The 264,218-nt window shown below is 34.4% G+C and overlaps 35 protein-coding genes, 2 non-coding genes and 1 pseudogene across 62 annotated transcripts; 27 read left to right on the forward strand and 11 right to left on the reverse strand.

The window, feature by feature from the left end:
- Nucleotides 1-11,480: 11,480 nt before the first annotated feature.
- LOC110623617 (S-adenosyl-L-methionine:benzoic acid/salicylic acid carboxyl methyltransferase 2) lies at nt 11,481-13,323 on the reverse strand. The gene is made up of 4 exons (XM_021768620.2): nt 13,195-13,323; nt 12,548-12,952; nt 12,189-12,446; nt 11,481-11,965 (listed from the first exon to the last, which is right to left on the reverse strand). Exons 1-4 carry the CDS (start codon nt 13,288-13,290, stop codon nt 11,600-11,602), a joined length of 1,125 nt encoding a protein of 374 aa, XP_021624312.1. The 5' UTR covers nt 13,291-13,323; the 3' UTR covers nt 11,481-11,599.
- Nucleotides 13,324-20,157: 6,834 nt separating this feature from the next.
- LOC110622085 (heavy metal-associated isoprenylated plant protein 43) lies at nt 20,158-20,969 on the forward strand. The gene is made up of 2 exons (XM_021766465.2): nt 20,158-20,463; nt 20,532-20,969. Exons 1-2 carry the CDS (start codon nt 20,379-20,381, stop codon nt 20,849-20,851), a joined length of 405 nt encoding a protein of 134 aa, XP_021622157.1. The 5' UTR covers nt 20,158-20,378; the 3' UTR covers nt 20,852-20,969.
- A 118-nt stretch (nt 20,970-21,087) lies between these two features.
- LOC110622075 (abscisic acid 8'-hydroxylase 3) lies at nt 21,088-26,393 on the reverse strand. The gene is made up of 9 exons (XM_021766455.2): nt 26,043-26,393; nt 24,450-24,774; nt 24,220-24,369; nt 23,871-24,122; nt 23,695-23,781; nt 23,427-23,505; nt 21,888-21,994; nt 21,422-21,540; nt 21,088-21,302 (listed from the first exon to the last, which is right to left on the reverse strand). The coding sequence occupies exons 1-9, from the start codon at nt 26,336-26,338 to the stop codon at nt 21,197-21,199; spliced, it is 1,521 nt and encodes a 506-aa protein (XP_021622147.1). The 5' UTR covers nt 26,339-26,393; the 3' UTR covers nt 21,088-21,196.
- A 3,320-nt stretch (nt 26,394-29,713) lies between these two features.
- LOC110621129 (protein HYPER-SENSITIVITY-RELATED 4) lies at nt 29,714-31,442 on the forward strand. The gene has a single exon (XM_021765222.2). The coding sequence runs from the start codon at nt 29,845-29,847 to the stop codon at nt 31,297-31,299; it is 1,455 nt and encodes a 484-aa protein (XP_021620914.1). The 5' UTR covers nt 29,714-29,844; the 3' UTR covers nt 31,300-31,442.
- Nucleotides 31,443-33,720: 2,278 nt separating this feature from the next.
- Nucleotides 33,721-36,347, forward strand: LOC110623454 (AAA-ATPase At5g17760). Its single transcript, XM_021768412.2, has 2 exons — nt 33,721-34,971; nt 35,885-36,347. The coding sequence occupies exons 1-2, from the start codon at nt 33,982-33,984 to the stop codon at nt 36,344-36,346; spliced, it is 1,452 nt and encodes a 483-aa protein (XP_021624104.1). The 5' UTR covers nt 33,721-33,981; the 3' UTR covers nt 36,347.
- A 235-nt stretch (nt 36,348-36,582) lies between these two features.
- On the forward strand, nt 36,583-38,177 carry LOC110600925 (AAA-ATPase At2g18193). The gene is made up of 2 exons (XM_021738243.2): nt 36,583-37,560; nt 37,675-38,177. Exons 1-2 carry the CDS (start codon nt 36,598-36,600, stop codon nt 38,065-38,067), a joined length of 1,356 nt encoding a protein of 451 aa, XP_021593935.1. The 5' UTR covers nt 36,583-36,597; the 3' UTR covers nt 38,068-38,177.
- A 981-nt stretch (nt 38,178-39,158) lies between these two features.
- Nucleotides 39,159-40,805, forward strand: LOC110626078 (AAA-ATPase At2g18193-like). Its single transcript, XM_043952418.1, has 2 exons — nt 39,159-40,124; nt 40,212-40,805. The coding sequence occupies exons 1-2, from the start codon at nt 39,165-39,167 to the stop codon at nt 40,590-40,592; spliced, it is 1,341 nt and encodes a 446-aa protein (XP_043808353.1). The 5' UTR covers nt 39,159-39,164; the 3' UTR covers nt 40,593-40,805.
- A 1,317-nt stretch (nt 40,806-42,122) lies between these two features.
- LOC110601501 (pentatricopeptide repeat-containing protein At1g20230) lies at nt 42,123-47,944 on the reverse strand. 9 transcript variants are annotated; one of them, XR_002485841.2, is made up of 5 exons: nt 45,499-45,593; nt 45,329-45,396; nt 44,499-44,599; nt 43,934-44,056; nt 42,123-42,923 (listed from the first exon to the last, which is right to left on the reverse strand). XR_002485841.2 is itself a non-coding variant. In XM_021738656.2 (1 exon), the coding sequence occupies exon 1, from the start codon at nt 47,857-47,859 to the stop codon at nt 45,622-45,624; it is 2,238 nt and encodes a 745-aa protein (XP_021594348.1). In that variant the 5' UTR covers nt 47,860-47,943. The 9 variants fall into 9 exon arrangements, 1 of the variants encoding a protein (XP_021594348.1); XR_002485837.2 differs by lacking the exons at nt 45,329-45,396; nt 45,499-45,593 and adding an exon at nt 45,626-47,944; XR_002485838.2 differs by lacking the exons at nt 45,329-45,396; nt 45,499-45,593 and adding an exon at nt 45,626-47,944 and having other exon boundaries at nt 43,934-44,205.
- Nucleotides 47,945-49,629: 1,685 nt separating this feature from the next.
- Nucleotides 49,630-52,777, forward strand: LOC110615569 (3-hydroxyacyl-[acyl-carrier-protein] dehydratase FabZ). The gene is made up of 4 exons (XM_021757505.2): nt 49,630-50,118; nt 50,196-50,256; nt 50,418-50,562; nt 52,224-52,777. Exons 1-4 carry the CDS (start codon nt 49,884-49,886, stop codon nt 52,473-52,475), a joined length of 693 nt encoding a protein of 230 aa, XP_021613197.1. The 5' UTR covers nt 49,630-49,883; the 3' UTR covers nt 52,476-52,777.
- A 6,188-nt stretch (nt 52,778-58,965) lies between these two features.
- TRNAI-UAU lies at nt 58,966-59,039 on the forward strand. Its single transcript has one exon. It is a non-coding gene; the product is annotated as a tRNA-Ile (tRNA).
- Nucleotides 59,040-61,766: 2,727 nt separating this feature from the next.
- Nucleotides 61,767-64,161, forward strand: LOC110619137 (AAA-ATPase At2g18193). Its single transcript, XM_021762396.2, has 2 exons — nt 61,767-62,832; nt 63,427-64,161. The coding sequence occupies exons 1-2, from the start codon at nt 61,843-61,845 to the stop codon at nt 63,937-63,939; spliced, it is 1,503 nt and encodes a 500-aa protein (XP_021618088.1). The 5' UTR covers nt 61,767-61,842; the 3' UTR covers nt 63,940-64,161.
- Nucleotides 64,162-82,232: 18,071 nt separating this feature from the next.
- Nucleotides 82,233-84,773, forward strand: LOC110601551 (thioredoxin domain-containing protein PLP3B). 2 transcript variants are annotated; one of them, XM_021738726.2, is made up of 9 exons: nt 82,237-82,416; nt 82,497-82,588; nt 83,024-83,098; nt 83,196-83,243; nt 83,347-83,489; nt 83,598-83,670; nt 83,795-83,856; nt 84,312-84,409; nt 84,481-84,773. In XM_021738726.2, the coding sequence occupies exons 2-9, from the start codon at nt 82,505-82,507 to the stop codon at nt 84,588-84,590; spliced, it is 693 nt and encodes a 230-aa protein (XP_021594418.1). In that variant the 5' UTR covers nt 82,237-82,416; nt 82,497-82,504; the 3' UTR covers nt 84,591-84,773. The 2 variants fall into 2 exon arrangements, with proteins under 2 accessions (XP_021594423.1, XP_021594418.1); XM_021738731.2 differs by lacking the exons at nt 83,598-83,670; nt 83,795-83,856 and having other exon boundaries at nt 82,233-82,416.
- Nucleotides 84,774-85,311: 538 nt separating this feature from the next.
- On the forward strand, nt 85,312-91,296 carry LOC110601529 (phosphatidylinositol/phosphatidylcholine transfer protein SFH12). Of its 2 annotated transcripts, none has more exons than XM_021738701.2 (14): nt 85,312-85,871; nt 85,961-86,213; nt 86,323-86,422; nt 86,598-86,864; nt 87,135-87,212; nt 87,339-87,440; nt 87,521-87,570; nt 87,767-87,866; nt 87,970-88,083; nt 88,219-88,305; nt 88,917-89,016; nt 89,767-90,149; nt 90,878-90,952; nt 91,056-91,296. In XM_021738701.2, exons 1-14 carry the CDS (start codon nt 85,835-85,837, stop codon nt 91,065-91,067), a joined length of 1,758 nt encoding a protein of 585 aa, XP_021594393.1. In that variant the 5' UTR covers nt 85,312-85,834; the 3' UTR covers nt 91,068-91,296. The 2 variants fall into 2 exon arrangements, with proteins under 2 accessions (XP_021594393.1, XP_021594389.1); XM_021738697.2 differs by having other exon boundaries at nt 85,317-85,871; nt 89,764-90,149.
- A 71-nt stretch (nt 91,297-91,367) lies between these two features.
- LOC110601541 (transcription factor bHLH110) lies at nt 91,368-94,169 on the reverse strand. Its single transcript, XM_021738714.2, has 7 exons — nt 93,794-94,169; nt 93,035-93,626; nt 92,766-92,873; nt 92,597-92,662; nt 92,417-92,482; nt 91,830-91,889; nt 91,368-91,686 (listed from the first exon to the last, which is right to left on the reverse strand). The coding sequence occupies exons 1-7, from the start codon at nt 93,919-93,921 to the stop codon at nt 91,570-91,572; spliced, it is 1,137 nt and encodes a 378-aa protein (XP_021594406.1). The 5' UTR covers nt 93,922-94,169; the 3' UTR covers nt 91,368-91,569.
- Nucleotides 94,170-95,963: 1,794 nt separating this feature from the next.
- Nucleotides 95,964-96,035, forward strand: TRNAH-GUG. The gene has a single exon. It is a non-coding gene; the product is annotated as a tRNA-His (tRNA).
- A 293-nt stretch (nt 96,036-96,328) lies between these two features.
- On the reverse strand, nt 96,329-101,194 carry LOC110601791 (uncharacterized WD repeat-containing protein C17D11.16). 2 transcript variants are annotated; one of them, XM_021739114.2, is made up of 17 exons: nt 101,090-101,194; nt 100,875-101,003; nt 100,574-100,761; nt 100,315-100,394; nt 100,138-100,236; nt 99,932-100,055; nt 99,698-99,756; nt 99,525-99,599; nt 98,534-98,604; nt 98,325-98,421; nt 97,747-97,821; nt 97,489-97,587; nt 97,169-97,312; nt 97,059-97,088; nt 96,903-96,965; nt 96,743-96,820; nt 96,329-96,640 (listed from the first exon to the last, which is right to left on the reverse strand). In XM_021739114.2, exons 2-17 carry the CDS (start codon nt 100,991-100,993, stop codon nt 96,623-96,625), a joined length of 1,419 nt encoding a protein of 472 aa, XP_021594806.1. In that variant the 5' UTR covers nt 100,994-101,003; nt 101,090-101,194; the 3' UTR covers nt 96,329-96,622. The 2 variants fall into 2 exon arrangements, with proteins under 2 accessions (XP_021594806.1, XP_021594798.1); XM_021739106.2 differs by having other exon boundaries at nt 100,875-101,173.
- Nucleotides 101,195-102,224: 1,030 nt separating this feature from the next.
- Nucleotides 102,225-112,899, forward strand: LOC110601565. 6 transcript variants are annotated; one of them, XM_021738750.2, is made up of 19 exons: nt 102,236-102,267; nt 102,357-102,424; nt 102,510-102,592; nt 102,683-102,774; nt 103,118-103,156; nt 103,240-103,296; nt 104,080-104,154; nt 105,612-105,677; nt 105,889-105,931; nt 106,632-106,677; nt 107,807-107,900; nt 108,066-108,118; nt 108,221-108,305; nt 108,394-108,496; nt 108,577-108,669; nt 109,137-109,203; nt 111,382-111,448; nt 111,555-111,608; nt 112,518-112,899. In XM_021738750.2, the coding sequence occupies exons 3-19, from the start codon at nt 102,532-102,534 to the stop codon at nt 112,656-112,658; spliced, it is 1,236 nt and encodes a 411-aa protein (XP_021594442.1). In that variant the 5' UTR covers nt 102,236-102,267; nt 102,357-102,424; nt 102,510-102,531; the 3' UTR covers nt 112,659-112,899. The 6 variants fall into 6 exon arrangements, 5 of the variants coding, with proteins under 5 accessions (XP_021594449.1, XP_021594433.1, XP_021594456.1 ...); XR_002485846.2 differs by having other exon boundaries at nt 102,225-102,424; nt 109,137-109,218; nt 112,518-112,538; XM_021738757.2 differs by lacking the exon at nt 112,518-112,899 and adding an exon at nt 112,210-112,511 and having other exon boundaries at nt 102,226-102,424.
- Nucleotides 112,900-114,791: 1,892 nt separating this feature from the next.
- LOC110623129 (peroxidase 72) lies at nt 114,792-116,640 on the forward strand. The gene is made up of 4 exons (XM_021768033.2): nt 114,792-115,346; nt 115,492-115,683; nt 115,778-115,943; nt 116,009-116,640. The coding sequence occupies exons 1-4, from the start codon at nt 115,134-115,136 to the stop codon at nt 116,419-116,421; spliced, it is 984 nt and encodes a 327-aa protein (XP_021623725.1). The 5' UTR covers nt 114,792-115,133; the 3' UTR covers nt 116,422-116,640.
- Nucleotides 116,641-118,502: 1,862 nt separating this feature from the next.
- On the forward strand, nt 118,503-121,969 carry LOC110610926 (50S ribosomal protein L9). Its single transcript, XM_021751010.2, has 6 exons — nt 118,503-118,803; nt 119,237-119,394; nt 120,161-120,295; nt 120,477-120,584; nt 120,708-120,812; nt 121,452-121,969. Exons 2-6 carry the CDS (start codon nt 119,251-119,253, stop codon nt 121,614-121,616), a joined length of 657 nt encoding a protein of 218 aa, XP_021606702.1. The 5' UTR covers nt 118,503-118,803; nt 119,237-119,250; the 3' UTR covers nt 121,617-121,969.
- Nucleotides 121,970-122,723: 754 nt separating this feature from the next.
- On the forward strand, nt 122,724-125,190 carry LOC110616883 (50S ribosomal protein L7/L12). Of its 2 annotated transcripts, none has more exons than XM_021759405.2 (2): nt 122,724-123,488; nt 123,742-124,808. In XM_021759405.2, the coding sequence occupies exon 1, from the start codon at nt 122,918-122,920 to the stop codon at nt 123,482-123,484; it is 567 nt and encodes a 188-aa protein (XP_021615097.1). In that variant the 5' UTR covers nt 122,724-122,917; the 3' UTR covers nt 123,485-123,488; nt 123,742-124,808. The 2 variants fall into 2 exon arrangements, with proteins under 2 accessions (XP_021615097.1, XP_021615090.1); XM_021759398.2 differs by lacking the exon at nt 123,742-124,808 and adding an exon at nt 124,818-125,190 and having other exon boundaries at nt 122,734-123,488.
- A 1,141-nt stretch (nt 125,191-126,331) lies between these two features.
- LOC110613088 (folate transporter 1, chloroplastic) lies at nt 126,332-135,791 on the forward strand. Of its 4 annotated transcripts, XM_043958493.1 has the most exons (14): nt 126,647-126,708; nt 126,798-126,874; nt 128,385-128,473; nt 128,570-128,673; nt 128,768-128,844; nt 129,544-129,637; nt 130,075-130,168; nt 130,749-130,822; nt 131,373-131,489; nt 132,945-133,016; nt 133,120-133,140; nt 133,565-133,632; nt 134,507-135,160; nt 135,375-135,791. In XM_043958493.1, exons 4-13 carry the CDS (start codon nt 128,611-128,613, stop codon nt 134,637-134,639), a joined length of 813 nt encoding a protein of 270 aa, XP_043814428.1. In that variant the 5' UTR covers nt 126,647-126,708; nt 126,798-126,874; nt 128,385-128,473; nt 128,570-128,610; the 3' UTR covers nt 134,640-135,160; nt 135,375-135,791. The 4 variants fall into 4 exon arrangements, with proteins under 4 accessions (XP_021609721.1, XP_021609727.1, XP_043814428.1 ...); XM_021754029.2 differs by lacking the exons at nt 128,385-128,473; nt 128,570-128,673 and having other exon boundaries at nt 126,332-126,708; XM_021754035.2 differs by lacking the exons at nt 128,385-128,473; nt 128,570-128,673 and having other exon boundaries at nt 126,332-126,708; nt 131,376-131,489.
- Nucleotides 135,792-139,449: 3,658 nt separating this feature from the next.
- On the forward strand, nt 139,450-142,021 carry LOC110617507. The gene is made up of 3 exons (XM_021760345.2): nt 139,450-139,906; nt 140,096-140,217; nt 141,690-142,021. Exons 1-3 carry the CDS (start codon nt 139,618-139,620, stop codon nt 141,852-141,854), a joined length of 576 nt encoding a protein of 191 aa, XP_021616037.1. The 5' UTR covers nt 139,450-139,617; the 3' UTR covers nt 141,855-142,021.
- A 783-nt stretch (nt 142,022-142,804) lies between these two features.
- Nucleotides 142,805-147,064, reverse strand: LOC110601597 (CDK5RAP1-like protein). The gene is made up of 3 exons (XM_021738790.2): nt 146,670-147,064; nt 144,954-146,029; nt 142,805-143,694 (listed from the first exon to the last, which is right to left on the reverse strand). Exons 1-3 carry the CDS (start codon nt 147,008-147,010, stop codon nt 143,189-143,191), a joined length of 1,923 nt encoding a protein of 640 aa, XP_021594482.1. The 5' UTR covers nt 147,011-147,064; the 3' UTR covers nt 142,805-143,188.
- Nucleotides 147,065-151,144: 4,080 nt separating this feature from the next.
- LOC110601604 (D-2-hydroxyglutarate dehydrogenase, mitochondrial) lies at nt 151,145-162,815 on the forward strand. Of its 3 annotated transcripts, none has more exons than XM_021738802.2 (15): nt 151,145-151,385; nt 151,491-151,861; nt 153,769-153,870; nt 156,207-156,254; nt 156,542-156,612; nt 157,379-157,497; nt 157,734-157,829; nt 157,928-158,037; nt 159,331-159,411; nt 160,161-160,264; nt 160,816-160,924; nt 161,554-161,659; nt 162,047-162,132; nt 162,213-162,338; nt 162,446-162,815. In XM_021738802.2, exons 1-15 carry the CDS (start codon nt 151,268-151,270, stop codon nt 162,536-162,538), a joined length of 1,740 nt encoding a protein of 579 aa, XP_021594494.1. In that variant the 5' UTR covers nt 151,145-151,267; the 3' UTR covers nt 162,539-162,815. The 3 variants fall into 3 exon arrangements, with proteins under 3 accessions (XP_021594494.1, XP_043814438.1, XP_021594499.1); XM_021738807.2 differs by having other exon boundaries at nt 151,146-151,385; nt 160,164-160,264; XM_043958503.1 differs by lacking the exons at nt 160,161-160,264; nt 160,816-160,924.
- Nucleotides 162,816-172,892: 10,077 nt separating this feature from the next.
- LOC110601618 (probable ubiquitin-conjugating enzyme E2 16) lies at nt 172,893-178,025 on the forward strand. 2 transcript variants are annotated; one of them, XR_002485853.2, is made up of 8 exons: nt 172,893-173,076; nt 173,182-173,285; nt 173,571-173,673; nt 173,769-173,832; nt 176,511-176,599; nt 176,870-176,973; nt 177,074-177,228; nt 177,429-178,025. XR_002485853.2 is itself a non-coding variant. In XM_021738826.2 (6 exons), exons 1-6 carry the CDS (start codon nt 173,047-173,049, stop codon nt 176,963-176,965), a joined length of 486 nt encoding a protein of 161 aa, XP_021594518.1. In that variant the 5' UTR covers nt 172,894-173,046; the 3' UTR covers nt 176,966-177,276. The 2 variants fall into 2 exon arrangements, 1 of the variants encoding a protein (XP_021594518.1); XM_021738826.2 differs by lacking the exon at nt 177,429-178,025 and having other exon boundaries at nt 172,894-173,076; nt 176,870-177,276.
- Nucleotides 178,026-180,107: 2,082 nt separating this feature from the next.
- LOC110601631 (translation initiation factor IF3-1, mitochondrial) lies at nt 180,108-188,420 on the reverse strand. Its single transcript, XM_021738843.2, has 8 exons — nt 187,831-188,420; nt 187,494-187,584; nt 186,637-186,704; nt 184,861-184,959; nt 183,531-183,587; nt 182,303-182,371; nt 181,254-181,403; nt 180,108-181,161 (listed from the first exon to the last, which is right to left on the reverse strand). Exons 1-8 carry the CDS (start codon nt 188,047-188,049, stop codon nt 180,340-180,342), a joined length of 1,575 nt encoding a protein of 524 aa, XP_021594535.1. The 5' UTR covers nt 188,050-188,420; the 3' UTR covers nt 180,108-180,339.
- A 787-nt stretch (nt 188,421-189,207) lies between these two features.
- LOC110618800 (ADP-ribosylation factor-like protein 2) lies at nt 189,208-192,753 on the forward strand. Its single transcript, XM_021762047.2, has 6 exons — nt 189,208-189,379; nt 189,814-189,960; nt 190,067-190,177; nt 190,942-191,104; nt 191,627-191,707; nt 192,327-192,753. The coding sequence occupies exons 2-6, from the start codon at nt 189,896-189,898 to the stop codon at nt 192,462-192,464; spliced, it is 558 nt and encodes a 185-aa protein (XP_021617739.1). The 5' UTR covers nt 189,208-189,379; nt 189,814-189,895; the 3' UTR covers nt 192,465-192,753.
- Nucleotides 192,754-206,464: 13,711 nt separating this feature from the next.
- LOC110601654 (beta-galactosidase 3) lies at nt 206,465-212,171 on the forward strand. 2 transcript variants are annotated; one of them, XM_021738872.2, is made up of 19 exons: nt 206,465-206,890; nt 207,007-207,102; nt 207,220-207,332; nt 207,485-207,551; nt 207,716-207,808; nt 208,032-208,175; nt 208,295-208,383; nt 208,481-208,586; nt 208,677-208,764; nt 208,898-209,016; nt 209,096-209,260; nt 209,424-209,602; nt 209,802-209,911; nt 209,986-210,095; nt 210,481-210,591; nt 210,675-210,788; nt 210,870-211,072; nt 211,151-211,487; nt 211,569-212,171. In XM_021738872.2, exons 1-19 carry the CDS (start codon nt 206,720-206,722, stop codon nt 211,695-211,697), a joined length of 2,544 nt encoding a protein of 847 aa, XP_021594564.1. In that variant the 5' UTR covers nt 206,465-206,719; the 3' UTR covers nt 211,698-212,171. The 2 variants fall into 2 exon arrangements, 1 of the variants encoding a protein (XP_021594564.1); XR_006351294.1 differs by lacking the exons at nt 211,151-211,487; nt 211,569-212,171 and having other exon boundaries at nt 210,449-210,591; nt 210,870-210,964.
- Nucleotides 212,172-212,916: 745 nt separating this feature from the next.
- On the reverse strand, nt 212,917-217,445 carry LOC110601662 (thioredoxin H-type). Its single transcript, XM_021738885.2, has 3 exons — nt 217,191-217,445; nt 213,378-213,500; nt 212,917-213,270 (listed from the first exon to the last, which is right to left on the reverse strand). The coding sequence occupies exons 1-3, from the start codon at nt 217,278-217,280 to the stop codon at nt 213,127-213,129; spliced, it is 357 nt and encodes a 118-aa protein (XP_021594577.1). The 5' UTR covers nt 217,281-217,445; the 3' UTR covers nt 212,917-213,126.
- A 749-nt stretch (nt 217,446-218,194) lies between these two features.
- On the reverse strand, nt 218,195-220,713 carry LOC110601669 (protein RTE1-HOMOLOG). 2 transcript variants are annotated; one of them, XM_021738898.2, is made up of 3 exons: nt 220,577-220,713; nt 219,069-219,351; nt 218,195-218,736 (listed from the first exon to the last, which is right to left on the reverse strand). In XM_021738898.2, exons 2-3 carry the CDS (start codon nt 219,330-219,332, stop codon nt 218,317-218,319), a joined length of 684 nt encoding a protein of 227 aa, XP_021594590.1. In that variant the 5' UTR covers nt 219,333-219,351; nt 220,577-220,713; the 3' UTR covers nt 218,195-218,316. The 2 variants fall into 2 exon arrangements, with proteins under 2 accessions (XP_021594590.1, XP_021594598.1); XM_021738906.2 differs by lacking the exon at nt 220,577-220,713 and having other exon boundaries at nt 219,069-220,570.
- Nucleotides 220,714-229,535: 8,822 nt separating this feature from the next.
- Nucleotides 229,536-237,840, forward strand: LOC110620045 (protein SHI RELATED SEQUENCE 1). The gene is made up of 3 exons (XM_021763610.2): nt 229,536-231,095; nt 231,537-231,923; nt 237,724-237,840. Exons 1-3 carry the CDS (start codon nt 230,492-230,494, stop codon nt 237,771-237,773), a joined length of 1,041 nt encoding a protein of 346 aa, XP_021619302.1. The 5' UTR covers nt 229,536-230,491; the 3' UTR covers nt 237,774-237,840.
- LOC110620036 (probable methyltransferase PMT27) lies at nt 237,391-241,293 on the forward strand. Its single transcript, XM_021763599.2, has 8 exons — nt 237,391-239,049; nt 239,135-239,284; nt 239,353-239,623; nt 239,713-239,823; nt 239,907-240,081; nt 240,157-240,429; nt 240,514-240,708; nt 240,796-241,293. Exons 1-8 carry the CDS (start codon nt 237,586-237,588, stop codon nt 241,010-241,012), a joined length of 2,856 nt encoding a protein of 951 aa, XP_021619291.1. The 5' UTR covers nt 237,391-237,585; the 3' UTR covers nt 241,013-241,293.
- Nucleotides 241,294-241,550: 257 nt separating this feature from the next.
- On the reverse strand, nt 241,551-243,400 carry LOC110610015 (glutaredoxin-C3; the record flags this gene model as incomplete). Its single annotated transcript, XM_021749873.1, has 4 exons — nt 241,551-241,961; nt 242,075-242,173; nt 242,408-242,481; nt 243,156-243,400. Coding segments are annotated over 4 exons (474 nt in total), but the record flags the coding sequence as incomplete, so codon positions are not given.
- Nucleotides 243,401-245,146: 1,746 nt separating this feature from the next.
- On the forward strand, nt 245,147-246,982 carry LOC110625593 (probable caffeine synthase MTL2). Its single transcript, XM_021771250.2, is given in 5 exon segments — nt 245,147-245,221; nt 245,322-245,729; nt 245,839-245,935; nt 245,938-246,110; nt 246,617-246,982. Coding segments are annotated over 5 exon segments (1,119 nt in total).
- A 2,754-nt stretch (nt 246,983-249,736) lies between these two features.
- Nucleotides 249,737-251,778, reverse strand: LOC110630551 (agamous-like MADS-box protein TM6). Its single transcript, XM_021778090.2, has 7 exons — nt 251,451-251,778; nt 251,307-251,373; nt 251,157-251,218; nt 250,991-251,090; nt 250,317-250,358; nt 250,191-250,235; nt 249,737-250,097 (listed from the first exon to the last, which is right to left on the reverse strand). Exons 1-7 carry the CDS (start codon nt 251,636-251,638, stop codon nt 249,927-249,929), a joined length of 675 nt encoding a protein of 224 aa, XP_021633782.1. The 5' UTR covers nt 251,639-251,778; the 3' UTR covers nt 249,737-249,926.
- Nucleotides 251,779-253,131: 1,353 nt separating this feature from the next.
- LOC110601685 lies at nt 253,132-257,334 on the forward strand. The gene is made up of 8 exons (XM_021738918.2): nt 253,132-253,274; nt 253,363-253,436; nt 253,648-255,318; nt 255,425-255,479; nt 255,803-255,951; nt 256,038-256,124; nt 256,696-256,824; nt 256,989-257,334. The coding sequence occupies exons 2-8, from the start codon at nt 253,365-253,367 to the stop codon at nt 257,109-257,111; spliced, it is 2,286 nt and encodes a 761-aa protein (XP_021594610.1). The 5' UTR covers nt 253,132-253,274; nt 253,363-253,364; the 3' UTR covers nt 257,112-257,334.
- Nucleotides 257,335-259,642: 2,308 nt separating this feature from the next.
- Nucleotides 259,643-261,239, forward strand: LOC110619448 (LRR receptor-like serine/threonine-protein kinase FLS2). Its single transcript, XM_021762904.2, has one exon. The coding sequence runs from the start codon at nt 259,867-259,869 to the stop codon at nt 261,160-261,162; it is 1,296 nt and encodes a 431-aa protein (XP_021618596.1). The 5' UTR covers nt 259,643-259,866; the 3' UTR covers nt 261,163-261,239.
- Nucleotides 261,240-262,487: 1,248 nt separating this feature from the next.
- The window catches only part of LOC110610039, a 2,115-nt pseudogene continuing 384 nt past the window's right edge, over nt 262,488-264,218 (forward strand).

A 264,218-nucleotide genomic window follows, 5' to 3' on the forward strand; every position in this document is an offset into this window, starting at 1 on the left:
CTTTACATTACACCATAATACAATCGTCATGTCCACAATCTAACTATTTCATGAACATGTCTTCCATACTCTGGCTAACCTCCTGATCTACCCTGTACCTGCACATCTGGGGTTAGGGGAGAGGGGTGAGCTATAAAGCCCAGTGAGCAGAATAGAAAAAACATATATTAAAATATTTCATGCTTCCATGAAATGCAACACATCACAAACATATCACATAAGGATGGTATTGTCACCTATAGTCCTCAACATAGTCCAATCGTGCCAGGGGCGTAGAATGGGCCTCACTGGTCTTTCTCTTACATACATAACATAACATAACATTCCAATATGCCAGGGGCGTAGAATGGGCCTCACTGGTCTTTCTCTTAACATAGTCCAGGGGCGTAGAATGGGCCTCACTGGCAATCCATACCGTATCATCATCATATCATACCATAGGAGGACTAGAGGATCATTCAATAGCCAATCCGCATCCACATCATATTATGCAATGCAACATATTCGTGAATACTAATGCAAACAACCTAAGATATCACATGACATATATGATGCATGAACATGCTCCAAAAAGTTATATTTCATTTATTTAAAAACTTAAGGTTCATTCCACTCACCTCTGGCTGAAGCTCTACCGACTCTGAGGCAGCTGTCTCACTGCTGGGGTCCTCGGTTCCTTGGGTCCGAACCTACACAGGTGGACTCCAATGAGGGACCAATCATACATAAACATAACTCTAATAAACTCCCCAAAAACCCCCTAAAACATCATGAAATAATCATAGAAACACATGCATGAAATGGCTGAACAGGGCACTTTCGGCGGCACCTTCGGCGGCCGAAAGTCCTGGACAGATCCGAAAGTCGGGCACTTTCGGCGGCACCTTCGGCGGCCGAAAGTCCCAGACAGAGACGAAAGTCTCTTTTCGGGGGCAACTTCGGCAGCCGAATGCTGCCTCCACAAAGGGGGTTCGGCAGCCGAAACTCCCTTCGGCGGCCGAACCTGGTTTCTGCCAAAGGGCAGAAACTCAGCTCTTTTATGCCCATTTCGTCTCCCAAGCTCAAATCATGCAAAAACTTGCTCTACAACATGCATACTTCACATACATCACACCTAGGGGTCTCACACTATCATATACCCCATCTACAACACTTCAAACACACAAAAATTAACATACATTGTTCATCAAAGCATCAAAACCCATAAACTCAACATATACCCTAACATGCATTTCTACCCATAGATCTTGCATAAAACTTAGTTAAAACACATAAGGAGCTTAAGATCGGCTCTTACCTCTTGAAGATCGAGAGAGAGACGACCTAAACTCGGAGATCCAAGCAAATGGGCTCCTGAGTTTCCAAAAGCTCCAAAACTTGGTTTAAATGCTCAAAACTCGCAATGTGAGTTTAAAACTCAAGAAAAATGGAAGAGATTTGGAGGAAGAGCACAAGATTTGTAAAGGGAAGGTTGGAAGCTTGCTGTGGCCGAAAATGGGAGAAAGCTCACCCATTTCGGCTAAGTTTCCCTTTTATAGGTGGCTGGCCAGGCCACGTTCGGGGGCCGAATGTGCCTCCGCATCCATGCAAATGTTCGGCGGCCGAACGTGAGTTTCGGCGGCCGAACCTGGACTTCCCCAACTCATGCTTTCGGGGGCCTAACGTGCCTCCAAAACGCATGCATGTTCGGCGGCCGAACTTGCCTTTCGGCGGCCGAACCTGGGTTTTCCTCCAATGCTATTTTCATGTAAAAACTCATTTTCTTTCATACTTAAAACATTAAAATACATGAAAACATTTTATAAAACATGTTCTTACCCTTCTAGAGATTTCCGACGTTCGAGATCCCACCGGACGGTAGGGATTCCGATACCGGAGTCTAGCCGGGTATTACATATGTGGTGACAGGTTTACTCTTGATGTGGCTTGTCTGTGATATGGTGCATTCCATGAGATCATATTTTACTGAGATGTTTTACTGTTCTACTCACTGGGCTATAGAGCTCATCCCACTCCCTTAACCCCAGTTTTGCAGGTTCAGTGTACAGTGTACAGGGACAGTCCAGCAGAGTTTAGAGAAAGAGTAAAGAGATTTGTAATAGCTTAGAATGGACATGTAATATGAAAGAGATGTAATAGTTGTGTATAAAGTTAGCAATGTGCTTGACCTAGTGATGTATGTACATGATCTGTATATGTATATATGTTTTGTTGTATGTGAAAAACCAGGCTTAACAGGTATGAGTTAACCCATCTAGAGCAAGCTCTAGTCAGGGGTACAGAGTACAGAGTACAGAGTACAGAGATAGTGCATGCACAGGTTAAGCCTTGGTTCAGAAAAGAATTTTTATTTTCACAGAAAATGTATGATCATGTATGAATTTATAGGTTCACAGAGAGGATAGCAGGCTTGCTACGGGTTCTGGCGGCCTTAAGCCAACCTGAATCCTAGCGCCGGTGACGGTCCATTTTGGGGTCGTTACAATGTACTTCTAGGATACCATAGCCCCAAATGCAATGAACCATTTAAATATCTAAGAATGCGTTTAACGGCACGCAAATGAGACTCTTTAGGACATGATTGAAAACGTGCACATAAGCATACAGAAAACATAATATCCGGTCTAGATGCGGTGAGATATAAAAGGCTTCTGATCATACCTCTATAGAGCTTTTCATCAATTGGTTTACCCTTTTTATCCTTGTCAAGCTTGGTGTTTGTGCTCATTAGAGTTCTACTAGGCTTGCTATTCTCCATTCCAAACCTTTTGATTAGCTCTTTTGTGTATTTGGCTTGGTTGATGAAGATGCCATCTTTAGCTTGTTTGATTTGAAGGCCAAGGAAGAATTTGAGTTCTCCCATCATACTCATCTCAAACTCGCTTTTCATAACTTTTGAAAACTCTTCACACAAACACACATTAGTAGCACCAAATATGATATCATCAACATATATTTACACTACAAGGAAGTCATTTTCATGATTTTTGACAAAGAGTGTTATATCCACTTTGCCTTTTGAAAAACCATTTTGCAAAAGGAAATTACTTAGTCTTTCATACCAAGCTCTTGGAGCTTGTTTTAAAACATACAAAACTTTTGACAATTTAAAAATATGATTTGGAAAGCCATGATTTTCAAACCCCGGAGGTTGCTTAACATAAACCTCCTCCTCAATAAAACCATTTAAAAAGGCACTTTTCACATCCATTTGAAAGAGTTTAAAATTTATGTATGATGCATATGCAAGCAAAATTCTAATGGCTTCTAATCTAGCTACGGGGGCAAATGTTTCATCATACTCTATGCCCTCCTCTTGGTTATAGCCTTTAGCTACCAACCTAGCTTTGTTTCTTATGATATTGTCATCTTCATCAAGCTTATTTCTAAACACCCATTTAGTGCCTATGGTGGGGTGATGTTTTGGTCTAGAAACTAAAGTCCAAACCTTGTTCCTTTCAAATTGGTTGAGTTCTTCTTGCATAGCAAGAACCCAACTCTCATCATTAATAGCCTCATCCATAGATTTAGGTTCTCTATGAGATATGAATGCAATATTATTACATACATGTCTAATAGAGGATCTAGTTGTTACCCCTTGTGATGCATCACCAATTATTTGGTCCTTGGGGTGATCCTTCTTGTAGGTCCAATCCTTTGGCAAGTCATGTTGGACTCCTTGACTTTGTGTAATTTGCATTTGTTGCTCTTGGAGTCCAACCTCATCTTCCTTTGCCTCTATTGAATCCTCATTGGGTTGACTTTGATCTCCATGAGGTTGAGGATCTTCAATGGTCAACTCATCAAGGTTACCTATAAGATCATCATCACAAGATACCTCCTTTCTAGGAGCAAAGGGATTAGATTCATCAAAAACAACATGCATTGACTCTTCAACTATTAAGGTTCTTTTATTGAATACTCTATATGATTTAATAGATGTAGAGTTGTAATACTCAGCTAGACTCCGGTATCAGAATTTCCACCGTCCGGTGGAATCTTGGATGTCGAAAATCCCTAGAAGGGTAAAAGCATGTTTTTATGAAATGTTTTAATGTATTTTATGGTTTTAAGCAAGGAAGGAAATGAGTTTTGTATGAAAATAACCTTGGAGGAAGACCCAGGTTCGGCCGCCGAACCTCAAGTTCGGCTGCCGAACATGCATGCATTTCGGGAGTGCTTTAGGCCCTCGAAGATATGAAAGAGGGAAGTCCAGGTTCGGCTGCCGAACCTTATGTTCGGCCGCCGAACATGGCATGCATGCGGAGGCACGTTAGGCCCCCGAAAGTGGTCTGGCCAGCCACCTATAAAGGGGTCCCCATGTCCGAACGGGTGAGCTTTTCTCCCCGTTTTCGGCCAAGGTGAGCTCTCCGCCGTCCCTCATCGATTTTGAGCTTCTTCCTTCGAATCTTCATGATTTTCTTATGAGTTTTCACTTGGTTTTTGAAGATTTCGAGCTTAGATCGAAGTTGTGAAGTTTGGAGACCTCAGGAACCCATCCTCCCCAAATCTCCAAGTTAGGTCACACTCTCTCTCGATCTTCAAGAGGTAAGAGTCGATCTTGAGCTCATTCTATGTTTTAAACAAGTTTTAAGAGGATTCATGGGGTAGAAATGCATGTTTAGTTTAGTTGAATATTGTTAGATTTTTATGTGAGTTTTGGACAATGTAGGTTGCTGAGTTGCTTGTTTTGTGTTGTTGTTGGGGTTTAGGTTAGTTTGAGACCCCTATGTGTTGATGTATGTGTGTATGCATGATTTGAGAGGGTTGGATGCATGTTTAGAGGTTTGGGAGGTATTTGTGCATGTTGGAGCTGAGTTTCTGCCCCTTTGGGAGAACTCAGGTTCAGCAGCCGAAGGGACTTTCGGCCGCCGAACCTGCCTGTGGAGGCCAACTTTCGGCTGCCAAACCCTGCCCCCGAAAGTGGACTTTCGGCTCTAAAAGGGAGTTTCGGCCGCCGAAGGTGCCGCCGAACATGCATGAGTTTCGGCTCTGGAACCCACTTTCGACCGCCGAAAGTGCCGCCGAAAGTGGCTGAGTTTCGGCTCTGAAGGGAGTTTCGGCTCTGAAGGGAGTTTCGGCTCTGAAGGGACTTTCGGCCGCCGAACCTGCCGTCGAAAGTGCCCTGTTCAGCCTTCCTTTGCACGATTTCTATGGTTGTTCTATGATGTTTTAGGGTGTTTTTGGGGAGTAGTTTAGAGTTATGTTAGTCGTTGTTTGGTACCTCATTTGAGTTCACCTGTGTAGGTTCGGACCCGAGGAACCAAGAACCTCAGCAGTGAGATAGCTGCTTCAGAGTCATTAGAGCTTCAGCTAGAGGTGAGTGGAATAACTCTTTATGTTTCAAAGCAAATAAATAAATTTTGAGCATGATACATACATCACGTATGCCATGAGATATACTAGGTTGTTTGCATTAGAATTCACGAATATGTTGCATTGCATAACTTGATGATGATGTGGATGGATGTTGAATGACCCTTTAGTCCTCGTATGTTATGGTATGATGATGATACGGTATGGATAGCCAGTGAGGCCCATTCTACACCCCTGGCACTATGTTAAGAGAAAGACCAGTGAGGCCCATTCTACGCCCCTAGCACTATAGAATGTTATGCTATGTTATGTTATGTTAAGAGAAAGACTAATGAGGCCCATTCTATGCCCCTGGCACGATTGGAATATGTAGAGGACTATTGGTGACAAGTATATCCTTGATGTGATTTGTTTGTGATGTGTTGCATTTCATGAAAGCATGAAATTTAAATTGAATGTTTATTTATTCTGCCAACTGGGCTTTATAGCTCACCCCTCTCCCTTAACCCCAGGTTTGCAGGTACAGGGTAGACCAGGAGGTCAGCAGGAGTAGAGTCATGTTTTATGTAATAGATAGATGTGGACATGAATATGATGTAATGTAAAAGTATAGTATAGAAATGTAATGTAATGATGCTTATGGAAGTTTAGAGTTGTGTTTGACCATAGTATGTTGTTAATCCCTTTTTTGTACATGATCTTATATGTTTAATGATGATTATTGTAAACCAAGCTTAATGTATATTATGTTACCCCATTGGAGTAGTTGATGAGGACTCCAGTGAGAGGTTTTATGTTATGATTTCTGCATGCACAGGTTAAGCTTGGTGATCGAATGAGTGAATGAATGAATGAATGAATAAATGAGAAAGTTTTAAATTTTTATGTAATTGTTGATCATGTATGGGATTAAACAGGTATACAGGATGTATGTTAGGCTTGCTACGGGTCCCGGCGGCCTTAAGCCTATCTGGATCCTAGCGCCGGTAGTGGTCCGAATTTCGGGTAGTTACAAGAGTATCCTAAGAAGATACCTTCATCGGTTTTGGAGTTAAATTTGCCTAGATTATCCTTATTGTTTAATATGAAGCATTTATAACCAAAAACTCTAAAATAACTAACTCTAGGTTTTCTTCCATTCCAAATCTCATAAGGAGTCTTATTTAAGAGAGGTCTAATTAAAACTCTATTTGAAACATAACAAGCCGTATTTATGGCTTCCGCCCAAAAATAAGTAGGTAAATTATACTCTCTTAACATAGTCCTCCCCATATCTAAAAGAGTTCTATTTTTTTTCTCAACAACACCATTTTGTTGGGGAGTCCTAGGAGATGAAAAATTATGAGTGATCCCTAACTTATTAGAAAAGATTTCAAATTTTTTATTTTCAAATTCTCTACCATGATCATTCCTTATTGAAGAAATTTGAAAACCCTTTTCATTTTGAACTTTCTTTGTAAAATTTTTAAAGGCATCAAAATAATCATCCTTATGAGCAAGGAACACAACCCAAGTATACCTAGAGTAGTCATCAACTATAACAAATCCATAATGCATGCTACCAAGACTAGCTACTCTAGTTGGACCAAATAAATCCATATGCAAAAGTTGTAAAGGTCTAGAAGAGTTTACCTTATTAATAGATTTAAAAGAGCTCTTAACTTGCTTACCCATTTGATATGCATCACACACTTTGTCCTTTTCATATTTGATCTTTGGAAGGCCATCAACTAGCTCATCTTTGCTCAAATTTTTTAGGAGATCCATGCTAGCATGAGAAAACCTTCTATGCCAAATCCAAGAGTTATCACTAATAGAAATAAAACACTTCATATCTAGGTTAGTCATAGCTTGTAAATCAATAAGATAGATATTTTCAACTCTTTCACCAACAAACAATATTTTATTATTCGACATTCTAGAGACAAAACATGATTTTGGTTCAAAGATAACTCTACAACCTTTATCACATAATTGACTTACACTTAGTAAATTATGCTTCAAACCATCAACTAAAAGGACCTTATCAAGAATGGGAGAGTTTTCCTTACCGACTTTGTCTACTCCAACAATTTTACCTTTTCCATTATCTCCAAAAGTTATTTGTCCACTACCGTCCTTCTTTTCAAGAGAGATGAAGTGGCTCGAATTTTCGGTCATGTGCCTTGAACATCCACTATCTAGATATCATTTGCTTTCAATTTTTGAGGATTTCAAGCACACCTAAAAAAAGAATTCAAACACTTTTAGGTACCCAAATGTACTTGGGTCCTTGGGGGTTAGTCATTTCACTATCCAATTTTCATATGCTACCATATCCAAGATGTAATTTTCTAATAGTACACCTATAATTGGTATGACCAAACTTGCCACAATAGTGACAATGACCATTGAACTTTCTTATTCTAGGTCCATAGGTGAATGAGTGTGTTTGAGTTCTCATGTGGCCATTTCTCCCTTGTTTATTAAAAGCATGTGAGCAAGAGATATGATGAGAGTGGTGATTGCGTGAACTAGAAGTGTGTGTTCTATAATGATCATTTCTTTTATATGCAAATTGCCTAGGTGTGTGTCTTATATGAGTATTGTACCTAGTGGATTTGTGTACATGTGCATTCCTTATAGACATATTAGTACAAGAAACTTTGTTTTCATTAGAGCTAGATACCTTAGGTTCTTTTAAATTAGTAGCTTTAACAAAAACAGTTTTAGAAGAGTTTGCTTGAGTTGATTTATCATAGCCAAGGCCATACTTGATGCTAGGAGACCTTTGAGAGTCTAATATTTCATCAAGTTTGTCCTTGCTTTTTAAAAACTTTGAAAGAGAATTTTTTAACTCAAGGATTTCATTTTTCAAATTTTTATTTTCTAATGAGAGCTCATCTAAGGATTTTTGTAAATGATTAATTGAGGGCAATGATTCCTTAGGTGAGTTCTCATTTTCCCTTTTTAGGCTAGCTAACTCACATTTCAAAATTTTGTTTTTCTTATGACTCTTTTTAAGTTCATCATTCATCAATTTTAAAGCACCAACAAGTTCATCATAAGAAAATTCAACAACATCATCATATAAGGTAGTGTCATCAAGAGTAGTTACCTCATCGGAGCTTTCCTCTAGAGCCATGAAGCACATGTTGGCAACTTCATCACCAACGTCCTCTTCTTCGGTATCACTTGACTCATCCCATATTGCTTTGAAGGCCTTCTTCTTGAACTTTTTGATAGGCTTCTTCAACTTGGGACAATCCACTTTCGGCTTATTGCACTCATAGCAAATGAGTACTTCCTTTTTGCTTGACTCACCTTTTTCCTTTCTAAAATTCTTCCTTGGGATGAACTTTTTATTTTGGAGAAGCAACTTCCTTATTCTCCTAGTTACCAAGGCTAATTCTTCCTCACTTATTTCTTCTTCTTCCTCACTAGTATCCTCGGAGGCTACCCTTAGAGCAATGTTCTTTTTCATTTTGCTAGGTTCCTCCACTTGCTCTCTCTTTAGAGTCATCTCATAGTCAATGAGGTTCCCCAAGAGTTCATCCAATTGCACTTTGCTCAAATCTTTGGCATCCTTTAAAAAAGTTACTTTTGGTAGCCATTCTTTAGGTAGACATCTAAGGATTTTCTTCACTAATTCTTCATTTGTAAATGTCCTCCGAAGAGATTTCATCTCTCCAATGATCTCAATGAACCTATCATATATTTGGCTAATAGTTTCATCGGATTTCATCTTGAACAACTCATATTGATAAATGAGGGATTCCATCTTGTTTTCCTTGACTTGATTAGTACCTTCTTGAGTGACAATCAAAGCATCCCAAATTTCCTTGGCGGTAGACTTCATGCATACTTTATTATACTCACTTCTACTAAGAGCACAAAACAAGATGTGAATGGCTTTGTCATTAAGGGCTACCCTTCTCTTCTCTAGTTCACTGCATTCACTCTTAGGTTTTTGCTCTTGGTTTCCATCTATCACTCTTGTGGGAAAGAAAGGGCCATTCTCTACAATGTCCCACAAATCAACTCCTTCCGATTTGAGGAAATAATACATTCTATTTTTCCAATATAGAAAGTCATTTCCATCAAAGAAAGGTAGTCTCACAACCGATTGACCTTCTTGAGAATTGAGGGTTGCCATTCGATCTTTACTCCAAGATAGTTATATCTTCAAGATGGGGAGACTTTGCTCTGATACCACTTGTTGTCCCTTGAAGCAACCTAAGAGGGGGGGTGAATTGGGTTTATAAAAAATTTAAAGGCAAAAACACAAATTAGAGAGGGATAAGGAAGAGTATGATCAACACAAGGATTTATAGAGGTTCAACTATTTCAAGCCTACGTTATCTCCTCAAGGCCCACCTTGAGAGTTCAACTCCACTATCAAATCTTCTTTGGGTGAAGATTAAAACCCTTACAATCTTAGAGCAAGCCTTTGCTTTTTACAATTCTCCTTTTTCACTCAAGAGCAATCCTTTGCTCAATACTACACTCACTACAGTAGAAACACTCAACAACCTTTACTCACTCTTGAAAAACCAACAAATTACAACTCAAAACAAGCTTTCAAGAAATTAATGCTTTGGCTCAAGGTTTTGAGAGAGAGAGTGGGAAAAATGCTTTAATCTCAATAAGTATTTGCTTAGATGGTTGTTGTAACCTTTTCATATCAAAAACTCATTGTATTTATAGTTCAGTCATAAATATGGCCGTTGGAGGTGCATTAAATGCAAATAGAGCCGTTTATATTAAAAAATAACCGTTATATGGTGCTCAGAAAAACTCAGGTTCGGCGGCCAAACCATTTGAGGTGAAGAACATCATCCTTTAAAAATGAACTTTCGGCGGCCTAAAGTCAAAGTTCGGCGGCCGAACATGTGGGACTTTCGTCTCTGTCCCTTGCTTTCGGAAGCCGAAGTTTAGGCTTCGGAGGCAGACTTAAAACTCACTTTCGGGGGCCGAAAGTCAATGTTCGGTGGCCGAACATATGGGACTTTGTCTTTGTCCCTCACTTTCGGAAGCCGAAGGTTACACTTCAGGGGGCAAGTTGAAAACAGACTTTTGGCGGCCGAACATGTGAGACTTTTGCCTCTGCCCTTCACTTTCGGAAGCCGAAAGTTGACTTTAGGGGGCACAAAAATAATTCTTTAAATCTTTGAAAAATCATAACTTATGCTATAAAACTCCATTTTTCAATCCGTTTGAATTTTTGCAACCTATATTTTTGGATCTTTAATTTTGATAAAAAAAATTTCAAAATCACTCCTTTTGAAAAATTTCATTTTGGTCCCTCAAAGACAATTATTTAAAAAATTGGCCATATCTAAAAACTTTTAGAAATGTAAGAGACCTTGAGCCATCACAAGTAATTAATTGAAATTTACAATTAATAAAATGACAAAATATAAACAAGAGATTACTTTCTGATCCCTTTCTTGTGGTATGCTTCCAAAATATGCACTTTTCACTTTTGGAGACTGAAACAATTTCATTCATGTTAGTAAGGGACCTACAAGCTCAACACAAATACCTTTGAAGATAATTAGTAGCACACCAATTGTTTATTAATCATCAAAACAAGGATTAGGACATTTATGTTCAACAAAAACCATGATGATGATTTATTCCATTTTTGTAATTTTTAAAAAATGAAAAATATGCTTTAAATTTCAAAAAATAAATGTGCAATTTTAGAAAGATTTAATTATAAAAACAATCCAAACATTTATCGTTTTGGAGATTTAATCCCAAACATTCAAATTTTTTATTATAATTGGCCAAAATTTTAAAACTTTTCCAATTTTCAAAAACTGAAACTTAAATTTCATTTTTCAACTTGTTTATAGATATCATTGAAAATCCAATTTTATCACAATCATAAACTCTTGTACAATTTTCATTAAGGATATAAAAAATTGGTAGTTATAGAAGAGAGTGTATGATGCTCATAATTTTGATGAACAAAAGAAGCTCTTAGTCTTAACATAAGGTTGGATTAGCTAGAAAATAAAATGAAAGAATCAACCGGAAAAAATTATAACAAGTTTTTATAATTTAAATAAATAAATGCTCATCAATTTTAAAAATATAGCCAATTATTTTAAAATTTAAATATTTATATTAAATTATGAAGTAGATACTAAGAAGCATATTAATTTGAAATACTTCATATAATTCTTCCTTAATTATTCTTTCAACTCATAATGGGAATTTTGCTTTTACACCTTATTAAAAAAAAAAAAAAAAAAGCAGCTAACATTGTATGTATAAGAATAAGCTAATTCAGTGATCATCCAGTCTTGGTCAAAGCCACAGTCACATTGACATATTCAGACTTCTCTTTGGCCATATGATCAGCTACGATTTCTTTAAACCGACAAAAAATATCTTCAATGATAGCTTCGCTGAAGCCGAAGTGTCCAATAAGTAAGGGCTCAGCCACAGCTCTGATGGACGTTGCAACATTATATCCACTATCTTTAAATGCATCAGAAAGGTTACACTCATTGTGATAACCATCCCAATTGATTTCAAAAACTTCCAACCGATCAATGCTAAAAGGCCCTACCCTTTCAATCTCAGATCGTACTTCAAATGGGGATGGTGTATAGGTGGGAACGTTGAAGGAATCTAATTTCTCTTCCTCAATGATTCCCTGCATTTATATATATCTCCATACTTCACAAATATATCTGAAATTTCTTTAAATCAGAAAGGTGACATGACTTAAATGTTAATTTTTTTTTTGTATTGTGAAATCTACTCAAAGGGTTAATTGTACTAATGATAAGTAAATTTATATATCTTTCTTCATGGTTGGTTGGCATAAGTACTTCAGTTTATGGAAACTAGTCTCCATAAATGTAATTTTTATGTACCTCCAAAACCATGTCATTGAGAACCATAGCCAAAAGCTCCCAGATGTAGTAGCAACACTCTTTGCTTGAAGGATCTGGACTTCTCCTGCCCAAAAATGTCAAAACCATACGACCTCCTGCTACCAGTTCATCTGCACGACAATTCAAGAATATTGAAAAATCTCTTTGAAATTGGCGATAATATGCCTTGGAAACGCTTGGTGGACTGCTGCTAGCTATATAAAATTTTCCTTTGTTACCCTCCAGACCTTCAGGAATCTATAGAAAATAAGTGTCAGTGCATTATTTAGTTTTATGCAAGTATCGATCTCTCAATATATGCTTAATTGTGTAGAAGAGAAAACAAGTTTAATGGTAACCTGAGACAACCAATGGAGACTATAAGATGAATGGACAAAATGCAGGCTATTACTGGGGAAAAGTCTGCCGTAGAAAGAACCAGGGACTCCATTGAAATAGAATGGCCCATTTCCAGCTTCCAATTGCTTTTTCATTTGTTCTTGGAACCTTGTCAAGGATCTAAAAATAGTGTTAAAGTCATTCCCTGGTAGGTCGTTCAACATAATCTGATATTCTGGAGATTGACGACCCAGCTTTACACAGAGCTTATCCACTACTTTGATGAGTTCAAACATTGCAAAAAGAGTGTTTGATCCTGAAGAACATCCGAGGTCTGCAATGACTAGAGTCTTTGGGAAGGTGCCACAGTAGAGATTGGTTATGACTTCCTCTGTGATAGGCCTTGTCATAGATATCACTTTTCGCTGCATATATATTCAGGGTCAAAATTAGAAATTTGGGCTAGGAGAAATACCATCAACATTAACAATCTTTTTTTTTTTTCGGATAATTGTGTAAAACTCTTGTGGGATTTCGTCCCATATTGTTAACATGAGTTAGGAATATTATATACAGTAGTTAGCTATATGAAACTGCACTACTACTGTACTTGAGTGTCTACATGCATAGATGCATCTGGGAAATGCTTATAGATGAAATTAATTACCTGAAGGAATGAGTTTTGAGCATAGCTCGTCTCTCCCAATCCCCCATTCATCTGAAGAACTTGCATGTGTTTCATGTGTTTCTCTCCCAATTCCATCTCTCTCTTGCATGTGTTTCTCTTTTTGTTTTGTTTTTTGTGGATATGGTTGTAGTGAGATGGATTAGTCTCTATTTATAGGCATGTAAAATAGAGGCCAGTTGATACAAGTATTACCCTTAGTATTATTTATGATAAATCATTTTCTCCTCCTGCTCCATGATCGATCACGATAGATCTGGTTTTCTTCCTGGTCCATCATATGGATCCATCTGGGTCTCTCAATGTTCTATTTGATAAAAAGACCTGCAAAATAAGGAAAAACGGTCAGGGATCTACCGGGGATGTCCCGGTGGAGACCCTCCGACGTTTCAAGTCAGATTTTATGAATAAGAGTAGTATATTTAGGCAAGAGTTGCCGAGAGAGAATAAAAATGGAGTCTAGGAAGGAGAAAAGAAGCAGATGCCCCTCTCTTTCTCTTTTCTGTGATGTATATCTGCCTCTCTGTTACAATGCTAGTTGTCTCTGTCACTCAGCTCCGTACGTACGAATGTGTCAGGCCCCCTTAACACACCAGGCGGCCATTTAATTCTCCCCAGTGCTCATGCAAGTAGGGCTGCGAGGTGTTTGGACCTACTATTCTTTCCCACATCACTTCAATGGGTTGGACTTCTTTTTATTGGACCCGGACTCATGGGGGACCTGGCCTACCCCGCATGTCCGGATCGAGATCTGAAGCGCTGGGTCGGTCTTGCTTAAGGAGGACTTGATGGGCTTTGGGCTATTATTCTCCTCTTGGGCCCGGCCTCGCTCAGGGCAAAGGAAGCCCGGCGATCATCAATTGCCCCTTTACCTCCTCGGCAGTTATTACATGAGTGGCGAGGGGGTAAATCCTTGAATTCTATATATGACCGCATGGCCCGAGAACTGCTCCTGTCAAAAGCGTTTTTTCCTTACCTTTTTATTTCTTTGTCTTTCTATTTTGATGTTTGAATGTATGGCGATCTGGAGATGTGTATTTGATGATGAATGATATTTCACCTCGGCCTGTGCCTCGTCATTATTTTCTACTCAGACTGTCTTCTGGTTTTGTCAATTTTACTTACTTGATGGACCAGGCCGGCTCTACTGGGACTTTGCTAGTCGAACTGACCCGGGCTAAGAGCTCAGAGTCTGGTTAAGCTTCTGACTTGCAAGTTTTTCTTACTCCCATGAGGGCATTTCTGTTTTTGACTCACGATCTCGTCAGTGTTGCGAGCTCGGATATATATTACCTAGAGAAATGTCTTATTTGTATGAGTGCCCCACTTTAGACGATTTTAAATCTTGTTCTTGTTACAAGCTCGGACACCTTGTCTCTCTTGAGATAACCTTCTGGCAGTCAGTGCGGTTTGAGCTGTGTGTTCCACTAGGATAGAGAGCTCGGTCTTTTGTCGTTTTCTTCTTCCTGGGTTATCCTTGCTAAATGTTTGTTTATTGTGAGTTAATCCGAGCTGTGAGTACGATCCTTCGCCTTCGTTTATCCTTTTATGCGTTCCTGCATTTGTGGGCCTTTTCATAGAGGGAGCTCGGTTCTCTGTTATTTCTTCTATACTTAGCTTTATTCTATTTGAGTGTTTTCATGTCGCGAGTTCATCCGAGCTGGGAGCTCGGCTCTTTGCTTTTTTGCTTAGGCTTTTATGCCTATAGCCTGTGACGCTGCTTGTACTCTGAAGTTCGGAATTTCACTTTTTTCACTTTGGTGCCCCGAGCTCTTTTGTGAAGTCGGACTTAATTTCTTGCTTTTTGTCGAGCCTTATACAGGCTGTCTAACTATTTGTTTGTTCGGTTTTGACTTTTCTTTTATAGGCTTATAGCCTTGCCGTTACAGACATAAGGCCCTTCCAAGCTTCTTGGGAGATCGACCCTAGATTGAAGAGGTTGGATTATCTGTTTTGGACTTGACCATACTGCGGTTCGATTCTTTTGTATCCTAATGAGTCAGGGCTTCCTATTGCCCCTGAGTGTTTTATGGGCTGTCTGCCCTCGAGCGTTTTACGGGCTCTTGGCTGCCTAGACCTCTCTCTAGGCTAGCTGGGCTGGTTTAGTGCCAGCAGTTAATTCTCGAGGTTGATGCCTCTTATGATTGCCCCTGATTCTTTGTTTGGTTCTGTATTTTGGTATGCATTTTGCTTAGGATTCGCCTTGCCTTAATTCGGTCTGCCTATTGGATTTACCAGTACCGAGCTCATTTTCTTGAGATCGGCATGGTGCTTTGGCGCTTTGGCGCCGCAAGCCTTGCATTGGCCGTTAGTAGATATATTGCTACATGATACAGGCGTTGGGGTGCCTTAGTTTAATTTCGTTATATGCTGGCTATTTTGCGAGATCTAGGTCTTATTAGCCTGAATCTGAGCTCTTTTCAGATTTTTTTATTTCTGTTTCAGTACCCTCCTGAGGTTAGCACGACGCTTTGGCGCTTTTGGCTGTTGTGTGAGATTACCTTAAGATTCAAGCTCCTTGTGGAGGTCGGAATTAAGCTTTTTGTTTATTGTCTAGGACTCCAATTTTTGTGAGATCGGGGCTGTGTTTTTATGAGTTGTTTTTGCTTGTTGCACCGGGAGATCTTGGGGATCCCGGTTTTTATTGCTCCGGGAGATCTTGGGGATCTCACCGGCCGTTTTTGCTCCGGAAGATCTTGGGGATCTCGCCGGCCATTTTTGCTCCGGGAGATCTTGGGGATCTCACCGGCCGTTTTTGCTCCGGGAGATCTTTGAGATCTTCGCTAGCCGTTTTTGCTCCAAGAGATCTTTGAGATCTTCGCCGGCTGTTTTTGCTCCGGGAGATCTTTGAGATCTTCGCCGGCCATTTTTGCTCCGGGAGATCTTTGAGATCTTCGCCGGCCGTTTTTGCTCTTTTAGGTCTTGCGCAAAATTCGGGCTCTGTGGCCTTACTGTCACTTCGTCATCTCAGTGATTCAGAATTCTTTCTGCAAAATAAGAGATTGCACATAGCGTATATAACGAGGAGGCTCGTTGTTAATTCAATAATATTCATCAATAAATAATATGTCGCACAAGACACTTTAACTCTATATTTCAGTTTTCGATGATGATTAATAATTAATTGCTTGCAGTAGTAGTGGATCGTGCGTAAGTTAATAAATCATTTATGATGGCATTGTTGTAAAGAATTTGGGTACTTACCTCCCAGTAATTAAGAGCCACGTCGGCCACTTTTGTATGAGTTGTGTTGACGCGTCACTTTACTCCAATTCCCTCAAACTCAATCTTGAAAAATTGATAATTTCGGTATTTAGACGACCTGCTGCAGTCCGAGCTCCTCTCTCATGATTGTGGCAATTGATGATTTCCCATTGTATCCCTGTCGCACTGATGCTTGAGAGGCGCTGTTGTCCAACCAAATTGGATGGCTATGAGTCATGCCTGGCTGCTCTACAACATCATTCCATCCGACCTGAAATGCGAGTCCGATCTCAAACATGGTTCCGACCTCGACGTGTAATAATACTGTGATTGTTGGATTTGCCGAGCTTCTTTTCAGTCCTGCTACTCCGGCCAGCGAAACCATTGATGGTCCTATTAGTGGTGCTTGATCAGTCGTCCTCTCGACGGTCAGACAGACTAATGCCGACCTGGGGTATCTCAGTTCACATTGCCTTCGAGCTGGACGACATACAGAGTCTTAATTCATCCACCTTGATCTGCCTGGATATTTGATCATTTCTTATTGTCTTCAGGTTGCCCCGATACTTGAAGGGCGTTGTCTGCAACCAAGTTGGATGGCCATGAATTGTGTCCCATCCGACTTCATGCCCTGGGATTTTATAGCCGATCTGCCCCTCTCACCTTGACAATATATACACGGCCACCTCACAACTTCAACAAATGTATTTATTACACATTCTTTTTTTTTCTTTTACAGAAAAAATTAAAATTTATACTCATAAACAAGTATTTCGATCTTGAAATTTTGTTCCACCAGATTTCAAAGAAAAAATCATCTATAATAAAGTCTAACAAATATTAAAACAAACTATCTGAAATGCTATCAAAATATTCTTTAGCACAATGAACCTTTCTTTTCAGCTGGGTTATTCGCTCAAACTTTCATACCTTATGTGGGTCTCAATGGGTGGATCTGGAAACTTTAGAGATAGTAAAATCTCTTTCGTTCCCCACAGACGGCGCCATTTGATAAATCTTTTTCTCCTCCTGCTCCATGATCGATCATGATAAATCTGGTTTTCTTCCTGGTCCATCATATGGATCCATCAAATGGGTCTCTTAATGTTCTATTTGATAAAAGGACCTGCAAAATAAAGGAAAAACGGTCAGGGATCTACCGGGGATGCCCCGGTGGAGACCCTCCGACGTTCAAGTCAGATTTTATGAATAAGAGTAGTATATTTAGGCAAGAGTTGCCGAGAGAGAATAAAAATGGAGTCCAGGAAGGAGAAAAGAAGCAGATGCCCCTCTCTTTCTCTTTTCTGTGATGTATATCTGCCTCTCTATTACAATGCTAGCTGTCTCTGTCACTCAGCTCCGTACGTACGAATGTGTCAGGGTCCCTTACTACGCCAGGCGGCCATTTAATTCTCCTCAGTGCGCATGCGGGTAGGGCTATGAGGTGTTTGGGCCTACTATTCTTTCCCACATCACTTCAATGGGTTGGACTTCTTTTTATTGGATCCGGCCTCATGGAGGATCTGGCCTACCCCGCGTGTCCGGATCGAGATCTGAAGCGCTGGGTCGGTCTTGCTTAAGGAGGACTTGATGGGTTTTGAGTTATTGTTCTCCTCTTGGGTCCGGCCTCACTCAGGACAAAAGAAGCCCGGCGGTCATCAATTTAATTCAAACATCATCCGGGATGATTATAATGAGGATGATTTATATTACTACCTATATTATTATCAAGTAACATAATTTTTTTATGTTAAATTTTAAATAAATAACTATTTAGTTACTAAAATTTATTAATAATAATACTTTTCTCCATATATTTTAAAAAAATATTATAACACCGAATATCTTTTTATCTTTTTATTAAATATTAAAGCTAACTTGATGAAAATATAAAAAATATTTAACCTAACTAAAGCAGCTAACTTGATGAAAATATAAAAAATCTTTAACCTAACTAAAGCTTGAAAATGTTATAATGATTTTTTAGACGTGTTGGAATTCGCTTGTTATTAATAATACTATGAAAAATTTATTACTTTTTATAAAATATATTAAAATATCTTTTATTTTTAAAAATTTATTGATTAATTTTTTTTAATTTTAACGATTAAATATTTTTACCATATAATTTTAATAATTTTAATAGTTGATTTTTTTAAATATTTTAAAAAATACACTAATTAATTTTTTTATATCACAGATATTTTAATTTTTTAATAATATTTTATTATTAAATTTTTTAAAATATTAAAAATATTTTAATATATTTTTAAAAATTAAAAATTAATTAATAAATTTATATATACTATATAGTAATTTTTCTAATATTATTGGGACTTTAATAATTGAGCTGGGTATTGCTCAATCAGGAAAGGAAATAGTTGCAAATAATTGCGCTGTATGGCGTTTTTCAATGAATATGGCTTTATCTCTGAGAGAAAAACACGGTGGGCTAATGGTACTCAATTGAGTCGTCCACATAAATGACAAGGATAGGGCATAGGGGGCTATGAAAATTATTAGTAGATTTGAAATATCATCATTGATAAAAAAAAAAAAAATCTTAATTTAATTCTAAATAATAAGATTTTAATAGTTAATTTTTCATCCACACTTCTTTGCTCAAAGTTATCTGCCAAGGATTTTTTTCTGTCCCCACGTTTTTATATAAAAATAATATCATTCCTAACTTACGTTGTCTTGTCCAAAACTAAAGAGAGAAAGCAAATTAAAATTTATACATTTATTTTAATTATTTTTTACGTAATTTATATGTAAATATTTAATACAATTATTATCTAATATATATATAGTTCTGTTTAATTATCTCTATTATATATATTATTTTAATATAAATTAAATTATAAATTTTAAAATAAAAATAAATGAAACTATAAATTTACTTTTTTATATTTTTTCATAATTATATATCGTTGCACTTGCAGGTTGCACAACTGTGGTCGCCAGTAGCAATGAGGCTGTAGAGTAGACACGGTACCACACGAGGAACCAACTGACACATTAACCACTGCTTGGGGGCCACTTAGGGGGAAAAAAACAATCATGCTTTTTTTTGGAATTAGAATGTGGAACTCAAAACTTGGATCATTTATATAAGTGGATTATTTAAATAATAATATGCTTTTAATTATTAGATTAAATTAAATTTTAAAGAAATATCATAATAATTATAATTAATAACGAAAATCGTTTCCGCAAGTTGCAGTTAATCATACAAATTTACTTTACATATTAAATTTCCATGAAATTTTGAATTATATATGTATTTTTTTAAAAATAAAAAATCAAAGTCTGAACTAGATTGTATTGGCATGTTGAACCGACCAGACAATGGGCTTTAGAAGCATGAATTATGAATTGATTTTATCTGGAACTTGTTTAGTTAAATTATTAGTTGGATTTTACTTTTGAATCATCGCCTAAATCAATTATTCTGATCAAATTTTATTGATTTTTCTAACGATTACAATATTGCAATTATTAAAATTCATTAAATATAGCTATTTATTATTAGTTTTACATGAATAATAAAATAAATATATTTTTTATGTGATAAATAATTTGTTATGTTACTCGAGTAAAATTAGCATTAATTAAATATATTTAATGAACTTTGGAGTCACTTTGGCGTAATCTTTTACCATTTTTTTCTTCAATGCCTGCAGAATGAAGCTTCCCAAATATAGAATTTGAAGACCAAAACGAAAGCAAAATCCAAAAGTCAAGATTAATGGGTTGAAAATTCCAAAGTGCATAAAAAAACAACACATTGCACAGGCATATAGAAACTTGCAGAGGAAGGTGAACAACCCAAAGACTCGTTAAACCAAGTCTCTCCTTTAGATTAACTCCTGCATTATAAATTAATCTACATATATAAATGATAAGGAAGAGTCCTGGTTTATGCTTTGGCTGATCGGCAAACAAACCTTGGATCCTCCATGGTGCAAAGGACAGTGTTGAAGGTTGACGTTTCATGCCAAAAATGCAAGACGAAGCTTCTCAAAGCAGTCTCTGCTCTTCAAGGTTAGTTCTGTATTTGAAGAAATTAATAAGAATTCAATTCAAGATCCTTTTGTTTTTAATTTTTGTAGGTGTGGATAAGATGGAAGTTGATGAAGGAAAGGGGACATTAACGGTAACAGGAAATGCAGATCCGTATGAAATCATAGTCCGAACAAGAAAAGCAGGAAAATATGCAGACGTGGTGAGCATCGGGGCTCCTCCTCCACCGCCTAAACAAGAGCCTCCTAAGAAACCAGGTCCAGATGAGAATAAGAAGAAGCAAGAGGAGAAGAAGACTACTGAACAGAAGGCCCAAATCCATGATCCTCTCACTTGTCCCCAATGTCAACGCATTGTTTTTGTTCCAGTGGGTTATGAGGAGCCCAGCCCCTCGTGCTCCATCATGTGATCACCTAACCTATAAATAATAATTACATGTAGATGCACTGGTCGAGTAATTTTTGAAGATATGTTCAGAAAATTCGGAAGATTTATTTTGGTGAACCCTATCAAGATCTTCATGAGAATTTTGTTTTTTTTTTTGTTTTTATGTAAATTTATCAAGCCATGTGGAACTATTTGTTAAAAGTCTGAGCCAAGTTTAATACACACATTTTAAACTTGTAATAACAAACAAATAGTCGATGATGGAAGAACGGTAATTTATTATAATCAGGATGCTTATTTCACTTTCCCTTTTGGCTTCAAGTTTTCCAAAAGGATTGCTGCCTGAGAGGAAACTCACAAATCTTATTTATTTTCCATCATTTAAGGCTTCCAATGTTATGGGACACCCACTCCTCAGTCTAGGAATATGAGCCTTCTTTTCTAGGCTGGGATCATGATCTTGAATTGTCCACCTGTGTACATGTTATGAATGTTTGTATGTATACAATTAGTGAAATTAAAATAATATAATTAATTTTTTTTTCAATAATAATTAGAAAAAAAAAAAAAAAAAGACAATTTGTCTACTCACCTGTACCCACTGGTTAGACGATGCAGAAACACCAACAGGGTGAGTTTGGCCATATTCATTCCTAGACAAGTCCTTGGTCCTGATCCAAATGGTATAAAACTGTATGGTTTTCGCATTTCCTGATACATTAAAATATAGATAACTAATCAATCTCATCTTAATTATGAAACTTTAGAGGAACCACACAATCAAGAGATAACACGTCAAAAAAAGACAAACTAAGTATAAAACATTCTTCGAACACACAATCTCTGTTTATCATATGTGCTATGGCTTGACAAGATCTTTTCTCAAATTCTCCCAAAACCTTCACTTCCTTCCAACAACATAAACATTAAAAGATTCAATATATATATAGTTTTAAAACTCTTACTTTACTTCCTTTGAAAAATAATTTAGATCTTGAAGAAGATGAAGTGCTATTGCTGTTGTGTGTGGTTAGAAAAAGAAGAAATTAGGAAATTACATCAAATCTTGAAGGTTCGAATTGCATAGGATCCTTGTACAATGCTGGGTCGAAATGCATACATGTTGCATCAATATTTACATGCCATCCTTTGTGTATCTGAAAACCTGAGTATATTGTGAAAAGAAAAGTTAAATTGCATTTATAATTAATAAAAGAGATTACGGTTTAAAATAATGTTAATTGGTTAGGAAAAAGAAGAAGAAGAATTAATACTTGAAAAAACAAAAATTAGTAGGCAAGGAATATCAGAAATTTGAAAAAAATTACAATATGTAAATTAATTATATATAGTAGGTCAGTTAGGTTACATTGTGAAAATTTAACATTGGTATATACAAAAATTGTACACAATAAATTTTTTGCTGGAATTTGGCTTTTAAGTATTCGGAGGAACCACTCAAGTTTTTTTCTGTGATTCCTTTGTGACTCGATACTCTACCTTTTTCTATTTCTTAAATCTAACTTATTCTTTTCCCTTTCCCATGAAAGATGATCTGCGTCAATTGACTATCGATAAAAAAGAAAATATTATTGTGCCTATTAAGAGTTTCAGAGATATTCTGATCGTCATTTATGATTTTTGTATGGTGGGAATGTTTCTCACATACAATCCAATCAATTTTCAGAATATACAGATCTTTTTTATAGATTTATGGCGGCAATTCTCAGACAATTTTTGCATTGAAAGATTTGATTCCTAGTTACAAATCAAATATTTTATTTTTGATAGAAACAAAAACTCTTAGTTTTCGTATAAAAAATATGCAGATCTCTTTGACAGATTTATGATGGCAATTCTCAGACAGTTTTTGCATTGAAAGATTTGGTTCATAGTTACAAGCCGGACATTTTATTTTTGATGGAAACAAAAGCTTTTAGTTCTCGTATGAAATTTTTTCGTAATTTTTTATATTTTGATAGTTGCTTCTCAATCAATAGATAAGGATTGGGAGGAGACCTTTCGTTAATGTGGAAGAGTCATGGGTTTGTTTTTGTAGTTAACTTTTTTTTAAATTTTATTGATTCGATTATTTCGGAAGGTAATATTAAATGGATGTTTACTAGTTATTATGGATTTCCGGAATCGCAACGACACGTCAGTTTTGAAATCTTATTCCAGTTTTATCTCGTAGAAACTCTTTTATGTGATTTTGTTCGAGAGACTTTAATAATTTATGCTCGAGAGACTTTAATAATTTATGCTCGAGAGATGAGAAAGAAGGAGAAATATGTTTGTCAAATTATCTTATGTAGAGATTTAGATAGGCACTTGAAGAGTATTTTTGTCAAATTATCTTATGCAGGAGTTTGATTTTAAATAATTGTAAATTTTTGTTACACTGTAAAACTGTAAAATTGATATTTTTGTTAGATAGATTCATGATAATACTATTATAACTGCTTATATTTTGACTAAAAAATTTATCAGTTATAATTGTCTTTCTGTTGAAGATGATTTTTTTTTTAATTTGATAAAATTTGATTAATATAATTAATAATTTTACTATAAAAAAAAAAGCATTCGGAGGAACGTACCATCAATTACGCAGTCGTTTAGTACAACTCGAGGGAACCACAAAAGGACATTTGACATTCTCAATGTTTCTTTGACAACCTGGAGATTGCAGAAAATTTGGTTAGTCTAGCTGGAAGATGCGATTATTTGTCGTTTTTATACAAAATTACAATGTATATATTTTAAGTCCTTGAAAATCCTTTAGCTTTTTTTACGTATTTTTATGATCTAATTACCTAAGATAGAATAGAGAATTAAATTTGTATATTATAGTAATCTTAATTTAACCTTTAAGCCATAGGACATTTTGTTAAGATCTTCAAGGGTAAGAGGGGCTCCATCTTGCTTATGTTTGGCTATGGATATTTGCTCTTCCTGTAAGTGCATGAAAGCGAATGTGAATAATCAATTTAAACAGAATGAAAATGTTGTTGAAAGTATCTAAAAGATAGCAAAAATCAAACCCTGAGAGTGGCCTGGGCCTGTGTATTCTCATCCAGGTACTTGACACTCCACATCATAGCAGCTGCAGTGGTGGTCTGCCCTGCAATTATCAACGTTAATAAGTTATCCATGAGTTCCGAGTCGTCGAGCTTTTCACTGGATGGATATGAGTCTCTCTGTAACATGGACTGCAAGAAATCATCATGAGTCTCCTTTCCACATCTTCTATCTGCAATCATCTTTTTGAAGATTGCCATAAGCCTCTGACGTGCCTGTGCATGCAACTCAAACACAAGTTGAATACATTTTCACCGCCAACTTTGTGAAACATTAGCAGAGTTGTTTGTTTCCAGGATTTTCTCATCGTACCTTAATGCCTTTATAGTATCTGGTGCCAGGAATCATTAGAGGAAAGGACAACATGGCGTCTGAAACAGCAGTGCAGTCTTTTTCTAGCGTCCTTAGAAAGGAATCCTCTGTGATACTCATTAACATGTTGCACATTGCATCAAATATCATCTAAGATGAGACATGTTAGAGATAAGTTTCTCGAGTGTTTGATGATTTAAGTAAACAGAAAGCATAAAAATGGCTGTCACCTTCATGCTAAACTGAAGAACGGAAAATGTTTCACCACTTTCATGTAATTTCTTGAGCTTCTGAGTAAGTATTTGGTCGAATTTCTGAACAAACTTAGAAAGTGAAGGCATTGAGAAAGGATCAGCAAGAAGTCTCCTAATTCTTTTATGGCTATCGTGGGGTACGCAGAGCAAGCTCTTCTCTCCAACGGCATCTGCCATTGATTTAACATATCCTTTGTTGAAATCTACGAAATCATTTGTGAATATCTGTTTTGCAGCCTCTGGACTGGGAACAAATACATGGATCTTCCCGAATATCCTGGTCTTGAAGCACTTCCCGTACCTTTTTTTTTTCCACCAAAATCTTGGAATTTAATTTTCGAATCAAACTTAAAACTCATTAAAACTGGGATCGAATGCCCATATTCGCTTATCTTTCCCATACAGGTGAATTATTATTAATAAGTTGGGAAATTTATATGTATTCCCAGAAATTTTATAAAATTAATATAATAGTTTCATTAAATTTTTAGTAATAAATTAATTTTTAAATTTAATCTTTTTCGTTAATAAAAATTATAAATAACTAGAAATTTATATTTTTTAATGATCAAAATATCTAAAAAGTAGTCAATATTTTTTTAATTAAAATTATTTTTATATATTATTTAATAAAAAATTGAGATTATTATTTTAATTTTTAAAAATTTGTGAATTTTTATGGGTTTTAATCATTATTATTTTTTATTTATTATCATTATAAATAATTTTAATTTTTAAAATATAAAAATTGATATTTTATAAGTAAAAAAATTATTATACTTATAAAAATCAATTTAGACGGATTCCAAGTATAAAAAATTAATTTTTAATTTTAATTAAGTATAAAATTTTTTATAGGTATAAAAATCAATTTAGATGGGCTTCTAAGCATAAAAATTAATTTCTAAATCTGTCATTTTTATACTTAATAATATAAAAATTAATTTGTAAGAAAAATTAAAATTATTCATTATTAATTTTTATACAAAATATTAATTTTATACTTTGAAAATTAAAATTATTTAAGTAAAAAAATATTGGATAAAACTCACAAATTCAGTAATTTTAAAAAAATAAAAAAATAATTTTTTAAATTTTTATTATTAAAATAATAAATAAAAATAACTTTTAATTAAAAAAAATTAATCATCTGAAAAAAGTATTTTAATCATTAAAAAATATAAAATTTCTAATCAATATTCAACTAATAAAAATTTATATATTTTATTAACAGAATAACTATTTTATTAGACAAAAATTCAATTTAAAAATTAATTTATTAAATTTTTGTAGATTTTATTAAAACATCAAACATCTAAAAACCTGAGAAAGCTGACTGTAAACTCATTACGACTGTCTCCAAACTTTTATTTCATTAATTTTTTTCATTCTATCCATTTAATAATAATTATACTAAAAGAAATTAACATAATCTTTGCAGAAGTTAACAAATTAAATAATTATGCATCTGAAATTTGAACTCAGCTATTTTATTCACTTTTTAAATTTATTTACATGTTTTATGATATTTATATATATTTTGACAGAAAGAGAAGAGGATCAACTGACCAGGATCGCCGGAGCCTTACGAAATCATAGCATCCTTTTGTACTGTTAGTTGCCTTAAGAAACGAAAAGGTTTCACCTATAAAAGGTACTCCGAGGCGGCCAGGGATATCGCGGCTGCCGCTTCCTCCTGGTGCTGCAGCATCTGATTCTCCATTTCTTATGTGGATTCTCCTCCGAGGTGTAGAGAGAAGATATGTGATTGTTATTGAAAAGACAGCAATAACAAGCAGCATAACATCATAGTTGTTTCGTAAATGGAAGAGAAGGTCTTCCACAGAAGGGTACATATGGATCATGGGCGACAACGAACGTGCAGACAGGACGTGAAGGAGATGTCTATGCTGTATTTGTGGGAAGTTCTTATCTACCATGTTCTTTAAATAACCAATCAATATTATTATTATTATTATTATAAAACTCATTTTATGATATAATTTACACTGAATCTTTAAGTAACCCAAGAAGTTATTGTCCTTTTATAAGGCCATAAGATTTTTTTTTTAATTGTTTTTCTGACATCTTAGAACTTGAGTTATTTTTTATTAGACAAAATGTGTTAGGTACTATATAATCTTAAAAATTGATGCACAATGATGCAAGATATCAAAAAATAAATAAATAAATAAATCTGCTGTGTCTGAAAAATAAAAAAAGGTCTGGATGTTTGTACACTTATGTTTGCAATTTGAGCTAAGAATATACTACTCCCACCCATAAAATACTCTACATTAATGGTCTAGCCTTTACTTTTTTTTTTTTTCATAATCACTAATACATACAGAAAAATTTATAATTCAATGGTTATGTTAAAAAAAAAAATTTACTCTCTCAATATTTAATAAAAAGAAAAATTAGAATGTAAATAATAAACTATTTATTTATATTAGTGGCACCATTTCGAATCTTATAAAAAATTAATCTAAACTATTTAAATTTGACCCAAACTCAATTATTATTATTCGAATAAAATTTTACTTTTTATATATTAATTAATAATTTATATAAAAAATATTTTTCATTAATATTTTTAATTTAAAATTTTAATATTTTTAAAAAATATTTAAATTTTAATTTTTAAATAAAAATATATAAAAAATTTATAAATATTATTATAAAATATATTATTTTATATTAAATTAATTATTTATATAAACGAGTTCGAGTAGTGATTACTCTATATATAAAATCAAAATCTGATGAACCTCTTACAGGTATTTTTTTTTTAAATCTGAATTCATCCCAAACCCGATTATAATTATCCTAACTCATTCTATTAGGGTTCGATCGGATCGAATATTTGAAAATACTCGATTCATTGCCGTCGCTAGAGAAAACCCTATCGAACCGAAAAATCAAAAATTGAATTTTAAAAATATTAGAAATCGAACCAAACCGATTATTAAAATATAATCAAATTGAATTAAATCGATAAAAATCAATTCAATTTGGTTATATCAAAACCGAAATTTTTAAATTTAACACGTTTGGACTTGAGCTGCTGGTTGAATTGGGTAAGGGTTAGTATAGAGTAAAATCGATTAATTCGATTAATTAGTTATTTAACACATTTAAATCAAATTAAATTGAACCGAACTAAAGACTGAATAATTTAAAAAATATTAACTGAATCAAATTGGGTGTTTCGACTAATCGAATCACTAAATCAAAATCGATCGATTCGATTTGAATCTATATATGTTTTCCCCTACTTTCAAGACGCAAAACGCGTTTGTGAACGCTGTTTGGTTCCCACGTCGGAGCTTTCAACAATGTGTTCGGCTTAGTTTTCTTCTTTGGAGCTGATCTCCTTTACACTTTAGCAACGTTTTTGGTGGAGTTTCATTGTTCTTCAATTTGTGGCTAGCTTCGATTTTAGTGGCGAGTGTTCTTCTCCTCTATGTTACATTTTGCTATTTGATAGTGACTATAAATTTATTTGATAGCAGATCTGCTTTTGTATATTTATATTTTGATGGGTCAAATCTCTTCTAGAAGAAGAGCGCTTTCTTAGTTTTTCTAAAGGCCTTCCGAGAATGATCCTTAGCCGAAGTGTTATGGCGGTGCTACTAGAGTTCTGTGTTTGGATATTGAGCTAAATTTTATTGCATTGGGCCTTTAGTTAGTTTTTTAAAATATTTTTCAAGCCTGTTTAATATGTATTCTGAGTCTACATTTGATAGAAATATATATATATTGTATGGAATATACATTGTAAGATCTGATTGATTGAGGTCGTGGAAATAAGAAAAGTGTCTTAGTTTATTTAACATTTTTATATTATCAAAATTTTTAATTTTTAATTTATTAAATTATGTCATATATTTATTAATCTTAAAAGTAAAAGAAAGATAAATACTAAACTAATATAATGTTGAGTAATAATTAATTTAATTTAAAATTTAAATTTTATATTAATCCTTCATGTTATAAAAATTAAATTGTAATTATCTCTTAATTACAGATGTGAGAATGGATTAACCGATCTTGCCGGTAAAATGGCATAAAAAAAATTACTTGTCTTATATTGTAAACCGACATGCGACAGTAAGTTTTCTGTTTTTTGACCATTGCAATGTCTTCATCCCTTTATTAATTATTTATGAATTTATTTTTATTTTTAGGCCATTAATTACCAAATTTAATTAGATATAAAAAATTTCTTCTATTGAGTTTTCATGTTAAGATCGTAAATAAATTACATTATTTAAAATTTAATTCAGATTTCTAACAAATTAAATTTAAACTTAATTTACTAAATAACCAAACTCCAACTATATTCCGTTTATTAAAATTGTTGAGCTTGATATTTTTTTAAGTTCATTAATATACTCACTAACCGTTTCATTAAATAAGTTAAAGATTAATGTAATAAAATAAAATAAATTATATTTATTTTTTTATATATGTATTTCGAGTTATTGAACAATTTAAAATTATTATTCATATTAATAATTTGGAGTCAAAATGAGATAAATTTTAAAAATAATAGAGTACTTTTTTTTTGCCATTAAATCTTATGTTAATATTTAAGTCTGTTTTTCAAAATGTAAAAAAAATAAAAATAAAAATAAATTTATAACTTCTTTTTATCCCTTCAGTTAATATGATTTATTTTAAAAAAATAGATAAATTCTAATAAAATTATATGAAATTTTAAAATACTTTAAAAAATGAAAAATAATTGAATTTTTTTATTAAAAACAAAATAATATTAGAAAAAATAAAATAAAATTTAATTATTATGAAATTATTTATTTTAAAAGGGAGAGAATATGGATGAATTTGTTTTTGAGAAAAAACCCAGTTCTCAGAAAATTCAGCCCATTAATCAATTATAATTATAAATACCTAAAAGTCAAAAAATCAAACCCCTCGCTTTACTCCTACTCCGGTCTTCCCAAGTCTGCTACGCTTTTGTTAACTTTTTCCCTTGCATCAATTATCTAGTCTCCTTAGACTTTTACAACTCTTTTGAAATTTCTTGTTCTTAATCTTTATTATTATTTTTTTTAATTTGAAGTAATGATGTTTTCTCATGTCAAATAAAATCTTGTAATTATAATTCTTGAAAGAAATGGAGACATTTTTTATATTTTAATTTTTAAAATAAGAGGATATAAATTTATATTTTAAATCCATCAAAGTCCAAGAAGAACCCACACTGGATGGGTCGTCTGTGGACTTAGAAAGTTTCTTGGAAAAAACTTTCTTGGAAAAAACTTTCTTTCTTCTCAAGGAAGTTCACAAATAAGAACCCCTCCTCATAGTTCATACTCGCAAATATTTTGCGCACCAAAACAAGATGGCTACCTCTTCCTCCGAAACCAATCTCTCCACCGCAAAAACATTCCTGACCACCGCGGCCTCCGTCGCAGCCACGGTGATGCTAGCTCGTTCAATTGCTCAAGATTACTTGCCATATGAAATCCATGATTACTTTTTGTTTAATATCCGCAAATTCTTTAATCGTTTCTCGTCCCAACTCACCATGGTTATTGATGAATTTGATGGTTTTGTTCACAACCAAGTATACGAGGCAGCACAGACTTACTTGGGTAGCAGAACATCTCCATCAATACAAAGATTCAAAGTAAGCAAACCCGAGAAAGAAAAAAATTTCATAGTGACAATGGATGGGAATGAAGAAATCTTTGATGTCTTTCAAGGTGTGAAATTCAAGTGGATTTTTGTTTGCAGACAAGTCGACTCGACAAGGCATTTCCAGCGATTTGATCGCCAGTACTCCACATCAGAAGTGAGGTATTTTGAGGTCAGTTTTCCCAAGAAACAAAAGGAAATGGCTCTTCAATCTTATTTGCCTTATATTATCAAGCAAGCAAAATCCATGGAGCAAGAGAGGAAGACGTTGAAGATTTTCACCCTTGACCAGGAGCACATGTATGGAAATTTAACTGACGCATGGAAACCAGTTAATCTTGATCATCCTGCCACTTTCGAAACACTTGCCATGGACCCAGAACAAAAAGACACAATCATCAAAGATCTCGAAAGTTTTGTGAAGAGGAAAGAGTATTATAGGAAGGTGGGAAAGGCCTGGAAAAGAGGGTATTTATTGTATGGGCCACCAGGGACTGGAAAATCAAGCTTAATCGCTGCAATGGCTAATTATCTGAAATTCGACATATATGACTTGGAGCTGACTGAGCTAAGTTGCAACTCCCAGCTTAGGAGGCTGCTTATTGCCACCGCTAATCGGTCAATACTGGTGGTGGAGGATATAGATTGCACAATTGAGTTCCAGGATCGGTCGGCGGCCGAAGCAAGTTCTGCAGAATGTTGCGGCTATCCACCTCGAAAACAGGTGACGCTGTCAGGATTGCTTAATTTCATAGATGGATTATGGTCTAGTTGTGGTGACGAAAGAATCATAATTTTCACAACAAATCACAAAGAGAAGCTAGACCCAGCATTGCTGCGACCTGGAAGAATGGATGTTCACGTTCTCATGTCTTACTGCACCCCAAGTGGATTCAGACTTCTTGCTGCTAATTACCTTGGGATTAAAGATCATAAACTGTTTGGGGAGATTGTGGAGTTGATTAGCACAGCACAAGTGACCCCAGCAGAAGTGGCTGAGCAGCTGATGAGGAGTGATGAAGTTGAGACTGTACTTAATGATTTGATTCAATTTCTCAGGGCGAAACTGAAAGAACATGAAGAAGAAAAGGCTAAACAAATTAATGGAGAATTGAATGTGTCGAAAGATGATGAGAACAGAAAGAAAGATGTGAAGTGAGTGAAGGATGAGGGAGCTAATGGTGATGAATGATGATGATGAAAAAGAAATTAGTATCTAGTGCCCAATATTTAATTATTTTAAACTTTATGCTAAGAGATTTAACCATAGAAATGCATTTTCTTAATGGCTTTCTTTGACCAGCTTTTTCTTTTTTTTTTAAATTCCCTCTTGATATGGTCATCTCTGGGTCTGGGGAGATTAGATTAAATTATTTTACAGATTAGATTAATTATTCAAATTTCTTTTTTATATTAGATCTGAGACTCAGAGCATATTTAAAAAATATCAAGGAAAAGGACAAGATTTAGGAGGAAAAGAAAAGTTCTGCTCTTTGACTGTCTTTTACCATTGTTTTTTTTTTTTTTAATTGATCTGTTTGAAATGGTAGGAATCCCACGTTTTAAATTTGAAAACTGATAAACATTGGCCGATGCATGTTCCCCAAATTAATCTCAATTGGAATTAAATAATATATAGGCAATGGCTGAAAGGAAAATGGACCAAACACTCCCCAACTTTTAATACAATTCGAATTGCAAATTTCATAAATTAACCATACCAATCTTTCTCTTAAATTCTAAGAAAAAATTGTAAAGAAAAAACTTTTTTCCAATAGAGAGAAAACTGAAATCACATTAGTTCAAAATCTCCAACTAAGAAGAGCAAAAGCCAAGTATATCAAAATATCCATGAATTTGAAAGAAACAATCATTATTATCAAAACTAAACACAGGCAGAAACATGTAAGAGGAAAGAAAGGCTATTGTCGTCGTGAGAAAGACAGAGCAGCTCTCAAAATTCAAATTTTCCTTTTTAGCCAAATATAAAAATGTTAATTAATAGAGTGTTCGATTCAAGAGTCCATAAACAAATAAGAGGTTCTAAAGGCCCACATCAAAAGTTTGAAGGATAAATTACTGATTTTATTTCAAAATCATTCAATAAAAATATTTATACATTTTATAAAATTTAAATTTTTAGTTTAAAATTATTAATTTTATAAAAAATTATTATTTAGTCTTATAATATGATAAAATTCTGATTAGTTTTTAAATTTTAAAAAATATATCAAAATATTATTAATATTTTAAAAAATTTATTAATTAGTTTTTTCATATATGAAATATTTTAAATTTTTTAAAAAATTCAAGAGCTGCATTTTTCAATATTAATGAATTAATTAATGTATTTTTTCATATCATAAAAATTAAATAGTATTTTTTTTTATCAAAAGTTACAAAGAAATAGTAGATTAAATGTTGAGACCTCTCCGAAATATATTAATACACATACCATCAAATTAAATCTATAAATGCAATTTAAAATTATTAATTGATTTAATTATTTATATTAAAATAATTTATATTATAGTCCTTGAAGTTTAGTAAAATTTATAATTTTAGTCTCTTATTTAATAGTAAATAATTTTAATTTTTAAAATTTTATTTTATTAATAAAATAATTATTCTGTTAATTTTATTATCAATTAATTGTTAATTGAAAAAATTAACTTAAAGACTAAATTATTACAAATATTAAAATTATAAGAATTAAATTATTAAAATTAAAAAAATTAACCATTGTATAAGTGAAATAGGAAAGGATTAAATTATTTAATTTAACAGTGAATTTTAAAAAAAAAATATTTTATCAGCAAAACAAAATTTTAAAGAATAAATTGTTTAGTACTGAAATGATATGAATTAAATGGTAAATTCTACTAATCTCAAGAACTTTATTATAAATTATCAATTTATATTATTTAGTGCTTAGAGTTTTAATTAAATGTATTATTTAATTTTTATAAATTTAATTTTTTTATAAAAAAATATTTAATTAATTTAATTATATGTTTAATTTTATAAAATATAAAAATATTTTAATTGAATAATTTTAAAATAAAAATAAATTAATAAATTTTCTAAAATTAAAAATCTAATAGTAATTCAGCCACAGACAATGCTTGAAGGCCTAAATTAAAAGGCAGGCCCACCGATCCAAGACTAGAAAACTCCACCCAGGATGCCAAGTCCGCGGATCCGTCTCACAGCCCAGATGAAAGTAGTCTTTTTGATAGGAAAAAAGAGCGAAGATATTGAGATTATCGCTTTCTTTCTTTCTTTCTTTTTTCTTTAAGGTGATTATTTGCCCTTGACAAATAAGGAATTAAATAGTTAAATTTATGCTAGAATATTTTTAGATAAATTAAATTCACCATAAATTTAAAATATATAAAAGAGAAATTCATTTGATATTTTTATTAGAGATTCACTCACTCATTGAATTAGATTCAGGCAAAATTTCCCCTGGATTGTTTAATAGTCCAACATGGCATGTTGAGAATAGTAATACTTAGAATTTTTTTGGGTTGCACCGGTATATATATCAAAGATTCTCATGGGATCAAGTATGCATATTCTGAAAAGCAGTCTCCTCCTTTCTGGTAAAAGTTGCCTCAATCATGAACCCTACATTCAAAAGTTGTTCCATAAACAAATCAATCAGTGCGTGGCAAACACTTAGGCTACATATCCATGATTCCCTTTACCTTCAAATCTCCTTTTTCTTGCTACTCCAGTTGTCCACCAACTCTTTACTCAATTCTCCATTCTATAATCAGTGGCTTCACAGCTTTTTTTACTGTTAAATCTAAAAGTCTCAAACTCAGTTTTTGCAATCATGTTTTCTTCGAAAGAAATGCCTTCACCATCATCCTTGTTCTCTGCTTATGCCTCTATTGCCACTTCATTCATGCTATTTCGATCCATGGCCAATGAACTCATTCCTTATCCAATAAGAAGCCACCTTTTCTCCGCTTTCCGCTTCTTCTTCAAGCCTCGATCTTCTCTTCTCACCTTAGTCATCGATGAGTCAGCAGGAATTGCGAGAAACCAAGTCTTTGATGCGTCTGAAACCTACCTGTGCACTAAGGTTAGTCCAAACACTGAAAGGCTCAAAATAAGCAAAACCCCCAGAGAGAAAAACTTGACAATTAAGCTCGAGAAAGGAGAGAAAATCGTCGATTTCTATGACGGGATTGAGCTTAAATGGAGATTTGTCTGTACTGAGTCTCAAAAGAACGATCCCAATACTCATAACCCTTTCATGTCAAGAGCCGAGAAGCGATCTTTCGAGCTTATTTTCCACAAGAAACACAAGGAAAAAGTGCTGAGCTCCTACGTTCCTTATATTCTTGAAAAATCAAGAGCAATTAAAGATGAACAAAGAGTCTTGAAGATACATACACTGAATGCTTCACAATCCTACGGTGGCATCAAGTGGGAATCCATAAACCTTGATCATCCAGCAACATTTGAGACTCTTGCTATGGACCCAGAAGTGAGAAAAGCTGTCATAGAGGATCTGGAAAGATTTGTGAGGAGGAAGGACTTTTACAAGAGAGTTGGGAGAGCATGGAAGCGAGGGTACTTGCTTTATGGGCCACCAGGGACTGGAAAATCAAGCTTGGTTGCAGCCATGGCTAACCACTTAAAGTTCGATATCTATGATTTGCAACTCGTAAACATAATGCGGGACTCCGATCTGAGAAAATTGTTGCTGGCAACTGGAAATAGATCAATTCTTGTTATTGAAGATATAGATTGTAGTGTGGATCTGCCTGATCGACGCCTCCCTGATGTACGTAATAATAAACAACATGATGTACAGGTTAGTATTTCTTTTTCCAGTTTAGACTTCAAATTAATTAATTCCCTCTATGCTGGAAGAACTTGCTAATTCTTTTTTTTTTTTTCTTAAATGTCAGAAAATATTAACTTTTTCATCATTAACTATCCTTAAATTAATATTATGATACAGAATTAATCACATCATAGAGCTTTAAAAAACAAAAACAATGAACCCACATGGCTACCTCCTTCCAGAAACCTTGGTTGTCCAACGTGGAAAGTTTCTTTAAATTCATATTAGTGGATTGGAAAGTCTCTTTTGAATACTAGTAGTGGTCTAGTGGAATATATTTACACAAAGTGATCTTCTTTTCAAATATAATTTCATGAAAGAGCTATCAATTCTATTATTTAGAATGAAATTATTTTTAATTTAAAAAAAATAAAATCAAATAAGGTTTTAAAAAATTTCATTTGAATCATTTTTTTACAAAATAAATTATTTCAAATAAAAGATAATTCAATATCTAAAATCCTTATCAACTTAACCCAGAGATGAGTCTGTAAGCTAGTCTGAAATACAGAAATAATTCCTAAAAGTCATTTTTATCCTTAAAAAGAGTAATTTAGTGTTGGAATTGAAACATAACAAAGGAAGATATAGCAACCACTGGGATGATGAGCCATCAGTTGCCAAAGGGGAGAGAGACAACCCTTTCTCGAGGCACAAATTTGAGAAGTCCTACAATTATGGGTATACAAACTAAGTAAAGCCAACAGTGACCTTAGGATAGCCAAACTAAGAACATGTATGTCTGTCATTTAAGGAGAACCAAAGTCATAGAGGAACTGGAGAACCAGAGAGTGATATATAACAACTTCTGCATTAGTTAAAATTTCCCGAGTATTTATCTTTTTTGTAGAGAGTGATATATTAATTGTTTTGGACGCAGTTGACACTGTCTGGGTTACTAAACTTCATAGATGGATTATGGTCGAGTTGTGGGGATGAAAGAATCATTATATTCACCACCAACCACAAGGAAAGGCTAGACCCTGCTTTGTTGCGTCCAGGACGCATGGACATGCACATTCACATGTCCTTTTGCTCATTTCATGCCTTTAAGATTTTGGCTTCCAATTACTTGGCCATCAATTCCTACCATCAACTCTTTCCACATATTGAAACCTTGTTAAACAATGTAGACATCACTCCGGCTCAGGTTGCTGAAGAGCTAATGAAGAATGATGATGCTGATATTGCACTCGAAGGACTTGTCAAGCTCCTCAAGAGAAAGAAATTCCAAGAAGACGACCTCAATATTCAAGATTCAAAGAGGCCAAAAATTGACGGTAGGCGTAGAAACCCTGTTAGGACTCCTTCAAGGAGAAAAGCTAAAAGAAGATATTTGTAATCCCCTATATTTATATTAACGAACAATTCTTATTTATATCAATCTACAATATATTCAAAATATATTGAATTCACGCAAATCAGATTTAGGTAAGTTTTCTCCTATTGATTTTATTGTGTTGGGCTTCTAAAACCCAGTCCATTACGCAGCCTCTGCATGACTTGATAAAACCCTATCACTGCCAGCCATCGTCGACCTTCCAATACCTCTCCATAACCAGCAGTCACCGGAGAGAGGACCCAAATCAAACAATGTCCTCTTTCGTCGAATCTGCGAGGATGATTCCCTCGGTGTCTTCTTTGCTGTCTTTGTACTCATCGTTTTCCACATCCTTGATGCTTTTGCGAAACGTTTACCACGAGATAGTGCCAGAGAAGCTCGAATCGTTCTTGGCCTCAAAATTGAGAAACTTTTTCTCTCGTAGAAAGTTGCAGAGTTCTTACGATACTTTCATCGTTGACGACTCGTGGGAAGGTCTCTCTTATAACGAGCTTATTGAGATCGCAAGATTTTATCTTTCCACCAAAATTGGCCCGAAGAACAAGATCATCAAGATTGGCAAGTTCACAGGGCGTAAGGGCGTAACTGCTGGCCTGATGAAAGGTGAGACGATCATTGATGTCTTTGAGGGTATAGAAATTACTTGGTATTTTGACTGCCGGAAGGATGAAGATGGGGTTGGTGAATATATTGAGTTAACTTTCGAACACAAATACAGGGAAAAGGTGCTTAATGAGTATTTGCATCATGTTATTCGTACCCACAAAGCCATGACTGAAAAAGAGCAGACTTTGAGGATCTACAACAAGAAATGTGAATGTGAATGGAAATGGATTGATTTTAAGCATGCAGCAACATTTGATACGCTGGCCATGGATTATGAGTTGAAGAAGTCTATCATGGATGATCTAGACAGTTTCTTAGCCAGGAAAGACTACTACAAGAGAACTGGCAGGGCCTGGAAGCGTGGTTATTTATTGTATGGCCCTCCTGGGACTGGGAAAACAAGCCTAATTGCTGCCATGGCCAATTACTTGAATTATAATGTTTATGATTTGGAGCTTGCAAATATTGGTTCTGATACTGATTTAAGAAGAACGATGTTAAATGTGGATAGAAAATCCATAATCGTGATTGAAGACGTAGATTGTAATTCCAGGGTTCATCGTCGATCAAAATCAGACCGTTATAGGTCCCGTTCCAAGAATGTCAGGGTCAGTACATACATTTTCTGTATCTATCAATTGGCTGCTTTTCTTTTCATTCACCAGCAAGAAAATGTTGATATAAATTAGGAATGCTTTTTTTTTTTTTTTTGTGATGAGCAGTTCAGCCTCTCTTCTCTCTTAAACTGTATTGATGGACTGTGGTCGAGCTGCGCACAAGAGAGAATAGTAGTGTTCACCACAAATCACAAAGAAGTTTTGGATCCTGCATTGCTTCGTCCTGGGCGGATGGATATGCACATTCACATGTCCTACTGCACTACTGAAGGATTCAGAGTCTTAGTCTCCAACTATCTTGGAATAAAAAGCCACCTTCTCTTTGAAGAAATCGATGGTTTGATCCGAAGCGTAGAGGCAACCCCTGCATCTCTCGCTGATGAATTAATGAAGAGCGATGATGCCGATGTTGCCATTGGAGAAGTACTTAAATTCCTCAAGCAAAAAAGGTTGGAAAAAGATGAAAAAATGAAGACGGAGGAGAGCTTCCCTGAGTGAAAACTTTTCTCTCTTTTTTTTTTCCGGCATTCTCATGGTTAATAAATAAATAAACTACGTTAGATTTGTCCTGCAAAATGATTATTGGCTAATTTGATTCTTTTAGTAGTTGTTTCTGTCGATTCATTCTTGTTTCTGCATTTACACGAATTTAAGACATAAAAAAAAAAAAACTTTTTTTATTATAATAGTAAAATAATTAGTAACATAGAAAACTTTCTAAATATTAATTTTTATATATTTATTTAATTATCATAATCGATTAAGATTGACAAAATTGAGTATTAGTTTTTTATTATTAAAACACCAATTGAAAAAAAAAAACCAATTTGATTGCTTGAATTGTTTTATGGGAAAACTAATTAATATTCTTTTTAAATGGAAATTGGAATCGTCAAACCATAATACCTATCAGATTTACTCAGATATATTTATATCTATTTATGAGTGTAAAATAAATTAATATTAAAGACATGTTTTGCATTTTTATTTTAAATCTAAAATAATAATACTAACTAAATTATATGAAATTCAAATTAAATGGTAAAAAAAATTCTTGTCAAATACTCACCTTTATTTTAAATTTTAAATTTAATTTTTTTTATATAACCAAACAAGATATTTATAAATTTATGGATTTCAAATTTCAAATTTCAAATCTAATATCTGAAATATAAATTTTAAATTCATGAATTTAAAAGCAACATAATTATAAATATAGATTTTGATAGACAATTTACCAGTTGAGATATTATTTTTTAAAAAAAATAAAATAAAATTTGAACATGTTTATTAATATTACTATATTTTTACAAAAGAAGTAGAATTTAAATTTTAACAAATATAAAAGATGGGATTAAGTATCAAAACTACTAAACACTTTAGTAAATTGATGCTTGCAAATGGAAGGAGAAATAATTAAATACAAGCGTGCTTCGCGTAACAGTCATTTTGATTACGCAATTTAAAAAATTATCATATCCTGCAAGCGTGCACATAATATTCAAGTTGGTTTCAGTCTTCACGCTTCATCTACACCAATTTGTGAGCTGCGCTACTGACAACCAACCACCTTCAAAAACCCTAAAAATCTCACGATGGGCTCATCCGTTATGGAATATGCAAAGATTATTCCGTCAGTATCTTCTTTGCTGCCTCTGTACGCGTCGTTTTCCACCTCTTTGATGCTTCTGCGCAACGCCTACCATGAGCTGGTTCCGGAGAAGCTGGAATCCTTCTTGCTCTCCAAATTTGAATACTTTTTCTCTCGTAGAAAATCCAAGCCTTCTTATGATACTTTCGTCATTGATGACTCGTGGGAAGGCCAAAATCGCAACAAGCTTATTGATATATCAATATTTTATCTTTCCAACAAGATTGGCCACAAGAACAAGATCATCAGGATTGGCAAGTTCAAAGGACGTAAGAACGTAATGACTGGCCTGGTGAAGGGGGAGGAGATTGTTGACATCTTTGAGGGTATAGAAATTACTTGGTTTTTCAATTGCAGAAAGGAGGAAGATGGGAGTGATGAGTATTTTGAATTAAGTTTTGAAGATAAATACAGAGAAAAGGTTTTTAATGAGTATTTGGATCATGTTATTCGTACCTACAAGGCCATGAATAAAGAAGAAAAGGGTTTGAGATTCTACTCATGGGAATGGCCTTCATGGCATTGGATTGAGTTTCAACATGCAGCCACGTTTGATGTGCTGGCCATGGATTTTGACTTGAAGAAAGCTATCATGAATGATTTAGACAGGTTCTTGTCCAGGAAAGATTACTACAAGAGAATTGGCAGGCCCTGGAAGCGTGGTTATTTATTGTACGGTCCTCCTGGAACTGGGAAATCAAGCCTAGTTGCTGCTATGGCTAATTACTTGAATTATAATGTTTATGAACTGGAGCTTGCAGATATTGGATCTGATTCTGATTTGAGAGATGCCATGTTTCATGTAGGTAGAAAATCCATAATCGTGATTGAAGACATAGATTGTAATTCAGGGGTTCATGATCGATCAAAAACAGACGATTCTATATCCGATTCCAATAAGAATGTCAGGCTCTCTACATAATCTTTTGTTTTTTTCTTTTTGAAAATGTTAGCTCGTACTTAACTTTTTTTTTTCTTTTGTGATGAACAGTTCAGCCTCTCTTCCCTGCTAAACTGTATAGATGGGCTGTGGTCGAGCTGTGCAGAAGAGAGAATAATAATATTTACCACAAATCACAAAGAAGTTTTGGACCCTGCATTGCTTCGTCCAGGACGGATGGATATGCACATTCAGATGTCCTACTGCACTACTGAAGGATTCAGAGTCTTGGTCTCCAACTATCTTGGAATAAAAGAGCATCCTCTCTTTGAAGAAATCGATGGCTTGATCCGAAGAATGGATGTCACCCCTGCATCGCTAGCTGAAGAACTAATGAAGAGTGACGATGCCGATGTTGCTCTTGGAGAAGTAGTTAATTTCCTTAAGCAGAAGAGGACGGAAAAACATAAAAATATAGAAGAAGTAAATTAAGCTAAGCTCAGTCGAGTTAAATCCTTTTTCTTCTAGTGAGCTCATATGGTCATAAATAAACAAGTGCTTGAGTTTTTGTCCTTCCAAATGCTTACTCGTAGGAGAGTTGCCTTGTATTCTCTACACAATTAAGTACGATTTGTTGCTTCCTATTGTGAATGACAGTCTCAAAAGATAATTACTCTTCTAAGCAACTAGCAAGAAACTCTTTTATTAATTAATATCCCCTTATTGAAATAAAAAATTTTCAATTCAATTGATAAATCTTTTGTCAATAAATAAATAAGTAAAATAAATTTGCTTGTATATGGATCCTGAGTTAAAGAAAGGAATATATATATATATACTTTGAGCTTAGTTGCCGGTATTAATTTCAATAGGATTATAATCTAAAAGGGTATTGCTAATTAAGTCCATAATTGTAGATTGTAATTCAGATGGATCAAACCCAAAATCTTAACAAGCAAGATAAGGCAATTGCATATGTTCAAAAAACACACAAAGTCCATCAAATTCATATATACGGAAAGTCTAGATGTTGAATTATTATATCAAGCCCATGAGATCGTTAAAGACCCCTGCATTTCTTCAAAGTTGCAGGCCAATTATGGCTTTTTTTCATAAACGATAGATTTTTATTTGTTTTTTTTTTTTTTATTTACTAGATACATGTTCTTGCCATAGTGATAGTCTCTAAGAACAGTTCAAATTACTAACTCGGAAAGATTTCAGCAAAAAAACACTAAATAATTATATAAAGAAAAAAAGAAACTGGTTGTTGGGTTATGTAGCTTGCAATATGTACTGCAATTGCTTTGCATAATCGAAATTTCGATTAGTTGTCTGCTGATAACAAATATGTCCAGTAGCTCAGTTTGATAGAGAATTGGTCTTATAAGCCGAAAGTTATGAGTTTTTGCTGGTTCGAGCGCGCCGGGATCATTACAATTTATTTATAAATGTGAAAGATTTACTGTTAATAAATAAACATACATTTTAATTTCCAAATTGAGTTCTTGAGTATCATTATAATTTTTCCCAAGATATCCTCTTCCCCGACCCCAATATTTTTACAACCGCATCTCTAATTTCATATCTAGTTTCTAAGTTCTTTATTTTCCAAGATATCCTCTTCCCCGACCCCAATTTTTTTAACACCGCATCTCTAATTTCGCATCTAGTTTCTACAACCCAACAGCAAATTTACAGTAAAGCTATTCATCATTTAAGCTCTCTCCCTCATTTCTATTTGGTTGTTCAGAGCCAAATCAAAATATCTCTCAAGAAATCGTAACACCGCAAATATGACTTCGATTCCAGAGAGGTTTGATCATCGCATGAATAACAATATCTTCTGTCCTGATCTTGCTGATATAGCGACGAGGTTGAATAAGAGGTGGCTTTGGAGAGAAGCTGTGAGGAGAAGAATAGAGGAGAGGGAGGCTGGCAATGTGACAGGTTTGGGATTTATTGTTTAATCAAGGACAATATGATCATTTTGTGCTTAATAACTATATTTTTTGGCAGATGGACTTCTAATTTAACATAATTTTATTTCGCAAAAATTTCTGTGGTACTTGTGTAATGCACTCACCGTAAGCTCAAAAACCTAAAATAACAACAGAAAAGTCGAATTACAACTTTTGCTTTTCTTGTTCAACAAACATCTTAAATATTACACCAAATGCCCGTAGTTCGGATTGCTTTAAGCAGTTCTGCTAAAACTCCTCTGCACTTCTGCTGCAGCCACCGATATTTTCCCTTAGCTTATCCAAATATGGAATGGACTTGGGCAAGCTTTTGTCAATGGTAGGTGCAGCACCCCAACGCCAATATTATGTCCAGAGAATATAGGTTCCTGATGAAGCATAACAGGTTGCTGCCGCACAGTTTACAAAGCAGCGCTGAAGGAAATGCTAACTGATTGCACAAAATGGTTCAGGTGCATAGTGAAATTCCCCTTTATAAATGGAAATGCACTAATCTCATTTACATGTAAGCAAATATTAAACAGGCAAAGGGGTCATGACGCCTACAAACTTGGAGAGTTTACCAGACCCAAATCTCATCTGCACTTATATCTAGCTATAGCACATCCATCTTATCTTCTGTATATAGTTATATCATCTGCTATACTTATCTCATACTCCACAAATGCATATAAATAGGGAACCTCTGTTACTGAAACAACAGAGTGTTTACAGCCTATACACGTGAATCACTGAATGGTATCAGAGTTGATTGTTGCTTCACAGCCCTCTTTATTTTGCAAGGGCAACCTCGAAAGCTATTGTTTCATCCGCTTCTTCTTCTTCTCCAAGCTTTTCCTCTCTTTCACAAAGAATGTATCAATACAATAAATATATTATATTAATGAATATTTATTATAAATGAATTCTCCATTATAACAAAATAGCATATATAAATACTATATATAAAAATATTTCATTAACTGTTTATACTCAATACAATCACAGAGTATGTAAATATTATTCTTATATGGAATTCTACTTAATATCAATAACAGTAAACAAAATAAGATATCATATGCTTTAGTCTATGATTTTTGTTTTATTAAGATTTTAAAATTTTCATTGACGTGTGTTGCATGTGTGGTCTGTCTATATAGTTGATATGAGGCGGAAATATAACTGGATTGACAAAAAGGACATCCTTAAAATAAAAACATTTATTTTAAGGAATATCTTATTAATAAAACAAAGTTTCAAGAACTATATAGCCATTCACCATTAAATTTCAAAATTCAATTTAGTTCTTTCGTAAAGTTTAATAGTGCAAATCTGAATCCTACATTCTAATATGATACTAAATTACTTATTAGTAAAATGCAATAAAACGTAAAACAACTAGATGATGGTTACTCGATCTCTTCTTCATCCTCATCTTCAGGTACTAGAAGAGTATTGGCTCTCAAATTAGAAGATGTTGCTTTTGCCATTTGCTTAGGCCAACCAATTTGAGTGGATAGTAGGCAGAACAGTTGTCATTTGTTGCTCTGTACCATATGCATACTGTTCAAGTCCAGCAGTTTTAGAAAACAATCCCCAAGTTCAATTATCATCTTCAAACATAACTTAGCCCTCATCATCCAAGAGGAAATTAATTTGATTGGCTCAATCTTGCTTATTCTGTTTAGGAATAAATAAATAAAACCCAATCTTCTGTTGTTCAATTTGATATTCAAGTTTGCTGTTTCTATTTTTTCTTAATTGTTTGTGGATTTGGTGTGGATAAGCCTATAGTAAGCCAACTTATAAAGTAGATCAAATGATATAAAAACACACAAGAACACATCAAGCATAAATGTATCAAAGGCGCACCTAAGCAGTAGGCCTGCAACTGAGTGACAACGCCAGCCTTTGGGGACTAGAGGCACTACTCTTGGAGCCTGTTGGCCGTGCATCTGGAGCTTGAGGCATGCCATTGACAACTATGAGCAAACCCTGATTTTGAAATCAGTTTGTAATTAGGGCTGGATTTAACAGCAGAACAAAAAGAACTCCATAATTTCTTCCATGATAGAAACTCTTGATAAGTTGTATGATCCAGCAATTATGGAATCCCTCCCAGTAGCATCATATAGAATAAATAGCTGTAAAATAAAAAATCATTTCTCTACAAATAATCAATAACATGCAACTACAACTTATGTTTGGCAGCAAATGGGGTCTAGTAAATCTAATTAATATGCTAAATCTAGCCTCAAAAAAGAATCAAGCTTTCCTAGAGATGGAAAAGCAATTTTACCCAAGAGATTGAGTGATAGAAGAGCATGAATCTGATGCGATGTAAATCATGAAATATATCAATGTGATTCGGTACTAAGCCAAAGGCAACTGATTTTTCATCATTTAAGAAGGAAAAAGCATCATATCAGATACTAACCTGATGCTTAAAGCACTGTTCCGTCTCAATAAGGGTATGCAGAAGAGTCTGAGAATATTTACAATACACAAAGCAAAGCAAGAAAATCATTGTCCTGGCATCTGCAATTTCCAAAAAGACAATTATTAAACAAATTCAACAGCAAAGGACATTAAGCATAATCAAAACACTAAATGAGATCAATTATAGCTAATTGCCTAATTCAACAAAAAAAGATGTTAAACAATAGGGAGTTGTATGATAACTTAGTTTTTTATAAAGTAGATACTACTTTGACAATAACTACCATTGGAGGAATTATTAAAATCTAATATAATAGTGAAATATATAAAGCATAAACAAAGTAACTATAGAAGGTACCTAAACAATAATATTGCTCATAGACTTACAGCACCATTACTGTAGAAGCATGTACAACACTAAATATCAACAAAAATGATCAAGATTCAAGAATAACTCTAAAACTAACGCTGGACTGGGAATGGGAATGGGGACTAGGCCTGGTTCTTTCAAAGCTGTTATAACTTTATAAATGACTTACAAGTCAAACAGACAACAAATTGGGATTGAAGATGTATATCTAATTATCTTAAACTTCTGAACTTTTATATGATGAAGGAAATGGCATGTCTGATACATCTAGAAGCAGAGAGACAGAATTACTTTTCTCTACTTTTGATGGGGAACAGACTTGGGAGGGAGAGATATGGACAGAGATAGAGAGAGAATGAATCCATCATTCACATCAAAATACATTTTCTACAAAAACTTAAAAAAAAAAAATTCATGGGTCCTCATGAATTGTGATGTGGTACAGAACAAGGACTCACAGAAGAAAACATGTTAAATAAATATCAACAGCTGAATTCCCCCAGCAGCTAACAAGAACATAGTTTTCCTGCAATGCATGTAAGTGTAAATTGAAACCAGAAGCCCTCGTCCTTTCTCTGTAAAAAATTTAGTATAGCTTGCTCGCTTTCAGGTTCATTGGGAAGCATACCTCACTCGATATGCACCTGGTATCAGGTTGTGATCTTGATAAAGGATCTTCAGTATTCTTAAGGATTAATAGTAGCATTACCCCCCCCCCCCCCCCCCACAAAAAAAAAAAAAAAAGTATGATTCACCAGTAATCTCTACAAGAACAAACTCCATCTTTAAAATGATGAAAGCGATTAGTGTCTCTGACAAATATTTCTCTCTTTTCAAAGCTGGATATGAATTTTATAACAGCATGACAATCACCGCAGATCCTAAGGTTTTTAATCACTTGAAGGGGAGACCCTGGGCTAGTATTCAGAAGCCCTAGCACTACAGCCAATTTCTCACTGTGGCCACATAATATCTGCTCCTTGTCCTGTTCCTCAACATCTTGAAACACAAAGTCAATATCTGGAAAGCAACCTGATTTTTTCATTTCCATGCTCAATTCAGCCAATTTTTCAATAATTTGTGTCATTTGTGAATGTGAGTTGTCACCAGCAAGGAGCATATGTACTTTGCCCTTGATCTCAATCCAACTACAGCCAGGATTTTTCCTCAAGCCCTTGCTGTTCATCATAGTCCTTACTGTATGTACTTCAGTCCACATTGCCTTGGAAGCATAAATATTTGAAAGAAGAATGTAGTTCCCAGGATTTCTTGGTTCTAACTCAAAGAGTTCCTTTGCAGCAATCTCACCTAAACTAACATGATTGTATACTCGGCATGAACTAAGCAACGCACCCCAAACACAAGCGTCAGGTTTGAAAGGCATTTGCTGTATCATTGTATACCCTTCTTGCAGCCTCCCAGCACGACCCAGAAGATTCACCATGCATGCATAATGCTCCAATCTAGCTTCAATACCATAATCTTTGGACATGCTGTGAAAATAGTACCAACCTTCATCTGTTAGACCACCTTGGCTGCATGCAGATAATACACAAATGAAGCTAACAAAATCAGGCTTTTGCCCACTCCTTTGCATCCATTGAAAGATGTTAACAGCTTCGTTAGCCTTTCCATGCATTGCATATCCAGCCATTAATGCATTCCAAGAAACCAAGTTTCTGGTGGGCATCATATCAAAACAAAGCCTAGAAAGCTGTATTCTTCCACACTTTGCATACATGTCAATCAGTGCACTACCCACGTAGACATTACTGGAAATTCCACCTTTGAGAGAAAAGCAATGCGCTGCTTTCCCATGCATTAATGCTGCAATATTCCCACAAGCTGGAAGCAAGCATGGAATTGTTACAGAGTTTGGCTTTATCCCCACAACTTGCATTTCCCTGAAAAGCTCCAAAGCCTCAATATCCTTCCCATTCTGGGAGCAACTAGCAATAATTGATGTCCATGAAACAACATTCAGTTCCATCCCCTGGCCCTTGAATTGTCTAAACACCTTCAAAGCATTGTCAACAAGACCATTTCGGGAGAGTCCCATGACTAAAGCATTACAAGCACCTATATCCACCTGATGCATCTCATCAAACGCTTGCGACATCTCAAATGTGCATGCACATTTCCCATACATATCAATAAGTGCACTAGCCACACACTTGTCGGGCCCTAGACCTTTTCTGATAAGATATCCATGAATCTGGAATCCCATGTTCAACATTTCCAGGTCACCAACTGCTGAGAGCACACTAGATATACTAGTTCCATCAGGCTTAAATCCTTCTGAATGCATCTTTTGAAACATAATAACTGCTTCCAGATGGTGTCCGCTATGGTTAAACCCAGTAATCATCCCATTCCAGGATACCAAATTCAGTTCCACACCCTCGTCTCTCCTTTTAGAAAACAACTCCTTTGTCTCTTTCACACGCCCCATTCGTGCATAACCTGAAAGCAAAGCACTGTAAGCAACAACATCCGGCTGAGGCAGCCTATCGAACACCTTGTGAGCATCGTTTATCCTGTTGCATTTAAGATACATATGTACCAAAGAGGATAAAACACGCGAATCCGAATCAAACCCAGACACAGATGCTAAACAATGAACCAGCTTCCCGGTTTTCAAGAAACATAACCCAGTACATGCCTTGATGACGGAAGGCAAGACATGTGTGTCAAACATGAGACCCTGAGAGAGCATTTGAGAGGAGATGACGATAGCCTGACCAAAATTATTAAGCTTTGTAAATTCATAGATGCGAGTAGAAAAGTATAAGACATTGGGGTCCGGTACTGAGTGATGATTTGCACACGGGGATGGGAGATTGGTGGTGAGGTTTGTAGCTGTGGAAATGCCATATTTGAGAATGAAGGCATGCCGTTGCCTGTTTAGTGACAGATAAGTCGGTGGATTGAGGTAGAAGAAGGAGCGGCGAAGATGTGGAAAGAAGGGGAGGACTTCTTTTCCATGCATAACCACGCTCCGATGAAACAAAGCGACCACCACAGGACACGGGTCTAATTATGCTCTTCAATCTTAATGGTTACTCATCGGTCGTTAGCGCGCAGAACCCTACGGCCCAATTCATCTACCGGGCCCAATTTCAAAGCTATGAGTTTTTTTTTTTTTTTTCAAACCAAGACTCACTTTTTTTTTTTCTCGAATAGAAATTGAGAATTAAAATAGTAGGATTAAAATTTTTCAAATTTAAGCTTATCAACTCACATATTTATAACTTATAACTAATTTGATTTATATTATATTGAATTTAGACAATTTTTCTTAGAGAAAAATATAAAATTTGGACTTCACGAAATAATTTGAGTTTTATTTAGTATATAATTTAAAAATTATTATTATTATTTACTTATAATATAATATTATTTTAAAATAAAAAATAGATGAAATTATAAAATTTTTTATATATTTTTTAATAAATTAGTTTTAATTATTATCTATATATATATATCTATAAATTAATTTTATTTTTTATTTTATTAATCCATTTTAATTAAAATAAATTGTTTTAAAAAATAAAAAAAAGTATAATTATACAGTAATTTAATTAAATTATTTTATTATAAATGATTTATCAAAAATAAATATAAAAAATAACAAATATCTGAATTGAGTCTCTCAGCTCATTAAAGCTAAAAACCTATCTTGCACTGCGTGACCAAAAACCTTAGCGAGAAATTGATGGAATATTCGAGCCTACAAAGATCTGCCCAGCTTCCTCAGCTGAGGAGCTAATAAAAAGTGAAGATGCTGAAATTGACGGATGAAATATTTTACACTTTATTATAAATTTAAATTAAATCTAAATTTTATTATCTACATTCTATAGAAATTCATAATAACAATAGTTCTTTATTAAAATGAATCAATAATTTTCTATTTGAATCGAGATAAATAAATTTTATTGATTTTTTAAATTTAAAATGAATTTCTTTGTTTTCAAGATAAATAAGCATTGCAATATAAAAATTATAAATTCAAAGTATATTATATTGTCAACAAAAATTACTCAAAACTCATTTAAACAAATGCAATAAAAAATTCTAAATAAGAATAATTTGAATTATCACAACTTCATATCGAAGCAGCCGTAAAACATGCAAATCAAAGATTAAACTCTTTTCTAAGACAATAATCCATTTGTAACTATCAATAAAAAAAAATATATCAACAAGAAGCACAGGAAAAACAATAGATAAGCAGCCAAAAACCATCTTTACATGTTTGTTGGCTCATTTCATAAGAAATCATAAAATAATATCTACATTCCAACTAAATAAGAAAATAAAATCTACACTGAATTGAGAAGGGATAATTTTTCTATGCTTAGAAGGGTAGAAAAAGACTGAAGAACAGCAAGCATTAAGAAACTTACCCTAAAAAGAATTCTCACAGGAAAGGAGAGAATCTCTCTCTCTCTCAAAAATTTAGAGAAAGACTTTCACTACCCTGCTACAAAGTATATATATTAGATCCAAGAGGAACAAAAGAGACGGATCAAATTATCAAAATGAACGTAAGTGTAACCTATAATTTACCTACCGGACCATGATGAGCCCAATCTCTGATCATGCCCAGCCTCGTCCTAGAGCAAGGGCATGGGCCACGTCCAAACCCTCATGTCTTCTACAGAAATTGAACCAAAAAGTTAAAAACTCAATAAGGAAAGGAAGGGACCGGACCTGATCGGATCGGACTAGATGGGGCTCTACCCAGCCAAAAGTACCGGTTCGCTCGATTAACCAACCTAACTCGTCCTTTCACTTGCTGTCTACTTTGACATCTCCGCGCACACTGTCTTCCAAATCTAGACAATCAATCCTGCAACAACCCTTTCACACCCTTGTAGCCTCGTTATTCTCGCCCCCAATTGCCACTTCTTGCCTTAAATATTGATTCATTTCTCGCAAATCCATTGCCCAACTGCTTCTAACACCTTTAGGCTACAGCCTCCTTTTCCATCTTCTTGTTCTTCAACAATGGCAAGCACTGCTTTTGCTAATTCAGTACTTCCTTTTTCTTCTACACCTCGTAGTTCTCGACCCACTTGTAATGCATTTCCGCTTTCTCGAATTTCCCTTCCCAATTCCGGGTCTCATTTCCTTTCTACTAAGTTGAAGGAGGAGAAGAATTTTAGATTTTTCACTACCTATAGTTCTCCTGATGCTGCATCTGCTAAGGACCCAAAAGAAGAGGAAACTCCCATCGAGCTAAGTATGCATCATTTGGCATCTCTGATACGCAAAAATCTTATCATAGTTGTTATAGCTTTTTACTTTTTTGCTTTACAGAATATGCAGCCTATCCTACTGTGATGGACATTAATCAGATACGTGAGATTCTACCTCACCGGTGAGTTTTCTCTGGAAAAAGATGAAAAATAACATTTAAAGATCTGAGTTTTATCTTGTTTCTCGAATTCACATGTAATGATATATTGGTTGTCTTGATGGATTATGCGGGCCTAGTTGTGTTGTGGTTTCCAATGGGTGTTGTTGTTTGGTGCTATTTAGGTTTCCATTTCTCCTCGTGGACAGAGTGATTGAGTACACTCCTGGGGTTTCAGCTGTTGCTATCAAGAATGTCACTATAAATGACAATTTCTTTCCGGGACATTTTCCTGAGAGACCAATTATGCCTGGTGTGCTCATGGTTGAGGTATATACAAATTTGCACATATAAAGTTGTTCTTCTCTTTTTAATAGTTAATATTTTCTCTCCTACAGAAAATTTGTTTTTTTTTTTTCTACCATTTTAAGTGGGCTCTTCTGTCGTTGCACCTTGGATAACATATGTTAGACAATTCTATAGTTTTTATGATAAAAGGGCTATGTTATATCTGAATGAATAGTGATATCTAACTGGATTTCTTTTACCTCATTTACTAGCTTGCTGCCGTTTTTTGACTTAAGTCGCACAATGGTAGAAGTTGCAGTATTTCCTTTAGTTAATTGATTGTATTCTTTGTTTGATTGTTTCACTGTTAGTTCTAAGAAAGCTCCTTCTAGTGTATTTGACGACCAGTGTGAGTCACTGACTCACAGTTTCAATTACTTTTGTTGGCTTAATTTGCTAGGTCTGAAAAATATTTGGAAATTAGATAATTATTCAGTTTTAGCCCTTAAGCGGGTTGCTTTATTTTTATCATAGTAATTTGTAGAATTTCTGGTGGCTTGAAATCTTGCCGGAAACTGCTTGAAAATTTTATACAGCTGCTGTTTGAAAAAAATACTCATCTCATTGCCACTTGAAAAGTTTCTTGCTTATTAAGCTAAATAGCAGATAATGTTATTTTTAAAGATCATGCAGTATGGATGCTGTGGTCATGTATCAAAGTTTCCCTGATTAAGTAATTTGATACTTGAGGGTTGTTTATATGGGGTAACTAGAGATGAATCTATTAAATTATGTCGATGCCTTGGTAATTTTTGCTCTTCTGGTGCGCAAAGAAGCTAATATGGTACTAATAAACATTATTTTGATTGGTTAAACGTAAGTTGAAATGGAGGACTGAATTCTCTTTCTATAACTCTATTTTGAGGAATCCTGCTAGTTGGCTATTGTGTTTTTCTAAAGGGCCATCTCTGATTTATCCTTGGCATGCAGTTAGAATAGTTGCTGAAACTGTTTATCAATTTGTTTAATAAGCAATCTGGCTTTAGTATTTGATCAGTTATTCCAAGCAGATATTCTAATTGGCTGCTTTCAGATCGGAAGGAATTAGGAAATGTTGTAATGTTACCTAATGGACATATTTCTGCCTCCCCCTCTCCCCTTTGAGAATCAAGCCTTTAAGGATGATAATTGAGTAAAGCTATGTTTAAACTTGGTTAGAAAAATAATCTTCAGTGATGCATGATATATTTTTTTTTCCCTCTTAATGAATTTAATGTTGAGGAGAAGTTAAATTTCATATAAAAAGGACATTTTAGCTTCTGAATGCATATTGTATCAATTTCACATCTCTTGATGCTTTTTCACCATGTTCTCATCAAATGTCATAAAGATGTAGTTAAATGTCATATAAAGGGAACACAATTTGTCTGTTTGGCATTTTACTCAACATGTTTCGTTAAATGGATATGGATTTACTTTTGACATAACAAGTTAGATTTCTTCTTTAAATTCATGGCTTTGTTCAATCCCCGTTTTTGGTAAGAAGAAAAAAATGTATATCAAAGCTGGCACCATACAATGATTCAAATATCATTTATCTATTTCATACACAATATTTTTCAATTCCAGTGGAAGCCCACATATGTCTAATGTTTTCATATCCAAGCTAAGTTGTCATATTTGTTGGTGCTGGATAAATGCAGGCAATGGCACAAGTTGGTGGGTTGGTGATGCTGCAACCAGAAGTTGGAGGGTCTCGTGACAATTTCTTCTTTGCTGGAATTGACAAAGTGAGATTTAGGAAACCAGTAATCGCAGGTGACACCTTAGTTATGAGAATGACACTGGTGAAGCTGCAGAAACGCTTTGGAATAGCAAAGATGGAAGGAAAGGCTTATGTGGGACAGGACGTAGTTTGTGAGGGAGAGTTTTTGATGGCTATGGGCAGCGAATAATTTACTAGTTTTTAATATTTCTTTCAATTACTTTGTTTCCTCCTCTACTTTTTCTTGGTCTATTTTTTTTTTGGACTTGGGAGAGATTGGATTAGTCAGGGTTATGTCATATTTAGGTACTTGTCATCAAAGTTGAATGGAATTTTTCCATTTTAATTGAGTAGTGGACTCTGCAAGATCATCTTCGCTTATGCAGGGTTTATCTTTCATTGACATTCAGTTCTTGTAGGGCGTGTCTCGGCTGTTTCTAATCAAAGTGACATTTCAATCAAGTGTTTTCAAATGAGAAATTCAATTCTCAATCCTCTTTTTTTTTTTTTGCCTTTTCAGATTATGTGTACTGTCTGTGTTTGTGTATATGTTTACTGTGTAGGCTTATCTGGTTCAATCTTGTGCTTTTTTATTTTTTTTTTTCAGTATTTTTTTATTTCTTTGTATAAATGCACGAGCATATTAAACTATATGTTTGATAAATGTGTTCATGGTGTTTTACTTTAGTGCTCATTGTGTTTTGAAAGCTGCTTTTCAGGAGAAAAAAAGTTGCTTCATCCCTGAATTTAGACATAAATTAACAGATGTATTCTTCGTTTTCAGAATTGAATGCTTTATAAACATAGAGATAAGAAGTTTCTCTGTCCATTACCCTTCATTTTTTTTTATCCATCTTCAATCTCCCTTACATCTGTATGCTCAACATTTTTTTCCAATTTTTCTCCAGAAACCACTGCAGATCTTGAGAGTCTTAGATTGGCGCATTTCTTTGTACTTCAGCAGCTTCACACTTTCAACTCCTCTCTCTTTCCACTGGTTCCCATCCTTGTGAAACTGACATAGTTTCCCCAATAGGCGCAACAGTTTTCTCATGCAAATTATATCCTTCTGCAGTTGACAAGTGCAACTGTAATTTGATCTCTCTTTCCTGAGGAAACACTCCTCACTTCATTCAACTTTGGTATTGGTAACAAGTATGGTGCTCTTTATGAAAATTGCAATGGAGAAACTCTTTTCCCATGAGAAGTTCCTGTGTCTTGTGCATCATAATGCAGGTGCTTATTTCCAAAAATCATTTACCTGTAGGCTTCAACTTCCTCCTCCAAGAAATACTTTTCCCACTCCCTTCTTCCTAGAATCTCTTTAGGAATGTTCATTTCTTCAAAATCATAAGGAGATTTTGCCTCTTGGCATCACGAGCTGAATGCTCGGCTTCTAGGACTTGTTCCCAGCCTCTAATTATAATCATCATCAAACTATATATAAAATAATATTATAACTTTCCTGCTGAAATTTGGAGAGAACGAGAATGAGTCAAAGAATTGAGAGAACTCAAAATTACAGGTTTAAGGGGAAAGAGGAGTAAAATTAGGGATTTAACTTAAATTCAAATATTATTTTCAAAAAAAAAAACTTAAATTAAAGTATCATCAATTAAATCAAGTGTAAATGAATTATTTTATATACTATTAACTGTATTAATGGATTGACGTTGTTTTAACGGTTATAAAATATTGAAAATAAAACATTAATTTTTTTTAAAATAAAGGATACATAGGTTAATTATGTCATAATTTAAAAATATAAACATATATTATATCGTATGCACTCATTTAATCTAATAATAAGTAAAATAAATATGAAATATCTCATATTTTACTCTCACAATCCTTAATTTTCATTTTAAAAAAAATATAAAAAAATATATCATATTATATTATATTATTTAGTTTATGAAAAGCAAACTTATTTAAATAAAAATATTTTTAAAGAATTTTCAAAAGAAATATTACTGAATTTTTTAATTTTATTATAAAATTTAAGAGATATATAAATAAATTTATTGTACCTTTTGTTCTTTTATCGTTGTTGTTCTTAAAAATAATTGTTTACTTTTTTACTTTAATTTTTAATGTTATTATAATTGTGATGACAGCTGAGCCTCATGTATTTGAGGGAGGTCAAGTCCAAAGAAACGAAGCAAGTTCAAGGTTTCGAAAGTTCATTTTAGCAGGCCGACCCAATATTTTAAATCTCGATCCAAACACACAAGGCAGATTGGGTTATCCGCGAGCTTAGGTCCAATAACGAGAAATTCAGCTTCGTGACATGACGTGACGTGGTAAACGATAGCAGGCCCAGTCACTTCGTAACTCTATTCGCATGCATGCTGGAGAAATTGAATGGCCTCAGATATGGAGAGTTACAGGACTCTGCCGTTTTTGTACGTACGAATCTGTGTAATAGAGACAGATGGAACTATAACAGAAATGTCATTAGATGTCACTAACGAACAAAAAGAAACGAATAAAAGTAAGAAAATACATTTCTCTCTATCTAAACTTACAATCGCACGGTAAATTTTATTTTTTGAATATCAAAACATTAAATTGAATAAAATAATTAATTACCTTTTAAAATTCTTTGTTTTTTCTTTCATTACTGTTGTATTTTAAAATAAAAAACAGAGAAGGGAAAAGATAAAATAGCAAACTTTTCATAAATTCTAATGGATAAATTATAAAATATTAAATATATTTAAATTTTTATGTAATTCACACTCAAAATTAGAATAAAATGATTTTATTTAGTTAAATTGTAATTGTAATAAATTTGGATATTTTCTATTAACAATTGGAGTAGTTTTTATTATCTATTGGCTTGGTTAGGTTTAATTAAGAATAAAGAATTTAAAATATAAATTTTAACAATATTTTTTTATATGGAATATTTTAGTTTAAAAAATAAAACATATCTAAATTTTATCTATCACAATATATTGGCAATTTTAGAATTGGTTAAAATTAATATTGATGTTGCAGAGATTAAATTGATTACATGGTTGGATTGGAGTTACATTGTGATGGGCTAAATTTGTGAAGATGAGAACGCGAAGTGGTGAGTGTCCACAACAATCATTTTGAGTTCAAGTTAGTATACTGAATAAGAAAGTGAATACAATGAATTGCTTGGCCTTTTGTGTAAGAGAATAGCGTACTTTTGCTTCTGTAATTCTTCTTCTCTTATATTGTAATAATGTAAAAATAAATATAGTATTTCTCAATTATCCGATTGTGACGCGCCTGACTATTTGATAAAGGATATCCCCAGCTAATAGTAATTTTATACCAAAACTTACTCTATCGATAGAAGGGTGAGTCTTAACAATGAATTAGGTGTTAAGGTGTCTGGATCTTTCTTTTCTTGACTGGACCATGTTTTCCACTTATTAGATTATTGTCACATGACTCTATCTTATGGACGGCTCATGACTTACTTTGGACGATTGTTATGTAGTATCAGAAGTCCTTCGCTGGTCTTTGATTCTTCAGATTCAAAGGTTTAGAGCACGTGGCCTCCTGAAATTGGTTTTTTGGCTGCTCATGCTATTTCGTTCATCTAGCCCTTCAATAATGACTGCATTGCTTATCGTACTGCATTTAAAGCCTACCGTGAAAATCGTCTCATAAGAGCCTTCTTCTTCCCAAATACCATTTTTGCTCTCTCATGTGATCTTTTACTATAAAAAAGACTCATTCACAGTCTTTTTTCCGTTTATATTTCCTACGGTAATTTCCGTTTCCTTCTTCAATATGAATAGGAATAATACTTCTTCTCTTTTCCCTAGTGGGGATTCTGCTTCAAGCTCCTCCTCCGATGGTCCCATCTATGCTCTGGCTCCCATCATTCCGTTGAGGGAGGCTCCATAAAGTGAGAGTATTTCTATTAGTGACATCTCCTTTGCCCTATCGAAGCAGGATGTAGAACGCTTTTATAATACATATCGCATCCCTCGTGAGACCTTTCATATTTTTGCCCCTTCTCCCTGCGTTCATGTGAATGACTTGATTCCCATGGAAGGCACTATTATGGTCTTCGAGGAGTAGCTGAAGGAAGGTCTTCGGTTCCCATGAATCCATTTTTTGTCGGCATTCTTCGATTCTATAAACTTTCGATTACCCAGTTGCACTCCAATAGTAGAGAATTTTGGTGGCCTTCCGGTTCATTTGCCTTAATAATAATATCGAACCGAGTATAGCCCTCTTTTTTCAACTGTACGAGTTGGGTATCCGCAAAAATGAAGAATTTTGATATTTTAGCAGGCAAAAAATATCTGACCATATTTAACTGGATATCTTCTTCATTGAAGTGGTGGAAAAATAATTTTTTTATCTTTTATCTTCAAATGCTTGGGGGTTTTAGACGCCTTCAAACAAGTTGACACTTTTGAATGGAACCGGGTGGAACTAAGGAATGATGGGGTTCCACCAAGGAGGAAGGACGATGAAGGTTTAGCATCTCTTTTGACAATGGCCAGGTCTCTAAAGAAAATTGATATTATCCAAGTGGAGGAACACTGTTTTGTTCTGATAGAATCATCTTCAGGCGAGCCAGACTCGAGATCCTCACCCACCCCAGCCTCCCCAACTAAGGATCAGAGTACTTCTTATAACAACCCAGCCCAAACTTTTTTTTTTCTATAATTTTTCGACGTTCTCGTTGCAGCTAAATCGGATACAATTGCTAAAATAAGATTGGACCCTCGAGTACAATTGCTAAGATAGGATCGGACCCTCGAGTATTGTGATTTGCTAGTGTCTCGAGCGGTTTCACCTCGTCTCGGACGGGTAGCACTTTCCTTGCAGATTCACTAATTCCACATAATTTTTATGATTCAAGATGATTCTAATATCAATTCTAACAATCCAAACTGATCCAAATAACTTTTTGGCTTTACTTTTAATTTAGCCAAAATAATTAATCTAAATTATTTAATAGTTTCGTGCTAACTATATATTATATTTTTTTTATAATTTTCTAATAGGAGATTTTTTTTTTTTAATTTCAAACTGTCTTATTTATTTTTTTGTTTTTGTGCGTGTGTTGCCTATAAAGGTAAGACAATTGCCATGATATTTTAGTTTAAAAAATAAATATTTAAATTTCATATGTCATGTTATATCGTCAATTTTAAACTAGTTAAAATTATTATAAATATTTAATTATAATTATAATAAATTATAAAATTTAAGTATAATACACGAAATTTAAAAAATTAGATATAATTAAAAATTTACATTATATAAAACTAATTAATTAGACAAATATATATATAAGGATGATGATTATTTTGGTTATATGAGTGTGAGTTGTTATGTGTTATATATTTTAATTAAAATGATTTAACTTTAACGTTATTATTAAATATTTTTGAATTAGGTGTATTTTTTATTAAAATTTGAAATTAATATATAAGATTAATTTTTATACAATTAAAATTTAATTAAAATATCTCGATGGTATGAAATCTAATTTTAAATATTGAAAAATTGAATTTATACGAAATTTTATAAGCTGATTTTAAAATTTCTCTAAAATAAATATAAAATTAAAATATAAAAACATGGGAATATAATTTTTTTTAAATTATCATATAAAAATTAAAATTTGCGAGAGAGATTCACTTGTTAGAAATTATAATATGATATTATGTAATGTCTAAATAATTGTCTATTTGTCTGAGTTTAATATTTATTGATTTGAATTATCTGGAAGATTCGATTATGAAATAATAAAAAATAATAAAAATTATGATTTCGTAGCTCAATTGATTAGAGTGGTTTTATGAGCAGAAGGTTGCGGGTCTTTTAGTAAAAATATTTTTAAAGAATTTTCAAAATAAATATTATTGTATATTTTAATTTTAATTTTAAATGAGACTTACAGACTTAATTTAATGGCACGTGCATTTTCTATATTTTAGATATTTTAAATTCTATGCTTTTAATTATTTAAAAAAAATTAATTTTAAGTGATAAATTATAAAATATTAAATATATTTAATTTCACTGACTAAATTTACTTTATTTTATCAAATTGTAATTATAATAAATTTAGATATTTTCAATTAGCAATTGGAATAGTTTTTATTACATGTTGACTTGTTTAGATTTAATTAAGGATAAAGAATTAAAAAATTATATATATATATATACTAGAAGTATTTAATTATAATTACAATAAATTATAAAATTTAGGCATAATATACAAGATTTAAAAAAATAGATATAATTAAATATGTTTGAATTAGGTGTATTCTTATTAAAATTTGAAATTAATATAAAAGATTCATTTTTTTTTCCGATTGAAATTTAATTAAAATATCTTAATGCATATGAAATCCAATTTTGATCAGAGTTCATTGAATAATTGAATTTATACTAAATTTTATAAACTGATTTTAAATTTTCTCTAAAATTATACTTATTATTTGAATAATAGATATAAAATTAAAATATAAAAACATGGGAAAAATAGACTTTTTTTATAAAAAAAATATCATATAAAAGTTAAAGTTTGGGACAGATATTCGCTCATTAGAAATTAGAACGTGATATTTTATAATTTCTAAATAATTATTTGCTAGTCCGAATTGAACTGTTATCAATTTCAATTGTCTAATAAATGTTTAAAGTAATCAGAAATAAATAAACGTTGTGGTCCCGTAGCTCAGTTGGTTAGAGCGTTGGTCTTATGAGCCGAAGGTCGCGGGTTCGAGCCCCGCCGGGACCATTATATTTTTTCGCATCTCTTTATATTTTTTTTAAAAATGAAAATTTACGATTAATAATATAATATTGACCATGCCAACAATTGCGATTAATTGATAAATTTTATGTAATGTAAAATTAATTTAAATATATAAAAAATAATTTTAACTAATATATTAATAAAAAAATAAATAAAAATTAACGAGTGCTTTTTTTAATTAGTGATAAATCTTTTCCTCTTCCTGGTCCATGATAGATCTGGTTTTCTTTTGGGTCCCTTCTTGCTGGGCTCCCTGATGGGTCTCTCCATGTTTTACCTGGTGAAAGGATCTGTAAAATAAGAAAGAATGGTCAGGGGTCTACCGGGGGTGCCCCGGTGGAGGCCCTCCGACGCTCAAGTCAGATTTTATGGCTCAGAGTAGTATATTTAGGCAAGGGTTGCAGAAAAAATAAAAATGGTGTCCAGGAAGGAGAAGGAAGAAGAAGAGAGAGCCCCCCTTTTGCGTGGCCTCTACCGTGATATATATATCTGTCTCTCTGCCACAATACTAGTTGTCTTCTGCCGCCCAGCTCTGTATGTACGGATGTGTCAGGCGCCTGCTCCATGTGTAATGGCCATTAATTCTCCTCTGATACGCATGCGGAAGGACCCATCAGCGGGGCAGGTTAGTCATTTTCCTCTTTCTGGGCTGGGTTGAATGGTATGGCTGAAGTTGAGCCCGGTGAGGGCCTGATTATTGGGCCGAGAGGTTTGGACCGACTTGATTGAGGAGTCTAGGCAGAGTCCGGTCCTGTGACTGAGCGGGCTAGACCTGGCTCTCGAAGGGAATATTGAAGCCTTCGGATCATGGACTGTTTTCAGGGGTCTGGCCTTTAGGCCGGGGTGAAGAAATTCAGCAGTTATCAATTAGTAAAATAAAAATATAAAAATATTTTAATATAATTTTAAAATTTAAAGATATTTTAATTAGTTAAAATGAACTATAAAGCACAATATTAATTTTTTTTTAATTTTGACTAATAAATTTATGATAACATAAATAAAAATTAATAATTTTTTAATTGACAAAACAAAAATAAAAATATATTTTAATTAATTAAAATAAATTATAGAAATACGATAATAATTATTTTTATTATAAATAAGATATTAACTTATTTTTAAATTTTATAAATTATTCATCCTTCATAATCTAAGACAACAAATACGCAACTATTTGTCCCATTATTCTAAAATTGTTACTTGTTTAAAAATTTCAGTTAACTTTTAAAATATTTTAGATATTGTTTTGAACCTTAATATTATATTCTAAAATATTAAAATAATTATATTATACATTAATAAGATTAAGAAGAAATAATTAACTAAATTTTATTTCGAAGAAACAACAGTTATTGATGGGAAATAATAATTTTCTATTATAAATTAATAAAATCAATTAATATTATTAATTTTAAAAATTTTATAATAATTCATTTAAAAAATTTACCTTTCAAACAAAAAATTTAATAAATATAAAATGAATTGAATTAAATTTTTAAAATTTTTTTTATTCTAAATGAGAGGTAAGTGGTATCAATTTTGCATGAAAAAGAACTTAATGTTGATATGGGTGAAGTTGGCATTAATGATAATTATAATTTTAAAGAAAAGAGACATAAAATTATTTTTGAGATGAAGGAAAAATAAAAATGAAATCCGATTGTTTGATTCGGGCAAAAGCTTGCTTTCCAAGCTTGGCTTTACGCGTTTACAGAAGTCTAGTCAACTCTTATGCCACCAGCAAGAGCGTCGGTGACAAGCGAACCACGTTGAGATCAAGGTTTTTGTGAATGGAATCGATGAGAACTTGTGAGAATGGCTCTAATATATTTTTGATTTCATATACAAATAAATTTAAGGGAATTAATATTAATTTATAATAGATAAAATAACCTTCAATATTAAATTAAATGCTTTGAAATATTTTATTATTAGTGGTAAACTCAAGGTTATAATTGTAAATTTTGAATTATAACAACAATACAAGTTGCAACTTGTATAGATTCCTCTCTGTGTTCCATTCACTACTTGGGTGGTTCTTTGAATAGTTATCGGTGAATATTCTCATGGCCTGGGAAAGAGAAAACGGAGAATATTCTCACTGCGGCTTATACTTTCAATGTTTTATATATATATTTAGATTTGTTAAGTGAAATTTTATTTTGTCTCCATGCAGTTATTTTGATTTGGTGTTTTATTCTCTAGGTAGAAATATACAAAATATAAAAATTAATGATTATAAAAAAAACAAGTAATTATTTATTAATGCTAAAATATAAAGTTTAATTAATTGCTATTAGGTCATATAAATTATCAAAATTAACAGTTTATTCATTTTTATTCTTTAATTGTTTATAAAAAATAGTTAACTTGTATAAGTGTTAATTTAAATATTTATATAATTCAATTATTAATTATCTATGCTATTTAATTTTATAATTTTAAATATTTAATTTATTTAATTAAAGAAAAATTAGGTTGATGTTTAGAGTTGATTTTATAAAACGCAGTAAACTTTTAATTAACTTTTAAAAATAAATTTAGTTTTACTAAAATATAAGGATTGAATAGTAATTTTTCTCGTGAGAGACAACGGGCCTGGTGATTTGCTTGCTGAGGAAGCAGAGCATCTTTAGAGCAGAGTTTGTCACGTGTGAACAAGCATTCAAAAATCTTCTATAAATGCGATTCCACCTCCCTCCGCTTTTCCCATTCCATTTTCGAGGATCCTTACTGGTACTTTTTGTGTTTGAGGCCTCGAACCAAACACCTTGCAGCCACCATGTTTTCTCAAGGAAACATGCCTCAATCAGTGTCCACATTGTTTTCTGCCTACGCCTCCCTCGCAGCTTCCGTCATGCTGGTTCGATCCATGGCCAATGAATTCATCCCTTATGAGCTTCGCTCTTATCTCTCCTCAGCCATTCACTACCTCTTTACTCCTCTTTCTACAAATCTTACCCTCGTCATCGACGAATATAGCGGCATCACCCGCAACCAAGTGTACGACGCCTCTGAAACCTACCTCCGTACTAAAATTAGCTCCTCTACTGACAGGCTTAGAGTCAGTAAGACCCCTAGGCAGAAGAATTTCTCTGTCGCTATCGAAAAAGGAGAAGAAGTTAATGATGTTTATGAGAACGTGAAGCTGAAATGGAGGTACGTTTGCACCGAGCCTCAAAACAACAATCATCACTATTCTGGTGGTGGTGAAAAGAGGTGTTTCGAGTTGTCATTCAACAAGAAATTTAAGGACAGAGTTATGGGTTCTTATTTGCCTTTTGTTATGGATAGAGCTCATGTAATTAAAGAGGAAGAGAAGGTGGTCAAGCTTTATAATCGCGAATGTCCAATGGGAGATGAGGATGGGGGTGGTGGCATGTGGGGTTCAATTAATCTTGAGCATCCAGCTACTTTTGATAAGATAGCCATGGATTCCGAGTTAAAGAAGATGATAATCGACGATTTGGAGATGTTTGTGAGGAGAAAAGAGTTCTATAAAAAAGTGGGTAAAGCTTGGAAACGTGGGTATTTGTTGTATGGGCCTCCTGGGACTGGGAAATCTAGTTTGATTGCAGCTATGGCTAACTATCTCAAGTTTGATATATATGATTTGGAGCTCACTAGCATATATTCTAATTCTGATTTGAGGAGGATTTTGTTGTCCACTACAAATCGCTCTATATTGGTGATTGAAGATATTGATTGCAGTGTAGAGATGCAGGATCGGCAGCAAAATGTGGACTTTGAAGCTTCCTGTTCCAGCTCGAGGGTCAGTGCTAGTTTCTCTTCATCCTTTATTTAACTGCCTAGTTTGTTTGTTTGTTTGTTTTTCTTTTTTTTTACCTCTTTGGAAAAATGAGAAACCTGTTCGCCTGTGCAAAGTTGAAATATATACAAAAATTTAAAAAAATAAAGTTTTGTGTTTGAAACGATTCTTTAACTGAAAATTAAATTTTAGAATTTAATTTCGTAAAATATTTTAAATTATTTTCTGCAATAATTTTTTAGCGGAAAATATTTTGTTTAATGATTAAAATTATATTATGAAATCTTCACATTTAAAAAGGAAATAATTGTATCAAAATAATAATTATTATGGTAGAATTTGTTATATCATTATAAAATAAATAACATTGCACAATAATAAATTTTATTAGTAAAATTTGATTTTTAAATATATTTTAAGAAATACATTTTTTTAAAAAAAATTCGATTAATATTCTTTTATTATTGGAAGATGAATTTTTTAATACTTTTTATCAAACGAAAAACACGGAGGTTTTATTTTTTATTAAAAAAAAACAAGTAAAAAGACTAAGGACTGTAATGAAGCTTAATTTTCTAAAATTTTTTGTTCCTGCAGCTGACGCTCTCGGGTATACTGAATTTCATTGATGGGTTGTGGTCGAGCTGCGGTGATGAGAGAATCATTGTGTTCACCACCAATCACAAGGATCGGCTTGACCCTGCTCTGCTTCGTCCAGGTAGAATGGATGTGCACGTTAACATGTCTTACTGTACCACTCAAGGTTTCAGTCTTCTAGCCACTAATTATCTTGGCGTCCAATGTAAGTATCACCGTCTCTATGGAGAAATTGAAGGCCTAATGGAGAATACGAGCGTCACCCCTGCAGAGGTGGCAGAGGAGCTTATGAAGAGTGAGGATGTTGATATTGCTCTTGATGGACTTGTAAAGTTCCTTAAACGGAAGAGTAGTGAAGCCAATGAAACCAAGGATGAACCGAATGGAAAAGTTGAAGATCAAGAAACTAAGAGGCTAAAATTAAATGATGACGAAAAGAATTTACCAATTAACAATAAAAGGAGAATTCTTCGAGCTGTAAGAACTGCAAGAGGAAGAGATAGGCAACGGTGACCACTATTGTAATAAAATCGTGCCATCACAGTCAAAACAAATGTTCATTTTGCTTTTTATCAATGGCTTGAATAATTTTTCTCTTTATGGCCCTCTAATCAGTAGCTTTCTTACAATAGTGTTAATAGCAATTGAGTTCCTGTATAACTTACACAGAAGTAACTGATAGTCAGACAATGTATGTCCCGGAACAATAAGTGGAGCGATTATTCCTTCTTACAATATGGGCTAATCCCCATTTATTTAACAACAGAAGGCCCTGCATGTGCTGGTTGTCTGATATGTAGTGTACTAACTGAACAAGTAAAGATGCTGTTGGCAGGGCTGTATAAAGTGGCAAACCTTTGGCCGAATAAAGAGGCAACACAGCAACACCTTTATGTATGCCCACATGAGGGCATTGTAAGTTTGCGTATGATATAATTTTCAAAATTTTTTTGGCTTTGGAAATTTTTGTTTCAGTTCAACTGCAGCCTTCAAATTAGAAGTAAATTTGAAGAATGATATATCAGATGAGGAATGCATCACTGATAAACTATTAGTGCTCTCTCTGGGTGCTTAACCATCAAATGCCTATACATCAGGTAATTGCTTATATCTATATCAAATGCAATGTAATTTGTGGCATCTCCAATTTTGGCCCAGGTTTTCCAATTGTGTTGATATGAAAGTGATTAATGCAGTTGTCACAGTGGACAGAAATTATCACATCTGCTGTAAATTTATTGATATGAACATTATTCAGCTGTTTAAACATTTAGCTTCTCTTTCAGAGGATATCTAGCAATATAGACTTAGAATCTCTATTAGGAGTATGGGGTTTGAATTCCACTGGATTTTGTCGGAGAATTTTATTGGAGGGGGGAGAGCTACTCTTCATTGTGTAGCTCATCCAATGAACCAATGAAAGAAAGGAAGAAAAACATTTAGCTTGAATATAATGTTTGGAACTTAAAATGCCCTTTTCTTTTTTGTTGTATATTATCAAATGAATTTGACTTTGTATCCAATTTGGGGCTCTCCTTTTGTGGATTTCCGTAGCCATTTGTAAAGTTGGCTACATGTCTAGTCTACTCTTTTTTTGAGACTTTTATGCTTAGGATATAGGAAACACATTCATATGGAGTTGCATCCTACTTTGAAATTTAATTCATCCATTTATTGTAGAGAGAGTATTTTTGGTCTGGTTGCTTTGCAAGGAAGGTGTACATGTCTGAATACATCTTCATTTACTCTCTCATTATTGCTGTTTCATGAACTTCCATTCTGAACATTGTCTTCTGAAAGAGCCTGGTCTTCCATTCTGAACATTGTCTTCTGAAAGAGCCTGGTCCAAACCCAAATAACTTTTGTACTCACTTTCGATTTGGCTTAAAATGATTAACCTAAATTATTTAGTAATTTCGTGCTAGCTATATACAATTTTAATTTTTCATAAACAGCTAATGTGGAATTCTTTCGTAAACCGCCTGATGGGTGATTCTTTCCCAGCAGGCAGCTGAACGTGTCACATCTTCTGATCTAAACTTTTCTTCCTCCACGTAGTGATTACTTATTCCTGCAAGTTTGTAGAATTTGGACAAACAAGGGGAAGTATTAGTGACAGGGTGGCAGATGTAGGTAACCGCGTGGATAGTAATAGGAAAGCACTGGATATTCTTATTTTCATTATTGTAATTATTGTGTTTTAGCATGCCCCTTTATCCTTGGATTTCCTTTGTTTGATGCCCCCTCTTCAGATTTTAAAGTGGTAAAATAATTTATTTTGAAATTCCATGCCATCGATCAACAATAAAGCAGTTAGGAAGCTCGATACAAACATTCTTCAGGTATTACCAGAGGAAAGATGCTCTATTTTGAAATTGTGTGCCATCGATTGACAATGAACCTGCTGGAAACCTCCCCGTTACAGATATTAAAAAAGCGAACTGAATCATTACGAAGAACTTCTATCTGCCTGTGAAGGTAAGTCCAATGTCATTCTCTTTACTGTTGCTTTTAACAGACTACAAGGACCGTTAACACTCATTATATTTATATTTTTATTTTTATTTTTGGGTAAGTTCAAGTAATATCAGAACATTTTGCATACAGTTCTTATTTCATCCGCATTGTTGCACTTTATGCGATACATTACAAGCCCACAAAATATCCTGTTGTGCACTTCAAAGCCCAAGAGTTGAGGAATCATGCCACTGTAACCCTTCAATAATAGAAGGGAAAAAGTATGTGGCTTCTATGCATCAGTTGTTCGGTAGATTGGAGAATGATAATTGGAGAAGCCACATCTATAGACTTGTGCAGAAAAAGATGCACCTGCCTGGAATGTGGAAAATTGAGCTTGCATAATAGTATAAATTTGAGAATCTGAGCTATGGTGCTGGAGCTTTATGATAGGTAAAGATGCATTTTTTGATCTCATATATCTAGTTTCTCAATTTTCAAACTCGTATCTTTGTTGAGAAATCCCGAGATTATTGCAATCCAAAAACGCAGCAAAAAAATAAAATTTCTCTGATTTCATTTTTTCAGAATCCGAGTGCTTCGTTTAATTTACAAGAAGGATATAAAACTAACCTGTTAATCTCGTTGAGAAGATACAATGTTGGACTGATGGTACTGCTTTTTCAAATGAATACCCTCTATGTATCCACACGAACATTTTTTATCTTTCTAAAGTGCTAGCTCTCTCAAAGATAGATAAATTATGTGCTTCACAATTTGCAGCTTTTTAGACTGAGTTTTCTAAAAATTGTACATTCCACAATTCGTAGAAGGGGTATTTATATGTTTCAGTTTTTTATTTTTTCCACAGCTCCTTTTCCTAACAAGAGTTTATGTTTTTTTCCCATAACTCCTTTTCCTAAAAGGAATTGTATTCATAACCCACCATTACAATCTCGCAGATACTCAAATATCTTATGTGATAGATCATTTATTTGTAACAGTTATAGATAGACTGCAGATCTTTTAAATATTATTATATCATAATAATAAATAATTAATAATAATAACACTTTATTATTATTAATTATATTAATGGTTAATAATAATAACACTTTATTATTATTAATTATATTAATGAGCTTTGGATTTTTAGCCCATTAATATGATATAGCACATCAACAACGTTCTTTTGCGTGTGACCCAATAGGCTCACATTAATTGGCGATAGATCCAGTTCCACAAGGCCCATAAGTCATAAGTGGCCTCTAGCAATACATTATGACTATCCAACTAATATGAAGATCAATAGTCCGATAAAACCTAATAAATATAACATGAATTAATTCCTTTGTCACACGATATCTAGTTTGAACATAAGTCATGGTCAATGTCAAACTTATAGTGTTCAAACTTATGATTTCTCGATTTCTAAGTAGACCGATAAAAATCAAATGGTATTGACCATACTATCAATTCATTTGAGCACGGCCATACATTTCTCAGTCTCACTTATCGAGGGGCCCAGAAGATATATCTCTCGGAGAGAAGGACAAATCCTATCTTGATTGTTCATTATCCTCTACATAATTTCTATCATGCTCAATCATAACCTTTATGATTGTCCGATTAAAGACAATATTTGGTTATGTCAAAACATAATAGTCCTCATGTCGGAAACTATGACAATCTCAAGTCAAAGTATTAAGATATAACTATTTTAAAATTCACTTATGACAATAATCCATGTAGTGATCTCAGTACGGGTCCATCCAATACTTTGTTCTCTAATAAGTATCTATAATTATTAAATTATATCAGCATATACATAATTATCTCATGATTATAAATCAATAATCATATTAGTTATATATTATTATTATCAACATAATAATAAGCAACTATGGATGATAATTATTATTATATAACATGCAAACAAATAATAATGATAAAAACATCTTTTATTAATAACCAAAACAATATAAAAAATGTCCAAAATAATGGTTTAGGGCATATACACTAATAATCTTTATCCAGATATCTCTATAATATTCATTCAACTAGAGAAAACTTCATCTGACTTAAATTGTGAAAATTCTATACTGATATTTAATGGTTAAATTTATTTAAATAGTAAAAAATATATATATTTTTTTAATTTGAGTTATATATAAATTGATCAAACTACTCAATTTAACATGATCTTAAATTTTGTAGAACAGATAATATTATATGATCGTATATGATTTAAATTAAATATAAAAATTGAGGAGGTAAGGTGAATTTGAGAAATTCATTTTAAATTGAAAATGGTTGTCTTAAGAAACACAACATGAGTTTTTCTTTTCCTAAATTTCAATACCGCATATTTATAATAATAAATATTATTCTAAAAACTATAACAATAAATTAGAAGGCGTGGCCATGGAGCACAGTTCTCTATACAGTGCACGAATATTTGCCAATCGTTGACTGTGTTTTATAGTTCTTTAGCAAGGTTGCCTTATATTTGCCTTAATTTTACTGCTTTTTTGCATGGTTTTCTGTGACTATCTATTAAAATTTTTCTATCCTTCTGTGTTTCTTTTCCTTTGCTTGCTTCGGTGTCTTAAATGCAATTTTGTGCATGGACTAAGTGCTAAAAAAATAAATATTGCAGAGATATTTGGGTAAGATTGCATTAAATATTTTCAGATTAACCCTGCCTTCTTATGCCTTTTGCTCGGTGAAAGATGTGCTTTAACTATCAATACAAAATCTCTATCATTTAGTTCTGTCAGTTTGTGAGGGAGAAGAGAAAGTGTAGAGATATATGGATAAGGATATGTATTACATACTATGAGATTTGCTTTGCCTTCTTTTACTCTGTGCATTCTATTGGAGATACGTGTCAAATTAATCACAGTATGCAATTGTATTTCTTCTGTGTTCCTGCTTTAGTGCTTAAACTTGTATTATTATTTTGGGATTGCATTCATCAGTGACTCAAATTATACATTATCTCAGAACATATGCTGTTCAAATTTAATAGAATTAATGTTTCATGAGGAAAGCAGGACAAATGATAGCTCTGCATTTGACATAATCAATTTTTAAGCAAGGGATTCAGTTAGCAGTAAGCAAGAGCATGTTTTGCACTTCAACGAGCATTTTGTGATTCTTCTACCATACATCCATTACTCATAGTCATAGATGTATTTTGCGGCGGCTGAAGTTGTGATAAGGGGAAGGTTTGCGGGAAGAGGAAGCTGAGGATGAAGAGGGCTCGAGCACAACGAGGCGCTCGCAGAGGCTTAAGGGGCAGAAGCGGGTGAATTGCCAATGTGGATGACGGTCGCAAAATACTGACAAATTATACAAAAAGAAAGCCACTAACCTTTGTGTTTGATGGTGCATGTTCATATTCCAACTTTGCTAAAGCATGAGCTGGAGCATTTCCCGCCAGAGGAACAGGGGACCAATTATAAATTTGAAGACCAGCTGAACATCCATAACAATCCTCTTGCCCAACGCCTAAGCTTGTTGCAAGCCCCTCGCCAGTCTACAACAGTTTTACTATCAAATTCAACGATCACATATGGAAAGCCCAGCTCAAGAGTCGGTTGGCTTGGAGACCATCAATCAAAGCTTTTCTTTTCTATGATAGTTTCTTACCTCTCAAAATAAAATAAAATAATTTTAATATTTTATTATAATTTTTGTCCTAATTTTCATTTAAAAATTTATTTTCTCTTTAATTATATGGATAAGGATATGTCCGGAAATCCGGACCGCTACCGGCGCTAGGATCCGGGTCGACTTAAGGCCGCCGGGACCCGTAGCAAGCCTGACATATAACCTGTAAACCTGTATAATCCCATACATGATCAACCACATGCATAAAAATTAAAACTTTTCTTTCCATAAGCATCAACCAAACTCAACCTGTGCATAACGTTAACATAACATTGATCCCTCTGTGGGATCTCATCTGTGCCCCCAATGGGCAACATAACATCTGTTGAGTTGGTATACATAAACATCATATAAATCTCTAAGATCATGTTTAAAAGGGATACAACAATCTATGGTCAAGCACACCTCTAACATCCATAAACATCATCTCATAACTATACTGATTAATACTTTACATTACAATTTGATCATGTCCATTGCTAGCTATTACATAAGCATGACTTCTTTACTCTATCCGGACTCCTGCACTATACTGTACCTGCAAGCCTGGGGGGTAAAGGAGAGGGGTGAGCTAAAAGCCCAGTGAGTAGAGCTATTAAAACACGTTAACACTATGCTCTATGAAATGCATCATAACACAAACAGTTCACATAAAGGTTGAGTGAACTCGTCACCAATTAGTCCAAGTTAACTCTGTGCCAGGCCTGTAGAATGGGGTCCTGGTCTTTCCTGTTAGAACATACATTACTTACCATATTCCCAGGGCCTCCTCTGGCTCCTGGTCTTCAAGTCCCATAACCGTGCTAGACCATAGGATGGAATCCTGGTCTTTCCTTACTCTGTGCCAGGCCTGTAGACTGGGGCCTGGACTTGCTTACTCTGTGCCAGGCCTGTAGCATGGGGCCTGGTCTTCCTGTCTTGGACTAACTGGGTCATCCGACATTCACCCACAACAACAATAATTTATGCAATGCGGCATATTCGTGAAAACTAATGCAATCATCCTATTGCATAATCATGATGCATGAAACATGATAAAGCATTTAATTTTAAAAGATTAAGTTTTAGTTCCACTCACATCTGGCTGACTCTGACAACACCGAAGCAGCTGAACTCACTGCTGGGGTCCGCGGTTCCTCGGGTCCGAACCTACACAGGTGGACTCAAATGAGGGACCAAACATACTTGAACATAACTATAAACTACTCCCCAAAAACCCCCTAAAACATCCTGAAAGCATCACATAAAAACATGCAAGAAATGGCTGAACAGGGCACTTTCGGTGGCAGGTTCGGCGGCCGAAAGTCCCTCCAGAGCCGAAAGTCAGGCAGGTTCGGCGGCACCTTCGGCGGCCGAAACTCCTAGACAGAGACGAAACTCATGCATGTTCGGCGGCACTTTCGGCGGCCGAAACTGCCCGACAGAGACGAAAGTCTCCCTTTCGGGGGCAAGCTTCGGCAGCCGAAAGGCTGCCTTCCCAGCCATGTTCGGCGGCCGAAAGTGCCTTCGGCTGCCGAACCTGGTTCCTGCCAAGGGCAGAAACTTGGCTCCCTTTGCACATTTCGCCTCCAAACCTTAAATCATGCATATAGCTCAACTAAAACATGCATACAAGTTCCTAGGGGTCTCAAAACATCAAATACCCCAACTACAACACTTCAAACATACTCAAGCAAGCCACATTGTTCAAAACATCAATATAGACCCATAAACTCAACATATACCCTACATGCATTTCTACCCATAGATCTTGCATAAAACTTATTTAAAACACATAAGGAGCTTAAGATCGGCCCTTACCTCTTGAAGATCGAGAGGGAGACGACCTAAACTTGGAGATCCACGAAAATGAGCTCCTGAGTTCCCAAAGCTCCAAAACTTGTTTCAAAAGCTTAAATCTTCCAAACCAAGTGAAAACAAGTGAAAATCTTGAAAGATTTAGAGGAAGAACATCAAAAATGGGTGAGGGACGGCGGAGAGCTCACCTTGGTCGAAAATGGGAAAAAGCTCGCCCGTTTTCGGCTAAGGGACCCTTTTATAGTGGCTGGCCAGACCACGTTCGGGGGCCGAATGTGCCTCCGTATGCATGCCATGTTCGGCGGCCGAACATGAGGTTCGGCGGCCGAACCTGGACTTCCCTCACTCATGCTTTCGGGGGCCTAACGTGCCTCCAAAATGCATGCATGTTCGGCGGCCGAACTTGACTTTCGGCGGCCGAACCTGGGTTTTCCTCCAAAGACTTTTCATGTAAAAACTCATTTAATTTCTTACTTAAAAACATGAAATACATGAAAACATTTCATAAAATCATAGTTTTACCCTTCTAGAGGTTTCCGACATCCGAGGTCCCACCGGACGGTAGGGATTCCGATACCGGAGTCTAGCCGGGTATTACATTCTCCCCCCCTTAAGAACATTCGTCCCCGAATGTTCCTCGCCTAGTACATGCATATCATAAAACGTAACATACATACTAAACACGTAGAAACTAACCTTAAAAGAGATGAGGATATTGCCGGAGCATAGACTCCCGTGTCTCCCAAGTGCATTCTTCTATATTGTGGTGGTTCCACAGGACTTTCACCATCGGAATTTCCTTGTTTCTCAGCTTCCTGATCTGGGTGTCTAGGATCCGTACTGGCTGCTCAACATAGGTGAGATCCTCTTGGATCTCCACATCAGGCTCACTAAGAACCTTGCTCGGATCTGACACGAACTTTCTCAACATAGAAACATGGAAAACCGGATGGATTCTCTCCATTGAAGCAGGTAAATCCAGCTTGTACGATACATTCCCAATCTTTTGCAAGACTTCGAAGGGTCCGATGTACCGCGGAGCCAGTTTACCCTTCTTCCCGAACCGAACCACTCCTTTCATTGGAGACACCTTGAGCAATACCAGATCCCCCTCCTGAAACTCTACTAGCCTTCTGCGGATGTCTGCATAACTCTTCTGTCTGCTTGCAGCTGTTTTGATTCTTTCTCTGATCATGGGCACCACCCTGCTGGTGATCTCTACTAGTTCGGGTCCTGCTAAGGACCTCTCTCCTACCTCTTCCCAGCAAACAGGTGATCTGCACTTCCTTCCATATAAAGCTTCATATGGGGCCATCCCGATGCTAGCATGATGACTGTTATTGTAGGCAAACTCCACCAAAGGTAGATGCTGCCTCCAAGAACCGCCAAAGTCCATCACACACATTCTCAGCATATCTTCTATGGTCTGGATGGTCCTCTCTGACTGTCCGTCTGTCTGTGGATGGAAGGCAGTGCTAAAATCCAACCTAGTACCCATGGCATTCTGCAGACTCCGCCAAAATCTGGAGGTGAACTGGGGCCCTCTATCTGACACGATAGAAACAGGAACCCCATGCAATCTGACTATCTCATCAACGTACACCTGCGCCAACTTGTCCACAGAATAGCCACTCCTGACAGGGATGAAGTGAGCAGATTTGGTGAGTCTGTCCACAATCACCCATATGGAGTCCACTCTGTTGGACGCCGCCGGTAACCCCACTACAAAATCCATAGCTATATTCTCCCATTTCCACTCTGGAATAGGTAGCGGGTTAAGCATTCCAGCCGGCTTCTGATGCTCCAGCTTCACCCTCTGACAAACTTCGCAGGCTGACACAAACTGTGCCACTTCTCTCTTCATAGCTGGCCACCAATAAACTTTCTTCAGATCCTGATACATTTTGGTGGCTCCGGGGTGAATGCTGTATCTTGCATTATGAGCCTCTCTCATAATGTCTCCTTTTAGCCCTATGTCATCTGGTACACACAATCGACTCCCATAGCGGAGGATCCCCTTGTTGTCAAATCTGAACTCGCTGTCTTTGCCCGACTGAACAGTCCTGGCAATCTTTACTAACTCTGGGTCCTCATGCTGTTTCTGAGCCACCTGCTCCAGAAACACGGGTGTCACTTTCATCTGAGCGACCAAGGCACCTGTACCAGACAACTCCAACTGTAGACCTTCCTCAATGAGCTTGTAAAACTCCTTCACCACTGGTCTTCTCTCTACCGTGATGTGGGATAGACTGCTTAGTGACTTCCGGCTTAGGGCGTCAGCCACAACATTCGCCTTACCCGGATGATACTGAATCTTGCAATCATAGTCACTCAGCAACTCTACCCATCTCCTATGTCTCAAATTCAAATCCCTCTGACTCAAGATGTACTGCAAGCTTTTATGATCTGTGAAGATCTCACATCTTACCCCATAGAGGTAATGCCTCCACATCTTGAGTGCAAAGATTACTGCTGCCATCTCAAGGTCATGTGTGGGGTAATTCAACTCATGCTTCTTTAGCTGCCTAGAAGCATAAGCAATCACCCTCTCATTCTGCATAAGCACACAACCCAGTCCCACACGGGACGCATCACAAAAGACTGTAAAGTCTGCATCACTAGATGGCAGAGCTAAAACTGGTGCTGAAGTCAACCTCTTCTTAAGCTCTTCAAAACTCTCCTCGCACTGGTCGGTCCACACAAATTTCTGATTCTTCCTGGTTAGTCTGGTCAGAGGAGCTGCTATCTTTGAGAAGTCCTGAACGAACCTCCTGTAGTAACCTGCCAAACCTAAGAAACTCCTGATCTCTGTCACTGAAGTGGGTCGAGGCCAGTTAGCCACAGTCTCCGTCTTCTTGGGGTCTACCTCTATTCCATTCTCTGACACTACATGCCCCAAGAATGAAATGCTCCTCAGCAAGAACTCACACTTTGAGAACTTGGCATACAAGCCATGCTCCCTCAAGGTCTGCAAAACCAACCGCAGATGATGGGCATGCTCCTCTGCATTCCTGGAATACACTAAGATATCATCTATGAAGACAATAACAAAGTGATCCAGGTACTGGCTAAACACTCTATTCATGAGATCCATGAATGCTGCAGGGGCGTTAGTTAACCCGAATGGCATCACAAGGAACTCAAAATGCCCATATCTGGTCCTGAAAGCTGTCTTTGGTACGTCCTCTTCCCTGATCCTCAACTGATGGTACCCCGATCTCAGATCTATTTTGGAGAAACAACCCGCTCCTGCTAGCTGGTCGAATAGATCGTCGATCCTTGGCAATGGGTACTTATTCTTGGTAGTGACTTTGTTCAACTGCCTGTAGTCGATACAAAGTCTAAGGGATCCATCCTTCTTTCTCACAAACAAAACTGGAGCACCCCAGGGTGAGGTACTCGGTCGGATGAAGCCCTTGTCTACCAGCTCCTGTAACTGCTCCTTCAACTCTTTCAATTCTGCTGGCGCCATCCTGTAGGGAGGGATAGAGATCGGTCGGGTTCCAGGCATCAGTTCTATCTCGAACTCTATCTCCCTAGCAGGTGGTAAACCTGGCAGCTCGTCTGGGAACACATCTAAGAACTCTCTAACCACTGGCACCGAGGCGGGCTCTCTGACCTGACTATTAAGCTCTCTCACATGAGCCAAATACCCCTGACATCCCTTCCTAAGCAACCTACGAGCCTGAAGAGCTGAGATCATACCTCTAGGTGTACCCCTCCTGTCTCCTCTGAAGACGACCTCTGATCCATCCTGACCTCTGAACCTGACTACCTTGTCCCTGCAGTCCAAGGTAGCACCATGGGTAGATAACCAGTCCATCCCTAGAATGACGTCAAAATCTGTCAAATCTAGAACCACTAGGTCGGCGGACATGCATCTCCCCTCAACAAAAACTGGACTACACTGACAGACTGACTCTGCCACTGATGGATCACACTTGGGTCCACTGACCCAGAGAGGACACTCTAACTCAGAGATCATCAATCCCAACCTCTCTACGGCCCTCGGAGCAATAAAAGAATGAGATGCACCAGGGTCCATCAATGCATATACATCCGAACATCCAATGACGAGATTACCTGCCACCACGGTGTTGGATGCGTCTGCCTCCTGCTGTGTCATTGTGAAGATCCGTGCTGGGGCTGACGGACCTTCTCCTCTGAAACCCGCTGAAGAAGAGGCTGCTCCTCTCCCTCTGCCTCTGCCACTGGCCTGAGTCATGGCTGGAGCTGCTGGCTGCGCTACACTGCCTGAAGCTGTCTGCTGGGACTGAGCCATTGGGGCCACTCTTGGACAGTCTCGAGCCATATGCCCCTCCTGACCACATCTGAAGCAGGCGTTCGTCCCAAACCGACATACTCCCTTGTGTGGTCTACCACACCTTGCACAAACTGCATTATCCGCACCAGAGCTTGAGCCACTTCCAAATCCCAGACTGGACTTAACCTTGTTCCAGAACTTATTCTTCTTACCCTTGGGTTTACTCCATCTCTTATTGCCTGAAGCTGCTGCACTAAGGGTAGAGGGATCTAACTTTCCCCCACCCGGAGTTTTAGAACCAGAAGCTTGTGCCACTGTCTGTTTAACTGTCCCCTGAATAATGGCACTAGCCTCCATTCTCCTAGCCATGTCTACTATGGCGTGAAAACTCTCTCTATCTGCTGACTGTACCAAGGAGGAATACCTGGGATGGAGCTTCATGATATACCTCCTCGACTTCTTCTGGTCTGTGCTAAGGTCTTGCCCTGCAAATGGCAGCAACTCCATAAACCTGTCGGTATATTCGTCTACACTCATGTCATCAGTTTGCCTCAACTGCTCGAATTCTATCATCTTCAATTCCCTTGAACTATCAGGGAAAGCCCATCCTGCAAACTCGTTTGCAAACTCTTCCCAAGTCATGTTGTCCACTCTCGGGTTCACATAATTTTTGAACCACTCCCGTGCCTTTTTGCACTTAAGCGTGAACCCGGCCATCTGAATGGCTCTACTGTCATCCGCCCCTATCTCATCTGTAATTGCCTTGACCCGCTCCAAGTACACGAACGGATCACCACCGGTCTCAAACTGGGGAGCACCCAGCTTCATATAGTCTGTCATCTTAACCTTGCTCCCACTGGCTGAGCTAGGTCTAGGTGGTTGAGCAACTGGGGCTGCTGGTTCCGCAGGTGGTGGAGGTGGTGCAACATTTTCGGAGGTAGGGTTTGCTGGATTTGGATGGTAGGGTGGAGGTGGATACATTGGGTACTGAGAGTATGGTGGGTAGTATGGTGGGTAGTATGGTGGGTATGGCATCTGTGTGGGATAAGGGGTGAAATTAGGGTAATCCGATGTACCTCCCATCGAATACCCGGGATGTTGTGAGAAATATGGGTAGTGAGGTGGCTGTACAAATCCCGAGGCCTGAGTGCCTCCTTGGGATTCTCCCATTCCTTCTTCTGACATACTGACTCCCAAACTGCCATCCCTCCTCTGTTCCACGTCCATATCATCCCCCATATCCTCAGACGCTCCTCCCTGAACTGTTCCTCTGACTGATCTGCTTCTACCCAGATCCAGAGACCTTCTAGGGTCTCTTGCTACTCTGTCCCTGTTGGACCTGCTTGACATTGCCCTAGGCAATGTAGGAGGACGGGCGCTCATGCCCTCATCCTCAGGTGGTACTCCAGTCAATCTTGCTGATCGACGAGTTCCTCTCATCCTGTTTTCTGAAAAACAGTACACATCAAGCAAGCATTAGCATCATATGGTTCATGTGGGCACACATGAACCCTCATCACATACATCACATATCATAGCATATCATTAATGCACATGCATATTATCATGGCATTTCACATCATCATGCAAGACAGGACTCCGCATCCTATCCTAGTGGACATGATCTTTTCCTATTGTGCTTGACCTTCTATAACATCTATGAGCCCGACACTCTAGGTCCGACCATATGAACCTAGGGCTCTGATACCATTCTGTAACGCCCCGGAAATCCGGACCGCTACCGGCGCTAGGATCCGGGTCGACTTAAGGCCGCCGGGACCCGTAGCAAGCCTGACATATAACCTGTAAACCTGTATAATCCCATACATGATCAACCACATGCATAAAAATTAAAACTTTTCTTTCCATAAGCATCAACCAAACTCAACCTGTGCATAACATTAACATAACATTGATCCCTCTGTGGGATCTCATCTGTGCCCCCAATGGGCAACATAACATCTGTTGAGTTGGTATACATAAACATCATATAAATCTCTAAGATCATGTTTAAAAGGGATACAACAATCTATGGTCAAGCACACCTCTAACATCCATAAACATCATCTCATAACTATACTGATTAATACTTTACATTACAATTTGATCATGTCCATTGCTAGCTATTACATAAGCATGACTTCTTTACTCTATCCGGACTCCTGCACTATACTGTACCTGCAAGCCTGGGGGTAAAGGAGAGGGGTGAGCTAAAAGCCCAGTGAGTAGAGCTATTAAAACACGTTAACACTATGCTCTATGAAATGCATCATAACACAAACAGTTCACATAAAGGTTGAGTGAACTCGTCACCAATTAGTCCAAGTTAACTCTGTGCCAGGCCTGTAGAATGGGGTCCTGGTCTTTCCTGTCAGAACATACATTACTTACCATATTCCCAGGGCCTCCTCTGGCTCCTGGTCTTTAAGTCCCATAACCGTGCTAGACCATAGGATGGAATCCTGGTCTTTCCTTACTCTGTGCCAGGCCTGTAGACTGGGGCCTGGACTTGCTTACTCTGTGCCAGACCTGTAGCATGGGGCCTGGTCTTCCTGTCTTGGACTAACTGGGTCATCCGACATTCACCCACAACAACAATAATTTATGCAATGCGGCATATTCGTGAAAACTAATGCAATCATCCTATTGCATAATCATGATGCATGAAACATGATAAAGCATTTAATTTTAAAAGATTAAGTTTTAGTTCCACTCACATCTGGCTGACTCTGACAACACCGAAGCAGCTGAACTCACTGCTGGGGTCCGCGGTTCCTCGGGTCCGAACCTACACAGGTGGACTCAAATGAGGGACCAAACATACTTGAACATAACTATAAACTACTCCCCAAAAACCCCCTAAAACATCCTGAAAGCATCACATAAAAACATGCAAGAAATGGCTGAACAAGGCACTTTCGGTGGCAGGTTCGGCGGCCGAAAGTCCCTCCAGAGCCGAAAGTCAGGCAGGTTCGGCGGCACCTTCGGCGGCCGAAACTCCTAGACAGAGACGAAACTCATGCATGTTCGGCGGCACTTTCGGCGGCCGAAACTGCCCGACAGAGACGAAAGTCTCCCTTTCGGGGGCAAGCTTCGGCAGCCGAAAGGCTGCCTTCCCAGCCATGTTCGGCGGCCGAAAGTGCCTTCGGCTGCCGAACCTGGTTCCTGCCAAGGGCAGAAACTTGGCTCCCTTTGCACATTTCGCCTCCAAACCTTAAATCATGCATATAGCTCAACTAAAACATGCATACAAGTTCCTAGGGGTCTCAAAACATCAAATACCCCAACTACAACACTTCAAACATACTCAAGCAAGCCACATTGTTCAAAACATCAATATAGACCCATAAACTCAACATATACCCTACATGCATTTCTACCCATAGATCTTGCATAAAACTTATTTAAAACACATAAGGAGCTTAAGATCGGCCCTTACCTCTTGAAGATCGAGAGGGAGACGACCTAAACTTGGAGATCCACGAAAATGAGCTCCTGAGTTCCCAAAGCTCCAAAACTTGTTTCAAAAGCTTAAATCTTCCAAACCAAGTGAAAACAAGTGAAAATCTTGAAAGATTTAGAGGAAGAACATCAAAAATGGGTGAGGGACGGCGGAGAGCTCACCTTGGTCGAAAATGGGAAAAAGCTCGCCCGTTTTCGGCTAAGGGACCCTTTTATAGTGGCTGGCCAGACCACGTTCGGGGGCCGAATGTGCCTCCGTATGCATGCCATGTTCGGCGGCCGAACATGAGGTTCGGCGGCCGAACCTGGACTTCCCTCACTCATGCTTTCGGGGGCCTAACGTGCCTCCAAAATGCATGCATGTTCGGCGGCCGAACTTGACTTTCGGCGGCCGAACCTGGGTTTTCCTCCAAAGACTTTTCATGTAAAAACTCATTTAATTTCTTACTTAAAAACATAAAATACATGAAAACATTTCATAAAATCATAGTTTTACCCTTCTAGAGGTTTCCGACATCCGAGGTCCCACCGGACGGTAGGGATTCCGATACCGGAGTCTAGCCGGGTATTACAACTATCAATTCATTTGAGCACGGCCATACATTTCTCAGTCTCACTTATCGAGGGGCCCAGAAGATATATCTCTCGGAGAGAAGGACAAATCCTATCTTGATTGTTCATTATCCTCTACATAATTTCTATCATGCTCAATCATAACCTTTATGATTGTCCGATTAAAGACAATATTTGGTTATGTCAAAACATAATAGTCCTCATGTCGGAAACTATGACAATCTCAAGTCAAAGTATTAAGATATAACTATTTTAAAATTCACTTATGACAATAATCCATGTAGTGATCTCAGTACGGGTCCATCCAATACTTTGTTCTCTAATAAGTATCTATAATTATTAAATTATATCAGCATATACATAATTATCTCATGATTATCAATCAATAATCATATTAGTTATATATTATTATTATCAACATAATAATAAGCAACTATGGATGATAATTATTATTATATAACATGCAAACAAATAATAATGATAAAAACATCTTTTATTAATAACCAAAACAATATAAAAAATGTCCAAAATAATGGTTTAGGGCATATACACTAATAATCTTTATCCAGATATCTCTATAATATTCATTCAACTAGAGAAAACTTCATCTGACTTAAATTGTGAAAATTCTATACTGATATTTAATGGTTAAATTTATTTAAATAGTAAAAAATATATATATTTTTTTAATTTGAGTTATATATAAATTGATCAAACTACTCAATTTAACATGATCTTAAATTTTGTAGAACAGATAATATTATATGATCGTATATGATTTAAATTAAATATAAAAATTGAGGAGGTAAGGTGAATTTGAGAAATTCATTTTAAATTGAAAATGGTTGTCTTAAGAAACACAACATGAGTTTTTCTTTTCCTAAATTTCAATACCGCATATTTATAATAATAAATATTATTCTAAAAACTATAACAATAAATTAGAAGGCGTGGCCATGGAGCACAGTTCTCTATACAGTGCACGAATATTTGCCAATCGTTGACTGTGTTTTATAGTTCTTTAGCAAGGTTGCCTTATATTTGCCTTAATTTTACTGCTTTTTTGCATGGTTTTCTGTGACTATCTATTAAAATTTTTCTATCCTTCTGTGTTTCTTTTCCTTTGCTTGCTTCGGTGTCTTAAATGCAATTTTGTGCATGGACTAAGTGCTAAAAAAATAAATATTGCAGAGATATTTGGGTAAGATTGCATTAAATATTTTCAGATTAACCCTGCCTTCTTATGCCTTTTGCTCGGTGAAAGATGTGCTTTAACTATCAATACAAAATCTCTATCATTTAGTTCTGTCAGTTTGTGAGGGAGAAGAGAAAGTGTAGAGATATATGGATAAGGATATGTATTACATACTATGAGATTTGCTTTGCCTTCTTTTACTCTGTGCATTCTATTGGAGATACGTGTCAAATTAATCACAGTATGCAATTGTATTTCTTCTGTGTTCCTGCTTTAGTGCTTAAACTTGTATTATTATTTTGGGATTGCATTCATCAGTGACTCAAATTATACATTATCTCAGAACATATGCTGTTCAAATTTAATAGAATTAATGTTTCATGAGGAAAGCAGGACAAATGATAGCTCTGCATTTGACATAATCAATTTTTAAGCAAGGGATTCAGTTAGCAGTAAGCAAGAGCATGTTTTGCACTTCAACGAGCATTTTGTGATTCTTCTACCATACATCCATTACTCATAGTCATAGATGTATTTTGCGGCGGCTGAAGTTGTGATAAGGGGAAGGTTTGCGGGAAGAGGAAGCTGAGGATGAAGAGGGCTCGAGCACAACGAGGCGCTCGCAGAGGCATAAGCGGCAGAAGCGGGTGAATTGCCAATGTGGATGACGGTCGCAAAATACTGACAAATTATACAAAAAGAAAGGCACTAACCTTTGTGTTTGATGGTGCATGTTCATATTCCAACTTTGCTAAAGCATGAGCTGGAGCATTTCCCGCCAGAGGAACAGGGGACCAATTATAAATTTGAAGACCAGCTGAACATCCATAACAATCCTCTTGCCCAACGCCTAAGCTTGTTGCAAGCCCCTCGCCAGTCTACAACAGTTTTACTATCAAATTCAACGATCACATATGGAAAGCCCAGCTCAAGAGTCGGTTGGCTTGGAGACCATCAATCAAAGCTTTTCTTTTCTATGATAGTTTCTTACCTCTCAAAATAAAATAAAATTATTTTAATATTTTATTATAATTTTTGTCCTAATTTTCATTTAAAAATTTATTTTCTCTTTAATTATAATTGGAGATGAGAATAAAAAAGAAAGAAAAAAAGAAATTGTTGCTTAAAGAAGTTGTTGCTTTCTATCTGGGTCTATAAATTTTCCATTTTACGACGTAGTTTGTGTGTATTTATATTATACATCCGAAATTTATTAAAAAAAAATTAGCAAGTATTAATGTTTATAGAAAGATATATTAAATTTTAATGTTTGTGATTAATATATATAGAAATGTGGTTTTGATGAGAAGTTAAATATTGTTAAGAGAAAATAAAATTAATAGGAAGGAAATATGTTAATTAAATTAACAAATACATTTTAAAATTGCCTGATTAGTATTTTCTTCGCTGCTTTACAGTCGACTTAAAAGTGCCTAAGACCCTAGCGAAATCCTCTTGTCTTCTAGGTTTCTGCTTCATTTCGTCTTCTGCAAAAACCCCCCATTGAAAATTTCTAACTTGCATTTCCTTTCCTCCCTTTTACTTTTCAGATCGCACCAAATTTAAGGTTCTATTTCTAGATCTGCTTCCTTTCTTTGGAATCTCTATTTACATTGTTGCGCTAATTCAACGGATTTGATTTTACAGGGAGGGAAATGGACCCAGATTCAGTTAAATCAACTTTGTCTAACCTAGCTTTTGGTAATGTTATGGCAGCGGCAGCTCGCGATTATCAGAAGGTTTTGTTTCTGAAACTGGGGTTTTATCTCTTTGCATTGCCAAGTAGATTTGATGTTTGCTTGCTTGCAAGATATGTTGGAACTCTCTTCTAATTTAAGCGTTCGGTTCTTTTTGTGGATTTGTATCGGTTCTATTGATTAATTGTAGTAGATAGTGGGTCTGCAAGAATTAAATACTTCAAAAGTACCAACTTTGGATTAACGAAAGGGGACGTCTTAGTGATTTTCTGAGTTGGATTCTTTGTGTGGTTCATAAAGATCATTATGGTAGAAATGATCTTGCTGACCCGTTAGGAAGGGAAAATTTTTAATCCATTAGAATTTGAGCCACAAAATTTGCTTGTTTACCCAAGTATGAGTGTAGCAGTAAGTTGTTTCACTTTCATGATTCATTATGGTCTCTTTTAACTTCACAATCACATCATGATGTTGCAGGACTTGATTGCTCAAGGGAAAGCGCAGCCATCAAGTTCTATCAACCAAGAGGTTGACTTAGATGAGTTGATGGATGTAAGTTTGATGTTGCATCTATGTTATTTCTGCATTTCCGTGCAATTGTTATTATCATTATTATTATTTAATATAAATTGTATGGCATTTGATGTAGGATCCTGAGCTGGAAAAACTGCACGCGGACAGGATTGCAGCGCTCAAGGTAATAAGTTCAATATTCCTTGATATATAATAACATTCATGGTTGTTTCTGGTGTTATCTTTCTGAATTGTTAAAGTATTTACCATAGGATTTATTTGAATAGAAAGAAGTTGAGAAACGAGAAGCCCTGAAGAAGCAAGGACATGGAGAGTACAGGGAGATAAGTGAGGGTGATTTCTTGGGTGAAGTCACTGGCAGTGAGAAAGTTATTTGCCACTTCTACCATAGGGAGTTCTATCGGTGCAAGTATAGCTTTTACTTTAAATTATCTCTCTCATGCATGTGTTTGCACACTTGAACTTTTGCACTTTTTTCTCTCACAAATCTCATGACCTTGTTGATCCATTATTCTAGAATAATGGATAAGCATTTGAAGTCTCTTGCACCAAGGCATCTCAATACCAAGTTCATCAAGCTGGACGCAGAGGTCACCGCTTGTTTTTTCATCCTTTATTCTGGCTGCTTAACCTACATTTTGGTTTTAGTTATTCAAATGTATGATTTTGCAAATGTCTGTTTATGTTGTTCTGACAACTGTAAACGAACTGCAGAATGCACCCTTCTTTGTTACCAAGCTTGGTGTCAAAACTTTGCCCTGTGTCATACTGTTCAGGTCTGGCAATCTTCATCAGTTATATTCTATAGCAGCTCATCTTGGTTAATACTTTAAAATTCCAACTCTTTATTTTTTTTTTTAAATGCCCCAATTACTGGTGGTGAATAGAAAGGTTGAAACCTTACGTGATTAACATTCATGATTATAGAGTTCGCCAGTCTGCTTATATACTAAGCAACGAGGACAAGTAAATGTGCCCTTGTAATAGGCCACATCTAATGAATAACTAGCTGAGACCACATCTGATAGGCCTCAAGCTCCAGCATGTTTTGGCCTATACTGGGATTTTGGATCAATATCAAATTTAGACATGTCCATTGTTTGAAAAGAATTTATTATGATGGAATTTCCAGTTTTTGTCTAGGATATTCAGATTTTGTATTACTATTAAATTTAGAAATTAAAATTGTATATCAAATATTGTTACGAGGATTTTCCAATTCTTGCTTTAGGAAAGGGATTGCAATTGATAGGCTGATTGGATTTCAAGATTTGGGAGGAAAAGATGATTTCACCACAAAATCGCTCGAGATTCTTCTGATAAAGAAAGGTAATTTATGCATTTTATTGAGCAGTTTATACTTCTCTACATGGAAAAGTTTCTGAACCGCAATCTTACAGGTATAATTAGTGAGAAAAAAGATAATGAAGATGATGAAGAGGATGATTATCCTGAAAGCAGAGACAGGACAGTGAGAGCATCTGCGTGTCCCGATTCTGATTCTGATTGAATAAACCCTGTAAAAGAACCTGCAAGAGTTATGCCTTGTTTTCATCTTTCGTTTTTTTTTTTTCAGAGGATATTAAATGTGTGATTGTATCATTGTTTTACTTGTTATATTACGCTTGTTACCCTCCAGAAAAAATATTCCTCAGATCAAAATTAGCAAGGCTAGTATTTAATCGTCTGGACACTGATACTGGTTTGATCCTTCATCCTGACCAAATCTTTCAATAAATCTCTCAGTCATTTCAGTATAAAAAGATATACTTAATTCCAGTGCTTCTGATAATACAATAAACTTTACTATGGTAAAAAAAAAAAACATTCGAAAATGTCATTGAATTTAGCTTTTTAACCCATGAGTTTCCTTTTTACTTATCATTTGAGTTGACTGGGATGCATGTATTAATTTATTAAAAGTACGAGAATCAAATAGCTGTTTTTTCAAAATAAAGAAACTAATATGAATTATGGGTGTGATTAAGAAAATTAAATTTCCAAGAAATTAGATTAATGAAATTTAAATAATTTTTTTACTTCATAACAAAATTTTCATTTGTTACTTGTTTGATGAATATAATGATGATAAATTTTATATAAATGTAAAATCCTTATCTGTTAAATCATTATCATTTTCTGTAAAAAAAATATTAGATAAAATTGGAACTTTTTCTCCTTACGGATCAGTGGAAATAAAAAGCTGATAGTTACAAGAGGATGTTAAATATGAATTAATCGGAAAGGCATAAAAAAGAAAGAAATATGGTTTCTATTAGTTAATTATTTATTTCCCGGCAAGAGCAAATGAAACCGTTATACTATTGTAGGGTCAGTTAGGAATTGGAATGAACGGAGTGGAGTGACTCTTCAGGAAACAGCTATGGCTAAAAACAGCTGAAATCGAAATCGAGACTTGGTCAAGAAGACCATAAATTATCCATTCCTTCCGATTACGCGCCTCAATCTTTTTTTCCCATCACTATTTGTATTGTCTCTCCAGCTTTCCCGTACCCTAGCGGAGTTACTCTTTCTCTCTCCTTCTCCTCTTCCCAATCTTTCATTCTTATTATCTTTGATTCTGATTTTGTGGGTTGTCCTCATTTTTTCGTCAGCTGCATTGTGCATTTGCAGGCATTGGGCTAAGGGCTCTAGTTGTGGCGTCCTGGCGTGAGTGCTTTGATTTTGCAGCACTTTTTCTTTGTCATCCGTTAAAAACCCACAAAAAGAAAAGGTTTCTATACTTCCAACCAGATGGCGACTGTCTCTGGTCCTGTATCCCCCTCATCAGGTTTTCTTTTCTTTGTTCTTCATTTATCTGTGCTTTTGTGTTCCATTTTGATACATGGGTTGTTTTATTTGTTTATTTTGGCTATGCAGCGCCTAAGATGGAGCCTCTTGGGGATGAGAAACAGGCAAGGATTGAGTCCTTGCGAAAGAAAGCCATCAATGCCTCCAACAAATTTAGGAATTCAATGACCAGAAAGGGTAGGAGAAGTAGCAAAGTAATGTCCATTGAAATTGAGGATGTCCATATCGCAGAGGAGTTGGAGGTGGTTGATGCTTTCCGCCAAATACTTGTATCGGAGGATCTCCTACCTGCATCGCATGATGATTATCATACGATGCTAAGGTTTATTTTCTTGTTTCTTTTTTTTTTTCCCCTTTGTCGTTCTGTTTCAGTGGTTTATTCTTGATCTAGCTTATTAGCCTATGAACTTATTATCTTCTGAATACTATAGGTTTTTGAAGGCAAGGAAATTTGATATTGACAAAACAAAGCAAATGTGGTCTGATATGCTCCAGTGGAGGAAGGAATTTGGTGCCGACACTGTTATGCAGGTACTGACATTAAAAACGGATAGTTTTGAATTTGGATTTCTGTCATTTGCTTGATTTTACTTCTACTAGTATAGTATTGATTTTTATTTCCCCAATTTGGCCCAAATTATAACATGCCCTCTCTAAAGTAGTTTCTTTTAATCTTTTTATTTCTTTATTTATTTCCCCCTTGAAGGACTTTGAATTCAATGAAATCAATGAAGTCGTACAATATTATCCCCAAGGGCATCATGGCGTTGATAAGGATGGAAGACCTGTATATATTGAAAGAATAGGTCAAGTAGATTCAACTAAGCTTTTGCAAGTTACAACAATGGACCGTTATCTCAAATACCATGTTCAGGAGTTTGAGAGAACTTTTGCTGTTAAGTTGCCAGCTTGTTCAATCGGAGCAAAGAAGCACATTGATCAAAGTACAACCATCTTGGATGTTCAAGGAGTGGTATGTGGAACTATAAAAATGATGTCAGTTTATTAAATAATGGCTACAACCTTTTTACGCAAAAAAAAGAAAAGAAAAGAAAAGTCTATACCCTCACATCGAATTGTAAATACTATGAATCTTTCAAATGACCTTTTATAGTGTCAGCACTATGCAAATGATAAATAAGTACTAGAAATTTCTTTAGGTTTCATGAACATGGGCTTCCTTTTTCCTCCATTTATCACCACCGTATAAATATTTAATGTTAATTTTTAAATTAATACACAGGGCCTCAAAAGTTTTAACAAAGCAGCAAGAGATCTTATCACTTGCCTTCAGAAGATTGATGGAGACAACTATCCTGAGGTACTAACTCTATTTGTTGTCTTACTGTAAGGCCAGAAATCCTGGTTTCTTTCTCTCTGTTTCTGTTTTTGCAGTTATGAAATAATTGTGATGTTTCCAAGTGATTCCAATTGCTGCCTTCTTTAGACCTTGAATCGCATGTTCATCATTAATGCTGGTTCTGGATTTAGAATGCTGTGGAACACTATTAAGTCTTTCCTTGATCCTAAGACTACGGCGAAAATCAATGTAAGTGTATTTCTTCTTACTGTAGTATTAGGATTTTGTCTGGGTCAAACAACTAATTGGAAAGAATCTGTATCAACCAGGTGCTTGGCAATAAATATCAAAGCAAGTTACTTGAGATTATTGATGCCAGGTAATGTCCAATATCTTTGTCATGTTACTTTGTTGTCCTTCTCATGATTGTAAACCTATTTTTTCCAAGTTATAAGCCTTTCATTTCAATCCCCACATATGACCCATTTTTCTTCCTCCCTTGTCTGTCCAAATATATTTATGTTTGTTATTTTCCTTTCTCCTCTCCTTTCTTTGTCGACTTGCCTTTGTACTAGTGAGTTGCCAGAGTTTTTGGGAGGTACCTGCACTTGTGCTGATCAAGGAGGCTGCATGCGTTCTGATAAGGGCCCTTGGAAAGACCCAGAGATACTGAAGGTAATCTACAATTATTATGATAATTTTTATCCTTTCATTAGATTGTGATTGATTCTCTTTTAATTTATTCTTGAATTGTCTTATTTGTTTCATCACCTTGCAGATGGTTCAAAATGGTGATCATAAATGTAAAAAGACAAGTCGATCTCAAATTCCCGAGGGGAAGACAAATTCTGAGGAGAAGACAATTTCTGAGGATCAGACAGTGTGCTCAAAGGTCTAACATCCCATTCTCTCCCAGCTTCTCCAAGTGATAGGATGCTTATCTATCTCTCTAAATTCTTGTCCTTCTTTAATGGCTTTTTCCACTTCTTGATAACCACCTAGCTTACTTCATATGTAATGTGCCCAGGGAAATGACACTTTGGTGGTGCAGTCAGCTCCCATCGTTCCAATTGACCAGTTAGACTATGCGCAAGTGGCTCCTCTGATTGCACAAGTAAGTTTAGCAGTTGTTCTGGCGATCTTGTCAACGGCCAAAATTATGTAACTTCTTAATTCCTGATTCAGTTACTTGGTATGGCCAAAAAATTGCTCATACCAATTAAATAGTTATTTTTAACTTTGCTGGCTTTAAATAATCTGAAAGGCTTGAAACAAATGAAATAGATTTAGTAGTATGATGACTCATCCAAGTTGAATAAATAGTGTTGCAAACAAAAAATGAACTTCGCCCAAAATTTTCTGCTTTTCATTTAAAATCTTTTATTCCGTTTTGGTGCATGAGAGATTATATATCATTTGGTAACTATGATTCTCATCAATTTTGGAACTTGCTATTGTTTAGAAAAATAATGAAGTCACATGCACTTTTACTGTGTTTGGGTGCGCATATTCATTCATTCTTATTATCTGTGCATGTTATAGTGGTAAAAGGCTGTATAGAAACTGTTTGGCAGTTTGGCCCCTGAAAGCTCTTCAAAAATTTTGAATTGACTAATTCTTGTTTCTCTATATACTCTATGTTCCCTATCCTACAATGTGGAGCATCAGTTCTAATGACTTTTTTAATTTTCACATTTTATTTTTTACTGAATTTACAATATCCAGGTTTCTTCAAAGTTTGATACCTATGGTCCTATAATTGAGAAGACTATGGATATGACTTGGAAAAATTTGCCACAAGATGATAAGTTTGCTATTTCTAAAGGTATATTGCCCACTTATTTAATTGCATGCATAATTTTTCAAGTCGCTGTTTGGCTTGTGTTTTACCTTTTTCTCTTTAGTAACATCACTCGGAAGTTTTTCATTAGTGGTTGCATTGCACGAGAACTAGAGCGACTGTCACTTTTCTGAGATTACATCTGATGATTCCTTTCAAGGATTTTCTAGAAAGGAAGAATATTGGGCATGCTTTTTAATTTAGTTTGATGACTTTCACTATGACAGACTCTCTGGAATATGCATCATGACAATAATGAGAAAAACAACTTCTGAGAGCAGAAGAAGTATCAGGGTCCTTGTATATTGGAGGCCATTGCTTTTCAGTTGATAAAGTAATATGATAATTGCTGAAAAATATTATTTGTTTTTAAGAAATCATGATGTGGAAAAGTTTTTCTTAATTTCAAAACATTTAAGCGTCATAACTGAGTTCATGCATGTATAACCAAGTTCATGCATGTCCACCAACATTAACCCTTTGTTTGATATGATTTATTTTTTAAAAAAAGAATTCAAATGAATTCTTGTAAAATTATGCAAGAATTCTATATCTTTTAAAATGAATTTTTTTTTTGAAGTTAAAAAGAATAGATTTTTTCATTTCAAACAAGAGAATTGTTAGAAAAGAAGGGTAAAGGAATCTTGATTATTAAACCTTCATACAAGATAAAATCAGTCTTTCCTTTTCCTCTCTAGATAATAATATACTCCAAGTTTCTGTAACTTCCAGCAGCAGCAGAATGTTACACCAAGTATGATGGTTGCAAGGTTCCTGAAGGGATGGGTTCTCCAATTTTTACTGGTGTTATGGCTTTTGTTATGGGCATTGTCACCATGATTAAAGTATCACGCAACATGCCTAAGAAGATGACCAATGCCACCTTCTACTCTGGTCCTGTATGCTCTGGTGAGACAAAGGTTAAAGACCGCAGCTCAAATGAATATTCTATCTCTAGGGCAGATTACATGACTGTCATCAAACGCATGGCTGAATTGGAAGAGAGAGTGAAGGTTCTGAGCATGAAACCTGTTATGACACCTGAGAAGGAGGAGATGTTGAATGCTGCTTTAAGCCGGGTTGACACCTTGGAGCAAGAGCTTATGGGAACCAAGAAGGTACTTGTTCTTTCCATGAGTTTCTTACTTGTCGAAGTGACGCAAACTTGGAATATTTGATACTAGCGTAACATTTAACTTGCTATCTGCAAAAAAAAAAAAAAAAAGGAAGAAAAAGAAGAAAAAAAGCCATTATTACCTCTTGTTTTTGCTCAGAAGGGAAACACTACCACCTATATTTCTTTCTGGTGCAACAGTTATCCTTTTTTTTTTTCATTGCCTTCCTTTGACCTTGATAATATATTAATAACAGTAGAGGTCCTTGTGCTCATTTTGGGAATGGGGAAAATTTTCACGATGAAATTTTGCAAGGCATAAGTAGTTTGACAAAGAATTCTTCTAAAAGTTCTAGCAGCTACTTTGGACCTATATAATTTTTCAAGAAGCACCTACTTTACAATTTCTTTTTTATGTTTTTATTTATATTCATGTCCTCTTTGCTAGTCCACTTAAAACGAACCATCGGTTAATTAAGGATATTGGAAGAATAGGAGTTTCAATTCATCTAAAAAGATATTTTGCCTCATATTCTCTGTTTAAATGTTTGTATCATACCTTGCTAATGAATTAACGCTCTCACAAATTTGAAGGTGAATGTAAAAGTATTTATTTTTTCTTTCATCTGATATTGCGCCCTTGTCATCATTAACACATAGAACTATCAAACTGAAAAACATGAGTAGGACTTGAGGAGTTCTGATTTCCTCCAATTTCACTTCCTTGTTCAGGCTCTGGAGGACTCTCTTGCGAGACAAGATGAGCTCGTGGCTTATATTGAGAAGAAAAAGAAGAAGAAGAAGCTGGTATGTAGAATTCAAACATCATAAAATTGCTTAAAATTTGTGTTCATTGGCACTGGAACTTAAAGTAGTATCTCATTTGCAATTTCTTTGGCTTGTGATGCAGTTCACCTGGTGAACGAAGAACACTAATTTCTTGGAGTTGCAAAGAGAACTGTTGATGAGCTGATTTTCTGTTTTCCAGTCTTGTCTAAGTTTTCTTGTACAAAATAGAAACCAAAGATTTTGTTCGGAAGTATGATTTCCTTCCTTTTTAGATTTATCTGCAACAATTAAATGCTCGCATTTTACAGATGTATTCCAATTCTCAATACAAATGATTGAGCATCTATTAACAGATTTATAAATTTTTCTCTTAAGCCCAAACAGGAAACTCTTAAGCATTGGCACAGTTATCACCGGCATGACACAGAAGATCAGCGACCAGTCAGAAACAAAAATTATAAAAGCAACAATATTTTCCTAAGAAAATGGGTAACACACTAGAAAATTAAATTCTCTAATGCAGAACCTTCCTCCCCTACAAGCTTAATCCTAGCTATTAATAATGATGAGGTCAAGAACTTTCATAATTTCAGCATTATTTTTTTCTTACATACAATTTTCTTGTTCATCCAAATTTAAATTCCAGCACTGTAACCATTGAAGAATGAGACACAAGATAAGGGTACAAGGCGTAACCCTCTATTTACAAGATCTCTCTTTGGTTGTCGCTTCCCATCTTCTTCGCTCGAACTCTGTCGATAACAATAAGTTGATAATGTCTAAAACAATTTCTTTCATTAGGAAGAAAATGGTTGCTAATGATGAATAAAACAAAGCCCATATATAAGCATCAAAGACAAAGACTTGAAAAAATATGGGAGGAAGAATTTCTTACCGCTTGCATTTTTCTAGTTGGGTTGCTGTTGGATGACCTCATGTAAGGTACACTCAATGTCTGTTCCAACAAACGAGGAGTAATTAACGACATTAACTGTTAAGGACAAAGATAGTCCTGGATCACTAAGAGCGTAAAGGGATCATGCACATAAACCCTAAACCCCATGATCTCAATCCTTAACATCATTTCTGAATAGATCATTATATATGAGGCACTTGAATAAGGATGCGAAATTATCAAATAGTTATTATTCCTTGATGAAATAACTATATAAACTTCATGAATTTAATTATGCCTCAAATAAAGCCCAGATATATAAGAAAACAATTATTTTATGTAAATCAAGTATGATTATTTGATTTTCATTCACTTCTACCACAAACGTTAGTACGAGTGCTAGCCTATACTAATTATAAGAATAATGCTGTGTTTGGTAGAACATAATATAAATTAAAATTTTTATTAAAATTTAAAAGGAAATTTGATTACGGCTTGTCAAAATTAACACTGGTGCATTTATATATATATATATTCATTCCATTTCCTAAATAAGACTGAAATTTAGGATGTTATATGATCATCACCTGCACTTGGTCATGAAGAAATTGGATATAGCCAATTGCTTCTGTCAATACAGAAGCAGTATCTGTCTGCAAGTTACGAGGTAATAAAAAGAGAAGGTTAAAGACACAAGTGTATGGACATATTTATATTATAATTTCATCTCTTTATCACATAATTAAGTATTAATTTAATTGGAGTACCTTGCCATAAGGTGCCACTAACCTTTGAAGATTTGCAATCCTCTCTCTTAGATTCTCCTTCCTAACCTATAGTAAAAAACCCATCTCCAAACTAGTTATATTTATATATATATATATATATAGCTACTACTTGAGTGTCATCATGACGAGTATTGCTTAAGATTATCACCTTCAATGGGGGGCATGAGGATCTTGATGGTGGATCATGCTTCTTTTTAGTTTCCACAAAACTGCTACTTCTCTTTTTTCTCTGAACTGCATCTTCAAAGTCTGAGGCCTTCAAAGTTTCAATTTATAAGTCATGAAAAAAAAAAAAAAACACTGAGATGGTAAAGGTGCTATATGTATATAATTAAAAGACCAAGCTTCATCTTGCTAAAATTATCAATAACTTGACTAAATGGGTAATCAAATGGAAGATGAAGTAAGAATACCCACTTTGTTTGAGCTACTTGCAGGACTTTCTTTGATTAGTTCTCCCATGAAATGATCAACACTACTATTTTGTGAAGCCTTCTGCTTTCTGGAAATAGCGCTGGCAGCATCAGATTTAGGGGTTAAAAGATCCACAGCTTGCAAGTTCAAGTCTAAATCCGAGTTTGAAATATTTATACTTGGTAGAAAATGGCTGAAGTAGTTAGATCTGCTAGAAGCAGACGATGAGCTTTCCAGAATACTTGTACAGTCTTGAACATTATTATTACAGTAGTTTAGCTCTAATCCAGCTGAAAGCTGTAGTTCCGTGACATGGTCAGCAGAAGAGAAGTTGCTGCAGAGCCACTGATTTTCATCATGATGATGATCAAGCTTATACATTGTTGACACAGAATGAGATTCCAGTATATTATCAGTACAAGGACTGGAAACGATTTCGCTCAGCCTAGGGAATGAATCTGTCATCTCTTCTTTGATCTTCGAAAGTAGCAACTCATCCGCAGATTGTTGGGTGAAGCAGCGGGGCGCAGCAGTTGCACAGAAACTCATGGAGCCTGCAGGATATAAGGAACCTCTATACGGTTGCCAAGACTCCCTTCATGAATTTGGATTAATTAATATGGACGTAAACATTTCCTCAGATATATTTCAACCATGATAATATATATATATATAGATATTAAAATAACAAGAGATTATCACTCCATAGTTCTTAGTTTTGCATGGAAACTGAAACTAAACGATTGGAGTAGCAGTACTTACAAAAAGATGTCAGGGTTCATATTGTTGTTGCTTGAAGCCTTATACTCTGGTTGAAACAATAAAGAAGAATAATAACCTCCATATTGTTCCTGGAGATGGTGCTGGGGATGGAGATTTTCAGGCTCCATAATTTTATTTTTTTTAGGAAGAAGACAACAACTTTCTTACAACTTCGACAATCCCAGATATGATAATGAATTTGTTTGATGAAATATACCCACAAAACTAATGATCTTGCCTCTTTCCTCTCTAGTTAGCTACTGATCGCATATCCTCATCGTTTCAGCTTAATAACGTAGCTGCCTTTTTCAGAGATAGAAAAAGAAAAAGAAGAAGAAGAAAAGCCTTATACTCTGAAGTTGTATGTACGTCTGTATTTTGACGAGCAAGTATAATATTTTCTTAGACTACCATTAAATAACATTTTAAAAATTTGAGTTTCATCAATTGCATAAAAAGAATATATACAAAAATATATATAATTTATTAATTATAAAAATTATATTTTTTTATAAAAAATAACACATTTAAATCATTTCATGTACTTTACATGTTCACAATAATTGATTCTTTTAAATTTAATTTTTATTTTCATAAATTTTAATTATTTCACATTAATTCAATTTTATTAGAAAAAATTAAAAAAATCAAATTAAATAATAATATATTATTTTTTATTATATGGAGAGATAAGTAGCAATTAAGAAAATTAAGCTTTATTTTATAAAAATAATTAAGAAAAAGAAACACGATACCTAATAAATTATACACCAGAGACACACTAGTAGTAGTAATTGAGTTTGGGTTTTAGCTTTATGTTTTGGGAAATTAATTAAATTAATATTAGGGTTTGTACAATTATAATATATGAAAAATTCGTCCCAACTTGCAAGAAAACATTCAGCTGGAATTTTAAATCCTGAATGAGAAACTTTTTGCCCTTGTTTGATTGCCCACTTCCACAGGTAGGCAACAATTGGGATCCACGTTGGATGCATTATGCTTTGGAAATTATTCATAATAATTAATTAAACTCTTATTATATTCGCAATAAAATTAAAGAAACTCAAAATCAAAACAATAAAAATTTCTTTCCTTGAGAATTTAGGATCTATTTACTTTGTAGACTCCAATTCTACGAAAAATAAAAAATAATTTAAAAAATGCATCCTTAATTTAATAATATAAAATATTTTGTAGTTTAAAAATTCTTAATACATATTTTTAACGTTATAATTAAAAATTTTATTATATTATACTCTTAAAATTTGCTAGTAGGTTTTCTTCATTTTTTATACTAATATATTAAATTGGTAATATTAAATTGGAAAGAAATGTAAAAGATGTTTGAGAATAAGACAAGGCGTGCGATTCTAAAGAATATATTCTTTCTTTTTACCATACACGTCATCAACTGGGGTGGGGACCATGCTCTTTTTCTTTTAAATTTCACTACTTTATAAAAAAGATGGCTCGATTCATATCAAAAAAATCGAAATTGATCCTGAGTTCAATTTAACTTAACCGTGCGGTTCGATTTTCAATTTAACATTAATAAATGAATTTTAATTCATTAATATTAAAATAATATTCAAAGACGGAAAAATCTTAAATTCAAAATTTTATATCATCCGCTCGACGGCACATAAGTAAAATTCAAATAACTTGAGATCTTTCCCAGTGATGATTCTCAACTAATAGAAACTTATTTGATTTTTTTAATAAATTGCTGTGTATAAATTAATTTGCATTTAATAAAACAAATTATGGAAAATTATTTTTAATAATATTTAATTAACTATCACCAAAATAATTATTATCTATTAAAATATATAGAATTTCCGAAATGAACTATCTCTGTTACTGAAAATATGAGAGGCGATTAGTATAGTATAACCAACATGAAAAATTACATAATTTCATATTCAATTTTATATAGTTTTCAGTTTTCTTCATGATATTGTTGCAGGAAATAATTCATAATACATGTTAATTATAATATTTAAATAATTAATATCATGCATACGGATGATTTAGTATAATCTTTAAAATAATATTTATAATTTAACTGCATTTCTAAATTTATAAACAAATTAAATAATAAAATTATTTAGTAACTTCTTATAATTAGATGATTATGATTAAAATTAATTATAAAAATTTATCAACTGTGGCTGTAGTTTAGTGGTGAGAATTTCACGTTGTGGCCGTGAAGACCTGGGCTCGAATCCCAGCAGCCACATTCTTTACATTCTATTTTTTCTTTTTCTAATTAATTTCATGTTGATCTCTCTATCTGTTTATATTACTTTTGCGATTTCAAGACACCAAGAAGCTTAATGGGTATGAAATTAACAAGTTTCAAGTCTCCTCTCAATATCACCAGACTCGTATTCGAAATATTAATCGAGAACTGAAACGATGCTAACAACACTAGAATGATAATTCTAAATGGCACGTCGTCCATGGATGATTCCACAATGTGCCCGACTTTCTTATTTAAGCATTGATTTTAACAGGTGGGCTGCAATGAAGTGAAGCTGAAACAGGTTTGCCCTTTCAGTGAAAAATCATAATACAACTCTTCCAAATCTACATTTACTTCAAGGTTTTCTTTTTTTTGGGAACAAAAATGAAGAAAAACATGCAATCTTAAAAAATTCTAAAACTATATTGCATATTGCCTGCGGAAGAAATGCCTGTCTTTCTCAGATAATTACACATCCTTAACGTTGAAAAACAGTTGCATCTTTCTACTAGCAATCATGTCCCAGGATGCGGTCTATTTTGGTTGCTGTAATTCCCAAATCTTCTGGAGACCCCAGCATCCTATGAGGTGTCCCACACCTGCAAATTTTAGTACAACTATCTCAGTACCTACTGCATAATTCCACATGCCAGATATATCTTTGAAATTAAAACCATTCACACCAGGGTTTGTGCACTCACTTCCAGTTTGCCCTTTGAACCCCCCACAGCGAGCAAGAAAGGGCTGTCCTCTGAGAAGGAAATTGAAAAGACCGCTCCCTAAGAGCATTCAGGACATAGTGTGAGAATCCAACTCGAGAATTTCTAAAACAAGTTGGACAAAGAAGATAAAATCACATACTGCTTTAGGATTCCTCGATGCTACACATGATGGTTGGTTGTTTGACAAATCCCAAAGTTTTACCTGCACAAAATAAGCAGCAGCATTAAGAACTGCATGAAGCTTTTATAAATTTGCCAGCTACATGGAGGCTTGGAAAAGCAAACATAAAGCTACCATTTTATCCGTAGATCCAGTTGCAAGAAGCTGTCAAAATAACACAAGGGCAGAGTTAATAATTTAATAATACATAAAATTATGTTCAACTTCAATACTGAGACACCTACACCAGGCACAGAAGGATTATAGGAGACCGTGCAAACAGCACTGTCATGTGCATGGAGAATAAAACTTGGCTTTGAATCGGATGATGAATCAGACTTGACAGCCCGGATATCAAAACCTTGGACAGTACCATCTTCAAGACTCACCTAGAAGAATAGTTGAATTTCTGTAAGTTTATTTTAGTGCGTGAACAATCAAAAACTAATTGTCTCCATTGCAAACTTGTAGGGCATACCCTGGCTCGCTTTGCTTAGTGCTTACATAAACAACAGGAACTCAAGCCTGCAGAATGACAACCCTAAATGAAAGGAAAAAAACGCACCACAAATGAATGATTGCTATGGGGATCCCATGCCAAGCTTTCAACGTCAGCTGTGACTGACCACTTAAAACCAGGATGTGTAGGAATCCTCCCATCCTTCTGCAATGAATAAGAGTATTGCAATTAAAACAGAGTTATCTTCAAAGCAAACAATACAGCATAAAGTCTCCAATAACATCACTTCAAAAGAAAAAAAAAATCTCATTTCTGAGTTCTAGCAACAACCTACTTGCGAAAGTAAACACAATCTTTTATTACCATGACTACTGAATGATCAAAAGATCCACTTAGAAGAACTTGAGGCTCATGGTGATTCCATGCAACTGCTTGAACCTGCAAGGAATAGCATGAAGAAGAATTTGTAACCCACATCTGAAAAAACTGAATCAAAGTAGCCAGAAGTTTGTCCATACAATAAAATTGATTAATTATCTCAGGAAAGAAGCCATCAGGATACATTCCAAAAATGCCCACTTTTACTATTGCGTCTCTCCATTATATTGGAAGATGCAACGTTCATATGTTGGCTACAGGAAGAAGGTCAATTTTCTTTTTACACCTCATGCTCATTGTTTAACAATGTTTGAACTTCAAAAACATGACATAGTGGTTGCACGTTCAATTCCACAATGATATGCTGGCTTGTGATGGCTGCACATCTCACAACTTATAGATGCAAGCATCAATTCTGTACTTAAGCTCGGAAATATGATGGGTGTTATAATTTCTCAATGAATACAAGCAGCATAAGGGAAACAAATGATCTGGCAAAGGAGAAATTGATAACTCCAACAGAAAACCAAAATAACATACAACATAAAAAAAGTTTTCCCTACCTTGTCTGTATGATGCTCCAAGGTAATATCACACTTCCCAGTAGCCACATCCCAAATTTTGACTTGTCTGTCAGCGCTAGCACTGGCAATGATATTCCTGCATTTGTTTCTTTTTCTCATTAGCTACCAGGGATGTGAATCACAATTATCATTCCAGAGAAGCAACAATAGAACTAGAAAGTACGGGAAAGGTTTGTTATTCAACAAACCTGAATTGTTTGTTCCAAGCAAGGCCAAGTACAGAATCGGTGTGACTGCCTTCTTTGTAGTTGGTTATTGTCTAATCCAAAAAGATGCAGAATTAGTAAAAGAAGCAAAGTAGAATACAAGAGGGGTGTCTTCATCAGTCCATAATTCAATGACCATTTATCAACGTCATTTACACAGCAAGAGATGGAATGACAGTATCAGCAAATGCTTGAATTCAAACAATACCAATGATGGCACTGCTTCAAGTGTGCACACCAAGTGATTTGCACAAAACAATCACTTAAATTGAGCAGAAACTAACTGAACAAGGGCCAATAGAAATATGAAGCAATATTTGACCATTGGCATGATCTTTACTGTTGGAATATGCAAATAAGAATTGAATCAACAGCCCTACTGCAGCAACTATTTTACCACTTGACAAGTTGAATACCTTAATTAAGCAGTAACTTGATAAATGATTTCTTTAAGGACAAACCATTTAACCAAAATTATAAACAAGTATAAAAGAAGTCACTTAACATTATCACAAAGGTCTTAATCCTCGTTACAAGCTATCTTGTTCTGAAAATTGATGTCCAAGTTGACTAAGCATAAGACAAGATAAATTGACAATTTACAAGCATCCAATTCAATAAAAAAAAGTAATATTCATGAATATTCAGTATATCCATAAGCAGAAATTACAAATATAAAATCTTATTCCAATACAAAATTGATTTTCTTTTGGTGAATAATTGTTAAAATTAGCTCATGGATCTCTACTATACTTAAGTGGATGATCAAGAACCCCAAATAGAGTTCATTATCTACCCCATTGAAAGCATTATGAAATTTTACCATGAAAACAGGATTCACGTGGAAAAGAAGTTGAGCAAAATACAAGGTGAGGCAGAACATAAAACAAAGTAGCATATGTGATATTTACAATATCTTGTACGTTTTTGCAATATTTAACCTAGATAATTCAAATAACATGATTAAGATTACCTTATTTCCTTTATTCTTCTTCTTCTTCTTCTCAACAACGCCTCCTAAAACAACAGATGGCTGCACTTCATCAACCTGAGAAAAGGAAGCTGTAAGAGACTCCACAACAATATATCCATTAAAGACTTGCTAAACCTTTAGTTTCATGAAATTCAAACACATTATCCACATACAATGTTGAGGTCCCATATTTCAATTTGAGGGTCCATTGAACCCACAGCTATAAAGTTTCCTGAGAGCACACAAATCATATATCAGTAGGACAATCACTAAAAACATAAGTAATGTATGATACAAACAGAAATTCAGCCATTTTTTATTTAAAACAAATAAAAATATAAATTCCTAAGGCAGGAACACAACAAATATGTTTGAGTGCTATATGACAAGTGTGCAAGTTATCTTACCTTTTTCTTCTTCTTTAAGTGGACAATCAAGCCAAGCTGTACAAAGGGGGAAAGCTGACAGGACAATATCATGGTGAACATACATGTTTGACTCACAGCCATCTGATTCCTCGAGTATCCAAACCTGCTCATACATGATGAGTAGTTGATCAGAGAGGGGGAGAGAGATGATATAGAGAGATGAGATTCAACTACAAGTTACATGCCTCAAGGTGACTGAATTCATCCTCATTACGTGCACAAACTATGACAGCGTCCTGTGGTTTAATGGTCATGTCCTCAAGCTCTTCAGAATCATCGTCATCCTGAAAAACACTTGTCCTACCATCAGAACCAAAGATTAAGAAAATCTAGTCAAAACATGAGAAAGCAGTCAAACTTACATCCTGATCCTTTAGATAGGGGTCCATATCATTGCTTGGGTAGTAAAGGTCTCCAAGTCCTGTGCTGAATAGCTCAATGCCTAAGATTCACAGATGCACTTTTAGTTGTATAACCATTATGATGTTAGTCTGTAAGATTCACTAATATCCATATATTTAAAGATAATATAAATATGAACATTGATCAATCCCAAGCACCAACTAGACCAACATAGTGAACAGTAGAAGAGAAAGAGAAGCAGATACATCCCCAATATACCTTCATCCTCATCATCATAACGTTCCATGTCAAGTTCCTTGAGGCCATCAGCTATATCATCAAATTTGGTGGCTGAATTGTTGTTTTTTTGGGTTCTACCAAGAGCATCTGCTACAGCTAATGCATGGGTTACTTTGGAAGTATCAACATCCATATCTTCATCATCTTCCTCACTGCCACCATCTCCACTGCATACACCAAAAACATGCATTTACAAACCTTATTACATTGACATACTCACTTAAAAACAATTAAACAAAGACAGAACAAAGTAAAATAAATAACGAAGTGAAGGAATTACCATCTTTCTAAAGCACCCGCCTCTATCATCTGTTCAATTTCCTCCTTAGAAGGTGGGTCAGCCACTGCTGGCACAGACTTGGAAACCCCTTTCGGAATCCATGAAACCGCTGCTATCATTCTTACAAAACTAAATCGAAGCGGGAGATTTTTTTAACAATAATCTAATTGGTAGATGGAGGAGATTTATTGTGGTTTGAACAAAAGAGTACCGACCTCCAATCTTTAAAACATCTTCAGCTAAAACCCTAAACCTGGGGATGCACACCTGCTAGTATCTTTCTTGGAGACTATATTTGATAGGTTGGAATTATATTTTAAGGCATGTTGTACAGCTATTTTGAAACTAATTTTTAGTAATGTGTAAATAATATTATGAAAAAATATTTCTTAGTTGCTAATTATTAATAAAATATTTATTTGTTATTAAAATAACAAAATTATGTTCTATTTGGCATTGGTTTGAAGTTATTTATTGAGGAAATTATTATTTTTTAATTTAAAAAATATTAAAAATTACATTTAATCATACAAACAATAAGATAATAAATTCACTTTTTCTAAATTTTTCTTAACAAGGATACTTTGTAATATATATATTTGTTCCTTCGAATATAGATGCCCATTGCTTTGAGTAAAAAAAAAAAAGAAAACAATGCCCATTTTGATCAAGTAAGCTATTGTTTTGTTGATAAAACAAGATATTGGTGTGAAAATAAATGTAATAAAAATATTTCGCATTAGTTCTCTTACATCGAAAGCATGTGGTGGATTGGAATTTATACGGTTAAATTTAATAATTATTAAATAATTTAAATTAATTATTTTAAATAATTAAAAATAATAAAAATTTATTTAAATCAATTTTAGCCATTATAATATCATAATATCCAATCTTAATTTAAGAATCATATTAAATTCAGCATAATTGCAATTCAGTCATTAATTTATTTTTATAATTAATAAATTTTATGTTTTAAAAACATATTAAATAAGTACTCCGAGACTTAGTCTGGTAAAAAATACATTCTTATAGCGTTGTGAGGTCAAAGGTTCGACTTCCCACCCTTATTTCAAAAAAAAAAAATATTAAATAAATATATATTAATAAACTAATAAATAAACTATTTTTCAAAATGGTTATAATTTGAGAAAATAAATTTATTTTTTATGAAGTAAAAAAAATATTTTAAAAAATAATTATGTTGCCCATCGATCAATTTATTTATTTTAACTAATATGTGCTGGAGGGAATAATAAGATGGAAAATATGAAATCTTCATAAAAAAAAAAAAAAAGAATTATTTTACTTAAAAACCTTATTATTACATTATTTCAAAAACTTTTCCTCAGATAAATTGTTCTTAGTGTTTTGAAAATCCATGGAAGAAAGGGTGGGTTCTTGTGGGTCCTTTACTACTTTAGATTTGTATTTGTCGCTTTAATTGATTCAAATTACTCTGTTCTGGGTTTCCATTTGAAGTCCCTGCTCCATGGGTATTTTCGTCATTAAGTTAGAGGTCATCAGAGAAGAAGAACCCTCCTCTTTAGGTATTTGTCCCTTCTCCATATTCAGACGATTCTTCTGACATTCTTTGTTGAAAATTTTCTCAAGATTGTTGCGTTTGTTACACAGTGCATACTTGAATTTTGGAGCAATGTTGAATCTCCGATTCGGCTCTGTTCATTATTTACACTTCTTTTGCATATTAGTATCAGGTAATTTACCATTATACGACCATTTTGCTAATTTTCTTTTGTACATTTTTCGTTCTTCTTGTCTGATTATTTTAATCATTTGATTCCTAGCTATTATTACACAGACCCCTGGGATTGCCTCAGTTGCCGTACCGAGTTCCAGCTGCTATGTTCTCGATAATTCTAGTCGCCTTGTAGACTTTGTATCCTAAATTTATAAAGGTTCCAAGACTATCAATTGATGTTTCATAGTGTTTATGAAGGTTCCAAGACTATCAATTGATGTTTCACAGTGTGCAATTTTTAGTCATTAAGGAAAGTGTAAGCACGTCTGCTTCTGCTAAGATTGCATGGTATTGGGGATCGATCATTCGCAAGTGGGATGTGTTGTTTTAGATCTTTTGGTTAGCCATATTCACATGGTTGTTTGATTTATGACTTCTAGCTTATTACTTCTACTATTTAACGTGTGTTGGAGCTCAAATGGGCTATTTATTTTGGATTTAATATTTGTTTGAAAAAGTTTTTCCTTAAATTGTTATTTAGAGCAGCTGGATCGGGCACCCTTTTGAGTATGAAGGGAAGGTAATTTTGCATTTTAAATGTTCCATTCATGAATCTTCTTCCAAATTCAAGAGTGTATATGTTATGCGTTGGCCGTGGTGCAGGAGAGTACTGACTTAATGGTTCGATTTTGCAAAGACGTTGAGAGAAGATCACAAACGGTAGTCCATAACACCATGTTCTCAAGTACTTTACCATCATGCTCCTTGTCTTTCCTGCTTCAATATTTTCTTTCTAGGATTTTTCTTTTATCTATGAAAATGTTGGTGCAGAAATGATTGATTCTTGAGGAATTGGAAGATAAGTAGGAAGGACTACGCTAGGGCTTCCTTATTTGATCACGATATCTAGTCAAAGCCAAACTTAATCACTCATGCTTACTGGTTACTTTAATTTGTTTAGTGTAGTCCTTGCAATAGTAGTCATTGGTTTGATGAAAGTTTTGTAACTAGCTTACTATCTTTAACATCTTTTACTTTAATGATGGGTGGTCATGGAAATACAATTTATCATGAAACATAAGAAAGTAGTAACTCTGACTAGTGTGCAAGGTAAATTTTCTGTGGAATTATGTGTTTAAAACAAATATGGGTATTCTTTGCCAAATGAGAACCTTTTTATTGAATGACAAATAAGGCTAGTGTTTTGTTTTTCTCAGTTAGGATTCTGGTGTGTGATTTGTAAAAATTGCATAAACATAAGTGTTCTCCGTGCATATCATTCTCTCATTGATAGCTGTCATTCTTGTGGAAGTGCCCTTTTGTCCTAAATTTACAGGACCATAACAAATTGATGGTTAGCCAGGATCACTTTGGCACAATTTCAAAGCTTTATAAGTTTTAATGATATCATATCACCGTGTACATTATATCTGTTTTTCTGTGATATCTATTTCTGTGATATGGTCATGGCTCATATTTCCTCAACTTCTTATAATTGTGCAGGGATATGTGGATTTTGGCCGATTTGATACATTCAACTACTTTATTTCTGGTTCAGGACGTGTTGATTTTGTTCAAGTAAGAACCATCGCATAGTTATTTAGGAAGCAAGCATCAGGATTTTCTAGTGTTTAGTGAGTCTGAAGAATTTGTTAGAACTTAGATTCTAAGGATGATTCACAAGTATGCCATGCTAGTCTTTGCTTTGAGCAAGCATTTGCAAAGAGTGATCTTCATCTTTTTTGGTCTCCATAATGGCTGCTTAGAATCATGCAAATATGATGGTAATATGCCAATTGCAAAAATAATGATATTTGTACCTATTATTGCAAGATAGTATGATCATTTTATCTCTAACTATTCCTGCAAGGTATGACGATCCTAACTGTCTTTGAATTTTGTGGAATTCCAAGGACCAAAATTGCTCTCAAAGACTATTTAAATAAATAAAATAAAATAAAATTATCTGCCGTGTTATTCTCAACAAGGCTATTATATTAACATTATCTTCTGCTTCATGTATGTGTGCATTTGTTTGTTTGGTCCATTACCAATTAATTAGGTAAAGCAATAAAATTAATTTTATTGTTACACTTTTTCTTTGTAGGGTACATTGGATTGCTAGCTAATTTCATTACTATTGTTAATATGCTGATGCCATTATCAATATCAAGCAAATTGTACCTGAATTTAATAGTCTTAATGTCTATTAGTAAAGATAGATGATGTTGGCACTTGGTCTGTTGGTGGTTATTTTAGTTTTTTATTCCATATAATCTGTTTTGGCAATTTCAGTTAGTAGAATCCTCCACAAGCATTCCATGTAAAACTTTTTGAAAGTTCACACACTTAACTGAACAAACTAAAAACTTGAGGTACTCTAATGGACTTCAAATGATTGTACCCATTACTGTCATTATCTATCATAGATGCTATTTTTTTTTATCCTTTCTGTCAAACTTTCTTCTCTTTATGATCTCCTACGTTTCTTATCATTGTGCCTCATATTCTCCAATTTGTGATTTTGAGAAATCCTTTTTTTGCTGATTAATGTAGCTTCAGGAAATCAAACTGTTTTGAATGGTTCCCATGCTAAAATATGGTTTTGGAATATTCTAGGCTTTTTCTCTGAACATTAATGCTGTCACTCTAATCTTGATGAAGAGTAGAAAAAACGGACCAGGCTTAATTCAACTTGAAAACTAGATTTACTAGGGAGGACTGTTAAAGCTTTATAATGGGTACATTATTGCTGTTCCAAAGGATGTGGAATACTAACTTAGCCCCCTCATGCTGAAGGCCAAACATCTGGAATGTGGAACATTTATGGAAGTCCCAACATCTGTTGTAGAAATTCTAATACTACCCTAAGAAAATGGGATGGACCTAACTGGCCCCACAGAAGCTAGCTAAATGAGGAGTGTCCAAGACTTTATAAGGGGCACATTTCTCCTATTATAAACTGATTAACAAAGAGAATATTAAAATATGACTACCTGAATGATCTAAATTTCTACATTTATCACTTTTTGCAGGGTTTTTACAATGGTGACCTGGCCAATTGCGAGTATAGTTATGATAAACTGGGTCGAACAGCTCAGGTTAGCTGTAATTTTGAAACCTATTCTTTTTAGTGACAAACCCAATATTCCTCTGTCCTCATAGCCAAAAATGAATACATAAGAAAAGATGGAAGAAGATATCACTTCTGTAAGAAGTTTACACATCTCTACAACTATTTTACTTCAGGTTCTGTGCATCAATTCTCATGGATCTTTGAGCTTTATAAATATTTCTCTCTTGCAATTTCAGGTGAATATCATATGTGGAAATTGTTGGAATGGACAATGCAAAGGTTTGTGAATACTATATTTGTTAATTTGATCTCCCAGTATCTTCATACAAAAAGAATTGATATAGCTAGTATATTTTAATAGGAGCTGAACTTTTCAAGTTTGGTCAATCTTTGTACCCTCTCCATTCATGAAACTAGAATTGATTAGAAACTTTGAATGACTATAATAAAACAATTAAAAAACATGTATTATTCAGTGAGGAAAAATAAGCATTTAAATAGCAAGTCAAGATTATATTAAAGGATTGTTTACTGAAGATTGATGCACACTTAAGATTTATCTGCAAGTATGTGAAGCATTAAAATGGATTATTGGAATAACTGGATTTAATTACTTTGATTACTGGTGCTTATATGAAAAAGGAGAATGATAAAAATAATATATACCCTCTACTGCTGCTCATGCTTTCCAAGTTTTCTTGGTTGCTTTGAGTAGTCATAAGGCTGACTGAGCCTGAGTTTTGACATGGCCGAATGTTACGCTTAAACACATAATTGGTATTAAGATCGTGGCTCCAGCTTGTCTTCTTCTTCTCCTTTTTTTTTCTTGGTTAAGGCACTCTTAAATTTTGACTTGCATTACTTTTGTAGTTCTTTCTGCTATCTTTACCCTTTATTTAACTTGTGTCCATTGCTCATCACTCGAATATTTCATCTGTAATCATTGAGCAGTGTCACTGTCTTGGTTTTCATATCTTAGGTGGACTTGGATGCATATGCAATGTCACATATGAGTCAGATTGCAGGTCTGTGCTATATGCTCTGAATTCCATTTTATACTGAATTAAATTGTCCTCTCTCTCTACAGGATATGTATTTTTTTCAAGTTTATAAATCTGTGGGATTGCCACCTCTATGATACCATTATTCAGGATTTGGACTTTGTCTACTAAAGATGCATGGAATATCTACTTTATATGCTGGGATCATGTGTGTAAACTGTAAAGGAGATTTTCCTTTTTTTTTTACCTACATTGTTGAAGTATTTTTGGTCATTGTTTAACATTTACATTGATCGATAAAGTTCATATGAGCATGAAAATAAAGGACACATCTTGTTTTTTTGCCCATTGCTTAGTCGCAGATTGTTAAAAGAAAGAGATTTTAAGTTATTATGTCACTGATGATGGAAAAGTTTCAAGCAAATCATATGCTTATGTGCTGAATTGCCAATTATGCCAATAATTTTGTATTGACTATTGAAAGACATTTAGGTGGTAACTTTTAGTTGGCAACATGGATTACAATTAGCTATAAGCAAGTTGGGTACATTTCCATGGCTCAACAATGTCACTAGATGGTGTTATATGCTGAATAATGAACAAAAATGGTAGAGATTGTCACAGTTGGAGTAAAATCATTATACTCATCACTAAGAACACCATTTAGGCAGACATTTTGAGCACAGAATGATTGACTGGTAGGCTTAAGGAAAATTTTCAGGAACATTGCATGTTTGATCAAATGAATAAATCATTGAGATTTTTTTTCTTTTCTTTCTTTCTTTCTTTTTTTTTTGTTAACTTTTTGAGTAGAGGACCTGAAATCTTTCCATAGTGTCTTTGAGCATCTCTGCTTTAGGATACCAGATATATGGGTACAGAAAGTCATCTGAAATCACTCCATACTGATGGGGTCATGGAGAACTCATTTTAAAAAATTTAATTGAAATGAAATAAGTGGGAAAGAAGGGTAAAAAAAACTTGGTGGTTTCAAGAGTCAAAGCATCAGCCATCAGTTCAATCTAAATTATCTGTATTCCCTCAAGCCAAGTGTCAAAGTTTTCTTTTTCTTCTTGTAACTTATCGCAAATAATAGTATAATTACATTGTTATTATCTTATCTAAATTTGAGGCTTTGTTCTCCTGTCTTCAGAGTTTTTATTGAACTTGCTATCCCGTGTGAGAAACCTGGCCCGCGAGTATTTGAGGGCTTTACTGTTGGATTTCATCCTCGTTCGTGGGAAATTGTAAGAAACCATGCCTTCACTTACAAGAACATTTTTACAAAATTTTGAGATAGGGTGACAATACTGGTGCCTTTTACTTAGTTACATTTATCTCTCTCTCTCTCTCTTTTTTCTCTTAAAAGAGTTGAAAGATTTACAGAAGTTTCATTTGTTATGAACTTTTAGGTTTATAATGGCTTGACTCAGCCAGGTTATGAAAAATCTTACAAGGACTTCAGGTAATCGTTTTTGTTTTTGCCATTTGCCAAGGTTTTGCTTGATTTTTCTGAATGTTAAAATTGCTTGATTGTCCCACTAATGGCATTTGTTTCCTTCTGCAGCTTCAGCACTGAACAAACTCATGTTACACTTTATATGACTGCAATTGCTTCTCTTTCTTCTTTGGTGCGGAAGCCCTTTATTAAGGTACTCTAAGTAAACTTGCTAGTTTACAAATGCACTTGCTTAAATATGTCTAATGCATGTGACCTTTGTTTAATAATTACCTTCTCAGGTTCATCCAGTGAAAGGTCTTGAGGTTAGTCTGTCAGGCTCAGGAACAAATGGGAATTCTCCTACGACCTTGTCACCTACATTGTTGATTGTGCACTGGAGATGTATGTTATCTCTTTTCTTGCTGTGATTATTATGCCTTTTAAATTAATAATATTCTAAACTTGGGTTTATAACTTTGAAGGTCTGAAGGTCCATGATAAACCTTATGAAGTTAATGTCACAATTCCAATAGAGGGTTATGAACCTGTTCAGTTTTTCCTTGCAAAAAAGTGTGGTAAGCTTGTATTGCTTTCACAAAGCAAAAAATTTCTCCCTTTCATTCTATTTCACTCTTAATCCTATCGTCAGTTAAATCCTTAATGAATTTTTTAGATGGGAAAAAAAAAGGAAAGATAACCAATCATGACAAATTCTTTAGCTGAGAAACATAGCATTGTGATCATTGAATATACTGCTTGCATTGGCTGGATTCTGCAATATGCCATATACAAATGGCTCGTGCCCTTTAACCTATTTGAAATCCCCCAAATCCAATTGAAAGTGTCTCTAATCTTTGGCACACAATAAGATTGGTGACACTGACATTTACTGGAGGCTTGGAGGAGTACTGAGTAGATTTTTTATACCAGTCTCTACCAAATTCTTGTTCTATTTCTGCTGTAATTTCAATTTCTGGTTGGTGGTTTATGCCTAAGTTTCCAGTTTACCTAAAGGCCCAGCTTGTTTGTTCAAATTTTGCAGAAAGCAGGGAGGACCAAGAAGAAGACTCTAGACAAGGATGGGCTATCTTTGGTGTCATATCTTGCGTGTATGACAAATTCTAGTAATTCTTTTTCATCTTCGTTACTGTTGAAATCTTGTGCTTTTCTATTTTGCAAACTGTACTAGTACGAGAAATGACTTATGTGGGCTCTTAGTCTCTACACTGCAAAGTCTTTTCTTATGCCATATGCAATTTTGAACTTGCATATTGTCCCATATGGTGCTTGTATATTTATTAAATCTGCTTTATATTAGTTTAAGATTATATAGATGTCCTAGGCTTTTCATACATTACTCATGTTATAGGTTATAAGAAGTAAATATGTTGATATAGGAAGTAAATATTGATAGATGAGTCAGTCTCTTAATTTTAGGGATTATATAATTATAGGCTTGATTTTCCTTCCTGTTTAGATATTGTCTTATGTATAAATAGATTGTAATCTCCATTGTGAAATAAAATAACAAATATTACCTTTCTACATGGTATCAGAGCCATTCTCGTAGAGATTTATTTTCTCTCTCGTCAAGTTTTAAATTTTTGGAGACTTAGAGCTCCTGTTCTTTTGTGTTATCCATCTAGAGTAATATTTGTTTCTCACTGCTCACCTAAAGAGGATGCCAAAGTCGCTTTGCAGCTCCCTTGTCAGATTTGTGGCTCGTTTGCCGTTTGGGTGTTGGGTGGATACGTTTTCTTGATACTGTCCATTTGGGTACCCATAAAGAGTAACTCTTGGAGACTTAGGACTCTGTTTATTTTGGTTACCCATAAAAGGGTAACATTTGGAGATTTAGGGCTCTGTTCATTCGGGTTACTCATAAAGGGTAACATTTCGAGATTTAGGGCTCTGTTTATTTGAGTTACCCGTAAAAGGGTAACATTTAGAGGCCTAAGGCTCTGTTTATTTGGGCTAGTCATAAAGGTAACATTTGGAGACTTACGGCTTTGTTCATTTGGGTTACCCATAAAGGGTAATATTTGGAGGCTTAGGACTCTGTTCATTTGGGTTACTCATAAAGGGTAATATTTGGAGATTTATGACTCTGTTCATTGAGTTACCAATATTTGGAGATTTATGACTCTGTTCATTGAGTTACCAACATTTGGAGACTTAGGGCTCTGTTCATCGGGAATTGTTCACGGGAGTTATTCATCTGGTATTGTTCACGAGTACTGTTCATCGGGTAATGTTCACGAGTACTGTTCATCGGGTAATGTTCACGAGTCAGAGTACTGTTCATCGATTACTGTTCACGAGTACTGTTCACGGGTACTGTTCTTCTAATCCTTTGTTTATTTTGATTGTTTTGGGTTGGTTGTCTTTATGGCCGAAGTTAAAACCAATGTGATTCTTGTGATGTCTAAAATCACGGAACACGAATTAAATAGATTTAATTTTTTGGATTGGAGTAGAACTATCCGTATTTATTTACGAAGTATTGAAATTGATGATCATATTACCAAAAATCCTTCTACTGATGAAACTCGTAGAGATTGGATGAGGGATGATACTCATTTGTTTCTGCAGATTCGAAATTCTATTCATAGTGAGGTGATTAGTCTTATTAATCATTCTGAATTTGTTAAAGAATTAATGGAGTATTTGGAATTTCTATATTTTGGCAAAGGGAATATTTCCTGTATTTATGATATGTGTAAAATGTTTATCAAGCTGAGAAAATGTGGTCTCCCGTTCTAGTGCTGAACCTAAATGTTGAGTTATGGCAAAAGCCGTTTGTGAAGTTTTGTGGGTACGTCAACTATTGGAAGAAGTTGGGTTCACAAATTCGGTGTTTTCCAAGTTGTATGGGACGAGTTGATTATATATGTAACAAGTTGGGCATGATTAACATTTATGCTCCAACTTGAGGGGAGTGTCATAGTTTATAGGAAGTAAATATGTTGATATAGGAAGTAAATATTGATAGATGAGTTAGTCCCTTAATTTTAGGGATTGTATAATTATAGGCTTGATTTTCCTTTCTGTTTAGATATCGTCTTATGTATAAATAGATTATAATTTCTATTGTGAAATAAAATAACAAATATTATCTTTCTACAACTCAAAGCATTGTTTCTATTCAAACCCTTATAACCAGGCTTTACTCCTTTTCATTACCAAATTAAAAAATATCGGTGTTCCTATTGACATGTTACAATTCTGTCAATTTTTTCTTTATCCATTATGAATTTCAATGTTTGGTACAAATTGGATTTGAGCAGATTCTTTGTCTCGTCAACACTGTTCTGTTGTGTGGGATTTATCTACAAGACACGTGTGGAACGACTGGTACCCTGTTTTCGCTTTTATTTATCAGCATCTGATAGTCAACAGCTCTTATTTTAACTTCCATGAAGTATGTTATTTATGATCCTTTCATTTTTGTCTGATGCAGCGTGGGATTGATGCATTGCCAGGCATGACAACTTTGTCTGCGTGTTTGGAAATTGTGAGTTTAGATGCCCCAGTTATATTGCTTGATCTTTAATGTTTAATTCTACGATAGTTATTTTATTTTATTTTTTAAAAAAAGAAGTGTTTGAGTAAATATGGACTACATGTGAGAAGTTAATGATCTTTTATTCTGTTTCATTTGGCCAATATGGCCAAAGTCTGATAACATGTGATATGATGATTATTTGTGCATGAAAGCAATGGTTTGAGGTGAAATGTGATTGAATTTCATCATGATGCCACGAATAGGAGAGATGCATGACATATTTTATTCTCATTCCTTTGCAGTAATAATTTTCTGATTTCTTATCATTACTAATCAATTTGGACATACATTAATAAGGTTTCATTTATCTATTTCTGAATTTTATTGTATACAATTTAGTAATGGTTTCTCTTGGTTGGTATATTTTGTACTATACTATGCCAAGAATTCAATTTCATTCAGCGTACTGTTTAGAGCAAGTCAAATTCAATAGTTCTTTTTCCACGTATAGAGTAATTAGAGATCGGATTGTTGTGCAATTAAACAAGGGAGGGTATCAAGGCTAATTGATTGTGTAGTTTAATGGTGCAAGTTCCATCAATTTTGGTAGGTTTCCATATTCGAGTGTTGAATTCCTCAGGATTAAAATCATGAGACTCAAGCGAGCATTTTGCGAGTTCCAAACATATAGTTAAGTATAGCAAAATTTTTTATAATATTTGTTATGGAGTTAATTTGTTCCAAAATTTCATGCCATTTTGAGGAATTACGTGCGTCCATCGAAAATTATTTTGTTCTAATGTGGAGGTGGACCATGTGAAGGAACATAGCTCAAGCAGGTTCTTGTAGAATTGAGAACTATATTCTGGCGTTGTATCAGCAGACTTTATGACAGTTCTCTTGAATTTGTAAAACTAGGCAAGTGGTGATGGGCATGGATATACACAAGCAGCAGACATCAATGGTGGCTACTCACGAGCGGAAGCCTCTTGGGAACAACCGTCTGCCTCGGCTCAAGGAACATGGAGAACAACCGAGAAGACATACGGTTCAATTTAAGCTTTGAATCTTGACCAATTCATGTTTTAGGAAAGTTTGCAACTTGTGAGTTTTGAACTGAAGATATCAGATACAAATTGATTTTACCCACAGAACTACATTGTAAGAGACTCTGGTTGAATCAAATTGAAGCTATAGCGGATTTGTATGCACAAAGATTTTGTTTCAGATTTGAGTGTTAAGAGTTGGATCAGGATTTCAAACTCAAGGGTAAAGGAAATGTTTGATTTGTTTCACTGCAGGTCGGACTATTGTTAATGATAAAATTGTAACAGGAAATTTTATTTGGTTATTATGTCAAAATTCTAATTCTAATTGTATTAAAATCAAACAAACAGTCAGTGTAATTATTAAAATAGAAGAAAAATAAGCTTAGATGAAATGTTATTAATTGTAGTGAAAGTAATGATAAAATTAAGAAGAAATGAACATGATGTTGTTTGACAGTAGTTGTTAGAAAGAGTCAAAAAGGTAGGCATAATAAGATAATGTTGTTGCAAAAGGTGAGGAAGGTAGCTTGATCTTGAAGAAGTAAGCTTTTGGAGCAGTTGTCTGACACATCCTTGTCAGTATTTTTGCCATCTTATTGGCCTAATTATCAAAATTGTCATAATATTCTTAATATCCTGATTTGGGTCATCTTCCTCTTCACACCACATGCCCACATGAAAATGGCAAAAACCATGCATATAATCACAATCCTCCTTTTTTAAAAACATCCAAAATAAACAACTAATCATGATGCCACTTCAATTTGTGGGGCTTACTGGCTTACTTTTATCTATTATTGTTGAACTTTTTTTTTTAGTTGGACTTGAATTTGTATAAACAAAATCATTCAATTCTAGCTATTGTTTCAATGAAGTAATTATTATTAATTATTTTAATAAAGATTTGGCCATATTTATTTTACTAAAAATTTGAAATTATATAAATGATAATATGATTTTAATAATGGTGATCTAAACTAGAACTGATGTTACTGATTTAAATTAAAATTTGGTGACCATACTAAAACTTAACGATTAAATTTTAGTTTTTTTATAGATAAATTGTCTTGTAATTCGATTTCAAGATAAGAATCTTAATCAACATTAGTGCATTACCCGCAGTAGGGGAGAGGATTCAATGGTTAAAACTGACAATTAATTAGACAAACTCTTTTAGAACCTTAGCACTTACTCTAGCATGCAAAAGAGTAAAAGTTGGCATGTGATAGATAGACTTCCTTGATCTATTAATTAGCTAGTGTTTGTTTCTAAAGCAGCAGTTAATATATATATAAATATGTCATGATGCATCTTGAAGATTAATGATTAAGCATGAAGACTGGCTTTCTTCCTATGACCCAGTAGTAAATGAAGGTTGAAAAAGGATGTGAAAGTTTCAGCTTCAGTTAGTGTTTCCAGGCTAGCTTCTTAGTTTCCATTTTCTTGTTTGAAAGGTTAGAATTATTTTTTTAATTTATAAAATTTTTTTCATTTAAAGAGAGATGAAATCATACATAATTTTGTAAGAATTCATTTAAATTATTTTCTTACAAAATAAATCATACTAAATGGAGAGTTACAGTAAGAGATTCCACCACTCTGTTCCAGCAATGTTAAAGTTGAGATCATCCAATTTTGTCAATGCAGCAGGTGGATATGCTTCTTCTTTAAGGAACCTTCTCACAATATTCAAACTCTTTTCATTTATTTATTTGTTTATTTACGAGAATGTCGACTATCGAGACTCAACTTTGAAAAGATAATATTGACCTTTAACCCTTATCATCTGTTAAAATGATGAATAAATATAAATATAATATTGATTAAGGAAATGATTCAAAGCCAAGGAACATTCCTTTATTTTCATTAGTGAAGACAATATACCCTAATTAAGGAAATAGAGGTTCGATTATATCATTTTATGTAAGAGGTTAAAGGACATTTCTTCCTCTTGAAGTCTTTGGGTACTAGTTTAGTTGGAATGTTTAAATCAGATAATAGTAAAACACAACTATTCAGTCAGTTTTAGAAAATTATGAAAATTTAACATTCTAATTCTTTTTAATATCCAAAAATACCATTGTAGATGGGTGTAAGGAGGTTTTTAAGATAAAGTAAAATAATGAAAGGAAATCAACAATTGACCTGAGTAGTTCGAGATCGAGTATTTATCGATACTTGCTATGATCATTTTATTTTTTAGTGGGTCGATCCAAACATGATAATGACTCAAAAAAAATCCTTAATGAGTTCATTATTTTGTAATTAGCTAACAACTATATGCAGCATGAATGAACTACTCAGCCTAAACAATAAGCATACTATTTTTCTTCTTTTTCCACATTGCTATTTGCTACAGAAGCTAGTTAGTTACCAACTCCAACTTTATGTTCCCTTTATCTCAAGGTTGTCTTCAAAATTCCCTCTATATATACCTGCTGAACCGTCTGACTATGCAGCATAGCAAGCCTTAAAGCAATCATTAATGGCTCAATCTGTAAGCTTTCTCTTAGTTCTTACTACTCTCCTTGCCTTTGCTCCTTTTACCTTTGGTGGCCACCTCTACCCACAGTTCTATGACCATTCCTGCCCTAAAGCTCAACAGATAGTCAAGTCTATTGTAGCCAAGGCAGTAGCAAAAGAAGCTCGCATGGCTGCCTCATTACTTAGACTTCATTTTCATGACTGTTTTGTCAAGGTCTGTCTGTCACCTTCCTAAAATTCCCGTCACTGCTTGTATAGTTACCTGTGCTCTAGCTAAAATGCTCACATCAGGTTTTGGACGTGTAATGGCTTGTGTCAATCTTTCTGACAACTTACAAATGTAAGCTCTTCCATTGCAGGGGTGTGATGCATCATTGTTGTTAGACAGCAGTGGAAGCATAGTCAGTGAGAAGAGGTCTAATCCGAACCGAAACTCAGCTCGAGGATTCGAAGTAATTGATGAGATCAAAACTGCACTAGAGAAAGAGTGTCCTCAAACTGTATCTTGTGCTGATATTCTGGCCTTGGCTGCTAGAGATTCAACTGTTCTTGTAAGTGCACTTCCTTGTCTCTGTAGCAAAATTAAACAACTGGCAGTGATAGCTAATAAAAATCTTGACTTCACCATCTTTTTCATTTGCACAGACTGGAGGACCTAGCTGGAAGGTTCCGCTCGGAAGGAAGGACTCCAGAGGTGCAAGCCTGAGTGGTTCTAACAACAACATTCCTGCTCCAAATAACACATTTCAAACCATTCTTACCAAGTTCAAGCTTAATGGCCTCAACGTCGTTGATCTCGTAGCACTATCCGGTAACCAAATGGTTCATGCTTCCTTCTAAAAGTGGCTTGCTAATATTTCCATGAATTTCTGGCAGGAAGTCACACAATCGGAAATTCTCGATGCACCAGCTTCAGGCAGAGGCTGTACAACCAATCAGGCAATGGGCAACCTGACTACACACTGCATCCATCATATGCTGCACAATTGCGCACCCGCTGCCCCAGATCTGGAGGTGATCAAAACCTGTTTGTCTTGGACTTTGTAAGTCCAACAAAGTTTGATAATAGCTATTTTAAGGACATATTGGCTTCAAAGGGCCTGTTGAATTCTGATCAAGTTCTCCTTACAAAGAGTGAAGCATCCATGGACCTGGTCAAGAAATATGCTGAGAACAACGAACTCTTCTTTGAGCAGTTTGCTAAGTCGATGATTAAGATGGGAAACGTCTCTCCATTGACAGGTCCTAGGGGAGAGGTTAGGAAGAATTGCAGGAAAATTAATACTTAAATGACTACCTAGTTACTCATCTAAAATTAATACAGTTGCATTGTGTCTGATTTCCTATTCTGAAGATAAATTCTAGTTCTCCGTTTTGTTGTTATTACCAGACAGCATTCTCTGTTCTTACAGAGGTGCTAATTCTATAGTCCTGCAGTGTACGCATGACATTTCAAATATTTCTTTCCATGAAATAGCTGAATGATATTTTCATTTCAGTATTCTACTTGATATCGATCACAGTTCAGTGTATCCATTTTAGAATAACTATTGCTAGATTTGGTAATTCAGGATTGAGAATGTGTAAGGGAGATTGAGAGTTTTCTATCAAATCATGCAGAAAAAAAAAAAAAAAAAAGAAAATAATGCATTTAAATTTTCAGGACATCGTTTGTTCGACAGTATTATTGTGGAATAAGTATATTTGATATTTTGAGTATCAAATAACTTGACAAGTGTTTGAACAAATATGCTGTATCCATTTCATATGGCATATTTTTTAATATTAAATTTATATTATATTTTTTATATTAAATTTAATTATTAAAAAATAAATATTTAATATTCTAAAATATTATTTTCAGATAATTTTTTCAACAAGCTCCATAAACGAAATAAAACTTTTCAATTTCTAAAAATAAAAATTTTAATGTTAATTATTTATTTTTTAATAATTAAATTTAATATAAATAAAATATAAAAATATTTATTTTTATAGGTGTTCTTCTTTAATTATAATAAAAAATAAATTTTTCTGAGTTTAAATAGATAAATAGGGTGACTGTTGTGATTTTTGAATTATTGGGTCTATAAATATCCAATAAAAGGAACTTATTTAACACTTGTGCTGGAATGGCCTTGCGTTGACGTGGCACTGTAAACTGTGATCCCGTGGTTTATATAACGAAAATAAAATTTTAATTTCTCAAAGTAAAAAAAATTTAATTTTTAATAATTAAACTTAATATAATAAAAATATAATATAAATTTAATATTAAAAAACATATTATGTCATTACTGAAATAGACAATTTGCTGTGTTGAACAAGTCTACTATAGTGTCGAATAAGTCTACTGCGTCTACACTGTCATGTCAACGAACTGAGTGTTCGTCACTTGCTTATTCGATACTCAAAATAACATACTTGTTTTTATCCACCATAACTTCAAAAATAAATTTCGAATATTTATTATTTTTATTTTTATTTTTATTTTTCTGCATGCTTTGAAAAAAGCTCAGCAAGAGATACACTTTCACCCTCAGCTTGTGTTTATCCAGTTCCTTCCTTGCTGGAAAATCACTTTATCTTGAAGGGCCACTAGCTTGTGCTTCACACCCTTCCAGTTCCTTATTTGCTCTTTCTTTCTACCCTTTCCTCTACAATATTTGATGCCATTGAAGCCTCCTGCCTCAGTATTCTTCAGTTGTAACCGTGATAGTTGCCAAAAGAGGCAGCTTCTACCCTGAGGTCCTTAGTGGGTGTTGAGGAAGGATCTTGGTTGGATAGAAATTCTATGAATTGATAATCTGCTAAACAGGAGAAAATGATAATGTGCAGAACATATAAATCTAATTCTATTAAATTCATCTTAAAATCTCATGGTACCTGTCAGTATAAGCAAAGCTTGATCATGGGGCCTTGCTTGGTCTAATTTATTTGGGATAGAGCTTGGACAAAAGTATGAGACTGTCAATCTAGCTTAGCTTGATGGACTTGCAAGCAGTGTTTTCATATTTAAATTTTTATATGAAGGTAATTGCCAATTTAACCTATATTTTGCAAAAGTTTACCATTCTATTTCATGGTTTCTTTTTTCATATATGATAAAATTGTGGTAGTGACATGATTTAAATTGATATTGATAGTTTAAATTATATTTTAAAAAGTGTTTAAATGCTAATACATTAATAATTTAATATAAACAATATATTTTGAATTAGAACTAAATAATAATATAAATAATAATATTATTAATAATTAAATGATAATAAATTTATTATAAAAAATTCTCTGTTGATACAATCAGCAAAACTACGTAGTTTTATTGAAAACTGCGTTGTTTTGATGCACAGAACCCAGGAAATTCGAAAACTGGAGCTAATCTGCCCCTTTTTCCTACACTCCCTCCCGATGCCAATCCCTGACCCATCCTTTAGAGCATTTTTCCATTCTGCAGCCCTAGCCGCCCGCCGTACATTCTCCAGCCCCTGCCCCACGGTATCCACCTAGCTGCGCCGCACCACCTTCTACGTGGTTGAACTGGATAACGAGAAGATCTTCTCTCCATTTTGTCTCTGTTCTTCGATTCGGCTGGACCAGGAGAAGCTTTGATTCATCTGCTGCTTTGTCTCAGCTATATCAGTCGCATAGCTGAAAATCTGGAATTGTGGGTAAGTCTGCTTTGTTTCTTAGTCTTCTTTAGAGGCTAGTTTCACCGGTTACTGTAACTTGTTGCTATCTTTATGATGGCCTTTTGTTTTAGCAGCACATTTGGTCCCCTCCCAAATAAATTAATAACTAAATTAATAAATTAAGAAAATGAAATGAAATGAAACGAAACACTCACACACACCCAATTCTTCTGTAGATATTTTCTTGCATTTTTATTTCTTGTGCTTGCTGTAGGTTTAGTGTACCTTTTTGGTATGTAATGTATGCAGAATAAATCAGTTTTGTCAATGATAAACGAGAACTTTTTCCAATTGATTCATTCTTTTCGGAGAAATGTGGTTTTGGATTTTGATAACCTGACAGTTGATGAATTTAAGCTTTACATTATTTACTAGAAACTATAGTGATGGAGATTTGTTTCTTTTGAAACAGGCTGCATTCCAGTTATGGCTTATCTTCAATATGGTAGAAATGCCTTACGGCATATTATCAAAGAAACTAACCTTAAGAGGTCTGATGGTGCTATACATCCACTTCTCTATGCTTGCCAGGGAGCTCGATTCAGAAAGTTAGAAGTTATTCTTACAACGGTATGTTTTATAGATTTGATTATGTGAATCGTGCTTGTTTTGGTTAATCTGGGAATTAGCTCAAGTTGAATAGTTTTCGCCCTCTCTTCACATAAATTTTATTTTAATAATACTGTTATCGTAGCCATAACGCCCATAAAACTCTATAGCCTGTCTAGTTCCTAGAAAGGCCAGAAGTGATGCTGCTGTTGGAAGAGATCTCATTAATCATCTTTGCTTGGGAAGAGATAATTGGTGACATAGGACAGAATTGCACAGCAGAAAAAAGAGAATATTATAGTAACAGTACAAACACAGGAGGAAATCACATGCTTGCATAATGTGCCTTTGGAAACACTTGGCCATTTCATTAATCATAGCTTAAGAAAGTAGATTTGGTATATTTTTTCCACATTTCATGTTAGATATGATTTTTTTTTCATCTTTCATACTCTCTAGTCTCTAGCAATTATAGCACAAAGAAAAATGAAGAGAGTTCCTGGACATGTTTTTCATTTGAGTTTTGACTCTTTATACATGCTATAATTTGACTGGATATTAGGTGCAGCTGTGATAGAGAAGTTTATGCTTTCTTGGATGGAAGGTCTCTACCTAGACATGCGCATGCTGATGATACAAAAGATTTTATTTACCAAATAATATTTGTAAAGACTTTGCTTATACCTGCTTGGGTGAAAATTGTATAGTTGCAACGGTGTTTTAGTCGATAACTTATATGTAACAGTATAATCATAATTCAACCACTGATATTGATTTTTAAATGCAGAACATAGAAAAGCTCGGGAAAGCTGGTCAGACAGTTAAGGTTGCTCCTGGGCATTTTCGCAACCACCTCATGCCCAAATTGCTTGCTGTTCCTAATATTGACAAGTTTGCCCATCTTATCAGGGAGCAGCGCAAGGTTTCTCAAGATTTTGATTAGTCACAAGATAAATTATTTGCTACATTGTTGTTGAATAAGTTTACTAATGGAACTCCAGCATTCATTTGTTAATATGGTTTTTGTTTCATATGAGGAAATATATATATATATATAGACACATAGCTCATTATTTATGATTTTTTGACCTCTTCTGAATCAGATTTATCAACATGAGGAAGAAGAAGAAGTTAAAGTAATTAAAGAGACTGAGGAAGATAAGATGAAAGAATATGAAACAGCAGCAAAACGTTTAACTAATTCCAAGCTGGTTTGTAGCATATTTATGAAGTTCTTATTCCCTTATCACTGATTTTATTTTTGAATGCTGTGATGGTTTAGATCTAGTATAATGTGGCCATGAAGCATTTATTAATTACGTGGTACCTTATAGACAATTAGGGCAATCATCAATACTGAAAAATTCAGTGCTCGCGCAACAAAAGATGAGCCCATAGAAATTCGTTCACCAGTAACAGAGGATGACATTGTGAGAGAGGTAAAGCATTTCTTAATCTTTTTATATCTATCTCTGGAAAATTTTATAAAAATGGTGCCATTTTTTTTTGTTTTATTTTAAATTATGCATGAATGTTGTAAAAAGGAATATTGAAAGAGACTTTTGATGGCAAGTTCTGTTAATTGCTTATTAACATAAAATTCTGTAAGATCTGGCTTGCTCAATTCTATTTATGTATTGGCTGTTTGTGGAGGTTGCACACTAACTTTCACGTGGGTGAAATGAAGTTAGAACAGTGTGCATTTGGTTTGACTGAATGCTGTTGTGGCGTATAAGTTCGTATAAACAAGTTCCCATACAAAGGCTTTTGCCAAGAGCTACTGCTGTCCTGACCTGGATTATGGGAAAGAAGTAACCGAAAATGACTGATTGGCATTATCTTTAATCTTTGTGACTGCAAACATAAGCCTCTTGTTCTCAAATATATGTGCTTGTAGGTAGAGTTTTAGGTTTAAGGTAAAGATATTTTCTCGTGAAGTTTATTTTCCATTTTTATGGAGGTCTCAATGTGTGTTATTATTCTTCATATTTGGTTTGTGCAGATCTATCAAACTGAAAGGCAATTCTTGTTATTTAGTTTGTAGTTCTGGTAGTGTTATATGTATATTTTCTTCTCAGGTTGCAAGGCAGCTTAATGTGCAAATTGAGCGGGATAATATACATCTTCCATTGCCTTTGCGCACTTTTGGAGAACATGAAGTTCAACTACGCTTGCCTAAGTCTATCCCATTGCCAGAGGGGAAGGTTAACTGGACTCTTACCGTTAAAATCCGGGGTAAATAAAGAACTACTTTACAGGTGCTACAACCTTTGCAAGGATTTTATGACGGTTTTCATCTTATTTGAAAGCTATACAGATTTTCAGAGCTGAGCCAAGCACTTCAACACCTTGACATTTTCTTCGAGGCCCTGAAATACTTTTTTTTCTTCTTTTTGGGTCTACGAGCATTCAATAATCAATTCGGATGAGAATTCATGGGGGATGAATTTTGAGTATTGCAATTTTATCCCATAGTGTTGGAAGTGGCTGTTATATTTAACCGTGTGTCTTGTCGCCTAAGTTCGTTATTAAAATTGAACAGTATTTTTGAAAGTGGGATAGGTTTTATATAAAATTCTCATCTTTAAAAATGTTATATGATTGTCTCACATCATTTAATTGTTTATTTCTTTTCAATATAATTGATATGCAGAAACTCTATAGTGCAAAATTTCTCAATATTCATAAAATTCTCTTTTTTAACATAAGCATAGTGAGAGTGTATGAAAGATAATATTGTTAATATTTTAATACTTAAATGTTTTAAATTTTTAATTTTGCACAATTAATTTTTCAATAAATAATGAGAAATTTTTATATAATATTTTTAAATGTGAATTATTTGCATTAATACTTTCAAAGCTAAGAAATTTTCAGTGTTGTTTTTAAAGGCTAAAAATTTTATAATAACAAATTGAAAATCAAAGGCTAAGGTATAACCAATTAATAATTGAGAGACAATATAAATTACTTCGATCATTTATTTATTACATAAGTAATCTTAATTTAGGTGAAAAGTTTAACTGGACTTTTTTCTTTGATAGGAAGTGAGAGAAAATTATATAATTTTCATTTTTTTGGAATAAGTTATTACTATTAATATAATTATTGTTCTAATTACAAAAAGCTTAGCCATGATACGAGAGTTTGCCGAAAAAAAAAAGGCCATGATAAAAGAGTATCACGTGTTAATACGATCATTTCATAACTTCGTAGGTCGTAAATGGACGTGGCCCCCTGGGAACTGGAGGCCCACCTATATTAAATTGAACCCCACAATATAACCCGGTTTTATATAAAATATAAAATCGTAAATTAATCTTATTTAAATATGTCCAGTTGGCACTCGGTGGGACATTTCGGCCCATTTAGGCATTTTAGATTCATTTCTTTAGGGCTTGGGTTTTCTTTCCAGCTTCAAATTTCAGTGCCATTGACAAGAACTCGATCACCCGGTGACTTCTTTTCACTCCGCCTGCCCTACTGATTATACAGCGATTCACAGTAGTATCTAACCAAATCCAAGTTTTCCTTTCAATTCAAAATGAGGAATTTGCGATTTATATCTCCGCATTTATCAAGGTTCCGCAAAACCCTCTTTCAAAACCCTACAAGATCACTACCCAAAACCTATGTTTTCACTCGTCACTTCACTTCCACTTGTCAAGAATCTAGCCCACCTGTTCCATCGGAGAAACTCTCGGCCCTCGTCGATGAAATCTCCCAACTAACGCTTCTCGAAATCTCTGACCTAACCGAGGTCCTTCGAAACAAGTTAGATATCAAGGAGATGCCGGTAATGGCTGTAATGATGCCCGGAATGGGGTTCAGTGGCATGAAGGGCGTTTCCAAGGGAGGGGCAGGTGCCGCTTCCAAGGGAGAGGAGAAGGTGGAGAAAACGGTGTTCGATGTGAAGCTTGAAGGGTTTGATGCCGCCGCGAAGATCAAGGTCATTAAGGAAGTTAGAGGGTTTACAGATTTGGGGCTGAAGGAGGCGAAGGACTTGGTGGAGAAGGCTCCCACGCTGTTGAAGAAAGGAGTAACGAAAGAGGAGGCTGAGAAAATTATGGAGAAAATGAAAGGGGTTGGCGCCAAAGTCAGCATGGAGTGAGGAAGTGAGTCTCTGCCTGTTTTCTTTTTTTGGTTTTTCATATTCATTTCTGCCTCTGTAGCTAGTAGAATATATAATTGAGCAGGAAACATGAATATAATTTATTTTCTTCTTTTTTTTTTGGGTGCCTTTTCTGTCAAGTTAGTGATCTAGGATTATACTACATGTGGTTGATGCAATATTTTATACTTCCTAGACACAGTGATATTAATTGCGTCCTCTGTATTTGATGCGTGGACACATGGACTATTGTATAGAATTCAGCAACTGTGGAGAGGGATTCACTTAGACCTAGTGGCGACTCATATCTATCTGATTCAAGCACTTTCTTTCAGACAAGGAATAAGGATTAGAAAATTCTCATTCGTAGTAGCTTTTAAAAGAGTAGATGATGAGAAGACTCTTTGTGCTCTGTAAGTTTTCTTCAGTGATTGTTAAGACCATTATTCAGAAACAGAGAACATAAATTGTTGGATAAGTGAGGATTAGAGATTGTCAACTATTTTCATGTTGTTTATTTCACTCCTTGAGCTACATCTGCAAACTGACTATTTGCTATAATTAATGGGAAGTGTCGTAATGTTGAAGGCAGCAAAAATTGTGCAATAACAAAGTAACCATCTTTGTGTTTAGCAGAGAAAAAAGAAGTAACTATACAAAAAGCAAACAATGCTGTGTCCTGGATGGCGTGGTATCTATGGAAGGAATGACAGAATGGATGTTGGGCCCTAGTTATAAGATACTTTGTTGTCCTTCACTTGATAGATAGTTTTAGTTCACCTTGAAAATAATTTAGAAATTGTAGAAATTTGGGTTCTTGCATTCTTAGTTCATGAAAAGATTTTCTCACAGCGTCAATTGAGGTGTTTGGGAGAACCATAAAGCCAAGGAGTTGGATACTAGACATAATGTGGTGATGGAAATTGTTACTTAGATAACAATGAAAAACCTGACATGTACTACAGTTTCAAGGGGGGGAAAGATTCAGCATAAATGTGAAGGTTCATTAGTTGTTAGCATTCTCTTCAGAGGCTCTATGTTCTCCTGCTGTTTCTATTTGTTGTGCATGTTTGAAAGTCAGGAACAGTATTGTCCTAAAAGTTGGGGGAAAACATTAAGAGGGGGTCTTTGGTTATTAAATTCATTGCAAAAACAGCTCAATAGCTGGAGTCCCCGATTGAATACTCATTTGCAGAGCAAATTTGAGCTGTTACAATTAATTTTAATGTATCATTGAAATAATATTACCAACTCCATTTTTATTCTGGAATCAGGCATTATGCTATGTGTATAGTTAATTACCTTTTAATGTCTTTTTTCTTTTGTTATTTAGACTTACTGCAAGGATAAGAGATTAAAGAACCAGAAGTGGAAGGCTTCGGTGACATGTCTGGTTGAAATCAAGAGTTGCCGGCATTGTTCAATTATGCTGGATGTCCTGGCACACAATGAAGACTAATATAGATTTTTCTTTGTTATTCTTTTGACTTGAAGAAGTCATTAGTTTCCCAATTTTGCTGCCTTTAACTTCCTGATGTTTAGAATACCTGTTGTAGAATTTGATTGGGTCCCTGATGACAGATTCATGAACTGCTGAATGAATTGTATCTTGCAGCTTGTCCATTGTTTGATTTTGGTGTCAGACAAAACTTCCTGCTGGGAACAACAATAAACAATAAAGCTAATTCTTAACATGGGTTCCCATCTAACTTTGAATCTTCGATCATAGTTATTCTTATATTTGAATGAGGAAATCAGATGTACATATTCAGTGGAAATCGAATGTTTTGCTTGCTTCTCTGAATTTTTTATTATATATGTTTGGATTTTAAAGCTGAAATGGGTAATTTTTCTAATTTTCTTCAAGTGTTTTGTGAGCTCACCTTAACCTCAGTTGAGATGTATAAAGCTTGAATATTTGGTGGTTTCTTTGAAAAGATATAGTTAATACAAATGTACATTTGTAAGGGGAGGACTATGCTCCAATTTTCAATCACGGGAAACTTTCTTTTTTGGTTGAATTTTAATTTTTAAATACTAAATGATAATTAATAATATCTACAGACCTTATAGGTGAATATGATATATCAAATGGTGACTTGAAAAGCTGTTTGGATGAAACATATACCATGTTAACAATTTGAGAATTCTATCAAATATCTTTTTATATTTGGTTGTAGTTTACATTAACAATAAATGTTTGTATACATAATTTATAAGAATAAAAAGAATTGGTTATAATTTACGATAAATAAATGTTTTTATTTATAATTAATAAAATTAAAAGGATTATCAAAATTCATAATTGTGATTTAAATAAAGATTTTTTTTTTTTTTTTGGTTTATCATTAACCATTTGTTTAAACAAGTGAGCTTAGTTACTCATATTAAAAATTAATAGTAATAAAATGATCTTTTACCGAACAATATCTATTAAAATTTGTAAATTATGTTGAAGTGATTGCTATTTTTTATGTTATAAACATATGCAGAAAACTAATTATAATTTTTAGTTAGTTAATGTTTTAGTTTACTTTTTTTTTTTTTTTGAATCAAAATGTTTTAGTTTACTTGTCTTTTATTTCGTCAAATAGAAACTGTAAGAAAAATATGAAATAACACTTATGTAGTCAGTTTTAGATTACAAAAATTTATTTTGAAATAAAATAATAAATAATTACATTAACATATTTAAAAAAACCACCAAATTAATCATAGAGATTTTTGGGATTTATTTAAATTCAAAAAAGAAAAAAAAAAAAGGTATTTTTGAAAAGGAAAAAACTTACTTGGCTATAGTTTATATGAATCTAAAATATAAAATGGTAGAGAATTCACATAAAAATCATTAAACACTATATGTAAATATTAAGTTTTAGGTTTATAAGATCCAGGCTAAACCAGTATTGCCATTTATATATGTTTCCCTCTTTAGGTCCATCAACTATGTACAAGGTCCCGGGAAGATTTTGGTGTAGGACGTACTCGCAAACATTTGGTCAACGACTTGGGCTTGCTAATTAATATTCCGTCATTCCAAAGCTGCGGGAACAGCTGCGCAGCTGAAATCGCCGGCTCGCCGGACAAGAGTTTAGAATTACAAATGTCAGCGTCTATGTCACAGTCAAATTGGCAATGGGAGAACGCTATTGCAGGCGCCGTAGCAGGCTTCGCCACCGTCGCTGCTACGCATCCTCTGGATGTCGTCCGTACTAGGTTTCAAGGTCTTTTTTTTCAAAAAAATATTAAATTTTGTTCATGTTGAGTTATCCCTGCTTGTTTTGAACTTCATTTTGAATAATTGATTCAATAGTTAACGATGGCCGGGTTTCCAATCTTCCAATCTACAAGAATACTGCCCATGCTATTTCAGCCATTGCTCGCATCGAGGTACGCTTTACGCTTTAGGCCCCAGCTTCTGCTTCTGAAATTAATTATTCTCTTTTTTCCTTTCCACTTTTCACTTATATATGATCTTTCGACGAGTTAATTCTCCGCAAGTTAAACTGCTAAAAAAATTAATCACACTGTAAGCTGCTGAGAAGAGAAGGGAAATGCTTGATGTGCTAACTGATGATCAACCTGATTACCTTCTTTACGCACATAACAAAAAAAGAAAGACTGGAACTAACCTCACTTCAACCCAATATCATCTAACACGATATACCTCTGATGAATGAGTTGTAGAAAATGTTTAGGTATGTATAGAATTTGATTATTTTAACCGTATCATGCTTCCAAAGGAGAGAGAGTGAAGGAGAATGGTATCTCTCTCTCTCCCTCTCTCTTTAATTGTTTTTTTTTTTTTTTTTTTTTATTATAAATTTGCCATAAGCATCTAACCAAAACCTTTTTATGAAACTACTATCTACTAGGAATTAGGAGGACCGACTTAGAAAGATAAGTAAAAATTGGTTTTCAATACCTTATATCTTCAATAAAAAAATTATAATTAAAAGAGAAAATAACCAGAAAATTATAAGTAATAGAATCTCAATTTGTAACCTTTAACTTTTTCGCTTTAGACAATGCTGTGCTTATATTTTTGTGAGCCTATTGTCTATCACTCTACAATACATTTTTATAGAACAGTTATGAGAGAAGACTAACATTTGTAAATCATTAATAGGGAAAGGTAGGGCATGTTAAATAATCTTATTATCAAGAGAAATCATACAATTAGGATGAAACATCATCATTTAATATAATGAAGTGAAGGGTGACTTTTGACTAATGACATGATTTTATTGAAAGTGAAATGTCTATATTTCCCACAGTAACTTGTCATCCTGTTTATGTTACTTTTAAAGAGCCCTTCATCTTTCATTAAGGAGGACAAATTTATGGCTTGCAATTGAGGAATCAAACATATGACAGTAAATAGAGAAGCTCTTGTAGTAGAATGAACCACAAATGTATCCGATGGGCAATTGCTGCTGGGTTATATATATGGATTATCTAATTATACATATGAGATAAAATACTAGTGCAGATAAACTTGAAGCTGCTTTGGATATAAACAATGAGAACGAAAATTATGTACATTAGGACAACATACATATATAAAGGCTAGTAATTGGCAAATGGGTGCATTCCCCTCATTGTCAATTGAGGTATCATACCAAGGGCAAGTTTCTCACTCACGAGGTTGAAATGTAATGCTAAACCATCTCCGTGTTAAAATTAAAAGGTTTGGCTAAATTTGAAAAACACGTAATGTCAGGATATTGTGGCCATTAAACCAATATGCAATGAAGTTGTTGTTGATAATCTGAGAAGTCTGGATACAACTTATATATAAGTGTAGATTTTTCAATATTTTTCTTGCTTGTGTGAAATTTAGGCAATGAGTTTTTGATCAGTTACTTATGATCATTGTGTTTACCTCTGGGCTTTCTAGATGTTGGAAAACCATGTTGGACCCTTAAGGAGACTGCTAAACTTATATATGTTATTCTCATTCTTTCTACAAGTGAAATGAGGGCTAAGGTATTGAGAAGATCAAATAAGACTCGGAGCATTTTCAATATTTAGCAAAGAAGGTAGAGAATTTAAACTCTAGGTCAAGAAAATGGCATTTTGCAGTGAAGCTTCTCGGGGAGCTATAGGTTGAGTTTCACTCATTGATGGACATGCTTTCTGTTTTGTGCTGGAGGAAACTGCCGCACTATCTTATTCCAGTTATTGATGTAAAAGCAAAGATTTTCTTTTGCATGGAAACTTCTTGTTGCACTCCTTGTGTGAACAAATGTCCTAAAACAGCCATCTTGTCCTTTGTTGCAGGGTTTGAAAGGGCTTTATGCTGGCTTCTTTCCGTCAGTTCTTGGCTCAACAGTTTCATGGGGTTTATATTTTTTCTTGTAAGTGTCTATGCTTTTCATGTATTGTTTGCCCTCAGTTCTACTAAAATCATGTGTCTTGTCTGGTTTAAACTTTAAAATGCTTTCTCAGAGTGCTATGAGGTATACATATTGACTTTGGGAAGCTTGGGGGATTATGTATATTAAGCTTACCGGGGGTAAAATCTTTTCTACCAGAATTTTTGTCTTCTTCTTTTCGAAGAATAAAATTTTACAAATATTACGTAGATCAAGTGCCTGTTGATGATGTGTTATTTTACTCATCTTCTTTACAACTTACAAGACATCAATGGTAAATCTTCCATCAGAAGAGACATTTTTCCACCTGCCTTCCAGCTCTTTTGCTTATAGTTGGAACAGCAAGTTAGGACTTCCATTCTGTTGCCAAAGAATTGCACAGGGTGGTATCTTTTTTCCCTTTCCATAAGTCTGGTTCTTGATTGAGGGCCAGTATTCTTTAAATTGATGACCAACCTGCTTGTGACTCCTCACCATTCATCAATTCATAATTTAGTGTTCTTGATTGTGTTCATGTAAGCATCGTGCTGTACTATACACGGGTTAGTGGGTCAACTGTAGCAATTGAGTTCGCTCCAGTGACATCTTTTTACATGGAAGCAGGAGTTTATTGTCATATTGATTTTTTAACTTATAGGTGTTTGTTTTATTTTTATTTTTATTTTTATTTTCTATTTGTAGCTATGGCAGAGCCAAAGAAAGGTATTCTAAGGATAGGGATAAGCAGTTGAGCCCTGGTCTACACCTTGCATCTGCTGCAGAAGCTGGAGCTTTAGTGAGTATATAAATTCTCAATGTTTTAACTTAGGAGAAAATAGAGGGAGTTTTTCCTCCATGTCAACATCAAAATATATAACAAGGGGTTTTAAAGAAAATTAGGGTTTGGAGATATTCAGGGGATAAGAGAAGAAAAAGAGAAACTGTTTTAGGATTGACATAGAGTTAACAGGAAATACAGAACATGCATATCTTGATGTCTAAATGAATTTAGATGGCACATTGGAACAAATGTTCTGATAATATCATTGTAAGCATTAGTACTTCTCATGGATAAGTGTATTATTATCTGGGAGTTGATTTGCAAAGATGTTCTCCTTGCTGGAACAGCATTGATTGATTTCAGTTTCTGCTTGTAGAGGCTACCTTTTTCAGTTCTTCATCAAACAAAAGTGTTAACCTATTACTGTTTTCTATGTTTTATCTTTTTCTCAGGTTTGCTTGTGTACGAATCCTATTTGGCTTGTAAAGACAAGGTTGCAGCTTCAGACTCCTTTGCACCAAACTCAAGCTTATTCTGGGCTTTATGGTCTGCACTGCATCTTACACTAACTTGCTATTAATGTGCTCTCTGAGATATCCTTTTCCTAGTGAGTCATGTGAACTTGACTCCAAGCATTTGTAGTTAATTAAATTTATTTATTTACTTATATCATGCTCCAAACTCTAATCATCATGTTGATTCTTTGATTTTAAACGTTAGCCCCCTTTTTCTAAGATTGACTTTGGGTTTGCAAGAGTGATCGATCCTATGCTTCTTTTTTTCCCACTAGATCTGCTTGTCAGCCATTTAGATGATGTTAGTCCCTTTGACATAATCGACTACACAAAATATGAGTAATCTCACATATTTTGGATGAAGATTTCTCCTTCACACCTTTACTTCTGTATATTTCTTGGACTAGTGATTGGGATAAACTATGATTACTTATGTGTATTTGTTGGACTATTGATTGAGATAAGAATCCTAGTTTATTAATATAAACTTCTATCAATCATTGACTAACTGTTTTCTTTTGACACAAACTTTTGTTACTAATGCTTATATTTATGCTCCTCAATTGTCGTTTATAATTCAAGCAATTTTCGTTTGTCTAATCAAATTCCAGATGCCTTGAAAACCATAATGAAAGATGAAGGATGGAGTGCACTTTACAAAGGGATTGTTCCTGGTCTTTTCCTGGTTAGTTCTTGATTTTTATGTACTTTTTCTTCTCAATATTCCCTTTGTTTTCTTGAAAAAACTATTTGTTTACAATAGATACAGCTTGGCAAGTTTGCTTATGTGAATAGGCAATTTTCTTTTATTTATGGGATGAGTGCAGATGCTTCTTGGTTATTATGCTTTGTGTTAAAATCTTCTTACCAGTCCTAATTATGCTTATTGTTGGACAATAGCTATGGCTTTATTCCCGTTACTTGCTGTAAAGTCTATCATCCTTGTGATTTGTCTTGCTGTTCTGGATGTTTTTTAAAGATAACCTGTGAGGAAACTTGTAGTTACTTACCCAAAAGAAGACTGGAAACCTTTTTGGAGATTTTTATTAATCTAGCATGTTAATACAACTTGCTGAAAAACACACACACACAGGAGGAAAGAGAGGGCTGTAGTGTGTGTTTCATAGTCCCAGCCATACAAGGATATGCGTGATTGAGAGTCCAGATGAGATAATATCTGCATCAGCCATCTTGTACTTGTTCATTTTCATGAGTTGTTGTTTATGTTGCTTCAGCAGGTTTCTCACGGGGCTATTCAGTTCACAGCATATGAGGAACTTCGAAAAGTTATTGTTGATTATAAGTCTAAAGGAAGCAGGAGGAATTATAAAACTTCAGATGCTGATCCACTGGTATGTATTCCAATTTATGTTCATTTGAATTTTGGAAGTACTTCATAGTTGATATCAAAGTGCTGTATAATCACCACATGCTTTTTCTGAAGGCTTCTTGTTGTCTTTTTTGGGAAATTTCCAATTAAAGGCTAGGTATTCCTACTACATCTGTGGAAATTTTTTTCAACAGTTGATGAAGAGAAAACCCTTATGCAATGACATCATATTGGTATTAGTGTGTGTTTGCTTTGGGCATCCAAGAGTGGGGATGGCATCATGTAATATACCCGTGAAAATCACCATATCTAATATGAACTTGTCCCCATTCCCGATTAAAATTGACCTTAGATTATCGAAACCTATCACAAATCTAATTATTATTATCCAAAAAAAGTCCAAATTAAATTAATTTTATAAATTTTAATTATAATTCACATAAAATTATATTTTAAAAAGATAATTTATCCTAAAAATTTTAATAATTTCACAAAATGTTCAAATTCTATTATATCATAAATATAATTATGATAATTTATATAATTAATTAATTATTTGGATAAACAAGTTTAGGTAACAAATACCCAACACATAAAATCCAACATGATATTATTTCCAGTTTTCCTAAACCAGGATCTATCCCAAACCTGATTAGGTACTAAGCAAACCATCTTAATTGGGTTCGGTTAGACACGGTACCTGAAAAAACCCAATTCATTGCATTCCCTATCCAAGAGTGTAAATGTGTACACATATTGGTAAGCACATGAATCCATTAGACATGCTTGTCATGCTCTTTAGTTGAAATACCAGAGGAAACGGGATCTGGTATAAGGTTAAATCTCTAATATCTGTGGTTGTCTTATATGATATGTGGAAAATTCTTAAAATGGACAATACTCAAATAAGACTTTTGTTTATTGAGATCTTCATTTTAATGTGATACTTTTTGGCAAACTGACGTTCCAGCACCACAAATAAGAGAACAAGAAAAGAGCCTTGATTGGTTGTCACTTTGCACTTTGTATTATATATATTGTTTTTTCCCTATCAGGCTTTGGTTAACTGGCAAAAGTTGCTTTAAAAAAAAAAGCTTCTTCATTTTTCCCCTTCTTTTTTTTTTTTTTGGTGTAAAATGCAACGGTGAAATGAAAAAAAAAGCAATTATTGCAAGTTACTGAGTGAACTTAATTTGTTTAAAATCAACCTATGATATGATCATGTGAAAGCTTTGTTGGCATTGCCTATATGGTATAGTTAGTTAAGCAAAGGGAGACAGAATCTTGTGACTGAAATCATCAATTATGATGGGGTTGCTTATAATGGTTGCTTTCCTGTCATTATGCATTTATCTAAACTTAGGGCTTCCCTTTGGACTTCAGCTCTGAATCCTCTGATTCCTTTATTTGAGTAACATGTTATTATCTTTATTTGCTGTTTGTAACTTTTGGCATTTAACTAACATTTTGTGCCCAGAATTCAGTTGATTATGCTGTGCTTGGGGGTTCTTCTAAACTTGCTGCCATTATTTTGACGTACCCATTTCAGGTAGGCAACCTTTTTGTGGTATAATGTTAGGCAAATATTGGCTGTTAATCTTTTAGTTTAGTACAGATTCTGATCAGTTGGTTGATTCGTCTACTTCTTTCAGGTTATTCGTGCTCGGTTGCAGGTAAAGCTCCGCTAAATCCCTCTCTCTCCCTATCTGTTTATCTGTCTCTCTCTGCGGGTAATACTAAATATTAAATAAGCTACATGGGAGGAGGAAACTGTCATCTTCTAGTCACCCTCCCCATCCTACACTGCAGGATTAGAACCTGAAACCTTTTGATGGAGGCCTGAAGCCTTTACCACCATTTGACAAAAATTCTGTGCTCTTTTTAAGTGTGATTTCAAAATAATATACTCGTCTCAAATGGCAGAATAAGCTATTAACAAAGCTTACAGGCAAGGAGACTAACTATATTATCCTTCATATTGGTGAACCCATTTTGTTTTTGGAGGACTAACATTGTTGTCCTTAGAATTATAATGCAATTTCAAATTATATTGCTTATTAATTCCTGGAATTTGGGATTTTTTCCCCACTTCTGCAGCAACGACCTAGCACTGATGGAGTTCCAAAATATATGGATAGCTGGCATGTCGTGAAGGAAACTGCAAGGTGAGAATAACCTATTTCTGGCCGTTGACAGACATATGCTTTATCCCATTAACCTATTGTGGGTTTCAACTTGTGACCTCCCCTTGATACTCTGGAAGAGTTGTCATTGAGGCAAAAGGTCCTTGGTGCTTGGTTGGAATAAATTCAGCTCTAAATATGGTCTACATTTGTTAGGAACAAGAAAAATTAATGTGGCTTGTTTACATGCTCTCATGCTTGATGGCATATGGTCTCTCTTAATGAATAACAAAGTAATTATGTTGGCTCAGATTTTTTGTAAATGAAAAAAGAGTAGGATAAGTTTTTAGAAGGAAAGGAAGGGCATCTAAGCAGTCATATTCAGTTAGTTACACTTTTGGTTTTCCCTAGTTTCAGCTGATAGTTTCCATTGTTTGTTACAGTTTGTTTTATAACAAGCTATGATATAATAGAGAAATGTTTGAGGGAATTCATTCATGTACAACAAACTTTCTATTTCTCCTGTAAATCTTCTTTTTCTGTTCTTGCTTCGTTCTGATTCTATTCCTCAATCATTCTCTTTCTTTGGGAGTTGGGACTGAATCTCAGTCCTAACATTGGATCAAATCAAACTGTAAAATGGCTCAAGTATTGGAGCACTTAGGACCATTCCCATTCAAACTATTGAAGTTGGCCTAAGTACTGAGGCGCCTAGGACCATTCCAATCCAGTGTATTGAAGTTGGATTAATTTTCTAATGAATGATAAAATATTTGAAAATGCTATCAGTCTATTGTGCCATGTTGCTAATGACAAACTTGCTTTTATTGGAGATTCCGTTGTTAATTTGATTATAAATGCCTTCTTTACTTCTATCTGCTTCCAGGTTTATATTGTTTTCTGTTGGTGCTTTCAGGTTTGAGGGCTTTGGAGGTTTTTACAGGGGCATCACACCAAACTTTCTTAAAAATGTTCCTGCCGCTTCAATAACATTTGTTGTGTACGAGAATGTCTTGAAATTGCTGAAATTGACAAGAAGGAATGACTAGCTTTATTTAATTCAAAATTTTGTTTACATTCTTTTTGTAGCTAGCTAAGTACTAGTAAAGTGGGTTTGAAAAAGATTGAGTACATTGGTTGTGGGTTTCCATTGCAAATAGAGGGAAAATGATATTGTCATTATTTTTTGGAAATAATGGAGGTTTCGCAAGCTGTATCTTTCTTGATATCACCTTGCCATTGGGAAAGACATTATTGATGTGAGAAATAAAGTGGGAAGTAGGTAAGTGGTAAACAGTGTGTTACAATTATTCTGAGGTGTCATACACCACTTAAATGCCAACGGGCCTCAGTCCTTTCAAAGAAAATAGAGTTTCCAGGAAGCTCCATAATGATGACTTCGCAAGTTTGCTTCATGCCATGTATTGCATTATTGTATGTTTGTTCAATTGGTGCACGGCAAGACAATCCAATTTGTGCATACGCCATCTAAATTCTAAGGGGCCTCAATCCACCAAGCTAGATCTTCAAGGAAGCTCAATAGTCGTGACTTCTTAAGACATCATGTCAGGTATTGCACTAATATTTGTTTGTTCAATAGATGAAAACACAGACATGGCTGGATGCTTTTAATAATATCTTTCTCTGCCTGTGTCTCTCGCAGATGCTAAAGAACACATCATACACGTTTTACAATTTTTTTTTCATTTTGAGAACATGATCGATGCAGCATAGATTTGTTTAATTAGTCTTATATCTGAAACCTTTTTACTTGGTACTTACAGGTTGAGCATAAATATTCTATGTGTACAATGAGAGGAAGAAAGATAACAGAAAGGGACAACTCCAGAGCACAATTTCTTTCTTTCAGGAATCTACAGAATCTCCATTGTTATGAATGTCCTTCCTGACTAACATTATACTGAACGCCGAGACCTATAAAATCCATAACAAATGTAGAAAGTGAGATTCTTTTAACTTCTAATACATGTTCACTCAGTCATAGTTTTTAATTTGTGCCCCCTTAAAAAGAAAAAAAGAATGCATGTTTTCTGTAGGACTGCACATTTACATGCATGAAGGCATCTGTGTGCGCATGCATACATGCATACTTGTGTACCGGGTGTAACTTACAATTGTGCGGACGTATGTACTTGTGGATAATTATTAGAAAATTATAGACAAAACTTAATGAAAAGACCAATCAGTTTGCTTACAAATTGCTAAAATGTCCGTAGTAGATTTGACTGAAGATGCTTATCTGAATTCCGGAAAATCCTTAGTTTGAAGCCTGCATCCAAACTCAAATGACATTCCAACAATCTTTAGTTCTTTTAAGGTTGTAACATGCTTTATCCTTCTGGGATGTTTTGTAATTTCTCACAGTGATATATCACTAAATGCTTGAGCTTTGGCGTTGGCGTTTCTTCCACTATCCCTTTTTTTACTAAAGGTGAAGCTGCAGAATCTGCAATTGAGGGAAACCTTTCAAGAAGAATGTCATTTCCTTCCAGGTGTAGGACTCATTACCTAAAACAAACATTTTTGCAAGCTTTCCAGCTTACTATCTGAACCTTTGTGAAGGTGGGAGTTGTAAGTAGTTTAGGTGAGAATCCATATAGATGAGGCCGCTTCTCCCTCATTCCCATGGAAACACAGCTTTATGAGACGGTCACAGTGAGGAAATCGCACTTGTGTCGGAAAAGCTTCTTCTCCAATTGAATCAGTACTGCAGTAAAGACAACGAGTTGAACTTGTGCATTACTTCTGTGACTGAAATGACTGAATTCACTTTTCCTCTGGTTAGTCCATCAATCCCAACTGTCAAAGTTTAATCACATTGGTTAAACCATGTTCTATCCAGCTTCCAGCCTCCATAGGAGGTAGGTTGCTAGGATCTTGGGTGGTTAGGGTATACTTCCCTAGACGTCCACTATCCGTGAGAATCAAATGGAGTCTAGAGAAGCAGTTGTCTCAAATGCACCATTTTCCAGATCATATTCGATATTCTGTTTAGAAAACAAGAGGATCTTAAATCTAGTGTTTGTAAGTTCTGCAATTTGAAATGGATGGTGGAAGATCTGGTTCTAGTAGGCTTCCTCAACCTTAGATACCATAGTTGAATTAGGTCCCCTGTTTTACTTAGTGGGCAAATCGAAGACCCTGAGTTGTTTAAATTTCCTGCAAGTGAATCATATTATACTGTTGACTTCAAAAAACAGAAAAATTATCTCTCCCTTTCAACATTATACCCTCGGTTAAAGAACAGAAGGGAGCGAAAGCGAGGTGTGGTGTCTAAGAAATATAAAATAGATAAAAATTCGAATGTTGTTGATGGTTATTTGAAAATAATAAACTACTTCATTATTGTTAATTCTACTTTAATTCTACTAGATTAGGCTGCTTTTGTTCCATTCCGAGCAATTCAGGATAATATTTTAATTGCACATGAGGTTTCCACCATCTTTGAACGTCGACTAACAAACTTCACTCATTGGCTTTGAAATTGGACATGTCCTCACTCATGTGGGTTTTACTTCCCATTGGATTCAAATGACTATGCAGTGGGTTACTACAGTTAATTTTTCAATTTTGATTAATGGTGTTCCTACTGCTCTTTTTCAACCCTCCTGCGATATTCGACAAGGGAATTCGTTATCTCCTTATTTGTTTCTGTTTGTCTCATTATTGCTCTCTTACTTATTATCTTCAGTACATGCTAATGGGCTTATCAAGGGTATTAAGGTAGCTTGTTCTGCTCCTCCAATCCTCGATGTTGTTTTTGTTTATGATACTTTATTATTTGTACGTGCTTCTCGATAAGAAATAAGCACTCTTTTTGGTCTTTTCCAGTCTTATACCCTTAGGACCAAGACAAACTATTAACTATTAGAAGTCTCATATTTTTTTTAGTAAACATAAGCCTCCCGATCTCAAAGTTGCTACTTTATGGCAATTTGGAATGCAAGAATTTTCTTTGTCTTGTCAATATTTGGGCCTTCCAGTTCTCCTAGGTGGATCTCGACAACAGGTTCTCTTATTTGTTTTGGATAGGTTCGATTGAAAACTCAATCTTGGAAATATAAACTGCTCTCTCAGGTTGGCCATGTTGCTATGATTCAATCTATGTTATTTGCTATTCCTTCGTACTCAATGTCCATTTTCTTGTTTTCTAAACAAGTGTCGTCCAAACTGAACAATTTGTTTTCTAACTTTTGGTGGGAAAATGATGTCCATAACCATAAGATACACTGGATTAGTTGGCAACAATCTTATACTTGAAAGTTTATTGGTGGACTTGACTTTAGGGAGTTTAAAAATTTTAATCTTGCCTGTTTGGCAAAACAAGGTTGGCGATTGCTTCATAACCCGGATGGTTTGTGGGCCGGTCCACTTAAGGATATTTACTTTTCTCGCTCATTCTTCTAGCATGCGTCTCCTAAGCGAGGAAGTTCTTGGATGTGGCAAAGTTTGCTTGCAAGCCACGATATTCTTCACCTTGGTACTCACTTGGATATTGGTAATAATATGTCCACTTCTCTCTGGTACGATCCTTGGATTCCTTTGGCATCCCAGTTTTTTGCACTACATCCTATTTTTTACCCTCCTAATGTCACTAAGGTGGCTAACTTAATCGATCATCGCTCTTTGGTACGTATGCTCTTTGGCCATTTCGGTTGCTTCACTTGGTATCGCTGATTTCTGGGTTCGGCATTTCACATTCAATGGGCAGTACACAGTTCGGTCAGGTTATCGTCTCCTGATGAACCATGCTATTGCTCCTGATGAACCAAAATGCATTTCAAGTTCTGCCTCTTACAATTAATTATTTTATGAATTTAACTGCTAAACTTTTTTACAAAATTTGTTACCCTCAGACTGATTTTTTAATAATTTTTCAAAGTTGTCTCAACTTTTATAACCTTTATTATCTTTAACCTTGTAGCATTGTTTGCGTGGCGAAAAAATATATATATAAAACATTGAAAAAGAAACCTGCATAGTTTGTAAATTTCATTTTTAGTTGCATGAATTTTTACCAACACATTTTACTAAATTATATGAAAACCATAAAGGAAATTCATTTGATAATTCAAAATTCTAATAAACTTTTTAATCATTTTTTAAGAAAGAGAATTCATTATATAAATAAATATTGCTTTATGCATATTTTTATTAAAAAATTAAAGTTTATATTTTTATAGTGATATATAACTTTAATTTAATTGCAGCACGTCATGTTGTGATTAGGCGTGAGGCGATTAAAAGTTGCAGGAGTTAGTTACTAATGTTCCGGTTCAATGGAAAAAATCATTTATTGAAAGTTTTAAATTAAATGTTGATGCTACATTATTCTTACATCACGCTATGAGAGTGGGCTCACGCTATGAGAGTGGGCTGTGTCTTAAGGGGAGAGAATTATGAGTTTATTGCATTACATTAACAATGAATTTTTGATAATTTTGACACTTCCACGGCTGAGATCATGACTTTTATAAAAACTGTAAGCGGGCTCAACGGTTATCAGTTATTATAGAGTCATACGCTTAACTTTTAATTTAAGTTATAAATGATTTTAATTATTATGATTTGTCATCATTTGATAATTTTATTTTTTATTATAAATTTTTTATTTTAAAAATAATTTTTATTTTTATTAATTTTATTCATAAATCTATTAATGGTATAACTCATACGCTTGCTCGAGTTAACCATAATATTTTGGATTTGATTGAAATTTTTTCCTCTCCTTATATTTATGAGTTATCCTTTTTGAAACTTAACCAAGTTTACGTATTATTTAAAAAAAATTTAATTTATGTTATGCTCTTTTTTTTCAAACCGATCCCGCGATTGATTTCTGCCTTACCCGTTTTGGAGGTCGGGCCGATTTGAAACCTCCAAATTGCGAAACGGGCCACCGAGAATGCCCGAATAACCCGTCTTCAACTTAGCTTGGCATTGTTATACACACATACTCGGCGATCGCAGGCAGCCAACAAAACCGACCTGTATGTGGGTTTCCAAATGGGGTTTACAGCGTTGAGAAGTATAATTCGCCCGCTATCAAGAACCCTAACATTTCGTACTTCCTGTTCGGCTTCCACTTCTCCTACGACATCGTTTTTGTGCCCTCCTCTTTCTCCCAAGCTCGAGTTCCGCTTTGCTTTCCATCAATCTCCATTCTTCCAGATTTCGCGTCACTTCAGCATCTTCTCTGAACCCAACCATTTCGATAGATTAACCGACTCTCGTCTTCCAAAGCGAAGACCTCAGGATGAGCCTCGTCGAAAAAGGGCCTACTTGAGACCTCCTGGTACTTTTTTCTTTTTATATATAAAAAAAGGTCTACTCTGCTAGTGTAATTGCGATTTGATTTGGGATTTTTAGTGAATTTAGGGTTTTGAAGTGATTTAAGTTTTATTTATTTATTTTGGTATGCTGGCATATTCCGGGTGCAATTTTGGTATTCGAAAGAAATGACTAATTTAATTCATTAATGCAGGGCCATATGCTTGGGTTAAGCATGTACCAGGCCAACCTATCCAACCCAGCAATCCTAATGAAGGAAGTGTCAAGAGAAGGAACGAGAAAAAGCGCATAAAGCAACACCGCGCCTTTATAAAGGTTTGTGATTCTCGAGTCATATGTATTTAATTGCTAGTTTTTTTTATTTTGTAGGATATTAGATTGGGTATGTTTGTAAACCAAAAGGTGGATAAAGAAGCTATATATTTGTTTAAATGAAAAATGAAAACGTTATCAGTTTTTATAGTTGTAGGACGCAATCATGTTGCAAAATTGTCCCTTTTTGAGACCTTAACAGATATGCATTAGGAATTTCTATTCCTGAACTACTGATCAGTTACAATATCAATTCTATTTGACGGTCTTAATAATTTTTACAATGGGCTCATTGATCAATCCTTTTCAATGACATCAAGTCTATTTTTCAGAGATGGTAATTTCTGAAAAGTAGGACACATCTGCTACCTTGGTTTTTACATGAATGACACAAATATGAAACCTGAGCCATGCAAAAACATGGTTGTTGTGAAGAATCATACCAATGGACTAGTGCAGGATATTTATTGAGTGATAGTATTTCACCTAATTGAGTCTTAGGACCACTTTTGTTCTAATTCAATAGTTGTAGCTATGCTCAATGGTTATTAGTTATTCTCATTGATCAAGGTTGATTCTCTCATGAGAAGTGATACAATCGGGATGACAGTATTAAGCCTGGTTAAGGATCTCTTAAATATCTGTGTAAATGACCATTTTGTGTTTCAAATGGGAAAGAACTGTAGAAAATTGCTTTGATTTTCAGTTTGCTTGACAGATGACATTATCCAAATTATCTTGCTGGATACAAATGACTTGCTGATTGAGTTCATGTCTTCAACATTGTCTGCACCATCACAATCCGTTGGTCTGACATGCCATATGGTGAATGTCTTTATGTTTTTCGCCTGCATCCTTGAAAAACTACTGTTTTCTTTTTGGAGTTTTGAACCATAAAGGTAGGATTAGAATTAATCTTCATGATTACTTGGTTAAAGTTTTGTAGCTCCTTTATGATGCAAAGGTCACAAGGTTAAGTCATAGTAACAGTTTTTTCTGCTAAAATGCAGAGGTAATCCCTTGTATGGTAGACGACTTTCTCTTCCCTCACAAAGCAGAGTCTTGTGCATTGGGACAACCTTTGTTTATAAGCATGTGAACAATATTTATTAAACATTATTCATGAATCAGTATGTGAAACTATTTAACCCAGTGAGTTCACCACACTAGGAATTAGGAAATAATATATGGTGTCATCGGATGTCACTTGAAAGCTTGGAATTTCCATGTCTTTATCATCAAGATTTTCCAATTCTGCCAAAACTATCTGAATTTTCTCCATTAAACTTTATCTTCTAATCGACATGTATTGTAGTAATTAAGGCCATATTTTACTGTCTAGACTGACTTTGCTTGTTAAGTAGCCCATTTAATTAGAATAGGCATCCTTTCCAAGTTTATGTGTTTCCCATTTGTCTGATTTTCTCAAGACTGTCTGAATGGGAAGCTGACATCTTTGTTTTGTATGTCACCAGTCAGAGGCAAAGAAACGGAAGGCTCAGTTGCAGGAGGCAAAAAGGAAGAAAATTATCAAGAGAGTAGAGCGTAAGATGGCCACAGTGGCAAGAGAGAGAGCATGGGCTGAAAGACTGAAAGAGCTACAGCAGCTCGAGGAAGAGAAGAAAAAATCAATGGCGTAGTTCTTTTTTGCTAGGTTTAATCTGCGTATGCTATTGATGCTTTTGCCATTTTTAGTCGAATGCTAATTTTAAGTTTCTAATAAGTTGTTTTTCTTCACTGTTGATGGAGTTTGTTAGCACTGCTCTGAATGGCTTGGTAAACGAATTTGATAGTATTTCTTTGTGCACAGTGAGTCTTGAACTTAAGCAGGAGTGCAGGATTAGGAAAGACATTTTGTATCGATGCAGGTGCACTTCGTGAGTTTTAACTAATTCCTTGTTTGCCTCGGGTAGGTAGAAGTCATCGCTCCTTGAAATTTTAGTTTTTAAATGAAATATTTTTATTAAATCTAATTTTAGTTAAATTATAATTAATTTAGTAAAAATATATTGAATTTAAACTAGTTAAATGTATATTTTGCTCCTACTAAATGTAAATGCAGCATTAATGAATAATTTGATCCATAAATGTAAATATTGTGTTCATTTGCCTTGGTGTTCGTTGTCTGTTACTGTCACCAAATTTCTGTAAACAAGATATGTTGCCGGATTGTCTTGACAAACTTTCTGAATGACAGACAGTGCTACCTGATGATGGAGAATAAGCAAGTCCAGCAAAATTCAGTAATATCAAATGAATGAATTAAAGATGAGGTAAATCTAATCCGTTATTTCATCCCACTCCAAGGCTGCGACAGCTGCTTTAACACGTTGCAGCTTCTTCGTTTCTTCAGGTTGTGCATTTTTTAATTGGTCAGCTTTAGTTCAAGACTTACGGTGGTTAAGCAAAGCCAATTCTGCTTTACTTAATTCTAGCTTCTGTGTTCACATATCTCTCAATCACTACTAAAGGTTTATGTCCTTAATAGGTCATTAAGTTCTAGTTTCCCAGAAATGCAAGGAAAAACAACGTAGTAGTTCTTTTGTTGTCAGTGGAGTCCTGAAAGTCTTAAGCAATTACTCGAAAGGAATAAAACAAAATAGGCAAAATTACACTTGCAAAAACCCTCGAGAAGGTTATTTTCTTGACAGCATTGGAAATTTTGCAGATGACGCTAAAATACAAAAATTGTTTCGACTCTATGCTATTCTGAAGCTGCAGACTATTGGCCGGAATCTCAACTTCTCTTTAGACTTCATATTGCTGCTCTCACCCTTTATTTTCATGGCAAGTCCAACATTGTACATTACTCTCTCCAGTCAGGTTAGGACTGCATGCCAAAGTTCAAATCTCTCAATGACAAATACAAATACCAAGCAAGGAGCAGCCATATTCTGACATTTAAGCAGCCATATTCTGATGTTTGCATTGAAAATGGGAAAATAGCATGCTATATACACATGCAGCAAGGTTTTCAGCAACTTGCACAGGCAACAGCATCTCGTTCTACATTGTTGTAAAATAAACTCAATTTGCTAATGGCATGTGCTTCCCCAAAAAGTGATGCACGTGTAGATTTCAGTATACGAACTTCCACATAGTCTCCAATGACTGGATTCTGCTTGTTATTCGAATCCTCTCGATTTGGCACTGGCAGATTGGTAAATGAAACTCTATGCCCTCTATCACTCTTGCCAATAAGTTCTGTATCTGGTGCTCTTTTATTCGGCCCTTCCACTAACACTAGTTGGATAGTGCCAATCTGGGAGTCATAACACTGACCAGTACTCTCACGGAAAGCCTCAATAAGTTCAGTAAGCCTCCTTTGCTTGACTTCATCAGCAACATCATCAACATAGTTCCTGTGAGCATGAGTCTTCTCCCTCATGCTATATGCAAACATGTAGGCCATATCATAGCCAACAGCCCTGATCAGACTTAGTGTGTCTTTATGTTCCTCTTCTGTTTCTCCACAGAAACCTGTAAAAAGGAATCCGAGTATTAAGAAGGCAATATCAAAACAGAGATCTAACTCCACTTGCACTGCAAGGCCATAGATTGCAAATGTAGGAGTACAGGCACACAGCACCAAGTCGAGCTGCATGTAAAAAATAGCACAAAAATACAAAGCATGCCTATGGAAATAAATAAAACCTATAAGATACCAGCAGGAACACGTTTGAATGGCATTACTAAGTGGGATGAAGACAAAGTCAATGTTAGATGTTTCAAAGATCATTAGGAAATTGTTACAAGTTCAGTATACAATAAATCTGGAATTTATCTCAGAAGTCCAGAACTTTCAAGTTAAAGAAATAAGCAAAAATTAAAAATTAAAAAATAGTAATTGGGTTGGGGATGCTCGACTCCAACATCCACAACCTGGAAATGGTGACCAGATGTTGTCACATCCTTGATAAATCCACTGCTGGCAAATGCATGCTCACCAGCACTGGGTTCGGATTTCAATTGAAATCAAGCAGGAAAAATCTCAAGAACCAAAAAAATCAGGTGAAATTGAAAAGCCCATATGAAAGTAGAACCGGATATGGGGTTTGAAGGTGAGGACTAAGGAGTGTGTAGAATAAGATATGACATTGAATACGTAGATCTACCAGTGAAAAAAAAGTAGGAATCAACAATGTCATTTGATAAGATTTAGCAGGCAGCAAATGCTAAATCTAATATCCTGACAGAGGAATGTATCGATGCCCAGATAATCAAACAAGAGAAAACTCAGGAATGGGAGACCAGATCAGAGTGAAAGAAATGAGCCAAGGGTCAGATTTCACAGTAATAAAGAAGCCTGGCCTGGTAGGTTTAATGAGTGTAAGGCAGATTCTCTCAGAGCTCCAAACTCCGCCATATAGGAACACCACTTGTTCCAGTAGCATGAAGAGAAGAAGTCCAAAACATTGCAGTTGTTGTTTTTTGGCAGGCACCAGGTAGGGCCTACAAGAGATTTGGTGCCTCCCGTTTTCACCTGCCTTGCCTTGTGGACGATACATCAAACTGCAGAATGCAGATGCCCCTTAATTGTTGGTTACAATTATTGCAAATGTGGAAGGATATGAAGCAATTAGATAACAGTTCCTTAAATTAGGTATGGTAGAAAATTAGAAAAGAGTTCATGATAAACAGGACGATTAGGACTTTTATATGTAACTATCTAGGCAAACAAGCAACGAAAAACATAGATAAGAGCAAATAAAAATGCATATGCATATAGGATCTCTTACCACATATAAAATCACTGCTTATCCCGACATCTGGCATGATTTTTCTTATCTTTTGCACAAGATCTAAGTATGCCTCTCTAGTATATCCCCGACGCATTCTCTCAAGAACTGTGCTACTCCCAGTTTGTGCAGGTAAATGAATATATTTGCAGACATTGTATCTGTGTTGCATAACATTCAACAAGTCATCTGGAAAGTCTTTAGGGTGGGGTGATGTGTATCTGAACCGCATCTCAGGAAATTCAGTGGAAAGCCGATCCAATAGATCGGAAAAACGTAACCCCACCTTTTTCACCTTGCACATGCTGGAAAAGCCTTCACTATATTTCCAATTTGATCCTGGTTCAGCTTCTTTTTCAATCCCAGAAGCATCATTATAGCTGTTCACATTCTGACCAAGAAGAGTTACCTCTTTCACTCCTTCCTTCCAGAGTTGTGCCACCTCCTTCACTATGGAATCCACTGGACGTGACCGTTCTCTGCCTCTAGTAAAAGGAACAATGCAAAACGAGCACATATTATTGCAACCCCTCATCACTGAGACAAAAGCACTAATTGAATTCTTGGATATTCGAACTGGACTGATATCAGCATAAGTCTCTTCAAGTGAAAGTAGAGTATTGATCCCCTTTTGGCCATAATCGACCTCTTCCAGTAATCGTGGTAAATCTCTATAAGCATCAGGTCCACAAACCACATCGACCATCTTATCTGTATCAAGTATCTTGTCCTTTAACCTCTCAGCCATACATCCCAAAACAACCACCTTTGGAGGACAAACGGACTGTGACCTTCCAATAGCAACGTTGCTCTTCCAGTGCCTCTTTAGAAACCAAAAGTAATTAAGTCTCTGCCACACTTTTTGCTCAGCATTGTCCCTTATTGCACATGTATTGATGAATATGATCTCAGCACTTTCAGGAACACCCACAACTTCACTATATCCAGCATCCTTCATAATAGATAGGACAATCTCCATGTCGTTGATATTCATCTGACATCCATAAGTTTCATGATAGATACGGCCTCTTGGATGAATTTGAGAATCAGGAGAAACTTCTGAAGCTGGTACAAGGCTAGGAAAAAAAAGAAAGGAAAAGAAAATAAAATTTAGGATATGAATTCTAATTCACACAACTCAACCCTTTATTGTTACAAAATGAAATTTTGGTCAAAGAACATTTTAAAATCCAGCATACAACCTTTCAGAACATTATTAACCACAGTAGACGATCATAACAGAAAAAAGCTGGAAAGAAAGAACCACTGATCTTGAAAAACTGAGAGCTCGCCTTATAAAATGTACTACCGATTACCAAGCAAAACTTTGCTTCGAATTTTAGTTCAATGTCAATTGGTTACCCATACGAGTACCAATGAAATGAATACTTCTCGTGCTATGTTCTTCAGATTTTTGGCCCAATATAAACAAATGTACAGAAAAAAGGACATATTGATTAAGCTAAGGGATGCTACGACTACAAAACCAAATTGCACGCAACCAATATGCACATATGCGTACACAAAATTAGTTCAAAAGTTGCTTCCAAAACGAAATGCACATTAAACATGAGTAGCAATATATACAAGAACTGAACTTTATTAGTATTGACAATCGAAAATCGAAAATTTCGAAACAATCCATATTAATTTAAGTTTACAGAATTACCCAAACACTATCAAACCGATCTTATACAAATATAGGTGAGAACTCACTTGGGCTGTGTTTGGGCGGCAGAGAGAGAAGCCCGTGCAACGAAGTGGTGAAGACCAAGACCGTCTGTCTTGTTAGACACAGAATGGTGGGAGTGAGCCAAACTTCTGGAGAGATGAAGAAAAGAGCTCTCTGTTTTAAGAGTCCGGTGGGCGAAATTGCCATGGCAATGCAAGTTGTAAACATGAGGGGCTTTGGAGGAGAGAAATCTAAAACCGAAAAAGAAGCATCGACCTTGGATTTTAAGAGAACGGTGAGGCTGGCTCAGGATCGGTGAGAGAGATGAGGGGAGAGAAGACGCCATTGGAAGGGGAGACACTCGGAGAGTTGTGGCGTTCTTCATATGCGCGCTGAGGGGCCTGCGCCCTGTATTGTTGGATAGGGATCGGCGCCAATCTGCAGCCTGAACTTTCCAAAACGCTTCGTTTTATCAACTTTCTATTTTGGATAATTAAATTACCTGGGGTAAATAATATTTTTTAAAATTAGAGTAAATAATTTTTTTATGCCTTCAGCCTGTCAATAATTTTTATTTATTTTTAAATTATTTTAAAAATATTATTTTTTATATTATAATAATATATAAATTGACTATTATAATTTTATTTTATTTTTAATAAATCTCTTAAAATATTTATTAATATTTAATAAAATTTAATATTTTTAAATTATATATAATTGAAAAGTTAATAAAATTTATATTTTTTAATTTTCATATAAAATAGAATAAATAAAAATGATGGGACAGATAAAACAATATTTTATTTTTAATAATATTAATCTTATAGTAATATTGTAACCTGCAAACTAAAAGTATATTTTTTGTTTTCTAAATTTCATAAAGAGAAAGAAAATGAAAAACATTGAAAGTTTTTTTATTTATTTTTTTTATTATATTTGAAAATTGAAATACGGAACTCTATACAAGTGGACTTTAAAAGACTTTTCGTTTAACTTTGAAGACCAAACCCTTCCTTATCCCTCTTATGTTTGTATAAATTACAGTAATTATATATATTTATATATATATATGTGTAAATTAATGTAGAAATTAAGATGGAAAGTATTATAAATAATAAATATATTTTTTAAAAATACAATAATAATTTGAAAACATTTTATAGTTTTTTAAAATTGAAAATAATTTTTAATATTATACAAAAGTAACACGTTTTTTTAAACTTTTTGAAAAACCAAAGTAAAAAAAATAAAATAAAAATGGACATAAAGAATAAAAAATTATTTTTCATAAGTAACTGTCGAAAGCATGAAAAATCAAATATTAAACAAAAACACTCCGACTCATAATACTGAGACAAAAGACAATATATTATTAAAGGAAAAGAGAAAAAGAAAAGTTTGAAGATTAGAATAAAAATTAAATTTAAATGGTGTAAATGTAAATTTATATTTAAAGGTTGATTGAGCCAAATAGCATAAATAAGTTTAAAAAACAGTACAGCTCAAAATTTAATAATTATAGTTTAATTTAAATTCAAATTTAATTTACACACAACTATCTATTTTCATCACTATTTAAAATCATCGAACATCATCAAGTTATTTTTTAAAATATTAATATGGATATTTTAAATGAAAAATAAAAGAGAAATAAGAGGCACACTAAAAAATAATAAGCACAATCGATATAAATAAAAAAAATTAAAAAGTAAAAATATAAAATCTAAAATAAAGCACAACTATCAAATAATTTTTAACTCAAATTGGAGCTATTTATTACCAAACAAAATTAAAATGAAATATGACTTGAACCGCCACAATACTTGCAATAAAATTTGTGTAGAAGCAGTGATCGTTAGTCGTATAAGTAGATGTCATCTTCGATATATATAAATCTTTCCTTCACATAGACCACTAATTAAAAAAATATAAAATTTAAAACTTTTTTAACACTGAATAATAAGCAAATACACTCACTCAAAATCAAATAAAAGAAATCCTAAAAAAACCAATCAAATCTCTTACAACAAAACAAAACAAAACGGTGCTATCACTGGAAGGAGAGGAGACTTTAAAACAAAAGCCTCCTTTCCTTTGGCGAAAGAAACCCTAACTTAGCGCCTCTCCTCTTGTCTCCCTTCTCTAATCTCTCTTCAATCTTTGTAATATGAACCAACTTTCCGTACTGTTTAAACTTTTCATATAAAACTAAAGTAATATTATCTTGTGAACTTAATTGTAGCTAAAATTATTTTTTATCAATTTTAGTAGAATTTAAAATTAATTTCATACAATTTACATGATACATTTTTTTTTATTAAAGTGTCCTTATAACTTTGTTCTTTTAATCAGTCATTTTATGATCAAATAATTTATCAAATATTATTAATTATTTAAAAAATATTTAATTTGTTATTAAAAATATTTTTTTTGAAAGTAAAACTATTTATTATATTAATAAAATTTTATCAAATAAAGAGAGATATCATTTCAAAAATATAGACGATTATACCTAATAGATTTTCTAACCAAAGTATAAGCAGGTAGAGTAATATTACGACGAATCCATCTAACAGAAATATGTCTAACAAATATTTACAATCATTCAAAATCAAACCCCTGAATAAGATAATTTGACAAAAATATTTTTCAAGTGCATGTCTAAACCCATGCATAAAATAATTTAGCAAAAATGCTCCTCTTTCTTTCTCATCTCTTAAATATAAATTATTAAAGTCTCCCGAATAAAACAACGGAATAAATTTTCTACGTAATAAAACTCGAATAAAGTTCAAAGACTGATGTCGTCGTTGCGATTTCGAAAACCCATAATAACTAGTAAATCTCAATTGAATATTACCTTCCGAAACAACCGAATCAATAAAATTTGAAAAAAAATTAACAAAAAAAAAGACATATGACTCTTTTACATTTATGAAATGCCTTCTCTCAATCCATGTCTATTGACTGAGAAGTAACAATTAAAATGTAAAAAAGTACAAAAAAATTTCATACCAGAATTAAAAATTTTTGTTTCCATTGATTGGATTGTATATGAAAAACATTCCCATCATACAGAAATCGTAAGTGACGATCGAAATATCTCTGGAATTCTTAATAGGAACATCAATATCTTCTTTTTTATCGATAATTAATTGACGCATATGGTTTTATATTGAGATAAAAAAAAAGTTAAATTTAAAAAAAAAAAAAAAGGAAAAATATCGAACCATAAAAGACCACAGAGAAAAATTGCATTAACAATGTTTATAATACATGAGAATTTATATTATATTTATTGGTATGTTATTAATGAATTTATAAGTTGTTTTAATTGTTATAAAATTTTTATATAAAAATAAATATATAAATTTTTTAAAAAATTAAAATGTAATAACTTAAATTTAAGAATGTGCTAGATAAATTTTTGTGAGAATTCTGGTTCGTAATCTGCAAATGCATTTTTACTATGATCGAGGTTTATAATAACTTTGGATTTATTTAGATTTTTTTGCTATTAAAAATTTCTAGATTTATTTTTTTAATTATAAATTTTCTTGATGTTTATTAATATTTTTATACTTATGATTATTGCTTTTTATAAGTTACTATTATTTTTTTTAATTAATTTTGTGTTTGTCGTTGGCTTGATTATCTTATTTATTATAACTCAATAATATATCGGGACATTGTTTAATAATTTAATTTTATAATTTTTATATAAATATAATTTTATATAGTAGCTATATTAAAAAAATTTAAAAAATTGAATAGTTATACTAATAAGTATTTATTGATAAAAATTTTAACATAAATTTAATAAGAAGCATATATACAATAAACTAAGAAATCACATATTAGTTAACGATTCTAATAAAATTAATTAAATTTTAAAATATATAATATTTATTATTATTATTACTTAGCACATATATCTTTATATAATTCGTAAAATATAGATATATATTAATTTTTTGTTAAATATTAAAAAATTAAATTGTAACTTACTAATTAAAGGTCATAAAAATATTAATAAATTTTATTTAGTATATGTATATATATAAAAAGTCAAATATTAAATAAAAATGTCTATAGATTTAAATGTCACTTAAAATAAACACTTCACAATATTGTTTTAACTTAATTCCAAGCCCAGTTTTAGTTATTGATATAATATAAATGGTACGAAAATTTATACGGATGAAATATTTTTTTTCGTTTTATAATTTTTATTTATTTTTAATTATTTTAAAATTATTATTTATTTTTTAAATTATAATAATATATAAATTAATTATTATAAATCTCTTAAAATATTTTTTAATATTTAATAAAATTTAATATATATAATTGAAAAGTTAAATAAAAAATTATATTTTATAAAAAATTTAAGTATCAAAAATTATGGAGGGAGGGATTATATAAATAAATAATTAGTCTACAACTACAACGGGCAAACGAACGACACTAATGTCCAACCGTGTTTTTTTTTTTTTTAATAACACTTGGAAACTAAACTTATAAGCTTATAAACAAACAGCGCAAGTCAGAGAAACACCTCCAGTCCAAAGATACGTGACGCAACAGTCAGCTTTCCAATCGGAGCTATAAGTTACAACATTGAACTATTTCAATAACGATGGCTATGGCGATGATGGAGAAGTGCAGAGCTAGTAATCGCATCTTTAGCCACTCCTTCAAATCGCTTCTTAATTATCGATCAATCTCCGATAATTCCACTCTCCGCTCCTCTTCAGGCAAGGATTTTTTTGCCGATTTCCTATTTTTCATTTTTAAGTGATTTTGATCATCATCGCCATCGCAATTCTGTGTTCAAGCTCTTCTTTGGCTTTTGGATTCAGGCTTTGCGCATCACTTCACTGGAAATGGCCAACGCTGCATACCATTTTTCCCATTTCATAGGCCGGACTTGTTGACTTGTGCGAACTTCTATAGGAATTATAAACAGACTCTCTGGCCTTCTTTGGAAAGAGGCCTTGGAGGAATGATGTACTCTCTTCAGTGTCGATGTTTTGGCTCGGCTGGGACTAAAATTCAGAGAAATCCGTCGTTTGCGACCTTGAATTCTGATGATATAACTTATTTTAAGGGTGTGTTGGGTGAGAAAAATGTCGTTCAGGATGAAGATAGGTTGGAGTTTGTAAATGCAGATTGGATGCATAAATACAAAGGTTCAAGCAGGCTGCTTCTTCTACCTACTACCACTGACGAGGTTCATTTTTCCCCCTTTTCTTGGATTTTTGGATTGTATCTAGGTTGATGCTCTCTTCTCTTTTGTTTACATAAAGTCTGTGTTCTTTTTTACTTTTGAGCTTCTACGGATGGTAGTGACAAATACAACTTCACGCTATTGATTTTTCTTTTTTCTTTTTTTAAAAAATTATTATGTTATCTATGTATCTTGCAACTGTTTGTTGAAAATTGATATAGTGAAATTATATGAGGCCGATTTCCAGAAATAAGTGTGTACTAATTTTTTTTAATTATTATGCTATTTATGATTTATTGCAATTGTTTGTTGAAAATGGACATAGTGGAATTATATGAGGCGGGTTCCAGAAATAAGAGTGTATAGATACCAAATTCACTCATTTTGCTACTGGATCAATCTCATCTGGGTAAATTTGTTTCTTTGGACTTTATATTTAACATGGAAAACTGGGACTGAATGCATATTCCAGCACTCTTGCCCCTTTGCATTTGTTTGGCTAACAAAAATCCATGAAGTCCAAGAAGGGGGAAAAAGGAAATGAAACGAAATTATCCACCAAACTTTAAACTAGCTATAGGAATTATTGGATCAATATGAAAAATTGTTGGCCAAATACACAAGCACACCCTTGTATTATTTGGATTTAATCCATTAAATACCTAGACTAAAATTTAAACTTATTGAACAGCTGAACCATAAAAATTATAACAATTAAATACAAATTAGATATATTATCGATGACTTGTAAAAAAAAATTATTACTCTTACTTATTATTGACTATGCTCTAAATTTTTGTTAATTGTTGCTCCAAATTTTTGTTAATTGTACTATGAATTTTTTTTAATAAAATAATAAAGTTGCTTCGTTATATTGATGATAAGTTTATTATTTTATGAAAATTTAGAGCATATTTAGCAAAATTTAAAGTACAATTACAAATGGGACCATTTCAAACTTTTTTTATTACATGCCTAATTAATACTCCTATCTCGTAATTTTTGTCCATCTTTCCTTTTTTTGTTGTCTCAAAATTATTATACACTTCCTTTTTTGACTAGTATAATTTTATTTTATTTCCAAAATAATTTCTCATTAAGTGTCATTGCATCTCTTAATATTTAATAAAATTTAATATATTTAAAATGAGTATAATTGAAATATTAATAAAAAAAAATTTTATTTCTTAATATGTGTAAAAAAGCAAAATGGACAAAAATTATGGGATGGAGGAAGTATTTAATTGCTATAATTTACATAAGTTCAGATATCAATAGGTTATACTTTTAATTCAAGTGTTTAAGGGATGAATCCCAAAAGGGGTGTAAATATGTGTTAAGCCAAAATTGTTTATTTGAAATTGGGTACTTTCATTCACAATGCTTATTGTTGAATCCCACATCGGTTGTGGGAAGGGGTAATGTGCCCTTTATACGAGGCATAGGCAATCCTCCCCCTTGAGTTAGCTTTTGGGGTGAGTTAGGCCTGGCCCAAATTTAACACAGTATCAAAGCCTTCCCACCCGACATTGGACCTCCCATAAATATGTCACGCACCAGTAAAATTCTGGGCGTGAGTGGTGTGTTGAATCCCACATCGGTTGTGAAAAGAGGTAATGTGCCCCTTGTATAAGCCATAGGCAATCCTCCCCTTGAGCTAGCTTTTGGGGTGAGTTAGGCTTGGCCCAAATTTAACACTTATTAATAATTAATTAATCTTTTTTCGTTGCCTATGAGAAATGTATGTTAATCATGTGTAGTATAAGGGGTTAACTTTGGGTATGCCATGCCTAAAATTCATACTTTTGTGCATTTTTGGCATGATGAAGGAGGTCTTTACTGAAAGAAAAAGAAAATCTAAGTCTGCCAATACAAAAGTATTAATATTTCTATACTCATTTTGCCTGCAGGTCTCTCAAATTCTTAAATATTGTAATTCTAGGCACCTGGCTGTTGTTCCGCAAGGTGGAAATACTGGTCTTGTAGGTGGTAGTGTGCCAGTTTTTGATGAGGTGATGCCATTGTTTCATTTATTATTAACTGTTTATTGAGATTATATTTAGCAAATGCACCCTGATGCATTGGCCTGACATGCTTTGACATATATAGTGTGGAATGTTTTTTTAACATCTCATCATTTGATATTCTTGTTAAATTATTACACATCAGAATGCAATTTCACTGTTTACTTGATGGGTATTTGTTTGTTATTTCTGTAATTGCAGAAAGAGATTTAAATAATCATTTTACTCCAGTGCTAACATATGTTGCGATATGGACAATGAAGTTAGATGTCGAAATTTTTATCAACCAAATGCATAGGAGGAAGGAAAACAGACTACGGGTAGAACTAGCAAATTGCATTTATAACTTTAGTATGAACAGAAAGAAGGCATTCACTTTGCCATGGTGGACTCAAGAAATTGGGATGAGGAGTGGGTGCTAGAAAAGGAAGCATACAACAACCTGGACATTATTTTCAGTGTGAGGAGATTGGAATTTTAATCATTTAATTGGACAAGTGCTTTTGGCAGGTTATAACTGTTAAATTTAGGTTAGACCTAACTTATTTCAAAAGTTAGCTCAAAGGAAGGAGTGGTTAAGATTTTATAAGGGACACATTTTTATAAGGCACACGTTAGCCCTATCCCACCAAAAACAATGTGGTATTCAGTACACCCCCCTTACATCTAGGACTATATTGGAGCGTGGCATATTTACGGAAGACCTGTTGAATTCTACATCGGTTTGGAAAAGGGCGATGTGCCCTTTATATGGGCCATAGACAATCCTCCCTTGAGCTGGCTTTTGGGATGAATTAGATCTGATCCAAATTTAATATTTTATTAAAAGCTCTCCATAGGCCTTCTATGAATGTGTCATGCTGCAGTGTGATTCTGGGCGTGAGGGGTGGGATGAATCCACATCGGTTTGAGAAAGGATAATGTGTCCCTTATATGGGCCATAGGCACTATTCTCCTTAAACTAGTTTTTGGAATGAATTAGGTCTGATCTAAACTTAACATGGTATTAGAGTCTCCCACCGATGTTGGGTGTGTCACGCTTAGTGTGGTTCTGGGTACTAGGGTTATGTTGAATTCCGCATGGGATAGTGGTAATGTGCCCTTATATAGACCATAATGTGCCCCTTACATAGACTATAACATGCCCCTTATATGGACAATAATCACTCCTTCCTTTGAGCTAGCTTTTGGTGATTTAGACCTGGCCTAAATTTAACATGTATCAGTGCCTCCCCATTAATGTTGGGTCTCCCATAAAGGTCTCATGCTCCAGTATAGTTCTGAGCGTGAGGAGGGTGTGTTGAATTTCTCGTCAGTTTGAAATGTGCCCCCTTATATAGGCCATAGGCACTCCTCTTGCTTGAACTAGCTTTTAGGTGAATTAGACTTGTTCTAAATTTAACATGGTATTAGAACCTCCCACCGATATGGACCTCCTATGAATATGGAATATGTCATGAGGAGTGTGATAAGTCCCATATCAGTTTGGGAAAGGGGTTAATGTACCCCTTTATGGGCCACAGTCATTTCTTCCCTTGACTAGCTTTTAATTAGCTTTTAGGGTGAGTTAGGTCTGATCTAAATTTAACAATAATGGAGACGAGGAGCATTTTTATGGCTTGAATAAATTAGTCTAATAACTGAAAATCAGTTAGTTAAATCAAGCTTGCAATTGTGTTGGGCACTTGAGGAGTTGCTGTTAAGCTCCTAACATGTTTGCAGTTTAGGTTAAACATTGGAAGGTTTAAGCTTGGTCATGTAAATTTATCACAAGATTGCCTGTAAAACAGTTTAACCATAATTCTGGTCCAAGTTCATCTGCATAGTTTAATGTTACTCTTTCCTATTGGCTTAACTAAATTGTCATAAAATAGAAGATATTTTTTTCAGAAACTTGATTATAACACTTCGTTTTTAACCTTAACCATGCTTGGTCAATAGAAAACATATATTTGTATGCAGAAATGGTGTGGAATGGAATGCTACAAATACACATATGGACTTGTATATCCAAAAGCATGCATATTTGCTTGCATGGATAAGTGCATACTGGACCTGGGAAAATGATGAGGTTGCCCCAAATTCATTTTCGCCCTGAAATTGTGACCCAGGACTCCTTTATTTAATTATATATTGTTTCCATAAGTCACAAAATCCATACCCCTGAATATGATCAGTCACAGATTGATGTCCATGTGCATGTGGGAATATGCGTATGGAATACAATCTAGGCTTCACATCTAAAAATCATGATTTGCAATATCTGGAAAAAATCTCTTTTGTAATTTCCTGACTGAAAAGCTAACTGATGATCTGCTCCACAGGTGATTGTGAGTATGAGCTCAATGAATAACGTTATAGATTTTGACGAGGTAGGCATCTTATCCCATTATGTTATTCTTGGTTTGAGCTCCTTCCTATGCACACATATACACCAAACTTATTTCTTCTGGTTGCTTGATACTTAAATTGCCTGTTTTTTCTCAAATATATTTTTAGTTGCATTTCTTTGTTTTTTTAAGCTGTTGTTTTACTTCTGTCTTGGAGATCCTGTTTTTCAAAAGTGTTCAGTAATTTAATCTTTACAATTTCAATTTCATTGATTGTTAAATCAACATTATTATGCTTCTTGAAGTAATCATTTCATTCTATTTTTCAGGTTAGTGGTATACTTGTTTGTGAAGCTGGATGCATATTGGAAAATCTGATATCTTTCCTGGATAACCAAGGGTAATTGTCCTACACTGCTAAATGTTTGGTTTCTTTTCTTTACCTGGAGAGTCAGAAAGACAAGCTAGTACAAAATAACATAACAAAAACTGTAGTTCATTTGTTGGTTTCCCTAGTTAATACACAATCATAGTTGTTACTTCAGTTTGTCAGAAACCATTGATGGTGTTTCTTATTTGGGATGAGCAACAGCTGTTAATAATTTGTGTGACGAGATTCATGAGAATGTAGTTTATCTCATTTTTGGTAATTAGTTTAATTCTTTTGATGAGCAATAGCTGTTGATAATTTTTTGCAATGAGATTCATCAGAATGTAGTTTATCTCATTTTTGTTAATTAATTCTTTTGCAACTGAATGGTGTATGACTTTCTTGTTTCTTAAGATCTTCAGCATGTCTTTTAAGGGATTTCTAGTATTTTCTTGAATCATGATAGCATACCAATTTTTACAGTGGACAGAAATCTGTGTAGGTTAACTTGCAGTGAAATGTGATGTTGATTCTTCTTGGTCTTTGTTAAATTTGGGCCAGGCCTAACTCACCCCAAAGCTAGCTCAAGGGGGAGGATTGCCTATGGCCCATATAAGGGGCACATTACCCCTTTCCACAACCGATATGGGATTCAACAGTCTTATTGTTTGGTGTTTGTGGCAGTTAGTCTTTGTGATATAATTTGGTCCTTTTACTGTGAGAAATACTACTAATTCCAAAAGGAAATTTGATATTTTCTTGGTGCTTTATTCGAGTAAATTATGCTTCCATTCAGATTTATTATGCCACTGGACTTAGGTGCAAAAGGCAGCTGCCAAATTGGTGGAAATGTTTCAACTAATGCTGGTGGTTTGCGCCTTATCCGTTATGGTTCGCTACATGGGACTGTACTTGGTGAGAAATGCCTTTATCTAGTATTCTTTGATATGTAGAAAGTGGAAACTCACTGTTGATATCATCTTGTCTATATACGTGGCACATTTCTGCTGAACATGTAGTAACTTTTCTACTGATGCTAAGGCGCTGAGGTTTGGTATTAGCTTCTAACCTGCACTTCAGTGAATGTATTTGGTGATTTTATCTTTCATAGTTGTACTTATTTGAAGACATATTTTGGGCATCTCTGACAGGTCTTGAGGCTGTTCTAGCAAACGGTAATGTGCTTGACATGCTTGGGACTTTACGTAAAGACAATACTGGTTATGACTTGAAGCATTTGTTTATAGGTATGTGCCCAAGACTTCAGTTGGTGTTTCTATTTCAAAATTATTAGTCAATTTTGAGTGATGGAGCAATTTGCATATTTCTGCTGTATTTTGTGTAGGAAGTGAAGGGTCCTTGGGAATTGTAACTAAGGTGTCCATACTTACCCCTCCAAAGCTATCGTCAGTGAATATAGCTTTTCTTGCATGCAAAGATTATCTCAGCTGCCAGGTATGATTTCAAGCCAGTATAACTAGAGTTCCTATCTCTAAAATATGTTCTTTCTGGAATATAATGCTAACTATAACCGACACTCAGTTACTCGCGTAAATCAACTAAAACTACTTGGTTTAGGATTATGTCTTGACACATGAAACACGTCTATTAGCGTCACTTTAGACATTTAGCGGAGAGTCTTTCTTTCTCTCTCTATGGTGGCTGTACAGTCAACTTGTGCCTAGTTTAAAAGTTTATGTTATGTTGTGTAACTGTTGAATTCATAGAAACTGCTTTTAGCAAGTTCTTATTTGGATCCGTCAGATTGTAAATGGAACTCTGTCTAGCAGTTATGTTTGGCTTTTCATAAAACTTTCTTTTTTATCAAGTACCTTTATAACCCAATTACCAAACAGTGAAAGCTACTGATATTATTATTTTTGCACATGCTAAGTATATTATCAACAAAATTTTCTCGTTTATGCACTGTTTAATAGAAGTTGTACAGCCTTATGAATTTGAATTTTAACCAATAATGGAATAAAAGATGACAGCAGAAAGGAAATAATAGTCTCTGAAGTAAATGATGTTTGCATAAAACTGTAGTAGCATTTTTTGTTCAAGATGGGAAATTCAGAGTGTTGGTTAAGTATATAGGATTTAGTACAGGATAAAAATACTGCCACATGGATCAAGGAGCTTGAATTAAGGGACCTATCTTATTTCCTTCACTGCTTAGCAGAACAGTTGATACATGATTGTTTTCTGGCATGAGCAAGTTTTAACTCTAAATTCATAGTATGCTTTTTTTCCCTTAGCCTTTTCTTTTCATTTTACAGAAGAATTTAGTTTGATAGAGAAAAACTTGCTGGAAAAGCTTGGATTTTTCAGTTTCTTGTTCCCTTCTCCATTCATCTGCTGCTTCTGATTGCATAAGACTTGAAATACTTTAGCTTTATAGCTTGAAAAATTAATTTCAGGGTGTTGGTTAAAATTTTAGGATCTGGTACATGATAGATATTGATATATGGATTTAGAATTTAATAACTTACATAATTTCCTTCACTTCTTAGGAGGTGGGGTATAAACACATGTTTTTTTTCTGTCAGAACTCAGAACCAAGATTTAAGTAGAAATCTGTGTTATTGTTATTATTATTATTATTATTTTAAAAAAAGAATGTACTTTGACAGAGAAAAAATTACTAGGAAAGCTTATTTTTGAGGTTTCTTATTCCCTTAATTATCTGCCGCTTTCGGGTAGAAAGTGTTCTCATCACATTCCATTTGTTTCTGTTGGTTTTATCAGAGACTTCTTTTGGAAGCAAAGAGGAAACTTGGGGAGATTCTGTCTGCTTTTGAATTTTTGGACAGTGAGGCAATGGATTTGGTGAGTTTTTTTCTATCAGTTATATTTATCGTTTGCTTGTTAAGTTCGTAGTGAGAAATTATAATCAGCGGCAGATTGGCCAGTGGCCCCCTCCCGGCTCCCACAAACATATGAAACTATATATATCACCCCTCTATTGCGATTGTTATTTGACATTCTTATAATGCTGTTGCTATAGTCATGAAGTTACATTGTTTAATATGGATATATAGTTTAATATTTGTTCATTTGGATTTTGGTATCATGATTCATAGCTTGGCAGATGGTATCATAATTCATACTCTTCTGGAAGTAGATAGATTAAAGCATTGCTAGAATCTTCAAAGTTCAATATTACTTTTGTTTAATTATAGCTTCTTTGAACTGCCCTTTTGAATGAATAAAGCATTATGTGATTTGAAAAGGTTTTGTGATTTTTAACAAGATGTCATGGTGTATATGGATCATGGTTATCCTAAGATTTTCCTTTTGCATCTCTGGTTTTACAGTTCAATAATATCTAGAATACTGCAAGGAGTTATTAAAGATGTGTGTTTCATATGCTAATGACTCTCAAGAATTTTATATTTACTAATACAATACTCGTGCACTATTTTAGGTTTTAAGTGTTACACTCTTTGACATGAGATTCTTGAAGCATTTTATATGTTACATGATGTATTTGCACAATTTATTTTTAATTTATATGCATTGTGTTGGTGTCTTATCTTCTATTTTGTTCTGGGTCCTGCTTATTGTATTCTATCCAGCAGGTCCTAAACCATTTAGAAGGCATTCGGAATCCATTGCCTCCCTCAATGCACAACTTCTATGTTCTGATTGAGACAACAGGCAGTGATGAAGCTTATGACAAGTAAAGTTCTTCCCATTTTGTATCTCCCCTAATATACTCTGTTTTATTCTTTCAGAAATTCTATTATATTAATAGAAAGAATTCTATGGCATTGAGTTCAAATCTACCTTCCCTTTGTGTTTCTTAAATGGATGTTTGAATTTCTTTTCAGAAATTGGTTATGTATGTGGTAATTGGTAAGATTGTCGTCATAGTGAGACCTTTTCCGTTTTACCTTTTCCGTTTAACTTTGGCAGTAAACTTGGAATCAAATTGGAAAAAAGTGCTTACCAGAAACTGAGTGATATTTTAGTTTAATTATTTTCTTGAAGTACCCCATTGAGCCATCTGGAACCGTGAGACATGTTTGACTAGTAAATTATAAAATTGATATTTTCCTTGAAACAATTGACAAATTTTGACACCAATTTTGTAATGTCACAGACCATATGCCAAATGACATCCTTTATTTGTTGTCTTTGTGTATAACATCGTCAATAGGTGAATTTTCTGTTGCCTTCTTATTAACTGATCCATATTTCCAAAATCTATAATTTTATATGATTGTTCAGAGAGAAGCTTGAGGCATTTCTACTTCGCTCAATGGAATCTGGTTTAATTTCTGATGGAGTTCTTGCACAAGACATAAACCAAGCTTCATCTTTTTGGCGTATACGTGAGGTTCCACTTCTAGTGCAATTGGTTAACTTTATACACAGGATTCTTTTTTATTTATTATAGATGAGCTTATCCCTTTGTGGGTTTTACCTGACCCGTGAATGCGCATATCATCTCTTTTTAGTCATGCTTTTCATTTTTCTGCAAATACATCCACCTACCAGAGGACTATGATTTTAGAAGTGTGAAATAAAAATTTAAAAAATAAAAGAAAAGAAAAGACATTATTCATGTAAACAGCAGTTTGAGTCACTAAATTCTTACCATGATTTTGTAATCAGCAATGCAACTCATTTTTTGACTATTTTATGTCGGGTTCTTGAGATGGAAATTCCAGCTGCTCTCCCAGTGATATTCCTCTCAATTTAGTCTTTTGACTGGTGTTGCTTCTGGCCTATCATGGATGCTTTCCCTTCTAATTCTTACCATTAGTTAACTTTTTTCAAACCAATTAATTTATGGCACGTGAAAAATAGAAAGGATTGCTATAATTGGGCTATTAATATTAGTGCCATTGATTTAGATAAAACTTATATATGTGATTTTATATTCTTTATCACCAGCAATGATAATTTGGGAATATCATGAATGTACAAATGATCCATTAATTGTATCCTTTCATTTGGTCACAGGGTATACCAGAAGCATTGATGCGAGCAGGGCCTGTATACAAATATGATCTGTCATTACCTGTTGAAAATATGTACAATCTCGTTGAGGACATGCGAGTAAGATTAGGTAATCATTTACTGATTCATTCTTCTCACTAAATTTTGAAGTAGTGCTTTTAATATGGTTACTACAGTAGAGCTGGGTGAATGGTTATGGACTGGGTTTTGTGTCCCATCTGATAATTTCAATGGAAATACTGAAATTTAGAAGTAAATTCAATGAATGTAAGGCCACAGGAAAAGTAGATTCCCTTTTGTATCTGAGGTTCTAATGGAATGTTTCTTTAGATTTCTATTCTTTGGAATGTATTTTTGGAAAAAGCTATATTCCCATTTTATATTCTGGAATATGATTACAGGTTTATTAGTACCCCGAATTGACATCTATCTGTTGAATTCCACTTTATTTGGCGTATGTATGTCGTATTTTACACCTGTGTGCTACATTTATCAGCTGAAAAAGCCAAAGTAGTTGGATATGGGCATCTGGGAGACGGCAATTTGCATCTTAATATTTCAGCCCCGCAATATGATGATATGGTGATTTTGACTATTCTACTTTAAGGAGTTATTTGCATACTGAAAACTTTTTGTAGACTAAATTTCTATTGTGAATGCAGATCCTGGCTAAAATTGAACCCTATGTCTACGAGTGGACATCTAAACACCGGGGAAGTATAAGTGCAGAGCATGGCCTAGGACTTATGAAAGCCAATAAGATTTTTTACAGCAAATCACATGAAACTGTGCGTATATCTTAAATTGCAAAATATTAGGACGCATATATCCTTTTTCTTTTTGTGTATGTTTTTCTGTTAAAAGCTCTAAACTGCATTGATTCCACTTTGAACAGGTGCAAGTGATGGCTTCCATCAAGAAGTTACTGGATCCCAATGGAATACTTAACCCATATAAAGTTCTTCCACATTCACTCACTTCTTACTAATGAGGTAATGAACTTGAACTACGGATCCTTGTCCATATGGTTTCAATGTACCCCACAAATAATTGCGAGAGTTACGCAAGATGCAGCTGTATTAATGATACTGCAATCGCAAAATCATTCTTAAATAAATAAAGAAAAGAAAAGAAAGCTTTCTACTGGTGATATTTTGCAGATTTTTTTTTTGTTTCCTTGTAATATTCACCTCTTTAAATGCAGATAAAATTCTCTCGTAAGATCGCGGATACTATTATCATGACATATTTTTCTTATTCTCTTTGAAGCTTCTTTTGCTCTGCCTCTATAATTATGTTATTTACTCACAAACAACTGTTATTTCTAATTTCGTTGGAGCCGGATAATTATTGTGTTATTCGATATCTTTTAACATTTTTTTTATTAATATACTTAAAGAAATATATATATATATATATTTTTTTTTTCTAAACAGCAGTTTTTATAACAGTTAAACATCATTATTGACTCGTTTACATATTCATAATCTACTGCCCAGCAGTGTATGACTTCTTTAAACTACAAAATCAAATTTGAAATAAGCAAACATCAATAATTAAAGAAGAAAAAGGATTGAGGGTTGAAGAGATTAATGAGAATGGGAGTTTTGATGGATAGGTACTGATGCGAAATTCAAGATTTAATTAAACATGTTGCTGAGACTTCATCTGCAATTGAGTGATCGATTATTCTTGTATATAATAGTTATTCTTAATTTTTATATTTTATTATATTTACCAATTCAAAGTTATTTTCATTTCTTATGCTTTTATTGTCTATCATTCGTATCATGTAATTACATTTTTTGTTAATTAAATAAAAAAAATTATATTATTCTACGTAACGCGTATAAACTTGGTACTTTTTGCTTTTTGACTTTTAAAACTCGTGTATAATTTTCTTATCTGACTTCAATAGTAGCAAAAAATCGAGGGTAATTTCGTGGTTTTATCTATATTAAAGGGTATTTATGTCTCATGTGTTCATAATTAATCAATCACAATATTTTATTCAAATATATAAAACTTTATTTTATTCGATGCTTTTACATTCTGTTTCTTCTTGTATGTTGATAGAGACTTTTACCTAAAAATGATAAAAAGTTCTGCATTTGTTGTCGGATGATAGTAATTATAAATTAACTAAAATGTAAGAGAAATTAATTATTTACATAAATAAACCATCTATTTAAATAAAATAGATAAATAAAGAATAAAAATTGGGAGGAATAAAAGAAAGAAAATGTAAATAATGGTAGCTTAGGTTGGGTTGGCATTAGATGCCCACAGCCTGAAGATTTCGCACTGAATATTTATTCCACTACTCTTAGGGGGGAATGGAATATGCTAATCCTGAGCCTTGGAACAAAGTCAAAAGGCATATGCCTCCTCTTTTAGAAAAAAAAAACAAAGAAATGATTGCTTTGCTTGGCATTGGATAAGAACGAACACCTAATTTAACTTTAGCAGATGCAAGTCATTCCTTGGCTCATTTGGAGCATTAACTATTATAATTATTATTGCAACTATTTCGTTTTTAACCTTCTTTTTGTTTTAACTTTTAAGTTATTTGAAATTTAAATAAAATTTTATAATAATTAAATTAAATATTTATATAAAATTAATTAAAGATCCTATAATAAGTGTGTAATTATAATATCATTATTTAATATAACAACTTTAAAAACACATTCTCATAATTATGCTAAAAAATTAATTACACAAATTTTTATTTAATGGCTACTTGCACTTTCCTCCAATGGGAATACCATTCTTTTTTCAGCTTTCATTAAATTAGCTTTTCATAAAAGTATAAAAGTATGCTAGAAAAATAATTACTTGTAAACGAAACACTTCGGTGAATAAAGTTAACGTATGATGATAATCGGGAAGGCCGAACTTTAATTTTATTATGATCCAACGCATGCGTTTACTCATGTACAAACCCTTAACTTGCCTTAACGAGATAGGTTGGGCATAGATTTGCATGTGGAGATCTGACCTCGAATATCTGTTAGTCCCGTGGGATAATAAATCCCGTGATATCCAGAATTTAAATGGTGTCAGATAAAATTAAATGGCCACCTAACAATAGGAAATGACACAGTACATCCATACGTACAGTCAGCGTGATTATGACAGGAGATCTTTTTATCATTGTAGTTTCATCCTCATTTCACCCATTGAGATCCATATGACAAATCACGACGAAAACCATATCGAAAATACCTCAAATGACCTGAACTCAACCCTGAAAGGTCTATAGTTCTCGTTTTCTAGTCTAACCGCCCTAGTAAATCAGCCACCCATATTATTTAACCCTTCACCAAGCTCAGCCAGGACTATGTCCTGAACTATCCTATTCGACCAAAAACTGCAAAGCATGGCTCTCCAATTACAGAACACTGCCCATTGACTAGGCCAAATATTACAACAAAGAGGGCTCAGTACCCTCATTGAGCATAGCACCCGTAGTCGAGGGGCTCGCAATCAATGAGCCCCAATCCACATTGAACTATCAAATCCCTCAACAGAATAGTAGAAGGACAGACGATGGAGACAGAAAAGCCAGTCAGAGAAACGAGCCGACAGCCCGAGCTAGAGGCAGGGCAGTGAGGGAGCTTATCGAGAATGATGGGGCTGAAAGCTACTTTTCCGAGCTAGCAGAAAGGTCGGAGAGTGAAGAGTTAGAAAGAAACTACTGCTTGAAGAAGAGACCTAGAAGGAAAGATGCAGGCGTAGACCAAAAGTTAGAAAGATTGAAAGAGCAACTACTAACAGAGTTAGGGCACGAGATAACAGTAATCCCCTATTGACAACCACATCGCCATTTGTAAAACAGGTTCAACAAGAAACCATACCAAAGAAGTTCATGATGCCAACTATGGTAGCCTATGACGGAACCGAAAACCTCCGAGAGCACGTCTTGAATTATAAGACATTCATGGAGTTGCAGACCCATTCAGATGTCCTGATGTGTAAGGTCTTCCCAACTACCTTAATAGGACTAGCTCGAGCATGGTTTAACAACTTGGAGTCGGAGAGCATTAAGAACTTCATAGACCTGGCCAGTGTATTCATCTGCAGATTCATTGTCGAAGTTCTTGCGGAAAGAAAATTAGCTACTTAGAAATCGTGCGCTAGAGGAGGAATAAATCCCTTAGAGAGTATGTGGCCAGATTCAACTCTAAGACTTTGCAGGTACCCGAGCTGGATGAGGAAAGGGAAGTAGAAGCAATGCAAAAGGGCACAACCTCCTCGGAATTCTTTGGGTCATTGTGCAAAAAGCCCCCCACTACTCTATCAGAGCTGATGAAAAGAGCGGAGAAATACATAAGGCAGGATGATGCATTGATGACTACCTGATTTGCTAGGGATGACAGAGAAAAAGACAGAGTTGGGGAGGACAACAAACAATATAAGAGATAAGACTGGTGACCAAAGGCACTGAACAAGCATTGATGGAAAAGAAAGGAACAAAGACTTTATCAGCCCCAGCTCCCCACTGAAGTCACTCCCCTAAATGTGTTGTAACGACCCGGAAACCGGACCGCTACCGGCGCTAGGATCCAGATCGGCTTAAGGCCGCCGGGACCCGTAGCAAGCCAAACATACCTTCTATCACCTGGTCAAATCCCATACATGATCAAAACATAAACGTAAAAACTTAAACCTCTGATGTATATACCGAGCTTGACCTGTATGCTACATAACTGAAAATATAAAAGAACCCCATACTAGAGCCCTCATCAAAACTCTAGCTGGGTCAACACAACATACATCAAGCCGGAGTCACATCCAATGAACCAAAACCTAACCTGTGCATGCATCCAAACCAAAAACATAAAACCTCCACTAGAGTCCTCATCAAACTCTAGCGTGGTAAACAACACATGGCACAAATTTAGTTCAAACACAACTCAACATCTAACATAACATACATCATGTATTAAAAAGGGACTAACCAAGTCTTAGGGCCAAGCACAGTACTAATCCATAATACAACTCTACTACACTTGAATTACATTACATTTCATTATCTTACAATCCATTATATCAATTTACATTACATGTCCACACTAAAATACTAGTCTATTACAAGCAAAACCTTAACTCTTGAGACTTGCCAATCTTCCTCAGACCTGCAACACTGGGGTTAGGGGAGAGGGGTGAGCTAAAAAGCCCAGTGAATAGAAACAATGCACAATAATAATCATATGCTATCATGGAATGCGTCACAGCACAAACATTTCACATAACGGATGGACATGACCACCAAAACTCCCTCTGTCTGTAACATAACATGGTGCCCGGCCCTTCGGGCTCCTCAGGACTTCATTATGCCCGGCCCTTCGGGCTCCTTAGGACTTCATTATGCCCGGCCCTTCGGGCTCCTCAGGACTTCATTATGCCCGGCCCTTCGGGCTCCTCAGGACTTCATTATACCTGGCCCTCAAAGGGGCTCCTCAGGACTTTATTAACATATCATAAATAGGGCTATTGGGGTCGCCTTGGTCCATCCACATCAACAGAAAATAATGCAATGCGTCATATTCGTGATTTCTAATGCAAGCAACCTATTACATATACATGACATTCATGAAGCGTGAAACATGCTTAAAATATTTGAGTTAGTTCTACTCACCTCTGGCAGACGCTGGACTGACTCTGCAATAGCTAGCACTGCTGGCCTCCTCGGTCCCTCGGGTCCGATCCTACATAGGTGGACTCGAATGAGGTGCCAAACACACTCTAAACAACTCATAAACAACTCCCCAAAAACTCCCTAAAACATCATTAAAGCATGCATAGAAAACAACTATGAAAGGGCTAGACAGGGCACTTTCGGCGGCACTTTTGGCGGCCGAAGGTCCCTTCCAGAGCCGAAAGCCATACAGGTTCGGCGGCAGGTTCGGCGGCCGAAGCCTCTCTCCAGATCCGAAAGTCAGGCACTTTCAGCGGCTGAACATCACCTTCGGCAGCCGAAAGTCTGCTCCAGATCCGAAACACAACTTTCAGGGGCAAGGTTAGGCGGCCAATCCATGCATCCATAGGCAGGTTCGGCGGCTGAAACTACCTTCGGCGGCCGAACCTGAGTTCATCAAAACTCAGCCTCTCGTGCATACCAACCTCCAAAACCTTACCCAACCCCCAAACAAGCACCCAACTTTTTAAAAACATGCATAAACCCTTAACCATGCACAAAGGAGCTTAAACAAGTTTAAACTCCAACAAAGAACATCATAAAGCATGCATCAATAGCTTATGACCCACATAAGCCAAAACCATCAAAACTACTCAAAACCTCACTTGCTCTCTCCCAATCATGCTTACACTCTCCCACATGCATAAAGGAGCATAAACTAACATAAACTCCTCAAGCAAACATCACATATCATACATTGGGCCTAAAACCCACATAAACCTAAACATGCATATCTACCCATACTCAACCATCAAAACATCTTTAAACTTACTTAAAACTTCATTAAAACACAAGGAAAGCAAGGATCTACACTTACCTCTTGAAGATCGAGGGGTGGTGTGATCCCTAGCTCGGAGGTGTGGAGGATCCAAGCTCCAAAAGCCTCCAAGCTCCCAAAATTCCTATTTAAGCTTCAAAACTTCAAAACAAGGGTAGAACTCATGAAAACTTGAGGGATGGGTAGAGAAAGTATGAAAACGACCAAAGGAGGGCATAAACTCACCTGAGCTCGAGAATGGGGAGAAAACTCACCCATTTCCGATCTGAGGGCTCTTTATAGGTGGCCTGGTCAACAACCTTCGGCAGCCTAACGTGCCCCCTAAACTCATGCATGTTCGGCGGCCGAACTTAAGGTTCAGCGGCCGAACCTTGGTTAGTTCAAACAAAGCTTTCGGAGGCCAAAAGCGCTCCCGAAACCTTCCCATGTTCGGCGCCCGAACTTCACTTTCGGCGGCCGAACCTGGCAAATACCTCCTTGGTCTTTTCTTTTCAAAACTCTATTCTTTTTCCATTTAAAACCATAAAATCATGTGAAAACATTTTAGAAACACATTTTACCCCTCTAGAAGACTCTGGCATCTTCAGAAGTTTCAGATTCCAACGGAGATTCCACCGGAAGGTAGGGATTCCGATGCCGGAATCTAGCCGGGTATTACATGTGTCCAGAGCCGAAGTACTCGTAGCAGTCCAGGACAAAGATTTTGTGTAATGGCCCAAACCCATGAAAGCAAAGGCAAGCAGGAGGAACCCAGATAAATACTGTCAATACCACATAACACACGACCATGACACAAACAACTGCTACCAGTTAATAAATGAGATAGAATGGCTGATCAAGAGAGGCCATCTTCGAAATTTTATGGAAAAGCTAGAGGGCCAAAGGCAACAACAAGGTGCGGCTGGGGAAAGGCCTAGGAGACAGATTGGAGCACCAATCAACGATGGCTCCAATGGAACAATCAACATGATTGTAGGGGAGTCTGGAGACCGTATGAATAGGAGAGGGAAGAAGAGAAGTAGAAATGAAAGTGAAAATGGCATAGAGGTGATACAAGTCGTTGAGCACTCTCCAATAACTATCTCCTTTTTCCCAGAGGATGCGCAGGGAGTGCAGATGCCCCACGATGATGCCTTGGTCATCGAAGCAGTCATCCATATTTTCAGGGTTTGTAAGGTGCTAGTGGATGACAACAGCAAGGTGAATCTATTATCCTACTGGGTCTTCCAGCAGATGAAAATACCTAAGGAGTAGCTCGTCATAGACCAAGCCCCGGTCAAAGGGATAGGGAGAACCCTGATAGCCTTGGAAGAAAAAGTAAAGGTAGCCCTCACTCTAGGGGAGCCACCCCTGTCACAGACTCACTACGCAGTATTCCTAGAGGTGAAGTTACCTCTAAGTTACAACGTCATCCTGGGAAGACCAATGCTGTATGATTTTGAAGCAGTGACCAACATTCGATATTTGACCATGAAGTTACCAATAGAGGCAAGGGTTGGAATCGTCGAGGGAAGGCAGGAGGAAGCTAGAGCCATATACCTGGCCACAAAAGAGGAATAATGCACCCAGCTAGAAGAGATAAACGCTGAAGTTATGGAGATCAGAGATGAAAGGAAGGAGGTCAAGACCGAACCATGGACAAGTTGGAGACCTTCCCATTATCCGGAGAAGAAAGCGACAAGGTCTTCAACATCAATTCGAGCCTAGAAGAAAGCCAAAAAGAAGCTGCAATGGCTTTAATTTGGGGGCATGCCTTAAGCTTTGCTTGGAAGCCCTTGGATATGCTGGGGATCGATTCTGAGGTAATGACTCATAAACTGAACGTTCTCCCTGACGCCAAACCAGTGAAGTAGAAGAAAGGAGTCTTCAGGAAGGAGAAACAACAGATCACGAGGGAAGAAGTGGACAAATTAGAAGAGGCCAGGTTTATTAGGAAAGTAATGTACCCACAGTGGTTAGCTAACCTTATGTTAGTAAAAAAGGCCAATAGAAAATATAGGATTCATATAGATTTCACCGACTTATATCAGGTCTGCCCAAAAGATTGTTATTCCCTCTAGATATTAGTAAAATAGTTGACTCTACGCCCAATTTTGATTACTTATCGTCTTTCGATGCTATGTCAGGGTACTATCAAATCCCTATGGACAGGTCAGATGAAGAGAAGACTTTTGTAATTGAAGATGGGACATATTGCTATAAGACTATGCTTTTTGGGTTGAAAAACGCCGGGGCAACATACCAATGATTGATAAACAAAATCTTTAAAAACCAAATAGGGAGAAATGTAGACGTGTACGTCGATGACATGGTAGTTAAAAGTTGAACTTTCCAGCAATATCTGACTGACCTATAAGAAGTCTTCCAAGTACTGCAACAATACAAAATCAGGTTGAATCCAACAAAATGTAATGACCCGAAAATCGGACCGCTACCGGCGCTAGGATCCAGATCGACTTAAGGTCGCCGGGACCCGTAGCAAGCCTGCTATACGCTCTGAGTACCTGTAAAATCCCATACATGATCCTACATTTTCTGTAAAAACATAAAACTTTGCTCTGTACCAGGGCTTAACCTATGCATGCACTATCTCTGTACTACAGAACCCCTTTCCTAGAGCTCTCATCATTGCTCTAGACGGGTTAAAAACTGTTAGTATGTTAAGCCTGGGTTTTTCATACTCATAAAAACACATTTACATAAACAAACCATGTATACAAAAAGGGATTTACAAAACATATGGGTCAAGCACACGACTAAACTCTATACAATATTACATGTCCACACTATGCTATTACACATCTCTTTACTCTTTCTGTACTCTGCTGAACTCCCCATGAACTCTGAATCTGCAAGACTGGAAATGTGCTTTCTTCATCAAAGAAAAAAAAAATTTTGGGCTACATGGTCAGTGAGAAAGGCATAGAGAACCTAGAAAAGGCAGAAGTCATATTGAATATGCTTGAGCTGACCTGCGTAAGGGATGTACAGAGGCTTATAGGAAGAGTAGTAATACTTAACAGATTCATGTTTAGGTCTGCAAAGAGATGCCTACCCTTCTTCAAGAAGTTTAAAAAAGTCCTGAATGTTGAATGGTCAGAGGATTGCCAAGAGGTCTTTGAGAGCCTTAAGGTATATCTTAGCTCCCCACATGTGCTTAGCAGTCCCTTGGTGGGGAAAAAACTATTGATCTACTTGGCTGCATCAGAACAGGCAGTTAGTGTAGTGCTTGTAAGGGAAGTGACAAGGATTCAGAAGCTGGTCTTCTATGTCAGCAAAGTACTCAAGGACGCTGAGGTGCAAGAGGCGTAATAGAGGATAAAGAGGAAGGAGTAAAGGAGGCCTAATTCTGAAGATAGTGGTGTCAGAATAGTCGTAAGAAAAGTAGTGGGAGAAAGAGGAATGAGTAATAGAGGATACTAGACCCATTACATTGGGAATCTAATAGAAGCCATGAGAGGAGTAAGACATACCTTGGATTGGAAAATCAAGGATTATAGATAAGAGAAAGAACAAGATAGTAGAAACAGTGCAAGAGGCAGAGCAACAAGTGAAAATAAGAGCGTAAGTTTGAAATGAGTAAAGGCAAAAAAGAGACATTTTGACAGAACTCTCCTAGAACCGCACGGTAATAATTGAGATCTCAAAATTTACCCTCTCATAAATTATGGAATAATTAATGAGCAGGTTAAATGATACTTGATGACGATCGGGTCCTTGATGTCTCGGCCATGGCTGAGTCCGCGCTAGGAAGGTCGGGCCTTAATTCTATTAAGGCCCAATGCATGGGCCTACTCCATATACAAACCCTGAACTTGTCTTAACGAGCCAGATTGAGCGTGGTCCTACACACGGGGGACTAACCTCGAATATCCGTTAGTCTCGTGGGACAACAAACTCTGTGACATCCGGGATCATGTCCAAATAGTATCGAGGGACAACAAACTCTATGATACCCAGAATCATGTTCAAATAGTATTAAATGAAATTAAATGGCCGCTTGACGATAAAAAAAACGTAATACGTGACTATAACAGAAGAGTATGAGCATCAAATAGTGATTATAAGTCATATTTTACTATTTCATAATTTTTATTTACACTATCTTTTCATATAGATTAAAAATAATAATTATTTTAATTAAAAATAATTTTTTATTAATTTTCTAATTATATTCATCTTTAATATAAAAGAAAAAATTAAATTTTATTAAAATAATAAAATTATTATTAATAACTTTTTATTTAAATTAAATATTAGATCAAAATACTCCATTCTAAATTCAAAAGAACGAGTCTAAAATTTCAACTCGTTGATCACATCTTTATCGGATTAAAATTCAGGAAACCCCTCTGTATTATGAGATCGCAGTTCGCTATCCATGGCACTTCCGTCAATATAAAATTATAATCTTATATATTTTTTAATTTCGCCAAGTAATAATCATTGCCCAAGTCAATTCTTTCTTGATAGGGTTGGCCTTAATAGAAAATATCTCATCAAATTAGCCTCTGCAATTAACTTTATCTTATGTGAGGGCATATAATGTTTAATTTTTAAAATGATTTAAATGTTAATTTTAAAAAAATAATTAATAAAATTATGTTAAAATAAAATAATACTATAATAATTAATTTGTATATTTTTTATTTGAGATATCTAAATTAATTTAGATGCTAAGCCGGAAAATGGATAATATTTCCAAACATGTAAATTTGAGAGTGGAGAAAAATTATGGATATATTTTCAAATTAATATATAGGGACCGATGCTATTTAAATTACAATCAAATTAGTTTTAGAATCTTTTATTTTTTAGAATCATAATCCAATTTATTTTAAACTATAAATTATAAAAATCCATGAGCAGGGAAAAAAGAAAGGGATATGGGCATGCAGTGAGAAGCACAAAGGTCACAACCTCATAAACAGTCGCTGGTTCTCTTTGTCCCTTTCATCAACTGCCTCTCTCTCCCTCTCCTCTGCTTGCTTCCGTTGTTATAGGGATTCAAAGCATGACCAGCTCCTCCGCCGCAACCCGCAAGGTTTTTCCAATTTTCTTTACTTTTTAATCAGTAACTGAGGCCCTAATCATGTTCAACTTTTGATTTTTGATTTCCTGATTTTTTTTCTTTTTTATTGTCTTTTAGGCACTGAGTAAGATTGCTTGCAATCGCCTTCAGAAAGAACTGGTAGAGTGGCAGGTCAACCCTCCTGCTGGATTCAAACACAAAGCCACCGATAATCTTCAAAGGTTTCCTTCTTCTTAATTAAGGGATTAAATCTTCATTTCTTCTTTTTTTTTTTTTTTTTTTTTTTTAAATTCATCTATTTCAATAGTTTTGTGGTCTCCATTTGGTTCATGAGAAAACCAAGCGAAGGAAACCACACACAATGAAAAAGGAGGATTTTTTTGGCAGCCAAATGGAGCATTACTGATGTTATATACGCTTTATTTATTTTGTCCCATCTTAATTCATGCTTAATTTTTCCCCCTTATTATTGTGCTGTGTGGGGGTATTTGGATTTCGAATTGAAGGTGGGTAATTGAAGTAAATGGAGCTCCTGGAACCCTCTACGCTAACGAGACCTACCAACTTCAAGTTGACTTCCCAGAGCACTACCCTATGGAAGCCCCTCAGGTTGCATAATCGCGTTACTGCCTTTATAGATTCCTAATATGATATGTTGCCTTCTGATAACATGGTTTTTTATGGCTGTGTGCTGGGTTAAGCAGGTTATTTTTCTTCATCCGGCTCCCCTGCACCCACATATTTATAGCAACGGCCATATTTGTTTAGGTAATGTGAGGGGTTATAATACTGTCTTTTGTGGTATACAACTTCCATCATATATTACTTGCATAATTTGTTTTTGCTCACTGTATTTGTCCCCAGTATCAATTAACATTGCCCCACTCTTGCTTGGAGGTTTTGCGGCTTTTCCCTGGTCTATTATCAAGCTTTGGCCATATTTGTTTGTTTGTTCCAAATTGATTGTGTACCCCTGATATTTATTCTTTCTGAATTGATTTTGCTTACTTGTCTGCTGAAAGTGATGGTCTTCTCTCTAAGCTTAGCTCCATGATGATCGTTTCTTAGATTTTTTTTTCTGCAACTTATTTATCAAGTTTCTGTCTCCTAAATGTTCAATGCTATTTCTATGTAGATATTTTAGTTTCGTGTTGTCCTAAAATTTTTGTCTGTGTCACAAAATCCCGGACTGTTTCTAGGAGAATGTAGCTGGTAAAGCTAAATTAAATCACAAAGGCTTTGCTATAGGTTCATTCTTGCAATTTGTTTGTTGGAAGAGAATAAGTTTTTCCTATGCACTTAAATGTCAACAAATAATGTCCAATTAATTTCCAGTGTTGCAATCAAATGGCAGAAAATAATTTGTTTCCTCATAAAATATTATCCAGAGATATTATTTTCCATGAAATAAATGACACCTAAACCTTAGATAATGAGACCAGTGAAACCAATATTGTCATTTAATTAGTAGTGTAAACAAGCTCTTTTTAGGTTTACCAGCTACATTTCAGAAAGCAATTTTAGAAAATTGTAGTCTAAACAATTTTTTTCCGGCAACAAAAAGAAGAGGAAAAACCATATTAAAAGAGGGATTAAGGGAAGGTCCATGCAAGTTAAGTTCCTTGCTGGTAGTGACAACCGCCTCTTTGAGCTTGATGATGGGACAACCTGAGCTTCGATGCCCCACATTGGTGATTATTTTATTCTCTTCCTCTGTTTAGTCTTCATGGAGGAGCTCGAGAGGAGCCATGGCAGACTGCTATAATAGTCAACATGCAATCTTGTCTTGAGAGAGATGGAGGATGATAACATAAACTACCCTCTAGCAATATAATTAGGAAATGTATACCCTAAAGAATGATTTACCAATGTGAATGAACACCATAGACTAACATACCTGGGTGTCCATGACCTGGTACCCATTTGGATGTACCGAGGCTCGTATTGAATAGGTTATCCTGATTGTAATGCCATGTGTCAAAGATTCAACACATATAATTGGATAAAGATTCTAGAAACCAAGGTTGATTTTTTTTTTTTTTTTTGCCAAAGGTTGATTGCTCTAGATAGCCATTTGACATACATAATACCAAGACTATTAGAGCATTAAATGGCCACCTTACCGTGATAAATATGCTAGTAAGTCCACAACTAGAGGTCTTGACGCCATCAAATCCAGTTCTTGATGTCCTAATGCTGTGCCCCAATGACGGGGTCCTCTAGACCCCCTGGGATCTCTTAGTTGTTAGAGGAGGAGGCTCTGGACAGCGAGGCTCTAGGGGTTGTGGGTGATGGACAATTTTTGTGATCGGAGTAGTGAAATTATTTGCTCTGTATGATCTGAAGCTGCAAAGGGTCTTGCAGGCTAGAGTGATAGGCCTTGGATTCGTGTGCATGGCTAGCAATGGAGGAAGGGATAGTGGAGGCCAGAGAGAGGTGATAATGGAGAAGAAAAAAAAGGAGGGAAGGAAGAAATGGGGAAGGAGAAATATAAGGTGGTTGCGGAAAGAAGAGATAGTAGGGTTGATTGGATAGGATGTATTTCTATTATGAAATGAATGGTTGGGATTCTTTGTGTGTTTTTTGAGATTTAATCTAAAGGTGTATGACAAAGGCTCACTAAAATGCTTTTTAATATTTCTATTCGATTATTGCTGTTCTTTTTTACACTAAAAATTGAATTGTATTGAATAGACTGAATGGTTGGGATACTTTGTGTGTTTTTTGAGATTTAATCTAAAGGTGTATGACAAAGGCTCACTAAAATGCTTTTTAATATTTCTATTCGATTATTGCTGTTCTTTTTTACACTAAAAATTGAATTGTATTGAATAGACTGAATGGTTGGGATACTTTGTGTGTTTTTTGAGATTTAATCTAAAGGTGTATGACAAAGGCTCACTAAAATGCTTTTTAATATTTCTATTCGATTATTGCTGTTCTTTTTTACTCTAAAAATTGAATTGTATTGAATAGACTGAGTTTTCTAAAGTTCAAAACTGTACCACTTAACCTGATTACCAAACTGAATTCCAAATTAGGGCAGTTTGCTTCTATAATTTTGTTTAAATCAACCAGTTTTCACCACTGCAACTACTTGCTGGCACGTTTGATATTTTTTGGTGTGCAAGTGCAACTGATTTTATCAAGCACACTGATCGTCTTGATCCTGGAAATCACGAGCATTAATTTTATTGCACGATGAGCATGGGTGTTTGACCAATAGACAGTACTCATTGAAGACTTGTGGCAAGCAGGGATGTGCACATGCATTATCTTGTTCCCATTTCAAATAATAAATAAGTGGTTTGTTATGATATTAAAGTTTGAAATGCGTTTTTATCTATGGTTAATTGACTTTGTAATTTGGCTTGCATGATCCATTGTATTATTTTATACCTGTTACTTAAAAATGAAACTGATTTATGGTGTATTACTGAGTGCAGATATATTATATGATTCATGGTCCCCTGCAATGACTGTTAGTTCTGTCTGTATCAGCATTCTGTCAATGCTGTCAAGCTCAACTGTGAAGGTTTGATCTCCTGGTTAATTTGAATTTACATGCTTAGTGACCTCCATTTTCCAGTCAAAATGGAGAACATGCCTTATGTTGCAAGTCTCATTGTCCTTTTGAATGTGAGCATACAATATGTGAGTGTGGGTGTGCAATTTTTTTACTTCTTTTCTTTTTCTGAGCACCCGACACGAGATGGTAAAAATCAGAGGAGATAGGCATCTGGAGTCCTCTCTCTCCCTCTCTTTCTTTATCTCTAATATAATGTTCAAATTCATTTGCTTGCAGCAACGCCCTGAAGACAATGATCGCTATGTAAGGAACTGTAGAAATGGCAGATCTCCGAAGGAGACTAGGTGGTGGTTCCATGATGATAAAGTGTAATATCTGAGGTGTCTTTCTGCACGTTAGTTTAAAGGGGATGCATTCTGAAAATAATTTAATTAGATGCGCTTCTTTTTTCTTTTTTTTTTTTTTTCAATTTTTTGGAAGGACAACAAAAACACATGGGGATGCATTCTGAAAAGAAGATCATTCTGAATGTGCATGGTCTCCTGTAAATGGCAATGCCTGGTGTGTAAAGGAAGAGGAACAATGTCTTTAGTAACAAATGAGGAACAAACTTGGTTCTCTGGTTACTTTACAAGGTAGATCATTGGTGCTTTATAAGACAGCACATGATTGAATCATTTAAATCCTTATGTAGTGATTTTCACACCCTTTTTTTTTTGGGTTTCTAAGTTTAATTTGGCTGCATTTTGGAGACCTTTTTTCAATAACCTGTGATTATAATCCAATACTGATGGGCTATTACTTTACTGTAATTATTGGGTGTCTTCCGCATCAGATTCTGCACCTTATGGCGCTGTGTTTTATGGGTTTCACGGCCATGGTCTTACAAAAGAACACCAGTTTGAATTTGTCAATTGTGGTCATCAGGTTTCTCTTGGGAGAGTATGCAATTTTAGGGCACATTTTCACGGTACCTGGATTTTTAATATTATTAAGCGTTAGCTTTCTCTGCTCAACAAATCAGTGTAAATGAGAAGGGTGTTTTCCGTTGCCTTTATGCTAGCTGGATGTGTCTGCTCTCAATTTTCGCAGTTCCTAATTAACACGCGAGGTATGCTAACGCTTAGAATGACCGAACGGACCGGAGTGTTAACGCAACAAAAAATGCAGGAGTAACTAATGTAATCATGAAAGGGGAGCCCCACCAGAGAAGGGTCTGGAGAAAGAGAAGAGAGAGAAAAGAGCAGTGATAGGGACATCCGTTTGTTTTCGTGTTTTCGGCGGCGGGAGGAAGCTTTGGACTCCGTTTTTTTTCTGTTAGGTGATATATAATTTATTTTGTTTTAAATAGACTTCATTTGATTTTATTTCAGATTGTATTTGTTTGATTCTCATTTAAATTTGTTTTAATCGGCATTGAGGGACCTGCAAATTTCTTTTTTTTTTTTTTTCGGTTGATAGTTTCATTTCTACTTCAAGAGAGAGCTCTTGCATGTTGACAATGATTTCTCGGAACTGCGCTAATGCGTTCGGCGACCATCATTCTCATGAGAGCTCTGTTGCATTGTCTCCCTTTGAGTGGTGCTACGGCAGTTTAAACCTGACCACCATTCCCATGAGAGCGCGACAGCTCTATCGCGTTACCTCCTTTCAAGTGGTTTTGTGGCAGTTTAAACTTTTTTTTCATTTTGATTTTGTCTGGTGGTGGATAGCTTCAGTTTAAACTGAAGATTATTTGGTGGATGTGCTCTATTTTGGATCATGTCTTTGTTAGATTTTTTCCGTCCAAATCTGCTTGTAGATGTTTTTATGAGTATAAAGTATTTTCTTCCTACTATTTTCAACGTTGATGGTCTTCGGTGGTGGCGCGGTCCTCCTCAGCGATTTCAGATGGTGATAGAGATGGACAAAACTGTGTGTGAGCTGAATTTAGATTTGGGCTGGGCTCTGATCGTTGAGTGTTGGGTTGGACAATATAAAATGTTTGGTGCAATGGCCTTTAAATGTAAATGTAAATTTAGTGAAAAAAACTCGAAAAAACCATTCAGTTAATTTTTTAAAATAGAAAGATCAAATAATAATTTTTTTTTTTAAATTTATAGTCCGGATCTTCCTAACGTTCTCAGGCTGACTGCTTGAAAGACTTGAGTTACAAGAATAACAAATATGACAATATATGTTGTGTGCTGATTAAATCCGTTGATTAGACTGTAATTGTGATGGAGTCATGTTGGATAGCTAAGCAGCTGAAGATTCTGATCAAACAATCAAATTGCAAAGTTTGATGTTTGAATTTGATCCCCACGCCCCAAACTGACCAACCAGCAAATGACAGGAACCCAAATATTTCAGTCATTAGCTATCTCAATCGCATTGAACGTCCTTATTTGTCTCTCTTCTCTACATGCCCTCCCAGAGGTCTTGAAAGTCTGAAACTTATTCACAACGTTTTTATACATCCCTGATGTTGCAAAAAAAATTTGTTGAGTATTAGCCAGTTCGAAGTCACGTTTGAGGACAAATGCTGCATAATCACGGATGCAGGAGGCAGAAATGCTTCCAAAATCATGAATAAAAGCAAAAAAAAGCTTTCTTCTGAATCCATTAGAGGAAGAGCAACATGCAATTGAAGATCTTTCTAAGGAGTAAGGTTGAAGCCATTAAGCCAAGGTGGAGAGTTGAGAAAGGGGTCTCAATAGCTGCAACAATTTTAGTGTCTCAGTGCGTTGCATTCCCTGGAAGGTGGAAGCAACAGTTCGGCCCAGTGTTGGAGAAGGTTAGAACTGGCAGTGATAGTTCTGGAAGGTTACTATCCAAACAAAAACAAAACAAACATCTGAGGAATGGGCTCCTTAACATAAGCTGGCATTTAAGTGAAATTATAGTTTTAAAATATAGGACTAAAAGGTGGTAATTTTAAAATTATAGTGATTAAATAATTGTAATTCTAAAATTATATGAACCAAGTAATTATATTATAAAATTACAAAGATTAATGAGAATAACATTTTAGTCATTTACTACATTATTAATGACTTGAATAAAGACATGACTAGATAATTAAGGACTCGAAACAACATGGACTAACTAATGTATTTTTAAAACTAAAAAATCAAATAATTAATTTTACTAAAATTTATAGTCTAAACAATAAATTTCCCTTAATAAATCCCCAAGGCATGCTATACATTCATGGTATGACGCAAGAGACAAATACAATTGACAATTTACACAATAAAAAAAAATCTTTTACTTATAATAAAAGTAAATAACTCAGAATTAGTAGATGTGAAAACTCTAGCTCAACATATCACCTTCTTTGTACACTTCAAAGGGTAAAGAAAAACTACCTACACTGATTGGAAAAAAGATGTCATTTGTAGAGTTTGACATTCATGCGTTTAAGACTTCTTAATGATTAAATAAACAGAATTTTACCAAGACTGCTATTTTAAAGAGAAGTGAAAGGCCGCATGCTTGGATGATAACTACATCTCTCCTCAAAACAAATAGGTTAGAATCTAAATTGAAGTCTCAAATTATTTTAAAAATAAGTTTGGATAACAAAGTTGAGGACATTTATGAACTGAATTAGTTGTTGTCTACAACATACCTCCCCGTATTTGCTACTTGAGCAAACGAATAAATAATTGATTCTGCCAGATGCATCAGAAAAAAATCTGCAGCCTTAAGATCAGAGGCTGCTATGTAATACCAATCTAACTAAGAAAAGGAAAAAGCTAACATCACTTGGGTATTCTATTTGGGTTTATATTTGAGCCATCCCTACTGAATATCCCCCATCTCCCTTGTCCACTGCCATCATTGCCTGGCCATCGGTCACCATCAGGTTTTGAGGTTGAGAACCTAGGATCTGCTGCAAACCCTCCTGTGTTTTGATCTTTGCTAGAATGATAAGGGATTCCTTCCTTGTTGTTACTAACTTCTGCTGTTACACCTTGTTTTCTGGGAGTAGCTGCATTTGAAGAGCTAAATATTCCATAGTTGGATGACTGGGTTCTGGTATCGTCAGCACGAGGAAGCTTTATGTTTCCAAAAGCAGAGGAATCAGTCCGAGTTGGATTTCCTTCTCTCCTTGAAGAAGGGACATTTATCCCTGGCCGTGTGTGCCCATCCAAATGTGAGAATCCAGGTCCAGCCCTAAAAGAGCCCGTCTGAGCTGGGCCCCTACTATCCCTTGATGTCGTGGGTGGGAACCGCTCCCCTGCTTCACTTCTTCTATACCTGTTTTCAGTCTCAAGGGATGGCTGTGTTGATAATGGAAGTCTGTCTGCTTGTTTAGAATCATCTACTGGGCTAGGATGTGATAAGTGTGGAATATTTAAGTTCCTCCGAGAGGAATCTGCTTCTGATGGACTATTAATCTCCTCTCTACAATGTATACTAGAATGGGTGGCGGTTGGCTCTGCAATGGCAACCGTTTCAGCATCCTTCGACTTTTTAGCACTACCCTTCTTCAATGGCCCAAACTTGGCATGCCTAACAATCAAAAATGCTTGTCTTTTCTCCACCCTTGGCCCAGTCTCCACAACAAATTCATCTTCAATCTGCATAAAGTTGTATATGAAGAGGAGTAATGAGGGGTAACAACTAAAGCAGAAAAAAAAGGAGGTAAATAAAAGCAAAAAGCCAATAGTACCAAAGCAGTGAGACGAGATAACAGTGCTTTTAATTCCTTTTCCTCTTCTTCTTCTTGTCTTTTCCTCTCAGCTATTTCCTCTTCAGTTAGATCTTCATCACCAGAACCCTTTCTACCAGAGCCCTTCTTCGATGAACATAAGACCATACACTGATCCACAAACAGAAAGTAACAGCAATTAATATATATACACATATAGTTGGTCTGAGCAACATGAATCCCATAATTTATGGAGCAGAGATTACGCCCATAGCTCATTTCACAAAATAACACACTTTTAGCATATCTGTTAATTTTTTGGAGTGGCTTTGTATGTCATAGTCTGTTCACATACAACTGGATGAAGATGTGCATGTAGCTGTACAGGATAATAGATCTTGCAGGAACCTTAATAACAACTAAGAGTGTGATTACAGAGCCTATGACAAAAGTAAAAATTTGTTCGATAGTGTTTCCAGAGTCCAGCAGAGCAAATCAAGCATAAAGCCATTACAAGAACTCATCCAATATTAACTTTTTTATCTTTTTTTTTTAAAAATGAAAAAAGAAAACTTAAAAAAAAAATACAAGGTTCATTGTCCAAATCTATCGGGCTACAAATAGTCATACTGAACAAAGTTTCTGTAGTACAAATGGATATGGGACAGATAATGTCTACAAAGTGCAAATTTTCCTAATGCTGATAACTGAGCCACTACTCGTACTGACAAACTAGAATGGCGCACATGGAAAAATCATGCAATTGAAGCCAGAAATTGAAGAAATAAAAAGAGGAAATTAAATTATACCATAACGTAGAGAAGAAACAAAATGTTTATTCTTTTTATGGATTTTAGTATCTCAAATTAAACATAAAAGAACAAGAGAAAAAAACTAGAAGCTTTTCTTTTTATCATCATACTGGATAAAAATTAAAATAAAATAAAAGATACTTTCACTCTTGATTTATACCATCATGCACAATGAAGCCATCCAATGATCATAAAATTGTTTATCATAAAAGATCAGTAATAAATACACAACGATCTAGGAACAAAGAGAGAAAATACCTTTACTCGATAACCACGCTGTATTAACCTTAATACTGTATCTGCTTTCATTTTTAAGTCTTTTTGTTCCTGAAAGCAGCAGTAAAAAAGGTATAATTTAAAATCACTATCTTGCTTTTCCATGTAGCAGCATTACATGCAGTTTGTTTTCCCTCTATTCATTTTTAAAGTAACTAGAGATAACTTAGTTTATTCTGAAGATTATTCCATTTGAAAATAATTAGAGATGACTTAATAGCATCCCAGACATATTTGCTCATGTGCACATAGAAAGAACAAGTCAGCATCCAGAAAATGCAGGATGACAGTTTCATGTAAACTAATACAAAGGGATAAGAGGTACAAGATGAAAAACACATAAGATGATACAAACAGTTTATATAAATTAAGTCAATAATTTAATTATAATACTATCCGAAGGATGGTTAGGACATGGAAAGTCCACATATCATTCTACAGATAGTGGGAAGGCGTTCAAGCAGTTGACTTTCTATGTTCTCTAATCATAAAAATTTGCAGAATATATAGGAGTATTGCTAAAGTGTGTAGGAGAGAACATCAAATATAATAATATTAACATGGCAAAAGGCTTTCCAGTATATATTCTAACATCTAGGAGTGTGAATATAACATTCAGTATATGTCCCTTGCTCTGGAACTACTACACAATCAGTAAGTGGATTTTCTAGGATTCTAGATCTAGAACTCCAAATAATGAGATGGAATCCCATAATACTTCAATCCCACCTTAAGATTCCCCCAATTTTCTCTCTATACAAACCTAATGAGCTGCATCAACAAAGAAAACCTGAAGGTTGGTCATATTACTATTAATTATGGTCAGCACCAAGCACCATTTGGCTCAACCCATTTTTTTATCCCTCTTTTAGCTTTCACAAAAGTAATTCCTGTAAATTTGGATTTTAAAAAAAGTCCTCAATAAGAAAGTACACTAATTAAATACAGGGGTTTCACTTCATAAGAGAAGCAAAAAAGCAATTACAAAAATGAATTTCTTTTTACTTTTTTACAGTGATGGTAACTTTTTTACTTTAAAAACATAGCTTCTAGATATTTATCCCAACGGTTGCCTTTTGCATTAAAAATAGCAAAAGTGAGTGCACAATGCACAATCAAAAAGGCTAAACAAAAAAGTGAACAGTGGATATGAAGCATTGTTTTGCAGTGAGAAGAATGTGAGAACAGCATCCTTAGAGAAAGGCCTTACAGTTTTCTCAGAAAATCGGATTTCTTTGCAATCACCCGTCTTTAACGTCATCTCAGACTGCATCAAAAGTGAAATGGATAATAATAAAATGTTATCACTGTATGCCAAAATTTGAATCTTATTGCCGGGGCTTATCTAATGGTACATTGCAACTTGCAAGATAAAGATTTGTATTCAATAATTATAAAGGAAAAGCAAATTCCACATTTACGAGACTCAGTTGCCAAGTGCAGGGTTCTGTAATAATTTAACTCAGCTATAAAAATAAAATAAAATAAAATAAGAAGGCTTACATCAATGATGAATTTCCATTCATACAATGCACTAGGATCAAATAAAGAAGAAAAAAAATAGAAATGTCTAAATAAAATATATTTTATTTCCTAATCTTCTTTTCTGCACATATTAGTTTCAACCTTCTAAACAGTCATATATTTTCATACCTAATGAAGCCATGGACAGTTCATGTTTGAAATATATATATATAAACGCGCGAGCACACACAAGCACGGAGTTTGAACAATTAGACAAATCAAAACTCAATCAAACCTCTAAAAGTTAAAACTCTCTCTTGTTATATAAACATGTAAGTGAAAAGAAAAGGGAAAACCAAAAACTGTAAAAGGGAAAATATGCTAAAGCCTAAGTATTTAAAATAACCACGTTAAGAACCATGAAAAGCATCTAAGAGATTTGAAGGAAGGAAATAACTCATTTTTCTTAGTCAAATACCTCAACAGTGTGAACTTCTGTTTCCTGATTAGAGATCCTTTATTCAAATTCCACTGTGATGGGAATGGGAAAAATTGTAAAACCTGCAGGGGTTTATGAAACTGGAACTATATCCTATTTTATGGTCCAAGGCCTAGTGGGCCTGCTGATGTGCCCAAAAATAATAATATGGCTTAGTTAAAAGAAACAGGAAAAGGAAACACCAGCACACATTCACTTTTGACCACTTGAAGAAAAAAAAAAAGCATAATAAATTAAGAAACCGAGTTAAAAGCTCCAAACCTTACAAGAAAACTGGGGAGAAGAGAAGAAACTTTCATCTCATAATTTTTGGAGGAAAAGTAATCTAAAAGAGCCACCCAAAATGGTATATCAGTATACCCTCCCCACCAACAAACCAAAAAAGAAAAAAGATTAGTAACAACTCCTATAACATGTGGATAACTTCCCAGTGTGTTTCTAGTACAAAAATGTGCAACTCATATGAAAAAGAAAGCTCACAATTACCAACATTCACAGAAATTAGATGGAGACAGCATTTTTTATCAACTTCATTCTAATAGAGCAAAAACAGAATTAGTTTGACAATGCACCCTACCTTGCTTTTAGCACGGTCCTTTTCCTTCAAATGTCGTTTGTACTGCTCCTTGTGAAAGTCCATGATTTTACAGACAGGTGGATCAGCATGTCTATTAACCTGCATGTAAACAGGGAAAGAAAGTTGAGCACATCTATAAGGACAAACCCAACACAATCCTTGAAGACTATAGTATGAAAAAGTAAGATACTGGACATCGTAGAGAATTTGAACACAATTAATGCTGCACATGAAAAATGAAAGCTCTATTCAACATAACGCTCCATCTTAGACCAGGATGGTGCACTGGTTCTATTGCTTATTGAACTTTGCATTTGCAAAATAATTAGAATGCACTTGGACCAACAGAATCGTTGGTACATCCGAAAGATTTGATGCCAAAGAAATGAAACAAAGAAAAGGATTGTAAGCAACAGAAAAGGAATAAGGAGCACCCACAACAAATCTCAATGGGACATTATTCGACACACTTTCAGCAAATGCAGAAAGAAGAGTTCCTGAAACTTGCATATGCTAATCATTCAACAAAAACAAGTTAAAGAATCTACTTCTCAACTAATACATGAGCACCTGTCAAAATGCATTCATCAGAAAACTTACTAGCAACCCTAGAATCATTTACTACCTAAGGCAAGCATTTTCTAGACCATAATTGTTAAAGATAAATAGTTTCTCACATAGGTACAAACAAGATATTTTTATTATTTTTCATTTAAAATATTTAAGATAAACAAGCCACAAGTCATTTTTGAATCATTCTCCTTGAAATGTGAATAGAGAGAAAGAGTAAACATAAAAGGTTTCAGAAGAATAATGGTGCACTTCTAATGGTTTGCAGTAACTGCACAAGCAATTCCACAACTAGAATAACACTCTTACTAGCCCAACCTCAAGCAAAAATCACCATTAGCACCATTCTCTTTATGGATGATACATAGAGGAAAACGGCAACTAGTAAACAAGCAGACATCCAATTAAGAAGATATGAGACAGAATTCAGTTTTAACCCAAAAACAGAACAAACTGATACAATTTAGTTGCTAGCGACTGATATTGATTCTGTTCAGTATTTACTTGTAAAATGCAAAATATACTTTTTAGTTAGTAATATATAAATTATTAGTTATTTTATATAAATCAATAACATGTTAACTTCTACATCATACCACTACTAACCAATTAGTAAAACCAACATATTCAGAAACCCTAAAATTTATTCTACCCCTGTGTTCATTCTTTCCATTATTTGTCTTAATTTGATTGATGAGAATGATCTCATAATGCAGTCACTTGCAAGTTGGATAAAATGATTAAGATTTCAAAATCACATAACATTAAGAGGGAAAAAGCTGCAGAAGTAAAAATTGCATAGTGCACCCAATTAAGATCATCAGCCACTTAGCTTTGACATACTTGAGGTTGTGCCTCTCATGCCTTGTGCCTCGGGTGTGCCTTTAACAATTATGATACTTTGATTGTATTTTCTAAGTTATTGAGTTTAATAATATGGTTTAATTTACTGTGTACACACCTAAACAAAGAATAGAAAGAGTGAACTATAATGCCGGCTGGCTTCACAAATTGGAACTATATCACACACCACCCAGTTCAATTACGACTTTATCCCACACAAAGCATAAAAAGAAAATTTCTTCAAATAAAATAAACTCTTAAGATAATATATTAGATTACTTTTTTTCCCAAACACTTCTTACCATGGCATCACGCTCTCAAGAACTCAAAAAAGTAAAACGCCCACCATTTTCTAAAGCATACCTCAACTAAGTCAAGTTTGAGTTTCCTCGCTTGTTCCAGTGCTTCATGCAGCGAGACAACACTATGCCCTGTATACATCCATAAATTAATTCATAAGAGTTAAAATAATTTGACTAATGCAGTGTGTTTATCATTAAATAGCATAATTATTACTGTTATCAGCATTTTTATTTAAATTATCCATTTATAATATTTACATCCATTTAATAAAATTATTTAATTATAAATATTATACTTAATAACATATGAAACATGTTTCAAATTATGTATATATTTTGTTATACACATGCATCTTCCAAAATAAAGCAAATGCAATTATAATAATTATTACATTGTAAATGTCAAAATACAGCAAACAGGACTTCATAACATCATAAATCACCACTTTGGGAAACAAGATTTAAATTTTCCAATGATGTAATTTCAATTTAACATATTTTGTGGCTTTCATATACATAAAATAGCAACAATGCCAAATGAACCATGGCAAGAGTCTGCCACTTATTCTTTATGATTCAACAGACTGTTGAAATCCAAGATCATGAAGCTAGCTGCAACAAAACTGGAGCCCATTCAATAATGAATAACACAAGCAATCTGATCAATAGGCAAAAAATTGCTAAGTGCCCTTCACTTCTCTTATGAGCTTCAGAAGCATATCCACACAATTTGAAATTTCTGATATTCCAATGCGTTAATCATTCTTTTAGCATATTAAAAAGAATAAGAAAAAAGATAATCCATTCCAGATATATCAGTTATTTGAGTTTTTATTTCTGAGAACCTAATCATGCCATGCAAACAAAATGAGTAGCCAACTTGATAACACAAATTTTCTTATCAGTAATGAAGTATACCTTCATCATCTACCAGCCTGACAAACTGAGCTTCGATGTTGTCATTTAAACGTGGCCCACTAGTGTCCTTCTCTTCTTTCTTTGCCTTAACCTAGATTCAGCAATACAAAACAACACTAATTACTAAGTAAAGCTAATAAAATTCACATGCAATATTTAGTAACCAAGTATGAAGCAATCACTACCCTTTTAACAATCAATCTTAAAAACAATCCACATCCACAAAAAAGCTCACTTGAATTGAACTCATAAATCATTGACCGTCCATTATGCATTACAAGCAATCAAAACCAGATTGAAAATAAATAAATAAATAGAACTGAACCCGACGTATTACCTGAACTGGGGCAGCAAAAAACCTAACATTGTTGAAAAAATCTGTGGGCCTCTTACAAATAGGCCTCTTACAATTGTCCCAAATTGGATGCTCTGATGAGCATGATTTTGAGCTTTTAGCAGTGTAATTAAGCAAAGAGGCATACGGAGTTTGAACATAACATCTCTGGAACTGATGTGATAGAAGCTTAAGCTTGGATCGGTATAAAATCCAAGCCATGTTGATAATTTGAATCTACACTGATTCAGAAAGCTCTAAAAGAATGCGAACAGTAAACTTTTGGTTGAAAAGGAATCAGCCGAGACAACTTCGATTAAAAAGAAAGTTCCATATAGATATTGCCACCTTGGTGGAGCGAGTCCAGACCGCCGGAATCGACAGTGGCAGCCAACTACTATGCTCTCCTCGTTTCCTGACCCGTTTTTATGTTTTGGCAATCTGAAGGGGTCCTACAAGGTTGGTAATGGTGGCTGGTTTGATTTGAAGTGCTGGTTTATCGTGGAAGGGCCGGAGAAGACAAGGTTGCTCCTCCGTTATCTATCTCTCTCGCTTCCCCTCTCTGGCGATGGCTTCTCTATCATAAGCCCCATAAGGGCAACGTTTAGCCATCTTTATAACCAACCCGGTCAAGAAAACGACACCGTCAGCTCTCTAAATCTCATATTGCAAAAAATATATAACAAATTACAGTTTAAATCAATTTTTATTTTAATGACATTAAATTAAAATTTTATTTCTAAATTTATATATTCATTATATACATTTAATGAATTTGATTGATGTAAAATATTTAATTTAATAATTATTAAATTTGTTTCACTCTGTTTTTAGTTGGGTAAATTATAATGTATTTTATAATATCTAGCAAATCTATAAATTAGTCTCTGATTTATTAATATGTAACAATTAAATCTCCTGAATTTATTTTGGTAAAATTACTATTAATTAACAATAAATTAAAAAAATAAACTCCAAATAAAAAGATTAAATTATTAAAAATATAAAAATTAAATAATTACAAATATTAAAATTAAATAAATTAAATTATTACAAACATTAAAACTAAAAAATTAAATTATTAATATGAAAGTAAAATTTAAATAACTAAATTTTAATAGTTTAATGATAAATTTTAATATAAAGATTATTTTTCTAATAGAATAAAGCTAAATTAGTTATCATTAAAAGAAGTAGAGATTACTTTAGGATAATATTGTAATTACATTTTTTTTTTGAACTCAATATTGTAATTACATTTTTTTTTTGAACTCAATATCGTAATTACATTTTAAGATTAATTTCATTAAAGTACATTTTTTTAAAATTCTAAATATAAAAGATACTGATCAGAATAAGCAGACCATTACAAAACAGGCCCGTGGCCTAAAGGAACTAGAACTAATTTGGGCTTCTCTTTCCTGCTTTCCTAGTCTCAACCTTCAGTTCCGAGGACTGAAACCGTCGCAAATTGAAGCTCTGGCACTGGCAGCACATGCCGATGATCCGGTTTTTGTTTTGATTTGATTCCCTCAAGCTACTGCGGTTTAAGGTGCCACTCTTTTCTTTTGATTATAAACAGTAGATGACTAGATGTGATTTTGTTTTGAATGTGCTCGATTTTGCTGATTGCACATTATTAATTCATCTGTCGATTCCACTTCTGTCTCGCCATTGTGGAGAAGATTTCTGGATTTTCTCTTTATAAATCCTGTTCTAGAAAAGTTTCTGTTGTTTCATGGAGAGAATATTTCATAGTTCTTCAGCCAAACAGAGAGATCAATTAAGTGAGGTGGAATGGGACTTCCACTCACATGCAATTAAGTGAAAGCACATTCTGGCATTCATATTGATCAAAAGAGATCAATTTATTTACAAAGAGATCGTTATTAAATTTGTAATTTTCACTGGCATATTCTGACGTACTGCTGAATTTGTCAGCAATGACGGTATTGTTTATTGAAACAGTAATGCTTTTGCTGGTAGGTTTAGTTGGTTGTGCTGAATCATTTTGGAAATCGAACGAAAGCCTCAGTTCTTCTGTTGATTAGCTTGTTTTTGGCTAATAATGGGGCTTCTCACCATCATCCGGAAAATCAAGAGAAAAGAGAAGGAAATGCGTATACTGATGGTGTATATATCCATTCAACCCTTTTTTTCTTTTTACCCTCCCCCGTATACCCATAACAATCTTAGTTTCTTACATAGATATAAGTAATGTGGATTTCATTTTATGCAGGGGCCTTGATAATTCTGGAAAGACAACAATTGTTTTGAAGATAAATGGGGAAGATACTAGTGTTATCAGTCCTACACTTGGTTTTAACATCAAAACCATAACTTACCAAAAGTAAGATTCTGTTCGCACACAGACACACATATTTTGTTGTCACAAGTTATGTTAAGTGCATATTTTACCTATGCGAGTGCTTGAAGACATTATGCAAGTGTTCAGTGTTTGAAGGAACGCACTGACCACTTCCCCTTCTTGGGAAAAAACTATAGATAGCCAAGCATAAAAGTAAACACTAACCAAATATAATAAAGCAATAAGAAAATATGGTAATAACAATTGCTAATGACATATTAACATATGAAAGCAAAAGATAAGACAACAATTTGCACAATTTATTCAACTCGAGAGAAGTGTATTCAAACACAAGAAATGTTAACATTACCATAAATTAAACTTCATAATTGTTGTAATTATTTTATTATAGCACAAAATTTATTGTACCTATGACCTCTGGACCAGAAGAAGTTTGGTTTGAAAATTATTCTCCAGTGGTGTCGCTAACCTGTCTCAAGGCTAAAGATTGAAATCAATGGTAAAATTTAAGATGGGATTGAAAATGGAATTAAAATAAACTTTTAGCATTAAACTTGATACTCAACTAAAACAAATTTGATTTCAAATTTAAATTAAGAATGAAATGACAATTTTTAATTTTTTAATTGTTTTCTGACTTTTGAAAAATACGAACAAATCAGGGACTACAATTTTTCTTCTTATGTCATTGAGTCAAGTGGATATTTGCTGAGATGTATTAATTTACAATTTGATTCTACAACTTTTTGTTGCAATGCAAGATTTTTGAAATTGTTACTTGGCAGGTACACCTTAAATATATGGGATGTTGGGGGCCAAAGAACTATAAGATCATATTGGAGGAACTACTTTGAGCAAACTGATGGCTTAGTTTGGGTAGTTGACAGTTCTGATCTTAGACGGTTAGATGATTGCAAAATGGAACTCGATAATCTTTTGAAGGAAGAGGTATTTTGCAGGCTAATTTTTCTTTCAGTAATTTCAATAGGGCCCAAAGGATGATATGTGGTCCATTTGTTAGGTCCTATTGTGCCCATGCAGGTTGATTCATAGTCTATTTGTTAGGTCCTATTGTTAGTGCAGTAAGTTGGGTTTTGTTAATAACTTAGTGGTGAGTCTTGGCACCAAGTTAGTTGAGTTAGTGCCTTGTTCCCACATTTCCCATGTTTTATATTGAGCTGAAGGATTAATTGTAATACTGGACTATACTTTTGGTAGAGTAGTCCCAAGAGTCTGTCTATGTTTTGCAATCAAGTTTGAATAGAGGATACATTGAAAAAGCCAAACAAAATGTGCAGATTGTTCCAACCCTGTAACAGAAACCTATATCGAATTCATAGGACTATCACAATATTATGTTTATCTTTTCTAGTTATTTTTGAAATGCGTTTCCTTATTTGTTGCTTATCATTGTTTCCTTGCCCTTCTTTGGTTTTTGGTTAATCCTCTGCTTATTTGTTAATCTGACAGAGGCTTTCTGGAGCATCTTTGCTAATACTAGCAAATAAGCAAGACCTAAAAGGTGCTCTTACACCAGATGAAATTGCTAAGGTACTGATTCTGGCCCATAAATATTGTAATTTGTAGGTCTTTTTTCTTTCTTGGACCAACTTGAAGTTTGTTGTCCTTTTTCCATGTTATTACTGTGTTGCTCATTGTCCTGGAATATTCACTCTCCCGGTGTAGTTGTGATCTTGATTTTGATATTTGAGCATGTGTGTCAACTTGTGAATCTTGCTTTCTCAATTATGTCGTTAGGTGTGTTTGTTTCAGCAGCTATTAATGATGTTAGGTACGTGTATTCTGTTTCTTCCTATTCTACTTTAAATCCTATTATATTTGATTAGAACGGGGCAAAGAACATTTCATGGTTTAATGATTACGGAAGTCGACTTGATATGCATATGTTTTTAAATATCTGTAACTCCAGTATTTGGGCAATGAAAGAAGCATGGGTCAAAATGGTTAAGCATGCCTTAGTATCTTGACCTTAGACTTCCAACATAATCAGGTTAAAGCTACTATATATATACATTTATATATATATATATATATATATATATATAATTTCTTGGTTTCCCTTTTCTTTTCTTCCAAAGTTATTATGTCTGATTTATAGCCTTGCTTTCGTCTTTTGAAATTCTAAAATGGAGTTTCAAAACTTCTGCAGGTACTAAACCTGGAGAATATGGACAAAACCAGGCATTGGAAAATCGTGGGCTGTAGCGCATACACAGGGGAGGGGCTGCTTGAAGGATTTGATTGGTTGGTTCAGGACATTGCCTCTCGAATATATATGCTCGACTAATTCTTCTGTTAATCATTATACCAGAGAGAAATTCTCGATTGCATGTGATGATAGTTAAACGGAGATTTTCCCCCAAATGGCCCATATTTGTGTGTTGTCAGAATTTGGCCATCTACTTGGTTGGTTCATAGTCTTTCTTTCTTAAATCAATGGCAGAAAAATCTATAGTCCGTGCACTTTTTCAATGGAAAATTCTTGCATAAACCATATCTGCAAAACTCAAAGGCATAACTATGTGAAACTTTATGATTTTTATGTGGATCATATTATAAACTTATGTCTTCCTCTAGGCAAGTTTTTGCCCTTAAATAACATTGCATGCTTTGTTTATAGACATAGTTTTTGACTCGGGAGAATATCTGGAATGAAGATTTATGAGCTACGCTTTTTAGATTCATATCTGACAGGAGCACGGTAAAAGGTTGAAAACCCTGCTTTCTAGATCCCCCAACCATGTGAGGTCAAATCCCTTTGGAAGTTAAACTCTTGTTTGCTATCCAGAGGTTACCTTGGTTATTAATATTTGTAACTTGATGATACCTTAGGATCTAATCAATATTAAGCAATAAAGTTGGGGTTTTTCTTATTGGTTCTCTCAGAAAACTGATTAAGGTCCATTTGTACTGTTTTATTAACGATCTTATTGTTGTGGAATTTAGTGAAACTTTTTGGGTCAATAGTATTATTGAAATTTTCATTGGGAAGTTTGTGCAAGCCCGCTAAAGAAACAGCTCTCTCGGCCCATAATGGCTCATCTTTAGTTCAGAACCAGCAGGAAGCTTTTTGTAAAGTTCAGCACAGAACCATTTAATGTCAATTCTCAATATTCATAGAGTAAATGCACCATGCTCGAATCATATTCATCCAAGATTGAGTTGGATGACCCATGAAATTCAATAATTAAATAATTTGAAGAATTTTTTTAAACAATACAAATAATAAACAGTCTAATTAATTTTTTTAAAAAATAATCCTCTTTAGGGTATCATATGTATATCAAGATTATAAGTTCTGGTCCCTTTGATCTATTAATAACAGTATACTTTGATGTTTCTGTAAAATCATAAAATTCCTTATGATATATTCATTATTGATGTTTCCAGTTACATTGTTATATTATGTACTTTTCTTACTCTAAGAATTTTATATTTCTTTATTCTGGTATAAGAGCTATAAATTATTTGTATTGCAATTGATTTTTCTATCCATTTTCCATCCATTGATAGCATCATAGAGACTTTATATTATAAAGTATATAGCTTTATCATTATATATAAAATCATAGTTTTGTTATAAATTTTCTTTTATATTGGGAATAATTAAGAATGACATGTCTGCTGCCGGTATTACTCTCGATTCTGGGTTTCCAGAATTGAGTGCCTCCATAGTGTCTCTTTCTTTTGGTAAAGAAAAAAAATAGTAAGAATGGCATCTCTTGGTCTCTTGTATCTGATTGGTTGAAAAAATCCGAATGTTAGAGCCTAGAGCATTAAAAGAGAAAAAAAAAATTATATAGTTTCAATTTTGGAATTTAGTTGGAGATTTAACTTTGCTATATCTGTATATAAATATAGTATTATTATTATTTATGACTTCTGCTAATGTATTTACAACAGTGCTTTGACAGCAATAGATCAAATAATGATGTCAGATAAACTCTAAATAATATGATAATACACTCATATATATTTGGTAACTTAATTATTTATATGTATTAGTTTTTTTTTACTCTTTGTATATATTATTATTATTATTATTATTATTATTATTATTATTAAGTTATTGGCTTAAAAAATGATAAGACTAATATGTACATGCAATTAATGCAAGGGATGAAATCAAATTATTTTTATATTAATAAAAATGTATTTTTTTAATATGTTATAGAAAAAATTCAATAAAAGTTTATTTAACTATCTTGAAATGTTTAAAATATATAAATTTAAATTCAAGTTAATTTAATTGTCAATTAATATAATTTTTATAAATTCAATAATTATAATAAACAAGTATTGAATATTATCAACTCTAGATCTAATATCTTGTCAACCTCAATCCTTGGCAATGATATTAGATAACAATATCGTTTGATAGATAGTTCAAGGTATGTGATTGATAATAACTAAATTAGTCAAACAGTTTGGATTCATGACTTGCACTATGACCTACTTAGCTAGCTTTTCTTTTTTCTTTTCTTAAATATGAGTCTTCTTCAATTGAAATAGCACCTGAAAAATGTCTGACAAATATATATATACATTGATTTAATTGCTGTCATTTTTTTTTATTATAAAAACTAAATAAACAATCTCCAATATAAATTTAAATTATATTTTTCCATTTCATATTTTTTTATCCATCTTCTACTTTTTTATTATTCTAAAATTATTATTCATTTTTTTAAATTATAATAATATATAAATTAATTATTATAATCTTATTTTATTTTCAAGAAACCTTTCAAAATATAATTTAATATTTAATAAATTTTAATATATTTAAGATAGAATATAATTAAAAAATTATATTTTTTAATATATGTGAAAAAATAAAATGGGTAAAAACTATAAAATAGATGGAATATAAAATTTATATGTCTTAACATATAGAACGTTAATGTGTTTATAATTTTACAAAATTTTAAACTAAAACTGAATTGGTATCGATAACATATAAAAATTATGATTCGTTAAAACTGTGTCATGTACACAAGGATTTAAAAGGGACGAGTAAACCTTTTCATTTGGTCTGATCAGACAACTAAATGCTCGTTCTATAGAATATGAAGATCAAACCACCAATACTTCTGACTTCATCAATTCCTAAAATGAGTAGTTCGACCACTTTCAGACCTGTACCATAATTTAAATATAGAGACTATCGATCTCAGCAAAGACCGAGTAGGCCAAGTATGATCCTATACAGTTTGAAGATAAATATAAATCTTGATCGACCTTTTTAAAACTTAGAGCGGATGAATATATCTCAATAAAACTCATACTATAATAAAGTATTGAATGCAGACGTGACCAACCTCAATAACAAAAAGGAATTCACCTTTATATAGGTCAGATGAACTAAGCACAGACCTCATAAAATTAGGATAAGGCGTGGACCTCCAACGCGATGGTTGACCACTCTAACCCCTCTGACGTATTAAATGCGTGTGCAAAGAAACGGACTAACATAACGTAAACAACAGGATATGGACTGAACCCGCCAGTCTCTTATGAGCCGTCTGACATATCTGCTAAAAAGTTGTTTACGCCCGATCTTATGGGACTTGACGTTGGATGTCATTAAAAGGACCATCCATTATATATATCACTGATCTAGTTCCATAAGAGGGGGACTCTCAAGAGAAGTTAATCTCTCTCTTATACACTCATAGAAAAACTCTTAAAATATATGTTCTCTGAAAACTTCTTTTAAATATTTTATTATTATTTACTTTTTCTTTGTATTAATAAATTTTAGATAATTCTTAATTAAATTTTGAGTGTAGTAGGATTTCATCATATGCATCCTCGGTGAATTTCTTATTATCTTCTATTTTGTAGATTTTTTTTTTCTTGAGATCAAATATATAGGAATCTATACGAAATTAATTACAGATCAATGATCAACTCATCAAATCGAGTCTCTGTCCAAGTGTCCATATTTGACCACCCCGCTAGATGTTATTAGATTGTCAATATCAAACAGAATCAAAATTGTACAAACTAGAGAGAATTAGGTTTTTCTATATATTTCGTATTGAATAGTACAACTCTATTTATACATCTCTGTATACAGAGTAGTTACAAAGGATAAGTATAAGAGTGTAAGACTATCATTAGAATACAACTAATACAGCTATTTAGTAACAAATAATATAACCAATATTATCTATAACAGTCCCCTTCAAGCTGAACGGCAGGAGACTGAAGTTGAAGCTTGCATGAGTGAGTTGAAAATAGTTGCTGCCCCAAAGGTTTAGTCATGATATCTGCAAGTTGCTCTGCACTTTTAAGAAACCGAATAGAAACAATGCCAAGTCGTATCTGATCTCGAATAAAATGATAATCAATTTCAACATGCTTTGTTCGAGCATGGAAAACAGGATTTGAAGTCAGATAGATAGCACTAACATTATCGCACCATAAAGTTGCAGATGCTGCAGGAGCATATCCAATCTCACGTAAAAGAGTAGTAACCCACATTATCTCAGCAGTGGCATTCGCAATAGCTTTATATTCACTTTCTGTACTTGATCGTGCTACCGTTGGCTGCTTCTTACTAGACCAGGAGATTAAATTACCACCAAAATAAACTAGATAGCCTCCGGTTGACCGTCGATCATCGGGACAACCAGCCCAGTCACTATCTGAATAACATTGTAGTGAGAATGTTGAGGAAGGACGAAGCAAAAGACCTTGAGTGGCTGTACCATTAAGATAACGTAGTAGTCTTTTGCATGCTTGCCAATGAACATCTGTAGCACAATGTAAAAATTGAGCTAATTTGTTAACCGCAAAGGCAATGTCAGGTCTTGTAAGAGTTAAGTATTGTAGAGCCCCAACCACTTGTCTATACTCTGTCATAGAGTGCAATAAAGTTCCTGTTTGTTTACTAAGAGTTGGTGTAGTTGCCATAGGTGTAGCACAAGACTTGGAGTCTTCCATCTTTGTTGCTTGTAATATTTCAGAGAGATATTTGCTTTGAGAAAGCAATAAACCATCTGGCGTTTTTGTGGCCTCAACTCCAAGGAAGTAATTTATCTCACCAAGATCTCGAACAGGAAAGGTAGCAGCCAGCTTATGAACAAACCAATCAATGATTGAAGATTTGGTTCCTGTGACAAGAATGTCATCGACATAGACAAGCACAAATAATTTATCAACTCCATTGGTGTATATAAATAAAGAATGATCAGCCTGTGTGCTGCAAAATTGAAGAGAACATAGAAATTGCTTGAGTCTTTCAAACCAGACCCGCGGTGCCTGTTTTAATCCATAAAGAGATTTCTGAAGTTTGCAAACATAATCTGGCTTAGTACTATCAACAAAGCCTTTGGGCTGCTCCATATATAAATCTTCTGTTAAAAAACCATGGAGAAAAGCATTTGAAATGTCTAATTGCCGCATATCCCATCCTTTTGATACAGCGAGAGCCAAAAGAATACGAACAGTGGTGAATTTCACAACCGGAGAGAATGTCTCTATGTAATCAAGACCCATCTGTTGTGTAAATCCTTTCGCAACTAGACGAGCTTTGTAACGCTCAATATGCCCATTGGAGTGCTGCTTGATCTGATACACCCATTTGTTTTGAATGACATTTGCATTTACTGGTCGTGGCACTAGTATCCATGTTTGATTCTTCAGCAAAGCTGAAAGTTCTTCTCTCATAGCATCACGCCATTCCTGCTGTTTATTAGCCTGAAAGAATGTTTTTGGTTCCTGAAATGACACGCATTGAGCAACAGAAGCATACTTCCTATTTGGTTTTGGGTTAGTTCTTAAAACCATATGATATGTTCGAATTTGAGGAAGAGGAGAAGCAATATCAGTTACAATCTGTAAGCCTGTAGATTGTGCGGATGGGGAAAGTGTTTCTGTAAAATTTTGATTGTGAAATGAGGAGAAATGTTGAACTGGAGTATGTGGTGAAGAAGGAGTAAAAGGAGAATGTGTACCTGATGTAGGCATTGGTGAAGAGGACGATGTACAAGTTACTTGCAGCCATGTTGGATCCGTCTGTGGTTCGACAATATTAGTTGATGCAGATAACTTAGAAAAGGGAAATTCCTTAGGGACAAACCGAACATGTTTTGCCAAGTACACACGCCCTGTAGTAAAATCCAAACATCTATAGGCAGAATGAAAAGGACTTTGCCCAAGATATACACACCCAGTAGACCTGAAACTGAATTTATGCTTATTATAAGGACGTAACAATGGGAAAACACTACACCCAAAGGGTTGAAAAGACAAGTAATTTGGGTCTTTGGAGAATAACTTAAAAAAGGGTGAAGTTTTATTCAAGACATCTGAAGGTAAGGTGTTAATCAACATAGCACTCTGCTCAATCGCATAATTCCAGTATTTTAAGGGTAAGAAGGCATGAGCTAAAAGAGTTAGACCAGTATCTACAAGATGCCGAATTTTTCTTTCTGCTGTACCATTTTGTTCATGAGTGTATGGACAAGCTATCCTATGTACAACACCAGTAGCTTTAAAATAGTGATTCAATCGTTGGTATTCACCCCCCAATCAGAATGAAAGGCTAAAATTGACTTGCCAAATTGACGTTTGATAAGCTGCTCAAACTGAAGAAAGACATCATACACCTCACTTTTATTTTTCAAAAAATAAACCCATGTAAAACGAGTGTAATCGTCAATAAATAGAACAAAATAACGATGACTCAAACTAGATTGCACAGGTGCAGGACCCCATACATCTGAGAAAATAATATCAAAAGGCTGTTGACTTGTATGTTCTTTTGACACTAAAGAAAGACGAGACAATTTGCCTAATCGACAACTAGAACAAGGACTCAACTCAGTATCAGAAACTGATATTTTATTCTGCCTAACTAAAGCAGATATCTTGTGATAGTTTGGATGACCCAACCGCCGATGCCAATCGTCCATTGAAGAAGCTGCTGAAACTTGATTTGCCATGGGATGTGGCCGGAGCTGAGTTAACTTGTACATGCCATCTTCACTTGGGCCTTGCATCAGTGTGTTCTTGGTGCACTGGTCCTTTATTGCAAAATAATGAGGCCAAAATTCAAAGAAAACAGAATTGTCAGTAGAAAATTTTTGGACAGAGAGCAAATTTTTTGTAATTTCAGGAACACATAAGATATTATTGAGCTTGAGTTTGCAACAGGAATTGGAAAGAGAGCCATTACCAGTGTGTGAAATCTGCAATCCTTGTCCATTGCCAACCAATAATTGATCATTACCTGAATACTCATTGATGACATTCAATTGTTGCGGATCAGAGGTAACATGATAGTTGGCAGCAGTGTCAGGGAACTAGGAAACAGAAGCAGAATCAGCAATAGAAGGAGCAGTCGGAGGGGCAGTCGGGTAAGGCATTGTATACACCATATTTGCATTAGGAGCTCTATAAGGCCGAGAAGGACAATATCTGGAATAATTACCATTAGAATAACCAGATTGATTACCACTGTTATTATTTCCAATAGGACCACGATAAAATCGCCGGCGGCAGTTCAAAGCAGAATGATTTGGTTTGCCACAAATTTGACAAACCACCTTATCAGACTTTGAAGAAGCAGAAGACATATGAGCAGGAGCAGTAGCATTCGATCGAGGTGTAGGTAAAAGTGGAGCAGTAGAAGAACTCGATCGAAGGCTTAAATTTGCCATTGGGTGATGTAAATTATTAAGAAGCATTTCATGTGCAACCAAATGACTATGCAGTTCAAAAAACGAAACTGGTTGAGGACGAAGATTAAGATTGGTGATAATAGAGTGAAATTCAAACCCAAGATTGCGATAGATTATCGCATTAAATTCAGCTGGAGAAAGTGGTCGTCCGGCTGCACCAAGCTCATCAGCAAGGGATTTTGCTTTCTTCAGATAAGCAGAGACTGAGAGATCATTTTTCTTGAGCTCTTGGAGTTCAATATGTAATTGAAGCTGGCGATCTTGAGATACAGCACCAAATGCATTGGCTAAAGCTTCCCAGACAGCATGTGAAGAGGTAAGACCATAAACAAGAGAATATACTTCTTCTGTAAGAGATGCGAGCAGCCATGAGTGAAACATCTGATCTTTGTTGAACCAAACCGTATATGCTGGATTTGGTATAGGGGTGGCATCTGTAGCAGATGTGGGTATAGTTTTAGAGGGAGCTGATTCAGAACCATCAATAAAACCATTGAGACCTTGGAAATTTAGAATCGGTCCAAACTGGGTTTTCCAAGCTAGGTAATTATTGTCTTTTAGTTTGATGGAAAAAGAAGAGGCAGAGGTAATAGTTGAAACAGAAGAAGAAGAAGAAGATGAGGATAAAGGAACAAGAGCCATAACAAATGAATTATAGCGGCTTTGATACCATGTACAAACTAGAGAGAATTAGGTTTTTCTATATATTTCGTATTGAATAGTACAACTCTATTTATACATCTCTGTATACAGAGTAGTTACAAATGATAAGTATAAGAGTGTAAGACTATCATTAGAATACAACTAATACAGCTATTTAGTAACAAATAATATAACCAATATTATCTATAACAAAAATCATTTTAAACTATAACAATATTGAATCGTAATTATTTTTAAACTTGAAAGTAATTCAGCTGGATGAACATGTGGTTCCGGTTTGAAAACAGACCAATATCTAGCTCCTGCAAGGAAAAATAAAATAAAATTATAACCAATATTTGGACTTTCTTTTTTGTAAGAAAATGGTTGATTGAATAAAACGGAAGAGGTGGACCTCCATCGGACAATTATGGTGTGTGGTCCATGGTTAGAGTTGGACCATAATCTTGTGGTGATATATTTAAAGTGTAAGAATAGGGCAGGAAGTTGCATACCGAAGAAGATACAGGAAACCCAAATGCCCAACACTTTTCACTTTATTATTACCATCTTATAATGTCCTAATTGCTTATTTAACTGCATGCATGCTTCCCAGATACTATTAAATCAACTCAGCATCCCACTCCAATTGCATGACTTTGGTTTTTATAAAATTATGCTTTTAGTTACTTTAATAATTAAGTCATGTATGATGGCATAATTGCATCAGCAATCATATTATTTAATAAGTGATACAGAGAATGGCGCCCAGTGCATATTCTGAGTAACGGTATTTCAGGTTGTTCAGTTAAACTAGGGCAAAAGTTAAAAAAGTGAAAGGAATCCAATTCCCCCAACTTTATGATTGTCGAAGCTTTGCTCGTAGAAAAAGAAACCCTAGTAATGAGGTGTAAGACAAAAATATAAGTGGGAAGAGAAGTGTCCTACACATAATGATGCGACCAAAAAGCGCCCCATAACTAAAATTATCGCCCTGTCTTTTTCTTGTAAACTAAGGAATGGGCAGACAGGCAGTGCGTGCCCTGTCCCTAATCGATACCCAACTCCTCTCTCTTGTTAATCTCTACCGGTTTTTAACAGATTTTTAATTAATTACATTTGCATGTGCTAATTAATCATTCTTGTTAACTAGCTTTTGCTTTTTCTTCCATCACCGCCCCTATGCCTTTCACATCATTGTGTTTGAATATATTACCTTTAGTAACGATCTTTGTGCCGTTGAGTCTGCTGCATTTGCATCAATATTTTTTCATTTGTTTCTTTATAATTCCAGTAAAAATGTAAATATCACGTCAAAAATTTATTATTGTTTACGTGAATTTAGCAACGTTGTATTTATTAAAAACATTTTAAAACAGCATAGGGATAAAAGTGATCATCTAATCTAAGTAAACGCCAGAAGATATCACCACGTGGCATCAAATATTCTTAGTAAGCATATTTCTTCCAATGAATGAAAGGGGAATTGAACGGAAACATGACCTTCAACCACGTTAACGCAAGGAGGATCTTGAAAGATTCTCGAGGTCCCTTCGCCCAATCACAGGCCTTGTTTATCAAAAGTGACTAACGGTTGTGTTGAGTGCGTTTTATTACCGTTAATTTTTAGAGTCTTTTATAATTATTTTAATTTTTATTATTTATATTGTATTATTGTAAAACTATGTGTTATTTGATAAATATAGAATTATTAGAAAAATTAATTATTTTAATGCTCTTTTTATATTATGTCTCATTTTTTAAAACAAAAAAAAATATATTTTATCGATATGTAGAACACTGCTTTTTAGTGACCCCCTATTTTTAGGGATTAGGTTCAATAAGGCAATAACGCTAACGACACATTTTTATCACGGACTACGCAAAGAAGAAGGAGACCCACTGCCATGTAGGCTGACGTCCGTCAAATCCAACGGTCAAGTGCCTCGTATACCTTTCATGATCCTGACCGTTGATTGACACTTTTCACTTATTGCTGTCCACTTCCTCAACGTCTCTGTTATTATCATATCTCTTATAATCAATTGCATATTATTCAATATGATTAATTAATTAAAATGCAAAAATAGCAAACTTTAAGCCTCACTTTATTTTATAAAAAATATTTTATATAAAAAACTTGAAAACACTCAGTAAATAAAAATAATTTTTATAAAAAATTTAAGTTATTTTTTAAAAAATAATTTTCTTTTTTTAAATTTTTATAAAAAATAATTATTTTATATTTTAGTACTTTTTTAGTTGATAATGAGAAATCAATATGTGGGCACTCGGTTAATTGTTGGTCTAAGTTTGGTATGAACTACTACACACGAGTAGGTCTTAACAAGGTCCACATGCAGCCTTTCGGACAAACACCATATTGTGTGCTAAAATAAAGGAAAACTAAATTAAAAAAAAAAATCCGAGATTTAAGGAAATTAGGGGAGGGTGAGATGTAGGGACGAAGGCCCCAGTGATTTAGGGTTTTCCCCACACTTTGTTCCTTCCTTAATTGAAGGGATACAAAGATATTCAACAAAAACAAAAGCTTCACCAATTTCTATATATAATTTGAGTAAGCATGCCCATGTGGGAACACAACATCACTAATCAGCCCTAATTACTTGTTTAGTAAACCCAAAATCCACTTTTATGCCCTAATCTTTGTTAATTGTATGTGTTTTATGTTGAGTTTAAATATTTTTCAATATAATGATAAATGAGAATTTTGATTCTAATAATCATAATATTGAACTACTATTAATTAAATAGAAGAAACTTGAAATTAAATTAAGAATTTATATATACATCGTGTTAAATAATTAGATTAATAGCATCGTTATATTTAAAAAAATTGTGGCTATTGTGCACCCGGTAGCACAGAAATGCAAAACATGATCCAAATGTATAAAATTTTATTTCAAATAAAAGTTTATTTTTAAACAAGTTGATATTAATTTATTAACTGAGATCAAGTATGGGCGATTATTAAATTGTACATTTAATATAAATTCAACTAAATATATAATAAGAATGATTTTAATAATTGTTAAATTTAATATTTACATTGAAATATAAATATAAATATTTAATTTGAAAATTAGTAAAATTATTCTTCAAATGAGCTTCAACTCCATCAACTTGGGCATTATTCATCAAGTTAAAGCTTTCAAAGGCATATTTTGGTTAATATGCTTGGTCAGTTTTTACAGTTAGAAATTATATACGATTTACAGTTTTTACAGTTGGATAATGATTCAATTTAATAAGAAAATCAATAAATTGAAATTGATTCTAAATACATGAAATAAATGAGAATTAATTTATCATGTGTTGAGTTTAGAGAGAATAAAATTTTTTAAGGGAGCAAAGATGATGGATTCAGTGAGTTAGGAATGTCTCAAATTTAGATTAGATCCGATCGTTTTCACAATTCCTATGTCATGTCCCATCAAATTGAACAGCTGTCTTTTTACGGATATAAATGATGGGCAGTTGACTAATAAATACGGAGCCGATTAACATTATTTATTATATGCATCACATCAATTTAATTTACTACATGTACATTTATGACCCCTGAAAATATACAAAAAAAATGATCGATCTGTAGAAAGTCAACATCCAATCTTAATTTCTTCAAATTGTGTTGGATTTGTATTGGAATAAGTTCTGCTCAATTAAAAAAGTCGATCAGATTGTGAACAAATATTTCGATAAAAAAAAGTCTTGTAATTTATAAATTATCAATAAGAATTAAGAAATCCAATTAATTTCACTGTGGTTGAACTTACATTTTAGTTTTTTATCGTAAAAAAATAAATAAATAACTATTGTATGTTTGCCTCTCTTTTACTATGAAAAATACTCATATGGACAAATATTTTCACTTGTATATAAAATCTAATTAAAATTGTTATAATTTTAATTTATATTTTAATTATATGATTGACTTAGCACTCACAATCTTAATTTGGTGGTAAATGCATTTCAGTAAATCTTAAAGATTTCAGATTCTACTATCCCAATCCTCGATTTTCATTTAAAAAAAAATTATATCATTGACTTATGTATATTTAAATTGAAAGAAAATTTTTGAACCAACTTTTTTTTTCGTCTGAAATAATTAACCTATTAGATTTTATTAATGGGTTACGTCTACAATTCTGTGAATGAAAATAATCTACAACCAAAGAAAGGATTGAAGTGTGAGTTTGTATATTTGGAAGAAACCCTAGCTATCAAAATCTTGCTAGTTAAGATTTTCTATCACCTTTCTTTGAAAATGATGTGAATATTAGCCCCCACATCATTGATCATATACCTTCCCTTCCCTTCTATAAAAAAGCAGTTTTACTTTTATTATTTAATATTTTTATAGTAATTAAATCATGAAATTGCTATACAGAAACACTACGTCTTAACTTAATTAAAATATTGACCTCACCTCATTATTTCATTCTCTCTATATTAATGTATCTGGTTATTCAATGCATTTTTCTTAAAATAAGCTTTGCTCATATCATTTTATTAAAAATTATATAAATCATATTTCTACGTTATTCTTGAAAATAATAAATTTCACATGATAAGTGAAAAATATATTAATAAATTAAAAAGGTGATTTATAATTGAAATAAATTAATTGGAAAGTGGGTTTGTATTATTGGGGCTAATATTTTTCTTTAACTTTTTTTATTTATTTATTTTACTTAGGAATTACGTTAAAGCCTGATAAAATCCATTTTTTAAATAATAAAAAAATAACTACACAGAAAAAAAATTACAAAAATTGTCCAAGTGAAGTCAATTTGATGGAAGTGGGAATTTTGCACATACGTCCCAGAAGAAGAATTAAAGAAATGAATATTATTTCATAATCTTCCATGGGTTGTCTCTTGTTGAGTTGTTGAACAGAGATATAAACAAGAGAACAAAGATTTCAGACAGCAAAGTTGGCAAACGGGAGATTGTGTCATTAATTGGAACCACATGCATTTTGTGTCAAAAACAATAGTAATAATAAAAATGGGAAGCTTCCAGCTTTCACATGCCAACCTTCACTTCATTGTATTCGTACTATCCCTCTCTCAATATTAAAATTGCATACTACATTTTATTGGTTTTCCTTTTTTCCCCTCTTCATTCCTAAAGTAGTTTGGTAGGTATTAAAGTTTTCAACTTTTACGACTTAAAAGCATGAAAATAATTTTTATTTTTGAAATGGAGGTTGGAGATAAGGAAAATAGAATTTAAAATTTTTTAAATTTATTTAAATATATTTATTATGAATAAAAAAAATTATTTTCTATAAAAATTAAAATTGAAGCGTAAAATCATTCCAAATATCAGTTAAGTTATTTATTTATTTGAGGGGGGCTTTTAAGTAATTTACTAGGAAAATGAGAAAAAGACGAGCAAGCGAGACAGAAGCAGCAACTTGAGCATTATGCTGGTGTCCGTGGGCGCGCCACTTACTATTTCATTACAAGAATACCCCTGGGTCAACATCCATAATTACAGGTCAAACCCAACCGCTCTTTACGACTTTACCAAAAGGGATTACCAGTGCCAGGTCACTAATAATGTATTATTTAATAATAATAAATAATAAGAAAAAGACGAACCAACCCACACACTGAAATTACCTTTACATTCTTACATTATTAAATACTAAATTAACATTTTATTTCTATATTAGATGGTAAATAAAACTCCAACAATTAAGTACAACGGTAAAAAAATAAATAATCTCAAAACAGAAAACTAACAATCTGATCGAGAAATCCAACCGGTTCGATAAAATGGAAGGAAACTAGTTAATAGCTTAGCCAACCTTGAAGAATAAAGGAGAGTAAATAAAGGTGCAGAAAAGGAAAGCTTGTTAGATTTACTGTTGCAAATGGCCCTTTTCCCCTGTTGTTGTGTCAGGGTTTTAGTTTTATTATCACTGCTTTAGTAGTCCGATTGACACTTGTGAATAGCTGCATACGCGTTTCTTATATATTATTGCTCTGCTAAGCTAAGCTTACTGTCTGATACCTGTCAAAGTGTGGACTCCAAAGTGGCAATGAACCCTTTTGTTTTTGCTCCACAATAAACCACAACCAGGAGTTCCCTTTTGTTTTGTTTTCTTTTTTCCTTCTCTCTCCCTTCCTGCTTTCATTTCACGGCTGCAGAGAGCAAGTGAAGGGAAGAATCAAGGATGGGAACTAGCTCAGTTTCCATGTTGTTGAGTTTGGTTTGCTTGGTTATGTGTTTGGGTTCTCAGCTAATCCAATGTAGTGTGACCTATGATAGCAAGGCAATTGTTATCAATGGCCAAAGGAGAATCCTTTTCTCTGGTTCCATCCATTACCCCAGAAGCACTCCTGATGTATGCTAAAACTTTCCCATTTTTCCTCTTCTTCTTTATTTATTTAAAATTTTGTTTTAACTTGTTCATTTTTGGCTGCTGTATCTAATTTTTCTTGAGAAATTGGGATTCTGTAGATGTGGGAAGATCTGATACTGAAAGCGAAAGATGGGGGAATTGATGTGGTTGAGACCTATGTCTTCTGGAATGTGCATGAGCCTACTCCTGGAAATGTACCTCTACTTACTCCCTCTTGTGTCTCCCTGTGTGCGTTTTTAGGTCTCTGCAGAGTTGCTTTTTTTTTTGTTAGCTTATTTTCTAGTAATTTGTGTTTGCTGTGTGGATTATAGTACAATTTTGAAGGGAGATATGACCTGGTGAGATTCATAAAGACAATACAGAAAGCAGGCCTTTATGGCCATCTTCGTATTGGACCTTACATTTGCGCAGAGTGGAATTTTGGGTAACTAAAATTTCCCCTTCCTCTGAATCTAGCTTCCTCTCTTTCTGATTTTGGATGTTTCGCAACTGGGTTTTGTGTTTTAACCTTTTTTTTTTTTGCTTGATTTTTGTTTACCAGTGATGCTAATTTGCATAGGTTAATTTTATTTGTAGAGGGTTTCCTGTTTGGCTGAAGTATGTCCCAGGCATCAGCTTTAGAACAGACAATGAGCCTTTCAAGGTTTCCTATCTTCGTCCCCGTTTGTTTTTTTATTAGTTTATTTCATGGTTCATCTCAATTGAATTATGTAATTAGTCAAAGCAGGACGATTGCAACTTGAGCAACATCTTGGATTTTACAATATTTAATACCATTGTAATAAAGAACCTCATATGCTGTTGCAGAGAGCAATGCAAGGGTTCACTGAGAAGATTGTGGACCTGATGAAGAGTGAACATTTGTTTGAATCACAGGGTGGCCCCATTATACTCTCTCAGGTATTGTTTTGAGTACCCCATATAGTGGCATGTTCTGTTGTTACTTTTAGTTTAGTCTATCGAACTGTCTTGATGAGTTCAAATGCTAATTATAAGTTGATGATTGTGTAGTTAAAATAAGAAAAAAGAGGGAATAAATTCTTTAATCCTGGCAACAAGTTATGTTACTAATATGGAATCCTGTTTTTCTTCTTTTTCTTTATATTTTTTGTGAAATGTGCAGATTGAGAATGAGTATGGGTCAGAAAGTAAGCTACTTGGTGCTGCTGGTTATAATTATATGACTTGGGCAGCAAATATGGCACTCAAAACAGGAACTGGGGTGCCTTGGGTGATGTGCAAGGAAGAAGATGCTCCAGATCCAGTTGTAAGTAGTTTGAGACTTTACCAGTTGAAGATATAGAGTTGGTGTTTTTCTATTAAAGTTAATCCTACTGAATGAGTAATGACATGAGTCCTTAAATTTTTTTTTTTTTCAATCGATAGATAAACACGTGCAATGGATTTTACTGTGATTATTTCTCCCCCAACAAACCATACAAGCCTACAATGTGGACTGAGGCTTGGAGTGGATGGTACGCCTTCCATGATTTGATTGGTTAGTTCAGATTTACCAATTTAGCATGAATTATATTTTAACTAATTTTTCTTCTTTTGAAATAAATTATGAAGGTTCACGGAGTTTGGTGGTCCAATTCACCAGCGTCCAGTTGAAGATTTGGCATTTGCCGTTGCTCGTTTCATACAGAAAGGAGGATCTTTTGTTAATTACTATATGGTCAGCTCCTTTTTTTCATTTTAAGCATGGATAGAAGTTGGTATTTCTTCTTTTGTTGGTGAAACTTGTTTCCCATGTCATATGAAACAGTACCATGGAGGGACCAATTTTGGTCGCAGTGCTGGAGGTCCTTTCATTACTACCAGTTATGACTATGATGCGCCAATAGATGAATTTGGTAAGGATGATAATTTGTGATGTTTAAAACCAAGTTAATACTGTGAAGCAAATCAACTTGAGGGGTTGGTATTCCCAGTTCACTTCTAATGGGTGTAATACAGCTAATTGCTTCTACTGCACAATTGTGATAGGTTTGATCAGGCAGCCGAAATATGGTCATTTAAAGGAGCTTCATAGGTCTGTTAAGATGTGTGAACGAGCTTTAGTGTCAACTGATCCTGTTGTGACACAATTAGGGAGCTATCAACAGGTTTTCCCAACTCCTCGACACACTTTTTGTCCAGAAAGTTATGTAATTTAGTTATGTTTACATTTATGCAATTTCGCAGGCTCACATGTACTCTTCAGAATCAGGAGATTGTGCAGCTTTTCTTGCAAACTATGATAGAAAATCGACTACAAGGGTGTTATTCAATAATATGCACTATAACTTGCCACCTTGGTCCATCAGTATCCTTCCTGATTGCAGAAATGTGGTCTTTAATACTGCGAAGGTGTGCATTTTTTTCTGATTACCTAGTGTGACCATGACATGGCATAATTATTTGCTATCTCTAGTAAAAACTCATGCTTCAAAGAAAAGAATAAGAAAAAGAACTCAAATTTTCAAGAAAAAATTTATTTCTGCTCCTCAGTTTTGGTTCTGTTACTTTGTAGGTTGGAGTTCAAACATCTCAACTGGAAATGTTGCCAGTAAATGCTGATATGCTTTCATGGGAGAGTTATAATGAGGATACTACATCTCTTGATGACAGCTCGACATTCACTGCTCTTGGTCTCTTGGAGCAGATAAATGTCACAAGGGATGCTAGTGATTACTTGTGGTACATCACTAGGTGAGACTGATTACCTCAGTGGCACTCCCATATGCTCACCTGGAGATTTTAGCATGTATTAATTGTTGGTTGATCTGCCGTGCTTTTCTTTTGCATCAAACAATATTAAAACCCAATCTTTTACCCGTGTCTTTTAACTCAGAATCTAGAGTCATATTAAGCAGTTATACTTATCTCATACTTCTCAATGTGCCTACAGTGTTGATATTGGTTCATCTGAATCCTTTCTACATGGAGGGGAACTTCCTACTCTCATTGTTCAATCAGCAGGCCATGCTGTGCATATCTTTGTTAATGGAGAACTTTCAGGTATATAAATGCACGATCTATATTTTATCTTCTAGAGTTGGCCATTTAATCTTATCAAGCATGCATCTTTCTAGGTTCTGCCTTTGGTACAAGGGAGAATAGGAGGTTTACATATACTGGAAAGGTCAATTTGCATGCTGGAAAAAACAAAATTGCATTGCTGAGCATTACTGTTGGATTGCAGGTTAGTTTCTCTTCCCTACCTTTGTTACTTGAGGATGGTGTAGTTCTTGTGATATTAGAGATATGACCTACCGTAAGAACTAGAAATCTGTACAACTAAATTGGATGCTTAGTGAACTTAAAATGCATGAGATAAATGCTTGTATTATGATAAGTTTTGGTATGGAAGTATAGCAAACTGAATAAGGTTGTGCATCTGAATGTGGGTTTGGTTCTCAGTAATAACTAGCTGAAAATAAATAAGAAACTAGTTCCATGTATCAAGCCCAATCTACAGTAGCGTGTTGAACCTCCTATCAGCTTGATTCATTCACTTCTAATTTTGATAATAGATATTATATCCACTGTCTATAGGCGTTTGATGAATGTATCTTGTTTATTTGAAGAATGTGGGCGGACACTTTGAGACATGGAACACAGGAATACAAGGTCCAGTTGCACTGCATGGGCTTGACCAGGGAAAATGGGATTTAACCTGGCAAAGATGGACATATCAGGTTGTGGATTCTGACCTCTCTTATCTCAGTATTTTAATTCACACTGGTTGAAATCTTTCCCTGATTGCTATCTATTTAAACAGGTTGGGTTGAAAGGGGAAGCCATGAACCTAGTTTCTCCCAATAGTGTTTCCTCTGTTGGCTGGATGGCAGCATCATTAGTGGAACAAAGACAGCAACCATTAACATGGCATAAGGTATGAAATACGATATCAGGTTGTTGCATAAAATTACCATTTGTGTAGAAGATTCCAACTCAGTCTGTTTTAACTTTGTAGGCCTATTTCAATGCGCCTGATGGGGATGAACCGTTGGCTTTGGACATGGAGGGTATGGGAAAGGGCCAAATATGGATTAATGGGCAGAGCATAGGAAGATACTGGACTGCATATGCCACTGGTAATTGCAATGGGTGCAGCTATGAAGGAACATTCCGTCCTCCCAAGTGTCAGCTTGGTTGTGGTCAACCGACCCAGCGATGGTAATTACTCAAAAGACGGTGATATGCTGCAATTTTATAGGAAAAGAAATCATTTAGTGATAATAATTCAATTTGCAGGTACCATGTGCCTCGATCATGGTTGCAGCCAACCCAAAATCTCTTGGTAGTTTTTGAGGAACTTGGAGGAAATCCCTCTAGAATTTCTCTTGTGAAGAGATCAACGACCAGTGTGTGTGCTGAGGTAGCCGAGTTTCATCCAACTCTCAAGAATTGGCACATTGAGAGCTATGGAAGAGCAGAAGAGTTCCATAGCCCCAAGGTTCACCTGCGGTGTAGCGTAGGCCAATCTATTTCTTCCATTAAATTTGCAAGCTTTGGAACTCCTCTGGGAACTTGTGGGAGCTACCAGCAAGGACCTTGCCATGCTCCTGCTTCATATGATATCGTTGAGAAGGTAGTTTTAACATTACTCCATCGTTTCTAAAATCTATAAGCATATATTGTCTTCTCACCATGTATTGTTTCTTTTTCACAGAAGTGTATAGGGAAGCAGAGATGTACAGTCACCATATCCAACAGTAACTTTGGCCGAGATCCATGTCCAAATGTTTTGAAGCGGTTGTCCGTTGAAGCTGTCTGTGCTCCAACTAACTGGAGAGGTTAGACAGGGAAATATTGAGAAAATACTAATTTATATTGCATCTAGTATTTAACTACACATTACCAGCATGAACAATAGGGAAGACTACAGGAAAGGCTTTTTCTTATTTAGATAGGTTTAGCGCCACAGCTTTTAAAAGTTGGAGAAGCTGTGGCAAAAGGTGTTTGTTGCTCAAGGCAATTAGTGCTCCAAGTGGGCTAATGTACCACAGTAAATTAGAGGGTGTTAGATAGCAATTCCCTGGGTTCCTGCAATTTAGGGCCTAAGGTGAATTTGAATCCCCGGTCCCCACCCGTTTTAACTGGATGTGGGCACTGGGAAAAAGAGGTGTTTTAAGTTTTCTAGTGGTGTGGTTTGGTTAAATGTTTGTATCAGGTTTGATAAAATCAAACCCCGAGTTTGTTTATGTTGGGAGCGGATCCTGACCATTGTTGTGCAGTTTCCTGCAGAAATTTAGAAAAGCTTTTGTCTTCTGCATATTTTGCTAGTCTCCAGACTTCACTCTGTCCTGGAATTTTTTCCATTCATTTTCTGGGCACCCACCAGCTGCAAAAATTTACTGAAAGAAAAGGAAAACTTTAGCACACCACTTTCAAGTTTGCTGGAGCAATTTTGAACATATTGTACATTGTATCGGTGTGGCAAATATTCCCATTCCATCGAAAGCGCAACCAGAAGATGACAACTTGAAAAGCAGAACAACAGCCCTAGATTAACCCAATAGCTCTCAAAGCTTTCAGTATCCGCCCCCTCTTATTGCATAACAGAAGTCTCAATCCCCTTGCCTTTTGCCCGAGGACAGAAAGCAAATGTATTAAGTGCCTAATCAGTTTGTATAACAAGCTCTACATGACAGACCAAGCTGCGAAGACTGCATTCCCGGTGGAAGAAGTGCAGAAATTCACCTCCTACTCCACCGTGCACCACGCCACTTCCAAGGCTAAACCAACCCCCAATTAACCTAAGCGGCAGTCTGCCCTAGACTCGTATGAATTTTGAAGATGCATAAACTCTAATTTATCAGGCAAATGAACATTATTTGCGACACATATGGAATATCTACACACCTTTCAAGCAAACATAAATTAAGTAAACCACTCCCAGTAACAGAATTCCATAGCAAGAATACACCAGAATGACACAGTAAACAATTTTTCTGCCATTACTGTTCGAGTTATTATCAAGAGAAGCAACATCTCAAAAATATTCATTAAAAACTTCAGACCTTTAATTTTAATTTTATTATAAAATTGGCAATTCTAATAATATAAATGTAAAATAACAAAAAAAACCATTTCAATATGTTCTTCTCTTCAACAACATCAAATAATTTTTGAAAAACAGTTAAACCTTAATCCCAAACATGCTCTAACATTTTAAAAGAACACAAACTACTCATGGAAATAGTAAAAACACATGGAAATTAACATTTTCAAGCAGAAGCAGTAGCCATGTGCTTTGCTATAGTCTTCTGCAGTTCATCTTTATTTGCTCCCACTACCTTGTCCACAATACTTCCCTCTCTAAGGAATATGAAAGTTGGCATTGCTTCCACAGCCCAATCCTGAGCAACCGTCTGCGGACAAGAATATCAGTACTGATTAAGGTTTTCACTGCACAATTAGTATCTAATCAACCAAAGGCCTTTCATTGATTTATTTATTTATTTTAATTTTAAATTACCTTCAATTCATCCACATCCACCTTCAGGAAGATAACATTGGTCAGCTTCTTGGCTAGGTCTACTAAGAAGGGAGTAATGAAACGGCAGGGTCCACACCATGAAGCAGTAAAATCAACAACCACCTTCATCAAACCCAAGATCAATATAAATTAAAAAAAAAAAAAGAAAAAGAAAAAACACAATGAAAGGTTTCAGTTGGAAATAATAGCAAACTCGTTAAACTTTCACATGCGAGCATTGAAGGTACTCGGGAATTTTATTTCTGTTTTAAATGCAAGATATGTGAATGCCACCAAAATCCGATAACAGCATCTTGCCCAATGCCCATCCAAGTTATTGGGTCCAAACCCCAGAGCAAGATATAAAGGGAAAAGAAAATAACTGTAAAAGGCGTCCATGAAATACTTCTCCTTTTCTGTGGACCTCAAGACAAATGGCTCAGAAATCTATAGAGCATACACAGCATATAAAGGTTCTTCTTGGCAATGTTTGGTGTTTTCACTATGGTCAAACATTAGCTAGAGTGATTAGATAGTGGATCAAGAAATACTACTCTTTAGCTAACAGTTACTAAAAACAATTAACAATGTTATCGAGTGAGCAGTCTGTGGGATATATAGAATTAAGAAAATACCCATGAATGATAAATAGACAACAGTAAACAATCCAAGCCAGCAGAAAAAACAAAGGTGTAGTAGACAGACAGTTTTTCACCGTATAGAGGACCTATGTATACTATTTCATTCATTCCCTAAACAGCAGACGTGTTACTCTACTGAATAAAATAAAAACGAAAGTAAATTTCTCCTTGTTGAAACAAATGTTTTTCAAAAAAAAAAGTTAAAAAATAATTACCAAATATTTGATCTCACCCCTGTTCTAATTGAGAGGTTTAATTTAACCTACTTCCAAAAACTCAAAATTTTCAATAAGATCAATTTAAATCAAAATTAAAATTTTGAGCTAAATCTCTTGATTTTGTTGATTTAGATAAATAAAAAGCTTAAATTCATGATTGTTGGTCTAAATTTATTGTTACCTTAATTTCGGCTAGAAATCAATAAACTCAATTCTGTATTTTTTGTACTAACTGAACTAAAATTGAAACTTTTTAGATTAATTTAAACAAAAAGTTAAAAATAGGTTAAATTAAACTTACGAAACAAGTATAGAGATGAAAATGGCCACTAATCCAAAAAAGAATATATAACCATATCACAGAAAAAAAAAAGGAACTAGAATTTTATATAAATAAAATCTGTGGGGTACCATTCCAATAAGATTATGCAAAAGATAGTATGGTTGCAAATTTTTTGTGGGGTCAGCAAAAGGATGAAAGGAAATTACACTGGATTGCTTAGGGAAAGATGTGGCGGAATAAGCTTATATGGTGGCATGAGCTTTAAGGATTTAGTAGATTTTAATAAAGCCCTATAGCTAAGCAAAGGTGGAGGGTTCTAACTAGACCTCAATTTTTGTTTGCCTGGGTCTTAAAAAGGTACGTATTGTCCCCATACATTATTCATGAAAGCGAGATGCTCTACTAATGCTTGGTTGAGTTGGCAAAGTATAATGTGGGGGAAATACATTATAGAGAAAGGGATTCGGTGGCAGGTCGGGGGAAATACATTTTAGAGAAACGGATTCAGCGGCAGGTGAGAAATAGAGAGTCAGTTTTGCGTAAGCTAGGCCTCTTGATTCCTAAGCCTTATCTTAATCCTCCTGCTATTAAAAGTGATAACTATTAGGATGTGGTTTGGGTTAAGCAGTTGATTGATGAAAACTTCAATTCCAGGAACGTCAGGGCAATGGAGGAAAACTGCACGCCAGAAGAGGTAAACAACATAATGGCTATCCCTGTGAGCATGTTTCAGGGGGATGACATTTTCGTCTGGCATTATAATAAAAAGGGAACATACTCGGTCAAGTAGGGATATGTTATAGCTAGAGAAATCAATAGGACCAGAGAGAATCAGGATATAGCAAGACTGAGGCCAGTTTCTAATCAAAGAGATGAGAAGTTTTGGAACCGTCTGGAGCATTAATCTTCACACAAAGCTTTCTGTTTTCTCATGAAAGCTGGTACAAGACACGATACCGATTTGGGGGGTCTCAACAGGAGAATATCTCATATCCCCCGGGACTGTAGATTTGTAGTTTCTGTGGTGAAGTGGAGATAGCTAGACATTTATTCTTTCTGTGTCCCAGAGTTTTGGAAATATGGATTAATTCTCCTTTCCAAATACGGGCCTCCTTTCTCTCCGGTTCATGAATGGCAGATTATTGGAGTGAGCTTACAACTCCTTCGAGACAGCAAGAGCAAGGGTGCAATTGGATCCAACTCCTAGTTTTTCTAATGTGGTTCATCTGGAAAAAGCCGTAATAGGCTGATTTTCCACAATAAGGAGTCTAGTAGCTTAGAAGTGATTCAACAAGCCATCTTCGCCCATGAAGAGTTTTATGCAGTTGTCAGAAATAGAGGGAAAGATAAAATCAGGTTTGCTTCTATTCCTCAGAATTGGACTTCCTCCCCTACTACAACTGTGAAGATAAATTTCGTTGCAGCTGTTAGTGTTAAAAGATATGTAGAGGCTGTTGCTGCGCTTGCAAGGAATAGCCAAGGATTGCCTTTGGGTTGGAGCTGTAAACTACACCCTGCTATTGTTGACCCCTTATTTCTGGAAACTCTTGCAGGTCAGGAGGATGTCTTCTTGACTCACAGAATGGGTTTACGGTCTATCATTTTGGAAGGTGATGCAAAGCAAGTCATTCATTTCGTTAAGGGTAGAATATTCAAGGAGACTTTGCGGGGCTAACTAGGGATATTAGTAGTGTTAGCTCAATCATTTTCCGAAGCAAGTTTCCAGTTTGTCAACCGCAATTGTAATAATGCGGCTCATTGCTTGGTCGAAAAAGTCTTGCATGATCAGTCTTTCTCATATAACCCTATGGACCAAGTTTACTTTGTATCCTCTCTGAGAATTTAGTTGGTTGGTTAATGAATTTTTCTTTTATAAAAAAAGAAATTCATTGTTTTGTTGCAACTACCACAAAAGAAGGTAAATTATTAACCAGCCACAACATACCAAACGAGACTAAAACATCAACAATCAGGGGGAAAATTTTATAAATTACTTGAGTTGCATAACCAATAAACATTCATCCTTCACCGCTGAGGAAAATCTACGCATCGCTATCGCCTTCCTTATCCCTAAAGGCTTTATTTTTTATGCCTATTAGATATGGTTGTGAACATGGCCCAACATGCATGATTTAAAAATCTATGGAGGCCCAAGTCCAGATCCAATCACGAAAAACAATTCCCCCGTAACCATCAATCACCAAATCATCAATTGAACCTTTCACTCTCACTCCAGAATCCAAGTACAAATCATTATCACATCGAAATGAAAACTTCGAGACCAGCTAAATATGTTTGGATCACGTCCCAATGAAAATTCACACACACATACACACACAATGCATCCTGTTGAGCACATCCTTGCTGATATATGATCACATAAGCACGTAAAAAACATCCACCGTCATAGATTCCCCATAATTATAAACTCACGACCTCAGATGCACAATTCCCAGCCCCAGTCATCAAGAACAAAACAGAATCCAGAGTTTAAGAAAAATCTAAACAGATAAAAACCAAAAAAAAAAAAATTGGAAAGGAATATTATTGAAAACAAAAAGTGCTACAGCTACAGAATCCATAACTCAAAATCAAGAAATTTCGCATTATTAATCAAAACTCAAACAAGAAAAAAAAAAAAAAAAAGAACATGATTGTATAAAATTAATACCAGCTTCTTGGATTGATTTGCCTTCTGCAACTGCTCGTTCCATATTTCAACAGTGTGGCAACCAATCACTTGTCCCTCTTCTGCTGCCATCCCCGGTATTCTCTCAAAAGTTTGAAAGTGCTTTTGCTTCCTGGTTGCGAAATTGGGTTTGTTTAATACCGATCGCGATTGAAAATGCACCTAATCTTTGGATATATTACAGGTTTGCCATGAGCATAAGAATTGCTCTGCTACCGATTACGTAACGGCTAAAGGATGCGTCTCCACGGAGACTCCCATGCAAAATAGCAATGCCCTGGACGTTTTAGAGGACAAAATTACTGTGTACATTAGTGGACTGTAGCTATGCTCGCTTGTCTTCTTCTAGCCGTCGGATTTGTTCAAGTGAGTTGACGTGGTTTATCTTACGGTATATGTGAAGTCTATGTATGTAGCTTGAACTTGTGGTTGTGATCGTGTTATAACATAAACTTTATAGCACCGTGATGAGTTGACTTTGTTTTGCGGTCCACTTAGTTTTAACTAAAATATTGAAGCATTAATATTTTTATTATTATAAAATTAAATATAATTATAATAGTTAATTTAAATATTATTATAATATAAAAAATAATAATAATTTTAAAATAATTAATTAATAAAAATAAATAAACAAAGATTATAAGAGAGAAATAATATGATTTACAATATCGAAACCAATTACTTGAAAAAGAAATTACTTTCTCTTTTTGTAAGGAGGGATAAAACTTTGTAACTACCTATCCAAATTTGAAAACAAAAATTTAAGGATAAAACTTTATAATTACCTACCCAAATTTGAAACCAGAAATTTAAGGATAAAACTTTATAAACACCTATCCAAATTAGAAAACAAAAATTTAAGGATTAAACTTGATAAGACCTATCAAAATTTAAAATAAAAATTTTCAGTTACATAATTATATATGGAAATAGTAATATATAGTTTTCCTAATTGAGTGGCTGCCAAAACAATTACTTGGATGTTTGTCCACCGAAGAAACTAAAGCGCAGTATTTATAGTTTCCATTGTTTTGTGTGTACACCTGAACTACAAGTTCGTTTAACGACTTTTCTTTTACAGGAAGAAGAGCAAATAACAGAAGGGCTACAACTGGATCAAATTCTTAAAACAATAGCTACCAAGAAGAAACCAACCCACAAGAAAGAAGGTAAAGAAGGCCAGAAAAGTTAAAAAGGTCGAGCCACCAAATATCAGTCCAAGACCACACACCACGACAAATGGTAAGTAAGATCGCACAATTGATCCTGTACTGACCCAATGACCTCTGATGAACATCAAAGTAGCAAGGTTCACCACGTTCCACCCACCAGAGTGAAAACCCAATCGGTTTAGGCTGTTGGCAACAAAACAGTGGCAATTGCAAGTGAACAGGCTGTACGAGTGATGTTGAAATTCCTGCGTGCTCTTCCGCAATGCATCATCCCATGTCAATGTCCCTCTTCGAGTTAGATCCTCGTCATCCTCACTTATGCATGCAGATGGACGGAGAGAACTGGAACATTCCTGGCCAACATTCAAGGGGAATAATTTTAAAAACAAGTTGAAATACACCGATAAGCATCTATTGCAAGGCAGCTTTACTTGATCACATTGTATACAATATAATGTCAGCTTGTAATAAACAGTGCTGCACAAACCATATCTGAGGCACAAAGGCATACTGCAATCAATTTACTGTCAAAAGCATAGTCAACGTCATAGACTCCAAGCCCCACAGTTAAAATGATTACCAAATTCCCAGAATAATGCACAGCATGAGGGCCACTCATATTTCAGTCTAATCATTGCAGATGGAAACCTAATTCAGAATCCAGATTAAGAGAAATAAAATATACCTTTTCTTTGTCAATCTGTATATAACGAGTCACTGAACCAAATGCAAAATTGTCAACACTGACAAAATTAGGCCCTGCAAAGTCCAGTATTACCCCATCCTCTCTGCATATGCCAATATGGCCAATGAAAGGAATGAGCCATGATATTACAGGGAGGGGTGTCCAGACAATGCAGTAGGGAAACCGTGCTCTTTTAGGATCAATCCGCATGCTTTGCTGATCTTCAAAAACCATCTGCTGTTCAGGATCCACATTTTCTTCCATCACCAGAATTTGTGAAACACTAGATTTTCTTGAGAAATTAGATGCTCATGAAATATATATGTGTGTGTGTGTGTGTTATTCTGGATATAAGAATAGAAGAATATGACAAATAAAGTTTATCGGATAGAAATATTGCAAATCAATATATAAATTTAAGCAAAAACAAAAAAATTCAGTAATCCTTGCAAGCCCATTTTAAATGAACTTTCCATGTATTGATTGGAAAAGGAAAAGTTTGTTCTGCAAGTTAAACATAATTGAAAGCCTGAAACATGATATTGTTCCGCAAGTTTAAAATTAGCGAAACATTAAAAAAAATGTAGCTTAAAAATTAAAAAATGTGACCATAGATAAATTTGTTATCTAGTGTATATTCCAAGGGACTCTATCACTCGAAGAGAGAACGTCCTTCATTAGAACTTGTAAGATCTTAAATCATGTATAAAGCAATTAATTTTAATAATGCAAAACTATACAAAAATGCTTCATGAGGGCATTATATATCTGGACTCTTCACAACCATTCATTCCCTTGATATAAGATCATTACCCATCCCAAACAGAAAAATTCCTGGTTTTTGTCCTTCCATAAAACATATAACCCCTTGCACAAATATTTTCCTAGTTAATTCATCAAGCAGCAAACAGCCTTCACTAACCCAAACTTAGATCCAACAAAACCCTCCATTCCACCTAAACGTTTCCCCAAGCACATGCATCCATCATGTCTCTACTTCCCTTTTGTTAGCACACCCAGAAGAGCAACCCTAAAGTTCAGTGCAAACCACTTCCTTATTTTGCATATGCCGAGCAAACAAGTGAACCACGCAAATTCTAACACTGTTCCAAATTAATGCTGCTCAGTTATCCAAATTAGCTACTATCGTGTATCATATTCGTAATTATGGTACAACAGTGTCAAGTTAAACCAATATTTATACCAACCAAATGGGTAATCACTATTCACTAATCAGTCGCCTTCTATAAAATTTTTAAGATGGTTTCTTAATAGCTGTAATCAAATAATCTCAGATCAAACTTATTGTATGCAATTAAGAGAATCGATTTCAAATCAAATTAAAAGAGAGAGAGAGGTAAGCAAGTATGATTCAGTTCGTAACAGATTCATATCAGTGAATGTATGGAACCTAGAGAATGCAAGTATAAAAGAAAAAAAAATTGAACAAAAAAACTACCAAAATCCATAGGGAGCGGAACTGTAGGGAATGGAGAAGAAGAAAATACCTTGAGAGGACAAAGAAGCAGGCGAGGAGCGATCTATTGTGGTTGGATGCTTACTGAGTAGCGGAGTAGTTTAGACAGGTCAAGATGAGAGTCTAGTAATTAATGGGCTTCTTTTTTGGGCTTCCGGCAGCCGTTGCATTGGATGTTTTCTTTTAAAGAAAAAATGAATTTTAGCTCTGTGTATAATTTATATTTACGCTTTGGCTATTTCAAATTTTATTATTTTAGTTATGTAAAATATTTTATTTCCTCCTTTTTATTTATTAATGCTAATATAAGAAGTAATATTATTAATTTAAATAAAATTAAATAAAATTAAAATATACTACTATAATTTTATTTTTTTTTGTATCTTAGTATAATTGCAAGACATGGGAGCATGGACGCCAAAAATAGAGGAGCCAGAAGACATGGGCAGATAAACCTTAGCCCAAGCCCAGTCCGGCATCACTGGAAGGCTTCCTTGTCGCCCAAGATACGATTATATGGCAGGGCCCAGTTTCTTTCTTTTGGTAAATATCTAACAATATAAATTCAAATAAACCTTTGTACTTTTGCTAAAATTAAATAAGTTTAATTTAATTTTTTTTTACAAATTAAGTTTTTATATTTTTATTGAAAAGTTAAATATTTTTTTTAATTAATATTATATTAAATTAAAACTTATTTAATTTTTTTCAAATTAATTTTTATTAAAAATTTCTTTTTTAATTTATTTAATTTAATTATTTTTAAATCGAACTAACCGAATGTAAATTAAATTTGTATTATAATATCAAAAAATAAAAATTATATATTACAATAACATTCACAAAAATTCAACTAAGTTGTTTTTTTTTATTTGTTAATCGTAATTTCTTTTTAGCAGAAATTTTATTTGAAATAAATAGAAATCATGTAAGATTATATAAAATTTTATTTACTTTTTTTTAAATGAATCGATGCAAACGAAAATGAAAGAAGGATCAAATATTGAAATTGTATATAAGAAAATATATAATTTATATCTTAAGACAATTTTTTTTAAAAAGAAAACAATAAAACCACAATAGTTGCATCCTCATAAGTCATAACCAAAAGCTGTAAGTAAAATAATGGTAATCATTAATACATAGAAGTATAAAATTAAGAATAGCTGAAAATTTGTAGATATTAATTAGTTAAGTAATTGTGTCAATATTTATATTTAATCATTATATAAAAATTTAAATATTTTTAATATAAAAAAACAATTAATAGATATTTTTATAGAATTAAAAAGACTTTCTTATGTATATTTTTTAGGGCAGTATAGTGGGATGGATATTAAATTAAAAGGACCATGTCATGCTCACACCAAATTCCCCAATTAGAAAAACTTCCTCTTGTGGGCAACTGACTTTGCTTCTTGATGAAGTAAAACTATTCATCAACAAAAATTTGGCAGGACTAGCTCTTAACTACACCACATTAAGTTGAAAAACAGAAACCACTTTCCACCACATTCTGAAAATTTCACAACATTGAAAATGTGAAGCCTATGAGCTAACCCAAAAGCCATCCACATTCAACAAGTCAAGATTCAAGCTCTAGATCGAGTTCAAGGTGTGGAAACCTTTGATTTCTCATGTGCATCTCTTCTTGTTAATCACATCAAAAGGAGGTCCCATTTAAGAATTTTTGGTTCAAGAGGGTCGAGACTCAATTGCCCAACTCAATGGTTATAATGCATCGCTAAGGTCAATGCCTAACCCACTACTCCCTTGCATAAACTTTTTCTTATTGTTTATATATCAGAATTTAAAACTTAAAATTATACTAAGCTTTGTTGAATTATTATTTAATGTACAGTAAAAGAAAATTTAAGTTAAGATTTTATTAAATATTGTTTAAACCGATTTTACGAATAAACCAGCTAAATCAGAGCTTCTCGTAAAGGAAGCATATAGGTTTCCTTTATGTAATGAGCTTAACGATCAAGTTGATTTAATGCATAAACGAAATAAAATTGGTGTAGACCACCATATGGTAAAAATTATGAATAAAAGTGAAAAATAAATAAATAATTATAAAAGAATGGTGGTCCTCAGTCCTAATACACTAGCTTACCTCCATACTAGGGACAGCAGAGAAACCACTTCTCAAAAGCAAACTTCTCACTTTCACCACAATTGATTCCTTTGAATCTACTATTTATTTTACAGGGACAAAATTTAAATGATTTTTTATATAATTACATTTAATTTATTTAATTTTGATAAAAAAAATCAATTAAAATAAATTTTTACAAATTTTTTTTATTTGAAATAGATAAAATATCTCTTATAAATCTGAATTTCTTCTACCGACTCCAGTTTTGAATTCAATTCTTTTAATCCTTCAAACTTCAAGTCATTTTATGCCATGTTGATTAAATAGCAATCCATTTCGAAAGAAAATATCACCTGCGCTCAAAGTGGATTTTCCATCATGACAATATTAACTCTCTTTTTTAAAAAAAAAAAATAAAATAAAATTAGTAATATAATGATGTCATGTCATATAATATATAATTATTAGGGCAAGAATAACAGAAGATATAAGCACCAAAATCTCATCAAATTGGCCTTAAAGGAGTAAGCAACGAAAATTTTGGCATGGTTTATGGTCTAAAGAAAGTATGATATTCCAGTCTTGTCGTTGGACTCCCAACTCAAATCATGGAATCTCTCATTGCCTGCCAATTACATCTTAACTGGACTTTATTTGTGTCATTTTCGTTCTTTTCTTTTTTTTCTTTTAAAAAAAAAAAAAAATCTGAGTTTTTGATATATTGTGTGTCCTCTAGATTTCGATATGATTCGGGAAGGAAATTTTTTCCATTTTTACAATCTTCTTAGAACACCACTAATTAATGTGGAGATAGTGGAGAAAATTAAATAAAATTAATTAATTTTAATAAGAATAAGAATTTTAAACTTGAATTATGGAGGAAGGATTAATATGTAATAGAAATGAGAATAGGAACAAACCCTAAATTCTGAAGGGTCCCATCATAGAAGAAAAAATTTCAAGATAAAAGGAGGAATGGTGGGCCAAGACAAGCATGCATGCGATGCGAGAGCATGCCTTTCAGGAGTGACCGCAAATGCCCAGAAAATGTTGATTTACTTATAACACACGAAATCAAACCCAAACCCAAATCCAACTCCTCCTCTCATTGTGTGGAAGCAGTTGAAAGAATGTTTGCGCTGGGCTTGGCTCCTCGCCTCTATGCCTTAAAATTTTATTTTTATTATTTATGTAATTCTTTTTATTTCTCTCTACTGCTATCTAAGAAAGCAATCATATGGCCCAATAATGTAATACAATTGTATGTGCACTGTTTGCTGGAACCATACACAGCAATTGCACAGCGCGAATGAGAATATGACATGCAAGTTGATTGATATAATAATGTGACTTGGCAGCACATTAATGTTTTTGACAATTTTTTTTTAAATTAAAAATGGATTAATATTTTATAAGAAAATTGATTCATGATTTTTATAATTTTCATAAACAAATCTAAAAGAAATTATAATGGGTATGAATTGTTTTTGTCAAATTAATATTTTTAAATATTAAATGGCATTAAGTGTGAGGAATGAGTGTGGCGAGTCAACCATGCATGATCCAAGATCTGGGAAGGGAACAGACACAGGGCTCGATATAACACAACACATACGCTAGCTATTGATAGTACTCTATTATTGGGACTCCCGCACATACTCTTCTCTCTCTCTTCCATCTAATAAATACCTTTTTTTCTTTTCATAAACTATTAGGTAGGCTTTCTCTATATATTTATTAACTGAAAAATTAATTAATTAATGAATTTTTGAAATTTCACACAGTGAAAGTTTGTTGATGTTGAAGATTTGCCCTTTGAGGGTTATTTGGTGTTGATTGGAGAGAATTTGAGATCTTACTGACCTGCAACAATAGAGAAACAACAACTAGGGCAAAAAAAAGGCAGCACATAAGAATTAGCAGCAAGGTAACCCTGAGATCTAAGAATCATGTACGACTGTGAAAATCAGTTTCACATGAGGATAGGAAAGAGAGCTGCCTGCAGTCGGCAATAGCATGCAGAGGCCTAAAGCCTAGCAAGAGAGAAACCATGCATTTCATATAACATAAGATGACCCATGCTTTATGACCAACTACAAGGAGATTCACAAACTTCCACTCTCACATTGCAATAACCTAGCTAATCTTAAATAAGTCTAATAAATTACTAATTTGAATTTAAGTTGAAAAAATAAAATTAAAAGTGGAATTTATTAAGTTAGGGATATGTCTACATCCTATACCATTCTCTTTATAAAAATAACTTCAACTTTATTCCTGATATTGGAACAGTTAAGAGGTATGGTGATGAATTCACATCACACTCAATCATTTTGGGTGAATTTTTTTTTTTTTTTTTTACATTATATGGTAAAATTAATTGCACATGCACCACTAACCATAACCAAAAATCAAAATCATCCAAACAAATTGCTCAATAAAAAAATATTTATATAATTATAAATCAATAATATTAGATAATATGTGAATTATCCTATATATTTACAATATGAATTTAAAAAAACAAACAAAAAACAAAAAAAGGGAATCTGAATCGTCATTAGCAGATAACCTCGTTGACGAGATATTTTTGTTTTCATTTGATTACTTAAAGCTTTAATTTTGGGATCAAATTATAAGGTAGGATCTAATGTCTAAATTCCCGCATTATGATGATAATTACAAAATAATATGAAGATTAAAGAAAAGAGAATCGCAATCATCCCGTAATTGTCATAGAAAATTACAGAATTGGACTGCAAACGGGGCCTCCTTCCTTTCAGATATCTATAGTGGCAATGTCAGTATTCGGTCCCACTTGATGTGATTTGCTTACGTGTTACAAAAGATATTATATTAAATTAAAATTACTGTTAAGGGAACGTATATTTTAAAATACATTAAATAATATTAAAATTGATTTTAAAATTTTATATTTAACATATTTTAATTATAAAACTTTTAAATAAATACATTTAAAATATTTTTTAAAAATATTATTTTTTAAATGAAAATTAATAAATTAATAATAAAAAATATTTCTATACAAATGATTAATCAAAACATATAAAATTAAATAGGTTCAGATGTTATTCAAATACTAGTAATCAAATTTAAGATAAATTTTAATTAAATTTAAATAAATTTAAATATTAATAATATTTCAAATTTATATTTGAATGATATAATTTCTGCAGGTACCATATCCATTTGCATGCCTAAATTTAAGTTTCCATGGTAGATGAGGCTTGCTCCTTACCTCTAGACTTTCTTTATTACAGAATGGAGAGATTTCCCTAGTATATGAATGTGTTGTTTAGAGCTTAAATCTTGAAGAGCTGTTTGCAAACAAAATGCAACATCTGAATGGAAAATTTATTCAAAGCCGATGAAGTAATAAATCGCAAACGATTTTCATAAAAAGAAATAAATTCCTATATTTGTGAGCTCAATCATTAGTAGAAATTGGTTAAAACACCTGCAACTTTTTTCCTAAAATCTCTCAGAAGTTGAAAATTTTCTTCGACAGTTATATATATTTATTGGTTTTGGTGAGATAAATATTTGAATTTGTAGAGCACATTTCAAAATCTTAAGTGTCTCGTCAGTTTCATATTCCCTTGTTATCAATGGACATAGGAATAATCAAGCCATCTAGAGAATTTCGCCACAGTGATCCGCTGTGGCTATACCTCTATCTCTTTTGTGCAGAAGGCTTTTTCTTACCTTCTGAAGTCCTCTCCACTTTAAGACATCTCTATATTTAGACATGGACCAATAGTGAAACACCTTTTATTTATTAATAATTCAATTATATTCTCTAAGGTCACTTATGAGGAAACTCATCTTGTTCAGGAAATTATAGGAAATTATTCAAAAGTATGCAGAAATGAGTGGACAACAAATTAATTTGAAAAAATTCTCCATTTTTTTTGAAGACATATAGTTGGATTGCTTCAGGTAGAAAACATTGGAGGTCAAAATAAATTCCTAGGCCTTCTTGCGCTTTTCTCCAAATCCAAATCTATTACTTTTGAGCAGCTTAATAAGGTAAAAATTTCTAATAAAGTGGCGGGTGCAAAGAAAAACTCCTCTCATAAGGTGGAAAAGAAGTGATGATCAAAGTGGTAGCCACTGTTCTTTCGATATATGCTATGTCTAAGCGTAGAATTTTACAAATCCATTAATAAGATATTTTCTAATTTATGGTGGGTCAAAAGCAAAAAGAAAGGAAAATATATTGGATCTCCTAGAGGAATATGTGTTATCCAAAAGCACAGCTTGACTTTAGAGATATGGAGATATTTAATATGGTATTGCTTGCCAAACAAGGATGGAGAATTCTCTCTCAGCCTCATTTCTTGGTGGCTAAAATCCTTAAAGGGAGATATTTCCATTCCACCTTTTTTTTATGAGCAAAGTAGGGTTCTCGTCCTTCTTAGGTATGGCAGAGCATTTTGTGGGGAAGAAGAATTTTGGAAGAATATGTTCCATGGAATCTCAATAATGGTAACTCAATTCTTTGCAAATATATCGTATGGATCCCTAATTCCTTTCTAGGACACCCCACATAAGATCAGATGCAGACCCAAATATCAATCCAATTTCTCAACTTATGAATTCAAATTCTCACTCTTGGAATATCAACAAGCTTAAATATATTTTTGAAGATGAAGAAATTTAGAATATATTAGTCATCCCACTCAATTTGTTGAATCGTGAGAATTCCTTAGCATGACACTTTACTACTTATGGAGAATACACAGTTAAATCAAGTGATTGGATTGCTTGTAAGCTTAAAGCAGATAATGGAAGCTCCTCAGCAACAGGTCCAATTTCAAATGCTTTAGCTTTTAATAACAAGCTCTATAAAGAATTGTGGAGCCTTAAACTGCCACCTAAAATTTATACTATATGTAAAAATTTCTAAAGAACACGTTACCAACAAATGAAACTCTTCACAATATTGTTCCAACAGCTTCAAATACTTGCAAATTTTGTAGTATGATTGAATCAACTAATACTTTATTTTTTAACTGTTTGAAAGCCTCTCAAGTGTGGCTAACTTTCCCTCTTATGTTATGCTCAATTTGATGAATTGTTGGTATGAAATCTTAAAATTCATATGAATCGTCAATAGATTTTAATAAGTTTGTAATTGTGATGGTCCTCCTTTTATGGTTTGTATAGAAAACTAGGAATGAACTGCAATTTTACAATCAGACATGGGACCATAACTATATTATTTTAGTAGTCTTAAGTTTCTCTCAAGAATTAAGTGAGACAGAACTATAATAAAATCCACCTCAAATGGACAATTATCACTTTTGGTCTCCTTAATCTTGCCGTTTCCATGAATTGTTAAAATAAATTTCGATAGAGTTATGGACAATAGACATAAAATATAATTCTATTGTATTCTAGTTAAAAATAAGACAAAACATATTATTAGTTGGAATTGCAAGTGAATTTCGAATATCATATATTATGTCTGTTAGAGAGGTTACACAACTAGTTTATCCATATGCTCTTACTTTTAAATTAAAAGCTTATGAATATCAATACATCATAAAAATCCTCAAATATTTTTTTAACTAGTGGAAATTTGTTTTCAACAACTTTTCACATGGAAAATGTGGCAGCACACTCACTAACCAAAAAGTGTTTCCACGATTATTCCTTTGTTATTAATTATTTAATGCAACTTAACTATGTACTTTTTTATGAATTCGAACTAGGAAATTTAATGAAATCTTGGCATAAGAAAAAAAAAATCTTATGATTTGATATATTAAAAAGGAATAATTATTTTCTAATAATAAGAGTAATAAAGATGAAATGAGAATTGAAAACGTAGCAGTGAAATCTTGGGAAAAGGGAAGAAAAGAAGGGTCCTGTTAATGAAAAGGCCTAACAGAGAGGACGGCGTGATCGGTAACTGTATTTATGGTTGATCATGCTTTCAACTGTTTATGATAAGGGAATCTCTAAACCACATTCTTTCAAATTACTAATTTCTCCTCCTCTCTCCCTTCTTGACTCTCACCTCATTTTTATTTATTTATAAAAAAAATTTATTACTAATTTAATTACAAATCTTTACTATTGCACATCATATTATGAAAAGAAATCGACTTCAAATCAAAATAAATTTAATAGTTCATAAATTAAATATTTATATTTAAAGTCACATGTTTATCATATAATTTGATTAATTTTATATAAATTTTAATACAAATATTCAATTATTTTTCTAAAAAATAAGTTTATTATCATTTATAATAATAGCTAATATATTAAGTAGTCCAAATCATTTAAAAACATTAATTATCTAGTCCCTACATATATATTTTTAAATCTGTCAACTATTTGGCTTGTATTTAGTTCATACAGTTCTAAAATAACAATCATTAGCTTATGCAATTCTCAGAAAGAACTACACATATTAATTATAATGTATTTTTTAAAATAATGAGATTATTTAATTACTAATTTTTTATAAATTACAAACACTAAGTAGTAACTTTTGTAATAAAAATACGAAGAGGGAGGCGCTATGTCCCAGCAAGGCTCAAGGCCATAAGATAATTATTAATTTTATATATTTAAAAATGATAAAATACGCCTCTTTTTCACTGCCCATTGCCAAAATCTATCGGCCTTCATAATGATAAAATGCTATACATTCAAGATTTTAGCATGGGATAAGTTTGCATGGCTAAGATAATTACAAAACTGGCCCTAAAGGCAGCCACATGGGGATCAGTCAATGGATGAGGGCAATGCTTTACAGCTAAACCTGCAAGTAATAAGCGTAGAAAACAGAATTTAATTATACACCTTCAAAATAATTATTCGGCTCTTTTTTTTTTATTTGTGTTAAAAAAAAGAGCGCATGAAAAATAATAATTGAATAAGGAAGGAAGGAATGGAGTAAAAAATGAAAGTAAGCGGGTTTTCCGGTGAAAAGGGCAAAAGCTTGAATCAGCCACGTGTAATGACAAAGGACCGTCAGATAAGCATGAGATAGATCGTTCTCATTGCAAGAGAGGGAGAGAGAGAGAGAGAGAGAGAGAGAGAGAGATGAGATGGCGACCATAACCAATGAGGACAGAAGGACGCAGTTTTGGGGGAAGGAGAAGAGAGAGAGAAGGAAGTTCTGTTATAGAGACACGAGGCATTGCTCAGAGAACCTAAAAGCTCAGCACTGCAAAAAAATCAGAGAGAGAGAGAGAGCGAGAAAGAAAAAAGGAGATGGGTTGTGAAGGAATTAAATTTGGGTAGCAGAAGAGAGAGATGGACTATGGCGGCGTTGCAGAGAGAAGAGCAGCACAAGCAGCTGTAATTCTGTGGTTTGGAATTAAATGAGTCTTCTCAATTCCAACACTGTCAACTAAAAAAAGCAACCGCACCAAAGGATACCAAGGTGGAGAGGACGGAATTGACGCTGGTTCTGAGCTCCTCTATCCTCCAAAAGTTGCCGAATTACTATTGCCTGCCTCTGGTTGGCACAGTTACCCACCACCACCACCACCACAACCACCGCCATCAAGAACAAGAACAACAAGCATAACTAATCTGTAACTATGCGGTTATTTAGAGACCAGATAGAGTGAGGAGAGAGAGGGAATCACAGACAATACACGTATACCACATACACACAATACGAAGAAGTCAATCCTAAGGACAATTCTCTTTCCCACTGAAAACCCAAAATTCAAGAATTTCTGAAGAGTACCCATTTCATTTCTGGGTTCTATTCACGAGTAAAAAACCCAGATAGCTACCATCTGATATGGATTTTCTCTCACAAGTGACGATTGGGTCAGGTTTAGAGGAGGAGCAATGGCTGGGTTATTCTCATTAGGAGGTGGTGGTGGTGGTGGAGGAGGAGGTAGAGGAAGTAACCAAGAGGACCAACATAACAACCCTCCAACTGAAATCCCACAAGAAAGCTGGTTCTGGTACAAAAACGAAGACATTCCTTATAAGGGTTTTGAGCTATGGCAACAGCAGGAATCTCTCAGGCAACGCCACCAAAATACTCAGCAAGATCTTTACTCTTCTGCTGCTGGATTAGGGGTAGGCCCCAGCAGGAGCTCAATCAACGTCTCTGACGAGTCTTCGTCGAGATCAGCCTTTATGATGATGAGGTCCAGCAGTGGAGGAGGAAACATCAGCTGCCAGGATTGTGGCAACCAAGCAAAGAAAGATTGTGTACACATGCGGTGCAGGACATGTTGCAAGAGCCGAGGATTCGACTGCCAAACCCATGTCAAAAGCACATGGGTTCCTGCTTCTAAACGCCGAGAGAGGCAACAACAGTTTGCTGCCTTGCAGCAGCAACAACAACAACAGCAACTTCAACGCTGCGGAGAGAATCCCAAAAGACTTAGAGAGAATCCCTCTTCCTCTCTTGCGTGCACTCGCTTACCCACCAACGCCTCAGGTACAGTTGCTTCATATATTTATTTTCTTTCCTTTCTCCAACAACTCACAGTTCCAGTGATTGACTCTTCAGAAAAATAAACAGTTTATCTACAAAGAAAGAAGAGAGAGAGAGAGAGAGAGAGAGAGAGAGAGAGAGAGAGAGAGCATATCTATTGCGTGTAATGAAATCGATTTCCATGGTAAACAATCAGTTCTTTTTCTTCCCTTTTCATTTTTCTTTTCCTAATACTGTTTTCTAGTATTTCTGACGAGTGGATTGACATGGAAGAAACTGTTTCCTCCTCTTTGCGTACGAGTGTGTGTAATTTTCTGGATATCTGTGTGTATGCTTTTGTGTGCCATTTCACATTACATAAAATAATTTAATAAAAATTCCATTTCTTGTCTCTTTATATATGCTTGTTTAATCCTGAGCTGATCATTCTTTTAACTGTTTTAGGGTTAGAAGTGGGAAATTTCCCTGCAGAAGTTAGCTCTCCCGCTGTTTTTCGCTGCGTAAGAGTGAGTGCCATTGACGAAAATGACGATCAATGCGCTTATCAAACGGCTGTCAACATTGGAGGCCATTTGTTCAAGGGTATTCTCTATGATCATGGCCCTGAAAGCACCTATATGCCAGCTACTGAAACCTCCTCCGGTGGAGCTAGTGGTGAAGTTCAACCGCTTAACTTAATTAGAGCTGGTAGTACCACCGCATCTACTGCAATCTCGCCCACCGGTGCCGGTGGAGGCGTAATGTCTGCTTCAACAAGTGCAGCAGCAGCAGCAGCAGCATTTATGGATCCATCCTCTCTCTACCCAATTCCGCTCAATAGTTTCATTGCTGGTACGCCATTCTTCCAAAACCCAAGATCATGAAACGAAAAGCGCTAAATTTCATTGTCTTTCTGTCTCTTCCATATTTCCGCCATTGTCACTGTCTTTTGTCGAGCATTTGATATTTGATGTTGATAAATGCGGCAGTGGAGAAGTACATTTGACACATCTATTTGTTCAATCACCTAAACCCAAGAGAAAAGAAAAAGCAGAGAGAAAAAAGGATCAAACTGAGAGGAAACACATGCCTTCTATTCTTCTTGTGCAAATTTCAATGCTTCAGTTTATTATTCTTCTCTTTCATTCTTTCTCTCCAGAATTATTTTTCTTTCTTCTCCCCGTGAAATAATATAAAATTCCGTTGGCCCAAGATGGGCAGCAGCAGCAGCATGTAGCGTATAGTGTAGTGTAGTAACTTGGCTGTTTGTTGTTCTTGTTTACCATATTATTTATGTCTTCTGGGCTTGAATTTGCATTGCACTAGTGACTAGTAGTAGCCTGTTGGATCTGGGAAGCTGCTTTTTACCCGGTTTACAAGTGAGTTTGCCGGTTTGAAATGGTTTTTTCTATAGCTGGACAACCTGCAAAGACAAAATCATTTACTTTGCTAGGTATGGCCAGTGTCCAGCTGTGCATGAGAACATTCAAGTTCAGAAGGTGAAGGGGGAACTTATGTGTGTGTATATATTCAGAAGACTTTCTCAATAAGTGGGAACTGGGATCAAGCGAAAGAAACTGAAAGATCGAAAAGCTTTCCTGAATCTACAAACCATCTAACTCAAATCATGTCCTTTTTATTTACTACCCATATAATAGTCCATCTGAACCTAAAGATCTATCTCTTCCCAATAAGAAAAGAAAAACGTCTTTGTCTCTTGGAAAATGGTTTCCTGTTTACTACTGTTTCAACAATGGCCACACCTAAATAGACTAGGTATGCCCATTCTGTATTTTTGCTCGTCAATAAGATCTTCACATATTCTTAAGGCAAGGGTTGTGATTTTAAACGTTGATTAAATGTATAGAGCAAGTATATAAGTCATTATGAAAAATATACCTCGAAATAAAAATCATCATGTGGCTTGTATTGGTTCATTGCTATCTCGTAGATATAAGACTAATAAAGAGTTAACTGGGGAAAGAACGAGAGAAATGGTCCTGGGAACTATGGAAGACAGTTCTAATACCAAATCAGTGAAGTGAATTTTTATACTTTTAGATACTAGCTGTTGATTATGAATTTTCTGCTAATAAGATGCCTTTTCTCCTCTTTAAGATGCCTTACAAGTTATTTGGCTAGATGTTGCAATCGGAAAAAATATTTCAACCTTAAGTATTCTAAGCTTGAATTTCACCGGCGCATGCTTTCTGTGAAATCTACTGGAAGCAACTGCTTATTATCTTAAACGTTCATTCCGTATAAGATATTTAAACTATAATTATGCACATTAATTTTCTTTTGTCTTAACTTGCACAGTACGTCGATTATTTAGTATTTCTGTTAATCTACTTAGGCTGGCAGCCTTCACGTAAGAAGATGGCAATTTCAATGTTACACAATTAATTTTGAGAAAAATGTACGGACAGTTAATGGTAAATGTTTGTCAATTATTATTATTATTATTTTATTTTAAGAAATAACAATTCCACATGATATTTTTTATCTGTTAAACCACAGACAATAGGCCTGACTCTTTGAGAAAGACAGTTTTCATTTTTGGGTAAATTATTGGGAAGTTAGAATTTTACATAAAACTGGAATAAATAGATGTGTTGTGAAGCTTGTTTATTTTTTATGAGTTATTTCAGTTCTATGGGAATAAATTATACTATTGGTCTGCCATCTGATACATAATTAAGAAGGAAACAGGATTGGAAAGAAAAGAAATAACAAAAGCATGTCTAATGTGATACAGGACAAACAATTTAATATATATTGTGAATACTTGCAGAATTCATGCATGGGACATAAATAAACCTATTTGAACAATCATTTTCCTAATTTTGAAGTTTGTTTTTAGAGCATGACAATTAAGGAAACTAATTTGATGCAATTTGCTATTGAATATCTCTATCTATATGCATTATCAATTTTTAGCATGTATTCAACAAAAAATGATGCACTAGCACAATAACAACGTGTTATTAATCCTTTATTTGTTTCCCCTTCCATTTCTAATTGTTTTTCTTTTTCTTGGATAAAATTCTCAGTTTGATGGTTTCAATATGCAGAATTGCCATGTATTTGTTCCTAGTATATGTTTTTCACTTTGAAGCTTTAGCATACGTAATTTCAGCGCCTCAAATAGATGCTTTCTTCTTTCTTTCTTTATTTATTTATTATGGCAATGATAGACATAAAGCCTGACATTCATGAAAGTAAGCAGAATGGTATTTAAATCTCTTTGTTTCAAGTTGAAGTTGTTTGATTCCACTTCTTCAGGTTAATTATCATTTCATATATGGCTTTCATTTTCAACTGCATACAAGAATCATAAAAGTTTGAGATCTGAGTTTCGAAATAAAGGTCCGAGGCTAAATTTCTTGGGGTTCTGATATAGTTTGCGAGTGATTGTGAGAATAGTTCTGACAATTCCAAAAGTTAATAAAATTTTGCATATTTGAAGTGGTTTTTCCACAAGTACTGAGGAAAATTCACACTGCAAAAGATTGCTATATAGAGATGATAACTTGTGTAATACTGGAACTTGGGGTTATTTGACAGGTAGTTCTCTTTCCAACTTGGGTTTTGGTTGAAGATGAGTGTGTATTTTGTAGTGGATCCCCATTAGGACGATTTGCCAGAATTGAAATCCAATATAGTAAAGCGAACCAATCAAACACTAGATTTTGGGCATCATATCCCTTTCCCAATGTCAAAAGTATTCGAAACAACTTTCACAGAGATGTTGATTATGAGAATGACCTCATATGAATATGTCCTTGTTCATGAGCTTTCCTTTTTCTCGGATTCTCATGTTTCCTTGAGCAACACAAAAGGAAGGAAACACCATCCCTTTTATGTATTATATTACCTAACAAATTCAAAGCAGAAATCTAAACCTAGCCTGCCTATACAAAACCTCTTGAAGGTATATAATTCAAATTCATGGAAGTAAACACATTTCACCGAACGTGTCTTAGAATGAAGCCCAAGTCTTAAGAGGATAGGGAGGGGAGGACCCTGCTTGCAAGAAAGGCTCTGCTCTGACATTTTTGAAGCGCAAAAAATTGCAGAAGCTTCGTCAGCGGAGCTCTGCCATTACTGTTTATGACCTCAGCTCACATGAGCAAAAATAGAAGCAAAGAACAGTAACTGGGTTATTGTTATATACATATAGCTCTTGTGTGTTTCTTATTGGGAAGTATCTAAACTAAAGAAAGGGACTACATACACAGAATCAGAGACAGTGGTGGGAGAAGGATAGAGAGAGAGAGGGAGAGGGAAGCAACATAGCACAAAAGCAATGATTAAGCATCTTAAAAAAAATAATTTTCTGTGCGCAAACCAAGGCAGTAGAAAGCTAGGGTTTTGGTTTAGGCAAAATTTTAAGTAGGTAGAGTGAGGGCAGAATTATAGGAATCTAGAATACTATAATGCATTGGATATTGGTGTGGTCCCAAACGGCATTAGTGATTGATTTGCTTTGCTCAAACTTTACTTTACCGTTTAGAGCACCCTATTTTGCTGGTGATGGGCCTAGGAATCATTGACCTTGACTAAATAACAACCATTATATTCAAAACATGCATTCTGGAGTTTTTTTCTTAATTTTTTAATTAAATTCTATTGAATCAAATCGTTTGATTCTCTAAGAGATAAAATAATTTCAGTGAATATTTATTTCATTCATAAAAATTAAATTATTAACCTCACTTAAAAAGAGGTCTCTTTCTATTGTTTTGGATCTGTAACTGCATAATAAATAGTAATAGTGCATGGTGTGTTTTAAGATTTTTTCATAAAAAAAGGCAAATTATTAATGAACTCCATGGGTGAGTAGCTCACCAACTGTCTCATCACCCGTTAACATAATCTTTTGCTTGCCTTGATGTATCACAACCCAATTAGTGGAATTTTTTAGGTGAATTTTAACTAGTTTCTTACGGCTTCTTTCTTATTTTTAATTTCTTTTATGACCAAATATTAATAGAGTTAGCACGAAATGCAAAATAGGTAAAAATTTTACATTTTATTATGAAAGAAGCAAGTAAATTTCAAAACTGAAAATTAAAAAGTTTTTGAAAAAGATTTACAAAGGGTTTAAACTGCTAATTGATTAAATTAATTGCATAGAGAGAAGCAAATACCGTAAAATGTCCAAAACAGTGTCAATGTGATCATGCACCCTGGAATTCTGGGCAGCATATTATATTATTAATTCGTTATTTATTATATATAATGTACAAATTATTGATTTAAGACTCTTGATGGATCTCTTCCTTCCATAGTCTAGGAGAGACAGTTGGAAATGCAACAGTCTGAACAACTAAAAACATAACATTTGTAATCGTAAGCCTGAGTCTGACATCTGAAACCCAAAAATGGAGGCATAGCATAGTGGCCTACACAAAAGCACAAGGACAAAGGGGTCCATGCATCATTCACCAAATTGATCTTTGGTTTGATTATTGTGCGTCAAATTCTGGGCTTTTGGTTTTGGGTCATCTGTGCAAAAGAAATGACAGATTGTCCTACTAAACCATTTGCCCTAGCTCACATTATGTAGGAAATGGCAGTGGAGCTGTTTTTAATTATTTGAAGAAGAAAATTTGCTTGAATTTTTAATTGACAAGCATTTCCTCTTTCCCCTCTTCGTGGCAAAGACGTGTTCTTTTGGGAAGGGCAATTAAAGAATTGTAAATTTACAGTTAAAAGTGCTTATGGTTAACATCTTCTAGTATAAAAGCTGATCACGTACTAAATAAGGACCACAATTTTTTCCTTTTTTTTTTCAACTGTGACCAGAGTTAGCCCACCAAGAGTGTTGATTTTTTCAATTCAACATGTTTTTGATAAATAGCTCTTTTCATGCTTTTATAATTAATCATTAGAACAATTATTAATTATAAAATTAATAGGTATTTAAACAACTAAACATATTGAAGAATAAGGTCTATATTATAAACAACCTGAACATTTCCAGTGAGAACATCCCTGACTTAACTGTAAGCTTGTATGAGTATTAGATATGAATCATGCATAGTAAGTTTAAGTTAATTTAATAAATATTCAACATTCTTCGTAATCGGGATTTTTTTTTTTTTTGTATTAAATTAGTCATTATATCTTGTTTTTTTTTTTTGGCTGGCAAATTTTTTTTTTTCTGAAGATTATGTTTATGTAGAAAAAAGTGATTAGGACAACACGTAGATAGCAATATTTAATTATGTTAATGTAGAAAATTGTGATTAGGACAACACCTAAATAGCAATATTTAAGACTTGAGTTTTCCCAACGAATTTCCTACTCCGACTATTGAGGATCTTTGAGAAATTCTATATTGGAAAGTTTCTTTGGTTGTCATTTGCCCTATTTGATCATCTTTCCTCCACAACCGCAGCTGAAACCTCTCCCTTGCTTTTGTATTCTAAGCAACTAATCTCTCTCTCTTGAACAAACATCTTATCTATATCCTTCAACCCAAAAATCAATAAAAATTAAAAATAAAATGGCTCTTGGCCGCTCTCGTAGTAAGCGTAGCTCATCAACTTCTTCCTATGCATCAACTATTACTACCGTAGCATTCATAGCAGTATGTGTTATAGGTGTGTGGATGCTGACCTCCAACTCTGTTGTCCCTCCTCAGACCACCGCCCGGAAAGCCGAGTTGGCCGCCATCTCCGCTGCTGTGGATGAACCTGAGGTTACCACCTCCAATGATGTCCAGAATAATGAACCCAGTAACAAAAAAGATCAACCTGTTTTTGAAGACAATCCTGGTGATCTTCCTGCTGATGCCATCAAATCTGATGATCCTAAAACCATCAATGAGCAGAGGAATAAACAAGATAGTGGGGATCAGGGGTCTGCTGTTGAAGAGAACTCGCAGGGTTTGAAGGGGAAAGAATCTGGTGAGGAGCAAGAGAAGCAGAGAGAGAATCACACTCAGGTATCTGAGGAGAGCTCACTGACTCAAAACCAGCAAGCTGATCAAAGGAACCAAGAAATCTCTCAATCTGATCAGGGAAACCAGAAAACAAGAAATGAGGAGAGCAATGAGAATCAAGAGCAGACCACAGCGTCTGAAAATGGCCAAAATTCACACGAACAATTTCCGAATCAAAAGCAAAATGAACATCAACAAAGAGAACAGCATGAAAAGATTGATGTAGGAAAGCATTCACACGATTCTCAGAACCAAGAATTAAATGGTGATCAACAGCCACAGAAAAGAGAAAACAATAAAAAATCTCAAAATTCGAAATCATATGAAGACCAGCAACAACAACAACAACGACAAGAAGACGCTGGAATCCAGACGACCTCTCGAGAATCTCAAGATGAGATATCAGAAGAAGATCAAAAAGAAAGACTGAAGCAACAACGACAGCGGCAGCAGCAGGAAGACTCCGCTTCTAGTGACGAAGCACAGCAAAAACAACATCAATTTGGAGATGTAACGATCCCTGGAATTAAACAAAATGAGGACAAAAAATCTGAAAAAGCAACTGAGGGCGTAAAAATTCAAGCTAAGAATCAACAAACCCATAAAGAATCTCAAGGTGAAAACAATCGAATCACAAAAACAAAACATGACACAAGAACGGAAGATAAATCAATTGAAACGAACTCATTCCCTGGTGGTGGGACATCAGGAATACCCAAAGAATCGAAGGAATCGAAGAGGTCCTGGTCAACTCAGGCTACGGAATCAGAGAACCAGAAAGGGAGACGAAAAGAGGGATCAGATGGTAAAGAAAGCTTATATGGATATTCGTGGGCACTATGTAACGACAGAACAGGTCCTGATTTTATACCTTGTTTGGACAACGAGAAAGCAGTCAAGAAGTTGAAGACTACCAGGCACTTTGAGCATCGGGAGAGGCATTGTCCTGAAGAGGGACCCACTTGTTTGGTCCCACTTCCCAAGGGATACAAAAGACCCATCACATGGCCTGGAAGCAGAGACAAGGTATGAGTGAAAGCTTCTATCAAACATTTGCATGAATATTGTGTGTCAGTAAAATTTACTTAGTTTAGATTTTGTGATATGGCAGATATGGTATCATAATGTACCTAATACGATATTGGCAGAGGTGAAGGGACACCAGAATTGGGTTAAGGTGACAGGTGAGTTCTTGACCTTCCCAGGTGGTGGCACACAATTCATACATGGAGCTCTCCACTACATTGAGTTTATTCAACAGGTGAGTCTATATATATTTATTTTGATTAATTAGAAAGAATTCGATTGTGATTGGTTGAATGGGTGCAGTCAGTGCCCAACATAGAATGGGGGAAGCATACTAGAGTGATTTTGGACGTGGGGTGTGGGGTTGCAAGCTTTGGTGGTTACCTTTTCGAAAAGGACGTTCTCACAATGTCTTTTGCGCCAAAGGACGAACATGAACGGCAAGTTCAATTTGCCCTTGAAAGAGGAATACCAGCCATATCAGCTGTCATGGGTTCTCAGCGTCTTCCATTCCCAAGCAGGGTCTTCGATCTCATCCACTGTGCTCGCTGTAGAGTGCCTTGGCACGCTGATGGTCTCAACCCTTTATTTTTCTTCTTCTCTTTTTATCTACAGGCTTGTCCTGCACTCAATTAATTTAATTTGTGTGGCTTAATTATTCAGCTGGTGTGCTACTTTTGGAATTGAACCGTGTCATGCGACCTGGAGGATATTTTGTTTGGTCAGCAACTCCTGTGTACCAAAAGCTTGAAGAAGATGTGCAGATATGGCAAGGTATATAAGATTGTTTAAACACATGCCATTCTCATTTTGGACTTTCTTCAAGCGTATTTTGTTACATTATCATTCTTTTTTAGCAATGTCTGCCTTGACGGTATCCATGTGTTGGGAGCTTGTGACCATCAAGAAGGACAAACTTAATTATGTTAGTGCTGCCATCTACCGGAAACCAACCTCCAATGAATGCTATAATCAAAGAAAGAAAAAGGTTCCTCAATTGTGTATGAGTGATGATGATCCAAATGCTGCCTGGTAGGTTTTCTTTAACTCGGTCTTCGTGAAGTACGAGTTAGCATCTAGAAGTCGTTTTGACGCTGTATCTTTCAGGTATGTACCACTGCAGGCGTGCATGCATAAGGTGCCAGTCGACTACAACCAGAGAGGGAGTCGGTGGCCCGAGAATTGGCCTCAGAGACTACAGAAACCTCCTTACTGGCTAAACAGCTCTCAGATGGGGATCTATGGGAAACCAGCTCCTCAGGATTTTGCCGCAGATTATGAACACTGGAAGCATGTAGTGCGCAAGTCATATATGAAGGGGCTAGGCATCAGTTGGTCCAACGTCAGGAATATCATGGACATGAGAGCTGTTTATGGAGGGTATTGATCTTTGTTCTGTTAATAATTAGGATTACAATGAAATATTGATGGTACTGAAGCTATTTGAACTATTTATGCATCCAGGTTTGCAGCAGCGCTGATGGACCTTGATGTGTGGGTCTTAAACGTTGTGAACATAAATTCCCCGGATACACTTCCCATAATCTATGAGAGAGGCCTTTTTGGTATATACCATGATTGGTGCGAATCCTTCAGCACTTACCCTCGAACCTACGATCTCCTCCATGCTGATCATCTCTTCTCAAAGCTGAAGCACAGGTATTATATATAAACAAAGTAATGCCTGTAGGTATCAACATTCCATTTCTAGACCCTAATAACCGAACTGGACTTTATGTTTTGCAGGTGCAAACTTGCTCCTGTTATGGCAGAGGTTGATAGGATAGTGAGACCTGGAGGTAAATTGATCGTTCGTGATGAGTCGGATGCAATTGGTGAGGTTGAGATCCTGTTAAAGTCGCTGCGATGGGAGGTTCATTTAACCTTCTCAAAAGACCAAGAAGGTTTGCTCAGCGCACAGAAAGGCAATTGGCGGCCACGAACATTTGCACCTCGTTTCTGATCATGCACAGAATAGCACTGGGCCTTGTACTCTTGTGGGATGACCCTCCAAGAAAGCTTGTAGACCAGTGAGCTTCTCTGTTTTTACGCTCCCTTAGGGATGTACTGTCGTTTTGCTCAGCACAAATGTATTTTTGTCATGTAAAACCAAGTTTCATAGATAGTCAATGATTAGCGTTACAATGGGCAAGTTCATGGATTTTTATGCCAGAAACCTGATTTCAAATGGCATGCTCGATTTTTCTGTCTGAATTCCATTTCCAATGCAACAGATGAATAAGAAAGTGGCATTACGATTATATATCCAAACTTCTCATCTCTTAAACTAAAACCAAATTCCGAGCAGTCACAAATTCATTCGTCCCTTGGAATTGAAAGTACTCGACTGTGTTTAAATGCCAGCAAAAAGGTGTTTGGAAAACTAAATTTGATGTACGTTCAAACAATGGGGGCGGAACCACATTAAAACTGGGTGATTTAAGCCACTTTCCCAGAGAAAATTTTCCATACCTCATTTAAAACATAAAAACATTGTCCAAGCGTAAAATAATATGGTAATGCATATAGAGAAAGTATATATATATCGTTGATGGCTATGCCATCTTGTAAAGAATCTTTTCCCAAATGAATTTTAGACAACAAAAAAAAAGGGTCCTTTGCTTCATATTGTCAAGTGATCAGATGATCAAGCTACACAAGTACACTGCTCTTTGACTTGAACCTCAGACATTTGCACCGATGAACTTAACACTCTTCATCAGCATAAGTTATGGAGTTACAGAAATATAATCTCACCACACATTTTACTAAGAGCTCTAACAGAGTTCTTTAGTACCACATGTGACCTGCATCTTCAGTTCCAAGCTATTTCTCAACTTTCCACTTGTTCTCCCATCAATCTGTAGCCAGAAGTTTCTGCAATTGACCACTCTCAGCAGAAGCATTGAGATCTGAGCAGCAAATGCATTACAAACCATGAGTAAAATGAATAACTACTAGCAGAAAGAAGGTGGCAATGTTAAGATTTTAATTAGAAAAGATGGCACAGTTTAGAGCAGGTTACCATCAGAGCCACCAATATGCTTTCCATTCACAAATACTTGTGGGACAGTGCGCCGGCCAACTAAATCCAGAAGAACATACTGAATTTGAGCCCCATCATCTGCACATACTCAAGTAGTAGCAACGCCATCTTAAAACCATTTTGGAATAAATCATTTGCGAGAAAAAAGTTCAAATAAATTCTAACATGACATGAGCACGTATGAACTCTATTTCTTTTGAGATGATTTTTTTTAATGTTAAAGAACCATTTGATATTAATAAAAAAGAAATAAATTGAATTGAATTCTTGCAAATTTAATCAATTAATGAGTCGAGAGTGGTTAATAGATACCTCGAAGATCTAGTTCCACAACATAAGGTTGCTCATGCAGTTCACTGAATATGTGCTTGGCACGCATGCAATACCTAGTGACAAAGGAAAACAAAGCACAATTCCTCATTCCTCGTTGCTCATTCATTATCTAAGCTTCTTCATTTGATATTGGCTATCAGCTAACCACTTTTACAATGTAACTATCAGCCAGAGGGGCTTGGACAATAAAATATAAAAATCCTTCACATAAAGAAGTTTTTAAAAGACAACTGCATCTCTAACACAAATCTAAGACAAAATAGACTGGAACAATTCGAAATGCATGTTAAATGCAGATTGATACATAAATGAAAGGGTACCATGTTAGAACAAATATTCCTAGGCCCTGAGTTGGATGGCAACTAGAGGAAAATAGTTCACTGACAGCTACAGAGAATCAGATATTGATAGGAAGCGGGGCAAACAGTATCTCAAAATACAAAGAGGAATACCCTATTCGGACATTTTAATCTACTTCGATCATCAGTTCATATCCAGACGAATTGTGAAAGAAGTGACAGTAGTTCCCAAATTAATCAATCCCAAAGCCCTAATTCCAAAGTACAAGATCTTCAACCCCCCCTCCTCACCCCAAAAAAAAATCCATAAATTAAAAAAATAAGTAAATAATAAAACCTAATAACGGGAACAATAAAAGACAGAATTGATCCGTGCAATAACAAGAGAAAACGGAAAAAGATGCAAAACTGAGAGATTTAGGGCATACGGGCAGTAAGACTTGGAGAAGATGACGATCCTCTGGGAATTGATGACGTTCTGTACAAAGGCGGAAGGAGAACTCGATGCACAGGCTGCATTTTTCAATAGTAACAACGACAATAACAAAAGAAATAATGAAGCTTCTTCTCGGCTATGATGTTTTATCGGCATTTTCAGCATTAGCACTGTTGCTGTGGACTCCGGAGATCGTTGGATTACAAAGCGAATTCCAGGGAAGTAAAACCCAAGCAATTATAAATTTCAGGCAGGACCAATGGGCGAGGCCAGGAGCCAAGGAACAAGGCCCAAGCTCCAGGCCTTTCTGGTTATGCTGGAACCCAATCGTTCCCATCTTTTTAATTTAAAAAAATAATTCTAATTTTGGGCAATAATTATTTTATTAAAATTAGATTGCATACATATTACCTTTGTTAATTATAACATGACAAAATTAATATAAAATAATAATTATTAAATATATCAATAAAGTTTATGTGGCCGGCCATAACCGCTCTATTTATTTATCAGAAAGTAAATTTTAATAAAATATAAAAAATTATGATATTTTAAATGAGATTTTTATAACCGTGTCTAAGCTTATTAGAATCGCATAATTTTATTCTATAAAAATAGTTCAGTCTTTAAACGATTATCTTGTTTTATTAAAATTATAATTAATTATTAAACTAAAATTAATTAAATTTTTTTATTAAAATGACTAAAGAGTTGTATTTATAAAATATAAAAATGTTTTAATTGAATAATTTTAAAATAAAAATAAATTTATGAATTTCATAAAAATTCAGGACTGCTAATAATTTATCCTTTTATAAATATGTGTTTGAAGATGGGGGTCCTTCGTTTGAACGTTGTGTTATCCTCACAAGCTTTAAGCAGATATGATGAGAGCTTTCTGTGAACTGAAACCTGGATTCTAAACGTCTATATTTGTTGGATTTCAATCACAGAAAAAAAAATAAAAAAATAAAATTTTTATCAATATAAATCACAGAAAATAATAATATTTTTTAAAAAAATATTTTTTATTTTTTTTACAATAAAATATAAAATTATTTACTTTTTAATTAAATTATCACGTATTATAAACCGTCCAAATATTCGATTTTTAATAATATTTATAAAAAATAATAATAAAAAAATTTTAAAACCATTCTAAAAACATTAAGAGATGAAAAAAATGTGAATAAATGATAGAGACTATCAAAAAGTTTTTATCGGTTATCGTTTTCATAACGTGACATTTTATATTAAAACAGTAAGATTTTAGTATAATATTATTTATTTATTTATTTAATAATTAAATAAATAAATTATAATTATAATTTTAATAAATATATAAATTTTATTTTTTAATAAATTTTTGTTTTTTAAGTATAATAACAATTTTTTAACTAATAATAAATAAAACTAAAAATTATAAAATATATTAATAAATTGTAAAAAATCTTCTAAATAAATAATTGTTGGTAGAATAGAATTTAATTTAAATAAGAAAATAATCTAACTAAGTAATCCAATTAAAGATTTTTTAATTAATAATAATTGTTAACCTATTAAAATAAAAGAAATTGTAATTAAAGAATTTAATTATGGGTATTTTGAGTATTTACATTATTCTTCTCCTTTTCCAAGTTTAGATTATAAATTATTGGTGGTTGGTTTGTGATGAATAGTTATAATATTTTAATAATTAAAAAAATAAAAAAAAATAAGGCCTGGCGCCACTTTAAGTGGCGCCAAGCGCTGGCGTCTCTCAAACAGTCGTCAAGTAGATTTTTCGGCTGCCACCTCTCATTTCAACCCCAAATTCGTAAATATTTTTATTCTAACCCCAAATACACAAATACCCAACCCTAAATTGACAAAAAGCCCAAGGATCGAGTTGTCACACACACAGTTGCCGCACTTACAAATAACTGGTGCCAAAGCTTAGAAATAGACAAAAAAAAAAAAAAAAAAATCTTCACCCATCCAGCCATGGAGGTTGCACAAGTTCTTCACATGAATGAAGGAGAAGGAGAAACCAGCTACTACAAAAACTCAAGCCATCTAGTCTCTCTCTCTCTCTTTTTCTGCTTGTTTGAAACATGAATATGGTAATTGAGTAAATAAATTTGTTAGTTTTCTAACAAGAACTTCTTTTGTTATGTAGAAGAAAGTGATTTTGACAACCAAGCCAATTCTAGAAGAATGCATAACAAAGCTATGTGAAGAAGGCTTTCCAAAATGTCTGAAAATGGTAGAAATGGGATGCAGTTCAGGAGCTACTGCGCTACTGCCACTGCAGGAAATCATAGAAATAATATACTCCATTGCTTGCAGATTGAAGCAGAAACCGCCCATCTTGCAAGTTTTCCTAAATGATCTTCCAGGAAATGATTTCAACACCATCTTCAGGTCATTAATACCCAAGTTCCATGAGAAACTTGAGAAAGAGAAGGGCAACAAATTTGGAACTTGTTTCATAGGTGCAATGGCTGGAAGTTTCTATGGAAGGCTTTTTCCACCGCAATCCCTGCACTTTGTTCACTCTTCTTACGGTCTCCATTGGATATCACAGGTTAATCAAATTGTTCCTTTCAGTTTTGAGTTGCTTTGGCAATAGATGTGCAATTGCATTAGAAACAAAAAGGGATTACTTATTGTTTTCTAACTATACGTGTACTCAGGTGCCTGAAGGACTTGTGAGTGAATATGGGATTCCACTAAACAAATATAATATTTGTGTAGCTGAAACAAGCCCCCCAAGTGTCCACAAAGCATATAGGATCAATTTGAAAGGGACTTTACGACATTTTTGAAGTGTCGTTCAGAAGAGATGGCTTCTGGAGGTGCAATGGTCCTCAACGTCCTTGCTAAAAGTAACAAAATTCCTTATTGCAAATACGGTAGCGAAATTTGTCAGTTAATTGGGACGGTCCTCAACGAAATGGTTCAAGAGGTATTTTTAATTTATATTTATGATTTTCTACATACATACGCTTTTGCAATGCTATTTTTAAATTTAGAAAAATGCTATTCTTGGATTATTATGGATAAATATTACTCTTTTTTTTGTCAAAATTAATAAATATATTTTTCTATTTTTTAAAATCATGATTTCTATGTTTTGATTATATCATATTGAAGGTCCTACATCCATATTTTAACTAATGTATCTTTTTCAATATGATAAAGTCGAAACACAGGTTAAATTATTTATTTTTGAATAATTGAGGGGCGTGATTTTTGAGAAAATTTAAAAATGAAAAGTGTTTAATCTATAAATATATTTTAGTTACTTATTTAATAATTAAATAAAAATTAATTAAAAAAATTAGAAGGAGAAGCCTCCAGTTTAAAGAAAAGAAAATATAGGCAGTAAATTATTGAGTTATAAACACAAAATAACGTACATATTAATTTTGATATAATTTTTCTCAATAATTAATTAATTGTTTGATGCAGGGATTAATAGAGGAAAAATTAGTGGCATCATTCAATATTCCAGTGTATGCTCCATCAGCAGAAGAAGTAAGGAGTATAATTGAAAGGGAAAATTCATTTGTGATAGCAAGACTAGAAGAATTCCAGCTAAGTTGGGATGCTAATATAGAGGAAACTGACAAAGAGAAGGTGTTTGATAAATGGGAAAAGGGGGAGTATGTAGCCTCCTACATCAGAGCCGCTACCGAACCCATGCTAGTTGCTCATTTTGGACATGCTATTATTCCCCATTTATTCCGTAGATATTCTATCAAATCATCCGATTATTTGGAAAAGGGAATGGCTTTCCTCAACACCCTTGCGATTTCCCTTCAATTCAAATGCTGATATAGTTTCAGTTTTAATAAAATTAAGTGGTTTCAGTCCTTTTCTATGATGTATGCTTGTGTTTATGTATGTTCTAAGCTAAGTCTAAATGGCTTAATTTGAATGAGAAAATATGTAATCAAAATAATATAAAAATAAAAAATTAAGTTGATATGATTAGTTATTACTGAATATATGAATGTGTATTTAACTATTTATATAAAATTTTACTTGGTTTTTATTAGTTGTTGTTTCATTTTGTGGTGTTGATTCTTAATTTTTGGTTGGGAGTTAATGATGGTGTTGATTATCGTGGTTTAAAATGAAACTGATATTTTTTGGGGTGTTAGAGTTTGAGTCCGTTAAGAATGTTCTATAACCATTTGTTTCATCGACTATTTCAGATATTTTGAGATGTAGATTTATCAAAAAAATTATTAATTTTTTCTTTATACTTATCTTTTTAGAGACAGCCAAATGGTTACTCTATATGTATATGAACCTGCCCAATTTGGCAAGTTCCAAAATATTGCCATAATAAATGAAAAGGACAAAACAGTAATAGACGATTAATTTTAAATTTGTACAAATTAAAAAATAAAATAATTTTGTTATATTATTTTAATTGTTTTTTAAAGTTTGGTTAATTAATTATGTATAAATTAAAAAAAAATATTGTATTTAAAATAATTGTTGGAAAATAAAATAATGTGTCTATAAAATATATTTTATGTATAAAAATATAATTAATTTTATTTTTTTTAAATTACAAAAATAAAAATAATTAAATTGAGATGTTATATTCTAAATAATAATAAAAATACAAAAAGATTAATTATATTAAATCTAAATTAATACAAAATAAAAAAAAGCTAAGGATTAAAATATATAATTGAGTGTAAATAATTATTTATAAGTTAATCAATAAAAAATATAAAAATTGAATAAAATATTTAAATCAATCCACCTGTATCGTGTATGTTTTGGTAGATCTAAATTAAAGGGAAAAAGAGTGGGGTGCTCTTGCCGGTTTTAAGTTAGGCTAATTTAATTATTTTGAACACTTAATTTTTTTATAAAATATAAAAATATATCATGTGATTTTATTATATTTTTATTTTAAAATTTATGATGTTGTAAAAAATATTAATTTTTAAAAATTATTAAAAAATAATAATGAGATAAATAAATAATGAAATTATTTTAAAATAAATTATATTAAAGTAAAAATATATAAAATTATATGTTTATATTTTATATTTTTTAAAATATTTAAATAATAATAATTATATTTTATTTATCACGTTAATATTTTCTGACCATACCAGTAAATTATCATTGTATATTAATAATATAATATTATGAAATATTATTTTAATATAAATTAAATTATATTTTTAAAATAAAAATGGATGAATATCAATTAATATTATGATATGTATTTAACAATAAAATTTTATTTTAATATAAATTAAATTATATATTTTAAAATAAAAATGAATAAAACTATATATATATATATTTAAAATTTTGAGGCCTAGAAGCTCTTAGTGACTTGCTCTTCTTCTTCTTGCTCCTTTTCTCCAGGAGGCATGCAAGCTTTAAGTTCGACCTTTAACTCAAGTATAAAGGGGAAACTGAACTTGTGATGTGGCGTTGGATATCTTAGAGATGCTAAAGACCCTCAAGACCATATAGAAGCCACATGAGCTCTGCCTGTTCCTTATTTCCCGGCGGCCAAGATCAATGATCCTTAGTATTTGAATCTTGAGGTTAAAATCATTATCGATGGGTTAAATAAGAAAGTTTTTGGCTTTGAGTGACCTTCTTCGCTGAATAGCAGTGGAAGTTTCGATTGCAAAATGGGTTATGATATCACGCTTCTTGGGTTGGTTATTTTAGCCCAGTTGGCACTTAGGGTTTCTGGGAAGGAAGGAAATCTATCTAGGCCGGGCTTATTGTTTAAAGTGGGGCTTGTTTTCTTTGGGCCTCAAGTTTATATTTGGTTAGGCCTAATTTCTTTATATCTCTGATGGAAGTAATTCTATTTTTAAAAAAAATCTCTCTTTTTCAATTGATTAGGTTTTATGCCTTAAATAATCGTCGGCCAGAAACATTCATCACAATCCCGATCTCTCTCGTGTAATGTAAATTTCTTTTTCTTTCTTTTTTCTTTTTTTTTTTTCTTTTTTTATCTTGCCAATTTATTATTCTTTTTATACTGCAGATTCTTTCACCACATGAATAACCTTTAATATATAAAATTTTCTTTGACAATATGATGTTTTATTGAGCAGTCAGATAACGATAACATCAACACTAATTAATATTTGATTCGATCAATTCAATCAATTATGAAATGTTACCATTTTTTCTAAACGAACTCACATCCAATTTAAATTTATTTAATATTATATTATCTAAACAGCGAATTCAAATTTATTTAGTATTATATTATCTAAACAGCAGATTGAGATTCAATTTGTAATTAAAAATAACCGAATTGCTCTTTGAAATTTATTAACCAATAAACAAAACTTCTCCAAACAAACAATATAGCATACTAGCATTCTCCATCAACACCATAAAATATTTCAACAAGTTCATTAATACCTTAATTTTACCGACTTCATGCAAAAATCAACAAGATTGGATTACCTCTACTTTGAGAGTAACATTACTTTTGTCCACATATATATATGTAATTAAGTTCCTAATGTCAGAAATAATAGTGAGAAATGACTCCAAACATTTCAACTAAATACGTTGGCACAAACTTCAAGCACATGACTCAAAAGAAGCCATACCCCTCAAAGCCACCCATCTAAGTTTCCGGCCAAGCGATACGCAAAGCTCATATATATTATGTAAAGCAGACTACAAGGAAGTTCAATGCCAACATCTTATTAAACAACCATTTATAAGATTAAGTAGATGTCTATGGAGGGAATTTAAGTAGCGTCACTCAAGCAAGGCGGAGTTCATGGGATCCAAACCCTCCTCCATTGGCCGTGGGGTGGCCGTGTTGCAGCCGGAAAGCATACAAGTTGGATGCTCCATTTGCAATTGTAATTGCTGACTCATAATCTCCTTCATTCTCCACTAAACCGTATTGCAGATCCTCACATTTCGCTTCCTTAAATTTTTAAAAAGAAAAATAGAGAGAGAATGTTATCACCTTTTTTTAAAGGAAATTGCATGAATTTCTAAGGGAATTTTAGATTCTTACAAATTCAAGCAGAAGGTCTCCATGTCTTTCCTCTAAATTTCTTACCTGAAATCACAAAAATTTTAGATTCTTAGAATTTAACACAAGTTTAAGATGTCAATTGATATATATGTTTTCTTTACTAACCTTCTTTCTGCAGGTTTCTGTCTGTGTTTTGATCACATGATACTGGAAAACATGCATCAACAATAGTTAGTGATGCAAATATCAGATATATAGTCTTGGATTGCTAGTGATGAACACAACTTTTCATCTAATTATATATTTAATTCACAATTTTATTTTTTTTTCTTTTTTACTTTAAAGGGAATATAATGCAGGAGAAGACAAAATTTTTATTTTATTCTATTTGAATGATAAAGAGGAAAGGGGAATTTTAATTTGTAAAAAAAAAATCATTAATTATAATATAGTAATATTATAATATGTGATTTAAACATCTACTTACTGAAGAAAAAAATTATTAAAATTAATTTAATTGATAAAAATGATAGTTTTTTTTCAATTAATTAAGATGTGATTTTGTTGAAAACTCTTTAATATTATTTATCTTAAATTAATAGAGAGAAGATGTATAAAAACTAATTAAGTCTAAAGAGATGTGTCAAAACTAATTATAAGAATATTTCTAATCATAAATATAAAAAGATATGGGAAAAAAAAGATAGAAATATAAGCACCATAGTAATTATATCTTCAGAATTCCACCAAATGAATGAACCCAAAAACAAATTAAAGCAAAAGAAAATTTCAAAGCCACAGATCTAAAAGAGAAATATAATAAGTAATAAAATTCTAACCTTCCTGTCACGTACAAACTCCAATGCAGAAGCCATTCTTTCCTCAAGATCGCGCAGCTCAAGGATGCTCACATCATTTAAATCCTCACCCATCCTCTGCCTGTTAAAATAACATATTTTTTTAAAGAAAATATCTTGCTTTAATAATTAATTAGAAGTTAATTACCTGATGTCTCTTCTCAGCTTGTTATTGATCTCTCTCAGCTTTCCTAGGTGCTCTTGCATTCTCTGCAAATCATCCTCATCATTAAGCAGATAAACAATATTCAACAACCTTATAAAGCTCGTAGATCAAACAACAAAAGAGGGATTCAACCTCATAATGCGTGCTCCACAGATCTATCCCTAAAGCCTTCTGATACTGATCAAACATCTTCTTTGTCCTGCAGGGTTATCATTAGGGTTTGTTCTGCAAACCCTACAAGTAAGTAAAGAAAATGAAGTTGATCTATGTACTTACGTTATGGTAGGGCTAATGAACTCATGGAATTTTCCAGTATTCGAGAACATGATAAGAGAAACTTTAGCATCACAAAGAACAGTGAGCTCTTGTGCTTTCTTGAAAATTCCATTTCTTCGCTTGGAGTAGGTGACCTGCCTGTTAGTAGAATTCTCAATCCTCTTGATCTCGATCTTTCCACGACCCATGTTTTGTTTCTTCCCGTTGATATGAAACTCCAGTTACCCACTGGACAAAATGATGGAATCTGATCTGAGAGAATGGGTGGATGTGCATAAGCTTGTTGAATGGTAAAGAGAAGACGGGAAAGAAAATAGAAAAGGGAGGTTTCTATATCGGGAGAGAGTGAACGAAAGTAGATTGTTTTGTAACTAAGAAGAGTTGCGAGAGTGTTTGATAGGCTAATGGTGGTAACGTGTCATGTTGGGAAGTGCATTGAACACGACAAGACATAATAACTACAATTTTACTTTGCATCGTTGATAAGCCCTTTCCTTAAACCTGTCTTTAAGTGTACAATGTTATGGATAAATGAAACAAGCAGATAATTCTTTAGTTTTGTGATGGGTTTAACATTCATTAAACCATGCATGGAAAGAAAGAAAATAAAGGTTTTGTTTGGATGAAATGAAAATTAAAAAGAAAATGAGAAAAAAATATTTTTATTTTGTTTTTTATTTAGAAAGCTAAAATTATAAAATATTATGTGTTAAATACTATATCATTCTTTTACTTTTATAAATTCCATAAATTATATATGGGTATAATTGTAATTTAATTAAATGATAAGATTTTACTCCAATATAGATAGTTATTTTCCTTTTTCACTTATTTCCTTCAAACTTTTTATAAAAAAATATTTTTTATTCTTTTTTTCACCTTTTATCTTTCTCTCTTTAATTTTCAACCATCCAAACAAAGGGTTGAGCAAAGATCACACAAGGGGGGAAAAAATTCCTACTAGTGCTGGAAATCCCATCATTAGTAGGTCCCATTTAGAGCTGAAGTTACAATCTAAAAGGACATTTTTTTTCTTAAAAAAAAACTCACGTAGATATTATTAAAAAATATTTAATTATTTTATAGTTTGTATAATTAAAAATGTTAAATTTAATATTTTTCTGCTAACATGTTTAAAATATATTTTTAATAACAATACCATAATAATATATACCTGTATTTATTCTGATTGAATTCACAGTGTTTAACCTAATTAAAAATAAAATAAAAACAAATAAATTACATAATTTATTATCTCAACATGATAAGCATAGACGTACATGTACATGAACATGTGGTGTATCTAATTAATAAGCATAAACTCTATCAATTTATAAATAATATATAAGATAAAATTATAATAAATATTATATAAAATAAAATTATAATTTGTTTCATTCATAAATAATTATTAATAATTTTGTACATATGTTCTTACATAGGATATTGGCTTTGAAGATTAGAACAAACAGTGAGGAGTAAAAGGGCCGTTTTGGTAAATGTTTGAAAAGCCCATCACCGGCCCTTTGGACACAAGGCTAACGGATTCATTGGTCCAATTAATGACTTGCGGATAATTCTCTGGATATTCTAATAATATATTCTCATATTTTAGAATTAATAGTTTTTTTTTTTTCCGGAGAAACAGATTTTCCTTAAAAAAATTATAATTATTGTTACGAAATTAGTTGGAAAGACATTTCAGTCGGACCTATAATTTTCGAATTCGAATTCCGGAGCGAATTGTACCGATATATAATTACTTCACGAAGCAGTCAGCGACGACTCCGATTCCCGTGATTCGATTTTGCATTTGTTTTTCCTGTACGTTTCCATGAAAATTCTTAGATTCAGAAGCTCACTTCTCTTTCAATTGGGCTTTAATTTACTTTTCTTGATACAATTATATTAGAAATGGCAGCTCTAGCTGCTTCAGTTCTGTCATGGATTCCGGAAGATGATCTCTTGTTGAAGAACGCCGTTGAGGTATAATTGTCTTCTCATTCTTGCTCAATCCCTTCGCTGTTCCCACTTATGATTCCCATACACTTGAAATTTACTCTCTCTGATTTCGTTTTCCTGCTATTTTCAAACCCTAGGAGATTTTCGGAATTGATATTTTGAATCAGCTTGTGAAGGACAGTATGCGAGAATGTTTTTTCTTGCTTTTTCATTTTGGTTTTCCTTGTTACTGCAGGCTGGCGCTTCTTTGGAAGCACTTGCTAAAGGAGCGGTGAGATTCTCGCGAAAATTTACTGTCGGAGAATTGCGCGAGAGGTGGTATTCTCTCCTCTATGACCCTGTTATTTCAGCTGAAGCTTCTGCTCGCATGGTGGAATTTGAACTTTCTGTCCCCAATTCTGGAGTTAGTGCAGATGTTTCTGCTAAAAGAAAGTATGAAAGCGTTCGACGAATGTACCATGCTATGAAGAAGAAAACTTGTGCACGACCTGGTAATTCTCCTAGTATCGGTTTTCTTGCTGCACAGGAGGTTAGTTATCATGACAATATGCCCTTTGATGGTAGGGCACAAGGTGAAAGTTGCATATTTGGAGACCGTAATCAAAACAATTTTGGGTTTGTTGGGAAGGAATGCTATAATGAATTTCCTTTGGAGGTTCCGTCTTTTGATAAAGATAATGTGAGAGACGGATTGGTTGACTTTCCGAGTGGCGAGAGAGTTAAGGAAATGGCATTGGCATGTCCTTTGCCACAGAGCAGTGCTTCGTTTCATGCAGAGGGACTTTCCTCTCCACTAGCAATATGGGAAACGATAGAGGACATTTCTGCTCCTGCAATGCCAATCGGTGTAAACATTGAAGATAAAGGTCAAGAAGAAGCGTTGATGCATCGTGACGGTGTGGAAGTGGATGGTAATAAAATGAGTTTATCACGAATGAATGTTGTCGAACCGGGTGCAATATTGCAAGATAAACATGACGTTGATGTACTTAATAATTCAAACACAATCTCAGAATGTGATTATGCAGACCTTTCAGAGTCACTCTTAAACTTTGCAAATGAAGATGAGCTGCTTTTAGTGGATGCAGATGGGAAAGACACGGCTGATAAATTTTGTTACGATGGCGCTTTGTTGAATTCTCCTATTGTTATTCAGAATACAGCATCGGATTTTAAAGAATCGCAGACAATAGTTTCAGATAAAAGCCTTGGAATTCCTGCCAATGCATGCCCTGCAGAATTAGAGCCTATTGCTGAGGGGACACTTTCTAGTGATGTTGAGCAGCATGGTCATTTGTGTGCAGAAATCAATTTGCCATCATCCAGAGCAGCAGCAAATACACGGTCTACGGAGAACTATGATGGAGAGATGGAGTGTACTTTAAATAGCGAAGACCCTGACATCCCGTCAAATGATGATATTTTTTTCTCTAAAGAATTTACTGCTTCTGTGATGAGAACAAAATCTAAGGAGGCTTGTTACTCATCTTTCTCGTATGCTAATATAAAGGATGGCAAACAAGAGCAAAGCTTGATGAAGAAAGAAGCAAATCCTGCACAATCTCGTTTTGCTTCCCAGATTACAAGACTGCACATGTTGCCAGCAACCAGCTCAGGTAACCACCTTGTTGGCCGTGGAGTAAAATGTGAATCTCCTGATGATGGGGCATGCGGACAGGCTAGCAATGCTTCTGGAGACATTTATGAGTGCAGAACAGCCCAGGCTACTCTAATTTCTGGCTCAGAGGCGTCTCATGCTTGTAACCCCACGGGTTTGCCATTTTTTGCAAAACCATGCTCCCCTAAACAAGTTACGTCAGTACCAGAAACTGAACCCTTAACGTTAAATGAGGAAGAATCTGAGAGTGACGATGAAATTCCATCATATTCTGAGATAGAAGCCATGGTAATCAGACTAGATTTGTAATTAATAATTAGGGGATTCATCTAAATCTTCTGTTCTATTTCACTCGTCTCTAACTTCTTTCTGTGGTTAACTTTTTTTTTTTCAGATACTTGCCATGGACTTGTGCCCAGATGATAATACAGATTCTTATAATACGGAAGGTAGCTCTCCAGTGTCTCTCTTTTGGTGCATTTTCCCGTTGAACATGCAAGTTTACCCTTGAAACTGCATTGGAAATTCTGCTGCTCTAGCAGTTACAAACTTACTTATTACTTGGGCTAGTATTTATTTGCATTTAGATGATAATCTGCTTTCAAATTATGTTTAATATCTCCAGGTCATTACCAATTTATTATACCTAGTGAAGGGAGCCAGTTAATTAACTAATAAGAGAAATATGTTGATACTTGTAAGCCTCTAAGTTGAAAAATCAACTTTAGTTTCTCAAGATAAATAGTTTGAGCCCTTTCTTTCTCAATTTCAGTCTCAATGTATCAAAATGAGGATACCAGAAGGAAAATTACAAGATTAGAACAGTGTGCTCAATCATCCATACAAAGAGCCATTGCATCTCGAGGTGCACTCGCTGTCTTGTATGGGCGCCACTTGAAGCATTATATAAGGGAAACCGAGGTATGTTAATCTTTCTATTTTTGCTTATTGTTAATGTTCGAGCAAGATAGAGTCTTTTTTGTAAGTGGCCTCCTCCTGCCTTGCAGATCATACTTGGCAGAGCAACAGATGATATGGATGTTGATATTGACTTAAGAAGAGAAGGACCTGCCAACAAAATTTCAAGACGGCAGGTGGCAGTGGTTTCAGTGTCTTCTTATGCAATTGTTACTCAAATTTGCATAAATAGATGATCAGACATAGCATAATCATTTCCTTTTTCTTTTATTTCATGTTGGATGTTTTCTTTTTAATTTATTAATAGAGATGAATAACCCAAAGCAGTTGCACTTTCTGACATATTTATTATTTTCCATGATTTTGTACTATACAACTGATTCTGACATAGGGAATTAGAAATAAGAACAAAGAAACTAAGAAAGTTGAAGCAACTAACGTGAAATAGTACTTATTTGGGATCTCTCTCTCTTTTGGCCCCTTTAATAATGTATCTGAATATTTTAGAGATAATTGAGTTCAAGCCAGGGCCCTGACATTACCTTGGCAATTCTGTAGTTCAGAGCAAACTCATCTACTTCTTTGTGACTTTGTAAACTGCTCTATTTAATCCATACCATCCAGATGTTACATTGTGACTTTCATAACTCCAATCATGCCAATCAAATGCTGCCATTTCAGCGTATTGACATCCTGTTTTGCCTCTAATTGTATGGAAGTGTGACTGCTTGTTTCCCTTGTTGCTAGGCACTAGTAAAAATGGAAGCAGATGGTTCCTTCTTGTTGAAGAATATTGGTAAGAGTCTTGTATTTTTGAATGGCAGAGAAATTGCTTCTGGACAGAGTACGAGACTTACCTCAAATAGTTTAATTGAGGTATGTATCTTCCCATCATCTCCCTGTTTGATAAGCTTTAGACTCTATTAAATTGGTTTTTTCTGCCTTATATCTTATTTATGCTCTTCCTTTGTGATTATTATTTCACTTGCATTGATCTGTTGTGTTGTAACGAGAGTAAACAATGATATCACTATCTGCAGATTGGGGGAATGGCATTTGTGTTTGAAATTAATAGCAAATCTGTGAGGCAGCACCTAGCAAATGCCACCAAAATCCACAAACAAAACAGTATCAAATTTGAACGGTCCGAAGGGATTGCATGAGTAGAGGAAGGCCGTCAACTGTTTCCTTTATCTCCTATATTAAGCAGCTTAGGTGAAGAAAAATCAGTTTTATCGCAGTCTACCCTTGAGTTGGACGTACCCTGTCCAACTATAAATATATGTGTATATATATATATATACATATGATACAGAAAGTTTCATTTATTTTCCACTAATCATGTATATGGCTATACTGAATATATGAAATGTAGTTGATCATTCATCTAGTTCTTGTAAAAAGAGGAAGATAAAAAATAATTAGAAAAAAAAAACAGTAACAAGGGAGGATATAGCTGGGGACAATTGGTCTAGTCCAGTAAATTTTTCTTTAGATTGTGGTCAATGGTTTCCCATAATCATTTTTTATTGCTTCCACCATGATCTCACATACATATTTTAACTTATTGTACTCCACAACTAGAAACATCCATGGACCAAGGGGACAGAAAGAGAAAAGGACCATAATGGATGTGCTTGTGGTTGTCTGGTAATTGGCAGCACTTACTAGGAAACTTGCATTATTTCTCCTGTTGATGATCAATAATGCAGAAACCAATTACAAGATGGAGACAAACTTCTGATCACGTGATGGATTAGATGACGAGTGAGGTGTTAAATAACTGATATAAATTTACTCATAGTGTACTTTTTACTCATTTGTGGTGCTGCAGAGTTTGGTGATATGTGACTTCAACAGACTATTTATTATATGGCCAAGTGCAAAGGGACCCTTTTGCACCGCACTACTTTTTTTTTTTTTATTTGTGTGAGAAACTTTGCTTGCACTGCATTAGATAGGCATGTACTCTACATTTACTGCTCTGCCTCTGTTACATGGAAAGATCTTTAAATTTCTAGTGTCTAGAAATGTAGATAGTACAATACTCTCACCAGCTACTTGGCTGCTATCTTACATGGGGAGATCTGAAAATCAGGGTCTCATTCAACTTGTCCTTGTTAACTGCACAGTCAATATTTATTTTCCAGTCATTCTTACGGCTGAAAGAGCATTGTAATTCAGTCAATTTAAGCTCCAATTTTTGGTTGAAATGTTGAATTTGTTTTTGTTTTAATATCTTTTCAATTATAATATATATATATATATATCTGTGTGTGTGTGTTTTTCTCAATACTAATTCTAATAGTAACCTCAATCTTATCTAACTGCTGCAAGGTAATAAAAAGGGGGATTATATGTTTTTTTGAATAAAATGGAAATTAAATAACCGAGAAAATAGAAAGAATTGAAGCCCATTATCAACGCAAGAATGAAATTCAATTAGTTTTATATTTGAGAATTATATAATAATTACAATTTATTTCTATTTTCAAGTTAGCAAGTTATTTTGAAACAATTGAAATCATATAAAAAGTTATAATTTGGCAAGTTATCAGGCTAAAACATAATTTCTTTTTTCTAATACTTAAAATCCTTGCATCACGTGGTGGAACTTTGAGGTTTAAACCCTTATTTTAAGTTAAAATGTAATATTATTTATTTATTTATTTTTAAATAAATACAATATACCCAACGAAAAAATAATTTGATTTAATTTAAATATGTAATTTTGAATGATGTAAAGTCCAATATAATCTTCTGTATTTGTTTTATTACAATCAAATATTGGTGTTTTACACTTGCGAAATATAATAAATTTTATTCTTTTAATGAAGATAAAATAATATTGAAGTAAAATATCTAAATAAATAGATGTCGTAGGAGTATATATATATATATATTTTTGAAAAACAACAACAATATAACATTTGGTGAATGTGGTGGCTATTTTATAGGAAAGTTAGTAATGAATTAAAGAATAAGCAAAGCAACCACTTTATAACTAACCACCACAAAACTATTTTAAGCCCTCCCTGTGCACCCACCCACCACCTTCCTAACCTCAGATGCTCCTTAAACACAACAACTTCCTTATACCATCTCTTGATATTATTTATTTCTGTATTACATATTCTACCATCAAAATCAATAATTAAGTGTACATACGTTTTATATTTTAGAAAAATTAAAGGAAAAAAGAAAAGAAAATATGAAATCATTACCAATGATGAAACCACCGAAATTAAAGATGCAACATCTTCATTTCATCAATCAGCTTTCCTTTTGCCTGCAATTGGTAAGGCTGTTTGGAGACTCTAATAACCTTCCACTCTATTTTAAGATTTTTCATATGCCAACCAGCTAAACAATTATGGGTGATTTTTAAAATTATAAAGTTTCAATTATATATAATTAATAATGGAAAACAAAGTCTAAATGTATCATTCTAATACCTTATTTATTATATTACAAATTTAGTTAATCAAATTCTTATAGAATTCAATATTAAGTAACTAACTTATTTTTCAAAATATTAAAACATAAAACGCATACTAGCTAATTATATAGAAAAAATGAATAATGATGGAGGTAGAGGGTAATCAACGACCAATGACAGCTCAACAGAAGGAAATAAACTTTAGCTAACCAATAAATTAACATGCAATTCAAATCTTTAAATTCAAAGAAAAATTTTTAGAACCCTCACGGTCTCCACAAAACCACCCCCAAGAATTTAAGGACCCAAATTTCTACTCAACAACAAAAACCCATCTCTTTCTTCCTTGTCTTCTCCATTACTCCCACTTCCTACTTTTGATTCTCCTACTCAACACTTCGCCATCTTCCTTATCTTATCTCGTTTCTTACATCTTCAGGACTCCACACTCATTCAATTCTTTACTCAAAATCCATTGAATGGCTGATCTCATCCATTTTTATTTGTCCTCACATCACCTTCTTCTTCTTCTGCTGCTGCTTACTCTGGCGGGCTTGTTCACAGTTGAATCGAAGACCTATTGGCGGGATGTTGAGGTTTTGAAAGAGCTTAAAAATGGGCTTGACCCAGCCTCTGTTACTCCTGGCTCCTGCTTGAGCTCTTGGGACTTCTCTGTTGACCCTTGCGATCATTTATTCAGTGAACGATTTACTTGTGGGTTCAGGTGCGACCTTCTTGTCTCCGGCTTCAGTCGAGTCACTGAACTCAGTCTTGATCAGGCTGGTTACACTGCTTCGCTTGCTAACATTACTTGGAATCTACCTTATTTGGACACTTTAGACCTTTCGAGCAACAATTTCTACGGCCAGATTCCCGAGTCTTTTTCCAACCTTTCTCGTCTGAGTCGACTCGGCCTTTCAGGAAACTGGTTTTCTGGACAGATACCCGTGTTCCTCGGCTCACTCGCTAACCTCGAGGAGCTATACCTCGATAACAACATCCTTCAGGGTACAATTCCTGCGACTTTGAATGGTCTAATTAGCTTAAAAAGGCTCGAAATTCAATCCAACAAGCTATACGGTGAGTTTCCCGAGTTGGGTTCCCTGAAGAGCCTCTACCTTTTAGACGCTAGTGACAATGCCATATCTGGTAAAGTCCCAGCTACGCTCCCATCATCTCTTGTTCAAATCTCCATGAGAAACAACAGCTTAGAAGGAACCATCCCAGAAAGTTTCAGAAACCTGGGTTATTTACAAGTAGTGGATCTGAGTCACAATAAACTGAGCGGCTCAGTCCCTTCTCTTCTCTTCAACCATCCATCTCTTCAACAGCTCACTCTCTCTTTCAATTACTTCACCACCGTGCAATCACTGGCACGGTTTGGTCCTCCGACAACAATCCAGAGTGAGCTGATTGCCGTTGATATGAGCAACAATCAACTTCAAGGATTTTTACCCTCGTTTCTGGCCTTAATGCCAAAGCTCTCTGCATTGTCACTAGAGAACAACAAATTTACAGGGATGATACCAACCCAATTCGCCATTAAAACAGCGGTGCCCGGATCAGGATTCTTGGCGTTTCAGAGGCTGCTGCTTGGAGGGAACTACTTGTTTGGACCAATACCGGTGCCGTTGATGGAGCTGAAAGCAGGGAGTGTGGATGTGAGACTGAATGATAACTGCTTGTACTGGTGTCCGGTTACATTGTTTTTCTGTGAGGGTGGTGATCAGAAATCGTTAATGGAGTGTAAAAGCTTTAACCCTTTTATTCCCTAAGCAAATCCATGTAGATGTAGTAGTTATTGATCTTGTGTCTTGCTCTTGTTAATAATTAATATGTCTATTGCTCGCTTTACGTGATTTTTTCTTTTTATTTTTTCTTTATCTTATGCTGCTTAAATGCCAAACAAGTTTTAATTTGATAATAAAATTAAATAAAGTATAGGATGAAGTTAGCCTTAATTATTTCTTCGGCCATTTAAACTTAAATATTTTGCAATCACAATGCAGCACGACCTAAACATATTATTATAATTTTTAATTATTCAAGTCTACAAAATAATTTGTTAGATGGTATAATATGATAAAAAGATAAAAAAATTAAAAGGAAAAGGGAAGAAGGAAGAGGAAAGTGATAATAATATCTAATCAAAGATGAAAAGTTATTTTTGATGAGAAATTTTTATATGAATTCGGTTTAATATATGAATACAAGTAATGTAATGTTTTTTGGACCGAATCAATAAGTCTTTTTCTATTTTCAAAACCAATTTTAGTCTAATATCACCCGAGAGGTTCACCCAGCCCATAAACATTCTATCCCAGTGAAAAACATAAATAGTGCGGTGAGCGTGGAGGGGATCAAACGCACGACCACCTTCAGATCTTCAGTCCGACGCTCTTCCAACTGAGCTATCCCCGCTCATCATTTAATTTGTTCTATTGCCATAATATTAATGAATTCAATGAGATTCATCATCATTAATACTCCAGATCCTAAAATCCTAATGCTGTATCAGGAAAGAAAATTGATTACTAAATAATTCATATCTAAAAATTACTTGTCATATATGGCCCCACTCACGCCATCTCGTGCTCATTACACAAGACGGCTCAGGATTACTTGGATCTATCCAAACTCCCAACCCACCCTCACCCTCACCCCCTACCCATCATGAAATTCCCACTTCATTCATCCTCTCCTCCTCACTTCCCACTCATTGCAACACAACTTATTAATATCTCAAACCCCCCCAACCAACCATCCATCCCACAAAGTGTTTGCTTCTTTATTAAGGCTGATAAGTTTTAAGCAAATAGTTTACATTCAAGGTTACTAATCATGGCATAATCTTTTGTTTGATTGTCTTGTTAATAAGTGAATAGAAATGCTAACGGCAAGACAACTCGCCGGTCTTAGAAAAAAAAACTATGTGAATGGAAAGATGAACTGGTATAGTATTAAAATATTAACAAACAGAAAATAAATTAGAAATTTAGTATCCTCTACCTAATAAATAATTTAAAAGGGCATATAGATTCTTATAAAACTTGGACGGAAGCGAGTTGTATAAAAAGCTTGAAAATATGCTGCTCAACGTTCACCGCAATTTCAGAGCGTTAATTTTATGCATCAGATTATATGGAGATTCCTGTACACATCAAAACCTTCTCATTTGTCTTCCTTCTCTTCCTCTCTCCGTTAGTCTCCAAGGCATGCCACCCAGTTGATGAAGAAGCATTGCTTGATTTCAAGCAAAGAATCATCTCTGACCCTTCACAACTATTGAGCTCTTGGACAGTTTCCACCGACTGCTGCAGTTCTTGGGATGGTGTGGCGTGCGATGTTTCAGGCAGAGTTGTCAATGTCTCTCGGCCTGGTCTTGTTTCAGGCATTGACTTCATCGAAGACACATACATGAGTGGAACTTTATCCCCATATCTGGGAAATTTGTCGAATCTTCAATTTCTAGACCTGAGTAATCTCAAGGACTTGAAGGGACGAATACCACCAGAGCTTGGCAACTTATCACAGCTTGCTTATCTGTTTCTTAATTCAAACAAGCTCACGGGTTCAATACCCATGACCTTTGGGTACCTTTCTCAGCTGAAGAAGCTGTATCTCAGTGACAATTTTATATCTGGTGGTCTCCCTGCATCAGTTGCTAGGCGTTGGACATATTTATCAGAACTTGGTTTATCAGGGAACTTGTTGTCTGGGACAATTCCCTCTACCATTGGGAAGTGGATCATGATAACCAAGGTTGATCTTCATGGTAACAATTTCTCTGGTAGAATTCCTGCAGGAATTGGCAAACTTAAGAATCTGAAATTCCTGGATTTATCCGAAAACAAAATAGGTGGAAGTATTCCACCATCCATTGGTGGACTTTCCGAGCTAGTAATACTGTATCTCAATCAAAACCATCTCACAGGAAACATTCCTTCTTCAATCTCTGGACTCACTTCCATGCAATTCTGTCGTTTATCAGAAAATAAGCTGAAGGGTACTCTGCCACCATCAATTGGCCAGCTCTCAAAGATCCAAAGACTTATCCTTGAGAACAACAAGCTCCATGGGAAACTGCCTGCAACCATTGGTCATTTAACAACTCTTACTGATATATTCTTCTCCAACAACCAATTTATAGGCAAGATCCCTTCAAGTTTCGGCAATTTACTCAATCTTCAAACTCTGGATTTATCAAGAAACCAACTCGCCGGTCAGCTTCCGCCTCAGCTGGCTAAATTACAGAGACTGCAAGCTTTGGATCTGTCATTTAATCCACTAGAGCTAGTTAAAATACCAAACTGGTTCCAGGAGTTGAAACTTTTCCGGCTCATTTTGGCGAAGACTGGGATTGAAGGGCAGCTACCGAACTGGCTGGCTTCATCATCCATATCTGTTCTTGACCTGTCAAGCAATGCATTATCAGGGAAATTTCCTCACTGGATTGGTAACATGACTAGCCTTTCATTTCTCAATTTATCGAACAACGGCTTTGGTTCATCAATCCCTGTTGAATTCAAGAACCTTTCGCTTCTGATGGATCTTGATCTTCACTCCAACAAGTTAACTGGCAGCCTAAATGTAATTTTTTCCAAAGAAATCCAAGACCCACTAGGCCATTTTAACTCCATTGATGTTTCCAACAATATGTTCTCTGGGCCAATTGATGATAACATTGGAGAGAGACCTACAATGGCTTCCATTACTTCTCTGATTCTATCTCACAACAACTTGGGAGGTTCAATACCAAATTCAATTGGGAAAATGAGCGAATTGCAGGTCCTAGAGCTGGTAAACAATAGCCTGTCTGGGGAGATACCTG

Source organism: Manihot esculenta, chromosome 1 (assembly GCF_001659605.2).
Source record: "Manihot esculenta cultivar AM560-2 chromosome 1, M.esculenta_v8, whole genome shotgun sequence".
Classification (NCBI taxonomy): domain Eukaryota; kingdom Viridiplantae; phylum Streptophyta; class Magnoliopsida; order Malpighiales; family Euphorbiaceae; genus Manihot; species Manihot esculenta.

What these genes read in the sequence shown, in the direction of transcription:
- LOC110623617 (XM_021768620.2), bottom strand. Translation starts at nt 13,290, where the DNA reads ATGGAATTGGGAGAGAAACACATGAAACACATGCAAGTTCTTCAGATG. An exon ending in CTCAAAACTCATTCCTTCAG is followed by an intron (nt 12,953 to 13,194) that starts GTAATTAATTTC and finishes ATATATATGCAG; the next exon opens with CGAAAAGTGATATCTATGAC. An exon ending in TCAATGACATGGTTTTGGAG is followed by an intron (nt 11,966 to 12,188) that starts GTACATAAAAAT and finishes ATATAAATGCAG; the next exon opens with GGAATCATTGAGGAAGAGAA.
- LOC110622085 (XM_021766465.2), top strand. Translation starts at nt 20,379, where the DNA reads ATGGTGCAAAGGACAGTGTTGAAGGTTGACGTTTCATGCCAAAAATGC. An exon ending in AGCAGTCTCTGCTCTTCAAG is followed by an intron (nt 20,464 to 20,531) that starts GTTAGTTCTGTA and finishes TAATTTTTGTAG; the next exon opens with GTGTGGATAAGATGGAAGTT.
- LOC110622075 (XM_021766455.2), bottom strand. Translation starts at nt 26,338, where the DNA reads ATGATCCATATGTACCCTTCTGTGGAAGACCTTCTCTTCCATTTACGA. An exon ending in AGGCCCAGGCCACTCTCAGG is followed by an intron (nt 23,782 to 23,870) that starts GTTTGATTTTTG and finishes ATGCACTTACAG; the next exon opens with GAAGAGCAAATATCCATAGC. An exon ending in CGTCTAACCAGTGGGTACAG is followed by an intron (nt 21,303 to 21,421) that starts GTGAGTAGACAA and finishes ACATGTACACAG; the next exon opens with GTGGACAATTCAAGATCATG.
- LOC110621129 (XM_021765222.2), top strand. Translation starts at nt 29,845, where the DNA reads ATGGCTACCTCTTCCTCCGAAACCAATCTCTCCACCGCAAAAACATTC.
- LOC110623454 (XM_021768412.2), top strand. Translation starts at nt 33,982, where the DNA reads ATGTTTTCTTCGAAAGAAATGCCTTCACCATCATCCTTGTTCTCTGCT. An exon ending in ATAAACAACATGATGTACAG is followed by an intron (nt 34,972 to 35,884) that starts GTTAGTATTTCT and finishes TTTTGGACGCAG; the next exon opens with TTGACACTGTCTGGGTTACT.
- LOC110600925 (XM_021738243.2), top strand. Translation starts at nt 36,598, where the DNA reads ATGTCCTCTTTCGTCGAATCTGCGAGGATGATTCCCTCGGTGTCTTCT. An exon ending in CCCGTTCCAAGAATGTCAGG is followed by an intron (nt 37,561 to 37,674) that starts GTCAGTACATAC and finishes TGTGATGAGCAG; the next exon opens with TTCAGCCTCTCTTCTCTCTT.
- LOC110626078 (XM_043952418.1), top strand. Translation starts at nt 39,165, where the DNA reads ATGGGCTCATCCGTTATGGAATATGCAAAGATTATTCCGTCAGTATCT. An exon ending in TATCCGATTCCAATAAGAAT is followed by an intron (nt 40,125 to 40,211) that starts GTCAGGCTCTCT and finishes TGTGATGAACAG; the next exon opens with TTCAGCCTCTCTTCCCTGCT.
- LOC110601501 (XM_021738656.2), bottom strand. Translation starts at nt 47,859, where the DNA reads ATGCATGGAAAAGAAGTCCTCCCCTTCTTTCCACATCTTCGCCGCTCC.
- LOC110615569 (XM_021757505.2), top strand. Translation starts at nt 49,884, where the DNA reads ATGGCAAGCACTGCTTTTGCTAATTCAGTACTTCCTTTTTCTTCTACA. An exon ending in CGTGAGATTCTACCTCACCG is followed by an intron (nt 50,257 to 50,417) that starts GTGAGTTTTCTC and finishes GGTGCTATTTAG; the next exon opens with GTTTCCATTTCTCCTCGTGG. An exon ending in CTGGTGTGCTCATGGTTGAG is followed by an intron (nt 50,563 to 52,223) that starts GTATATACAAAT and finishes GGATAAATGCAG; the next exon opens with GCAATGGCACAAGTTGGTGG.
- LOC110619137 (XM_021762396.2), top strand. Translation starts at nt 61,843, where the DNA reads ATGTTTTCTCAAGGAAACATGCCTCAATCAGTGTCCACATTGTTTTCT. An exon ending in CTTCCTGTTCCAGCTCGAGG is followed by an intron (nt 62,833 to 63,426) that starts GTCAGTGCTAGT and finishes TTGTTCCTGCAG; the next exon opens with CTGACGCTCTCGGGTATACT.
- LOC110601551 (XM_021738726.2), top strand. Translation starts at nt 82,505, where the DNA reads ATGGACCCAGATTCAGTTAAATCAACTTTGTCTAACCTAGCTTTTGGT. An exon ending in CCCTGTGTCATACTGTTCAG is followed by an intron (nt 83,857 to 84,311) that starts GTCTGGCAATCT and finishes TTCTTGCTTTAG; the next exon opens with GAAAGGGATTGCAATTGATA. An exon ending in GATTCTTCTGATAAAGAAAG is followed by an intron (nt 84,410 to 84,480) that starts GTAATTTATGCA and finishes GCAATCTTACAG; the next exon opens with GTATAATTAGTGAGAAAAAA.
- LOC110601529 (XM_021738697.2), top strand. Translation starts at nt 85,835, where the DNA reads ATGGCGACTGTCTCTGGTCCTGTATCCCCCTCATCAG. An exon ending in TCCTGTATCCCCCTCATCAG is followed by an intron (nt 85,872 to 85,960) that starts GTTTTCTTTTCT and finishes TTGGCTATGCAG; the next exon opens with CGCCTAAGATGGAGCCTCTT. An exon ending in CTTGAGATTATTGATGCCAG is followed by an intron (nt 87,571 to 87,766) that starts GTAATGTCCAAT and finishes CCTTTGTACTAG; the next exon opens with TGAGTTGCCAGAGTTTTTGG.
- LOC110601541 (XM_021738714.2), bottom strand. Translation starts at nt 93,921, where the DNA reads ATGGAGCCTGAAAATCTCCATCCCCAGCACCATCTCCAGGAACAATAT. An exon ending in ATGAACCCTGACATCTTTTT is followed by an intron (nt 93,627 to 93,793) that starts GTAAGTACTGCT and finishes AAATTCATGAAG; the next exon opens with GGAGTCTTGGCAACCGTATA. An exon ending in CAACTAGAAAAATGCAAGCG is followed by an intron (nt 91,687 to 91,829) that starts GTAAGAAATTCT and finishes TGTTATCGACAG; the next exon opens with AGTTCGAGCGAAGAAGATGG.
- LOC110601791 (XM_021739114.2), bottom strand. Translation starts at nt 100,993, where the DNA reads ATGATAGCAGCGGTTTCATGGATTCCGAAAGGGGTTTCCAAGTCTGTG. An exon ending in AAATATGGGACCTCAACATT is followed by an intron (nt 99,600 to 99,697) that starts GTATGTGGATAA and finishes TCCTTTTCTCAG; the next exon opens with GTTGATGAAGTGCAGCCATC. An exon ending in CTGGATCTACGGATAAAATG is followed by an intron (nt 96,966 to 97,058) that starts GTAGCTTTATGT and finishes TATTTTGTGCAG; the next exon opens with GTAAAACTTTGGGATTTGTC.
- LOC110601565 (XM_021738741.2), top strand. Translation starts at nt 102,532, where the DNA reads ATGTTGAATCTCCGATTCGGCTCTGTTCATTATTTACACTTCTTTTGC. An exon ending in CTAGTCGCCTTGTAGACTTT is followed by an intron (nt 102,775 to 103,117) that starts GTATCCTAAATT and finishes ATTGTTATTTAG; the next exon opens with AGCAGCTGGATCGGGCACCC. An exon ending in AACTGGGTCGAACAGCTCAG is followed by an intron (nt 105,678 to 105,888) that starts GTTAGCTGTAAT and finishes TTGCAATTTCAG; the next exon opens with GTGAATATCATATGTGGAAA.
- LOC110623129 (XM_021768033.2), top strand. Translation starts at nt 115,134, where the DNA reads ATGGCTCAATCTGTAAGCTTTCTCTTAGTTCTTACTACTCTCCTTGCC. An exon ending in TTCATGACTGTTTTGTCAAG is followed by an intron (nt 115,347 to 115,491) that starts GTCTGTCTGTCA and finishes CTTCCATTGCAG; the next exon opens with GGGTGTGATGCATCATTGTT. An exon ending in CTAGAGATTCAACTGTTCTT is followed by an intron (nt 115,684 to 115,777) that starts GTAAGTGCACTT and finishes TCATTTGCACAG; the next exon opens with ACTGGAGGACCTAGCTGGAA.
- LOC110610926 (XM_021751010.2), top strand. Translation starts at nt 119,251, where the DNA reads ATGGCTTATCTTCAATATGGTAGAAATGCCTTACGGCATATTATCAAA. An exon ending in TTATCAGGGAGCAGCGCAAG is followed by an intron (nt 120,296 to 120,476) that starts GTTTCTCAAGAT and finishes CTTCTGAATCAG; the next exon opens with ATTTATCAACATGAGGAAGA. An exon ending in GTTTAACTAATTCCAAGCTG is followed by an intron (nt 120,585 to 120,707) that starts GTTTGTAGCATA and finishes GGTACCTTATAG; the next exon opens with ACAATTAGGGCAATCATCAA.
- LOC110616883 (XM_021759405.2), top strand. Translation starts at nt 122,918, where the DNA reads ATGAGGAATTTGCGATTTATATCTCCGCATTTATCAAGGTTCCGCAAA.
- LOC110613088 (XM_021754029.2), top strand. Translation starts at nt 126,588, where the DNA reads ATGTCAGCGTCTATGTCACAGTCAAATTGGCAATGGGAGAACGCTATT. An exon ending in CAGCCATTGCTCGCATCGAG is followed by an intron (nt 126,875 to 128,767) that starts GTACGCTTTACG and finishes CCTTTGTTGCAG; the next exon opens with GGTTTGAAAGGGCTTTATGC. An exon ending in TTTTGACGTACCCATTTCAG is followed by an intron (nt 133,017 to 133,119) that starts GTAGGCAACCTT and finishes TACTTCTTTCAG; the next exon opens with GTTATTCGTGCTCGGTTGCA.
- LOC110617507 (XM_021760345.2), top strand. Translation starts at nt 139,618, where the DNA reads ATGGGGTTTACAGCGTTGAGAAGTATAATTCGCCCGCTATCAAGAACC. An exon ending in GGCCTACTTGAGACCTCCTG is followed by an intron (nt 139,907 to 140,095) that starts GTACTTTTTTCT and finishes TCATTAATGCAG; the next exon opens with GGCCATATGCTTGGGTTAAG. An exon ending in AACACCGCGCCTTTATAAAG is followed by an intron (nt 140,218 to 141,689) that starts GTTTGTGATTCT and finishes GTATGTCACCAG; the next exon opens with TCAGAGGCAAAGAAACGGAA.
- LOC110601597 (XM_021738790.2), bottom strand. Translation starts at nt 147,010, where the DNA reads ATGAAGAACGCCACAACTCTCCGAGTGTCTCCCCTTCCAATGGCGTCT. An exon ending in GCCGCCCAAACACAGCCCAA is followed by an intron (nt 146,030 to 146,669) that starts GTGAGTTCTCAC and finishes TTTTTTTCCTAG; the next exon opens with CCTTGTACCAGCTTCAGAAG. An exon ending in AAGCAGTGATTTTATATGTG is followed by an intron (nt 143,695 to 144,953) that starts GTAAGAGATCCT and finishes TCCTTTTTACAG; the next exon opens with GTTTCTGTGGAGAAACAGAA.
- LOC110601604 (XM_021738802.2), top strand. Translation starts at nt 151,268, where the DNA reads ATGGCTATGGCGATGATGGAGAAGTGCAGAGCTAGTAATCGCATCTTT. An exon ending in CTTGAAGCATTTGTTTATAG is followed by an intron (nt 157,830 to 157,927) that starts GTATGTGCCCAA and finishes TATTTTGTGTAG; the next exon opens with GAAGTGAAGGGTCCTTGGGA. An exon ending in CCCCGCAATATGATGATATG is followed by an intron (nt 162,133 to 162,212) that starts GTGATTTTGACT and finishes TTGTGAATGCAG; the next exon opens with ATCCTGGCTAAAATTGAACC.
- LOC110601618 (XM_021738826.2), top strand. Translation starts at nt 173,047, where the DNA reads ATGACCAGCTCCTCCGCCGCAACCCGCAAG. An exon ending in CCTCCGCCGCAACCCGCAAG is followed by an intron (nt 173,077 to 173,181) that starts GTTTTTCCAATT and finishes ATTGTCTTTTAG; the next exon opens with GCACTGAGTAAGATTGCTTG. An exon ending in ACCCTATGGAAGCCCCTCAG is followed by an intron (nt 173,674 to 173,768) that starts GTTGCATAATCG and finishes TGGGTTAAGCAG; the next exon opens with GTTATTTTTCTTCATCCGGC.
- LOC110601631 (XM_021738843.2), bottom strand. Translation starts at nt 188,049, where the DNA reads ATGGCTTGGATTTTATACCGATCCAAGCTTAAGCTTCTATCACATCAG. An exon ending in CAGGCTGGTAGATGATGAAG is followed by an intron (nt 186,705 to 187,493) that starts GTATACTTCATT and finishes GGATGTATACAG; the next exon opens with GGCATAGTGTTGTCTCGCTG. An exon ending in AGGACCGTGCTAAAAGCAAG is followed by an intron (nt 183,588 to 184,860) that starts GTAGGGTGCATT and finishes CTTTTGATGCAG; the next exon opens with TCTGAGATGACGTTAAAGAC.
- LOC110618800 (XM_021762047.2), top strand. Translation starts at nt 189,896, where the DNA reads ATGGGGCTTCTCACCATCATCCGGAAAATCAAGAGAAAAGAGAAGGAA. An exon ending in GAAATGCGTATACTGATGGT is followed by an intron (nt 189,961 to 190,066) that starts GTATATATCCAT and finishes CATTTTATGCAG; the next exon opens with GGGCCTTGATAATTCTGGAA. An exon ending in ATAATCTTTTGAAGGAAGAG is followed by an intron (nt 191,105 to 191,626) that starts GTATTTTGCAGG and finishes TTAATCTGACAG; the next exon opens with AGGCTTTCTGGAGCATCTTT.
- LOC110601654 (XM_021738872.2), top strand. Translation starts at nt 206,720, where the DNA reads ATGGGAACTAGCTCAGTTTCCATGTTGTTGAGTTTGGTTTGCTTGGTT. An exon ending in ACTGAGGCTTGGAGTGGATG is followed by an intron (nt 208,384 to 208,480) that starts GTACGCCTTCCA and finishes TAAATTATGAAG; the next exon opens with GTTCACGGAGTTTGGTGGTC. An exon ending in GGCAAAGATGGACATATCAG is followed by an intron (nt 210,592 to 210,674) that starts GTTGTGGATTCT and finishes CTATTTAAACAG; the next exon opens with GTTGGGTTGAAAGGGGAAGC.
- LOC110601662 (XM_021738885.2), bottom strand. Translation starts at nt 217,280, where the DNA reads ATGGCAGCAGAAGAGGGACAAGTGATTGGTTGCCACACTGTTGAAATA. An exon ending in CAAATCAATCCAAGAAGCTG is followed by an intron (nt 213,501 to 217,190) that starts GTATTAATTTTA and finishes GGTTTGATGAAG; the next exon opens with GTGGTTGTTGATTTTACTGC. An exon ending in TGGATGTGGATGAATTGAAG is followed by an intron (nt 213,271 to 213,377) that starts GTAATTTAAAAT and finishes TCTTGTCCGCAG; the next exon opens with ACGGTTGCTCAGGATTGGGC.
- LOC110601669 (XM_021738898.2), bottom strand. Translation starts at nt 219,332, where the DNA reads ATGGAAGAAAATGTGGATCCTGAACAGCAGATGGTTTTTGAAGATCAG. An exon ending in TACAGATTGACAAAGAAAAG is followed by an intron (nt 218,737 to 219,068) that starts GTATATTTTATT and finishes AATGTTGGCCAG; the next exon opens with GAATGTTCCAGTTCTCTCCG.
- LOC110620045 (XM_021763610.2), top strand. Translation starts at nt 230,492, where the DNA reads ATGGCTGGGTTATTCTCATTAGGAGGTGGTGGTGGTGGTGGAGGAGGA. An exon ending in CTTACCCACCAACGCCTCAG is followed by an intron (nt 231,096 to 231,536) that starts GTACAGTTGCTT and finishes TAACTGTTTTAG; the next exon opens with GGTTAGAAGTGGGAAATTTC. An exon ending in GCTCAATAGTTTCATTGCTG is followed by an intron (nt 231,924 to 237,723) that starts GTACGCCATTCT and finishes GTCCCTCCTCAG; the next exon opens with ACCACCGCCCGGAAAGCCGA.
- LOC110620036 (XM_021763599.2), top strand. Translation starts at nt 237,586, where the DNA reads ATGGCTCTTGGCCGCTCTCGTAGTAAGCGTAGCTCATCAACTTCTTCC. An exon ending in GATGATCCAAATGCTGCCTG is followed by an intron (nt 240,082 to 240,156) that starts GTAGGTTTTCTT and finishes TGTATCTTTCAG; the next exon opens with GTATGTACCACTGCAGGCGT. An exon ending in ATGAGAGCTGTTTATGGAGG is followed by an intron (nt 240,430 to 240,513) that starts GTATTGATCTTT and finishes TTATGCATCCAG; the next exon opens with GTTTGCAGCAGCGCTGATGG.
- LOC110630551 (XM_021778090.2), bottom strand. Translation starts at nt 251,638, where the DNA reads ATGGGTCGTGGAAAGATCGAGATCAAGAGGATTGAGAATTCTACTAAC. An exon ending in TGTGGAGCACGCATTATGAG is followed by an intron (nt 251,219 to 251,306) that starts GTTGAATCCCTC and finishes GATGATTTGCAG; the next exon opens with AGAATGCAAGAGCACCTAGG. An exon ending in AGTTTGTACGTGACAGGAAG is followed by an intron (nt 250,359 to 250,990) that starts GTTAGAATTTTA and finishes CATGTTTTCCAG; the next exon opens with TATCATGTGATCAAAACACA.
- LOC110601685 (XM_021738918.2), top strand. Translation starts at nt 253,365, where the DNA reads ATGGCAGCTCTAGCTGCTTCAGTTCTGTCATGGATTCCGGAAGATGAT. An exon ending in TGTTGAAGAACGCCGTTGAG is followed by an intron (nt 253,437 to 253,647) that starts GTATAATTGTCT and finishes TTGTTACTGCAG; the next exon opens with GCTGGCGCTTCTTTGGAAGC. An exon ending in ACAAAATTTCAAGACGGCAG is followed by an intron (nt 256,125 to 256,695) that starts GTGGCAGTGGTT and finishes CCTTGTTGCTAG; the next exon opens with GCACTAGTAAAAATGGAAGC.
- LOC110619448 (XM_021762904.2), top strand. Translation starts at nt 259,867, where the DNA reads ATGGCTGATCTCATCCATTTTTATTTGTCCTCACATCACCTTCTTCTT.